At 36.1% G+C, this 237,768-nt stretch overlaps 3 protein-coding genes and 1 long non-coding RNA gene across 7 annotated transcripts; 3 read left to right on the top strand and 1 right to left on the bottom strand.

The window, feature by feature from the left end:
- Nucleotides 1-23,842: 23,842 nt before the first annotated feature.
- LOC149785057 (uncharacterized) lies at nucleotides 23,843-30,116 on the bottom strand. Its single transcript, XM_089931181.1, has 2 exons — nucleotides 29,231-30,116; nucleotides 23,843-26,844 (listed from the first exon to the last, which is right to left on the bottom strand). Exons 1-2 carry the CDS (start codon nucleotides 29,905-29,907, stop codon nucleotides 24,642-24,644), a joined length of 2,880 nt encoding a protein of 959 aa, XP_089787307.1. The 5' UTR covers nucleotides 29,908-30,116; the 3' UTR covers nucleotides 23,843-24,641.
- Nucleotides 30,117-59,368: 29,252 nt separating this feature from the next.
- Nucleotides 59,369-65,928, top strand: LOC149785056 (uncharacterized). Of its 2 annotated transcripts, XR_016425354.1 has the most exons (3): nucleotides 59,369-59,436; nucleotides 61,695-61,906; nucleotides 64,718-65,928. It is a non-coding gene; the product is annotated as an uncharacterized LOC149785056 (long non-coding RNA). The 2 variants fall into 2 exon arrangements; XR_016425353.1 differs by lacking the exon at nucleotides 64,718-65,928 and having other exon boundaries at nucleotides 61,695-62,037.
- Nucleotides 65,929-83,482: 17,554 nt separating this feature from the next.
- LOC149785055 (uncharacterized) lies at nucleotides 83,483-102,838 on the top strand. Its single transcript, XM_089978773.1, has 2 exons — nucleotides 83,483-84,288; nucleotides 101,685-102,838. Exons 1-2 carry the CDS (start codon nucleotides 83,841-83,843, stop codon nucleotides 102,743-102,745), a joined length of 1,509 nt encoding a protein of 502 aa, XP_089834899.1. The 5' UTR covers nucleotides 83,483-83,840; the 3' UTR covers nucleotides 102,746-102,838.
- Nucleotides 102,839-116,688: 13,850 nt separating this feature from the next.
- On the top strand, nucleotides 116,689-213,716 carry LOC149785054 (osmotic avoidance abnormal protein 3-like). 3 transcript variants are annotated; one of them, XM_089978770.1, is made up of 19 exons: nucleotides 116,689-116,773; nucleotides 117,669-117,914; nucleotides 129,371-129,486; nucleotides 134,352-134,399; nucleotides 143,723-143,892; nucleotides 145,239-145,472; nucleotides 153,685-154,062; nucleotides 155,619-155,737; nucleotides 158,620-158,779; nucleotides 162,572-162,607; nucleotides 171,261-171,566; nucleotides 178,333-178,367; nucleotides 181,125-181,252; nucleotides 182,565-182,680; nucleotides 184,828-184,934; nucleotides 189,805-190,066; nucleotides 199,907-200,010; nucleotides 207,933-208,026; nucleotides 209,157-213,716. In XM_089978770.1, exons 2-19 carry the CDS (start codon nucleotides 117,678-117,680, stop codon nucleotides 209,390-209,392), a joined length of 2,886 nt encoding a protein of 961 aa, XP_089834896.1. In that variant the 5' UTR covers nucleotides 116,689-116,773; nucleotides 117,669-117,677; the 3' UTR covers nucleotides 209,393-213,716. The 3 variants fall into 3 exon arrangements, with proteins under 3 accessions (XP_089834896.1, XP_089834898.1, XP_089834897.1); XM_089978772.1 differs by lacking the exon at nucleotides 134,352-134,399; XM_089978771.1 differs by lacking the exon at nucleotides 162,572-162,607.
- The last annotated feature ends 24,052 nt before the right edge of the window (nucleotides 213,717-237,768 follow it).

Genomic DNA, 237,768 nt, shown 5'->3' with positions numbered 1-237,768 from the left:
AAAGCATAATACTGATTTAGATCAGCTATAAATAAATTTAATTGTTTGAATTACCTCTTGTTGGTTTGTCATTTTACTTAGTTTATATTTCCCACTCGTTTCAACATACGCGTCGGTAAGTGAATGGCTGCGAGTTCGTTGTTCAAGTAGCTTACAATGTTGGGTTTGTAGTGCTGTGCTTTCTTCACTTAAACCATCTTTCATGCTAAAATCATACTTGCATCTTATAAGAAGCTTAAGAAAAGAAACAATTTATGAGTTGTAAGAGGATTGTAAATAGCCGCAAAAGGTAAAGAACTATATATTGTAGCGGATACACTGGACAGGGGTGTGAACAGTTAATTCACTCTGTCAATACACAGTTGCCTGTAGTAAATATTATCTCCATTGGAAATGCAAGTATGATTATTTGTAGTTATATGATATAAAGGAAATATATGTGTAGTATGTACGTTGTATCCTTGATATACCACTTTGTAAAAATTTTTAATTACAAGGAAACTCGGCAAGCTTCGTTTCCATTCAGTGAAAAATTAATACATCTCGTGGTATATCAGTGATACAGAGTTACGCTATACATATATTCTAGAATGTATAAATTTTTTATTAAAAGGAAACGAGGATTGACTAAGTTGTATTTGGGTCAAACACACTGGGAATTTCCAGTTAACTTTGTCGAAGAAAGTCTCAGTGTGACTCCACAATCGTTTCGCATTGTGCTGTGGGTTTTTTTCGCAAGCCATATTGGGTTCAGGTCAACGGAAATTTCGTGATAGGACATTATTATTTGAAAACGTAACAGGTTTAATTGCTACGTTACAAATTTATGAATTTTCCACAGGAGCGTCAAGGTCTCTCATTCGGCCACATGTGCTCTCCAACAACAAAGTCAGTGCATGGACGATCACAGATTATGATATGCATGTGTGACTTGACTGTCTGTGAAGTTAAGCAAAATTTCTTTAGAGGGTGTTTCTGATGACCGTTTAACCGCAGAGAAACTAATGGACTTATGGACGTTCTGCTTTCGTAACTGCCACTAATGGTGTCACGTGTTATATTCATCCGCATCGTGTTTGGTTGATTCTAGCAGTATCTGGCGCAATGGGGTATCCACACACTTTATGTAATGTACGCAAAAATTCGTTTGTCCTCGAGAATTTCATTAATATTTTCAGGTCAACCGAGAACTGTTCTCAACTACGACCGTGCAATGTCAACAGCATACTGTAGATGTTCGATCGAGATGGTAGAACTGAATATGTGTTCGCGTATGAAAACTGTAGATTATTTGTTGGTCTCTAATGCAATCCTTCATCGAATCTCATCATTGATCGTGTTAATGTTGCACGCGCCTGTCAGAAGTCCAAAAACATTCAAGATACATTCTCGTCCGTCCTTCGCCGAAAACACAAACGAGTTATTCGCGAAAAGGCCCCCAAACGGGTTACGATCGGATATTATGCCACCTGTAAAAAATGCGCAACGATGCCAATGGAATCTCGAGTGCACACCCTTCCCCAGCGGTGACTGCTGTAGAAGAAAATCACATATGACTCTAGTTTCGTTGATGAGATCGTAATTATTGATGTAATGCTTGGAGTTGTGTTTGTAACGGCACGCTGCATAGCAGGGTTGATTTGGCGAAGAATCGCCTTATAATTTACCATCTGTATCGTAATATATGTAATCGTTATTTTCAGTAAGTTCGTGCTACAACGCGCGAAACTTTTCCGGGTATGAAAAGCTATTAGTGATCAACCTCTAACAAATCGATGAGACCTCATTAATAACTTCTGGGGCGTTGCTGCCTGCGCGAAATGACCCCACGAGTGTTTCTGACCAATCCACAAGCTCGTTAAGGTCACAGAGTTCACCAATGCCTTCTCCTTTCTTTGTTTATTTTATATATTGTTTCGCATGTACCTCAAATCTTCCTTTTTTTTTCAAACTGTTCTTTTGTTGTTCCCGTGTACGTGTACGATATGGTAATTCGGGTGCAGGTTTTTGTTCTGGTGTAGGTGGAGAAGGTGCCACAAAGATTTGTTTGTATGTAATGGTTGAGGTTGGTACGATGGTCAGGGTTCGGGTTCGGGTAGAGATCGACGTGCGCAATTTTTTATATATAGCATTTTCCTATCTGCTTCTTGCATAATTTCTACTAGCTTTTTCAGCTTTTTTAACGCCTCTATTGTTAAGTGTTTCAAGCATTCTGTTATAGTAATCAAACATCCGCCCAGTTGCTTGTTTAAACCCAGTAATTTCTATGTATACCTTCTTGGTTTATACATCTTTTGCATTAGATGGTTTTCTGATCACGTTCCATCCGATGTTTATCTCAGATGCGGCCTATATAAGATTTTCATAGATCCACGGCGTCCTTCTTCGTTAAAATTTTGCGGATCTGTTTCCAACGGTGATCGTGGATGATTCTCAAGTGCTGTTCTGACGTATGAATCAAGTTTCTATGTTTATCGTTTTGGATCTCTCGTTCTGCGCTGGTAACTGTCTCGGTTGTCCTAATAATAGGGTTCAGTTCATCTTCCGTTCCGACATCGCCGTGTTGGTTTTCGCAACTTTCTTTATTTCTTTTGCGATTTCTCGCATGGACTTGAACAGTGGTGCAAACGTTTGTGTAAAGCCATCTGTAAGATCTTCGCGTGCAGTTTTATCTCGACTATAACATATCTTAACAAGTTTGCGGCTGACTATAACATTACGAATCACTTTCGGGCGAATCTCGTGCAGTTTTGCGGCTTAGCTCTTCATACTTTGCTTAGATATCAGTTCCAGGTGTTGACATTATGTTTATCATAGTTGTTTAAATTACTGTTTTCAAACCGACCCGACATTTAACTGAAATTCAGGTAAAGTCAGTAATGAGAAAACTAAACGTGTCCTTGGTGACCATCACAAGCATATTTCGAATCTCATTCCTTGTGTAATCAGCAAATGCAATGAATTTTCCCCCAAGGATATGAGCATCATCAATGCGAACTATCAGCATGTTGTAGTTGAAGTGCTTTGGTCAAATCTTTGAGTACATCATAACACAGTTGATCGTCAGCCGACGGCGCAATCGCATGCAGACGATTCCATATTAACCATCTAATAACCAGAATCAACTGCACTTTCTCGGATCTATCTGAGCCAATGATTAACGTGCAAAGTGAGTTTCGAAACCTTTTGCCGTGCTTGGATGGCCTGGGCTTGGTCTGTGCAGATAAGTCAAAAACGGCAAATTACTTTTTTAGTGATTCCATGTTAAATATTAATTGTTGTACAACACAGTTTTTCTTCACATTATATCCGATGTCTCATGAAAACTCATACCTCAATTCAAGTGCCGATTAGATACGTATTGGTAAAGCAGCAATTACTGAAACATTTGCTTGATGTGGAACAATGAAGTTTATATTTGTAGGACCTTCCAGGTCCACCAGCAACCGCAAACGCAGGTCTAAAAACTAGGCGGTGATGGTGTCACTGCTGAATTAACAAAGCTACCAGGGACACTGTGGGGCAACTTCCCTGATGAAAAACATCTTCCCAGATAAAATTAAACTGGTTCTGGAATTTGACTGGATATACGACTTGATTTTAACAACCAACCAAAACCTGGAGAATCACCTACACATCGTGTTGATACAGCATGTTAACGACATTCTCACGTTCCAAGAAATAAATGATATCCGTGCGCGTCAACACGCTGATATAGATCTCATCCATGACTGGAATATGATCAGTCTTTCACCCGGAAAAAGACCTGCAAGATGGATCATCAAAGGATGAATGATGGCTAAGATTCTTTCTGGAGTTGTAGTTTCAATATAATGAAACTAGCTACTACAGTCCGCGCTTTTATTGGAAAGGAAAAGCTTCCGTTGAAAATTTAGAGAGTACAGAAAAGGTCTCCGACGGGGTTCCTCCAGCATCGTTTGTCAAAAAAGCGATGGGGCAAATATACATATCAGCACCAAGGCAAATTTTCCGTGGATGGTTTGTTATGAGGTACACCCAACGAAGCTCATTAGGTTGATCTTTGTTTCTGCTACAGGATCATGTACAAAGACGCACGCATAAGTACGCACTAACCATTGCAGATGTTGCCATTAGATACAAATAAGTGGAGCAGTTGACGTCTACAGATCCAGCAAGTTTCGCAGATGCGCTTAACCGTATTTACACACGTTGACCACTAACATATTAGCAGTTATTGCAAATAGATAAGTCAAGGGATTGATCAAAGCCGTTGCGATAGTTTTCACTCGTCTGCATATACTTATTTGGTAGTTATATGATGTAACAACGAGTCCGTAACCGTGTGTAGCATTTTTAATCCGTCGTATTATCTTGTTTCCAAAAATAAAACTCAAAGGCTTAGAAAGATCTATCACCGATGCTCCCACGTACATCGGCTTTGTCACTATTGGTTTAGTTTTTTTCTGCAAAAGCGTATGAGGCCGCCCTCAAATAATTGCGTAACTAAAATGGTGTGTGCGCGATGAGCATTCGAAGCCTGTCTTGTTTACGATCACAAACAATGTCTACTTTGATCCACTTCCGTAAATTTTTCATCGTTTTGCCTAATTCGATATTGTTCATGAACTTGAAGAAAGTCTTTCTCAAGCTCATTGGTTGTTGCAGTACGGTGATTTGTTTTTATTTGTATGTAGGGCGCCATTCATGCGCTCTGGCGAAACCGGATCACCCGATGATTCGTTGTATAGACATGCCCAATTGCAGATACAGCAGAAGATTAACCACGTGTATTCCATACATGTTTTTAGTCGAAAGACTCGTAACAAATTTGTCGCATTCAGCAGACTTACGTGCAGAATCATTCACGATTTCACATTGATACGGAGAAAGTTTCTAGCAGGGCGCAGACAGCTCTAATGGTGTCAGAGGATACTCGTTATGAGCTTTCTAAAGCTCATCCGGATAACTCCAGGTTAACTTCATTAGAGTATCCGATATCGCTTTTACTGTTGTACTCATGCGTCCACTTGTTAGTCGATACCAGCGTGTGCAGGATAAAACCATTCAATCCCACAAACAGTCATGAGCTGCATCATCGCCCAACCATACAAGTTGCTTGTATACTGATATATGATATAACTATTTGAGACATCCATCCAGGTTTGAGTGTATCGGTGACTTATCATAAAAATCCCACCGCGTAAACTACGGTCCACCAATAGATATTGATAAATGACTATGAGAACTTACAACTCAACCTTAATGTTATGCACCCCGATCCATTCCTGTTGAGGAAATGTAGAGCGCGGTGTCGAGCTTGTATACGCGCATGGCTGTATAACGAAACGTTCCATGAGAGATATCACTAAGAAGTAGATTTCTTAAACGGTGAAGGTAAATACTTAACTGCGTCAAAACTAGGGTTGAAAAAGATGGACCACCCTGTGGTATTGTATGCGGTTTTATTTTCGTAAGGTGCTATAAATCACTTAGATCTTCGAGAAAACATATGGTTTTAGAGACGATTAAAACTTTGTTACTAACGTACACCTTAACAAAGGGACTTAAAAAATTATCGACACAAAATGAATGTCGTAAAGCTCCGTGAGGAGCATTCATTATTTTTGGTAGAGGAAAATCTTTAGAAATTTAGAGCGCCGTCTGTTGTCATAATGCCATGCTAATATCTAGTATGCCATTATGACAACAGATGGCGACACGAGTTGAACAACAAAGACGATAGTGATAAAACTTGGTATTTACATTGTTGCAAAGACCAAATCTGTATGAAAACAGCAGTTGGAATGATGTAACTGTAAAGTTTATAAACAGAATATACAAAGCTTGTAATAACCGACATAGCGTTTTTCATACGACAAACTACAGAATCAGTTCGGTAGTTGGCAAATCGCAAGATACAATGACGCAGAAGGAAAGTAGATCGAAAAACTTGCAAGCAACCATTTACAGCTTGGATCAATGACTAGAATTATGATTGTAGCACTTGCAAGCAGTCATTTACAATAATGCAGAAGGAAAGTAGCAATTGCAAACTGCCAAGTCCAATTTGCATCAATGAAAATACAATATACATTTAGAAAATTATGAAAGTAGCACTTACAAGCAGCCATTTACAATAATGCATCAAGCAAGATTAGGAAATACACGCATATAATTATGGCGGTAATCACCCTCCATACAAACTATGCCATAATTTGTATTCCTGGGCAAGTTTGCTCTAATCAAATTTAGTTTCACAGCCGTTGATGTCGTGCTTGAAGAACGCAGATGTGGAACAGTTGCTACCCGCAAAAACAGATGTCTCGACAAGAACGGTTAAATACAAATTTTGCACTTCGCCGAGCACATTTTCATATGTGGGACTTTCAACGAATTTGCCGGAGTTCTCGCGTTTTACTGTTCTCCAAGCGCGCGAATTCATACAAATTTTGCACGATTCGCGCAATGGCACATCTCACATCATCTCCGCCTAAGTACTTGACATATCTAATGACTTCCTCGCGACTTCCTGTTGCTCTGCCAATACTTCCTGTTTGTCACGCAGAGAATAAGCTACATTCATTTCTGATTGGTAGCTATTCTTTAAACCTGGAGCGGAAAAACAATAACCACAAATGAGAATTCATTGGAACATATTTCAACTTGCAACACACCGTCAGCGTAGCTTTCAAATCGACCAAAGGAGTCAAAATATAATTCAAAGTAGAAACTCAAAGTGGTTATTAAATGATGAGTAAAGTACTTCATTAAACACGTGGAACACGTCTGGAATGTATAGTATATGATGAACATACTTTTGGGTCAAGATAATTAGCATGAAATGGGAGGGGGCAGATTACGAACCATGTCACTTTGTGTTAACTTGTAGAAGACGAGTGGGTATTCTCAAATAATCTTTTTCATTTTTACTAATAAACACGAGTGCCTGTGACTGCGAATGCTGTTTCAGATGGATTATAATTTTACAGAATAAAAAGGCAACTAATAATAATTATTCATGACTGCTGAAGACTAATATAGCATGCTTACGGTAAGTATCGTTTTGTATCGATTCTCCGTCTCTTGTATCGATATGTGTATCGTTTCGGCAAAAGTATCGATGCATCGCTATATCAATATTTATAGTTGAAAGCTGTGTTATTGATGACTGAAAAAAATGAAGTATCCCTCGTACAGGATTGCAAGACACATACGTGGTTTTGTTTTCTTGCTTTGAGTTGGTTGATTGTTTATTGTTAACTGCAGTGATGACATCATTAACTTCAGTATCTTTTACAAATGGATCGTGGTGTGCACGTTTGCCTATATCAGAGTGCTGAAGACTGTGAAGAAACAACTTTCTTTTTTGAGCAGCTAAACAAGATGCTGAAAACACACACACACTTACGTACGTACGTACACACACACACATACACACAGATTATATATATATATATATATATATATATATATATATATATATATATATATATATATATATATATATATATATATATATATATATATATCCACCTGTCAAATAATATAGTTTGCAGAGTTTGTTTTCTTTCACTTAGTGTACCGGACGTTTTTCGTCCGTATCCGATCGATCAACTTTCGGGAAGCATCATCGCAGCACTCAACGACAAAGCCGCACTTTATCACTTTGTGATATTAAAGACCTTTCTCGTTCCATCTTCAAATGTTCAGATTTTGACTTTTTAAAATTAATGTGAACGTTCTCCAAGTTGTCTGACAAGTTCAACTTTAGGTGGATCTTTTAGGTTTTTGTGAAGTTACCTTTTTAGGTTCTTTACTAACCTTATGTTTGTCCTGTTCAACTTCCATTTAATTTACAAGGATGTTTTAAGAAATATTTCAACCGGTTTCAAAAGAGTATTTGCAAATCTTATTTAATTCTACGTTAAGTATGGAAAAATACTTTGAAATCTAAGTACAAAAAAATAACAACGGATAAAGATATGTCCAAACTGTTAAGAAGAAAAAGAAATAACTGACTTTTTAAGAAACAACAGTCACTTTGAAACTTTCCAAATGCACATGTAAAAGTACGGAAAAAGAAATGGAGTATAGAAACAGAGCTCTACAATGATAATGTGAAACAGAAATACTACAAAGATGAAAATTTTGGAACATTACAAGCAAGAAATATTAAAATTTTACAAGTATTATGGTAAACTTAACCTCAGGTTCAATTTAAGTGATGCGCTTTTTGACTATCGTAGATGGCTAAACTTCAATAAATCTTCATATTCATCATTTGACTTGTCTTATTCCAAACACCAAGAGAGAGAGAGAGAGAGAGAGAGAGAGATGGCAGCACTGATCTGATGTTACTGTACCTCGAGATTTTATATCTTACCATCAGATTTGTCATCATATAGCGATTTGTTATGTAATTAAAAGGTATGTCTTTTTTGTTGTATTGCAATTAAGTGACGTCAATGCCTTTCAATTAGAACATCTGCACTTAGTTTGGGTTGTTTGAGATCATTTGCAAGATTGAAAATATCATCAGTTGCTATTTGTTGTGTATCTACAACGTCATCTTCTTCACATAAGAGATTTTAAATTCTTCTATGTCACAGCCTTCAAAACCACTTACATCAGTTATTTGTTTAGCAAATCCCTACCTATATATATATATATATATATATATATATATATATATATATATATATATATATATATATATATAACTTGACCTATAACGTAATATAATGTGAAGAATTACAACTGAAAAAGCTAGTCTAACTGTAAATAATACTGACCTTGAACTCTTACTAAGTAAATAAGTCAGTTACAAAATGTTTTGACCTAAAATGTTAGGTGAACATGTTATTTGAAACTTACAATGATGGACAAAATTTAGTCATGTATACAAATGACCATTATCTCAAAGTTCAATCTACAATAATGGACAAAAGATAAACACACAATATTTCCAAATATTTGTTTGATTTAGCAACAAAAACCTCTATCAGTATAGCTTGGGGTGTTGTCTAGCAAGGTCATAAGCTGGTTTTTCAAAATAACTATACAGAATGTATCTTTCCTAATTGAACATACTAGTTTACCTATTTTTGTATTCATTAGTTTGTTATTTACATTTTTAAATTAGAGATGCAATTAAACCATCCAGGAGAATTAGCCACGCTCATCACCGTAGCTGAAATTTAGGTTTATAAATTGTTTTAAAATTTTTACTTTAACAGCTTATGCAACCATTAATATCAATCTAAATTATCCTTTGTCTATTTCATGATAAATGTCGTGTTTTGGGGGACTTTCTGTTGTTGGGTTTTACACTTTTAATTGCCATGTGTCCTTGTGCTTGTGGCAACGTACAACAACAGAGGCACAGTACGAAAATTGCATAGTGCTCATCACGTGTATCGAAGACGCAATTACATCAACAGAAGTTTTATGTACATGATCCACCTTCATGACTGTAGGAGTATCCTCATCTTATAAGTTTTTTTAAGTGCGGTTCTTTTCTATGATGGCAGGGTTTAACACAATACTTAAAAGTCTTTTCTTGTCGTTCTTATCTACTTAATCCATTGTTTCCTTGAAACAGGATTAGTAGGAAATGAGTTCAAACTCACTCCTTCTCGTGTTGTGTTGCTACAACCTCCAACCATACACTTTTTACGATTTTTTTCACACACGGCACCACTTGTTGAACGTAACTACAATGAAAATTGGAAAGCTGTTTTCCCTACACTGAGTCACTTTCGCTTTGCCTTATGGAAATTACCGAGCGCGAAATCAACTATGAGCGTTTTGTCTCCAACGATTAAAAAAATCGATGTTCTATAGTCATTATTTTCACTAATGATGAGTTATATTACATAATACCTATACAAATCGCTTCGTGAAGGTTAAATTTATAATATAAAAGAAAGTCGTGTGAGTGCACAAGTAGACCTTTAAAAGAATCACTGAATTTCTGTAGTTTTGTTGTATCCGACAATATTTTCCATTTTCATAACCACGTAACAATGTAACAAAAAAGCACCGTAATCGAAAAGACCGTTGTCCAAATTCACTTTAGTATCTGCTATGCATTGTTCAAATTTTGTTATAATATATCCATCTGATTTGTAACCTTGATCCCCTAAAAGTTAATAACTTCATTACCTCTTTAAGGTTGATTGAAAATGTCGAAACAATCTATATAAAAAATGTCTTGTTTTGAACTTGTGCACCTAAGATGCAGGTTACATAAGACCTTACACGTCACTTTAGCCTTTCAATGTCTTCATCTGTAAGTAAGACCGTTTCTTTCTTTTCGAAAGAATTGTAATGATCATGCAGGTTTATCTTTGCCTGTCATAGAAAACGTTTCGTCAGCTGACGTTGTTCTCCAGTACTTAGCAGCATCTGCTCCATAGTTATAATTACGTTTGTACGCAGATAACACACTAGCAGACGAAGATTCTCCTGAACCCTTAGCGTACAAATCTTCTGTGTTCATTTGGCCCATTATTGATTTGTTTGTCCTTTGTGTTATCTCCAGACATGATGTGCTGAAACTGTTGCAGATAAAATTAAATTGTTTCACGCACGCACGCACGCACACACACATCCATATATATATTCAAAGTCTTCAAGTAAAATTAAAGATGAAATTACTAATATTAAGTTGACTAATTATGGTATAATTGTGTATTTTAAGTGCCGGTAGGAAATCCTACAACCATAGTGCCATCCACACTGTCCAGCTTAGTTTATCCTGACGAAAACTCATTACACAGTGTGTTCGGTATCGATATCAAATTTTAAAGAGTAGATATTATAAATGTTTAATGGCTTGTAAGCTAAATGTAATTGCGTTTCTTAATGCTTTTTTTATCGTTAAATGTAATAGCTATTTCAAATTGGCTTGGGTGAGTTATATGAATATGTAATAATATACTGAATCTCATGACAGTGAGTTATGCTTGTGGCCAGGACGTGTTCAGATGGCAAAATCACATGAAAAATATAGCCCTAAGGAATGGTGTCCTGAAAGCAATGCCTCAAGACCTTTTTTTCTAGGGTATAAGAAAGCAGTGTAATGTTCGCACCTATGAATTTACCTAGTTAAATCCATTATTTAGAATTTTAAAAAAGTATGAAATCGGCTTTTCTTGTGCAAATGTATTGGGCCTCTATTTACTGTTTTTTTCCCTCCACATTCACAACTAATTAACTGCTGCTTTCTCTCTCCAGTCTTTTAACTTCTACACCGTGATACGGTGATACCCGTTTAATCCCGTATCTTGCACACAGTATTGGCACTTCTAGTATTTTATACTTTGTTATTTGTATCTCTGTTATTGGCATTTGCAATATTTTACAACTCTTTGTATCACCAACTATGTTTGTTTGTATAGTTAAATGTTCACTTACTCTTAAGGTCAAACGATATATATATATATCATCCAATGTGTACTGTACTGTAAAAGGTGTTATTACGACTAAATGGTCATAAACTAAGTAACACAAGTCCACAAACAATTTAATTGTCAATGTTATAAAATGAAAATTTAAGAGGAACTTACACTACTATGAACTAAATCCAAAATAATCCTGAAAAAGTTATATTAACGTCCAAGAGAATGAAAAGTTCAGTACACATTTCATATCCACGATTATACTAGTCCGCCAACAGTCAAAATGGCGTTGTCTAGAACTCCGTTGAATAATTCACAATAATATTACTATGATAGAACTGAGTGTGAGTTTATTGGCAAGTAAATAAATTTTAGAGTCTCAGCAGGTCACCATTGTGAGTCCTAGATGAATCTCTTCATTTATCGATTCCATGTCGTACGAACCGGCAGGAAATTCATTATTATTCTAGGTGGCACCAGTATCTGCTAAAAGCATGAATGAGTTATTTGCAGGCGGACCACCAAACGGTTGTGATCGGATATTAGTCCAACTTCAATACAATCGCAGCGACGCAAGTGCGATCTCAGTGTGCAAAAGAAGTCACACTGAATTCTGGTTTCATTGTTGAGATTGTAGTCATTAATGTAACGCTCAGGGTTGTATTTACTCGCAGCAACCTGTTGCACTGCAGCATATATTTCGCGTAGGAAACGCACTGTCTTAATTGTTTCACAACTCACCATCGGTGTCGCAGTAATATAAAAAATTTGTTATATCGTCAACAAGTTCATGCAAAAGTGCGTGATATGTTGACTGCAGGTGTGCTGTTGTCCGCACGAATAGACCCCACTAGTATTTACAATCAATCCGCGAGATCATTATGGTCACTCAGTCCACAAGCCCTTTTCCTTGCTTTTCTTTTTATTTTTCATGGTTTTTGGATTGTTCGTACCTTGTGAATTCCTCGTCTGCCCATTTCATTATGCCTTTTATTGGGAGTAAAGGCGAAGCTACTTGTTTAGGCTTATCAACGTACATTTGTCTCAGAACATATTGTATAGTCTTTTCTGCACCTTTTCTTTGATACGATGTTAACAAGTTTTTGAAGCTCAGGCCATATGAGATCTTTACTGCTTCGTCTGTTTTGTACTGTCCACTATTTGTATAGCTATTCAGGCCAGTGTTGTTCAGTGTAACCATGAGTTTTATTCGCTAGTACTTTGTTCTCCAACAGCAGTGAAGTGGGCCGGCCCACTTCACTGCTTCCCATATATACTTATTTAGTTGCTTATCATTAGGTACGATAGAGGCAAATCGTATAGGATCGTCATAGATTTCCTGCCATGCTGGTTCTTAAAATATTTTATCTTTTGGTTTTTTTAACATCGATTTATATTCGGGTGTAATTTCTTGTGGAAGATGCCAAAGCACCTCTTCAACATCTTCTTTGGCTTCAACCATCTCCGCTGGCAAGCGCGTAATTGTTTTTTTTAGCTGCAATTCTTGTTCTTTGATTATCTTTGGTGTCTTCAGCTATTTTACTAATTGGACACGTTCTTCTTCTATTCCAGTTTGCAGTACTACCTCTACCACGGTTGCTCTTTTATCTTTCGTGATATTTTAGTGCACTTAGCTAATTTACGAACTAGACCGCATTCTTCTTCTGTTACAGCTAGCCCTGCTGCTTGTTCTGCTGTACTTGCGTTGCCTATTTTTTGTCCCCGGCACGTTCGGCAATTTCTTTTGTGGGTTTAATTAGCGGCGTAAATATTTGTTCAAAGCCCGCCATGATATCTTCTCGTGCACTTTGTTGCGAGTGTAACATATCATTGACGCATTTACGACCTACAATAACATTACGAAACAACAAAGACTGGTTTTGTCAGCTTGAGTTTTGATTTTTACTGTGAACGGCAACAAGTCCACCATCAAAAGACAACGATGAGTCTTCCAAGTTGACCTCGTCCACAGGGTTCATACTGAACTATGAATGATAAATTCAAAGACTTTTCCCAAACTTTCAAAGACCACAAACAGAGATTTCCAAGACCTATTTTTGCTAACATTGTGTATACAGGTTATATGAGAAAACAACGAATGCCAAATACTACAATATTGTTTACTGATTAAAGTCAAACGATAATTAATTTCCTAAAATAGCATTATAATGATCTGGAAGATAGGTTAACATTTGTTATTTTTCAGAAATATGTAACATACATGTCAGATTTAATACAAAATAAATTGTTCTCTTAACAGACATCAGCACTGCTTTAAATGCATTATTATATTTGGGTTTTTTTTCTGGTGCGACTTGTTCTGCAGATTTTTTATTTTGTTGGTGCTTATATCCTAGAAACGAAACAAAATTAATTATCATTGCAAGAATTTTAATGAATCTAAATGAAAACAAATAACTTCATGATGTATGAAAGTAATTTTTAATTCGGTTTTACATACTAGTAAGAAACGCTATTTAGACACAAATTACCATTTAAAAAATGGCTTCTGAAAAAGTGAAATAAAATATAGGGGTACAAACAAACGGGGATGTATAGTCAGACTATAGATACATAAATCAATTTCGGCAATGTGATTTTTAAAAAAAATTTTTTTTTATACCACTGGGGAAAAATGTCGAGGGTTGGCAATGAGAAACGGGGACATTCCGTCAACAGGAAACACATTTTTTCATTCTTTTTTTTTTTAATTGCCTAATCAAATGACTTGACTTCCTACAGTTAAAGCTTCACAGCACACGTTAACGCCATTTTTTTTTCCACTCGCAATTCAAGAACAACAACTCTTGCTTAACTCTACTATAGTGTACGCATGCGCACTTTGAAACTTTATCCGTGAATTGAATTTATTACAATGGATGTTTCTATATTAAACCAAGGAACATTATTATGTAGAACAAAATTTTCGAAAATGATTTTTGTCCCTCAAACGTGTTAAATAAACCGACGGTATAAGTAAATTTAAACGGGCCCTCTTTTGCCATATCTCCCAAATCATCAAACTAAACAATATCTTATTTTATACCCGAAAAGTAATGAGTTACCATTATTTTGCCCAAAACTACCAATAGCTTATACTTCTGCATCTTTGTTCCACTAAATGAACAGTATGTAGTTGCTAATTTGCAACTTACCTTTGGCATGACTTGTAAGGGCTCCTTCCCCCATTGAAGCCAAGTTGATCGTCTTTTTACACAATGTACAAAACGCCTTTCGTTTACATAATTTATCCTTTTGCATCCATTCCTTGTATTTCTCTTGTTCAAGCCAGATATCGTTGAAAGAGCAAAGACCTGGCATTTTTAAACACTGAAGATGTAAATCGACTGAACAAATTTTGAATCCTCGAGCGTAATACTTTCGCGCACTTTCTACGTAGAGTGAATTAGTGTAATGAACATTTTGATTGGCCAAAGCTGATGGACTCGTCCAATCAAATTGAACGATTCGTCAAAAGAAAGAAGCCAGGAAAACCAGCTACATCCGAAGCTAACGACCTTAGGCAATTTTATTTGTGACTTCCTTTGATGAAGTGTGTAGCCGTCTTGCTTTAATGAAGAGTGCATGTGTTATTGAAGTCGCCGCCGAGGCCAACTTTGGATAGCCAAACAAAGCCTCTTTTGTTATTGCGGCGGCAATGAAATTGAACGGGTCATCAAAAGAACGAAACCACGATAACTAGATTACATCCGAATCTAACAACTTCGGATAATTTTATTTGTGATTCTGGAAAGAAATTGCAAATTTTGGGGTTTATTTCACTTTTCAAAGACTTTTAAAGACCTCAGGGTAATATGCTCGATTTTCCCAAACTTTCAAGGCTTTGAAAATGCTACCTTATTTTTCCCAAACTCTCAAAGACCTTCAAAGACCGTACGAACCCTGCGTCCACTATCACGGACAAGGTCAACTTGGATTCGTTTGCGCTGATTAGTCATGGTTTTTCCGAACACAGATTTATTCATGAGCTTGAAAAAGTCCTTTTCAAACGCATTTTTGGCCTTAGTTCTCAAATTCGTATTCATTTATATATACAGTACCATCCAATCATGCTGGCGAAATTCAAGTATTCGATGGATCTAGGTTACATTTGTATCTAATCTCAGATACAGCTGAAGGTTTCTCACATAGTCGAGCTTGGTCCTGAAATTTGGTACTAGTTTGGTGCATTCCGTGTATTTACGTCTGGACTCATCAACGATCGATCACTGATCTGGGGACAGCCACGTACCAGGCACCAACAACACTTCTGGGGCCAGCGGATAATCGTTATGTGACTGTAGATGTTCAGGGTATTCTAGATCAGGGGCTCTCTCTCTACAATCACAGGTGTCTATGCAGTCACAACTGTCTGGGCTTTACGCGCCTGATAATATTTACGTACAGATCCACATGGTCGACAGAGCTGATTACGCGATTCGACTCCGATACCACATCCTAGCATGTGTGTTTGACATTATTCATAGTTGCATAGTTGTCGCAGAATTCATATTTGCCAATACATGCACCTTTGCATTTGTTGCGCACCAATGCCTCTGAGCTTTACATTTATGTTGAAGCTTATCTAATTGGTTAAAAACATTGTTTTTCTGTTTTATTTTCTTATACGCCTCCAGTGGTATTTTGTACATAAACCCGTGGTGTCCGCCAGCAATAAAATGAAATTGAAAACGAGCCCTGAATAAAATAATTAAATGTGCCTGTTTCAGTTTTCTCATAACAAACTTCCTTTGCAGAACTAAATAAATTAACTTTCAGAAAGAAGTCCGCACAAACAGCCTCAAATAACCCATCACTGAGTACAATGCCAAGAACATTTGTTGACTGGTCCGAGCTATAACTACGTATAGCTTGGGCAAGTATTGATCGATTTATTATTGCCAGCTGCATAGAAGCCGTACACAACCTAAATATCGTGTATACATTTTGACTACTGTCGTGGATTAGTCCACAGGTCGCGCATTTCTTGTATGTCGATTGCTTGCCAAGTCATGGGGGGGGGGGGGCGGGTTTAGAGGCTCTGGCTTTCGGTTAAAACCCAAACGGGAGGCAAAAATGCCTAATCTCACATTACTTCGTCACCTAAAATATTGCTTTACAAACGGGGATGGATAGTGTTGGCGATGACATTAGTATTTGCTGTTCCTTGAAATTATGCCTGCATAAATCATCTATCACGAAAGAAAATTGAAGGTGGGAGTGACCTGCTGTATAATTTACGATGCATGCCGCGAATCTTCATCTTATATTTTGGCTTTACATGGAGCATGGTACTTGTATTTACAATTCCTTGAACGCTATGCCAACATTAACTATCGATCAAAAAGGGAAGGAGGGTGGCCTGGTTTATCATTTACGTTGGATACAATACATTTTCATCCAACATTTGCGCGCTTTACAAAAGGGTCGACAGAGTTGTTACTATTCCTGAAATGTAATGTGTTTATAAATCATTCATGGTGGTTACAAATTGATTTTAACTGTTTTTACAATGAATTATTTGTCCTTATTATGTGTTCCTGTTTTTGTTGGTCTGTGGAGTTTTACTATAATAAAATACCCTTTTGATTACCCCGTTTAAAAACATCATGTACCGTCCTTAATCCTTGTGAATACCTTGTTCAAAAACATCAAATACCGTCCTTAATCCTTGTGATTACCCTGTTCAAAAACATTGTCAAGTTGTGGGGAAAATTTGCTGATGCTTCATGCTTCATGTATACACATATTTTCTTATACTTAATTCGTAGTTAAGGGCACCTGTGATAACGTCAATACGTATTATGTAAGATTGCGACTTTAGACTGATTCTGGACACAAAGAAATGGATCTCTGTTGTATACCATTACGCAACGACCTGATCGTGATTAAATTGGAGGGAATTCTACAAGCAGGCCGTCCAGGTAGAGACTCATCTGTTTGTTTTGCGATCAGTCATGATGTCACAACCAGCGCGGAAGCAATCTTGGGCTTTTGGGGACCGGAAACCGATAGTAACAGGGAAGTGATAAATTACCCCATGGCAGTTTTCAAAGAGACCAGACCGTATCCAATCGAAACAGAGATTCAAATCGAGGGGGAGTCTCAATAGGCAACTAGTCCCGACTACATCCATTTGCCTGTCATTACATGGGCGAACGTCGCCAGATGTGGATTGTAGAGAAGTTGAGAATGTACTCCGAGTTGTGCGCTTGTTAAATGGTGGGAGGAAATTTTGGTTTTTATCGTCTGAAAATGGCAAGGACAAAGCAAGTAGTACAGTACAGCACAGCACAGTACAATGCCGCCTAAGCAAGCTAGTGGCGCAAATTCTGTATTAATAATGTGAACAAAGTAATAATACCAAAACCAGAATGGACTAAGGAATATGCTTCAGTATATAATACTTACAACTTTGCAGAATATTACTTAATATACTAAAATAGAGACCACGGGTATGAGTACTAAACACGCTTTTTTATCAGCAATGGATTCAATTGAAAAAATGGCGACCATCAGAGCGAACAAGCCAGTGAGAGAATTTGAAAAATACTTCCACACAAGGCGGATAGATATACAGGGAGAATCCTTTCTGGAATGCACATATAAGAAAGGCACACAGGAAATAGATATGACCGGAATACCTAGAGGAAGAATACCAGGGACAACGACAGTAATGGTTGCAATAAAAGTTCAAAATCCGGAAATTTTGCAACGAATATATTCAATCAACCGCAAAAGGGACGAAGGTTATATCGTACGCCCAAGAGGAACCCAGCCTATATTACCGTTTGGAGATTTCAGTATTGCGGAAGAAACAGTTACAATCAAAGAGCCTACACCTATCTTACGCAAAATCAAAAAAACAAACGGGAGAACTACACATTTCAGACATACCACTAGAGATACCCTTGGAAGCAACAGTTGAGAAGTTTGAGACAAAACTGAAAATCAAAGCGATATCTTCAAGACTAGAAACCATCCCTACAACGTCAATATACAATGGAACGAGAATATTGGAAATAGAAAGGAGTAAATTATCAGACGTGAAACGAGCTTTTTTCTACATGGTTTTTTGGGCCAAAACATGGTATAAGGGGTGTATTTACCATCGAAAATGCAACAAATACCAACAGAAAGGACATACACCTCATAATAGTCTGAATAACTCAGAAAACAACGCAGCAAGCAACACAGAAAACAGAAATAATAATCAGAAAAGACCGATATTAATGAGGACAAATAAACAACAACAACTGGGAGGAAAAGACCAAGGAGAAATACAAACATCAAATAAATCACAACATCAACCTGATAAACAACAACCAGAACAAGAACAAGAAATATTAACCACAACACAGCTGCGGAAAGAACAAACACAGCATCCACAACAACAACCGCAGGGAAACGAAAAGCAACAACATGTTGGACAGAAGAACAAACAAGAACAAGAACAGCAGAAAAATACAATACAAAAGAAACAAATAACTGACCGGGCCCCAATAACAATAACATCAACAACAGAGATTGGAGTGACAAATGTAACAACAAAAACAACAGCAGGACAAGCGACAGAGAATAAAGACATAGCTAATAATACAAAGCAGCAACAAAACCAGCAACGAGAAGAGCAGCAAGAAAAACTAATTTTAAATCCAAGACCAATAGTATAACAATAACAACAAAATCAACAAGAAACCTCAACAACAAATAGAACGGATCCAAAACATCAATGTCAACAGCACCAGCAACAACAACAAGGAAAAACCTTACAAGCCAAATCATTACCAATAATGTCGGCATCACAAGGAAATCAGATACCCAAACCCTCAAAGTCAACACCAGCTGCAGAAACCCAAGAACAAAATACGAAGACAAAAAAGGGAACAAGAAGAAGCAGAAGAATATTTTTTAGCACTAGACGAATGTATAGAATAGAAAGAAAAAAAAAATAAAAATATACAAAAAATTCAAATGTTGAAAACAAAAGAAAATAATTTAAATGTTGAAAAAAAAACCCACTTCATTTCAGAAAACAAAACAATAGCAAACACTTAGAATTTTAACGAACTAATTAATTCTAGTAAACAAAACAATACAGCAACACTTACCGTTATAAAGAACCAATCCATTATAGGAAACAAAAACAATATAGCAAACACTTACAATTAGGGCAGGAGGGCCTCTCCACATGGTCTGTAAAGATCAACCGGAGAGAACACCCTCCATACAAAAAAAAGAAATTTTTAGAGAAATTCTAGTTTCGATTAGCGGACAAAGACTTTTGAAGGTAATATATATTCGCCCCTAATTTGTCTTGCTTTCTTAACTTGGTCTTGTAAGATTGGTACATTATTAATCACATTTGCTTTATTAGAGACGGAATCTTCCATGTATAACTGAAATTATAAGGATATCGTAACGTAGCGTATAACGAATTAGGTCGAAATTAAGACAATTTATCCTAGCTTGAAAGACAATTCGGCCCAATTTTGCGATAGTTGTATCAAGTTCTTTTCTTCAAAAATCTATGTAAGATATATATAATTTAAGTGGGACAAAATGTTTTTGAAAAATAGAATAGGTTGTAAAATAGAATAGGTTTTAGGGAAACAAATTGAACAAATTGTAACAAACTAAACTATCTAGATATTCTTTTAAAGAAAATGGTCATATATATATAAGAGAAAACACGAACTAACGCCATTTTTCAACACACGATAGGCTATACATGGCGGCCAGTATTAATGGTGGAGGAAGAACCCGGGGAAACCCCGGAAAGAACCACCGACCCACGAGAAGCTACTGGCAAACTTTCTCACATACCCACATTAGCCAAATCTGAGACTCGAACCCATGCAGACAGAGGTGAAATGGCAGTGATTCGTAACGGAGAGCACTTTAGACCACTCGGCCACTCGGTTACTTGTTTTGTTAGATGATCTGTTATTTTATTCATCGGAGAACAGAGTAGAAAGTCAATGACCCTTGATGCCCATGACATATGTTTCACCCAGGCTTCATGGATGTACTTCAAAAAAGAGTACAGTAATTGTTATTGCATCTTTTAATTGATTCTCCTTCGAATTCGTTGTTTGAGTAATGTGTGTTTAGCGTAGCCCTATATATACATATAGAACCAGTCGAATGCACATTTATTAGTTATAGACTGTGTGTCTGTACCTTGTATATTCTAACAATGCACTACCCATGTATTCAGTGTAATAAGGAGGTGACGACTTGTCAACAAGCTGTCGAATGTGACTGTTGCCATCGTATACATAAAACTCACCAGCTTGAGTGCACATACATACATACATACATGCATGCACGCACGCACGCACGCACGCACACACACACACATACACATACATACATACATACATACATACATACATACATACATACATACATGCATACATATTGTGCTTGACTAAAAATTCTTCATGCAGGAAGCTTTGGTCAAATTATATATATATATATATATATATATATATATATATATATATATATATATATATATATATATATATATATATATATATATATATATATATATAATTTTCATACGTCACATTTTAGAATATGTTTCCCAAATCTGGAACAATTGCTCTACTGAAGATATGGACAGATTGGACAAAAAAGTTACATCAGAAACTGCACCGATTAATTGCTATTGAGAGTCTTTTTATAAAACTCTTACACAAGGAAGGAAGGAAGAAGAGATAGTGCATATTGTATTTAGTTATAAATCGACCTTCTTACACAGGAGATATGATGCATCTCATTATCGTCTACGAAACTCCCAAAGTATCACATTCATCTCTACAATACTTTTTTTTTTTCAGACGTCCTTTCTCCCATGTACGATTTTTCTTTGGGACTCTTTCCCAAAAGATATCCGAAAGCTCCTAACCTTTATAACATCGAAAAACATTTAACTAATTGAACAAAAGTTTCAAATTTTATTCTCAACCTATTCCATTTTTACAAACTAATTAAATTGAGAATGAAACGGTGTTCTGAAGCCAGTGCACAAGTTCACAGTAGGAACTAATTATTGTACATCATTGATATTTATTCTGATTTTGAAAAACAAAATAAGTACTGTAAAGGAAAAGGTGACCTCCCTTTATTTCACATAATACACTCATTATATCCCAAAAGAAGAAAAAAATTAAATTACCTAAAGCAAGGATTTTGAACTATACGGTAAAAAACATATTATATAAGAATTGTCAAAAAAATATTTTGTCTTAGTTAACTTACGCATATTTAAGTTATAAATTACTGAGTATTTCTTACTGAATATTTCCTTTTAAAAATAAATACTTGTTAAAACTTTGTCAGTTGTATTATACAGTTGGGCCGAATTGTCTTTTAAATTGGGCCGAATTGTCTTATTTTCGGTCAAAGTTGGGCCGAATTGTCCAATAGCCAACGAATTATTGTCATACAAGATTAACGTGTGTAGATTGTTGGATTGTGTAATTTACTATGTTGCATCGTAATGCATGACTGAATTTATTAGTGAATTGTGTTAGAACTTGTACTTGCTTTATTAGTATATGACTATAGATTATGAATTATGCAGAGTTAATAGGTGTTGCACTTGTGCACATATAATTAGATATTTGCATATTTGTATGTGTCAGTATAATTCGTAGGGCAGGAATATATATGATTGTTGTTGATGATATAGTTTCTATATCCAGAAGTTAACAATTAGGCACCTGTATGCATGTATTAGAAGTCGTTGATATGATTGTTATTGGTATGGTACAATTATTATAGAACAAAGCGTGTATGGAATATTTAGATGTGAGTGTGTGGGTTGATATGATAATTTATTCGCCATTATTCTGATGAAAGGTCTGCGAGAGTGTGGTTAATTGTCCTGAGATGAGAGCAAGGAGACAAGATTATACGTACCTTCTAATTCAACAGGAAGCTTTCCGGGTGGAGTTTGTGTGGAGGCACAGTGCCGGAAGGAAACGTGGGAAACAGTACCGGGTGTGTTAGGGGACGGTTCCGGAAGTGCCAGGAGAGCACGTGGTCAAGGGTACCGGAAGTACCAAAAAAGAGAGAAGAGGCGGACAGATGAGTAGCAGACACAATACGGAAGGGAAACACTCTCATTTAAGACCTGAAATTCATATGATGTGATAGAAATTGGCAACTGTGAATAGGTCATTGTTTGTATTTGTTCGAAAGAAATTGCGATTGAGAAATTTGTCGATTAAATTGTTGAACGCATTTGATATATTTTATTAAATTGTTATACCTTTCACCTTGGGTTATATATACACCTTGACCGTTGGCAGTGCTGACTGGGGGCTTGGAGCTAATTAAAATTTAGTTGTTCAACTTCTCCGATGTTAGAAATAATACCGTAGGAGGCACATGACAACCACAAACCGTCCTTATTCCTTGTGATTACCCTGTTTGGAAACATCATGTACCGTCCTTAATCTTTGTGATTACACTGTTTAAAAACATCAAGTACCGTCCTTAGTTTTAATTTGCGCAGTTATGATGAAATACTCTAACAGATTCATTAAACTTTTAACAATCAGAATGAGTGATCTTTCCGGTCAAACTCAAACTAGTTTTACGGCTCTCAGACAGCATACTTGAACATTATTATCTTGAATGACAACTCAAACGACATGTATGTGTTAGGATATTAAAAAAAAAAACAATATTGGTTGACGAATGTGTAGAATTAATACTGTCTACTTTAGTGGGTCATATCACATATATGATCCTTTTGCTGGACTTTAAAAACTTCCCCGTCCATAATAATATATATGCTATACGAAGTTTACGTGTACTTTTTTTTATAATCATCTCTCTCTCTCTCTCTCTCTCTCTCTCTCTCTCTCTCGGCAAGACAAAAGAAGACTCTATTAAACTGTTCCAACTCTTGGTTTTAAATTGTGTAACAGAAACACACTGAAAACAACAATTTAAATAAAATGAAGACGTAATTTGTCTCTCTACAATACAAAGTGAAAATTCAAGAGACACTTAGAGTATTGTGAATTAAATCTCAAATAATCCTAAATGTCTTATCACAAATCCAAAAATATAGAATGTTCCTAATGAATTCCATCAGTCTTGGTTGTCCTTGTATAACACAATGTTGCAATCCAAAATGTCTTTGAATGAGTTCACAATAATTCAAATTAGTGTACAAGTCCAAAGCTGAATAAGCACTTTAGTAATTCCAATGAATATTTAAAAGAATAATTCCTCTCGAATTATTTTTGAACACATATGTAAATTCTGATCATTAATGGTTTCCCCATGACAGACCTAAAATTAGAATTAATTATTTGTTTATCAAAACCCTGTTTAATTACATTCTCACTTGACCTAAATGTGAATCATTCCAACGGACAATTCTGATCTGATTAAAAACAAAACTGGGCCTAGAATGTCCTGAACTCAAACATTATATTTACAACTTACAATCATGAACGAAAGTTAACTACGTAAACTTTATGTGTACATTATCTAAAGTACAACTTACAGCCATGGACAAATGTTAAACACATAATTAAATATAGATAACAACATCCAGTTTCCAAAGTGTAGAATATATAAGGTACATGTGAAATAAACACAAATATAGAATGTGATATCATAATAGCATGCTTAACCGGAATTACAAAATTCGGAACACACGATATAAGAATCTGAAAATATTTGTCTAAAGTCAAAGATAATCTTTATTCATGAACTGGATGAATTTAAAATCGTTAGTTCTGGAAATGTAATAATGAGGTATACAGTTTCGGCTTTCATCCTGAGAACACGATATGATGAATTTCATCTCTTATTCTCGAGACTGATAGATTATACAATACGTGTTATTTTTGGGATCATTAGCCCTCTACAGTTTTCAACAAAAAGCCAGTTAAATGCAGTTCTGAGTCTAATAAATATTTATGATATGTATTATTTACAATAAAAATATATCTTACCAAAATCGAAACTAATTTTAAAGAACCTATAATTAAAACCTTGGCGTATCGATGCTAGCCGAACAAACTTTCAGACGTAGTTCTACTTTGTTCGCCAGTTAACTGACACAAAACTTTTGGTTATCTACATACGTACCTAAATCCAGCATCATCTTACATAGATTTCACTTCTAATATTCGTTTACTTTCATACGAGTTGTCACAAAAATGCTCTGTAAAAAATACATATTTATATATTGAAGTTACATGGCTGTCGTTGAAACATATTTTAGTTACATTCAGTGAGCCTTATTTTCTTTTGATTGGGCTCTAACTCGTCAGGTCTGACAATTTCACCTTTGCTCATTGTTATTTTGTTCATGGTGTCAGAGATCGTATTTTGTTGAGTATTGAGTTTCATGTTCATAATTGATTTGCGTTTGCGTAAATCTACGACATTTTTGACAGTTGCATTATAAACTACTGTATCCTTATTTTCTTCTCTCAACTCTAGTTTTCCATCATCATCATCTAATCTATCAGGTTTGACGTTTCTGACGATGGATATGAGTCCTTCATTACTCCCTGGAGTAGTAAGAGTCTGGGGGTCAAAACTATTGTCGGAAGAACTTTCCACGACTCCAAAAGATCCTTTCTGCACATCCGATAAACTGTCGCATTTGTGAACCATGTCTGTGAGATACGGTGATTTTACGACATTTACGAATGGTTCTTTGTGAACCATTATATCTTCATTTGTATCTGTTAAATCCAGATGGTCATCATCATCATCATAATCTAATATATGGGGGTCAATATTACTGACAGATACAGGTCTTTCACTCATCCCAGAAGCAGTAAGGGTCTCAGGGTCCAAATGGCTGTCGACTGAACTTTCCATAACTCCAAATATCCTGTTCTTCGGATCTGAGAAACTGTCGCCTTTGCGAATCCTGCCTTTCAAACACTGCACTTTTACGTCATTTCTGAGTATTGCATTATCGAACACTGTATCGTGCGTTTCTTCTGCCATATCCAGCGTATTATCACCATCATCAGCACCATCATCCAATATATCATTGTTGACGTTACTGACGGGTATGAGACCTTCATTCATCCCTGGAGTAGTAGGGGTCTGATGGTCCAATTCATTGTCGGCTGAACTTTCCACAACTCCGAAAGACACGTTCTTCTCATATGAGAAACTGTCGCCCTTGTAAACCCTGTCTGTGAGACACTGTGCTGTTCCGACATTTACGAATAGTTCTTTGTGAACCACAGCATCCTCACTTTCATCCATTAAGTTCAGTTCGTCATCATCATCATCATCATCATCATCATCATCTAATCTATCGGGGTCGACGTTAATAACGGATACAATTCGTTTACTTTTCCCTGAAGTAGAAAGAGTCTGATAATCAAAACGGTTATCGGCTGAATTTTCCACAACTCCAAAAGACCCGTTCTTCAGAGCTGAGAAAATTTGGTCTTTGCGAAACCTATCTCTGATACACTGATGTTTTACAGCAGTTTTGAGTATTGCTTTATCAACCCATTTATGGTCCTTTTCGTCTGTAAAATACAGTTTTTCATCATCATTATCATCAACATCATAATCATCGTCATCTAATATATCAGGGTCGTTGTTACCGACAGATACGAATCTTTCACTTATCCCTGGATTAGTAAGGATCTGAGGTTCAAAATGACTGTCGACTGCACTTTCCAAAACTCCAAAAGATCCGTTGTTCACATTTGAGAAACTGGCGCCTTTATGAACCCTGCCTGCGATACAATGCGCTTTATCATTCACATGTAAAAGGCTGTCTTTTTTATTGTAATCGTCGTCGTTGGGAGCAAGAATGTCATCAACATATTTCTGTATACATTCAACATCATCGGAAACATATAAATGCTTCGCGTATGTAGTGTCAATCTCATCTAATAAATGGATGATATTTTCAGCTTCTTTTTTCCATTCATTCTTCTTTGCAAGTTTCTTTGCTCGCTTAGCATACATCTTGGCAAAGTCAAAGTTATCCTGTCTCCTGTACCATTCTGATCTTGCTATCATGAAAAACATTTTCCTTCTTGCCTCAATCCCATCCCAAACCTTTTTTTCCACGAAATCTAGACAGTTTCCTGCAGATGACACATCTTGATTATCGACAATTGCATGTGGTATTCGTTCTCCAAATAGACCAATGCCAAGATGACAAAAGGCTTTCTTAAGCAAGAGCATCCGTTGGTAGTCTTTACCGAATTCATCCTCATTGAAATGCGAAATGGCCAAGTCGGTCCTTTTCAAAATATTTTCCTTTAAATTAGATTCCGGGTTGTTTTCATATTGTTGGAAAAGGAGATTGATTTCTATGTAAAACACCATTCCAGTCTCCTTGCATGGTTGCACCTGCGTAGCATGCTGTTTCGCTATGTCCAATTGCTTCAGCCCCGTATCTATGCTTTCCCTCATGGTCAAAGACGAGCCATACCTTCATAAAATAAAAATCAAATGGTCTTTATTTCATCTTATTACTGAACTTTTGGGTGCCAATATTTTGTTGTTCTTTATCTATCTGAAATATCTGATAAGAAGGTTTATTATCTATTTTATTATCAGTGGGAGAAAAATTATATCGCCCAGAATGAGATCAACCAGATTCGCGATTCGTAAAGAATATTACATATCTTAGTCAAAATCAATAGATCTGATCCTCTAGATCAACCACTCTCCGTGAAACTAAATGTAAAGCATAATCACTTATAGCCTACAAATAAAAAAGATATAAAGAATTATCATAATTGAAGCTACAACTCAAGGCCGCAACTTTTGTCTTTTAATAGACAGGTGGAAAGTAAATTGAAACATATAAGGATCGTCTTAAGCAAGCTCAGTTTTAAAAAAAGACAATAACCACTTCAGAGTAATACCGATTTCTTACTAACTGATTGAACAGTCTAAGTAAACTGAAACAAAATAACAGCTTCTCCGTTTTGCTACTGGTTACACACAGAAGCAGCTCATTATACGACTACGAAAAAAGTACGGATAATTGATATCGATTCTTTTATTAGCTGCCTAACAGTTTTCCTCATAAACCGTATCACAATGCAAACTTCTTAGTGTCTACAAACCACCGACGTTGCATTCTCTCTACCAGCCACAAGTCTCCACAACAAGGCGACAAATAAACCAGTTGCTTCCACTTTAAACAGCGCCCGAAACACCTCTTCTACTTTAAACCTGCTCACGTTCATAATCTCACGCTACGGTAACAGTCATCTCTTCCCACGAGCATCTGCACGAGTTATGATGTTGTATGTCACTCCTTAAGGTGTTTCCAAACGACATCATTGAACGCTCATGGTGTTCCAAGCATAACCATCAATATATTGGGTTAATCCGCTGCTGAACCAAACGGCCTTACACCAGAGAGTACAACCTGAACACTATCATGTAGATGACTATAAATAAGAAAGGATATGAAGTACACCTCTTCCAGGGTACAAAAGGACTAGTTTTTAACATGATATTGCCATGGTTCATCTATTGATAATGCTAATTAATTTTCATGTTGTAATAACAGTCTTTCAGCAATTTCCCAATGAACACTGATCATCACTAACTGATTGTTTAATTTACGCACGATGAATACCATGGCAGACTATCCCCTACAATATGCTGGTGCCCAGTAGATTTCATAGTTAACTGTAGCAACAGTTTCTTGACAAGCATGTCTCTAACAGGTCAAAATCGCAAGCTCTCCATTCTTAACCACGACGAAAACTGATAGAGAGATAACGCTTCTTACAGGACACCGTACCCCCTCCAGTTCTGAAAGTTACTCAGAATCATAGCTTCTCCATACTGAACAGCATTAAATTCATCGTCATTGGTGGCATGTATATTATATTTCTGGAGCAAATCATATGTTTGGTGACTTGTAAATCAACCTGGAATAGCACAACCATCTGTCCTGTGGCCATTTTGAATTTCAAGCTTGATATGACTGTTACCAATTACCGGTATGTGTCTAAAGTGTACGCATGTTTGTTCCGGAAAGATTTGCATGCAGCAAAATTGCACATTTTAATGAACAGGTGGCATCAGACCCACATATCGTCCATCAGCATCAACGCAGATTTGGGAAGTTGATTTATCGGACTAGCCTACTGTGAGAGGATGGTGATATAGAATCGGAAAAAGACAGCATCGTTTTTCGACTTGTAGGATATGACGGAAAAAATCTGGATCTGTCTTCAGTAAAACAATATTGAAAGGTGTATAATAAAAAGTTTCATCAAAATCATATCAGAAATACGGTCTAAAGAGTGGTATCAAACTCAGCCAACCAGACGCAAGATCACCATATTGGTATGCGTTGATCTCGTTCATTATAAAGAGATTCAGAGATCCAAATGATATAAGCGTATATTGCAACTGTGATCAAAATTGGTTTACAAATACGGCCTTCAGGGTGGTGACAAGGTTAACTAATCAAATGTAAGATGATCTGATTAATATGCATAGTCTCGCTCATTATCGAGAATTTGATTATATTAACCAATATTCAGAGTATGATTGAAATCGGGATCAGAAATATTGACACAAGCGAGGAAACAAGCAATTGTTGACGGGCGGATACACGATTCACCATGCATGACGGACACGGGACCATACCATAAGCTCCAATGACCTTACGGCAAGGTGAGCTAAAACGTTATCGGTCAGCGGCTTTTACAGGGGCCAGGATTTCCTGTTCCGCTGGAAACATTAGGTTCGTTAATAATTTACCCAAACACATATAGGTCTTACTAACATGAAATATTTGCAAATAAACAAAGATACTTGAAAGAAAAAGGCGTTGAAAGAATTACCTGGCAAGAAATGTCATACTGCTAACCGTGGGATTTGTTGTGTACGGAATTAAACCCTTCATGGATTGGAAAACGTCACTTTGGTAAAGGGTGACATCATACTTTAGTCGCCTCGCCTCAATTTCGGCATCCAAAACAATAAATCGTATGTCCGCTTGCTTCATTTCATCTGTTGCCTTAATAGTGTCTCTGAAATAACGCGTGCGACATCTTTTGTGAATATTTTCAGTTACACGTCTGAAGGCATCAATGTTGCCGTCATGTGATAATTTTTTTAGTCCGTGAGCCAATGCTGCCAGTTGCTTTCTATATCCATTGTCCACTCTTATTTTATCAACCGACACGAACAATGTCTCCTTTTCTTGCCTTTGTGTCACATATTCCTCCTTTAAACTCTTGAGTTTTTTCTCCAAGCTATCAGCCAGATGTGGGTAGGTTTTTTCATATCTCAATGCATTTAAAAATATTTGAAATGGACACTTATCTACAATGTCAAGCAAGAATTTTTGACAAGCTTTTCTGGGAATTCTATCTCCATGCAGCAAGTCAAGGAGCTGCTCTTTCGATAAGTAATTTTTCTCATACAGGTAGGGTCCAATATATTTCGGATCCAAATCACTTATTAGAGTTGTATTCAGTTCCCGTACGGCTTGCTTCTCAAGACTGTCCATGTTCATTCCTCCATAAAGACATCACGTTTTCTTGCTAATAAATGTAATAGCAACCCATGTATAAAATCCTTTCAAGTTTTGAAGCACTCTAATAAATCCCTGTCTTAAGTTCAAGAGAGCTGAAAACATGAACCTTGTACATTCTTGTACTATAAAACCGTATCTCATGTATGCTGTTAATTAAAATTATTGCTAAATGTTGTCATATTATTGCGAAATCATATCATCTCGTTCTGTGGAACTTATAAAAATCTATTTTTAATGACACAAAATGAAATAGCTGCCAATCTTTTTATAAAATACTCGTGACTCAGGATGGTATTAAAGCACATAATGACTTATAAGAACTAATTTAACCAAGCGGAAATTCCTATTGTCAGTGGTTTCGATTCAACTGACAGTTTTGGAAACGAGCCAAATGCAATGCAGTCACTCGATAATATACACTACTCACTGACAACATGTACTTTCCATTATAATTTGATAGGTTGAACACAACCTGGATTTTGCATAGGCTCTCTACCGTAGACGGATAGTATTATTAAACAGAACCTTCTAAAAAAATATTTAATGCATTCTTTCTTAACTCTGACATATTCTTTTAATTTTCATTAATACAAGATATTATTAATTAAAGTATTTTAACTGAATTACGTGATATTTTTTTTAATTTTAATTACTTGTCTGCATACAGGAATGTAAGTACGTTGAACTGAATGGGCTAACCCAGTAATGTAGTTTTGTTGGTGATGATACTTTTGGTGAGGCTTTTGGTCAATGTTTTTTTCTTCATGATGGTACTTTTTGGTGCGTTTTGGTCAATATTTGCTGGTGTTGGTCCTTTTTAACAAATTTATTCCATGTTTGTTCGCGACGGTACTTTTGATGAGTGTTGGATAACGTATGCTTATGATGGTACTTTTGATGAGTTTGGGTCGATGCTTTTTTAAATGAATTTTATAGAAAATTACAGCACATTATTGTGCTAAAATGGAACCAAAGTACCTCCCGCAAGAACAGAGCGAGGCAGTCGACCCAAACCTACTTTCACACTATAATAATAATAATAATAATAATAATAATAATAATAATAATAATAATAAACTATCTTTAACGAGGATAACACATTTGGTCATGGCTGACCCATCTGCCATGTGGTCCTCAGTTTTTGTAATCGGCTATGTTAACAAAAAATAAAAAAATATTTAATACAAAATAATAAGAAGAATTTGTAAAAATAAAAATACACAAAATAAAAATAGAAGACCATGCACACAATCAGGTATCGTCGCACACTCATTCCTACATATTTAACATGAATGACTATGTGTGACTATACTGGGAAACATACACATATGAACAATATTCAATACACAGGTACATACATTTCAGCATAAGTCTTAATATATATATATATATATATATATATATATATATATATATATATATATATATATATATATATATATATATATATATATAATCATCATCATTGGCGACTCGGTCTCGAAAGACCATGCGAATAGCGCCCTTGGGGTGTTGTCTGTCTCTGTTGTCATCGTCTGCTGTGGCTGTGCAGGCCTATTCGTGAGTGACAGTCCTTACTGCAGTTGGTGCAGACATACTGGGAAGTCTGCGTTACTGTGGTTGCTGTTGTGTTCTTCTTTCTCTTACGTTTCTCTGCCGCCAACTGGCCTCTCCTCGCATCAGCGACTGATATGCCATTGTTTACCATCAGTCTCCAGGTGCCTCGGTCCTCAGCCAGCTCTTCCCAGCCATCGGGTGAAATGTTGCATGCCTTCATGTCCCTCTTGCACACATCTTTGAAACGGAGTGAGGGGCGTCCGACTCTTCTCATGCCAGTGGCCAGCTGTCCATATAAGATGTCCTTTGGCAGCCTTCCATCCTCCATGCGTCGGACGTGACCCAGCCATCGAAGGCGGCGTTTAATTAGCAGGGAGTACATGCTGGGGGTACTTGCACGCTGCAGGATCTCGCTGTGTGGAACACGGTCTTGCAAGCTGATTTTCAGGATGCGTTTTAGGCACGGTATATGGAAGGAGTTGAGTCGGCGTTCTTGCCTCATGTAGGTACTCCAGGTCTCACTTCCATATAGAAGGGTGCTGAGAACGCAGGCCTGGTAGACTCGAACCTTGGTGTGCTCTGTCAGCGCATTGTTTTCCCAAACCCTCTTGGTTAATCGAGCCATGATGGTGTTTGCCTTTCCAAGCCTTCTGTCCAGCTCCATATCAATCGAGAGAGTCTTGCTGATGGTTGACCCTAGGTAGGTAAAGTTGTTGACTGCTTCCAGGGTGACACCGTTGATTTTGATTGAAGGAGCAATGGTGGTATCTTGCATGCTGACATTTGTTTTTTCCAAGCTGATGGTGAGACCAAACTGCGTGCAGGCAACAGCAAAACGGTCTCCCAGTCTCTGGAGGGCTTCCTCGGTGTGGGCCACAAGAGCTGCGTCATCTGCAAAAAGCATCTCCCTGATGAGCACAGCTCTCACTTTGGTCTTTGAGCGCAGTCGTGCCAGGTTGAACAGCCTCCCGTCGGACCTGGTGTGTAGATATATACCATCCGTGGACGTGTCGAAGGCGTAGGACAAGAGCAGGGAGAAGAAGATCCCAAAAAGTGTTGGTGCCAGCACGCAGCCCTGCTTCACACCACTGTTAATTGGGAAGGAAGTTGAGGAGGATCCATCGTACAGGACTGTTCCCTTCATATCTGCATGGAAAGAGATTATCATGCTGAGGAGTTTTGGGGGGCAACCGATCTTACTCAGAAGTTCAAAAAGGCCCTTCCTGCTGACCAAGTCAAAGGCCTTGGTGAGGTCGATGAACATCATGTAGAGTGGTTTACCTTGCTCTCTGCTCTTCTCTTGGAGTTGTCGTAGGGAGAAGATCATGTCTGTCGTCGACCTGCCTGCTCTGAAGCCGCACTGTGATTCCGGGTACACACGGTCTGCCAGCAACTGCAGCCTGTTGAGTATGATGCGGGCATACACTTTACCAACAATACTCAAGAGCGAGATCCCTCTGTAATTATTACAGTCACTGCGGTCGCCCTTGTTTTTGAAAAGGGTCACAATTGTGGCATCACGCATGTCTTGGGGGACTACTCCTTCCTCCCAGCAGCGGAAAAGTAGCTTGTGCAGTGGTTTAATCAATGCTGGTTTTCCACGTTTGATAGCTTCGGGCGGGATGCTGTCACTACCTGGTGCTTTGTCGTTTGGAAGGCAGTCGATTGCTTTGCTGAGCTCCTCTCAGGTTGGCACTTTGTCAAGCTCTTCCATGGTGGGCAGATTCTTTATGCTGCTGAAGGCTGCATCAGTGACTGACGTTTCTCGGGAATATAGTTCTGAGTAGTGCTCCACCCATCTGGCCATCTGTTGCCCACGGTCTGTGATCTTCTCTCCCGTCAGGGATGTCAGGGGAGCGACCCCTTTCACTGTAGGGCCTAGAGCCTTCTTGATGCCACTGTACATACCTTGGATGTGTCCGGACTCGGCACTGCGCTTGATCCCTTCACACAGTTGTTGACAGTACTCGTTCACACACTGTCTAGCAATGCGTTGGGTGTTACTTCGGGCACTTCTGAGAGCAGCAAGCGTCCGTTCATTAGGGCATTTTTTTATAAGCTATGAAGGCTTTTCGTTTCTCCTCGATTTGTGGTTCCATCCTTGATAGGTGTGCATTGAACCAGTCCTGGCTGGGTCGTTCCTTCTTGCCAAACGTTGACATAGCTGTACTGTAGATGGCACCCTTCATGGCGTTCCACTTGGCTGTAGCGTCATACTCAGGCAGGTCCTGGAGAGCCTTGTTCAGGGCAGACACATACTCCTCCACCTTGGCAGGGACTGACATCTGCGCAGTGTTTATGCGAGGACGTCCTTTTGGTTTTGAGCGGTGTAGCGTGTGTGGCTGTAGTCGCACTCTGCTGATCACAAGGGCATGGTAGGAGTCACAGTCTGCACTGTGGTAGGTTCTGGTGGAGAGGACGCTGTTAAGGGCAGAGCGCCTGGTGATGACCAAGTCGAGTTGGTGCCAGTGATGAGATCTGTGGTGTTTCCATGACACTTTGTGTTGTGGCTTACACTTGAAGAAGGTGTATGTGATGCACAGGCCATGGTAGGTGCATAGCTCCAGCAGTCTCTGGCCGTTTACGTTGGTCTTTCCAGTGCCATGATATCCGAGGCAGGTAGGCCATGACTCGTGGTCCGCACCTACTCTGGCATTAAAGTCGCCGAGGAGGAATAGTGGTTCATTTTTGGGGCATCCTTTGATCTATTCGTCCAGCTGCCCATAGAACTGATCCTTCACGTCTTCTGATGACGTGAGGGTTGGGGCGTAGACACTGATGATGTTGACAGGACCCGAAGCAGTGGTGAGGCGGATGGACAAGAGACGCTCAGTGCCCCCTGTGGGAGGTTCAACCGAGGCCAGGAGATTGTTTTTGATGGCAAAGCCCACTCCGTGCTGACGGGGCTCCTCAGGTTCTCGACCCTTCCAGAAGAAGGTGTAGTTTTCCTCTCTGAGGGAGCCACTAGAGGCGAGCCTGGTTTCCTGGAGGGCAGCTATGCTGATATTTAGTCTGGTGAGTTCTCTATCGATGATGGCCGTCTTTCTGGTGTCGTCCACTTCTCTGAGGTCGTCGGAGATGCCTGTACACATGGTGCGCACATTCCAGCTTGCAAATCGAAGAGCTGCAGTCTTCTTTATTGGTTTCTTGTTTCTTTTGTCTGGTGTGGAATTACCGTCTGCTTGTCATGCTGAACAACACACTGAGCTCCAGACACCCACTGGAGCAGGCAGACGATGGCGGGTCAACACCTTATTGACCGGGGGCTGCCCGGCTTGAGGCGGGCGATAGTTGGCCAGTGGGACACGATGATCCCTCCCACCGTCAAAGCTGACCCGTGGCGCCCCTTCCCTACGCCAATCGGGTGGGACTTATAACCCGTAAACTGTCAGCTTCCGTGTTGTTTCCTCACTCAGTAGCGATATATATCGAATAAGATCTGCATATATCAATTATGGATATGATTATAAAGTTTTCTCTTCAGAGCTTTTAATATGTCATTCCAGCTAGTCTAGAAAGAATTTCTTTAATGATATTTTAAAAGAAGCAAGGGAAGTTGAATTACGTATCCTCATTGGTAAGAAATTCCATACAGTAGGTGCTGATACAGTAAATGAGCTTTTGTAATGGTTGGTTTTCAACCTAGGAATCTGGAGATCGTTGTATGTCGTCGATCGGATATTACGCTCAGTATTCGATGATCTTAGTTCAATTATATTAGAGATATAATCTAGAGAAAGACCGTTTAAAGACTTGTATGTCAGGATTCCTTTAAAATAAAGAATACGTTTTTGTATGGGTAGCCATTGCAGACGTGAAAACAAAACATTTGAGGGAGTCATAACAGGAAGTTTCAGTATTATTCAGGCTACCCTTTTCTGGAGTCTATCAATTCTGGACAGATTATAATTTGATGTGTTTCCCCATATGGCACAGCCGTAATCTATCAGTGGCAGTATATGACCCGAAAAATAAATTTCAAGTGATTGTGGAGATAGAAATTTCGAAAGCAATTTTAACAGAGTTATTCTTTTGACTACCATTGCACATAGGTGATCGATATGCGCATTCCAGCTGAGGTTTTGGTCAATGTAGATACCAAGAAGTTTTTGATTTTTGACAATAGATACGTCTAAGCCATTTTGAGTTAGAAGTAAATCCATGTTAGTAGATAGACGCTGCCTTGCTCCAATTGTCATACATTTCGTTTTAGAGATGTTAATATGCATTTTGTTTTGATGACACCAAACTGATATATTGTTGAGGTTGATTTCAAGTTTATTTTTAATGGAGTCTAGAGATTTACCAGATAAATGCAATGTAGAATCGTCAGCGAAAAGATCTGTGTTAGCGTGCACTGGATACAAGGCTAAGTTATTGATAAATAGTAGAAAAAGAAGAGGCCTAATATAGATTCTTGAGGAACACCACCTAAGATATGACTTGGTTCGGATATATATTTACCCGTGCAAACAACCTGGTGTCTGTTTGTGAGATACGACGTGAACCAGGCAACTGAGTTTGGAGAAAACTTGTAGGTTGAAAGTTTTTTAATGAGCACCGAATGGTCAACCAAATCGAATGCTTTTTTTAAATCAATGAAGATTGCGCCAGTAAGTTCGTCTGATTCTACTGCTAGTAGCCATTGGTCTATAAGTTTTGTCATTGCAGTTTGACATGAATGATTCTTTCGAAAACCTGATTGTGATCTATGGAGGAGTTGGTACTTGTCAAGATATCTGAAAATATGCTTGCTGACATGTTTTTCAAAATTTTTTGAAAGTACGGATAGAACAGATATGGGTCGATAGTTGGATGGGTCATTCTTTTCATTTCCCTTATAAACTGCGAATACGTTTGCTAACTTCAACGATTCCGGGAATTTACAGGAAGTGATACTACAGTTAATTATTTCTTTCAACGACTCTGAGATTGATAAAGCCGACATTTTCAGAGTTTTGGGGTGAATTCCATCTAGACCAGCTGATTTGTTTGTGTCAAGTTTATTTAGAACATCAAAAGTGTCATTTATTGTTATTAAGGGAATGTTGAAACTAACATGATCGGGTACCCTTTCATTCACGAATTTAGTAAGTTTGTCTAAATTAGGCTCTGTATTATTAAACCTGTCAAGCGTTTGGGAGATATTAGTAATAAAAAAAATGGTTCAGTTGGTTTGCAATATCGAGCTCATCAGTATAATTAGTGCCATCAACTATAATTTCACATGGAGCTAGAGGCGCAGGTTTCGTTGAAGTTAGATTTCGTAAGTGATTACAGATGGATCTGTTATCGGAGTTTGATGTGATGGCTTCTTTGAAAAAGGAGCGTTTGTGTTTTACAATGATTGATTTGACTTTGTTCCGCCACAAACGATAGTTTGTAAAGTCTTTATATTTATGGTAGTAGTTTTGTTTGCGTTGTGCCTCTGCGATTTCATTAGTATACCATTCTGGTTGTTTTGATCGTTTAATTCTTTTGATGCGTACGGGGGCGTGTTTATTTAGGATAGTAAGAAAACAGTGATTCCAGATAGACAAGTCATAATCTGGGTCTATGTTAGAGAAATATATTGTGTTAATGTTTTGTGATAGTTCGGTGATAAATTTATTTTCAGCAAAGTATTTGAAACATCTGCATTGCATGTAGGAGTGTAGTTGTTTTTCTTTGCGCTCTGTTGCTTACGAGTTGCACATATAGGATAGTGATCACTAATAGGGAAACATGGTACGTTTATCTCGTAGAGATTGGTTGGATCGGTAGTATAGATGTGGTCGATCAGAGTAGAAGTACAGGCTGTTACTCTTGTTGGAGCATATATTACCTGTGCAAGGTGGTGTAGTTGTATCATATGTAGCCATTTAGTGTTAGTATCAGAGAGGAGGTCAATATTAAAGTCTCCCATGATAATTACTTCATTGTTGGAAGATAAAGCAGCCTCTAACTCATGTTCAAATTGGTCAGTCCATGAGGAGAGGGAGTTTGGGGGTCGGTATGCTGAGCAGATGTAGATTGATTTACTATTGAGGAAACGTAACTCGATCCATATTGATTCGATAGTAGAATTTTCAAAATCTGTTCTTCTCTTGTACGTTAAGTTATTTGAAACATACGTGACTATCCCTCCTCCCTATGCCTTGTGGTCGATCTCGTTTTTCCAAAGAAAAGTTGCTAATAGCGATAGCACTGTCAGGTCCATTACAATCTAGAAACGTTTCGCATAGTCCAATTACTGCAAGGTTGGGTTCATTTTGTATCGTTAGTCTTAGTTCATCGATCTTTGGTAAGATGTGTTTTACATTGATATTGATAAGTTGCAAACCTTTCTTTTTCAAACCAAAGGATGTACAGTTTAAATTTTTCTCAGTCGTTAAAGGAATGAAGACAGATTTATTAGTTATTCCCGAATACTAGAGAGAGACCTCATAACCTTGGCATGTGCAATTAGAATTTGTACAGAGAGATAGTCGGAACAAATATCTCCAAAAACATGATACTTATTATTGATTGAGGTATATGTATAATAATCATTGTACCTAGATGGACATACCTAATGGTTATAATTATAGTTAGGTACGCCACGTCTGTCATGTGCGTACTGTTGTATGATCGAAGTGTCACTTTTCCAAGGCCTTGTATAACCTTCGAGTCTGCCTCGATAACCACGCCATGTACTCTGTGTATCATGTTGATGTTTCTGTTTCCACCCATTACGGTCTTGCGTTGCAAGTCTGTGGCTTTTCTGTTGCCTATGTTGGTATTGCGCAATTGGGTAGAGCTTACTCACGTTGGTAGGTGTTGTTTTGAGTACAGGAGAAACACTATGTATATTTTTCAATAGGTTTGATGTGCCCGCATCTTTCAGGTGGATCAGGTCAGAGTGAAAGAAAGTAGATGGTAGCTGACCCGACGCTTGCAAAATGCTGTCATGGTTTGATACGTACGGCAGGTTGAAGGATCTGCTAATATTTATGAGCATGTCATCATATTGCGTCATATCCACGTCACGTCTTGGAATAAGGCCAAATATAACGACATTGTCTACCTGGGTTAGCAACCGGTTGATGAGGGACATGTATTTGACTTCAAACTGGTTTATTTCCAGATCTCTATCGGCGTCATTTTCACCTACTTGTACAATAAACGTATGGTAATTATTTAGGTCAAGTTTGTTCAGTTCTCTTTTGAGACTGTCAATGGGGCACCAGGGTATGACTTCACATGTACCTCACGTGAAAGTCCTCTGGTGTTGATACCTTTCAGGAGAGATGATCCTGTAATCAGTGTCTTTGTTGGTTTTGGAAGAGAACGACTAAGTCGATTTTGATCTGTTTGAGGGTGTTCATATCTTTCATTAGCTCGTGTTGGTTTATCAGATCTTGGTTGACTCCTGTCCGTCTGACTGTTGGCCGTTTCATTACCTGACTTTGGGTATTTTGTATTAGTTTTGATCAATTCGATTACATGTTGTGTTTTGTTCAACAATAAAGCTGTCTTCTTATTTGTTTCAAGTTTGGCACCTAGTGTTTGCTGTTTGATTTCTTCAAGTTGTAGTGAGGTTGATTTGTCGTACACAGCCATGCGTTTGGTGATGCTGGATATTTGGTCGTTTATGTTTGCAAATTTTGATTCCATTCTGTTTGATAGAATTTATATTTGGTTTAAAATGACCGTTGTACAAGCATGCATTTCATTTATCGAAGCCTGAATCGTTCTAAGGTCTTTAGGCATTTTTCTACACAGTGTAGAGTATAGCCTTACTAGTATCAATTTATTCTGCTCTCTGTCATATAGTTTAGCTGTTAAGAATAAAAATGTGAAAATGAATAACAACTGTATAAACAGGCCATTTCTTCAGATTATACAATGTATGGACAATGATTGGCAGTATCACTTTTAGAAGGATCTGGCTGCATCATTTTACACACGTAAGATAAACTGAAATTATTCCAATCACCCTAATAGTAGAACTGTAGTGGACGTTAAAGTACGAATAATACACTATAGCGTGCATTTAACATATAAAATACATGTACTAACTTTCACCAGAAGCACTTCAGTGGGAACATAACGTTATTTGGTGACCATGTTATTGCCACAAATTACAATATATTGTTTATTCATTACACTGAATTCCCAGGCACAGGTTCCTAATCTGTCATCCGATCCTGAAATATTGATGAAATATGATTCTTGCTGAGGATGCTTTATCACTAGATGTCGACCTTTAAGGTTTTATTTTTGTGCGCTGGATTTTAGTGTTACGTTCCGTGACATCGGAATAATGATTCCGAGTCGCTCAGAACGGGAAGCTTCCGATACGAAAGAATTGTTACAAAAACGACCCCCGAAAAAGAATGTTCAGAGGTGTGGTAATATACGGTATTAAAATTCTGTTGCCACGAATGGTCTGACAGATACAGGTCACCTAAGGTCAGCTCCAGGCTCTCATTCAGTTGTAACCCTATATGTCTTATGATTACATTAGCGTGACAAACTAGTGTGCGTAGGTATTCTAAACAGACGAGTTGAGCTTAGCTGAATTTTGCTTTCGCATATCCCGCGCCGTTTTAATGTTTTCACAAAGTCAACATTCTCCGTCCAAACTCATTATATCACCGGATGTACTAAGAAATGTTTGGAGAATTTAACTGGGGAGATTATAACTTATATATTGTCTGTTTCAAACTATTGCATTAAAAGCGACACTATTGTGTGACTACAACTAGCCATACAGATTCTTTCCTGGTTTTCTTTAGTGTGTGTGTGTGTGTGTGTGTGTGTTGCGTTTGTATGGAAAAATATGAACTCGTTTTCTCGGATGATTACTTTACTCCCAAATGTCGTGCAGTATTAGTCCGAAAAAAACAAACTCGTTCATATTTTTCCATACAAATGCAGTAACATAAACATTTGTACTGTACTGTAAAGGGTGTACTGAACTCAAGCCATCCATGTGATGTAAACTGTCCTCCCGTAAAAACTGATTGTATTGTTAGTAATTCTATTTGATTTAAGGTTTGAAATATGTGTTAAAATTGTACATAAATTGTTGCCTCAAAATGTTTAGCTGATAGTGTTGTTTATTCCTCCGTTTTTTCTTCAGTTTCCTTTTTTGTGGAGGACACTTAGAAGCCCAATATCCTTGCTCGTGACAAAAACATTGGATCAGTTTTGCAAGATAGTAAAAAACAAAAAATAGCAGAAGTGTACTGATAGAGTACAATCCATACTCTCATCGTCTTAAAATTGAATTTTCCCACAAAGCAAAACGATGTCCGTCTAATTTTCTCCTTGTTCGCTATTCTTGGTGGAAACACAGACCTCTCTGAAACAAAAGACATCAACAACAATAACAAATTTCTTAAGTAATTTGATACCCCACGAAATTGAAACAAGGCCTCAGTGTCATATTTACCCCGACCCAGAGTAGTCCAGTTTGAAACATGTATAATCAAGGCAATTCTGACGGGTCATTGTTTGATGTCGAACATTGCCGAAGGCTAGCACTAATCCGTTACGTAAGATTGTTGTGGCTAGAATCGAAGGACCGGACATTGGAGTTGCACACAGCCAATTATCACCTAGGTGTCGAAATGTTTCCAAGATCAAAAGAAATTGCCTGAAGAAGTGGGAGTGTCCTAACTTCTTTCCCTGCAAACAGACAGACAGGTTGAACTGGCCGCTAAGACGATTGGACAGGGGCACAGCGCCACCCAATCAGAATCGAGATAGGGGGAGACCTTGATTTGGGTAGAATGATATCCCTGCGTTTTCCGGCAAAAGTTAGTTCGCTGAGAGAAATTACCCAGAGAAGAGGTTAGCGTAACTCCGAATAACCATTCGTTATTGGCGGGAAAATCTTAGTTGAGAAGTACAGTCAGTTATAGCAATGGCGCGTACAAAGCAAACCGCACGAAAATATACAATAGTTTAGAAGCACTGGATTCCCCAACAGGACTATCTGAACTGTCCACTACGGACTCCGAAGCTCATAAAGAGTAAGAAGAATCAAATTACACAAAATAATTAATCCAACGAAAAATATTCAACAAATGGAAATCGACATGGGAAAACGAGACATTGGAAACAGAATGCGTGCAACACGAGGCAATATGGCTACCAGGAAAGAAGTTAATTACCTGGAGAAATTTTTCAAGCTGGAAAGAGTAGTGATGCATGACAAAAGCTATCTACAATGTAAATACAGGGAAGGAGCACAAGAATTAGACATGAGGCACATTCAAAGGGAAAACATACCTTGTCTAACCACAGTTATGATAGCCATGAAAATAGCCCACCCAGAGTGTATGGATAGAGTATACTCCATAAATCCTAATGGATACAAAGGCTACATAATAAGACCAAAAGGGAAGAAACCAATCTTACCATATGGAGAAATAAGTATTGGGAAAGAAAGAGTGACAGTAAGGGAACCAGAACCGTTGTTAAGGGAGATAAAAAAACGAACAGGAGAATTACATGTTACAGACATCCCGCTGGAAATCCCAATAGAAGAAATAGTTAAGCGCTTTGAGGAAAAATTCAATATCCCGGTTGTCTCAGCAAGAAACAGAACGATAGAAACAACATCAATTTTAGACGGAACACGGATTTTAGAACTAGAAAGCAGTAACATGAAGAAAGTAAAGAGAGCCTTTTACATATTCGGATTCCTAGCAAAGACGTGGTACAAAGGATGCATTTTTGACAGAACATGCAATAGATGCGGGAATACAGGTCACACACCATTTAAATGTCCCCAGAACTCGGAAAATATAGGACCAACAATGACATCTACAAAAACAAGCAGCAGACAAATAGGGAATATACAGCCACAACAACAACAACAGCAAAGAACACAAGATGAGCAGCAGCAACAACAACAGCAGCAGTTACAAGAACAAGGACAACAAATACAAGAACAGAAAATACCGAAACAAGCAGCAACAAAGATAGAGCAAATACAACAACAAAGAGAGGAGCAACAACAACAACAACAGCAGTTACAAGAACAGGAACAGAAAAGAAACAAAGGAGAAACTACACTACAGAAAGAATTTGAAAACAAAAAACAAGGGCAAAAAGTTCAACTGCAGCAACCCAAACAGACACGAGGAAATGAACAACAATGGCAACAACAACAAATAAAGATACCAACAGGGCAGCAACAACAGGAAAATAGACAAGAAGAACAACAAAAGAAAATAAAACCACAACAGCAATCAGAAAACATAGAACAGCAAGGGAATGAAAGTCAACAACAACAACACCAACACCAACAGACTCGAGATCAGCCTCCAGAAAACGAATCACAGGGATGTAAACAACAACACAAATTACAAATGCAAATACAAGAAAATCAACAAGAAAAGATCCAGCTAATCCAACAAGGTATTGAACCTGGGCAACAACTAGAAAGCAAACTACACCAAAATAAAAAAAACGAAGTTTACAAGAAAAAGAAGTGATACCAATACAGCCACCAATGCAAGAAAATGACTCAGTAGTGACAGCTTTCACATTACAACAGATCCAGAAAACACAAACACCTAGACTAATAGATACGCCTGGAATAAACAATCAAAATCCAAATAAAGATCTAGAAATTCAACAAACAATGGATACAACCCTGGATATAAGGAAAGCACTTAGAAGAAAGACAAAAGAGAAAAGACAAGAAAGGAGAAAAATCCAAAAAGAGACAGAAGAAAAACCTATGTTCAGCTATGATGAATACATTGAAAGAAAATATGGAATTTAAAAAAAAAAAAAAAAAAAAAAAAAAAATTCAACTTCAAACAAAGCAATAACACAATAGCTAAACATACAGAATACCAATTATAACATGTAGGGCAGGAGGGCCTCCCTAACTGGTCTGTGAAGATCAACAGGAGAGAGTACCCTCCAAAAAAAAAACAAAAAAGAAAATCTTAGAGCGCGAAGGTCTAAGTACAGAAAGCTTCAAAAGGTCAGTAGATATTTGTTCGGTCTTTGTGGAATGCGACTGCATTTTAATTGTAGGTCGTATGTATACTTTATTAGTACTAGAATCGTAGTACGAAGAATTACTTTGTTTTGTTAATATGAAAAAATTTCAATTGATGAGTTGATATTTGTAAAGAATTATATAGCTTGCCAGCCGTCGTAAGAGTTAATATTGTAATTTACTATGTGGGTATTTTATAGTAGACTAACACATATGTTCATATGATTATAGATTTTGCCATTGTTGAATATTTGTAATGTACAGACATGCGTCTGATTTTGTCAGATTGTAGTACGATGAGATTAAATATATATGTGTATATACTGACGTGACGCAATGTATTGATGTCTGTATAACAATTCGCTGATACTGTGTTATTACGCCATTGTTTACCCAACAAGAAGTGTGTGGGAATTTCGATGTGTATACATGCGTGGCCGAAATAGTGACAGCTATATGATGGTTAATTGTCGTTATAGTGTGAGGTGAGGTTCGATAAAACATTTGTTAACGCCTTGTGGTTTTTCACAGGAAGCTTTGAGGGACAGACCAGTTAAAGTTTGGTCCCGTTGTCTCGGATAGAGAGACGGAGGAAAGGAGGGAAGAAGAAGAGGGAGAAGTTGAAGTCTGGGCGCGGAATTGGAGGAGGAGATAATAAAAGGAGGAGAAAGGAGAAGCTGAAGTCTGGAGCGAAGCTGGAGGAGATAGTAGAGAGGAAACAGAGACAAAGAAGGAGTTAGAGGAACGGAAAGAAGGAAGCAATCAGCGGGAAGAAATAGATGAGTAGATGCAAGGACAGGGGGAAAATCGAACTCACACTGTAAATCACGGGATGAATTAGGCTGTCACTTGGTCGAGGGAAAGACGAGTGATTGGAAGTTATCGTTTTTTTTAAATTATCACATTTATTAAATTGTTATTTGATTGAATTTCATCTTCGTGTTCTCTATAATTTAACCGTCGGCATTGCTGACTGGGGGCTCAGAGCTGTAAATCTACATCATCACTAATTTAACTTTCTAACCTAACGAGCCAGGGTGGAACTTTCAATTTAATTTAATTAAATTATATTGGGAGAACCCCACCCCAATACGACAGAACGTCACACTCAGTTTCATGTTTGTGTACTCCAATGAAATCGATAACGATATGGAGGGAAACACAGCTGCTTCGCTGCTGAGGTTCGTTCTCTTTAAAGTGAATTCTGCAATTAGTGTTCACGATCAAGGAGGAAACACGTGTCACATTCAACGAGAATTTGTACATCCTCATTATCTTCCTGTCAGTAAATTTGTAGTTTGACAGTGTCAATCCTAGCATAAAATGAGAAATCGGACAAAATATTATATACTCCAAAAGGAAACGTCACGGTGAAGCTACATTTTTGAAAACTATTCTCGAGTTAATTGACACTAATTTGTACAGTGTACCGAAGAGTAGTTCGTGAACGACGACATGGGTTTGGGTAGTATGTTCAGACCAGTCTTCCATACTGTAACACCCGTCCATAAAACTATCGTCTCCCAAAGACTGCATGCATTGAAAAATGCTGTCCTATACAAGATTTTCATCCAAAATTTGCTCATCGATAAGCTTTGTCCTAAACAAGCGCTATCGAATGTAAGAAATTTGTATGGTTACCATACATGAAAAGAGCTATTTGAACTTTCTACAAGGCGATATAAAACTGAATATGCATGCATACATGTATATCTGTCAAGTTACAGAATAATGGAATGTCTAAAACATCAAAGAAACTATTACCCTTACCTAAGAAAGAAGAACAGAAGTCTCGAAACAAAGTCAATACGAATATTTCGTGTTTCGCGAGCAAGAAGACTTGGCTTCAGAGTGCTCTCCACTCAAAAGGAAATTGAAGGAAGTCAGAAGTGAGGAGGAAAATATATTTTATAAGCAAAAGAAGACGCAGCAAAATAAACCATTCTCTATAAACAATAATTTCAAAGCAAGACAGTTACAAGAATAAAGACTTTTGTGATATATTTGAAATTTCATTGTTTCACTTATTCACGAAAATATACCAAACGTAAGTGAAAATGAAATTATTCATGAATTTTAATGTTATTATTATTATTAGTAGTAGTAGTATTTGTTGTTGTTGTTGTAGTTAGGACTCAGATACCAACAGACGTATATAATTTGAGGGAATTTGTTATTTTTTTATTTGGTAATGATCGATTACCATCTCCATTCTGAGATATATGAGTATCCGTGGAAAGGGCCGTTGTTTAAAAAAAATACCTACCCAAAGAATAAAAAACACCATAGACTCCTCCGAGTTAACCGCCGCTGCTGTCGTCCTTGTTGTAATTTATGCGGCTAAGGGACTGTCCATCAGTACGTACGCATGGAGGAGGCAGGGGCGGGTAACCCAAATGCACACGCTAGCGTATGGGGGGTGGTCTACTGATGTACGTACGCATAGGGTGAAACCTCGATAATAATTTGTCTTATACGTAACCTGTTCGACTGGGTTCAGTCGGCGTTTTAATTTTAGCGGACACTAAACTAACTGTTTAAAGTTACCCAGTTTTTTTCTTTGATGTAGCCAGACATTCAACGTCGGTGGACTATCTGTTTTATTAAACACGTTAATAATATTTATAGGTTACTGCATTTGTATGGGAAAATATGAACGAGTGTTTGGATGGAATACTGCACGACCTTGGGAGTGCAGTATATCCTTCCGACAAAACGAGTTCATATTTTCCCATACAAATGCAGTAATCTTTTAATTATATTCTTATTTTTTAAAAATTCTACCTAAGGTTTGATTATATAAACAAAATATACTACAAGAAACAACGCAAATGAATGTATGCCGCATTCCAAACTAAATACACAAGCGCATATTCATCATTACACAAATCAACATTATTACTACGCACATAACTCCGCCCAGATAAATTTGAACTTATTCGCGTGCTCGACATAAATTTCGAAAGAAAATGGCGTCCCTAGTTAAAATTGAAATTTGGAGTCATATTGTGAATGAATGTGCATTGCAACAACTTTTCCATTTAATCTGGAATGAATAGATTTTGGTATTTTTCTCAATTCTATGAAATTTCGTGATTATGGACTGGATTTTTATGTGACAATTCCACATGAAATACATGAGATTGAATAAGTTAGGGAGAAGCGTGTTGACATCCGCAAATATGTTTCTGTTTCTGTCAATGAATGTTTTGAAATCATAATGTGGAAAAAATATTAAGTCTTTCGATTGCAATTATCAAAAAGACGCTATGGAATTTAACGCTTATTTCATTTTGAATGCAGTAAGGAGGATGCAATTGCACTTATCATCGAAATTACAGAACAATTTCGAAATGTGTAATCCAGATTGAAAACCTATGACATGGCTCATGTAATTCGGATTTGCAGAATTAAGAAAATACATTTTGAGGAAATTCAGGATGTAAAACTGTTAGTATATTTTATTTTGCCATTTATATCACCAGCTAAAGAAAAGAGTATATGACTTGTCATTTGTATGTTATTTGTAAGGACCTTATCTTGCGTCTGTTATATACTGTAGCTAGCCTAAATCCGTAACATTGTATCAACGCGAATGTGCCAAGGCAGCTGGTATGTGGCAGTCCACGAAACATCTGTTTTAGTTCATTCAGAAACAAATTTAAACAACCACAACGTAAAGAGCCTCTTACGCGAGTGTACATGATTTGTGTACAAATCAAAAGTGCTGGCGTCTGCGTCCTTTGTTTGTATACAATTTAAAGTAGTTCCTTTATGCACGTGAATCAACCGTTTTCGAGGCCATCGAGGTTTCGAAAAACATAAATGCTAATCTGTTTTACTAAACCAAATTAATTATTTTAATGTTTATTTCTTTTTTAATATATTTTCGAACAATTTGTAAAAATTTGTAAGAGTTCTTTTCTTAAATGCTAACATTTAAAAAAAAAATTTAAAATGTTTTTAAACATTTTCTGGAATGTTTTCATTCTTCGCTAAACTCTGTATACTTTGTTTCAGATTTTAATATTTTACTTCTACAATTTCTTTCATAAAATAAATTTTGTGCATTTGTTATATTTAATTTTTATTTCTTTATTATTTGTTTGTATTGTCCTAACTTTATTATTAATTTTAGATTTTATAAATCTCAGTCAAAATTCTGCATTTGTTTCTGGCTTTTAACATTATCCTTAGTCTTCAAAGTCTTTACCATATTATGGCTTTTTATTTTAGTTTAGTCTGCGCTAAATCCCATATTAAATTCGGAATTATAGAATTGCTATTAGTGAAAAGGTTTCTTTGGATTTGCTCTTATCTACGCTTTCATTTTTGACTACAATGAGAGTACTGTCTGAGCCCTGTCAGTGCTGTTGCGATCGGAACCCAAAATTTCAAGCTCTTTAGCTTCATTAAATATGTAAAGCAATATCAAAGAATGTATGATGACGTGTGCATAGAGAGGCTATGCCATTATAGCTGTAAATTTTATATGCATTTGTGCAGTATTCCTTTTGAATTATGTTTTGATTATATATTTGCAATACTGAAGTCACTAAACGTGGACTGCACCAACAATCATGGAGTAGGTTACTTCTGCTTCCCTTATTCAGAACTCTACGGACCTTCAACTTGCAGTTTCTTTTTTAAAATTAAATTATCTTTCTCCTCATTCTTGCTGTCCCTCGTGCTATAAACAAATATCTAACTATAAATTCCGTGTAGTTTATAATTTTAGTATTACTTTTAGGCTAAACCGTATATTCTCAAATTCTTCTGGGGACTTTCCTTTAGTCTACTGAATTCCATATTAGCTTTGGAATGTTATTACAACTTTTACGCTATAGTTTTCACATTTATTCTGGATTTTATCAGATTTTGCTTAATCCGTACTAGTTTCGGAATTCTAGTATTACTTTTAGTCTCGGTCACATATTTAACAGAATTATCTGCATTCCGTTTAGTATCTGCTTACGTACATATTAGTTTCGGAATTTTAATTTTACTTTCAGTCTCTGTCATTTAGTACTACTTTAAATCTCTTTCATTTTAATCTAAAGGGTTTTTTAGCCTTCGCTTCACAATCTTAGTCAAGGTCATTTAGTCATTTAGTTCTCTTGTGAGTTGGCTCCCTTCATTATAATTATTCTATACATCAGTACAACATATGCAAATTTGCTGACACCAACAACATTCTCTGAGGTATAAGTAGTGTTTTTATATATAAATCTTTGGCATATGCATGCAGCCAATAGGCAGCAATCTGTCCGATAGACTTCCCTTCCTCTGGTTTGTATGAGCTTGAGTGTATCTCAGATTGGAAGTTAATCTTTATTAATTTAACCCCTTACTTGACATCCTGTCCCTGCATTTATGTTAGCGTGTTTGTGTTGGTCAATATGATGTGGGTGTTGAGCAGTAGACTTGGCTGCTGTTTAGCATATGCCCGTCGATAGGAGTGAATGCTGGCCATAAATGTAATGGTAGCAGGCGTGGTGTTGGTTAGTACATGTGGAGCAGTAAGACTGCGTGTTTGCCAATAGTTGTGGGTGATGGTCAGTCACACAATGTATTGGTCAGTATGCGTAGGTTTTGGTTAGTAATTCATGGAAAGGGTAATTATTATTCCTTGAAAGCTATGCCAACATAAACCATCAATGATAAAGGGAAGGAAGGTGACCTGGTTATAACTAGGTTGGATACAGCGAATCTTCATCTAACATTACAAAAGGGTGGAACACGGTAGTTCATATTCTTGAGAAGTAATGGGTATAGAGATGGTCAATGATAGTTAATCATTAAATTAGATTTTTTGTGCGATGAATTGTTTGTCCTTTGTCCTTATAGCTGTATTATGTTTTCCCGTTTAGCGAGATCTGTGGAATTTTGCTGTAACGAAAGACTCAAGTGATTGCTCTTTTTTTGCAAATTCATGTGTCTCTTTTAGTCCTTGTGCTTGTCATGTTTAACAGCATAATGTATCATCCTTAATCATCCTTAATCATGATTTGCACAGTTAGGATCAAATAATCTGATATATTCGTTAAGCTTGAAACAAGGCTAGAAAGTGATCTTTATGTCAAACTCAGTCCAGTTTTTCGGTTCTGAACACAATCGTCTTAAATGACAACTCAACTGACCAAGTACGTAATAGGATTAGAAATAAAGATTAACAAATGATTAGAATTAATATTGTCGACTGTAGTGAGTTATATCACATATATGATCTCTGTCTGGAACTTTAAAAAATTTGTCCCTTACATAATGAAATAAATGTTATACGAAATCTACTTGTAAAATTCTTATAAGCATAACTCTCTCTCTCTCTCTCTCTCTCTCTCTCTCTCTCTCGGCAAGACAAAAGAAGACTTTATTACACTGTTTTGAGGCTGTATCTTAAATTATGTAACAGAAAAAGTGAAACCAGTAATTAAAGTAAAATCAACAAGAAATATATTTTTCTATAATATAATGAGAAAATCCAAGAGACACATTATTGTGAATTAAATCCCAAATAATCCTAAATGACATGTCACTAGTCCAAAAATATAGAATGTTCCGAATGAATTACAATGGTCTTGAATGTCTTTGTGTAACACAATGATCCGAACCAGAATATCTTTGAGTTCACAATAATCCAAAACAGTGTGCTGGGTCAAAAGCGAATGAGCTGTATTACTCGAAAAGTGAATGAGCACTTTAGTCATTCCAGTGAATTTAAATTTTAAATAAATAATTTCTCTTGACATATTTCTAAAGACAACTTTTAAATTCTGATCATAAATGGATTCCCTCTGACTGACCTAAAACTGGAATGAGCTATTTGTGTATAAAATCCCTGTTAATATACGTTTGACCTAGATGTGAGTCATTCCAGCGGAAAATTCCAATCTAATTGTGAACCAGACTGGGCCTAGAATGTTCTTAAGTCAATTTCTATATAAACATTTCATTTGCAATTTACAATCATACATGAATATAGTATACTATATCATACCATCATGCTAAACCGGAATTATACAAAATCGGAATACTCGATATATCAATCTGAAAATATTTGTCTAGAATCGTATATAACCTGTATTCATGTACTGGATGTATTTAAAAACCTTAGTACTGGAAATGTAATAGTGATGTATACAGTTTTGTCTTTCATCATGAAAGTAAGACCACGATATAATGAATTTCATCTCGTATTTTTTGAGACTGGCAGAGTGTACAATATTTGTCTTTATATAGAACATTAGCCCATCTACCGTTTTCAACAAAACAAATACCAGTGATGTTCAGGTAAAAGCCTAATTAAGCTTTCGTATGCATTTTATACCCCAAAAATATATCTTACCAAAAGCAAAAGTAGTTGTAAATAAGATATAATTAAGACCATTAGATGGCGTATTGATGTTAGCCGAACAAACTTTTGGCCATAGTTCTACATTCTTAACCATTTATCTGACACGAAACTTTGGTATCTCCATGCACAGGACCGTAGACTGCGATCACGGGCCCTTGGGTAAGAAACACCTGGGCCGCTCCTAGTTCTTGTTCAAGTAAAATTTTTCTTTAATAAAATTAAAAAAGTGTTGTTCTGTCCGGGACCCCTCACTTGCCCGGGCCCGGGGAAATATACCCGTTTGCCCCCCCCCCCTTGTCGACTCTGTCCATACTTGTCAAAACCCAGCATCATCTTATACAGATTCTTACTTCTAAAATCCAATTATCATAGTATGACTTGCCACAAAAATGTTTTTTTCTTTTTCATAGTAATAATCGTCGTTTGGAGCAAGAATGTATTCTACATATTTCTCGATACATTAGACAACATCGGAAGCGTCTATAGAGTCAATATCATCTAGCAAGTTGATGATACTGGAAGCTTCTCTTCTCCATTCATTATTTCTTGCAAGTTCTTTTGCTTGCATAGCATACATCTTGGCAAACTCACAACTGTCTAGCCTCATGTAGACTTCTAATCTCGCTACCATGAATAACATTTTCGTCCGTGCCTCAATCCCACTCCACACTTCAAGTCTTTCCACGAAATCGAGACAGTTTCCTGCAGATGTCACATCTTGATCATCGATAATTGCATGTGGTATTTGTTGTCCAAACAGACCAGTTCCAAGATGACAAAAGGCTTTCTTAATCAAGAGCATCCGTTTGTAGTCTTCACCGAATTCATCCTCATTGAAATTCGAAATGGCCAAATCGGTCCTCTTCAAAATATGTTTCTTCAAGTAAGATTCCGGGTTTTCTTCATATTTCTGAAAAAAAAGGAGATCGATTTCTATGTCAAACACTATTCCAGTCTCCATGCATGGTTGCGCTTGTGTAGCAAGCTGTTTGGCGATATCGAATTGCTTAAGCCCCGTATTTATGCTTTCCATTATGGCCAAAAACGAGCCATACCTTCATAAAATAAAAATAAGATAGTCTTTATTGAATCAAATTATTAACTTGTTGGCGCCAATATTTAATTGTTCTTTGCATATCTGAAACATCTGACAAGATGATTTATTTTATATTTCATAATGAGACATTGAAAATATATCAGTGGGAGAAAAATTATATCGGCAAAGTGGCGAAATCACTTTTGAAACTACTATCTTTAACCCTGGTTAGATAAATCACAGCCATTATGAATGCTAAAGTGGAGTGGGAAACAATTTGCATCGCAACTCGTGGCCACGCCTGTCACGCGTGACAAGATAATGTTTACACGTCACTCGTGAAATATTTCCTTGCATCTACTCAAAAAATGCAAATGTCCTCTATTTATCAGTGGGCAAGAGGAAATCTAAGGACGTCGAAAATAACCATGGAGCTAAAGAGCAAAATATAAAATTTCCATGGTGAATTGTTTTCTCTCTGACCAGGGGTAGAAAACGTTTCAGAAAGCACGGTTGCCCATTTGACAACCAGACTGAAAAGAACGGGTTGCCCAGTTAAAAATATGTGTCTATTTGTCCAATTTCAAAACTAAAAGTAAGTCCAATTTAGAAAATCGATGACACAATTATGCAAACTTAAGCATTTAATTTTTGGAACAATTATGTGCAATTGACTGATAATATGTCTGTTTTTATCATTCAATTTATGTCACAGTCTATATGTTATTGGTTTTGCAACAGAGGAAATATACTTATTGTAAACGAGTGTTGTTTTACTTTGAATTGGGCTGATGGGCAATGGAATTTTCAACCTATCTCTGACTGTTTTATATGTGATTTGATTTTAGCGATTCAGAATGACGTGGTTTCAAAATAATTCTCAAAATTTCTCCTAAAATTGAGATCTAGCGGTATCTTATTTATGATACGTCAAACAATATATTTTTCGGGGGTACAAACAGTGAAATGGATGCAAAATTAAATTTAAGTTTTAAAATATAACACATGGAAACCACTTTTCTTGATAACAGTCGGAGAATTCTTCAAATTTGTTTAAAGATTCAAAACACAAAGACAACAATGGCTGTCATAAAGAAACATATGAATGTAAATGGTATGCTAAATTTGTATGCAATCATGTTTAAGTTACATGCATGTAAAACAATACTTAACATTCCTTAACGGTAAAGACATTGACGTTTGTATGTAAGTTGTTCATCTCTTATATGAACAGTTTCGTTAATTCAACCCGACTCTCGCATGACTCCTTGAAATATCTGTTCAGAATTTCAAGAGAATTTGGTTGAGAGAGAACACATTTTTAAATATATAGTGAATTAATTTAATTTATGGACAGCAACATCTTTGACGCTGAATGTAAACAATTGTATTGTTACACGCACACGGGTATTTACTTGACCGAGCGGTTGTCAAACCCTGGCGCGATTCTCGCTAGAAGTCATAAGTTTACCCCGACTTTCCAATGACTTCCATTCGACTTCAGTTGTAAATTAGAAAGCCCGACGTGTCCATTCTATACCTAAATTTTCCTCTAATTAATGCAAGACCACGGATAAAACAAACTGTAAAATATATATCAACTGTACATCTGCATGTTTTATCTTCATTATGTTTCCGTACCGCCAACCGTTCACGCCTTAGAAAATATTCGAGTATCCTCTGACAATGGGAACTATTTTAACTCCGCCACCTTAGGCCAGTCAAAGTATGCTTTCCAGGCACATTTCGCCAATATAACTGCACCATATTCGCCCACATGGCGACATAAACGGTATCTGCCAAGTCCCTTCTTATTTATTCCCTTGTGTCATTTACCGGTTTCCTACCGTAAATACTGCCCTTGCAGTCACACCACCAATATACACCACTAGATTTTAATATGGACTATCTTACGACAGGGACTTTCATTCTTTTTTGGCCGGAATTCACTACTAGTGAACCATGGCGTAATGGAAACACACTAACACTTCACTCCGAGACGTTTGCTCCTAATAATTGGCTCATTATTTCTGGCTAGGACTATTTCCATGGCGCCGAATTCCAATAATCACACAAGTAATCACACAAATCTAAGAATTCCTTAAAACGGGGCGCTATAACCAAATGAGCATACTCCATATTTATTACATTATGTAGCGGCCAAGAAGAAGCACAAAACAGTTAAAGAGCTTCTCGGTGACTTAATTTTGAATATAGTCTTTCAAACTATATGTATTCTTGCAAGTATCTGATATGCTAGAGGTTTATATAATGTTACCATAGGGACCTACCATTTCATGTTTCACGCGGGAGGTGAAGGGTGGGGTTGAGTACGGGATTTTCTTTTCCGACAAGATTAGGAACAATAAGCCCTGATATCGCTAACCTTTGTTACAACCCTTAACAGCTGACCTTTTCACTAAGCAGGTTTATGCAAGAATTTACATATTTTACTATATCCTGAAGAAACATTTGTTCTAAAGATAATGACATAGTTAATATGCACAAAGTAAACCAATACATTGATTATATCAACCCAGTTACCAAGTTATACTAAAAATGGATGATAAATATATCCTCGCGATCTAGAGAGGTAACAAACTCAGCCATCAGGTTCAAATATCTCATTAATATAGTATATATATATATATATATATATATATATATATATATATATATATATATATATATATGACGTCTGATTGAAATCAAAACAAAAATATGGCTTTAAAAGTGTCGACATGTTCAGCCAATCAAATGCAAGATCACATCATTAATATGCGTGGATCTTGTTTACTTTTGATACCGTTCAGGATCTTCATGATATTCAAGTCCTTATCCCTATTTTGATGCTCAAAACAATTTCGAAAGTTTGACTTTCAAAGTGGTAATAAGTTCACCCAATCCGATACAAAATAACTTCATTAATATGCACGGCTCTTGCTCATTATCAAAATTGTCTTAGAGCTTGATGGTCATAGCATATATTCCAAACTTGCTCAAAGTCAGATCAGAAATACAACTTACAGGGTGGTCACAAACTCAGCATTTCAGAAGCAAGGTTACATGATTAATATGCTTGAATTTTGCTCATTATCGAAACAATCAAGATCTTGACTACATCAACCTTCATTTAAAGTTTAATTGAAATAAGATCCGAAATGTGGCTTTCAAAGGGTTAGCTATCTCATCTAATCAGATAGAATATTAACTAGTTATTATGCGACGATCTCGCTCACTGTCGAACACGTATGAGATCTTAATGATAGTATGTATTTCAAATTTGATCGAAATAATACAGTAATAAGGCCAAATGAGAAAACAAGCGACTTCTATCCAATGCTTCTATGAATTAATACATCACATGTTTAGTCAGAATCTAAAAGAATAATTACAAATAATCCTACAACCATTGTGTACGATGCTATCTGCTTTATTCGTGTGATTTTGTAGATTTAATCCGTTTGACAGCATTAGGCCGTCCTAAACCCAGCTAGTTACAAATACAATTATTTTTTGTTTGCCTACTAATGATAACTGTTCAAGAACATGACCCCATCTGTGGGGTGGGGTTGGGGAGAAGGACCACATAGAAATAAAGTCTCTTTTTGTCAATCAAACACAATAACTCAATGAATGATGAATTTCAGAATCCTCTCTGGGAAATAACTCATTTTGGTACCTTTAAATCGCCTATGAAAAATTTATTTTCTAGATGAAAATGCTCTTCAACTGGCCACGTGTCTGGTAAAGAGAAAAAAGCTACTCTCAGTGACCCACGTTTAGGCAATTCCCAGCGCCATCTTGTCATAAATATATTCCGTTCTACATGAAATTTATATCACAATCAACAATACAACAGCATTTACTAATAGAAGTATGTATCTGCACACTTTTGAATGGAGACTAATAAATTATATTCTTGTAAACAATAAAAAGGGCACATACCCACTAATATTTTAACATTATAGAAATCCAGTTTCGAGTACAAATTTCGCTTCATTTGCTATGTTAGATAGCCAGGCTTTTGGTCTACAAAAAAAAAAAAAAAAATCGAAAAGTGAAATATCACAAACTATCCAATGTTTTACTGCTGCAAGGGAGTCTAACGACACCTCACTATTGCGCAAAAAAAGCAACACCTGTGTGAGGCTGACCTGATGCTGAGGTTTCCCTTATTTACATGGATCTCAACAGTCGTTGTCAACTGAAGGCTTTTTAAACGCGCTAATGCCACAAACAATTTTTCGTTAATCAATTAATGGTCAGAAATTAACTAGGTTCTAATATTATGCTTGATGAATTTTCATTCCTTCACGTTTTTATGGTTTATCAGTTAGCTTTCCCAGTAGCAGATCGGTATTTTATGCCACGTACCACAAAACATGACACAAACAAATAACACAGCGTATCTCAAATTACCAAACAAATGTACGTAAGAACAATTGAAGAATTCATTTGTTCCGAAATTAGGGAGTGCCCATTTTACAAAACTATCCATACTACCATGCAATATCGTTAATACTGTACATTATGATGCATATTCCTAATAAATGGTTAATTACTCGGTTTGTGAAATATCTTCCCACATCGATTCCCAATAAGCAAATATAATCACTATAGTCTAAGAAAGCTATGAACGGAAATGTAGATATATAAATAGCATATACCCTTGGTATGTTCCAATACCTATAATTGTTTTACTCAAGAAAGAGACAGAAATTTACCGCCGTGTCCTTGAAGTAGGTACAGTGGCGTCACTCGGGTTGGTGTCACCCAGTGCGGTAGCTCATGGTGTCACCCCCATGGTCCTCCTTCCGTAACAGACCATACAGAATCCTTAGTAATGTCATTTTGGTGTCACCTCCTCTGATGGTGTCACCCGGTGCAGTCCTCACCCCCCGCATCCCCCTAGCGACGCCACTGCTGTGCCTGCTAGTCATGTATTTAACTATGATCGGTTATCCGCTTATGAAATCCGACTAGACCGAGCAGTGTGTGCTCTGTAAAATTTGCAATTTTTCATTTTGGTGTCACCCCTCTGAGATGGTGTCACCCGGTGCGGTCCGCACCCCCCTAGCGACGCCACTGAGTAGGTAAACGATACTGGCGTTTTCTAATTGCGTTTCACCATACTCTCAAATGAGTCTGGAACTAATGTTTTCTCGAGGTTTCCCGACTACAAATGCAGCGCACCTAGCGATGGAATTTCAAAGACGTTATTTAAAAAAAAAAACAATTTTGTCGCTATATTTTAAGGTTCCAGCTGTATATCTCATACATACATACATACATACATACTATTTGTTATTATTATTGTTATTAATATCATTACAGCTTTTATTTTTTTATAAATATTTATCGTTCTCAAGATCTCTCTCTCTCTCTCTCTCTCTTCTTGCCTTGGTGTGATGCTACTTTCAACGCATGCGTCAGCAATTTATAAATAAGGTCATTAATAGATGTATACATAGATGTTCTGTTCTGACAGGGTTTATTACTAAACAGTGAGTGCTCTGAAGGATTTAACGCCATGGGTCAAAAGCAGAGGGTTTTTAGTTACCATCCGCATACCCAGGTCAGTCGAAATAAATTTATGAATTACTAGCGAGCGTCCAATAAATCAGAAATATTGGGAAGGTTAACACATCGTAAAATTTCAGTATGGAATACAGACCGAAAACAACACCGTAACAATTTTCAGATAATTTAATAAAATTACTGTCCTTAACTGAAAAACAAAGGATATTGCTATGAATTTCAGCCTTTTTTTCATCCTTAATCATTAACATAACTAGATATTGTTCAGCTGATATGCGCATGAATTTCGCAGTTTTTGAACGTCACAACGCGCCCGAACCAACAGTCACTCATTTTCACAACGATCACTGTTAGTAACATGCATTTTTAGATGCAGCCACAAATTATTGAATTTACATCACGTGATTTTACAAGAGCTGAATGACCGAAAGTTTATATCTTAAGTCAGGCTAAAGGCTGTGTGAGAGGCTCCAATGGGGGCTTGCCATGGGAATCAAATCATTATTTTGACAGTTTTGTTTTTTTTTACAACGGGTTTGGACAAATTGATGGAATTTGATGATAAAGTTTTGTTACAGAGGATGTCACTCATTTCCTTTTGAGTGTCTGGTAAGGCTACGGCACAGTAGTTCACCGCGAAACGTCGAGGAAAACGTAGTTCTAGCCTAGTGTGAGCGGATGGTGATACAGAATCGGAAAAAAGAGAGTATCGTTTTTCGACTTGTAGGTGATGATCATAAATTCTGGATCTTTGTTGTTGTGTGGGTTAACGCCATTTTTCAGCACACGATAGGCTATACATAGCAGCCAGTATTAATGGTGGAGAAAGAACCTAGGAAAACCACGGAAAGAAACACCGACCCACGAGAAGCTTCTGGCAAAGCTTTCTCACATACTAGTCCTACAGGTAAGACCCGACGCTGATATTTATGTTTTGGGCGTCAGGGTCTTACTGCCTAACTAACAGCGCTGTGTAGTGTTTTGATGTCGACTAACATCGTAAAGAAAGTCAAATTTTCAGGAATATCTCACACAACTGGCAGCTAAAATAACGGCGCTTTTCTACAAAGTAAGGTAATAATGTTTTAGTCAGACTTTACTTACTCTGACGTCTTTTCTCTAATAAATTCAAATTCTCACAAAAGAAATGGACCAGTTTTCAAGTTTCGTTGGCCTACATTTCAGTTGACTGGCAAGGGATGAAAGCCGGGAATGCCGAAATCAGTTTAAGTGGAAATATTATTCTTTAACGAAAAGAATAAAAATATAAAATGCTTACTATAACTGTAAAGCAACGTTTCGTTTCGTTCAAGAAACATATCCGCCACATGAACCTACTTAAACATACTTCGGCATACCTCGACTACCGTCGCATTGCAACAAATTAAAATGTATGTCAACGGAACATGAAAAGGCGTCCATTTGCTAATGTTATATTTTCATTCCGCCAGGATAAAGAGAGCACAGTAAGTATATTAATTACACATAAATTAGTGGAAACGTGTCGATATATGCTGCCAGACGTGTGAGATATTCCTGAAACTTTGACAACTCATTCCGATGTCAACGACATCGGAACACACTTTACAAGGCCGTCATTTGGAGGGTAAGACATAGCACCTAAACAAAATCAACATGTGCTATGACTTACATGTAGGACTATCTCACATACCAACATTGGCCGAATCCAAGACTCAAGCCCAGAGGTGAGATGGCAGTGATCCGTAACGGAGAGCGCTTTAGACCACTCGGCCACTCGGGGCCCCTTTTGGATCTTTCTTTAGTAAAACAATATTGATAGGTGTATAATAACAAGTTTGATCAAAATAAAATCAGAAATACGGCCTAAAGAGTGCTATCAAGCCCAGGCAATCTACTTAATATCACCACATTAGTATGTGTTGATCTCAGGTCAAATGACCTTGCGACAAGTTGAGCTAAAATTTATAAGTCATTGTCTTTTCCAGGGGCCAGGATGCAAAAAAAAAAACAAAGACACTTAAAAGAAAAAGGAGTTGAAAGAATTACCTGGTAAGAAATGTCGTATTCCTAACCGTGGGATTTGTTGTATATGGAATTCAATTCTTCATGGATTGGAAAACGTCACTTTGGTAGAGCGTGACGTGATACTTTATTCGCCTCGCCTCAATTTCGGCATCCAAAACAATAAATCGTACGTTTGCTTGCTTCATTTCATCTGTTGCTTTGATAGTGCATTTGAAATTATGCATGCAACGTCTTTTGCGATTCTTTTCAGTTTACACGTCTGAAGGCATCAATGTTACCGTCGTGTGATAGTGAGCAAGTGCTGCCTTTCGCTTTCTGTATATATTGTCCATTATTATTTTCACAACCGATATGAACAATGTCTCCTTTTCTTGCCTTTGTGTCACATATTCCTCCTTTAAACTTGTGTGTTTTCCCTTCAAGCTGTCAACCAGAAATGGGTAGGCTTTTTTATATATCTCAATGCATTTTAAATGTTGGAAATGAATATTTATCTACAACGTAGTGCAAGCAAATTTGACAAGCCTCTACTGTGCGAATTCAATCTCGACACAACTCTTTGAGCTGCTCGTTAGAGAAGTAATTTTTCTCATACAGGTAGGGTTCAATATATTTCGGATCCAAATCACTTATTAGAGTTGTATTCAGTTCCCGTACGGCTTGCTTCTCAAGACTATCCATGTTCATTCCTCCATAAAGACATCACGTTTTCTTGCTAATAAATGTAATAGCAACCCATGTATAAAATCCTTTCAAATTTTGAAGCAATATAGCAAATTACCGACTTAAAGAGAGCTGAAAAAACATTAAACTTATACATTCTTGCACTAGAAAACCCTATAGTATGTATGATGTACATGTAAAACTATTGCTGAACGTTTTCATGTTAGTACGAAATCAGATCACCTCGTTCTCTTGAATTTATACAAATATATGTTGCGAAAATCTATTTTCATTAACACATAATGTTGTCATTGACAATCTTTTATGTACAACTTGTGACGCATAACGATACTAAACATAGTTATAAAAGTTTAACCAAGCGAAAATTCCCCTTGTCAAAGGTTTCGATTCAACCGCAGTTTTGGAAACAAACCAAGCTGTACAAATGCGTACCAAATCGATAGTATATGTTATTTACTGGCAACACTCTGTACGTTCTATTATAATTTATGAATGTATGGCTTGAACACAACCTGGGTTTTGTCTAGGCTCTGTACATCATGTAGATAGTATTAGTTAATATAACATTTATAATTTTTTTTTATTTTTGATTTAATACATTAATACTTAACTGTGACGCAGTCTTTTAATTTTCCTTAATTCAGGACATTAATATACGACCTCAGTGTGAATTTTAATTGAATTATATGCGTGTAGATTTTTACCAGGCGTATAATTTTAATGACTTCGCTTCGTACACGAATGTAAGTAACACGAGTGTGAGTACCGTTGAATTAAATAATTAATAAGCTAACCAAGTAATGTAGGGGGTTGGGGTTGGAGGGTGCTTTTGGTGAGCTGTTTTGGTCATTTTTTTCACGATGTTACTTTTGGTGAGTTTTGGTCAATGTTTTTTTTAAATTAGATTTAAAGACACTTATAGCACATTATTGTGCTAAATCATGCCGTGAAAATGGGACTTAAGTACCTTCCTCAAGGACACAGAGGCAGTAGACCAAAACTGTTCTGAGTGGGTATCAAACTTGTCTCCATTGCATTGAGAGTCCAAACGTTCTACCAACTGAGATACCACGGGTCTCTCCTGGTCAAACGAACTCTGCCGATACGTACATTCACACGATAGACTTACAACTTACTCAGCCCGTTTGTTACAATACAATATATTACGGCTGAAACAAATGTTCATAGACATAGCGTATAAATCTGAAACGAAATGACTTATATCAATCAAACTTCGCCATTTGTAATGTTCATCTTTCAGAACAAATTTTATTTTAAAAAATCTTTTTCCAGATTGCAATTAATTTCGGCTGCTAACGTATCAATGAAATGACTCTTGAGAGCATATCTACAATTTTGGAGTTACTTCCCTTATGTTTTGGACTAGGGTGCAACTCTTGGTATTTTTGTACAACGAAGACGAATGCTTGGCTTAAACGGCACGTTTAGCACCTTTTTGGCTATAAGATTACGCGCAAAATGGGAGCTAAGTGCCGCTCCCAATGCAGTTGTAAGGTATAAGTGGGCAGGTATCTCAACTAGCTGATGAGTAATCGTGTATAGCATGGCCACTCTAGACGTTTCCTTTATTATTTCAGGCTTCCTCATCACAGGTCATTGACCAATGATGTTACACTGCTAATACGCAGATAGTCATGTTTAGCAAAATCGATTGGCCGTCTCTAGAGTCTGGATGTTTGTGATGTCGCCTTCAGTATGTTGGGCCGAAGTAAAGGAGGCATATTCAAGCATGGGTATAACAAGGGTGTAATTGGCTTGTTCCTTAGTCTGTGGAGGGCTGAATTTTATGGTACGCCTTAAGAACATATTACGATTCTATGGTCCTAAGCTCCGTAAAAGAAAAGAGCGAAAACCAACACGTTTTGTAAATTCAATAAATAATGTATTTCCCATGGATACAAAGATAAAATTTAAAAAGAACTTACAGTAATGCGAATTAAATCCCAAAATAGTCCAAATAGTTATATCACCAGTTCATATGAATAAAGTCCTAATTAAATTTTAGTGGTGTTCGAGATAAGATTCAACGCTGAAGGTGTTGATATGCCTGTAGTGGCCTATGACGTGGTGATGTGACAACAGTCTTTTGATGAATCACAATAATATAATCCAAGATGTCCTTGTTTGAATTCACCATAATTCCCAGTTATTGTTCGTGTACAATAATCTTATATAAGAACACATTGTATTACTGGCGATCGCGAGGGTGTGTCTATAGATGGTGTAGTTGACAATAATTGACTGGTGCTTCTTATCCATCCTTGAAACATCATATTTATCTGGATTGAAAGGCAACTACCATTTGGACTTCCACTCCCGGAGATTGTCAAAGACCTTCTGAATGGTAATACAATTCTCAATGGAACGGAATATTCTGTTCAAGAGGCAATCATCAGGAAATTGTCTGCCTATAGATAATGTACACTCTCTCATATTACTGATATATGTCTGTAATGGGAGAAGACCTAAAATGTGCCTTGGGGAATACCTGATTCGGCAGGTGAAGATTTGGACTAGATATCATCAGAACGACGTATAATGTACGGTTGGAGAGAAAGCCCTCAATCCAGCTAAGCATGTTGTTTCTTAAACCATTGTAATTAAGCTTCTTTAAGAGCCGTTGATGTGGTACTCTGTCAAAGGCCCTGGAGAAATTCAATAAGACAGCATATATCCAAGCCTTTGCTTGGTTATGTACGGAGTGTGCCACATGGTTTTTATTCTGAACACCGTTTTGCCAGTAGTTAAGTATGTTGTAATGTTCAAAGTGTGACATGATAGGGGTATGTATGATGTGTTCCACTGTCTTACATATGGAAGTCTGGTATATCAGCCAGTAGTTTGCTGATTTGAAAGAGTTTTCATTCTTGAGAATTAGTGTCACGAGGGTGGTTGTCTAACCGTTTGGAATCTTAGCACTATCTTGGGAGATTTTGAAGAGCCTCGTACGGTCATGTTATAATTTTGTGACAGCTTATATCAGTATAATTTGCCAGGAATTTAGTTCTTTGCTAGTTGCTTTTGTTTTTGCTAGCTGCTTTTGTTTTTGATGTTACGAAGCAGCTTTATAACTCCTTTTTTCACTGACAACAAAATGAGGCATGGTTGTTGCATTGCTAGTTTCAGGGTCTGGTTAAATGGTTATGTCCTTGGTGAACTCTGGGCCAAGTTGATGATTTAATATGTATGGTTTGTTGGTGCAGTGCAAAAGGTGAGACCCTCTTTGTCAAGGAATACCAGTGCAGTTCTTCCTTTTCACCTTAATGAAATTCCAACCTTTTTGCTTTGATTGGTTACTCCTCATCATGTTACTGATGTACGTATTATGGGCCTTACGGCACATTTTCATGTTTGTCTTTTTATTCCCTAATACCTTAACTACCAATCAGCTTACTTAGATGATTTGGCTTGCATAAGCCATCGACGTTTCAACTGAGTAATTCTGCTGTTACCTCAGCTTATCTGGCTATAGCGCGCGTTGGGAGTTCATCCGAAAGAGAACGTTTTCTTTAATAATAAGAGAGATACTGTGTGTGTGTGTGTGTGTGTGTGTGTGTGTGTGTGATGGATTTATAACGTAGCTTTAACATTTTTCAGTCATATCGCGACGGTGTCTGCAGCGTGGCAGTTTGTAGTGATGTCTAGCACTGAGGCATCATGCCGCAGACTTGTGGCATCATGTCCCACCCAGTCATATTATCCTGACACTAGGCCGACTAGTCCTAACACTAACCTCTTAATGTTGAGTGCCAAGCGAGGCAGCTTCTAGTTTCCATTTTTTAAGTCTTTGGTATGACTCAGCCAGGGTCGAACTTGCGAACTACCGCCTACGAGGCGGACGCTCTACCGAAGCGGTTTGAAGTAATAGGATGACATGAGTCGATGAAAAATGTCGATGTATTGTTGATGTTGCTAGACGATGTAAATGTCGATGTAAATGTATCAAGAATTGGCTGTGATAGTTTGGCGCATTAATGTTTGATAATGTAGATTTTATTTAGCATACAGAGCTTTATTTTAGATGGCTTCCTTCTTAGCGCGCGGACATTAGAATCTTTGAAGTTGGATTAGTGGTCACTAATGACTGGACAGTATTTATTCCCAAGCTATGAACAACTTATGAGGAAGAAGTCCAAGGTACTGTTATCTCTGGATGGGGTTTGGTTCAGAACTAACTCGCTTTTCATATGGAGGAAGAGTTCATTGACAGGCTTTCTACACCGATGACCGGTACTAGCGTTGCTCAACCAATTTATAACTGGGAGATTACGTAACCAGCTATCAAGGTGACAGCGTCCTGGAACTTGATGCATACTTACCGTATTAATGAAGTCCGAAGTGTCTTCAATGTTATTATTAGTAAGACGGTACAATGAGCCAACAAACATGGTTTGAGAACTCCTCTCTATGAGAAGCATCAACTTAATACCTATGGGACCTTGGTACCTCTCCAGTAGTTGCAGATGAGTGGCTTTGTTGAACTAAGGAAGTTGTCCGACTGACTTGCACACTTTTACAGATAAACGAGATTAAAGGAAATGTGAATATATTATGTCAGTACTTTATGATGTATGCCAATCTCTCATTGTTCTCATTTCAGAAGACAAGACGCACGTGCCAACGACAGTTATTCTCTAGGTCTTGAAATTGATATCATCGAGATGTAAATTTATATTCCCGATGAAATACTGTAAAGTCGCTAATCGCACTTATACGATACCAAAGTCAAAAAAAAGCTTTCTCAAGAATTACAGTCCTTTGCGGGCATCTCTTACTTTCTGTGCATGGATCATCCCTGCATTGTATTCATTCAAATGTTGTTGTGTTTCTTTTTACGGCAGCTGGGAAAAAGCCATAACACCGCACCAGAGTTCAAAAGATGCATCATCGTTATTAGAAGCTTTCAGTGTTGTTTGGTATATATAGAATGGGTTAATAGTGAGCAGATACGGATGTTTACAGATTTGGCTGGGATCAAATATCTTGGGGCGAGAGCAATGCGTCTTTCTAATAATATAACCATTTAGAAATTGGTCCCTGTAATCTTAGAAGTAAGTCATTGTTTGGGGTACACGCCCTTGTCACAGTAAAAGTGGTTATTAATTTCGATAGCAAAGTCCTGATTAATGTCATAAACGAAAGGAACTCCAAGTCTGAAAGAGACAAGTCTCTTGTATGTCCTTTTGGTACTGTAACTTTCATATAAACAACAGTCGGACAATTGCTACGCACATTCAGGCAAAATATTTAAAAAAATGCTGAATCTGTTTCACAGTTGTAGTGGGATACATACTGAATTCTATCCTATCAATAGATCAGCATCTTTAATTAATTTCACTGAAGTTTATACGGGTTTACAACAGAAATCAGATTCGTGACGATATTAAGTGAACAGAAATATTATTTGAATTTTGTTTTATGAATTTGAGACAAATTTACGATTCCACAGCCTTTGCCACCACCATTACTTCATATTATTAATTACTTGATTAGTTGCTTTCGAAGAAAGGTCGGGTCAAATAGAATTGAACTGAATTTCTTGAAGATGTCAGATCCAGTAAATAAAGTTACATTACAATAGCCTGTAATGGAATAATAAAGATTTAAATCTACACAAACAGACAATTAAATTAAATCAAATATAAATTAAATCAAATATGCATATTTATAACAATAAAGCTTTCTTTTACCATAGATTAATTATATATGACGTTGTTTTGGTTTTTATATATAAAAGAACATAAGAAGAACTCTTATGAATTATACAAAGTATACATAAAATAAAACATTTCTATACACGGGAAAGTGCATCTGCTATTAAATTTTCTTTTAACTTGATGTACCTGATGTCAATATTATAGTTATTTCTGTAACAACAAACTTTACCCTAGTAGTCTTTGATTTTTATTTTTCATCTTGCCGATGAAAGTAAGTGGGTTGTGATCACTAAACACAATAATCGAAGAAGAGAATGATGTAATGTAAACTTCAAAATGTTGTAATATCAATATCAAAGCCAAACATTCCTTCTCGATCGTTGCGTAATTTCTTTGGTGCTTATTTAACTTCTTAGAAAAATAGCACACTGGATGATCAAAACAGTTTTCGTCTTCTTAAATTTATCAGTGCTCCATCCCCAGCATCACTTGCATAACAGACAGTTTAAATGATTGGCTGAAATTCAGAGCTGTAAGAACTGGCGCGCTTTTAAGTATGAATTTTAACTTGTCAAAAGCCTCCTGACATTTTTCAATCCAAACAAACTTGTGTTTCTTGCTCAATAAATTTGTCAGCGTTCAGCAGTTATGGAAAAATAGGAACAAAATTTCCGATAGTATCCAGCCATACCTACAGGCACAGGGAATTCAGAGATAGCCGTGACCTTAGCATATATAGGTTTAACTTGTCCATGTCCCACTATATGTCCTAGAAATGTTACACAAACACGGCAGAACTCACTTTTGGATAAATTAATTGTCAAACTTGCATCACTGAGTCTGTCAAAGAATTTCCGAATTTTCTCTTAAGGTTCTTTCCAGATGTCGTTGTAAATGATGACATCATCGATGTAAGCATCACAATTATCTAGAGCAGAGGTAATCATATTCATTAGTCGTTGAAAAGTACTTGACGAACCCTTCATCCCAAGCGGCATCACTTTATATTGATATAGTCCATCTGGAGTCACGAATGCCGAAATTGCCTTTGCTCATTGCGTCAGTGGAATTTGCCAAAATCCCCTCACAAGGTCAAATTTGGTGACATATTTGGCATTTTCGATTTTATCAATGCAACCGATTCTTGGTAATGGAAATGAATCTGTTTTTGTCGATCTGTTCACCTTCCTGTAATCAGTGCACATACGGAAACTTTTATCTGGTTTCGGAACAGGAATACATGGTGAACTCGAGTCATTTTACTGGATTCAATGAAATCATTCTCCAGCAAATACTGCATTTCTTTTTCCAAGTATTCCTGTTTGAGAGGGTTCATCCTGTATGTGTGTTGTTTCAAGGTTTGGAATTTACAATTTCAACGTCATGACAAATGTATTTTTTTTTGTTCTTGTAGAAACATCTGGAAATGAGTGCTCATATTCAAATAATAACTGTTCAAGCTCATCCCTTTCTTGGTATTGCAAATGTGAAAGTCTCTTGTCCAGATCATTCATAATTTCTGAACTCCAAAGGTTTGACGCTCCAAAATCACTAGAGTCGGATGATATTCCTACACTTAAATCTTCACTAAGTGGGACAGGTACAAATAAATTTATTGCATGTTTAACCTGGCTATCTTTCTTAATATACTAGTGCTCTTTTAATTTATTTTGATCCCGGGATTACTATCATCATAAAATAACTCATCGTTTTCCTCTTAACTTTGTAAGGGCCGTAATATCTAAACTGAAGAAATATGAAGAATGAGCAAGAGAGACAGAACTCTGTTACCAGACTCAAAAGCTCTCTCCACTGAAGTTCTGTCAAACCATAATTTCACTTTTGACTTGAATTGCTAAATGCCAAATTCAAGCGTAATTAGCTGGAAAATTCCAGACCTAAAATGTGATCCTTGATCAGATTGGACAGATTTGGGAAGACCAAATTTAGTTTGTTTTTTTTTTTTTAAAAAATCTTTATCAAAGCTTTACTATTGTTTTAGATTTAATATTCTTCAAATGAATTGCCTCTGGAAGCCTTGTTGACGCACACATTATGGGCAACAACTATTGGTTACCTGACTTGTTCTTAGGTAAGGGACCAATACAATCTACCATAATTCTGCTAAATGGTTCGTCAAAGGCAGGAATATGTTGTAGATGAGACTTAGGTATCTTCTGATTGGGTTTTCCTAACATTTGACAAATATGACAAGATCAACAGTATTTACAAACATGACTTTTATTTTTTGGCCAATAGAAGTGAGTCATGATCTTGTGATACGTCTTATTAATCCCTTAATGACCAGCCAAATGAGTTTCATGGGTCAGACTAAGTATTTTATGTCTGTACAATTTTGGAACTACAATTTGATAGTTCACTGACCACTCGTCACCAGAGGGTACATTGGGAGGCCTCCATTTTCTCATAAGCATTCCAGTTTTAATTAAATAATAGACATGTACTTCAGTGGCTTCAGTTTCACTAATGGCCCTTTGAAACAAACAGGAGATCTTATGATCTTTTTTCCTGTTCGACGACAAGTGATTGTCATTTATCACCCTGTTTAGAATAAAGAGAATGAGTAGTTAAAAGAGGATCACTGTGATCAATATCTTGTGATTGATCCAAACAAGGAGTGAAATTGACTTCATCAAAAGCCTGACCAATACATGTGTCAGCTAAAGGAATATTTTCCTGATCAACATCATTCTCAAGAGCTTTCTTTGCCATAGATCTAGTAACTGCACAAGATGGGCATAAATCAGGGAATTCCTTTTCAATTGAATCGACATTCTGGTCCAAACAAGGCTTGTCAGTTACAAGTGGATTAACCACAACCTTATCTCCAGCTAGGTCGTTGTCTAGTAATAAATGAATGCCCTCAACGGGTAAAACAGACACTGTTCCAACTGTCACGGGTCCTGACACTAAGTCTGATGACAAATTTACACAATGGAGAGGAACATTAACAAAGTGGCACTCTACTCCCTGAATAAGAACACTCTCATTCATTCGAAAAAGACTTCTCAGAAAAAAGGCAAAGTACCTGACAATAAAAGACTCTGAAAAACTCCTGTGTCCCTTAAATATTGATATAGAACCCTCCGACATGAACGGTTCATAATTATCCATAATAAAATCAGACTGGGGTTCATTAGACCCAACAAACGTATTGCTTTCAATACATGACCGTGACCTTGACCTTGACCTCTTAGAAATAAGATCATTTGGAATAAGTCTGCCTTGATTATGATGCTTATTTTTCATTTTGTAGCAATCAGAAACAACTCGTCCTTTCTTCTTGCAATAGGTACACGTAGGAAGAGACAAGGATTTTTGATTAAGCTTATCAGAAGCTTGATCTTTAAAAGTTATGCCAGATTGAAATTTAGAAGAGTTTTATTAGGCTGAAATTCTTTTCTACCAGAAGACTGCTGAGTGGAAGTGTTTCCTATAAAAGGAACTTAATGAGCTAAAGAATACTCGTCAGCAGTACGAGCAGCATTTTCCAAGGTTTCTACCTTATGCTTAATATGATAAGTCTTAATGTCACTATGGACACAGTTCTTAAACTCTTTAAGTAATACAAGTTGTTTGAGACTTTCATAATCTTGATCAACTTTCTTGGCTAAGCACCACCTATCAAAAAACTTCTCTTTTTCTCTTGCAAATTCGCCATGAGTTTGTCCAGCTTCTCTTTTATATATCTGAATTTTTGCCGATAAGACTCAGGGACTAACTCATAGCCTTTTAAGAAACATTCCTTAACCACATCATAGGCAGCACTTTGCTGTAGTGACAGTGAATGGTAAATATCACTTGCTTTAACAGTAAGTACACATTGTAATAGTAGAGTACAATACTCCCTTAGCCATTTCAAATATTCCGCATTTTTTTCAAAACGAGGAAAATATTTGTTTGCTTCTTTCTCTTTAAAAGTAGGCATTAACCTAATATTCTTTGTAACATCAAAACCTGAATTTTTATATGCAGTGGGAAAGTGCATTTCACTTGCCAGTTCTATTTCTTGTATTCTAAATTGATATTCCCTCCCTTCATTTTCTCTTTGCATTTGCATAAGCCTATCTTGTTTTCCTTTCTAAAATTGTATTTGTCTTACATCTTTATCTTTCTGAAACTGCATTTGTCTTTCATCTTTCTCTTTCTGAAACTGCATTTATCTTTCTTCCTTTTTCTTTCCATTTGTATCATTTCTATCTGAAACTGAACATATCTTATCTCTGTATCCAACTTTGTAGCTGGACTTCTATTTTCAAAATGTCCAACCACTCCTAGGTACAATTCTAAAAATTCTCTACTTTTGATGTTATTGTATATATAAAAAAATCTTGCTGATTTCACTAAAAGTTTCTAAAAAATAAAATAATACTCGGGATTTAAAAACTTTCAAAAACTAGAGGAATTTAAATTTCAAAAGACAAAGTTTTCTTAAATATTTTAGCCAAAAGTCATATATCGCATGGACGAGCAACCCAGTTTTCTTTACAAAACGTAACAAGAAAAAAGTGAAGACAACAAGCTTTGTAAAATTTTGCAAATAATTTATTTTCACTGAAAAACAAGTCAAAATTGAGAAAAAGAAACTTACGGTTTTACGAATCAAATCCAAAAATAATCCAGGAATTAAAATATAGAAGTCCTAGTAATAAAATGTCCTAATGAAACTGAGTTCGAATCCTGGTGAAATTCAAAATGGAAGGCGATGACGTATGCTATGATCAGCGTCGTACTGATGTGTCAACAGTTCTTTGTTGAATCACCGAAAATAATATTCCAGTGTTTAAATTCGGTGTAAATTTCGATAACTGTCCTAGTCCAAGAATTAATTAAGAGTACAAGTTTTTTTTTCAGGGAAAAATAATCTCTTGGAATCCAAATAATTTGAAGAAAACAAAATAATTAACAAAAAAAACTGGTCACAACATAAAACACCTGGACGTCTCAAATAATAAGGCAAGTAATGACTATTCTTTCTCAAAACATGAATAATAAATCTAGCTACGGCGCAAAACAGATGCCCGGATGTGTGTCAATCCTCTGCAAAAACCTAACTGGTACATGTTTATTTTTATCACGTACTCCAAGTATGGCTTCGATTTCACTTTATCAATCTTACCCGAGAAAGAATTTTTTAAAAATTAAGGAAATGTTGTTTACTTAAACTCTTACTGATTCTGAATCAAGGTCAGGAACTAGGTGAACATTAGATAAAAAGTTTCTATTATTAGTTGTTTATGAAAAACTGTCAGGTCAAATCGAACTAAACTGAATTTCTGGAAAATGTCAATTCCAGTAAATAAAGTTACATTACAATAGTATGTAATGAAATAGAAAATGTTAAAACTAACAATCAAATAAATTAAATAAAATATAAATTAAATCAAATATACATAACTCTCTCTCTCTCTCTTTATATATATATATATATATATATATATATATATATATATATATATATATATATATATATATATATATATATATATATATATATACTGTGTGTATTATATGTTACACAGATGGTTTCTTTTTCCGTGATAATATATTATATATATATACTGCAGTAAGGTTCTAAAATAATATATTATCACGGAAAAGGAAACAATCTGTGTAACATATAATACATCCAGTGTCGTCGCGAACAGTAGAACACATTCTCACACAAAAGAAGTCTTTGAAGAATAAGGCATAGCCGCGATGAATAACGATGTTGTTGTAGTGGTGATTTCGATATAATGTTGTTGTAGTGGTGATTTCGGTCTAATATAATAAATTCTCATAAAGGAAAATCTCCTTAGAATATAGTCGCGATCAAGAACAGTGGTACGGTAGACGTATTTGTGGTGTATTGGGGCCCATTAAAGGAATTTTACGGGTTTATGCGGGTTACACTCGAGTGCATAGATCATAAACTTCCGGATTTGGAACCGTAATTGAGATGCCGGAGTAGTGTGACAGTAGCGGTTTGTTTGGCTACTGATCTAGGTCACAGTCTTCTATATCCCATGACTTTCCTCTCACACCATGCTATAGTAATTGTGTATTGGGGGGGGGGGGGGCGAGGTTGCAAACGTATGCGCGGCCATTTTTACAGACATTCAATTCAATATATATTTCACAAAGTGATTAGAGAGCTCTTCAAATAAATTATACAGCTCTACAATTTAATTCGCGAACTCTGTATGTCAATTAAAGATCTCTGTATAAAAATTTGAAGCCTCTCTAATTCAGTTATTGACCTCAGTAATGTTCCACATTTGTGGTACCACAGTAATAGAATTAAAGACCTCTGTAATGGATATAGAGACCACATAAGTAGAATTAGTGACCTCTGTAAGAGAAATATAGACCTCTCTAATTCATGTATTGCCCGCGATATTTTTTTCTTCTGATTTGCAGTCCACTGTAACAAATTTAGAGACCTGTATCACAGAGAACTATCTAATTCAAACCCTCTCTCTCTCTCTCTCTCTCTCTTAATTCGATAGTCCTCGAAGTTGTCGGTGTATAACAATTCCTCCCTCCACATTATCGGGAAGATATGTATATTTCTCGTGAATGTGTCAGTTGCTAAAAAATGTCCAAGTTTGTTAGTCATTGTTGGCTGGCGAATGAACCTGTGGAATGTGAACATCTAGCCTCATTTAGTGAAGTATGTTGGTACAGTTAGAAGATCTACAACCCAGAAAACAAATCCTTTGAAGTACCAAGTGGAGCAGTGAAAGACAAGGCGGCCCCAGCAAAGATACAATTCATCATATAACCGGCTGGTTACGTGAAGCCACTTTGGCTTCTTACCAAACAGACAAACCAATGTTTTGCTTTCTAGACAGCGATCTGTTAGGATATGTTACGAGGTTTATTGAGGAAATATTGGTTTCTCATTTTCTAAAGCATGGTTTGCTTTCAGCTTTTACAACATCTGTAAAAGCTTGTGAGGTATGATGTTGGAAATATTCTTCAGTGGACCCCTTTGAATTACAAAATAATTTCCTCTTCGGCGGTGGGCCCCTTGACCGTTGTGGGCCCCCGGAATGGTGTCCTAGTTGTTCCACACTGTCTGCGGCCCTGTTCGAACCAGGCGGTGATATATCAGTGATCGGTAAAGGCAAACGCTTTAGACCACTCAGCCACCCATAACCCAGACGACGGCTATAATCAACCATTACTGAAGGAATGAGCTAAGTTTACTAAGGCTGTTGAAACATAATCACCCGCTAGTGAAGAAATGAGGCAGGTTTATTATGCTCTGGAACATGATCAAACAATACTGACGGAATGAAGCAGGTTACAAATGCTCTGGAATATAATCAACCGTCACTGAAAGAATGAGCCAAGTTTATTATGCTCGGTGTAAAGGTGCAACATTTTTAGATGTTTTCGCAGTACATTCTGTCGTGGTCAGCGTGATACTTAACCATTAATATTGACGCATGGGCTATGCTCGTAATCAATCGGTAACTTGCGGTAGTAAACCTATCTTGTTTATGGGCATGAGTAACTTGTAATTAGAGTCCGTACCGGACAACACTGAGAAATGTAGAAGAGAGTGATGTTAACTTAGGGTCAAACAGCAGAAAATGATAATGTTGAGACAAGCCAGAGAGAACTTTTGGAAATCTTGGAACATTTGAAATAGATGACATGAAATGAAATTGTCCAGGAATAGTTTTTAATAAAGGCGGACTAGAGAAAATTATTCTGACTTCGATTGGAGTGTTAAAATTTTGGCGGCATGAGAATGTTAATCCTGATTAGCTAAGCTAAAGGAGAGAATGTGTTTCCCAGACGAAATTCAATGTTTTAAGTAATTTCATTTGCACAATTCGGCAGTCCAAGTTTCCTGCCGAAAGGGAAGTCTAAGGGACTCCTAGGAAATGAACAAGTACTTTTTCTCGGAACCAGAGAGAGATTCCGATGCATAGAAAGAGCAAGTCTCGAAAAGGTACATAGGTATTGTCTCAACTGTATACAATATGTTCATTGATGTAAGTTTGTAATTATCTGTTGAATTTATTCGTTTTAAATTCATACCTTGAGTTCAGAATAACAGAACGGCAAATTGCATTTCGCATAAATTTTGTAACAGGTGGGGGATCATACATCATATCGCTCACTCACACTCTGGAACATCATCAATCATTACTGAAAGAATGAGGCAAATTTACTTGTACTGTGTAACGGGGTAAACTTTTGTAGATTAGTTTCGCAGTACATTCGGTCTTGATCAGCGTGACACGTAACCATTAAGACTGACGTAAATCTAAGCTCGGTATAGATTGGTAGTTTTTTTGGTTAATCTCTCTTGTTTGGGGACGTTAGTGAATTTCAGTTAGAGTCTTTTCGGATAACGGCTAGACGTATAGAAGAGAGAGGTGGTAATGTAAGGTCAAATAGTCAAAATTACAAGGTTGAGACAACCCAGTGACAAATTTTAGGAAATCTTGGAGCATTGGAAATAGGTGGCATAAAATTAAATTCTCCAAGAATAGTTATTAATAAAAGCGGACTAGACAGAATTATTCTGAGCTAGATGGGAGTTTTAAAATATTGTCGGTTAGAGAAATTTAATCCTGATTGTCTAAGCTCAACGAGAGTTGTATTCCCAGACGAAATTCAATGTTTTAAGTAATTTCCCTTGCAAAATTCGGCAGTCCAAGTTTCTGCCGAAAGGGAAATCCGGGGAAACGAGTAATTTTCTTGTTAAATAAATCATTCGAATGACTAGGGTCTGGAAGAATCTGAGAGACCAAGAACCAGAGAGAGAGAGAGAGAGAGAGAGAGAGAGAGAGATATTCGGCTACATTGAAAGAGCTAGTCTCGAAAAGGCACAAAGGTACCGTCTCAGTTGCATTCATATATGTTCACTGATGTAAGATTGTTGTTATTTGTTGAATTTATTCGTTTGAAAGTCATACCTTCATTCATAGTCTTTAATATTATACGATTCATGTACCTGTAACGATGTCAGGCAAAATTTCGTTGATATGAATGTGTTCGGATTAAGTGGTTTGTATGTAAAGGAACCGGTATTGTAGAAATTTAATGCATTACTCTGACACGAATCGTGAGAGTTTATATATGTCTTAAATGATATGTATCATGTTTGCTAAGAATTGATTTTATTATGTCTATGTCAATTAACCGTTAGTTAGCAGGTAATGTAGTTAAGACAATATATGAAGTCCATTAATTCATGTGTGTATATATGTTGTGAATTCTCTTAACCGAGGAAAATCTGTACGTGTCGACCAACATCGATCAACTAGTAATTTAGAGCCCACAGTGGGATGTAATAGTTATATGAGAAGTCTAGTTATATCATGATTCCAGTTAGAAATGCGGCTAGCAGATGGAGAGACATTGATTTAATGATAATAGGATGTGTGTATCAAGTTGGGATCTGACCACTTTAGCTTAGTTCTGATGAATTACGCTAAGACGATATCTGACGAAGAATTAGTGGAAATATTGTTCTATTACAACAGAAAATAGAAACACAAATATTTATGATGCGTATTATATTGATTTGAAAGGGAAACATATCTCTGTGCATGTACTACACAGTGGGAAGGAGTGCAGACTGCAACCAAGTTACTGTTGATGACCCGAAGAGGTTGAAGAGAGAGACAGAGACAGAGACAGACAGACAGACAGACAGAGAAAGAGGCATAGAAGGAAGGAAGGAAGGAAGGAAGGAAGGAAAAGAAATACGACAACGTTGACCTGTCACCAATAGTGATTTTGAAAGGACCGGAAGCAACCAGGTTATAATGGTATACCTACAATTTGAGTTTGATCATTCACTCGATTATTAATGAAATGTGTTGCATCGGTATAATAGAACGGCTAATTGCATTTCGTATAATTATTTTAATTCTGTTTCTAAGAGAAAGTGCATCATTCAAATATCATGTTCAATTTCATTTTATTTATGTAATTGATTATATTGTTATATTTCATATACGGAGTTCTATTCTATATTCTTGCTCAGATCTCTGTTAATCCATCTATTATTTCCTATTTTATTTTATTGTTTGCTCGATCCCGGCAATAACACCGTAGTCGATCATATCTCAGATAACGTTAACCAACGCACCGTAACAGGTGGAGGATCATATATCTTATCACTCATTCATGCTCTGGAACATAATCAACAATACTGATGGAATGAGCCAGATTTTTCTAATCCTGTGGAACATAATCAACCATTACTGACTGAATAATAATAATAATAATAATAATAATAATGAGCCACGTTTACTATGCTCTGGAACATAATCGGCCAATACTGACTGAATGAGCCAAGTTTACTATGCTCTGGAACATAATCAGCCATTACTGACGGAATGAGCCAAGTTTACTATGCTCTGGAACATAATCAGCCAATACTGACTGAATGAGCCAAGTTTACTATGCTCTGGAACATAATCAGCCAATACGGACTGAATGAGCCAAGTTTACTATGCTCTGGAACATAATCATAATCAGCCATTACTGACTGAATGAGCCAAGTTTACTATGCTCTGGAACATATCAGCCAATACCGACTGAATGAGCCAAGTTTACTATGCTCTGGAACATAATCATAACACTGGTCAACAGTGAAATCATTACTGACTTGAAAAGGCCCTAATCTGTAGTATTTTGGTGTGCCGAACACGAATATAACCGTGAAAAATTTGTATTGGCTCTCGTTTTGAAGATATTCATATACCTCATTTTCTATGTTTCACTGTGTAAATTTCTCCAGTAGGACTGCAGCAACATCCGGAATAATGATGTAACATTGCATAATACCATCATGCTCACATCATCCACAGTTGATTGCATCATTTTCTGATGCAATGCAATACTAATGCCATGCGGCTGCTGAAGTAAGTTGACGTCAGCAGTGTACTATACATGTGTAGGCCTATTATACTAATGCCAGGCGGCTGCTGAAGCTGACGTAAGCAGTGTACTATATAAAGCCCAATCAGATAGGTTCAGCATTTAAAATATTTTAGACGTTGTGCGAGACAGTTCAAGCTACTGTTACATAAAACTTATTATTTTATCCATTTACGTACAATAAAGAACAGTAATGCCTCGAAAGTGTGTTAATACCGCGGACAATTTTTGCTATATTTGTGGGGAAGTGACATTTGCCAACCAGAAGAAAAGTATCAATTCTCAAGTGAAGAAGGCATATCATCTTTACTTCGGATGCAAGGTTGGTGACCAAGACAAGCCTTGGGCTCCGCATATATGCTGTGCTACATGTACAACACAGCTTTCACAGTGGTTGAATTGCAAAAGGTCATCAATGCCGTTTGCAGTCCCAATGGTGTGGAGAGAGCCAAGCAACCACCTAAATGACTGTTACTTCTGCTTGGTTCCTCCTCTTTCCGGCGGAATAACGAAGCGAAAGAAGTCGAGAATAGTCTACCCAAACATTCCGTCTGCATTGAGACCAGTTCCACATGGTGAGGGACTTCCTATTCCAGAACCTCCAGCAGAATATTCTCTTGATTCATCTGACGAAGACAAAGGTGAGTCGACCTGTTCTTCTCCTGGTCCATCAGCATGCAGTGATCCAGATTTTCACTGTGGTGCATCATCAACCCCACACAGAATAACACAGGAAGAACTAAATGACCTGATTCGTGATTTGGACTTATCAAAGAACAAGGCAGAATTGCTAGGATCAAGACTCCAACAATGGAATCTTCTAGTAGAAGATGTCACAATTACTGCATATCGAAAGCGCCACCAGCAATTGGAGCCTTTCTTCAGAAAGGAAAGTAATCTGATATTCTGTTCCGATATTGAGGGCCTCATGAATGCTTTAAAAATCACTCATGACCCACAAGAATGGAGACTATTTGTGGACTCTTCGAAACTGAGTCTCAAGGCTGTGCTTTTGCACAATGGAAACATTCTTCCATCTATTCCAGTAGCGTATGCTGTCCACATGAAAGAGACATACGATAACTTAAGGCAGCTACTGAATTCCATTGAGTATAACAAGTACAGCTGGCACCTCTGTGGTGATTTGAAGGTAGTTGCCCCTTTAATGGGACTGCAGCAAGGATATACAAAATACATGTGTTTCTTATGCGAGTGGGATAGCCGAGCAAGGGAAATGCACTACATGAGGAAGGAATGGACTCACAGGCAGAATGTAGCCATTGGAGAGAAGAATATCCAACACCCAGCTCTGGTTGAGGCTCAGAAAATCTTGCTACCACCCCTTCACATCAAACTAGGTTTGATGAAGAACTTCGTGAAAGCCATTGACCGGACTTTGCCAGCATTCCGATACCTGCATGAAAAATTCCCTCGACTCAGCGAAGCAAAGATTAAAGAGGGAGTTTTTGTGGGTCCTCAGATTCGAGAGCTTTTCAAAGATGACCGGTTCAACAACTTGCTGGAAGGTGACGCGAAACAAGCATGGAATGCTTTTCGCCTAGTTTCTACAAACTTCCTCGGAAATGTTAGGGCAGAAAACTATAAGGAACTAGTAGAAGACATGTTGATGAAGTATAAGAAACTTGGCTGCAATATGTCTCTAAAGATTCACTTCCTTCATTCCCATTTGGATTTCTTTCCTAGCAACTGTGGTATTGTTAGTGATGAACACGGCGAACGTTTTCATCAAGATATCGCAACAATGGAACAAAGATACCAGGGAAAATGGTCCACTACAATGCTGGCTGACTACTGCTGGACACTCCTCAGAGATGCTCCGGAACAGCTGTACAAGAGACAGGCGAAGAAATCTAAGATGTAGTCAATGACTTGATTTTTTATAGGTAGGCTATTACAGTTGACCTTTTACTATTGGAATGCATTTCGTTATGTAAACATTAATTTCTTGCAGATTACAAAAAATCTAGAGCCAATTTTGCAATTTGACTGTCATATTCGTGTTCAGCACATAAAAATTGATAAGAATTGACTAATTTTATTTCAGTAACATGACTTTTGTAAAAATTTGTTGTCCAGTGAATCAGCCATTACTGACTGAATGAGCCAAGTTTACTATGCTCTGGAACATAATCAGCCAATACTGACTGAATGAGCCAAGTTTACTATGCTCTGGAACATAATCAGCCAATACGGACTGAATGAGCCAAGTTTACTATGCACTGGAACATAATCATAATCAGCCATTACTGACTGAATGAGCCAAGTTTACTATGCTCTGGAACATAATCAGCCAATATCGACTGAATGAGCCAAGTTTACTATGCTCTGGAACATAATCATAATCAGCCATTACTGACTGAATGAGCCAAGTTTACTATGCTCTGGAACATAATCAGCCATTACTGACTGAATGAGCCAAGTTTACTCTGCTCTGGAACATAATCAGCCAATACTGACAGAATGAGCTAAGTTTACTATGCTCTTGGACATAATCAGCCATTACTGACGAAATGAGCCAAGTTTACCATGCTCTGGAACATAATCAGCCTAAGTTCTCTTACGGATCGTCTCCCATCGTCCACTGTTGTCGTCGTTATCTCGGTCAAGAGAATACTACCTCCTCAGAAGATTCAGTTTCTAGGAGCGATTCGTAGACCATGATAATATAATAACCCTACAATACAAAATAAAAACGCCTTTTAGAAAGAAACAGATTAGGCAATTTAAATACATTGATCGCCAGTTGACAGTCAACCAAAAGTTAGGGGGATTGACTCCACATAATCTTCGGTTGATTCACGTGAGAATGGTTGTATACATCCTAAATACGAATATTTACTCCTGCATAGTTTTTAAAATTTGCATCATACTGTGTGGAAAGAGTCTTAATATTAAATTAATTTATCTTATTTAAATTTAATAAAAGTTACTTTTATGAGCTGGCTGCTGAATGGATGATAATAATTGTTTATCTTTTCAAGAAAGTAAATATTAGGGAAGTTATATTTTGGCGCGGTTGAAAGAAAGCGGATGTGTTATCAGTTGCATCAATATTTGATACACGTTGCATATGGTACTTACAGTTGATTAGTTTTTATATGCCCAGTCTGATTAAAATCAAACCTACACTGTTATACATGACCGCTCCGGTGGCCTAGTGGTTAGAGCGTCCGCCTCGGATGCGGGAGGTCGTGGGTTCGATCCCCGGCCGAGTCATACCAAAGACTTACAAAATGGTACTAACAGCTGCCTCGCTTGGCGCTCAGCATTAAGAGGTTAGTGTTAGGACTGGTCGGCCCGGTGTCAGGATAATGTGACTGGGTGGGACATCATGCTACATGTCTGCAGCATGATGTCCCAGTGCTAGACATCACTATAAACTGCCACATTGCAGACATCGTAGCGATATGACTGAAAAATTGTTAAAGCTACGTTAAAAATCCAAATCACATCACATCACATCACTGTTATACATGAAGATCTGACAGCGACTGCTCTGGGGTCATGTTCTGGTATCTTAAGTTATTACCATAATCGCTAATTTTACCACCCAATCATATGACGTCTTATATCTTCGCGTTTAGAACTTTGCAGTGTCCATGAAGAGCCTGAATGTGTACCGAGCGATTTGATTCACTTTCAGATTTTTAAAAGCTACATTTCCATTGGCTAATTCAACGGTCTCCAGAACATGACCCTTAAGCGGTCGTCGTCAGATCTTCACCCGACAGCGGAGATCTGGTTTAAATCAAATTGTTTTATGGTAACACGCTAACATATAACTTTGTTTGAATCCAGTTGTTTCAAATAAGCCGATAAAATTCTTATGCAGTGTTCACATTATTGATTCGTTGCGACCTTTCGAATATTCCTAACCCCGCCTTCCTGCACCACATTATTCCATACAATTACTATTAACAATATGGTGATCGGTGGACTAATCGACACGGGAAAAGCAGATGACTATCACATGCACGTACTGTAGTTGTGATCGGTGGACTAATCGACACGGGGAAAAGCAGATGACTATCACATGCACGTACTGTAGTTGTTATGTATGCCGAAATATGCCCCACTAACCACTGCATAAATGTTCTCTGAATGCCAAACTAAAACTAGTACATTTGTAGGAGAACGAAGAAAATCCATCACGCTGTCGAACTTGAATATAATGAGCCAGTGCAGAATAACACACTTTAATGCAGACAGTACCCTTTACTTTTCTGCTGCCGCACTGTATCGATTAATTTTGAATAACGTTTTTCGAATATGGGGTGTAAATATATGACGTAACCCACAGACGAAGAGGGAGGGGTCCGACTTGTGTGACGATGGGGGAGGGACAACGTTGAAAACGGTGTCGTCACACAAAAAAACACCACCAACGCCATCTATCAGAAGATATTTAAACTACGTAGTATCGCAAAATCAGCATATGAGGAAGTGAACATTGACAAGTAAAGTCATGAGATGAGATGTCTACAATTTTATTCCTTGAATTTTAAGTCTCTTCCAATCCATATTTTCTTTCTCTTTAGTGTAGGTTCAGTGCCGGATTACCAAATAGTCAGAATAGGCACCTGCCTAAGGGCTCCACGCCTTTTAGAGGCCCCGCAAACAACGGATCAAAATAATATTGATAAAACGTATTAGGAAATAATTTGCGGGGGGGGGGGGGGCAAGAATTCGACTGCCTAAGGGCCTCCACGGGGTTTAATCCGGCACTGTATAGGTTTCAAGAGAACTAAACCTGGGTTGCTCAAGATATTTTTAAAGTCTTAAATAATTCAGAAGGCGGTGTTATATTGTGTGTTTTTCCTTTACAAAGGGATTTCAGACCATTACAATTTTTGGACAAGAGTGGCAGGGTGGTCAGAGGTTTTTTACGTAATATATAAAGGGGGCTGAGTTTTTGTGATGGAATAAGACGAGGGAGAGGGATTATAAATCAGTGAGATCATAGATGGGTGGCCCTTATAGTACAGAGGTTATTCAGCATTTAGAATTTAAAAATTCTATGCAGACTATAAAGTCGATTGATGACATAGTATACTGGAAGTTAACGTGTTCAGCGTGTACTTGAACTAAACCGATGGCAATTTCTTTTACTAATTTCTTTGTAATATCAGAAACAAACCTTGCAACAAAACAGAAAACTTTCTTTAATCGTAGTTTTTGAGGAATGATAAGTTATCAAAAATTAAAATGTTTGAATGATAGGTTCCGTTCAGACTACATTAAGTTGTAAAGTAAATAAACATGAACAGCTAGAGTGGCCATTGACGGTTGTTGTTGTTGTTGTTGTAGGGTTTAACGCCATTTTTCAGCACGCGACAGGCTATACATGGCGGCCAGTATTAATGGTGGAGGAAGGAACCGGGAAATCCCCGGAAAGAACCACCGACCCTCGAGAAGCTACTGGCAAGCTTTCTCACATATCCACATTGGCCGAATCCGAGACTCGAACCCACGCAGACAGAGGTGAGATGGCAGTGATCCGTAACGGAGAGCGCTTTAGACCACTCGGCCACTCGGGGCCCCGGCCATTGACGGAACTCAAGAACAACGGTAACTACTTTGCACACACGCAGATATATTCATGTTAAGAAGGGGGTGGCAGCCAAAAACTGGACTGTCTGATATAAAACCGGACGAACGGCCAGCCGATGAACAGCAGAATCTTGTCTTATACTATAACAATATTTAATATTGATATTACTACATCCATGATTAAACAACAAACAGACTTGTTATGTGTATGTATCAGATTTATTTTTATTAAATAATTGAATGCCATATTTAGCATGCAGATGATTCGATTAAGGAAAGGTAATGAAATTTAGGAGGTCGCGGAAATACTATTGATGCCGTATATAACCACAATTTTTCTCTTCGCTCCGTAGACATCGATAATGCTACGAGGGAGGATCTCTCATTTTGTCACTTGCTTATTTTAATTACAAGAATGAGAATAGTATCCTATTAAAAATCCCACAATATGCTTTTTAGCTTTTCATTTGTGGGGAGGGGGTATGTGTTTGTATCTTTGTTGGTTGATCCCTCCCCCCCCCCCAATAAAAACCCAATCAGCTTGAAAATAGAACTATGTTACTACTGATTTTTGCACTGAGAATGTGCACAAAATGCAGAAGAACATAAACGGTAAACAGCCGACATTAGCGCACGGAATACCGTAAGAAGTCTTCTTCAATCTGTTATTCATATTGATAGCCAGTACGTTTGAGCATAAAATTGAAAATAAACGAAATTTGGCTTGTTCCGAGTTAGCATATTTGAGTTTTTCAGAAAATCAATAAAATATATCTTTGTTATTCACTCGATGTAAGCAAATATCATCTGTATTATTTCACTGGAGATAAATGGATAGATAGGAGGGCAGACAGACAAAGTGTCTTTTTATGGTAAGAGGAAATAAACTTTGCATTTGCAATTTTTGTCGTCATTGTTTTGTTTTGTTTTTGTTTGTTTGTTTTTGTTCGTATTTTGGTGTTGCTTTTTGTTGTTGTTGTTGTTGTTGTTTGCCTGGATAAGCAATCTTATTAATATTCCTTTTGAAAGAGATTATCTGTGATGTAAAGAACTACGAAAACTGTAATAGTTACGGACTTAAAGTAAACATATACAACGTGTAGAGAGAGATAAACAGCATTCACTTTCGTAAGCTTCCTCATAAACGCAAACTGTTATATGGTGCCACTGGGCATTAATTGGAGAACAGCAGCATTAATTATTCCTCTGTTCCACAAGCTGTCAAACACTCCTTAGCCCGCGGCTTTGAGCAGTAACTATGGCAAGACGCGGGCTAATCACTGATTACCTAGCCAGCAAAGCACGTACCGATCGATAAAAACTTAAGTTATCTGCTGTTGGCAGTGAGTTAGCGTTAGCTAGGTTAGTCGGCCTGCGCTATCTCTGGCATGTACATAACGCTGAGTTTGACATAAAGATGTCGGATGATATTGTGATATTGTTCTTCATTGCTAGGACTTGTGCCACTTGGGGACATTTAAAACCTTAACACAGAGACAAGGAGTGACCGCAGGAAAGTTTTAATAACTCGGTTGTTGAACATTTGACAGAGCAGGGAATACGTTTCGATTATTTTAAATGGAAGACGAATGTATGGACATAAACTCGTGGGCATGGCAGCGTAGAAAGCGGAAGCAGAATTTTACAGCAACTGAGACGGACGCCATCCTGGATATGGTTGAGAAATACATGGACATTGTTCAGTCTAAACACACTGATTATGTGACCAACCAAAAGAAACAAGCGATTTGGTTAGAAATAACAGCAGCAGTGAACAAGATTGGGGTTACTTCGAGGACATGCCAAGAGGTTAAGGAAAAATGGAGGAATGTTTTTCAGCAAGCCAAGAGAGACTATGCGGAGTATATAAAAAATGCAGGGACCAGTGAGCAAAAGGATGCAGAAGGCCAGAAAGGCGCGGAAAACACAAATGTTCAGATTCACCCAGTATCTATGAGAATGATCAACATGCTGAAGAATTATCCAGGCTTCACACATAGACAAGACTGGAGGGATAAACGAATTGGTAAACTCTCTCTCTCTCTCTCTCTCTGAAGTTCTCATATACTTATGGGACGCCTATTCACAGTTAATCACATGAGAAAAGATACGACATAATAAAATCTAATCTACGTTGTGATAGGCAGTTAACCAAGTTGCGTAACTATGAATGAGAGGTGATACTCAGTTGAGTGTTTTTGTTTTTTTAAATTAACTTTAACGGTCTGTGGACTCGCACAGACATATAACATGTTAATTGATACTTTTAAGGAGAGGTCATAGGAAGGAGATAGTAGTCTCCTAAGATAAGATAGATAAGATTTTTTTTCTATAGACGGCATGATTTTAAACAACAGTTCAAAATAAGTAGCAATTGTCAATTTTTTTAACGCATATTAATTGTCACGGTTTGTATGCTTGTACAACAAAATATAACATGTCAATTGATTAATTAAGTACAGAGTTAATTAGGCATGTTTTGTTTTTCTTCCGCTATTACCGCGAGGGAGATTCCGCGAGATGTGGTTATAGTTTATGGCAATATGTTCACAATACCGGACCATAAATTCGATTTTATCATATCATTTGAAAATTTAGGATATAATTAGGATATAATTCAGTAATATGTTTAATATAAAAAGACTCAAATTTATTCAGTCCAATATTATATTTCGATATCATAACATTTTTATTTGATTACAGAAAACAACGAATAAAGTAAAAAATCGGCACCTTAAAAAGAAAAAGATTTTCTGAGGCCATTGCGACATTGATTTTTTAGTCGCTTGAGAGTAGAAAAGGCATTTATTAAACTGAATATTGCTGTGGTTTTAGTGCTGCGTGTCAGTGGGAAAATATGTGAAAATTACTAGAAAATATTGTTTGTTTTGGAGATTAAAATTACGGACATTTCTAAGTTTCTTGTTTATTATTAGTACATGTTGAGAACAGCTAACTTAGAAGTAGGTTGTTGTTGTTGTGGGGTTTAACGCCATTTTTCAGCACGATACTATACATGGCGGCCAGTATTAATGGTGGAGGAAGAACCCGGAAAACCCCGGAAAGAACCACCGACCCACGAGAAGCTACTGGCAAGCTTTCTCACATGCCCACATTGGCTGAATCTTAGACTCGAACCGCCGCAGACAGAGGTGAGATGGCAGTGATCCGTAACGAAGAGCGCTTTAGACCACTCGGCCACTCGGGGCCCCGTTAGAAGTAGGTACCAACTGAATAAAATGCAACAAGTCAAAACCGCCAATTAAACAATTTTTTTTAGAAAATTCAATCCAGAAAGATATTAAATATACAAGTTTCCTGGTAATCTGCTCCCTCTTACAAACAACTGAGTTCTGCACTTCCGAAATCAGTACTTTTGTTTCGCGTTATGGAACTATTTTGGCAAACCAACATAGTCATAACTGGAATGTCAAAGATTACGGTCACAGCGACGGAATAAAAATTGTACGTACGCAATAACCTGAGTTCTCCAACACACATGGGGTACATAAGAACCCCATATTTTGTTGTGGGGTCAGAAGTTCAAAGGCACTTTGACTGAAAATAAAAAATAGTTTCTGCACAGTAGCATTAGTTCGGCGTCAGATTCACGGATTGATTTAGTTTTGTGGGATTTAAACGCCGTTTTCTTTTAGCACATGAAAGGTTATATTGGGCGGCCAGTATATTTGGTGGAGGAAGGACCGGGAAAAACCCACCAACCCACGGGAGGCTACTGCAAGCTTTCTCATGTACCCAGGTTGGCTTGCACAAGTGAAAGCTGTCAATTTTGGGATCAGAGGGCAATGTCACTGTGACTGCAGTAAGAAAAATAGATTTTGCGTTGTACCTTCTGACTCTTTAGTTGTTGAAGGCTTGCCCTTAAGGTACGAAAGCGATCTGATCATTTTGAGGGTCAAAGTCCAAGGTCATTGTGGATTAAAACATGTATTTTGCTGAATAAATTTTGTTCTAGAACAAGTTCCTTGATAAAACTTTCTAGATGGCTTGCAGTTACAGTAAAAAAAGAAATCTAGCGATTTTAGGATGAAAAGAACATAGGTCAAGGTCATGGTAAGTATAATCAGACACTAATGGTTTCTGTACAGTAAATTTAGTGTTAAGTGCCTACATAGGGGACTATTAAATACATGGCAGGCTCATAATATGCCGTTTACGGTACTCTTGTTTCTTAATATCTTTCTTTATAACAAAAATAATTTCCTCGATGGCATGAACGGTCGGTGATAATGGAGACTTGGGTTTTCATGGTTTTCTGAAATGAGGTTCCAAGAGAGGACATCAGTGCACTTGCGGAAAACAAAGTTGTTACTCTCTTTAATATAAAATCATTACAAATTAATGATTTTTCTCTTTTGCGCTAAATATCGATCTAAGTTTGAAATGCTGGGGGTGAAGGTGGGGGAGGATTCTCTTGAATGTAGTGTCATGTCAGCTTTGCCAGTACATAAAACATATAAGTATTTTAGCAAGGAAAATAGGTCATTACCACTACGGGTGCTAACATTTGCGACAAAGGTGAATTACAGCGCACATCATATTACATGACCATGCGCGCATGTAAAATAAAATGAAGGAAAGAAAATATTCATCGAGGGCATAACAAGTACTTGCATATCACTTCTACCAACATAAACCTTTTGCCTGTGGTGATTTCAAATGTGAAGACCTGCCCATCAAATTTGTTTACTATACAAAAGTGTTGGCCCCCGTGTATGAAATAAGACAATTGAATCAGTTATTATAAACAAAACAAAATCGTATAAAACACTTGAAGGATACACTTCTATTGGAAAATAATTACAAGAAAGTTAATATAGAATGCAGTTGGCTGATCCGTTTCTATAGATATCACCAATTTCTTCATGAAATCGAGTGAGAGTATTCGAACTCAGTTGTCTAGTATGACTGCTTAACCTGCTGACTCTTTGCGGGTCACTCCAGATTCAATACTAGTAGTAGGTTGGGGTTGATTTATCACTCTAACTTCTAATGTAATACGGCCTGCAATGACATCTCTATTCCATCCAGCTTCTTATGGGTCGTAACTGCAATATGATCCCTTCTTCGTCCCTGTTTCTTTGCGTTGTTGTGTCGTTGTGTGGAACTATTTCCCCATTAAAATATATAAATAGGCAGCCTAAATAGTTCGTAAGGTCCTACTACTCGGATAGAAAGTCATCTCTCTAGTTACGTCAGATTTTGTCATATCGAATTCAAATAGACACTAACTGCTAATGTGGTTTCCAGGTCACATTTTTGCATATCATGAAGTAATCTGTGTACATACCACCTCATCAAACGGTATAGAAACTTAACGTATGACCTTAATCATTAATGTATCCAATTAATATATAAATTCTAGCTCCGTTTCTGTCTATAAAAAGAGAGTAGCACTTGAAGATTAATGTATATCTTTGATAGACTATTTAGTATCACTAATGGAGCATAGCATAGTCTTTTGATAACTCATCACGTCCTACCGTGAGGGCTATCAGTCGTTATCTGGACAAAATGGCGGCCAACAGGCTCTCAAATGCTAATACGCGATTAAAAGATTCAGTTCATGTCATAATTACAATATTAATAGTTCATTGGCGTAACATCCTATCAACTGGAGGAGGCTATCAATTCCTAGCATACACGATTCGTATGACATACACGAATAAATTCGAAGAGTCTTATCAAGAATCTAGTGTATGAATTCTTAGAATAAATTAGTCATATAACAGTTAAGACATGAATTCAAACGATTATCTTCGGATCAAAAATAAAATTCTATGAAATTCTTAGATAAAGTAAATTCAGACAACTATCTCTGACTGATGTCAGAGAAATTGTGTGAAACTAAGATACGGTACCTTGCTCCCCCCCCCCCCCCTTAATCGTCTCTTTACCCTTTTACAGAATCGTCTCTCAATATTTTCATTACATATACGTCCCTTAGACTTTTCATTTCACAAGAAAAAATAATTGTCTTCGGAGTCATGATCTCAGCTAGACTAATATTTCGATGTAGAAGATTTGAAAAAACACGAAATTTTGGCTGGAAAGACCACCCTTTATCTATCTTAGCCAGTCAGGATTAGATTTATCTAACCTCCGTTATTTGCTCACTGAGGTTTGAGTAATTCTTCATATTTTCGCGCTTTCTTAATAAAACCTGTTTCTGCAGTTTCATCTTATGCCACGTATTTCAAGAAAGACTAAAGGTGTCATTAGCATCAATTAAACTCATTGCATTTGCCGATAATTTTAATAAAATTCACCTCGCCTTGGCCATTCTGCCTGACCGTTCTCAAGCGGACCCTCATTAAAAATCAATCATGCCCAAACCAGGAACATCAATGCACGGCATTGTAGCCCAGGCTCTGGCCGTAGCACGTTTCCTAAACACATTAATCAGCTTAATTGGCTTTGTGTCTCGCTGACTTATTAACGCTAACTCACTTATCTCTAAGATGACATAACATCTTACAAATTCTTACTGTTACACTGTCTTTGATTGCGATGCATCGATCTGGGGACCACAGTGGTCCATCTATAAAAGTTCTGTTATAAGTACCCCTCCTAAATGTATGGTCATGGCAACATTAGGTGTCACTAAAATAATGTTCATGATGTCTAGATGGTCATGAATAAAAATGGTACTGATCTAAAGTCTAATTTGGTAACCAAGGCAACCATGTTGAAAAATGTCTTATTGCAACTTCTCCTGAACTGAACGTGAGGTTTTCACCAAAAGATGTATTACGTCCAGTTGGTCTTAAATGGGCATGGTTCCAATCTGATATCCTCAATGGCTGTCACATTTGCCATCTTGACAATCCTGAAATGAAAGTAGTCCCAATCTAACGTCATTACGGCCTGCAAAGCAAACATCTTATTTCTACCCGTCCTAAATGGAAAGTCATACTGATACGGGGTTTTCACCAAAATACATGTTATGATTTATACTTGGTTTTAAATGAAAAATGCGTTGATCTGGGGTCACATGGCTGCCACAGTGGCCATCTTGAAAATCATGTATTAATACTTCGTCTGAGATAATGCTTATATTATCACGGGGTTTTCACTAAAAGACATCTTATACTGTTTTGTGGATCTTGAATTAAAATTGTGATGTTCTGACGTCAAATATATGACCATCTAGAAAATTTCGTTTTAGCTACTCCTTTTGAAAGGAAAGCAATGTTGACATGGGGTTTTCATCAGAAGAGTTTTTATGTTTGTCTACTTGGACCCAAATGAAAGTTGCCTGGACCATAATGAAAACGACTAAACCTCATTATGGCCAACATCGTAGCTATCTTAAATATATTGTTATCTTTACTCTTCTCCAAATATAGTAGTTCAACATGGAGTTTTACCAATGGACTACTTATGATAACTATTTGGTCCTGGATGAAAATGGCACCATTCGGATAACCAATATGGCTGCTATGACGGCTGTTGTGAAATCTTGCTGTCACTAACCCCCTGACTGGATGAACATTACGAAGTGAGGCTTTAATACAAAGAAAACGCCAAAAACAACTTTTAATGCTGTCTAGTTTGTCCTAAATGAAAATGGCATCAATCTCACAACCAGTATGTGTACCACAAAAACGAATTCAAAATCCTTGTTATCGCTGAAGCATGTCAGAGATGGTTTCAACACTCCGCAGTTAAAGAAGAAAGTCTTTTCCTGAATTCCTGGAAAATCTTTTCTCCCAGAAGAGTGACAGTCTCTTCAACGGACTCTTATTTAATGTTATGTTTTGTTTAATTTTTTTAACATTTAAGTTTCTCATGTTTTAAAAATACTTTTACAATTTGTTTAAAAATTAGTTATTTTCTTAAAACTTACAATTAAAACTTTTGAAACATTATCTGGATTTTTTCTTTAGTATCAGAAATTTGGTGCAATATGTTTAATGTTTTCAGTTACACTTGTAGAATTGTGTAAAAACAAAATTCGTAATATTAGTTTTTCTTGGTGACGGTTCTTTTTGTATTGTTAATTGTTATAAACAGCACGATTTCCAATAACTAGCAAAAATTTTCTCTTCGATTTCTTTTTAGTCTCTGCTAAATTCCGTAGTAATTTAGGAAATTTTGCATTACTTTTAGCTTCGGCCGTAGTTTTAATTGTACTGGTCATAGACGAGAAGAGTTTATGGGATGGTCTGTTGTCCGACGCCTGTCAGTCCGTTAGCACGCGTACGTTATCGCTACTACTCATAAGCTACTTGGATGATTGCCTTGAATCTTTACACCAATTTTTTTGCCGTACTTTAATTGGTCCAAAATGGAAACTGGTGCTACTCAGAGATTCAATATGGCCTGAACATGGGAATTTTGAAAATATTGTTATTGCTATTCCTTCATTTGAAAGCTTATCCAGGTTGTAACTGAAAAAAGCCGACATTGTCTTTAATTGATATAATTTCATTTCCTCTGCAGACTATTGTTTGAAATCAATTACAGATTACTGAAATCAGCACCTGACCCTTTGCTGCGGTATTGAAAGCACATGTTTCAAACACGTTTAGATCCAGAAAATGCCTCGGGACTATGGCTTTCTCTGCAGAGAAGCTGTCCTCAAGGATATGTATGTGCTGACAAATATCAGGTTGATCATAAACATTCTGAAATTTTAAGTTATTGAAGTTATAATATCATGGTATTAGCATAGGTTTAATATGGGGACTGAATTAGTACCGTGAGTGCTGAAAAATGGCGTTAAACCCACAACAACAACCTCTACAATGGCTGAGGCGAAAGAAATAAGGTACTTGCGAACGAAACGATACTTGTGTACCTTCATCCCGTTCTTTTTAAATGATACTTTTCGTAAGCCATAAACATCGTCACACACGTCTTATTTAGGCGTAGGTAGTAATACTGATTTAATACATGAGCAACAAGAATTAATTCATTGAAAGTTTAGGCATATATATTAATTACTCTTTCACTTGCTGAATATTTAATATTTGTCGCGTTGTAAGAGAATGACTCATTGATAGGCACCATTGGTTTCAGCATTATCTGAATCATTTTCAGTTTTATGAGAATGTTTAGAAAAGATTTTGGAAGCGAAAGTTACTATAATCGTCTTCTAAATCAGATTCAGGTCTTGATGAATCAGAATTAAAAAAAAAACATTCTAAGAAGAAAAATCATAATCGATCCATAATTTAAAAACTTTCGTATGTTTTAACAAGTTTTTAATGAAAATGGCTGTATCACAATCAGATTTAACATTTCCATTCTGCCATTTTCTCTGTAGTTTAGGTCCGTTGGCCTAATGGTTAGAGCGTCCGCCTCGGATGCGGAAGGTCGTGGGTTCGAACCCTGGCTGAATCATACCAAAGACTTATTAAAATATGGTACTAATAGCCAGGGGCGGATTAAGGCTCACTGGTGCCCTAAGCACTGACAAATCTTGGTGCCCCCCTCCTTTCCACGTACACCTGGGAAGATAACCCTAGGGTGCACCATGATCAAGAAACAGAACATTATGATCAATTTGCACTAGCTTTATCAAATTTTTTTTGGAAATCTTCATTCGTTTTTTTTTTCTTTTCACCCTTTTCTCAACTTCGTGGTGCCCCCTTTGGCCCTGGTGCCCTATGCACGTGCTTAGTCTGCTTAATGGTTAATACGCCCCTGCTAATAGCTACCTCGCTATGCGCTCAGCATTAAGAGGTTAGTGTTAGGACTGGTCGGCCAGGATAATGTGACTGAGTGGGACATGATGATACATGTCTGTCGCATAATGCCCCAGAGTTAGACATCACTATTAACTGCCACACTGCAGACATCGTAGTGATATGACTGGAAAAATTGTTAAAGCTACGATAAAAAAATCAAAATTACACACACACACACACACACACACACACACACACTGAAGTGTTGATTGATGTCTGAAATAATTCTGAACATAACCAAGGATTGGGATAACTTTATCAACTTGTTGCTGTAAATTTTCTTCTCAGATATAATGCATCTCTCTTCATACTTAAGTTGTCTATTGTGCAGTTCATTTAGAACCATTGATAAGTTCATTTTAATACCATACAATATTTTCAGTAAGGTATATTCATATCATCTTTTGGGCATACGTATAGTAGAAAGAGTTACTATAAATATTCAGACAGAAAGACTTAGTAGAGATATTCAAAGCTTTTAGAATTAATGCCTAGTCTGCAAATTTCAACATTTTTGTTGTAGAGACTAAATTTCCACAGTAATTTACATGAAATCCTTCTGTATCTACCTCACTTTAGTTCAGGACAAGAAGCATTAACAGTTTTGCGTCGATCTCTCCATTTTCCCGCATTGATTCATTACATATAGACCATAGATTATTTGTTTCTAAATTATTTTAGATTTAGAAAGAATACAAGGCATTATTAGTGTAGGAAATCGTATACGTCATCAGCGTCAGAATACTACGCTTATCTATTTTATCAGTATACACAATTAACATTAGATAAGAGAGTTAGTTACTTTATCGTATTTATTGTATATCATTATCTATGCCACTTTGTGATAGAAAAAGTATATTTGCAGATAACTTGTATTTAATTTTATTCTTAATTGAGCGCCGATCTGACATACAAAATGGCCGCCATAGTGGCCTTTGATATGTCTTCTTAAAAGTATATTTCTTCTCAAGCATAGGTACTAACCAAGTCAAATTCAAATGTTCTTTCAAGATGACCTTCGTTTATCATGAACTACTTTGATTCATACTGTAGGAAGATTATAGATATACATCTATACTCTAATAAGTACGAACTAAAAGGTACAACGATTAGACTTTGAGATACCTATAAAGTTTAATAAAAAGAGAGTTTACAAGTTTTCAGTATATATTCTGGTAAGAAAATTAACTTATATATAATATATATGGTGTGTCATTAATCTACTCAGAAATATTTACGTTGTTAGATGTACTTGAAAAAAATGTTTGAGAGTGAGATGGATGAAACAAGCTTGTATAAACATAAATAATCCCCCCCCCCGTTTAGAATGCATAATGTATATCACTATTATTTGCTTAAATACTTACATATTTTGAGGTACATGTACATGGAAAGTTCGATAAATAGAGAGGTAACACGCCAAGCATTAGAGGGTACTTATGTCTCCAAATTACCGCTGTAACGTTAGCAAGGTAGATACTTGTTGATTAGAAGCTTAAGTGTAACACCCATTAACACAAATAGAAGCCAGGGTTTAAGATTTAAGCTTGTTTGATAAAAGATTAGCATGCCATACATAGAGAATTAGTTGTATTACCTAATTATTACGTAAGTAAGAAGTATACAACATGCCGATTAATAGGTAATTAATATATATATATATATATATATATATTACACATTTTTTGATAATCTTAAACACTTTGGAAGTTAGAACATTGTAGATAAGACGACTTAATTACATATTTAGCACCAGTATACTAGTACTCTTCAACATTAGAAAATGCAAGATTGAGTAAATTTCTGGCTAGTAAATTGAAATTTAAGTGTTGAGGAGAAATAAATCTTTATGTGCAATTTCCTCACTGAACGTCTAATTGATGTTCCCAAATTGATTTTCAAATTTTATATATATATATATATATATATATATATATATATATATATATATATATATATATATATATGATACTTTGTGTTTAGTTTTTCCATCTTTGTCTTCTTCATTTCACCACAGCTATTACATTTGACTTCCATTTTAAATTTATCTGATTTGAGGCTCTAGCGGTTATAGACCACAAGAACTTATGGGATGGTCTATTGACCATCTTCCATCCGTTCGTTACTGCTCACGTCTGTTATCGCTACTCCTCCGAAACTACTTGGAAGATTGCCTTGAATCTTTACACACACATTTATTCCTTGGTCTTCTTGGTCCTTAATGAAAATGTTGCTGATCCGACATCAAATATGGCCGCCACAACAGCTATCTTGAAAATCTTGTCATCGCAACTCGTCCTCATTGGATGGTTATGTCAACAAGAGGTTCTTACCAAAATTGTTCTTATGATGTCTAACTGGTTCGCAATGAAATTGGTGCCATTTGGACGTCCTATACGTCAGCCAGAACATCCATATTGAAAATATTGTTATCGTCGCTCTTCCTGTATGGGTGGTCATATTAACATGGGTTTTCACGGAGGTGCCGATCTGTTCTAATATGGTCGCCACTGCCACCTTTTTGAAAATCTTGTTATCGCTACTCCTCCTGAATTGATGGTCGTATTAAAATGGTGTTTACACTAAAATACTTCTTTTAATATATGGCAATATGTAACTAAAATGGTGCCAATCTGATATCCAAATATGGCAGCCATCTTAGAAACATTTTAATCCCAATTCAGTTTGAACAGAAAGTCATATTGATGTGAGGTTTTCACCCGAAGACATATGAAGTCAAGTTGTTTTTTATATAAAAAATGATGTCTAATATGATATCTACAGTACGTGTCTCGAATATCTTGTTATGGCTACTCCTTCTGCAAGAAATGTCAGATCCTACACATATTATTATCTCTATACCTCTCGAAATGGAAGGCTATATCAAGATGGGGTTTTCACCAATGAATTTCGTATGATACCTTGTTGGTCCTAAATGAAACTGATGCCAGTCGTACATCCTATACAAATGCTAAGACAACTTTCTTAAAATTCTTGTCAAAACGTACCCTGAATGGATGTTTACATGATACGGTGTTTCCACCAAAAGGCTTCTAAGCTGACATCCAATATGTGTACAACAGCAGCAGATTTGAAAATATTTCAGTCGTGAACAGGATCAGATGATTTCAACACTAGTCAGTTAAAAAAAGAGATGATCTTATCTTGAATTCCCGGAAATCCACTTCTCCCAGTAGAGCGCCAGTTCCTTCGAGGGACTCTTGTTATATTTGTAGCACTCCATCCAAGGAACTTCCCTTCCTATGTTTGGTTTGCAATATCAATAGTAGACGTAAATACTTTAAAGGGCAGCGTGGGAAACAAGGATACCACATGACTATGATGAAAACGGTAAATGGTGGAATGTCTTCAGGTACAGGGCTGCACAGAGGACGGGTATCATGATCATATTTTGATATAATCGATCTGCCAACAGTCATAACAAATGAATTTGCATCCCTGTTCCTCATACTATTAAAAATAAAATCATATATATGTAAATCATATATATGGACCCTTAGAGTGATTGATCTGGTCAACACAAGAACACAATGACTAGCAAATATAGACCCAGGATGACTGATAGGGTAGATGGGGGTGGGTGAAAAATAATACCTTATATAGAATGTGTGCATAGAAAAGCTAATTATAGGTTATTAAACATTACCACCCCTAGCCAAACGACCGATTCGATATGTTTAGGTCGGCTAGTTCCCATATATATTAGATGCTATATGAACTTGGCTGTAAAGACAGAAATGTGAGAATTTTCCAAATGGTAAATGAACTTGGCAATAAAGAGAGAATTTGGGACTTTTCCAAATTATATCACTCGGCTGATGACGTCTGTGGAAAGCAGTTTCACCAACTGTATATCTACACTATTGTATCTGGATTACCAGTGACTTCCAGTAAAGGCTGGATGACAACTAAGGAAGATTGGTGACACCTGGAGAGACATGTGACGTCCAGGAAAGACTGGATGACAACTAAGGAAGATTAGTGACACCTGGGGAGACAGATGACTTCTAGGAAATACTAGTACCTGAGTCAAGATGTGATGGCTTCTCGTCTTGCAGTCTTTGGAAAAAGACATTTAAAGCATGCTGCAAGTAATAACAAAATAAAATACCCAAAGGCCTTGGGGAGGGAGGCGAGGATAGACCCAACTGGACGGATACAACGACGACGAAAATAGTATCCAAACGACATTGAATGGTGTTAAGGCGGAAACAAAATGCCATTGCGGGAAAGTATGGAGAAAAGTCTGGAAAGATGGATTTTGGAAAGTTACCTACTCCGATCACCACAGATAACAGCCTTTTGGTAACTGTAGAAGAATCGATCCCATAGAACCACCGAGCAAACTTATAGACCTGAAAGAACCGACTTGGAAAGAGGTTTATGATGTTGTGAAGAAAGCCCAATTCTGTTCACTACAGGGTTCAGCGATAATACCGTATAAGGTGTACAAGAAATACCCGAAGCTTTAGAGACGGTTGTGGCAACTTCTTCGCACAGTATGGAGGAAGCTTAAACTTCCAGGTTGTTGGCAACAGACTGAAGGTTGCTTCACACAAAAGGACTAGGACTCCAGATCGATCGAGCAATTCAGGACAATCTCACTAGCGTTGAACGGAAGATCTTCTCTATCCTGACAAAACGGATGACAGCATACATGACAGATAACAGATATGTAGACACATCTGCCCAAAAGGGTGGAATTCCAGGATTTTCTGATTGTGTTGGACATAACAGCGCCTTGACCCAATTGAAACTAGAATAAACCGGAAAACCCTGACAGTCGTGTTTGCTCGACCTAGCTAATGCGTATGGTTCAATACCCCATCAACTGATTGAGACAGCTCTACATCACTACCATGTCCCTAATCATGTTGGCAAGTTGATCATGAGCTACTTCAGCAATATACACTTGAGATTCGCAATAAGTTCGCAACTACATGTCTGAAAGTGGAAAAGGGCACTGTAACGGGGTGTGCTATCTCAGTAATTTTGTTTATTGATGGGAATGAACCGCATCATCAAAGCTGCTCAAAGAGTCCAGAGGTCCCAAAACAGATTCGGGCATTCGTCTCCCTTCTAATGGAGGGTTTATGGATGATATGACGATAACAACACAGACCTACGTGTCCAGGCTAAATGGGTTCTCTCTGCCTTAGATGAGACAACTGGTTGGGTAAGAATAAACTTTAAACCAAAGAGGTCCAGGTGTCTGGTGGTAAAGAAGAGGGTGTCACAAACAGTTCAGACTGATGATACAAGGTGAAAACATACCTACATTATCGGACAATCCGATCAGATGCCTTGGAAAATGGTTCCACGCAAGCCTGACAGACAACAATAATTCAGTTAAACTCAGGCAGCAGGCAGATGAAGTGTTGCGGAAGATTGACAAATCAGGACTTTTAGGGAAGTTTAAGGCCTGTGTCTACCAGAATGTTCTTCTTGCGGGGCTCATATGGCTACTGATGGTTACTGAGATCCCTACCAGTACAGTAGAGAAGTTAGAACAGATAATAAACAATCACATTTACGGCGATGGCGTGGTGTTCCTCCATCATTTACCAGCATCGGGTTATATGGCATAATCAATAAACTACAGCTGTCCCTTACATCATTGGTAGAGGAATATGAGGTACCAGAAATAAGACTTCTTCTTGTCCCTAGGGATTCGTGAGACGAGAAAATCAAAGGTGCTGGCATTCGAGTACGAACTGGAAGAAAATGGTCAGTGAGCCAAGCAGTGGACCAGGAAGAGAGCAGACTAAGGCAGAGGGACATTGTAAGTTCAACAAATGTTGGGAGGGAAGGACTAGGGTAAAGAACAAGGCAAACATGGAAGAATGTGAACAAAGTTGAAATGAGAAAGATGGTCCAAGAGGATATCGGTAGGGCAGGGGAGGAATCAAGATCAGCAGAGGCAGTCCAAATGGGGATCCAAACTAATTAGACAAAGTGATTACTGCCAGAAAGGAAACTTACATGGGAAGATATATGGCTGCGGTTTCTGCTTTGATCGGCGTATGTCCTCCTACCGTCACCAGCCAACCTAGTGAAGTGGAAGCTCTTAAAAGACACATTATGTCAACTGTGTCAAGGAAGAAGAACACTCGCTCACATATTGTCAGGATGACAGGTTGCACTGGCCCAATGTCACTACAGATAGAGACATGACAAAGTACTGAGGGAGATGACTGTTATATATGAAAGAGAAAGGAGTAAAGAGAGAATCTCAAAGAAAACAGGTCATCAGTTCATCGGGTTTGTTAAAGTGGGACAACGGCAAAAGACCGCAGCGGCGGTGAATACTGGACTGTTTCAGGAAGCAAAGTCATGGGAGATGTCGGTCGACATGGGCAGGAAACTGGTATGTCGTTCAGACATTCCACCGCTCTGACATTGCCATCTGGTCACCAGCTACAAAGAAAATTATCTTGGTGGAACTTACTATGCCATGGGAAGAGAGTACAGAAGACGCTCATGACAAAAAGAGAATGAAGTACAAAGAGTTAATAGAGTCTTACAGGGGCAGAGGATGGAAAGCATGAATATTCCTTGTGGAAGTTGATGGTAGATGGATTCCAGCCCAGTATGATGATGCTCAGTGCACTAGGAATAAAAGGAAGGGCACGCAAGACATCTGTGCAAACACTGGGCAGGTCCACAGAGAAGCGTCTAGTTGGCTCCGGCTCAGACGCGAAGACAAAATAGGGCAGCCATTACAGACGGGTAGTACCTGATCAATACTGCCGCCCCGCCATCTGGAGGGTGTTCAGAGATAAGGGACGAAACACCCGTGGAAAGATGGGCACACTGCTGATTACGTCTGTGGAAAACAGTTTCACCAACTTTATATCTACACTTGGATCAAAGATAGAAGATTGATACTTTTCCAAACATAATATACCATAGAAAATGTTCTGGTACCTGAATTACTTTATTTCCTTAAGACGTGAACGATTGTTTATTCAAGACATTTAAGGGTCAGAGTATTACACGTGGTAATTTAGACTTCTTTGTTTCTTACTTCGTCTTAAACACACACACACACACACACACACACACTTTCATTCAGAAACAATCTCCTTTCCAAGCTATTAAACACGAGTACAAGGAATTTAAATACAAGCATAATCACATGTACCAGTGCTGATTGAATTGCTGAAGATGTCAGACATTTGTTTGTTTAATTATCTTTTTCTTCATCATCATCATTGCAATTGTCACCATTATTATCTCAATACACACATTCCTTTGGTCGTGTTATTTTTTCTTCTTGTAATTATTTTTTATTACGACGGAAATAATGTCTTACTTGTACCGTTGCTAATTTTGTACATCGTATTCAGTTAAATATCGTGTAGTAAGGATTTAACCCTCGTCATATGCGCCAAACAGTGCTTATAGTAAAAAATACTTCTTTAATTAGAACACACTTAAACGCCCACCCTCTCTGCTAATTATGGATTAAGTGCAAGTGTCTTTTCACTCTTGCAAGGTCAGCGACACTAAATACAAACGTGAGGGATGAGAGAATCAAGTTTAGGGAAAGTAGTAATTCACCCAGAAGATAAACTTTAAGCACATTTAATTAATGAAAGGCAGAATTTATCTTTAATTGTTGCATCAGCCCTGTAATAAAGGATCAAAACGAGTACTCTGAACATTGAGAGAGGGAAAGAAGATCAGTTAAATACTCAAAGACAAGATATGAGAAAATACAACAGTATCTTTTCATTCAATAACTGTATTTTTTTTAACCTTTTGCGGCCATTTCAAAGTCACAATCAAAGAGTACAGAAGAAAGAAAAAAGAAAAAACGTTTTGTAATACATAGTTTAGCCTTCCAACAGGAATATGTGGGACTGTATTCACATTGAATCATCAGCTTTGAAAAGGTGTATAATTACATGGAGCTATAAAAGCAAATTAAATAAGAAAGAATCTGTACTTACATGCACCTCAAAGAAGAACATATCCATCAAAAATAAACGAATAAAATTCCATAAAATGAACTTCAAGTTATCACCAATATATTTATCGAAAACAAAAGCTATAGATCGAAAGCGAATCCATAAAATTAAGGGCATCAACTTCTGCTTTTTTCCAAGTGGACACGTTTCCTCCTTGCTTGTTCCGACGGTGTTACGCTCCGCAGTTCTGTGCTTTAGTAATCACCTATAATCAATATGACCAATATAAATTGTCCTAAAAATATCCTGGCGAAAAATCCTTTAAAGTTCCTAGTTTTTGTTTTCGTTGAAATAAGTAAATTTGTTATAACTATGTTATAATCTCAGACCGTTGGTGTGTTAACAATTTCATTTCCGTGCAATATTTTGAGTTGTGGACTACTTTCTGTTAACTTGTGGAAGGCTTGCACTTGGGTAGGGAAGAATGCTTTTGATTTCGTGGTCAAAAGCTCAGATGTTAAGGTCGTTGTGGCTTAAAGAAAGAATAAATATTTCAGGACAGGAACTCTAGTTCGCCACAATTTAGACTTAGCAAACTTAAATTGGGGTAAGGAAGGATACTATTGATTTTGGAGTGAAATGAAAATGACCTTGGTCTATGTGACTGAAAGATTAAAAAATGGTACTGCACAATGACATTAATTGTACATCACATACCAGAACGAAACGTTGCACTCGGAGTAAAGAAGAAGTCTATTGATTTCGCAGTCAAAAGGTGTTAAATTGACCTCAATGCAGGAACCACTTTTCATATTTAAGTCAGAGTGACTTTATCCTACCAAGGTGTTAATGTTATCCTACCAAGGTCTTAGTGTTATCCTACCAAGGTGTTAATGTTATCCTACTCGGTTAGTGTTATCCTACCAAGGTGTTAATGTTATCCTACTCGGTTAGTGTTATCCTACCAAGGTGTTAATGTTATCCTACCAAGGTCTTAGTGTTATCCTACCAAAGTATTAGTGTTCTCCTACCGAAGTATTAGTGTTAATCTACCAAAAGCAGTATGATGCTGAAAGCGAACCACGACAGTCGGGACATATCATACCTAAAGATAACAATACCTAACAAGAAATGCAATGCTTTATCAGGAATAATACTAGAATTAAGTGCACTGGGAATTGCAAAGGCCACGAGAATATTAACCTTTAGTGTGTCGTGGATCTGGATTTTAATCAGATTGTATATATGCCGGTTGGAAGACTTTTTTGCGCACGATTAATGTTGATAAAATAAAATAAAATAGTTCTTTAGAATGTTGCGCTAATGAATGCCTACTTCAACGATAAAAGTCATAATTTACGAAACTTCAAACCGCGTACAATTGCTATGCCACATAATATAAGGCCCTCCAAAATTTTAAGTAGCTCCTGGCAAGAAAATATGTCGCAATGGTAGCCGTCGCGTGTATGATTGATAACTTAAGCTAGAGAATTATGTTCAGTTATTCACCAAGTGAATTTATGAGTACTAGCGGCAAGAAATTGCCCAGTAAATTACACTTCACTTATATCAGTGAATTATTTTTAGCATGTAACCACTAATTTTACAGTAAAGACGCCTCAGGTATATACTAATAACAAATCATTATTAAAGCCGAATTATATGCAGTTATAGAAAATAGAAAGATAGTCAGAAAACGAGGTATCAGGTTCTTTTTTCGAAAGTTTTTAAACTCCACGGCATGATTTAATGATTCACAATCAATTTTCCAGAGGCTGTTAACTCCAGTTACGGAAATGATCGTTCAGGCATTTGCAACGTCTCACAGAGAAGTTTCTTCGAAGACACGAGAATGGACGAGGAAGACAGCAGCAGCAACAGCAGTCTGCACGGGATTGGTAATGGGTATTCAGTCCGCGCTAGTCAACCGGGAAACGGTTCAATTCCAGTGGGCCTCGCTGTGAGTCAACAAGAAGCCAGCTCTATTCATTCGCGGTTAATTATAGACCATAATACCAGTAATTACAATATTCGTCAGAGGAACTTCTCGAATCCTTTAAATGAACATCAAAGGAGACGTGAGAAAATATCTGTTGAAAACATTAAACATGAAGTGATTGAAATCTTTGACCTCGATACCAATGACTCTCAGCAGTCTGACGACGAGATGAGATCATCGCCATCACCAAACGTACAAAGTACGGAGGGAAGTTCACATGGTACTCCTCCGGCATCAACCGAGAACACTGGCACACTACTGCTAAGCTCATCACCTCCTGCTATCCTCGATGTGCAAAGTATGTCATCTGCATATAATTGTGATGTCAGTGTATCCATACCTTCTAGCCTATATCATAATCGAGCTCAGGTACAGGATGATAGCACAGCGCAAACTGAGAATCCATACACGCATTCGCCTCTAACAATTCAAAATCCACAATCTTTTCAAGGACAAAAAGAAAATTCAACAATATTTATTTTGCCCAACGCTGACCCTTTGGACCAAACATCTTTACAGTCGTCGCAAGCGCCAGAAGATGAGCATAACAAGAAAGCAGTAAATGGGTCAAGTGAAGTACAAGGACCAGAAATACTAGATAGAAGATTGCAGACATTCAAACATGAAAATGATTTCTCTCGGAAAAGAACGTTTGAAGACATGGATAAGGAGGCGACATTCCCAACCACCCGGGATGTACTTAAAATGCAATATGAGGTTTTGATGGAAGAAAAGAAGAAAATTCGCTTGGAGCAAAGAAATTTAAACCTCAGAAACAAAAAGTTGAGCCTTGATATCAAACGATTAGAAAAAGGGCTTGAATCTAGTTTCTAGAAAGGGTCAGCTGTTGTGCTCATGTATGCTACCTCTAATGTTTTCTTAAAGAAACAAAGAAAAGAAATTATTAAATAAAGTATTAAACTGTTTCGTCATTGCCTTTGTTCTTTCTTTCTAAGAATATTACTGTTACTTATAACGCCGCTTCTGATTGGCCAAACGCCAAAATTTGTTGCTGTAAAATCCACGACAGATTGCTAAAATGTTAATGTCATCGTGTCGTCACTAGTCGAAAAGCATCGACTAAAGCTCGGAAGTAACTGTTGCGAGAAGGTAAGATACTGGCGGACAAATATACGGTTGTAGAATAGATCATCATTATTAAAGAAAGACGCTGAAAATTAAATTTAAAGACGTTTAAACATCAATTAAAATATTTCCGCTTTGAATTTTTAATGTATTTCATGGAACTTTGGGATACAAAACAAAACATTATTCAGTTTCCATAGTGAAACTGCCCTCCAAACAACGCCACTTACAACACAAATTGTTTGACCCCCTAGTCAGCCTCGATATGACTGAAATTGGCCTATCACTTAACGATATTATAAATATCGCCCTTGTTGTGGCAGACATCGGCCTATGAGTTAACGATATTATTGCTATGTGGGTAATATATTAACAAAAATGGCGTCATTTTGTTTTCCTAACATCTTAACCCATGATGCCCAGTGAATTTACGCTCACGTCTTTACTACTGTTAAAGTCTTTAAATCCACAAATACATGGTTGTTATCCCGCTTGAGTCCAGGCTTTCTTTTCTTTTCCAAACCTGCCCTTTAAACTTAACATCAGTCTCTTTTTTCTTTATTTCCCCTCTCCTTAACTGCTTCCTCCTTTCATTCTTATCTTTGTTACCCTTCTGTTCTTCATTCTTACCTCCCTTTCAGTCATAACAAGAAAATAGCCTACGTGCCACAGGAACCATTTCCGATCCATTGCGATGTAACTGAAGTAATGACCACAACAGTTTTTATTGACACAGTGGTAGATTTGAGTTATCGACCTCGCATTCCACCGGCGCGCCCAAAATGTGCAAATGATGCCATACATCTTGCTGTTGTCGTCAAAATAAGAGAAATAATGTATCAGAGGTGATGGAGCGTATGCTAGCTCAGCTTAAACAGCTGGCCGGTGAGCTCTGTGACGAAACAGGTGTATTAAAGAAGTCATCTGGGCACGTCGCAAATGCTATTTAAGATCATTCTGTTAAGAATTCTTACACTAAATTAATGGTGCGCGTCAAAGATTTTAAAATGTGTCCAGGTGTAACATATTAGGAACAAGAAGGCCAGGGCCTGAATATCAAACCCATTATTCAAATATTGCTGTGAAACGTATGACCTTGACCACAAGGACAAAAAGGAATAACATAATGAATTAACTTGGTTTCTTATTGTTCATCCAATGTATGAACAAAATTCATCAGTGATCTAGGATTGGAAATGTAAACAAATGACCAAACGGTAACTAAAACCTTAACGCAAATTTTCTGTGACTATGTCCATCACCCGCAGATCATAATAATTCATCCCATGTATGAGCAAAGTCCATCACGGGTTTACGAAAAACTGTACACAAAGAAAATAATTTTTTTAAACAAAAACGTAACGCAAATTTGCTATAAGTGGCCTTTACCACAAGGTAAAGGCGACAGGCGAACATGTAGAATGAATTAGCTTCAAGCCAAGTATGTATGATGAGTCTGTTTAAAGGAGTCTATGAAAACTTGGACTAAAATATTAGCAATCTGTTCATCTTTTCGTCTCCGCAGCCTCCGTCGTCGGAATATCAAATGTGGGCTAGACAAACAGTGTCCAGAATCAGTATCGCCATTAATCCGGTACGATCAGGAACGCTGTGCCATTAGGACATTTATTGTCGGTAAGACGAGGTCAGGGGGTGTGATTTGGATTTTTAACTTAGCTTTAAAAAAATTTTCAGTCATATCGCTACGATGTCTGCAGTGTGACAGTTTATAGTGATGTCTAGCACTGGGGCATCATGTCGCAGACATGTAACACGATGTCCCACCCAGCCACATTATCCTGACACCAGGCCGACCAGTCCTAACACTAACCTCTTAATGCTGAGCGGGGGGGGGGGGGGGGGTACCGTATCAGTAAAAGTTAAAATCGACTTGTAGCAGTGTCCAGAATTAAACAAATATGAAAGAACTTGTATATTAAAAAACTCCACAAAGAACCAAAGCTGCGACCAGCACATGCGTGGCATTTTAACAGGTGGTGAAGAAACGAAAACAACAGGTGACACTCAGTTCCAGTCCAATTCGTAGAGACCGAGGTAGGAATGTATGTAATAGCCACTGTACAAGGGGGTGGTACCAAGTTTTTGGTTAATACTGGAGAAGCCGCGGCACGTGTCTGCGAACTTATATTGGTGAATTCACATTGAAACAGACCTCGAAAACTGAGCTAGGCAATGTATCGTCTCTTCAGCAGGTACCGTGTTGACTGTTATGTGACACTTTTGGTATGAGCGTTAAGACCTACCACATCAACAACAGCATGTTGGCAGACTTTGTCGTCTATGGGATCATAGGTTTAGGCCCAAGGAAAGAAAGGCACGTGTCCATTGCTGTTGCTAATTATGCATCTATGATTGGGGTGACAAGGTACTGTCAGTCACATTCCAAAGAGTCTGAAGCGGTTACAGGTCCAGCAGGCTAACTGCAAGAGCGGCAGCAATCGGCAGATCTGTGCAAATAGATACAACGACGGAATGCGGCTTCGAGTGCAGACGCACCCCTTCACTAGGGACTCGTTTTACTAGTACATCCAAGGAAGGGTCTATGTAGACCTGTGTATGGATTTGCTGAAAATCGTAAGATGGATTGATACCGACAGAGGCACTCAATGTGCCTAAAGATAGGTATGTATAGACCAGGCTATCCGTATGGGCGCCCGCACGTTGAGGCAATCCCACCCCACCCTCGGATTTCACCTCAATAGATGTTTTGGTATACATCTGTAAACTTTAATAGCTGACCACTATATGTTTGCCCATACAGCCGGGAAATAATTCTGCGGGGACCAACATGGCTACCTTTTTGGACAGTGTGATGCTTGACCACTGGAATCAGACAAAACGGGGTTGGTTTAGAAAGTTTGTTGTGGTATGTGTTAACACCCATACCAAAAGCGAAGATTTTCCGTTCTGTGGATGACATATAAGTATGAAATTTACTCTGTGATAGAAGTTCGGTGAGTGAAGAGCTCTTCCGTCAGAAAACCTTGAATATAAATGCATCGCCCTATCGTTGATTTGTTGGATGGCATTGTTTTAACTGACTGTGAAGCCAGAGATGTATCTGATTGATTTCCCGCTTGTTTTTGCTGAGGAAAACAAAATCCAAGTAGAAAAAAAAATCTTGTACAACAAAGTAGTACTCAGTAGTAGTATAGGGTGACTGTATGTGGACACTTTAAATTCTTTTCTGTGATTTTTATTACGATCTCATGTAAGGGTATAAGAAGACAACTAGCACATCTTGTACTATCTTCTACAATTTGTATTACTATCTTGTGTAGAGATACGATACTACAACGAACATTCTTTGTACATTTTTCTCAAATTTGTATTATCGTGAAGGAAATAAACCAGGTACCAAATTGAATATATACTGTTAAAGTATTTAAGATCATAAACGATTAATCCGTAAAAGGAAAGTTAGAATCCTTCATAGTTATATTCGCCTGAGAAAAATCAAATCCTTAATATTGGGCGCGTTAGGTTAGTGTTTAGCGTGCTGTGTTTTATGCCGGAGTAACATGTCAATTCGGGTCAGCTGCACTTTTGTATTTTTAGGCAAGCAACTTTACTCTTATTCCTCAACAAAACTAGTCAAAGCCTCTCGATAAAATTCATTAAAAAGCCAAAATCAAAACGGTGTTGTGTGTCTCAGCAGCAAGCGGCTCATTAGCTAAACCATGGGTATCGAACTCAAACCACTCTGAGGACCGCATGAGGGAATTTTTGATGGCCCAAGGGCCGCATCGCCTTTGTTATCTCTCATGACACCTTGTGACGCCAATCATTCTGCGGGCCACAGGATACGAATGGCGGACCTTATTCCCATGCCAACCAATCCCCAACTGGCGATTTAACTAACAGTGCAAGGAAAAGGGCATAACTTTATTTCAAAAGTATATTAATATGTGGATCGGGGATGATACATACGAATGGATTTTAATTGGCCGTATTGAAAAAAATGCAAGACGATCAACAAGTACTGTAGTACTCACCTGAAGCTACCGCGCAGAGGAGGAGGAGCTTACGAATGCGTTGCTTGTTGAAAAGGGGTTAAGGCAAAATATGTGCGGTGTATAAATCCTAGAGTTTCAACAAGTAATCGCAACCCCAGGCTGATCTTTCTTGGTGAGTGTTTAGTGTCATTTGAAGTTGGTGATTTTTTTATATTTAGAAGAATATCTCTGTTTAAGTATACACATTGATAATCATGTCGCACGCACGCGTGTCAAACTACGACAGGCTGATGAAAGTACGTGAAGAATATGAAGATCTCATGGAAGATTGGCCGCCATTCCCTCTGAGCAAGAAGACTTTGCTAGAGCTGGAGGAATATCTGGGACAGGCAAACAAAATATGACGAGGAGAGAGGAAAGATGGAAACTAAGGTAATCATAAAAGAGGTATGGGAGACATCAGTGTTTGCTCGTCTTCTTATAGCTTTTGACGTGCAAGAGTCAGAAAGCCTGTTCTATCTTGACAAGGAAGCGCCATATCTAAATCTTACATGGTTTAGACCAAAATTGTTTCGCAGATTCCGCGAAGCCAAAATAATGTGATTACGGGGTTTGACGCTGATCTTGTATTTAGTACATTCCGTATTGAACTAGACGATCTGTTGAAGGACTTATGACCTCATGGAAGGCTACGAAATACGTGGTGAGAGCTCAGTTTTAAACAGTCGGGTAGCTGAAGCCAGCGCAGCGAAAATCTCAGAGCTGCCGGTAGCAAGAAAATAATTCTTGGTTTCAATTACGTTTCTTAACCAAAAGGACAAAGGTGATTGGTTTTTGAAAAATAAATTTGACCCAGTAAAGCAAGAAAAGGAACGAATGGTTACAATAACGTGCATGACACAGTGATGGGGTCCTTACTAAAATAGCGCCCCCCCCCCCAACAAAATTTTTTAATATCGAGACCACTTATCCAGTATCCGCTGTGGTGTATGGCCTCTCTGTGGTGCGGGATCCTAACCGGTTGGTTAAAGTTTCTAAAACGAAAACAAACAAAACAAAAACAAACAAAAAATGGAGGGTCTAGCGGAGGCTTCTCTCAGCACTCGAGTGGTGGGAAACTTACATCCATGCAAGGGGGGAAAATGTCGAAAATGTAGCCTGGCTGGAAAGAATCTTCAAGCGTTCGATCATCATGAAGGACATTGCAGGTTGAGGCATTTATAAAAGTAAAGTATAATACTCTTTCGGATGGAAAGAAAAGAGATCAGTCCAAGGGCCAAACCTGGTCAGAACACCTCTATTTTACCGAGTCGAATACACAGTTTTGTTAGGGCAATTTTAGGAGGCGATCAGATAGCCACAAAACGGTCCAAAAGCTGTGTGTATTCTTGGAGGATATGTGATAAAGGAAACTTGATCCTGCGCTTGCAGAACAATCTGTGCTAGCTAAAAGAAAGTGTTTCAGAGTCAGAGAACACCAGGACCAGACTTTTAACATATTTTTAGTACATATACGCACGATGCCGCCCAGGAGCCAGCAACAGCATTCGGCAATAAATATTACATTCAATATTATATGGAAAATCCAATTATGGGTGGGAGGGGTTTCAACCTCTCGTAGGAAGATAAATAAATAGGGAAGAAAGAAATATCAGACTACGCATCCATTAGTACAGTTTTTGAAACTGAGAACAGGAGAGAGAGAGAAAAAACGGAAACATGGAATATTGAAACGTAATATCATTATCCTACATGAGGAGGACACAAAAATATAATAGTGAGAGTTCTACAAGAGTTTATGAAAACTGCGACATAATATCGAATTGGAGACCATAAAAGATTAAGAACAAGAGCAAAACAAAAACCAAACAAAACCTCCAAAAGAAAATATAATTATAACCAAAACGAAACAAACAGAATCCGTTGAAAAAGAATGTTTTTCAGATGCTCTAGCAATGATAAAAAATACGGCTAAAGAAATATATGATAAACTTTAGGAATATAAAGACAAATGAATGCAAATAATAACAGGAAAATTCAATGAACTATACACCAAATTTCATTAACTATATAACAAAGCAAAGGGTGTGTATTAAAAAGATGAATTTATGCTAGGGAAAGAATGACAGGTAGAAAGTCAAAAGAAAACAACATAATGATTAAAAAGGGCAAAGGATTAATGAAATAATTTTTATTTTTTTAGAAAAACGTATAAACAAAGCACGATATACCATATGAAGAAATAAACGACTATTATAAAGATATTAAATTTATACAAATAAGCAGAGAATCAAACATAAACTGGGACAATTTCATAACTTTGAGGAAATAACCCTAGCTATAAAAAACTCAGCAAAGGAACAAATCGGAATCATATAAAACTATTACTTTTATTATAACTTTTTAACAATACCTTTCTGCATGGGAAAGTGATCGAAAAGACGAAAGAAGGAGTAATTACAATAATTTTTCAAACCAGCTGACCCTCCCCAATATCTGCTCCTGACCGAGTGTCAGACCATGCACGTACTAAAGTAATCTTCGCGTTTGGACCTAACGCACATACACTAATCCTGCTGCCTTGAAAAGGGATTCTTAGAGCTGGTGGGGGGGGGGGGGACATTATAAATGATTTGGATGTTTTGTGGATTTTTTTTAAATGAAGCTTTAAAAACGTTAAGTCATGTAGCTACGAGGTCTGCAGGGTGCCTGTTTATAGTAATGTCTAGACCTGGGGCATCATGCTGCAGACATATATCATGTCCCACCCATTCACATTATCATGAAACTAACTCTTACTGATGAGCGCCAAACGAAGCAGTTGCCAATACCGTTTTTAGAAGTCTTTGGTATGGCTCGACAGAGGTTCAAATCCGCGACCTCCCGCATCCGAGGCGGATGCTCTAACCAATTAGGCCACTGGAGCGGTCATAATGATACATTACGGAATCCACTGTTAAGGTTATAAACAAATCTTGACTCCTTGAAAACTCTCTTGAAATATTAGAACTAACAAGCACATCCCCGTCGTGATTGCTTTCCACCGCAATGCCCCAAAATTACAACAGATTATTCTGAAGCATCAGTTGACACCAGAATTTTGAAGGGCATATTTCAAGAAGTTCTTTTGGTTGCATATCGTCGACTTAAAAACCTCAGGGACTATTTGTTAAATAACAATGCAACATCAGAAGAAAAAAATCACAGATTCAGACACATACGAATGAAAAGACAAGCGCACCCTAATCTGCTAAAAATGGCCGAAGACCAAATCGTTCCAAAGTTTGGAAACAGGAATTAACTTTACATTCAATTTGAGGTTTGGGTGTCGAACCAAAAATGTAATCGATCTTCTGACATGCCAAAGCTGTGCCAAGTATTATGCTGGCGAAACTGTTGATTTAAGAAAATGAATGAGTAACCATAAGAGCCACATTCGCAACAAAATCAAGAAGAAAAAAAACTCACCATCAAATACAGCTCAGCTTGACATTCAACATCATCCCTCAACATGCTGTCGACAGAGTCTAACCTGTGGTGGACCGACATAGAACGTACACGTATGGAACGATGGTGAATACTGCAACTGAAAACTCATGGAGAATTTGGCCTAAATTTAAAAAAAAATAGCTCATCTTCGCAATAAATCTGGTCAAACTTCCAGTCAGGCATCGCAATCCTCGTGACAATATTTATCCATGGAAATAATTCTCGACTCTTTACGTGAAATAATAATAATAATAATAATTAATAATAATAATAATAATAATAATAATAATAATTAATAATAATAATAATAATAATAATAATAATAATAATATTATTATTATTATTATTATTATTATTATTATTATTATTGATAGTAGTAGTAGTAGTATTAGTAGTATACCTTTTCCAGGATTCCGGTACAACATTATTACGACCTATTTTTTTTTACTACCTTCTCCACGCATAACACCGGGATATAATAGCTATAGCACATATTGAAGTGTCTGGTCTTAGATGGCGTTGATCTTCGCAATGCAGTGTTCCCATCCTTGTCCACAGACTGGAGTTTGGTTAAAATAATATGGTTCTCTGTACTCTCAACGCATAATTACAAAACCCATCCCATCTTTGACCTACAAACTAATTTGTTAATCTGACAACAAAATATATACATGTAGTTTTTCTCTTTTCATGATATAGTTCAGTTATTTCACCTTCCTTTTTCCCTTTATTTAACACTTGTTTCAAAATACCCCTCGCAATGTCATCTAAATAAAGATTCCACGTTTTCTCTTTACTTTTGTGGTTGGTATTTAGGTTTTGGATGTAACCCTTGTTTCTTCTTGTAGCTCAAATGTAGGTCGAGTGGTGCCATTGCGACTACTATTTACTAAACAAGTATAACAGGATTTACGAATGATTGAACTGTTGTTGTTTGTGGGGTTTTTTTTGGGGGGGGGAGGGGCATTCGTAGTTTCACTGTCAGTCTTAGTCTGGTTCCCTGCGTCGTATGCTTCTTGCGTTGCATTCTTCTATGGTGGCGCTCTGTGGTTTCGTGTTTTGGATAAGGTTAGATTTGCAAACAAAAAGAATCTCCACGGTTTCCTTCACAGGTTATACTGGTTATTTAAGAAGCCCTTAACACCGCTCCGGTGGCCTAGTGGTATGAGCGTCCACCTCGTAAACGGGAGGTCGTGGGTTCGAACCCCGACTGAGTCATATGAAAGACTTACAAAAATGGTACTTACAGCTGCCTCGCTTGGCGCTCAGCGTTAAGAGGTTAGTGTTAGGACTGGTAGACCAAGTGTCAGGATAATGTGACTGGGTGGGACATCGTGCTACGTGTCTGCGGCATGATGCCCCAGTGCTAGACATCACTAAAAACTGTCACACTGCAGACATCGTAGCGATATGACTGAAAAACTGTTAAAAGCTACGTTAAAAATCCCAATCACACACACATAAGAAAACCTTGTGTATCTTAGGTACTGTTTAAAGAACTTTTAAGTGAATGGTTCATGTGTGTAATATGGGTTATAGAGTATACATACTGGCCTTACTTCAGATCTGCCTATATCAAAGCTGCTAGTTCCGCATGATCATTTTCATTTACAGGTCACTGGCCACCTATATTGTACAAACGTATGATATTATTATAGTCATAAAAAAAACGCATTTGTTATGCATGCACACCATAAAAATGTTTCAATAGAATTAAAAATCCGCTTTTATTAAATGAAAAATTATTCGGCAATCTCCGTAAGCAATTGGTAGTTTCCGCGTCCCAAAAACGGATATTACGTACATTTATCCCTTCTATTCACCTAGTCATTCAAGTGTTTAATTTCTCCACGTAAATGTTTGTGATATATCTTACGATCGTGCTTTTGTACAGCAAATATGGTGCACAGTGTTGCATAGGGATGTAACCAAACGAGTGATGATGGGACAGAAGGTTTATTTCTTTTTCCGAAAGACCCATTTTACCAGAAGAAGAAAAAAAGTACATTGAAGCTTTGGGAGAGATGGGAACGTTGTACCATTTATGCCAGATTATAGTCAATTTGGCCCAAAGACAATTCGGTTTAACTCGAAAGACAATAGTTTGAACAAGTTCTTTTCTTCAAACAACATGTAGATAATGTGTGTGTGTGTGTGTGTGTGTGTGATTTGGATTTCAACGTACCTTTAAAAAATTTTCAGTCATGTCGCTACGATGTCTGAAGTGTGGCAGTTTATAGTGATGTCTATCACTGGGGCATCATGCCGAAGACATGTAGCATGATGTCCCACACAGTCACATTATCCTGACACCAGGCCGACAGCCGACCAGTCCTAACACTAACCTCTTAATGCTAAGCGCCAAGTGAGGCAGCTGTTAGTACCATTTTTGTAAGTCTTTGGTATGACTCGGCCGGGGATCGAACCCACGACCTCCCACATCTGAAGCGGAGGCTCTAACCACTAGGCCACCGGAGCGGTTTAGGTACTATGTAAGATATATATATACATACATATCTGTGGCAAAATGTTTATGACAATTTTTATAGGTTGTAAAACAGAATAGGATTTAGGGAAAAAATTTAACAAATTTAAACAAAATAAACTATCTTCATATTGTTTAGAAAGAAAATAGTCATTCTTCGTAACGTACATATACATGAGAGAAAATAGAAACTGACACATCTTGCTCATTCTAATTAAAATATTTATATACATTTATTTGTTATGCTAAAAAATATAAGCATCTGCACAAGGACATTCTCAATTTAAGTCTTCCTGGCAAATTATCAATAATGATTTATAAAACAATAACATTTAACACATAATATTCTACATAATATGTATACATTTTTCTAAGAGTAGCGTACATGAGATATTATAATAAATATATTTAATTTTAGGCATCCGGTTGTAACACTGCTGCATATAATACACACTCGATTGCACACGAGAGAGAGAGAGAGAGAGAGAGAGAGAGAGAGAGAGAGAGAGGGAGAGAGAGAGGGAGAGAGAGAGAATAATGCTAAGCATTTTGTCAGTGTTTAATTGCTGCAATATGAAGCTCTTACCAGTTAATTTTATTATCTGTTTTTATTTGTCACGTTGATGTCTTAGTATGTGCGCGCGTAGACTGAAAGCTTGTCAGTACTAGTCAATATCGTTATATTTCCTCTGTTATTCCATACAAACAAGAAAGGAAATAATTTTGTGTTGAATTTGTGCCCCCCCCCCCACGGTACAGTAGAATAGATAAACCAACACGTATTTAAAAATAAAGTGAAAGAAACTAACCTTTCATTGTTATCATTTATTCCTTCTTTTTTCATCATGCGAAATTTATTAAAGAAAAAAATATATCCACGAACTCCGTATATGTAGTGGATGCCGGCTGGCGTATGCATCCGTACTGTAGTGTTTATCGCTTATGTCAGATAACAAAATCGCAAAAGAGATGAGAATATCATCCGATTGATTGAAGGCACCTGCCATTCACGCATGATAAGTTACAAGGTGCAAAATTACCAAGATTTTATTGTATCCAGGTTAACTATACGACGCTATCTCGCAAATAAAAATCGTTATTTTAAACTATTTACTGTGAGTGCAAATGATAATCTTTTCGCTAGCATGGGTTACAAAAGTATTACTAAAGCAAGTTATTGCTGTTCTTTTTACACTGCAAACATCAATTATGATTACATAAAGCAAACAAACAGAAGCCCGGGTGATGAATAAATACAATTGGCAGCGAGCAATAAACTTCTTGCTTAAACTTAACGACAAGGCTATCAGATACAAAGGTTATTTTATTACAAAGCATGTCGACCCCAGTAATCCCCCTCCATAAGAAACTGCTTTTGGATTCTTTTAAGTGTGCGAATTTTTTTTCATCAAGTCGGCAGACAAAAGGAAGCCAACTTTGGTTCCTTTGGATTGTTTTAAGTGTGTCGATTTCTTTTGTTTTTACAAAGTCGGCCGACATTGGGAAACCAACATTAATTCCTTTTTACCTGTATTAACGGGTATTTCGAAAATCAGTTGAAACAATAGAACAGTTTTGATAGCGAAACAATCTAGTGCGTCGTGCATGCACATCAATATACGACTGAGCAGTTAATTAGTTTTCAATAATTTAATCTAAATATTCCCTATCCATAGTTTATAGTGCTTTATGTTTCGACAACAAGAAGCATGTACTTCGTTTTGTGGGGATAAATGTACGTTATTTCCGGTTGGCGTCCTCTATAGGTAGGAAATCGTAGGTAAGGGGAAGTTAGTCCGATAAATTAAATTTGTGTTGATACTGATGGACAATGTTGTGGGTATGATGTCACCTGTTCATTAAAATGTGCAATTTCGCTGCATGCAAATCAGTCCGAAACAGATCCACGTACACTTTAGACACATACCGGTAATTGGTAGCAGCCATATCAAGCGCGAAATTCAAAATGTCCACATGACAGATGGCTGTGTTATTCCAGGTGGATTTACAAGTCAACAAGCATATGATTTGCTCAGGAAATATAATCTACATATCACCAAAAGAACCCTTCAGCCGACGGTAGCTGCACAGCCACAATAAATACCGGTAAGTGTATAATATGAACACCGATGTGTGCAGACAAATTTGAATGCAAATAATTGCAGCTTTTAATGAATAGGTGATATCAGCCCCTCACCCGAAAATCAATGTCATCACGGGTGAAAGGCTGATATATCGGCCTAAGGGGAAGTAACAGCGTTAAATACTTCTATTTCGAGTAATTAAATTATTATTTCTTCTTTACACTTGACAATTTTTTTTCTTTTTGTGCGAGTGTAACTACTTTTAATCATGTAATGCAAATCTGATGTGAAAAGAAAAATATTAGAATATGACCGGTGACCTTTAATTTCAGAGGTAAATTGTAAAAAAAAAGAAGTTTCATATATGTTGTGATTGCACTTTCAGAAGTCGGTATTGTCTAGTCTGGCGAAATTAATTGTACTTATTTTAATAACTGCTAAAGACAGTGTACTTTAGACTAATTCAGGCTACTTTATTTTATCTCATGTGAGCAGTTAGCTGTGTGCTAGGGTCATGTACAATTTCCACAAGTACAATATCCAAAATAATTTCAGCCACAGTACATAAAAGTAACATAGAAGTATGCCAGCATTCTTCACATTGTGCATGTTGCAAATGCAAAGTACTTCACCATAAATCCGACACACTCTCAGAAATACATAATATCTGTACAGCACCCCCCATAAAGAACACACAGTTATTAATATTGTATGATTTAATTTTGATTCTATAGCTGAAACATTTATGTGGCATGCATCAAAAGAGTCCTTTTGAATATGTTTCATGTCCCCCCGAACAGAATAATTTTAATCTGCAGTAAAGTCCAGCACAAGCCCCCCCCCCCCCCGAAAAGTGAGCTATTTTAAAAATGTACATTGCATATCCTCAGCATAGCAATCAGTATTATGCTGAAAGACAGGAACATGAAACTTGCCACAATTGTTCATGAGATTTCACTAATAAATTTTACAGTTTGAAAATGGATGGAACAGGCCAGGTTCGTGGAGGTCAAAGCATAAATAATTTCCTTATTCTTCTAACACTGGTATATGGAAGAAGAGATTTTGCTCTCATAATTTATCTCTTAATTTCATTACAAATGAATGAAAAGGGTCATGTTCACTCTATATTTCTTTCACTTAATATAAGAGTTTTAAATTTAAATTGCTTACACTCCTGTGTTCAAAGACTTCTAATTTCCCCATAATTAAGGTCACACATACAATACTGCAACATGAGCAAAATAAGCATAATTATCTTATTTTTATGCATAACATCAGTATTAAAATCTACCGTTTTGTTGACAATATCATACATGATGATATGAAAATAAGAAAAGTATTTGCCAAAATGATCATATTTGTTTTAAGATGGCGCTTACTTACTTACTTACAGGGAACCATACTATGTAGAAGTGCGACTGGGGACCAGTCTGTGTAACCCATGTTTTAGTTTTGTTTATTTTTCATGTGTACAATAGGTTAGAACCAGACTAAGCAAACTGTCGCACATTGCAACTTAATAATTTGCCTTACATTTTAATTTTCCATGAAAGTAGAAAAAGAATATGAGAAATTGCAGCATGATTAATTGGTAAAAGATAATAAATATTGAAAATAAAATTTCACTAGTCGTAACTAATATAAATAACCCATAATGCAACGCGGCATACCTTGCAATACGGTCGTTGAGTCGCAATGAATTCGTCTAAATTTTGCTAACATTACTTGAAAGAAGCAGGTACAAGATCAAACATTAACATTTCGTTATGTAGGCTACATAATAATTATATGTTCTTATTTTCACTCTGTTTGCAGTTAAGTATCTGAAAAGAAAAAGGGTAAAACTAGGAAGTTATGCGATCGGTATATGATAGCATTTCCCGGCTTCAGTGAAATCGATAAACAGTCGAGTTTGAAATAATTTCAGTGCAGATCTGCACACTTATGTTGTGAAATCTTACACAACACTTAAAATGTAATGAAACCACTAAATTATTCAAACCACTGTTCATTTTGACTATAGAGATCAAGTGAAACCCTAACAGAAAATTACCGATTTCACAAACTTGTGTATTGCTAAACTATAGAACAAGGAAGGTATTTTGATGCCATCAGCATGACGAAATATTTATATTGCATGTGTGATCTAGACGAAGTCTTTTACTTCAGCAAAACGAATTATCGATTGCAGACTGTTGCCTTGATCATGTTGCCAAGATTTGACAAAATTTACTGAGTAAAAGAAATCTTGGTGTTAAAAACTGGAGGATCAGACTCAGTAGAAAACAAACTTTGGTATCAAATCTGTGCGTCTCTGAAATGCAAGTGAGGGTAAAGGGAAACACTGGCTTCTGAACCATTATGAATTGTACTCCACCTTCAATCTCCAAAGGTAATTACTGGCACAATTAGTTGCAGTCTAGCTGAGAATTATTATTTAAACAATTGATTCCTTACAAATTTCAGAACCTCACCTCTTTTCTGTAACATCTGCTCATCCAGACACATTAGATAGATACAAGAGAATGGAGAGCAGTGGAATTTTTAGTCAGTTTCTTTCTAAAGATAAATTTTTGTAATTTAATATTATTTAAAATTCAGGATGACCACTAAATGTCCAACTTTATTTACAGATTGACACAATGGCTTCTACTTCAGAGTGTGTGAAGGTAATTGTTCGCTGCCGTCCTATGAACACGCGAGAAAAGGACTTGGATTGTAAACCAGTTATCATCATTGAAGAATCTCGTGCTTATTGTGCCATAAAGAATCCAAATGATGAGAAGGCACCGCCAAAGCCTTTCACATTTGATGGGGCTTATGACATCAATTCCACAACTGAGAATATTTACAATGAAATTGCATATCCATTAATTGAGGTAAATTTATTTCTCTTATAGGCAAGTATTATTGCAAACTGCACCATTTTGTTTTATGGTTTCCATTATGGAAGGTTACCATTTTCTTGTATGATTGCACTGGGTATCTCTATTTTAATTCTGTGATTTTGTATGAAGTACTCAGACATTGGAATGGTATCTATTGATTGAGTACATGTTTTTTTGTGTGCATGAAATCCTTTTTCTAGAAAGATTTCTTCTATAGATAATTTTTTATGTATTTGAACATGCACAGTCTGTTGTCTATAAACGTTTTCTAGACTGTAATTGAATACAACAAAGAAATAATTTTTGTCATGAAACTCACAACAGTCACATTTTCCATTGGTGGCCTAGTCAGCATCAACAGTTGGTTAAAACTTTCCTTAAAGTTTTTCATTTGCTTACATTTTCTAAGCCCATTCATTGATTTATATTTGGCATGAATCAGTTTGAAGCTAAGACAATTTATTCTATTATTCTATATCATGTTTGCTAGTCTTTCTTACCTTGAGGTGTTTAAGTTTTGTTTTCTAGGTTGTTTTGTAAAAATGTTATTTTAGTTTTGCTTTTATTTCCTAAATCCCCTGGAAGGATTTTCAGTATACAAAGATAATTCATTATGCAATATATTTGCTCTCCTCTTTTACCTTAGCAACAAGGTCACTGTCATAAAGAATTGTGTCATTGTTTTGATAAAAAAATATCAAAGACTGTTATATTTTGTTCATTGTATCACCATGAAATAGGAAAGACATTTTTGTTGTATTTATCAGATTTCTTTATTACTTCACTATCTCATTTACATGCAGTGGATTGATCAATTTTGTGAGCTTACCTGGCCTTATGGCCAGGTGATGTTATGGTATGGCCCTTTGTCTTTCTTCATGTGTCAACAATTCCCAACCTATTTCCCAAAAGGTGCTGGACAGATTTCCACCAAACTTTGCAGAGAACATCCTGGCATGAAGGTCTTTTACTTTTGTACCACTTATGCCAATCAACCAGTCTGGGTTCAAATATTGCCACTATTATTAAAAAAAGGACCACTGTTGTTGAAAATAGATAACCTTTAAACAACTTCTCAAGATCCACTAAACAGAATATGACCAAATATGAGAGAAAGGATCCTGGCTTGGAGGCATTTCAGTTTTCTACAAAACAAGCTGATCTGCCATCAAATATGGCCACCATTACTAAATATAGAAATACATCTAAATGACATTTTCTCAGAAACCCATGGACACAGTTTGGTCAAATTTAGACTAATATCTCCAGGTGCTGAGCCCTTTCATGTTTTTTCAAATGATTTTCCATCAGATGTGGCTGCCATTACTAGAAATGGGGGAGAATGTGAAACAGCTTTCTTTAAAAATTACTAACTAGAATTTGACCAAATTTGACAGAAAGAAATATTGCTTAAAAGCCTTCCAAGACCCCATTAGTTGCCTCTTATGACATGTGGGAGGATGGCAATTGTTACTAGAAAAAAAAGAGGAGATGCACTTAAATTGTGTTATTGTCAGCAGTCACTGCAGGGGTAGAGAGATTTGGAAAATCCAGTTGTTTCTGGGCAACCAGCTTTGAAATATGTGTTGCCCAGCAGATTTATGTTTGCCTAAGTATATTAATGCAGTTGCCTCCAAGATTGCTTTAATCAAATTTATTCTTCAACTTTTGTAACACACACACAGAGTCCTAATTGCACAAAGTGCTTGCAACTAATCTAATTTGTAATCAAATTTATTCTTCAACTTTTGTAACAGACACACACACACACACACACACATACACACACACACACACACACACACACACACACACACACACACACACACACACACACACACACACACACACAGAGTCCTAACTGCATAAAGTGCTTGCAACTAACCATCAGTCCTGTTAATTGAAATTGTCACATATTTACACACTGGTTTATATAATCTGTTTGAGATAAGCAAACTAAGGTAATGTAAGTTTCCTTTTCTTTGGTGGTGTTTAGTAATCAGATAAATTAGCTCCCAAACCTGAATTGGCTGTGATTGGCAAAAGACTTGAGTCAAAAGGTCAAAGGAGAAGGTCACTATGACTAAAAGAAGAAATATGACTTATGCACATTAACATCATTTCTATATTACATACTTTGACTATAGTTTGTGCTTGGATTGCACTTGTGTTATGGAAGAACCCTATCCATTTAGGGCATCAAATAGTCAAATATCAATGTCATTGTGACTAGAGAAAGCAAATTGAGTTCTCTATCATCTAGAGTTACCAAACTTTGTGAATGGCTTGCACATTGGGTTAGGAAGAGCCCTATTAGTTTTTGTGTCAAAAGGTCAAAGGTCAAGGTCAACTGAGACTGAAAGTAGAAAAGTGGTTTCTGCACAGTAATTGTAGTCCTACATCACATACAAGGACAAAATTTGTGAATGGCATGCATGTGGAGTTAGGAAGAAGTCTATTCATTTTGGGGTCACCAGTCAAGGTCACTGCAACTGAAAGAATTTTTAAAAGTTAATGACTTTAGTTCTAAACCATTTAACTTGACTGACGTTTGTGGAGGCCTTGAACTTAAGGTATGGAAGAAGCCTTTAGATTTTGATGTGAAAGATCAAAGTCATTGGAACTCCAAAAAATGGATTTCAAAGAATAGTTTTTGTTCTGATAAAATTTTTTGGATGGCTTGCATTTAGGGTAATAAGGTATCAAAAAATGTGTTTGCTGTTGCACTGGTTTTAAGATTAGGATGGGTTTGGTAAGTTTTTTTCTAAAGTATCATGTGTATTATAATGACTAATATATATAATGTACTAAGTATTTCAGGTATTGGGGCCCTGAGTGGCCGAGTGGTCTAAAGCGCTCTTCGTCATGGATCACTGCCATCTCACCTCTGCCTGCATCGGTTCGAGTCTAAGATTCAGACAATGTGGGTATGTGAGAAAGCTTGCCAGTAGCTTCTCGTGGGTCGGTGGTTCTTTCTGGGGTTTTCCTGGGTTCTTCCTCCACCATTAATACTGGCCGCCATGTATAGCCTATCGTGTGCTGAAAAATGGCGTTAAACCCCACAACAAAACAACAACAATAACAAAAACTTCAGGTATTGGGCAAAAAACCAGCTTAATTAGATTAAATGCACAAATCAGTACCTGAAATTTTAAAAATATTTTACAATTTTTGTTTTACTCTTGGGGGAAAATGTGTTAGGGTCAGCACCAAACAACAGGGACAGCCAGCCAACCAGAAAAACACATCGGGCGGGGTGTGGGTGGGGCTAAAGAAACCTTGGATTCTGGGTTAAAATGGTAAGTCTAATAAGAAAATAATGGTTTCTTTTTATTAAATTAGATGTGTTAAATGTGTACATAGGGGACTGTTAAACACAGGGTGTGTGCACAATGTGCCATTGATGGTACTTTTGTTGTCAAATGTATTCATCAAGCTCCCTGGTCATGGAAGAAATAATGTAAAAGAGCATTATGATTCTTTCATTGTGTTTTTTGCTGTCAGCTGACCAATGGTCAATGAGCTTATTGTAGGAATGTGTGTCCATTATGCATTTTGTATCTTACGTCACCATTGTCTAAAACTGTGAGAAGTTGGAACTAAATTGGACCAATGACATGTGGCATCAAGGTTTTTCAAGTTTGTTGAAAGAAGCCACTTATCAGATGTGACCACCCATAAAGAATTTAATGGAAAACATCCAAATTAATTGGCCATGTTGACTGGCATAAAGCTGTTTGGTGTGTCAGCCTGGTGAACAATATCAGATCACTTGATCTTCTTGTTCAGTGTGTGCTTGTTTTAGAATTATTTCATTTGATCAGAAATTTGCATTTTGGTGGGAAAAAAATTTGGCAAGTGACATGTTTTCTTCTGCTGTTAGGATTAAAATAAAAGCAATCTTTTTATCAGTTTTTGTTGCTTTTAATATGTGGCTTATAAGGTTCATGTTTAATTTGATCTGTTTCTTTGGTACTAGAATTTATAGATTAAACTTTAATATTATGTACACCAGATAATCTATTAGTAACATGGACACATGTGAATGACTAATAACCAAATACATTTTTATGTTATAAATTCTTATGTCCATTTTTATACTATACAGGGCCGAAACTAGGGTCAGAAAATGAGTATACATAAAATTGGGTGAAGTGGCAATATTTGAAGAAGTTATTGAAATCAATTTAATTTAGTTTTAATTTTATAAATGCATGATACACAACAGAATAATCATTTATGACGTTTTTTTTTTAAATAAAAAGATTATTTATACTGATGAAAAAATTAAAGTAATCATATCTTTCTTGCAAAGAAATATCAATCAGTTCTTGAAGAAAGCAATTCGGAAATTTGTTCAAAATAGTTAAAAGTTTGTCCCTCAATTGTTTTACTTGCATGTTGTTTTTTGTATTCACTTCTTACTGTTCACCTGACATTTTTCACATGGATCCTGTTCACATTGTTGGTTCCAATAAATATAAGAATTTGGTATACCTTGGATATTACCCTCTGAGAAATGTGTTTTTGGTGTGTATTTTAGGGTGCACAATTCAACAACTGTGTTTTATTTGGGGATTGTCTCCAAATCAGAAAGAAAAATGAAAATTCCTCATATTCATGAAAAAGGTGACTTCTCGACTCTGAAAGCCAGTCTAGTCACTTTTAATCAGCTGGCTTGAGTTTGCAACATATAGAGATATTTCTGCATATTTATTTAGAAGTTGTAATTTTAAATAAAATACAAATCATGTAGAATATGTTTATAAGTTTGTACAGTAGGATCTACCATATATACTCGCTTATAAGTCAGACTGTAAAAAACTAAGATTGTGATCTGCCATAACATAATGCAATGGCAGACCTGGGTCTGTAATGATTTTGCAGTTGGACTTGACTTATAAGTGAGTATATATGGTACTGTATGTCACACTCTTCTTGAATGTTTAATTACATGATTGCTAATTTCATTTGTTATAATGTGTAGCAAATGCTCCAGTGGCCTAGTGGTTAGAGCGTCCGCCTTGGATGCAGGATGTCGTGGGATCAAACCCTGGCAGAGTTATACCAAAGTCTTATAAAAATGGTACTAACAGCTACCTTGCTAGGCAAGCATTAAGACTTTTGCGTTAGGTCTGGTTGGCCTGGTGCCAGGTTAATGTGACTGTTTGGGGCAGAATGTTACATGTCTGCAGCATGATGCCCCAATACTAGACATCACTATAAACTGCCACACTGCAGAGATTATAGCAACATGACTGAAAAATTGTTAAAGCTATGTTAAAAATCCAAATCACACACACACACACACACACACACACACACACAGAATCTGTAGCTGGTGATGAAACCATACTGAAAATGAGATGCAAGCCATTGCAAATATCCACACTGCTTTGATTTGTTTTACCTGAACCCTTCATGCTGAATTTAGGATTTGAAATATTTTAAGTTCTCCACTAATCTGTGTGAAATATCCTTCTAAATATATATAATCACCCTTCCTCAATTAGTGTAGATGTAGTTTAGGGTTGCTTAGAGCCCATGTCAGTAGTTTAGGGTTGCTTAGAACCCATGTCAGTGTGGTCTAAGGTTGACATTGCCTGGGGTGGGAGTGGGAGACAAGCATCCCGATTCTCCAAAAATGCCCCATACGGCTTGCATCTCTGATTGCCTCTGTCAACTAAAATCCAGCTCCTGGCCTTTGTGAGTGGCTTAGATTTGAAGTCCGGCAGACCACGTTTTCCACTAACAGGAGAAGGGGTGAAGGCAGGCCACTGGCGCCTTAAAACCAGTTGCTTCGGGTAGATGGGACTCGTAAACCTTGGATGGTAGCTCATCTAGGAGAAGGAAAACTCCAATTCCAAACCTCTGCTGCCTTGTGGCTATACCCACTCATGGGAAAGGCTAAAGGAGTAAACCCCAACAGAAAATCCGGAGACGGAGTCGCTAAAGCGGTCTGACATTGACTTCAATGTCATTCCGGCAACTCCTGCGACACCATTGGTGCCAGGCTGTATTGGCATTTGTCGTTCCCTTGGGCCCACCAGCTGCGTGGAGAGGGGGGATCTGCTGCATGGACAACAGCTAATTCTCCATACCACCCTGCCCAGGCTTCATAGCTCCACTGGAGAGGACACTCCAGCATCGTCGTACGGCGTCAGCACAACACGAGAAGTAGCAGTTTACCGGTTCCAAGTCAAAACTCGATTGGTGTAGAGCTTGGTGCCAGGAGTTACTTCGATGGTGGGAGAGGTCACCAGGTTTCACTGGACAGCTACCGTCCACCTCAAGCTGGGCAGCCCCCTAGTCAGTAAGGTGCTGCCCACCATGGCCTGCCTGCTTCACTGGGTGCGTGGAGCTTAGAGAACCATCTCGACAAGTGGGCCACAAAACTCCGCACCAGGAAAGACTAAAAGAAGAAATAAGAAGACTCCAACTCTTCGTTTTGCAACCTGGAACATCAGGACCATGTGTCCTGGATTGACCGCTGACCTACAGCAGATCGATGATGCACGGAAGACTGCCGTCATTGACAGAGAACTCTCCCGACTGAACATTGCCATTGCCTGCCTCCAGGAGACCTGACTGGCTGACAGCAGCACCATCAGGGAAGCTAATTACACGTACTTTTGGCAGGGGAAGCCCTCGAATGAACCTAGGCAGCATGGTGTAGGCTTTGCCGTAAAGAACACGCTAATCACCTTCATTGAACCTCCATCATCAGGTACTGAGAGAATCCTTGCCCTCCGGCTGTCAACATCCTTAGGCCCGGTCAACATTTTCAGCGTGTATGCCCCAACCTTCTGCTCCACCCATGAGGAGAAAGACAAGTTTTATGAGGCTCTGGATCAGGCAATATCCAGTATCCCCAACAATGAAAGCCTTTACTTACTAGGAGACTTAAGTGCTAGAGTGGGAGCTGACCATGAGGCCTGGTCCACCTGTCTCGGCTTTTACGGAAGGGGCAAGACCAACACTTTCTTCAAATGCAAGGAGATCCACCAGGTGTCATGGAGACAGCCACGTTCACGCCACTGGCACCAGCTAGACCTCGTCATCACCAGGCGTGCAGAACTGGCCAGTGTCCTCCTCACCCGCAGCTACCACAGTGCCGATTGCAACACAGACCATTCCCTCCTGGCCAGCAAGGTGCCAATATTACCCAAGAAGCTGCACCATGCCAAGAAGAAGGGTCAACCATGCATCAAAACTTGCTGTGCACGCAACCCAGAGAAAACACAACAGTTCATCAGCAAACTGAAGGAAGCCCTCACCAAAGTGACACCTGATGACACCATTGACTCCAAGTGGTCCCATATCCGTGACTCTGTGTACAATTCAGCCTGAGGCAAAGATGAAAGCCCTCCTTGCATACAAGGCTGTATATAGTCCCGGAACACTACAAGCCCTCAGGATTGCAAAGAACAATGCCCAGAAGACTGCCCGCTGCTGTGCCAACACCTACTGGCTGAACCTTTGCAACAGTATACAGACAGCTGTCGACACCGGGGATGCAAGAGGAATGTATGAGGGTATCAAAAAGGCGACAGGCTCCCTCCCCAGCTACAAGACCGCCCCCCTCAAGTCCAAGATGGGCGAAGTCATCGCAGACCAGGGGAAACAACTGCAGTGATGGGTTGAGCACTATCTCGAGCTATATGCAACCCAAAACAATGTCACTGGAACTGCCCTGGACGCCATTCCAGACCTGCCTGTCATGGAGGAGCTAGACACACAGCCCACCCTGGAAGAGCTTGGAAAAGCCATCGATTGCCTTGCCTGTGGGAAGGCTCCTGGAACCGATGGCATTCTGCCTGAAGTCCTCAAGACTGCTCCAGCCCCAACACATACTCCTCTCCCTTTGCTGGGAACAGGGATACATCCCACAGGACTTGAGTGACACCAACATCGTCACTTTGTACAAAAAACAAACAACTACCGGGGCATCTCCCTCCTCAGCATTGTCGGAAAGGCTTTTGTCCGTGTTGCCATGGCGCGATTGCAGAACCTAGCCTCCCGCATCTACCCAGATTCCCAGTGTGGATTTCGATCTGGCAGGTCAACTGTAGACATGATCTTCTCACTACGTCTGCTGCAGGAGAAGTGTCGCAAGCAGCAGATGCCCCTCTACATTGCCTTCATAGACCTGACGAAAGCGTTTGACCTGGTTAGTCAGAGTGGACTCTTCAGACTCCTGCAGAAGATTGGCTGCCCCCCATGTCTGCTTGCTGTCATCATGTTGTTCCACGAGAACATGCACAGCACAGTGTGCTTCAGTGGCACAACATCTGAAGCATTCCCAGTCATCAGCGGAGTCAAACAATGCTGTGTCCTTGCACCGACACTCTTTGCCATCTTCTTCTTCGTGGTTCTCCAGTACGCATTCAATGACAGCAGCGAGGGAGTGTACATCCATACCAGGGCTGACAGCAAGCTGTTCAACATCGCCCGTCTCCGTGCTAAGACTAAAGTCACAGAGGTACTCATCCGTGAATTGCTCTTCGCCGACGATGCAGCCTTGACATCACACACAGAAGATAGACTAAGGCAGCAGGTATGCCGCCTCTCCCATGCTTGTAAGGAATTTGGACTGACCATCAGTTTGAAGAAAACGAACGTCATGACACAGAATGCAGACTTTCCTCTCTCTGTCACCATCGATGGGTACAACTTGGAAGTTGTCGAGAACTTCACATACCTCGGGTCTAACATCTCCAGCTCACTCTCCACTGATTCTGAGGTGAACGGCAGGATTGCCAAGGCAGCATCAGTGATGGCCAGACTTAACCAGAGAGTCTGGAACAACCCCAACCTCACCAAGAAGACCAAACTGCATGTCTACCAAGCCTGCGTGCTCAGCTCACTTCTCTACTGCAGTGAAACATGGACCACCTAGCAAGACACGAGAGGAAACTCAACAGCTTCCACCTGCACTTCCAGTGGAAGGACAAAGTACCCAACACAGAGGTTCTAGAATGCGCCAACATGAACAGTATGTTCTCCATTCTCAGCGAGAGGTACCTTCGCTGGCTTGGCCATGTCAAGAGAATTGACCCAGGCCGCATTCCCAAGGACCTGTTATATGGGGAGTTAGCAGAAGGTGCACGACCAACTGGATGACCACATCTGCGCTACAAAGATGTTTGCAAGAAGGATATGAAGACGGCAAACATCAGTGTCAACGACTGGGAGAGCTGTGCAAACAACCGTTCGAGCTGGCGTCTAGCTGTCAGGCAGGGAGTTCAAAATGCAGAGGAAGAGAGAAAAATAAAACAAGCTAAAAAGAGAGCTAGAAAGAAGGATAAACAAAAGCTTACTTTGGAGCTACGCCATCGTCTCCCATAGACAGATGGATGCCAAGAGAGCCCATTCAGTATCCAAATGTGACACTTGACATCCCACCATCTTCCTCCAACATGGACTGCATCCCGGAACCAAAACATGTACTGTTTAAAATGTGTCCTCACAAAACATAACCAGTATGATTGCTATAAACTGCCACACTGCAGACATCATAGCAACATGAATGAATATGCAGTCACCAAACTCTGTCAGTCTAGTCATCAAAATCAAGAAGTCCAAGCAATGCATCTGAATCCCCCACTTGTCAAAATCAGCAACATAGTTAAAGACGGATCTCTTCTCATAGTATCATCAATAATCAAAGGAGTAAGAAAAAGAGGATTATATAAAACTGACATAAAAACCCATAGAGGTGCAACTGTTAATACTATTGCAGAAAAAATATTGGAAATGGATATGTCACCATATCATTCTGTAATTCTTCTCATTGGTGGCAATAACTACAGTAATGGCCAATCTTTAAAGGGCATTGAGGATGATTATGAAAGCTTGTTGTATGCCATCAGGTCCAAAAATACAGAGTGTAAAATATTCATCTCAGGTCTACCGCTGAGAAGGGATGTACTCATTACTCCACTAAATGACACCCTAAGTATGTTGTGTGAAAATTTCCAAATACTCTTTGTTCCGAAATACAGGACCTTCTTCAGAGACAATTAAGTGAACCAGCAATTATACCAGCGAGACCAAATCCACTTGTCTAACAGCTGTACTGCCATGCTCCTTATTAATATAGACCAGTACATAAGACGTATAAACGGGGTTAGGCATGAGTCGGAAAACTGCTTGTATTGTGGAGAGCATGGTCTCAACAAGTAAGCATACTTGGCAATATTAGCTCTCAAACTCGCACAATTCATTCAGGGGTCCCTCAAGGCTCAGTTTTGGCCCCTCTCCTCTTCCTTATCTATATCAATGATCCACCATTAAATAATGAATCCACAAATACAGATTTGTTTGCAGATGATGCAACCTTGTATACATCTAGTTCTGATACTGAAGTTATCCAAATGAGATTAAACTCTGACCTTATTAGAGTCCAAAAATGGACACAACAAAATAGGATAGTAATTAATGAAAGTAAAACAAAATGTATGATTTTGGGGACATCACAAAAGCTAAATAAGTTAGGGAACCCAGAACTATCTCTTGCAATAAATAATCATCCATTAGAAAATATCAAACATGAAAGGCTTGTAGGTGTGACTGTAGATAATAATTTATTATGGAATGACCATATTGATAAGCTTTGTAAAACACTGTCATCCAAAATTGCCCTACTCAGCAGAATTAAGAAATATTTACCTATGGAAACTTGAAATCTATACTACAAGTCATATATTCTTCCAACAATGGGTTATTGTCCAAATGTATGGGGAAACTGTGCTGAATCTGAGCTTGACAGGACTTATAAACTTCAGAAACAAGCAGCACGCATAATTTTAGATGCATTCTATTGATCATCCCTCAAAAGCATTATTTACAGAACTCAGATGGTTAACAATGACAGGATAGATTTTCACATGGCAGTTCTTTTATATAAATGTGTACATGGAACTGCACCAGAGTATCTTCAGGACTTATTCAGGTCTTTTTCAACAAAATACTAATTGAGATCAATATCACATGGAAACTTAGCACCAAAACCAAGAACAGAGTAATTTAAAAAGAGCTTCCAATACTCTGGTACATTTCTGTGGAACAAGCTTCCACTATATGTAAAATCTGCTCAAAATATTAGAGTATTTAAGAACAGATATCATGAGCATGTATGTGCTTCTAATAGATAATGGAATTTAGTATTTTAATACTAATCATGTTATATAAACAGTAATTATTGCTATCTTCATATAATGTGCATTGTTATACTCTCCTTAAGAGGGCCTCAAGGGAGAATAGTCCTTGACTAATGAGTCACCCTCTATAAATAAAGCATTATTATTATTATTATTATTCATGGTGTGAATGGAGTTTACTTTACAAGGAGACCTGACTGATGAATGGGCAGAAAACATGCCCATTCACATTGTATCAGTAAGCATCAATATATTTATTTTCTTGCTTTCTTTCTATGCTTTCAGGGTGTGACAGAGGGTTACAATGGGACAATCTTTGCCTATGGGCAGACAGGATGTGGAAAGTCCTTCACCATGCAGGGAATCAGTGATCCGTCTACACAGAGAGGCATCATTCCCAGGTGAGCTATAAGACAGACACCTGTACAGACAGGTGTGAAAATAAGTCCAATATACTAAAATGTTTATTAACTTCTCACCTGCACAGACTCACTGAGTGTTGCTCCAGATGAATATTTTTTTCTTCTGAAGATTAAATCTCTTTCACATCTCACATACATTGTTTGCATTTCTTATTATCATAGAAACAATACATCATGCACTCCAGATCATATTTCCGGTACATTTAACTGAATTGATAGTTGGCAAGTATTATCATCATGCTTTACTTAAAAAAAATTCACTTTTACATTTTAAATTCAGTGTTCAAGTTAGGCTTTCTTTTCTTTTGGTCGAAGTCCATAACTAAATAAAACTTAAATATGATGCATTCTAAATCTTTTCTCTCATAGTTTTTCCAAAATCTAGTAATGGCTTGCATCAATCCTGTTGTACACTTGGCAGATATTATTTTTTTCTTTTCCTTTTTAAGGTTACACCAATCAGTTTTAAGTCGTACTTTCTGCCACAACATTCAGACCTAAATATTCAAACACTTTGAGCATCAGATTGTGATCTGATACTTGGGAATTGAAATGTAACAATTAACATAAAAGAAATTGTTTTTAATAGATGCCTGGGCTGAAAACAACTTCCTGTTGAAAAAACTGCTTGAAAGTTATTATTTATTTAGCTAACCTGGTCAACAGGCTAAATCAGCTTATGATATGATCCTTCATTTTGCATCATTGATCTTGGATTACCCATCCATTCACATTTGTTATTTAAAACTGCTTCTCACAAGCCACGTGACCAGTTTGCACATAATTTTACAGTAATCATCTTTTAATCAAGGCTTTTAAAATTTGTTCATTGGATGCCAATCCATCAATATAGCCACAATAACTTAAACTAGGAAAACCTGTAAACAACTTCTTCTCTAAAAGCACTTGACAGAAGTTGACTGGCACATCCTGGCATGAAGATAATTATCAATTGTTCAAATGATGCTGATCTACTGTCAATATGGCAACCATTACTAAAAAAATTATTAAAAAAAACAACATTTAAATGAATTCTTGTAAACTGTTCTTCAGAATTTGAAAATATTTGTCAGAAAGCATTCTTGTACTAAGGCCTTTTAAATTTGTACAAAGAATGCTGAACTGCCATCCATTATAGTTGTCATTGTTAAACACAGAAAACACTTTCATATTTATACACTAACAAATAATCAAGGTTTTCTATCCTTTTAGGCTATGGTCTCTCACAACCTTATTTTGCCCGTTTTCTTTACTTAGAAAATTGCTTTGTTTGGACACCAGTGGTAATTTCTGCAACTGTTTTTTTGGGAGGTGGGATGCAGTATTTAAAGATTATTTCCAAGATGATACTGTTTGGAGCATTGTATTGGACAAGAGATCAGGTTTTCCACCTTATCTGGATCCCCATGAGTTGATGTGATGCATTATATACAATGCATACATAGCCAAAAGTAGAATTTTCAAAATGGCAAATCCATGGACATAATTTTCTTGAACTAAGTGCAAGTCTTTGCAGTGTATGGAAAACTGTAAACCACAGTTTGTAAACAGAGAGTCCAGGACCAGAAATTGAAGGTCCAGGAAGTAGGAAATCACATTACAGATACCTGTGCGTATATACCTAATTCTCCACAGATGCTTTAATTGGTTTCAACTGTGTTATGTGAAATTTGAAATGAAGTGAAGAAAATCCTGATATTTAATGGTATCTAATGTTATGTTTTGGTCATTTGATTCAGAATGACAATTTTGCATTCAGATAGTTTAAACAATATTGATAAAGGCACCACATTATTTAGAAACTCTGAAAGCCATTGAATCAGACACCATACTTAGAGGACATCTGTGCTATTTAAATTGGGTAGTAAATGAGAGGAATTACAAATCAGATAATCCTGAAAAGTCTGCAATTCACACTTCAATTTACAGTAAGTTATAGAATACCCACCCACCCACCCAACAAAATTCTTAGGTTGAAACGTTTAGTTTGACATGTTTTAGCACCAACTTTAAGACAAGTGTTAAACCCCAAACTCAGATGCTGTACACTGAGGGTGTATCTGTATCATTACAAGCAAACAGCGAACATCCTAAATGCTCTACAGTTCTAACTTTATTCAGAGAAAATTTACAGAATGTCTGGAAAATATTTTACCTTTGAGCTTAAATTCAGAGTCATGAATTAAAACAACCCGGAAGAATACAGGCTCTATAGTCACATAACTTTATGAGCTAAAAATTGAACTCATTGCATTAGAACTGAAATTTAAAAACCACTGTTAAAATATCCAAATATCACAGAGATTTTGCATTCATATATAAACTCATTTTGAAAAATACTCTAAAATTTCTTGTGATTCTGTCATCCACTGTTTAAAGTTAATTAAAGTACATACGTTTTTAATTTTGAGTCTTAGTTAAGATTTCTTATACTTATTTTCATGGCTATAGGGCCAGGTCTGCTAGAGCTGTATGTGTTACTTGTTTTATCGCCTATGGTCTCCCCTTTCTGCCTAAGCCAGCATCTTTTTTAGGACTGAAGATTTAAGGGGACTCTTGTGAGGAAACAAAAATAGGGCTTGCCAGAACTTTTGCATGTTTAGTTCATTTTTGGGGTGCAATTTTTTTTCTTGAAAATTTTTGCATCAACACAGTCTCTACACACTTGGCAAAATATGTGGAATCAACCTCCACAGACAAGCTTTGGAGCATCATACCCAACATGGGGGAGTTGCAGTCTTCATATACAGTAAATCACATACATGAGATGGCAATGTGCAGATTGCAAAAGAATGCACATACTTGATTCTTGCATACCTACTCAAAGGTTTAGCCTCAACCAAAGTGTGTACCCTGCCAGTATCCACAACACACTTAATGTTGGGTGTATATACATCAACCCTGTAAGTTGTTTTTTTGTGAACTAACTTTAAAAATGATTTTCTGGTTGTTTTTTTATACATTTTTCTTTTATTTTATATACCTTTCACAGAATTTAAAACCTTTACCTTTAATTTTGTAAGTTTTTAATATTTCATGGTTTACCTTTCTTGGAAGTTTTTTTCTAAAATCATTTTGCAATTAGCTATATTTACATTTTTATCTTATATATTGTAGTACTTCACATTTAAGTTTATTAAAAGGGTTTTTGTTCCCAAAGTTTTTTTGTGCAGTTCTTGAACTTTTACTTATTTAGAACTTTACCTTTAATTAGCACTATATAGCCATTATTGTGCTGATGTGCCATTATAACTAATACATTTTAGAAAATAGTATAAATGCTACAATTGCACATCCTAGACAAGACCCTGTCAAAGGAATTAGTTAAGTGTAGCTTGAAATGAAAGTATAAAAACAGTATGCAGAAAAATAACACATTCATAACATATATTGTATTGATCATTCTGTTTGGGCAGTTAAACCCAATTTTGATGACTTTTCAATTTTCAGCCAATCATTGAGGAAAACACAAGTACACATGAAAGAGGTTTTATCATAAACTGATGATGTGTCAGCTTTCACTTCTGACAGGATTTCCAAATATAACATGTTTGCATCAACCAGAAAAAAACCCCCAACACTCACACACACACACACACACAGATTTTATTTAATTCACATCAGACTTTCATAGTGTTTAAACACAAGCATACATCAGTGATATGTCTACAGTGGTTTCAAGCACTTTAGGAATACAACAGTCACTTTGTTCAAACTACTACATTTTCAGAGAAACAGTTTTACACAGAACCCCACAATTTTGTTTTTAGGAAGAGGCTATTGTGTTGAGATACTTTAGAATCATGGATTTTTTTAATTTTAAATAAAAAATAATAGATGCATCTTTGAGTTACCCATAACATCACAAAGTGGTATCTTTAAACTTATGTGGCATCAAATGAATTAATGTTAAATGTTGTAAAAAGTGCATTATAGTTGTTGACATACTTGACTCTTGTGTCCACTGCAGATATTTTACATTCAATATTAGGAAACATCTTGAGCACAGGATTTCAACCTAGAATGAAACTTTTGAATATTTAATTTTTGGCTTGGAAAGATTTCAGTCCAACCATGTATATGGCACAGTGTCCATTCTCTTATACCAAATATAGTTTGTGTTACTAATAATAGTTACAAAGTGTGTTGTCATAAAATTTTTAACAAAAGACATATACAATATCCTTTCAGTTCAATTTCGTATTGCATGGGAGGCAACTCAAATTCATGCACATGATTAGATCAGCTGTTACTACTGTACTAGAAACAGTAGTAGAACATACTTTTAAAAGGAAATCACCACAGTAATTCCTCAAATAATGCTACAGACATTAATATAATTTCTTGAGTGACATATAATAAAAAAAAAGATTTATTTATCCCTTTAGATGATCTTTGTTACAGTTACAGATTAGTGTAACTGTTTCCTATCAATCAGTTGGAACTCACCCTTCAAGTAGATGAGAGTATTAATTTGCGTCATGCAATTTATGAAATGCCTTTGAATTTAGTCACACTGTATTTATCGCATTATCGAAGGGGGATGACCATCAAAAGTCACAGAAGCTAGGAGGAGGTTTAGTATTGTTTAGTTTCCTAGGCTATTAGTAAATTTACTAACCATGGGCTGGAGAACTACTGCTAATTTCAAACACTATTGTGTTCAGTTTTTGTGCTCAGGATGTTTCATATCTATGGGGCAATGTATTTTACAGACTTCAGGTTTATGTTTTGTTCATTAACCATTAACGTTGAACCCTTTTGCCCACTTTTCTTGCTTAATGTAAATAGAATCACAATAAAAGTAGATATTGTATCTGAATTGACATGTCTTATGATAACAGGTCATCTGGCTTTGACAATTCCTCGGCACAGAAAGGAATTATTCCGAGGTAACCTGTACTCGTTCACTCAGCTACATATCCAGCTAGTCAGTTATTACTCGGCTTTGTAGTTCATTTCAATATTTACATTTACCTTGTAGTTAGTATATATAGGTCATTTTTATTTTTGTAAAGCCAGTTTACTCTGCACGTATAGCATGTTAGAAAATAGAAACTCTGTCCACTAATATAGTGCAAATGTGAAAATATTTCATTGTTTTCAATATCGTGGCTCATTTTGCATAATGTTTTTGAGATTAATAACTTGAAGTACAAGTCAAAATTAACTAATTGTTTTAGTTTGTTGTCTTGCAGGTTCATCAAGCAGCATTAAAACATTTTTTTGTCACAAATATTTTTCAGTTCAAATTTAAAAAAACATAAAAAGATAACTTTAATGCCAATATTATTATGTTTTAACTGCAATAATATTCTCTGCCAATAATTGTGACATTTATTCTGTGTCAGGTTTTGTGAAGTTTCTTGTTAAACATATTTCATCACACACAAAAAATCTTCTTTATCAGGGTCCATTCAAGAACTGAAAATTTAGGTGAAAATCCCCCCCTCCCCCCTTTTGGTAAAGGTGAATTTTTTAAATACAGGAAGTATTTAATGGAGAAATCTTAGAACGGCTTGCAGATAAGATGTATTCAGGTGATTTTTTCAAAAATTTCTAAATTAGCATAAATCAGTTAATTACACATCCTAGAATAGACCCTGCTTTATTATTTCTTTACACTAAGCAAAGTATCATGTGGTATAATGTAACAATAATATGAAGGAAGACAAAATTGAAGTTTCTATACTTGTAATTTAATTGAGCTGTATCATGTGGCATCTAGTTTCACTACTGTATTATTCATATAGACCAATGGCAAAGTTCCAACTCTGATGCTGCACAATGATTCTGCAGATCAGGGTGAACAATGTTCTCTCTGACTCTACAGTAGAAGGAACAGGTCTTTTTATATTAGGATTTCAGGACATTGAATCCCATAAAGTGTTCATTGCTAATAATATTGCTATGTTTATGTCAGTTTTTAAAAAAAAAGTGGGGAGTCCCAAGTACATTTATACAAGTCTAAGAGTCGTAGTCCATTCTTGTGGAGCCAGTGACTCGGAACTGTTAGTTGATTATGTGGCACTAAATTTAGAGCTATATTGTTTACAATCAGACATGTCATGTACATGCATAGATACATTATAGGGATAGCTTGTGAAAATGTCTTGTATAAAAAGTTATGCTTTGTAAGTCATGACAAAGGTAGAACTAGACTTTGCAATCTAATCACTTTCCAGAGCTTTTTCAATTTTCCTGCAATTTACCTAAATGGTATGATTCATCATTCTTTTATTTCTTCTTCAAATACGTTACCCAAACATAATACGTTATTAGTACAACTACTACACAAATCCAGCCCAGCCAAGATAAGTTTTAGCCATACAGAAATCTAAAAATTGTTTACTCACATATTTGGGAGTCAGACAAGAGTGGGGGCCCCGAGTGGCCGAGTGGTCTAAAGCGCTGTCCGTTACGGATCACTGCCATCTCACCTCTGTCTGCGCCGGTTCGAGTCTCGGATTCAGCCAATGTGGGTATGTGAGAAAGCTTGCCAGTAGCTTCTCGTGGGTCGGTGGTTCTTTTCGGGTCTTCCCGGGTTCTTCCTCCACCAATAATACTGGCCGCCATGTATAGCCTATCGTGTGCTGAAAAATGGCGTTAAACCCCACAACAACAACAACAGACAAGAGTGACCTCCCCTTATATGGTTTCACGCCAAGTACAGTTGAGTTACTAATTCTGTTCAAGCTAGGAAGCAAATTCTTTTAGAGACCTCAAAGAAAGACTGCTTTGACCTTCTGGTAATCCTTGATGTGTAACAACTGAAATCTTTTGCCCAGTGGCTAAAGGGGAATTTAAACTGCTATTGATTGCATCCTTGGTTTACCTCTCACATAAAACCTGCTTCTTAGTCACTCTAGATAAAAAAAATAGTTGGCAGAATCAGTGTGATACATAAATTGTTGGTTGATTTGAACTATCCTCCCATCCTCACTTTGGTTGCATCATATTGGTAGAACATGCATTCAGCTCCAGTAGTAACTGGAGTATGGGCAGGCGATGGTGTCAGTCCAAGGGGAAATCACTCTTGTATGACTCCCACCTATGTGGCAGATGACCTTTTATAGCTAAAATTTAACTTCTGAGAGATAAATTTGTGAGGTAGTTGTTGTACTGATAATGTATTATTGTTGGGTAAGTATTATTAAAGAAAACATTTTACTCCCAAACAAATTTCTGTTTCTGGGATCCAATATTTCAGGCAAGAAATGCTTCTGCATGATGTGACACAGTGTATTATACATTGATATGAATGTTTGTGATAAGTTTGATTTTTAAAATCTTAATGTGCCTCATACATGTATTTTCCAGTACAATGGAATATTTGTTTTGTTTTCTATGTTTGGTTATCAATCCACTACCTTTCTTTAAATATGGTACTTTTGCTTAATAGCCTTGACATACCATGGTGATCTTTTTCAACTCTTTCGGGTAGTTGATAGGGTTGAAAGACTTAAGACCTGGAGTTGCACTGGCTCTATGGTTAGCATGCTAGACTCCTGACCAAAAGGAGGGAGTTATGAATCCTACTATTGGATCAGTCTGGGTTGACCTGTGTCCTTGGGCAAGGTGCTTAAACCTGATAGGCTTAGCACTAAATAACCTTGTATTACCATACCGTAAATAACCAAAAAACTTCAGCTCCATTGTAATGAAATGTCAGATCTTTCCTCAGAGAATTGTTCTATAGTTTGGCCTATTGTGCATGAGAAACCTGGCTATACATAACAGAGTTGTCACATGATAGTAACTGCTGTTATTTATATCTTGATATAATAGCAGCCTTTAAGTTTAAAATTCATGTCTATATTCTTGTAATTACAACTAACACTACTGCTGCATATTCAATGTCTTCTAATACGTCTACTTTTTACATTGTTGTCATAGATTTGTAACTTGCGGTTTTTTATTATCAAGTGCATGCTTCAACATCTGAACAATTTCTGTATTCTTAAGTAAAAAGTATTTAGAGGAACAAATAGTTGCTTTTCATATTGACTTAGAACACAGAGAATGTATTGGTTGTTCATTTTATTTTATAGACAGTAAATTAAGAACTTTTTTGCATGTTATATTCAGTATTTTTAGTATAATGCTTTTGCATTCACAAAAGCCCCTCACCAAAACAAAGCTTTGTTATTACTTATAGCTTTATATTATATATTTATTTGGGACGTCCAAAAGATGCAATAACTTACATAATACATTTATTATAACAATTAACTGCTATTAATATAGTACAAATGTAGATTATCCACTTATCCAAACTGTTAACTCAATGGAATTGCCTATTGCTTCTTATTCATTGATCCCTCACTATGTTGTACTTCAAGGGAGTCATGAATGTGTATTGCTATATGTTAGGTTAATCTTATACTTTGGTACATCATACAGTGGTCTCTCACTATAATGTGCTTTAAGGGAACTATAAATGTGTACTGTGTTATATGTGAGGTTGTGCATATTATAGATTGGTCCTCACTATAAAGATGTTCAAGGGAACCATGAATGTGCAATGTTAGGTTAGGTTGCCATGTACTAAGGTACATTATACAGTGGCCCCCCACTATTACACTGTTAGAGGGAGCCATGACAGTGGATGATGTTATAATTGAGGTTGTGTTATACTGAGGTACTTCATATAGTGATCTCTAACTTTTAATGGCATTCAAGTGAGTTGTGTTTACTGCATGCTATGTGAGGTTGTATTATACTGAGGTACCTTGTATAATGATCCCTTAGTATAATGCCATTAAAGGTACTGTTATTGGTGAGGTATAGTGGGATACTTCATATGAAAAATATAATTTTGCCAATATAGTTCAACCCAAGACCATCCACATTTTACCAAATATACTGCAAACTGCACAGACCTAGATCTGCCAGTGCATAATACGCCAGAAGATCTGGGTCTGTGCAGTTTGTTAGGAGTAATCAGTAGAATAAATAACATAGACCCTGATCTGCAGGCATAGTATGCTATAGCATATCTGGATCTTTGTTGTTTGCAGTTTGACTAAACTTATAAGCGAGTACATATGGTATATAAGGATCTTGTATTGAGGTGTTTTATAGCGAGGGAGCATTGTTCCTTTGTATGGTTAAATCTGACTTGAAAAACTGCTAGTTTGGTAGAGTACATGTATTTGATGACCTTACCCCACAATCTCAAAACTTTCCATGCACAAAATTGAACTTCTGCTAAAGTTGATCTACTATAACTTCGTTCTGGATGATGTCACAAAATATTTGACATGATTTGTATTGTTCATATCTGTATATATAAATGTATGTGCCAGATTTGAATAATATTTAAAGACTGTATGTATGCATCTTTTTTCAGTTGGTGCAAAAAATGAGTCTACAACTCAAAACTCAGAAATTGAAATTGAGACTGTTTTTTTTAATAGTCATATTGATACTTGGATTGTATTTAAATTACAGAGAATTAGAAAATATCAAAATCATTGTGATTCTAACTTTTACATTATGAAGCAAAACTGTAGAAGGTCAATTTTTTTTATACTATTGAGCATATTTCAGCTTTTGTGTTAAGAGAATTTTGAGATTGTTTTACCAGGTCTTAAAAGAAAGGTGATATTCCAATCCATTGGTCATTCATGTCTGGTTTTAGTATTCAGTTTTGTGTCCATGGGGTTTTAAAACTCTAATTTTGAGTTTCACTCTCAACCAACGAAAATTGGCATTACAAAAGTAAAGATCCTTGTGATTGGCTGCCACAAAATCTTAAGCTCAAATTCGAGTTCAAAAGTTTAAACTTCATGAATGAATAAACTTTGTTATGTAATGCAGGGAGCTCAGGATAGGAGTTTAATGAATTGGGTCTATTACTGCCAGGTTTGGAACTAATTATGTTTTTTTTAAATATTCTATTGGATATTTCATGAATACTGCAAAACACCTACGTCTGATACAAGACAGAGTCATCTAGATGTAAGCCATGGCAAAATAGTTTAGTGACCAAGAATAGTTCAGGCTGCATTCAGTTATATTACACTATTTTAGTGAGTGTTCTCACATTAATTAAGTACCATGATTTCAGATGTGTATGAAACATGTGGAACTTAACCCAATAGCACAGTTTATATTGATCAAATATACCATAATTAAATGTGGACTGATTATAGCAGGGGCAGTATGCTGACATTCATTGAATGAAATGCTTAAGATTAATTTTTTGTGTGTAATTTGAATGCACTTCAAAATTTCTTTATGTGTGTTTCATCAATTAGTTTATTTAAAATATGCAAAATATAATGCCTAGCTAGAGCACTGTAAAGTAATGACCTACATAAATGATTTCTTATAAAGGTTTTGTATTATCAATTATCAGAACAAAATCTCTTTCTCCCAGGTAATCTGGATTACGTTTTAACTGTATTACAGATATTGAGATATCAGGAAACACTTGTTGTGGTCTCTCCAAACGACCAAAAATATGAATTATACACATTTTGTAACAGACTTATTATCATAACAAATATTACTTGTGGAATTTTGTGGTAAATAAATAGTTTTCAGTGTCAGTCAGGTTTGCTTTCCTCTGGCAAAAGATGTCTGTCTTTTGGAGTAGCTATACTTAGCATTGCTATTGTCGGAAGTTGTTGATTTCATATTCATTATTATTGACTGACTAAAGATGGCAAACAGTGATTTAAAGGGAGGTTATTCATGAGATTTTCGACATGTCAAAACCATTGCCAGGAAACCCTACTATAACAGATTAGGTGGCGCTATACAGTTTCGCATTTTGCATAGGGTTAGGATTTTAAAGAAAAAGAATTTCCCTGGCTTTCCTCACTGGTTATACTGGCTATTTAAAAAAGACCATGTATAACTTAGGTATAATGCAAAGAACCTTTAATTCCCTTTATTTTGGTGTATGATTGATGGGTGTAATATGGGTTATAGAGTATACAGCTTGGCCTTACTTCAGATGTGCACCTTACAAAAAAGTGCTAGCTCTACTTGGTCATTTTCACTTCCTGAACTTCAGAGGTAAATTGTATAAAAAAGAGCTGATAACTTTTTTTACATTTTACATATTTGGTAATTCATTCATTGCACTTTCATAAGCTGGTATTGTCTAGTTTGGTAAAATTCATTTTCCCTATTTTAATAGCTGCTAGGTATAGTGTACTTTAGACTAATTCAGGCTGATTTTTTAACACAAGGGAGCAGTCATTTTAGTTAGCAGTGTGCTTAAATCATGTAAAATTTCCAAAAGTACAATATCCAAAAGAAATATCATCCACATTACATTAATGTAGCATAGAGGTATGCCAACATTCTCTCCATTGTGCATGTTTTAAATGTGAACTACTTCACCTTACATACGTCACTCTCTCAAAAGTACATATTATCTGGTGAATGCCACCATAAAGAAGATATAGGTATTATTTTTGTATGATTTAATTATGTTTATATGGCTGAAACATTTAAGTCGCAAGCTTCAAAACAATCCTTTTGAATAATTCTCCTGCCTTTCCCCCCACAGAACAGTATTTATGAGTGTCAGAGTCTCTAACAAGTCCAGCCTCCCCCCCAACCAAAAAGGTCAAATTGTTTTAACATAGAAGAATTCATTTAAAACAGGAAACTTGAATCTGAAAAAGTATTTTTTCATTTATATTTGTAGGAATTTATGAATAAAATTTTGATAGGTCAATCAGCGTTTTTTAAAAGAAATTCAGCATATGACTGAACTTAACTGGCATCCTTTTAATGCCCTTGGGTGAGATCCATAAATTTGTACTGTACTTTTCACTCTGCCATGAAAAAGAAAACACTCTAAAATCTTATTGTACCATATGTGTCCAGGTTAAGAATCCTGGAGTGCAAGGCTGTACCTACAAAGAATTGAGAAAGACATTAATGGCAGTATTGCTGAACTGCAAAATTTTGCTATGTCAGCATAGTACAGTTGTCCCATAATGCTTTGGCACAAAAACCCCTTTTTCAAATTTGAAAACTTCACCAATTATACATGGTACATGTAATATTATTGTCCCTACTTTTTAAAAAATGTGAGTTTATCGAGAATGTCCTCCCATCAATTCATCCATCCCAGCCACTTTAGTTTCCATGCAGTAAGTTCCTAAATAATTCTTAGATTTCAAGCAAATTTGGATTGCAGATATATATATATATATATATATATATATATATATATATATATATATATATATATATATATATATAAATAAGACCTTGGATGGGTTTAATTGTTATTGTTCAACATTATCATTTAGCAGTTATAGCCCCTGATTGAGTCACCTACTTTTGCTTCCACATAATAATTCCCTTAATTATTATTAGACTTGAACCAAATTTTGGCATGTTGCTTGATATTGCCATATTTCTGCATTATCATTTAATGGAGTCACAGCCCCAGATTTTTCAATCAGCTTACTTTTGTGTCCACACAAAAACTCCCATAATGATTATAGGATTTCATCCAAATTTGGTATGTAGCTTGAAAATATATAGACCTTAGGTGAGTTTGATTGTCTGCCTTCTGTGTCATCATTTGGCCGCCTTCTGTGTCTGATTGTCAGCCTTCTGTCTCGTCATTTGGCTGGATTGTCAGACCCTGGGACCCATTTTTGTTTCAGCACAAGAACTTAATTATTGTTGGGATTACAGCTAAATTTGATATGCAGCTTGATAATGATGACACCATGGTAGAGTGCCATTGTTAGCATTCTGTGTAGTTTAGCTGAGTTAGGTGTATAAACCATAATTGTCAAACTCACCCACTTTAGTTTCTACACAGTAAATCCTTTTATTATTAGATTTGAACAAAATTTGTTATGCAGCTTGATTTTAAATAGATCTTGGTTGAGTTTGTAAATATTCTGCATTGTTTAACAGAGTTTTAGTCCTTGATTCTTTGACCCACCCACCTATTTTCATTTCTGCAGAATAATACCCAGAATATGTTTGGATTTAAACCAAATTTTATTGGCAGCTTAATGAAGATGAGGTTAACAATCTGGATTGGACATCAATACTATGAATTTGCTTATTATTATATTATTATTATTGTTATTATTATTAAAATTTTATTATTAAAGTTAACCTGTCAGTGGGCAAAGTAATTTCTGACTTTTCTTGCCCATTCAGATGTTTACTTTCTCTGCCTAAAAAATGTAAGAAAATGATAAATAACTTCTTCTAAAATTGAAACACAAGAGTGCAATCAATGGCCTGTCATTCAGCATCATTCCATCTGCACAAGTTTGTAATCACTACACCTAGTCTACTGTGAGGATTGCCATGAAACGTTACATGTACTCATTCATCCCAAGCTTGAACAGATTGTCATATCTACATGCAGTTTTCACTGAAAGACTCTTATGAGATATAGCTGAACCTCAATAAAATGATGCTGATCTATTTCCCAAAATGGCTACATTTGTTGCTCTCTTCAAATCTTGTCATTACTTCTTATGACTTGTTGGTTCTATGGACATGGGATTTTCACTCAAAGACTTAATATGATATCTAGTTTATCCTAAATGAAATTGTTTTTCAATTTACCCCATCATGGCTGCAGTGGTGGCCATCTTGAAAATCTTTTTTATAGTGACTACTTTAAAATCACAACAGTAATTATAATGATACATGCATTTAATCCAACTTGGCATTTTGGAAATATCTTGGCAGTATCTGAGATATGTTCTGTGATCTTGTATCCATGTATTCCTTTTCAGGCTATCTGTCCTGACTAGGATTTATGTATTGCAGTTATCAAGAACCATGGCAACTCTAACATAGAAGAAAATTTAGTTTTTATGCAGGCTTGTATGTTAGAGTATCTCCAAATATCTGAGATCATTGCAGTACTCAGCAGTTAAAAATAATTTAAAAGAAGGGCAGGAATGGGCATGTCATAGATTTCTGCAAATACCTTTTTGGACAGCAGAGTATCAGTTCCTTTGAGGGACTCTTTATGCAAAGAAAACCCTTTTCACTTGTAGTCATGGTATGTTTCATACTAGTCCTTATTTACATTGCCAGTGATGAGTAATTACATACAGGGTATTGTTAGATTGAGTCTTTCATGACAAGTAATCCACATCTGATATTTGCCTGTAGCAGTGAAAATGAGGTTTTTCACTCTGAATCAGCATATGGGAATCCAGAAAACCTGCAGTGACATTATTAATTCTTTATATTACAGGGCATTTGACCACATCTTTGAAACTGTTAGTGTTACAGAGGGCAAAAAGTTTTTGATCCATGCAGCCTATTGTGAGATTTACAATGAAGAGATTCGTGATTTACTCGGCAAGGATATCAAAGCAAAGATGGAGCTTAAAGAACACCCAGAAAAAGGCGTCTATGTCAATGGTTTGTTTTTCTAGAGTCAATATAAATTCAGCATTTCATCAAACTATTGTCTTAGTTTACTTTATTATTATATGTGAGAAGTAACATACTCCATTTCTACAATGTCTATAGTAGAAAACACTAATTTCTGTATTTAAAAAAAATCAACTTGTCCTCTTATTTAAATAAGTATTTGGTTGATAAGGATAAGCACAAAAGTTTTAAATGACCAGACTGGAAGGATTTGCTGATGTGACCTCATTGAAATTGACTTTATTACTTGTGTTTCACTGCTATATAATGAACAGATTGTGACAATATACAGTTATTGACTTTTGATGAGGTAGGTAGAAGGATTTATAAACCTCATTAAAGTGATACCATATGTTCTTGTTTTTAAGTTGATGCCTTCACACGCACGCACACACACACACACACACACACACACACACACACACACACTTTTAAGGCTACAAAAAGCAAATTTCTGGTCTATTTTTCGAGTCAGATCCATCTAAAGGGAGACATGTCTTCAGTGAGTCAGAGTTGCACTTTGAAAAAAAAAATAAACAGGCCAAACTGTATAGATATATTAAAAGGAAAAATAATGACAAAACCAGTGTATAATGCGTTTATATTATTGAGTGGAATATGTTGCAAATAAATTTATAACTTATAATTTGTTCTAATTGATCCATTCAAATCCATAATTATTGACATTTTAAATCAATTTATATGATAAATCAGTGAATTCAGTTATAGGTTACATATCAGTGTAAAATTAGTTCAGAATGATCGGATTCATGTATCCCATAATATGTTAATTCCACATGTCTTACAGATAAATGAAGAAAGTCAAGTTCACATTATTGTGATTCCTTTAAATATCGGTATCTAATGTCATCTGGTACAAAGTCCAAGAATTTATTGGAATCACACATAACAGTAAAATAAAAAATACCATATTCATTGTTATACATATACTCTGTGCTTGAAAGGTGTTATTTGCATGAATTTTAACCAAGTTTAGGTTCATCTTCATATGCGCAAACCTACTACATCATAAACAGTGTCTTCATCATGTGTATGTACATACAGAAATACTTAGTTCCTTTCATCATTGAGAGAGCTCTCCACCATGGAGGTACATTGTTTCGCCCAGTATGGTTGCATGAATAAAGTCTGTGTAAAATTCATTTTTGAGAATGACTTAAGGTCTATGGTAATGAAAATTCAAATATTGTAATATAATGCTTTAACAAAGATGTTCCACTGATTTACCCCACAAACAGACATGGCAAAGTGAGAAGTCATATAATAAATTATTTTTCTCCTTCTTAATATTATTATTATTATTATTATTGTAGGCTTGTCTATGCACCCAGTACACAATGTTCATGAATGTGAACGTATTATGACCAAGGGCTGGAATAACCGTTCAACAGGTGCCACTCTCATGAACACTGACTCTTCTCGAAGTCATTCAATCTTCACGATCAACCTGGAGATGGCAACAGTAGATGATGAGGGTGAGGAACATATACGAGCAGGAAAACTAAACCTTGTTGATCTAGCAGGCAGCGAGAGACAAGCAAAGACAGGTATAAATTAGAAGTAGCATGATAATTTATAATTGTGAACTTTTGTTGAGTTAAGTTCATTGTTTTATTGAGCTGTTAAATGTGATATTGGCCAGTGTGAAGCAGAAGCCAGTATCAATATATCTTCTTCAAATACATTACCTGATCATAACCACTTTGGAGAACTTCAACTGCCTTACAAATCCATCTGTCCCAGCTTAAAATTTCTTGGATAAATTGCTAAAAGTTAACTGCACAATTTGGCTACTGTTAGGGTGATCTCCCCTTAATACTAGAATTGGTGCCAAATCCCCTGGACCCCAGAATTCTTCAGTTACTGCTTCCACTCATGCAGTGTAGCATGCTACCTACAGACAGAGAGGCCCTGCAACATACATACAAGCAGTTTTTAGAAGTTTTCTACCTTAAATAAGAGGAAGGGAAATATTTTCCATCCATAAATGTCCAACTTTTCTGTTCTTTCTTATGTTGATGACAAAGTTTTTAACTCTTTGGTGTTGTCATTTTCCATCTTCATGCACTTAGATGCCCATGGTACATACCTGCATGGTTCATGATGACATCCCTTCACATTGCAATAACCATGTTAATATTAATAAGTGCAGTCATTCTTTGAATACATGTTGGACTTGCATATTATTAGTAGAAGTCAATCAGCAGCAATACTGTGGGTAATAAATGGGAAGTGCAGAAGCATACCTTGAATAATAAAGTATCATAAGCTGGCATGCAGAGGTCAAAGCCATGTCATTTACTGGGGAGCAAGATAGCAACAACAGCTTCATTTGCCAGCTTGCATAATAGAATTATGGACCAGCTATGTAGATCACAATCCCACACCCCATCCCATCCTTAAGAACTGGACAACATCATGCCAGCCAAGATGGCCCTGTTCAGTTAAGACTGGACTCAGCCATATACCACTTATCACAAAGGGCCCACAATCAGTTATACAATATCAGCCACCAAAAGAATGAATTTTGTCAAGTTCAACTACTTGCATAGTGCTGCTAGGCACTTCCAGCATAGGATGCCCAGCTTAGTGCCATGATGCACGGTTTATAAGGATGATCCAACCTGTATAGTACTGCTTGGAACCATCTGTGTACGATGTCAAGTTTATACATGCACTTTCATGGATCAGTCTAACCTGCATAGTGCTGCTAGACACTTCAGGCATACAATGCCCAGATTAGTGCTTCATTAACCAAGACCTAAGTTATACAGTAGTGTAACCCACATGTTGCTGTTAGATACATTCTGTGGACAGTGTCCAGTTTATGAGGCACACATTATTCTAACCCACATAGTGCCACTAAGCACTTCCTGTATGCAATGAACAGTTTATACAGGCACTCGTAAAGGCGAGTCCAGCCTGCACAGTGCTGCAAGGCACTTTCTGTGTATGATGTCCAGTTTATACAGGCACTCATAAAGGTGAGTCCAGTCTGCATTGTGTCACAAGGCTTTTCCTGTTTATGATGTCCAGTTTATACAGCCACTTTCATGGATGAACATTAACTGCATAGTGCTGCTAGACACTTCAGGCATATGGTGCCCAGCTTAGTGCTTCATTTCCCAAGAACTTAGTTATACAGCAGTCTAACCCACATATTGCTGTTAGGTACTTCCTTTCCAGTTTATAAGGCACTTATGGATCAGTCTAACTCACATATTGCCACTAAACACTTACTGCATATGATGCACAGTTTATAAGGCAATTGTACGAATCTTTCTAACCTGCATAGTGCCATAAGACACTACCTGGGGACAATGTCCAGTTTATACAGGCACTCTCATGGATCAATCTAACCCACACAGTGCCACAAAACACTTTCGGCATATGATATATGATGCCTGAGAGAAGTCTCTTTACTGAGCCTGAAGCCATTGCTACCCAAAAGAAAGTCACTACTTAGTGACACCTTAGAAATAATAGGATATTACTTGTGACATGTTGCAAGTGTAGTGAGCTACAATCCTTGACATTCTTCTCCAGCTACTTCACAAGTAGTGCAAGAGACGTTGGTTTCACTACCTTTATCTAAAAACATTGAAATCCCATGTCATTATTAGATATTACTGTGATGCATAAAGACTGAGCCTTAATCCCTTGTCATTATTAGATATTACTGTGATCCATAAAGACTGAGTCTTAATCCCTTGTCATTATTAGATATTACTGTGATCCAATAAAGACTGAGCTTTAATCCCTTGTCATTATTAGATATTACTGTGATGCATAAAGACTGAGCCTTAATCCCTTGTCATTATTAGATATTACTGTGATCCATAAAGACTGAGTCTTAATCCCTTGTCGTTATTAGATATTACTGTGATGCATAAAGACTGAGTCTTAATCCCATGTTGTTATTAGATATTACTGTGATGCATAAAGACTGAGCTTTAATTCCTTGTTGTTATTAGATATTACTGTGATGCATAAAAACTAAGCCTTAATCCCTTGTCGTTATTAGATATTTCTGTGATGCATAAAGACTGTCTTAATCCCTTGTCGTTGTTAGATATTACTGTGATGCATAAAGACTGAGCCTTAAAGGTCTGGGCTGAAGATATTTTCCATCCTACTCCCATCAGAGTTCTGTCCTAATTCCTCTACAATACATGCCTGGTATATAGTTTTGACATCATGTCATCATTGGCTAAGGTAAAACCTACTTTCAATTGCTTCCACAATCTGATGGGGTTACTGTCATTTTGGGCTGCTTAGATCATGAATGGATGTTTTTTCCATCAAGTTGTATTCAGCAGTTCTACAAGCCCCACACACTGGATTTCCATTTGATGCATAACATCATGACTATAGGCTCATTACTTGATTTAACACCTATGGCAGTCTTTCAGTAGGCAGAACACAGCTTACCTTCTACAATCTAGAATCTCACCACACATGCCTGGGAGTCTGTTTATAGCATGGCCCACTTCATAAACATAGAGGCCCAACATACTATAGCCATGGCCGTAACAGTAGCTGTGAACTTACAACTGGCGGAATGAGATGCAGTGCTCTATACCTCCACCTCTTTTAAAGACCATCAAAAGGCCAAGCTATTCTTGCAACCTTAATAATCCAATCACCTTTTTAATGATCTTGTTAATGGAATCTGGCCAGCAAGCCACCAAGGATATCTTCTCTTCTTCCCTCACAGTCTCAGGTAAAGTCGAGGATTTTGCAAGACAAAAAACAAAAAATTGCAGGAACGTCCCTGTTGAACTTGTGGGTTCTGTTCAGCCAGTCAGAATTCAGAATAATTTCGTAAAAGTAATAAATCATTTATCAGATAATCAGTCAATGAAAACTACACAGATGATTATTGATATTTTTTAGATTAATTTTCATTACTTTAAACTTTAGTTGTTTGAAATTTGAAATAAAAGATGTTTAGTAGCAAACCTTATCCCCCTCTTTTCCAAGGGTTCAGACTAAAATAAGATTTTTAGTAGCCACTTTTTATGCAGTAACATATAACAAGGAACTAATATCTACGAACAGGAGACTTCTTATAATGTCTACTTGGTCTTAAATCAAAATGTGTTCAATATGGCAACCATGGCAGCCATCTTGAAAATCTTTTTGCTAGTCTTCCCTAATGGATGGTAATATAAACATGGGGTTTTCACTAAAAGACTTCCTGTTATGTCTAGTTGGTCATAGTTGAAAATAGTACCAATCTGACACCCAACATAGCCACCACAGTAGCCTTGTTATTGCTACTCCTTCTGAATGGATGGTCATATCAACATTGGGTTTGACTGAAAGACTTCTTATGAAGTCTAGTTGGTCCTAACCAAAACTGGTGCTGATCTGACTTCCAGTATGGCCACATTGGCAGCCATGTTGAAAATCATGTTATCACTACTCCTGAATGAATGGTTGTATCATTATGGGGTTTTCACAAAAATATTTCTTAAGATCTCTAACTGGTCATAAATAAAAATGATGTTGATCTTATAGCCATTATGGCTACCATGGCATCCATCTTAAAAATGTTGTTATTACAACTGTACTTGAACAGAAAGCCATATTGAAATATGGTTTCCACCAGTGGACTTTTATCATGATAGTTGGTCTTCAATGAAAATGGTGTGTATCTGACATTTGTTATGGATACCACAGCAGCCATCTTGAAAATCTTGTTATTCCTACTCCTCCTGAACAGAAAGTCACATCTTAAAATATTGTTATCTCTTCTTTTCTCCTAATGGGTAGCTATATCAACATGCAGTTTTCACAAGTAGACTTCTTATGATGTCTAGTGTGTCCTAAATGAAAATCTTGCTAGTCAAAAATCCAGTTATTAGCTACAATGACTGTATTAAAAAGTTTGTTGTCGTTGTTGTAGTTGTTGTTGTGGGGTTTAATGCCGTTTTTCAGCATACGATAGGCTATGCATGGCGGCCAGTAATAATTGGTGGAGGAAGAACCCGAGAAAACCCTTGAAGAACCACCGACTCTCGATAAGCTACTGGCAAGCTTTCTGACATACCCACAGTGGCCGAATCCAAGACTGGAACCCACGCAGACAGAGGTGAGATGGCAGTGATCCGTAATGGAGTGCGCTTTAGACCACTCAGCCACTCGGGGCCCTGTGTTGTCATTACTCCCTCTGAATAGATGATCATTATGACAAGTTTTCATCAAATCCGGAATGAAAATGGTGCCAGTCACAGCTGTCTTAAAAATGTTCTTGTCACTTCACCCTAGAATGGATGATCATTGTGATAAGGGGTGTTCACAAAAAGACATCTAATGATGTCTGATCAGCCCTAAATGAAAATGGTGCAGACTGACATCCAATATATATGCTACAGCAGTTAATTTGAAAATATTTTTGTCCCTGAAGAATATCAGAGATGGTTTGAACACTCAACAGTTAAAGGGAAGAAATGGTCTTTTCTTGCATTCATGGAAATTCATTTTGCCCAGTAGAGCATCAGTCCAATTGTGAGACGTTTTTAATAATTAATGCTTGTTTGAGTTATTTTTGCAATAATGATTTTTTATTTGTCTAACACTGGTCAGTTAAAGAAAATTTTGATTGCATCATTGTCACTATTTTATTAAAAAAAATTGTCTTCGCAAAATTCATAACTTTTAATTAGTTGAGTAGAGAATTAAAGAACAAAAATCATCACTTTAGCATAAAAAAAGAAAAGAAAAACAGTACTGTAACTTCTTTTTCAGCCTGGGTTTCATTAACACTTCTATTTTTCTAGATCCTGTTTTTGATCACTGCCATAACTGCTAACTGTATATTAAACTTTCTTTTTTTTTCTCGAATACTTTATATATAAATGTTATATTTTACTAACATTCAACATCCTGACCTACAGGATTAAACAAAAAAGGATCTGTTGAATTCAGTTTGTTTTGCCTTTTGTAAGTAATTCTGCCTTGGAGGCAAGTCAGATAAAGTTTTGGTCAGTGATGTAGTTGGAATAGTTGGCCACCCTGTCTTGACAGTTGCTATGAGGCAGATATGTCAAAGGCTCACAGTTAGGACAGTGCTGATGGCAGTATTTTTTATGAAAAATTGATGAATCTGGAATAAGTCAAGGCAAGACTTAAAATAAAAGCATGCTTTTGCTAATACTGACTTAAATTTTTATGGAAATTAATTATAAATAAGAGGTTAGACAAATGGTACCTTTGACTTGTATCTGAAGATTGCCTAATTTTCAGTATTTGCACAGATGTGTATAAAAATTATGAAATAATGTTTATTTTTCTGCTTTTTTCAAATTCATAAATGTGTGGTACAAGTCTTCTAATTGTGGTGTTTGGCCTATAGTTACCACATGACCATCCACCATTATGGTACTGATTCACCTCTGTGGTTTGCCTGAAAGACGATTATTTCCTGCGTGTTAATTCTGAATACCAGCGATTATCTCAAGAAGTCATGTCAACAGAAAAGCTTATGCATGTACATAAGTGATGTTTATAGTATAATGGATAAAAGTAATTACAAATGATTAGCATGATCAGAAAGTTAATAAAATATAATCCCTGGACAATGCCAATTAAGCCTTCTTCACCGTTATTCCCATTTTAGTTGACCAGATCGAAGCCAGCCCTTAAAATCAGACATCATCAGTTGTTTTAAAAAATAATCAGATCACTGAATGATCATAAGAGCTTCATTTGGAAGAAGAAAAAATGATGAAATGTTATATCTGCGAATGTGAAATGCCAAATAGTTTTGACACATGCTCCAGATGTTACAATCATTATTCAGTTATGGTTTTTCAGATAAGGTGCGCATTACACCTTAAACCTGCAAGTGATGCAGTTTTAACTGAACTGACGAGAACACTTTAAAGTATTTTAAAATGCCCCCCCCCCCCATTTGAATTACTGCCCTACTAACATCTTGGTGCAGTGAGTGAGAGAGAGGAGATAGTGACTTAGACACCTGATTGTAGAACTGAAGGTCAAAGGACAAAATGTCTAATTTTTACAGTTATGAAACAGGTGTAGGATAAAAAGTTAGAGATTAAATTGTCAGTTATTTTTATTGGAGTTAGGAAAATGAAAAGGTCAACAAGTTACAATATGACTTATGTAATTTTTGAAGTCATCTTACTGCTCAAATTAGGACCATGGTTTATTGGTCCTGTTAAATCTAGTACTCATACAATAAAACCTTTTTACCTGCTAAATTCTTGTCCAAAACCACCCCTTCCTGCATGCAATATAATTTGATAACGATAGACAAGAAGATATTTGCTTATATCATGCATATTTTGTAACCTTGTTTACTAAGTAATTAAAGAAACAAACCATGCCACCAATTGAAAAATTCTTATCAACATCGCCCCTTCCTGTAAAACACACCTTCTCTAAGAAGCAAACCAAAACTATCGATTGCTAAATTATTGTCAAAACCACTGCATTGTGTCATACTTGATTATTTAAATGTTATTTCAGTGTGTAATGTTTGTATCAATTAGAATATTGAGTGCGTATCAGTACGTCTGTGTAATTATGATCGCTGAGGAAAAAGTGAATGGAAGAAAGAATGAAACAGATAAAAGTAGATTTTTTATAGTGCATATATTACATGTAGATAAATCCAGTAAACACATGTTTATAAAATAATGTTATATTTTATTGATTTATCCATCACAGTTTATGTTATTTGTTTTGAGATATCTTTTAACAGTATCACACCATAAATATTTAAATTAATTTATTCCTTTTAGATGCACACAGCAAAATGTGAAACCCTTTATAGCTCTAAGTTATAACAATTACAGAATCTCTGGGGAGGTGGTCTTTCAGTAGAGGACAGAGAGTAATACATTAAATTGATAAATTTGTTCATTACCAGTTTGCTTTTAAATGACACTTGGATTGTATTGGTTGTGTTAGTTACATGAAATGAATTTTTAAGTAATTTGAAATAAGTATAAGGTTAACAGATCTGTTATCTAGTCACAAGTTTGCATGCTTGGTAACCTGGCTTTGTCAGCACCTTAATGGCCGATGCTATTGCTGTCACCTATTGGCTAGGAGGAGTTAACTATGTAAGCACTGTCTACAGGAAAGGTCTGTACTCACTTATAAGTTGAGCCCCACTGCAAACAATATATATATCCTCATCTGCTATATCATAATGCCCCTGCAGATCAGGGTCTGTTTTATTTGTTCTACTGATTACTCCTTACAAACTGCACAGAACCAGATCTACTAATGCATCATGCAAAAGCAGATGTGGGTCTGTACATTTTGCAGTTGTACTTGTCTAATAAGTGAGTATTTATGGTATATGAAAGTATATAAGGTACTTTCACTCACAAGCTTTAATCTTGGCAATAACTAAATGATTATTTGTATGGTAAAATAGTACTTTGACTCACAAGGCTTAATCTTGAAAATAACATAGTGACTGTTAGTTTGGTAAAATAGTACTTTCACTAACATGGTTTAATCTTGAAGATAACTAAATCACTATTAGTTTGGTAAAATAGCACTCTGACTCAGAAGGCTTAATCATGAAGATAAATAAATGACTATTAGTATGGTAAAATAGTAATTTGACTCAAGGGTTAATCTTCAAGATAACTAAATGACTATTAGTATGGTAAAATAGCACTCTGACTCACAGGGCCTAATCTTGAAAATTACTAAATGACTATTAGTATGGCAAAATAGATTAACATCTAATCTGAATACTTTTCTTTTCAGGTGCAACTGGTGATAGATTAAAAGAAGCAACAAAAATCAACCTATCTTTGTCTGCCCTAGGAAATGTAATCTCAGCATTAGTTGATGGAAAATCTAAACATATACCTTACAGAGATTCTAAGTTGACTCGACTTCTCCAGGACTCTCTGGGAGGCAATACAAAAACGCTTATGGTTGCATGTTTGTCACCAGCAGATAACAATTATGAAGAATCACTTAGCACTCTCCGATATGCAAATCGTGCAAAGAACATACAGAACAAACCCAAGATTAATGAAGATCCAAAAGACGCCCTGTTGCGGCAGTATCAAGAGGAGATCCAGAAGCTGAAGGCAATGTTGATGGGGCAAATCCCAATCCCAGAGGGTGGTTTCTTAGGTAAAATCATGTTTGGAGGTTGGGGTAATGTATTTGGTTTAAATTCTGGAAATATATACAGTAAAGATTGTTTAATAATGTTCTTGGATAAAACTTTTTCTGTGTTAGAATGTTCAAGTTTAATTTCCCAGGCTTGATTCCTAATTACTATATATTTCAACGGCTTTGTTAAAATGTTCCATTGTTACAACATTAAATTGGTTATTGCATTTGATTTGTATGGTGTGTCAGAGAAAATTATCTCAATTGTTATGTGTTTCTTGTCTATGCACTGAAACCATGTAAATAGCGGTGGCTGTTTAAATAACCAAGGCATGATATCACGAGTCATTCATAATCAGTATTTAGAATCCTGAGTTGCTTAGACTGCAATTAAAGCATGACACTAAATGTTTTTATTTTGTACTTTTCTGACCAAATGATTTACAAATATCCTTATATCATCTTTCTGTATCTGTATGTTGGATAATTGAGTGCAGCTGTAAGTGACAAATCTGATATTCTTTATCAGCATTTTCAAGTCATTGAAAAACATCTTGACAAAAATTCACAGTTTAATTAAAGTGGATGACTATAAAGGACTAAAATACCTGTCATCAAGTTATTGAACATTGACAGTTTCACATACAGGTGATTTTTATGATTAACTGACTGTTACGCTTGCATGTATCTTGACTCTTTCAGTGGATGGTAAAACATACTGATTTATCTTTTTTTTCCTCATTGTGACATGTATTTACAAAATATATGTTGTTTGAAAATTTAATTACCATTATAATAGGAATTCCAATATATTTTTCTGACAATAATCATATCAGTGTAAATTGTATTCCACACTTTTGTCTAATATCACAGACATGGATATATACATAAACATTTTGGTGTATTTGGATTTAAAATTTCTGTTAGAATGTTATAAAATCCCAGTCACCCATGAAACATTATAAACAGCCTTTACTGTACGTGCATCATGTAAACTGATAACCCGGATTACCAATTAAGATTCATCTGCATTTATATGGGCAGAATGGGGAAATCTAATATGAGACATTCAATTTGGGTCAGGGATGCAGCTAGTCTACATGTATTTGCGAATGTGAACAAAATATCTAATTTTCTCTGCTACTTGCTTTAACCAGAAGTAACTCAACTCGGACTTTGAGTCTGATTGATATGATACTTTGACTGATTGATGGTACAGCTTGTAATACCTTGCCGTATGATAGCCTGTATTATGCATTACAGTAACTGTAAAATTTGACACATATAATGCAGCCCCTTCTATTCGACACAGTTAATGCAATAAGGAATTGCAGAGTGAAATTCTTGGCATGGTGGAATTATGAAATTTTCATATTTTTCTATATTATAAATTGATCCTCTAGATTTTGAAGGATTTATCTTAGCAGGAGTGTTTTTTTTTTCTAAAAAGTGCTAACTAATTCTAATGCTGAACTATAAAAAAATTCTGAAACTCAGGCTTGATGTTAATCCTCTCATCTTTATTGTGTAGAATGTGGCCAAATGTATTTTCTAAGTTTTCATTCTATAATAAGATGGAGACATGGGAGCTGTTGGTTTGCCTGGCTCAGCACCTGTTAGGGCAAGACAACAACAACATTCCCTTGAGAAAGAGAGAGATGAATTAGAGACCGAAAAAATGAGGTTAAAGCAGGTATGTTTATAATGATGGGATTTTGATTTAAAATATCAATTTCATGTGATTTGCAGTAAATCTATTTTATCCAGTACATGCATTTGCAAAGCAAAGATGCCAACCTATTAGCATGCTTATAAAGACTTTTTGAAGTAGTTCCCTGCAATCTGAGCAGGCAGTAAAAAATACTCAAACTTTGTAGAAAGGAAGTTGAAAAAAAATATTTTTCTCTCAAAAAGGATGTAACACCACAAATACAGTGATATAAATTATGCTGTATTCTTTTCAACACACGACCCTACCTATCCTGCCTCTTGAGAAGAAATTTCAATTTAGCAAGTGTTACAAATCAATGATCTCAAAATAAGTAACACAGCGTGAAAAGCAACAAGCTTTGTAAAATTCCTCGAATACAAAGTAAAATCTTTAAAAAAAGGACTTACAGTATTGAGAAATAAATCCAAATATTCCTAAAATTACCAACACAAATCCTAATAATAAAAGTTCTGAATAAGCTGTAGTGGAAATCCAAATTCAGTCCAACAATGAAGGTGTTGATGTGGCTGTGGTGGCCTGTATTGTGTTATTGTACCAGTTCTTTCATTGAAACACAGTAATACAATCCAAGAAGAAATCCTTATTTGAATTTTCAGTATAAATTCAAGTTTCTATTTCCATGAATGTTATTAGAGCACTTTTGTATTTCCAGAGATGAAATAATTTGAATAATTCCAGTTCAAATACTGTACATAACAGTTAGTTGTTCCTGCTCGGATGTTAAAGCATGACTGAGTAATCTTTTCAGTTACAAGATTATATAGTCCTCTACCTGACCTCAGGTCACAATTAGCATTTTCTGTAAATAAAAAAACTCTTACCTAATGGAAAATAATCTTCTAGAAACTTCCCACTGTTTACAAAATAAAATGTTAGTTATAATTAAAACGTATTAAAATTATAATATTTGACCTGGACTATGTCTGGTAAGCCAGGTAAATTGTAGGGCAATTCCAATAACCTAGACCCAGACCCAAATAAACATGTTTACTTCTATTAATAATGATGTAGATATTAAACCCATGCACACAGAGAATATTTTAGCTATGTATGAGTTGTTTACAGAATAAAAGAGATCAATAAATCAGGTCAAGCAGAAATAAAACTTGATTTTGGACAAGGTTAAATCCAACATACAATGTTACATTACAGTACCATATAAAAAAAGTAACTAACAAACAATGCAAATTAAATATACATAACAGCAGGAAACAAAAATATATTCCTAATAAAACTTCTACATTTCTTTTCTTTTTAAAATAATTTTTCAGACACCAAATTTTGCTTTCAGAAGGATTCTCCATAGCATGTATGTAAGTGTATTGACCATCTTTCACAATGTAAACATCACTTCCTTTAGATTTAATGCACTTTGTCCATCTTGTGATCCATGTCTTTAACACAGTCTGTCATGTGACAGCATTCATGATGGCATCCCGTAGTTCTTCTCTGCTTTCGTAGTAGTTTCCCTGTAATGAATCTTTCAAATTTGGAAAAGCCAAGTCACAAAGAGCTAAATCTAGGTTGTATGATGGGTGATATAAAGTTTTAGCAAATAATTTTGTAAGGTCTGCATGAGTGTGCTTTATCCTCATGAAAAATGAAACCACACTTCAATAGGGCTGGTATGCTTTTTTCAAATAGTTGCAAATAAATGGTTATGACTCAATAGCCTTAAACTAAGTAACAGAAAAGAAACAAAAAACAACAAGTTTTGTAAAATCAACAAATAAATTTATTTATCTAAGTTACAGTGTTAAAAGTTTAGAGGAACTTAACATAGTTGTCAATTAAATCCCCAACAGTCCTGAAAGTTTTATCACAAGTCCAAAAGTATAGAATGTTCTGAATGAATTACAGTATTGAATGTGCTGATGTACCAAGAGTCTTGATGTATTATCATACAGTGATACAATCGAGAATGTTTTTGAATGAATGAACAATAATTCTAAAGTAGTGTTTTAGTCCATAATAGTCAAGGAGTTTTTTTTTTGGTTCTAATGAATAATTTAAATAAATGATTCAATTCAGTTATATTTGAACACAACTAAAAATTTTGATCATAGATTCCCAAAGACATTAAAAATAGGAATCAGTGATTTTTATTTCCTCATTTTTATATAGTAACTGTTACCTGACCCATGATGCAGTAGTTTTTTCTGGAAAACTTCACTAACTTGTAAACAAGGCCAGGCTTCTAGAACATTCTAAATTATTAACTAAGGCTAGACCTGGAACTCGGATATCAGTAAACTACTTATTTTTAACTCACAAACATGACAAAATATCAGGTACACACAAAACTTTATCCTCAGTTATGAACAAAAGTCAAGGACACAATATAAATTAAATATACAGAACATAAATTATATCTTATTAACATGGCAGAGTATTGTCTACTCACAGTGGTATTCTCTGGTACCATATGGTTCAAAATTATTTTTTTATTTGTGTTGAAAAACATAATGCTGATAACCTCCTTTCCAGCATGCTTTTATAGGTGATGGCAAACTTGCATGAGTACTTTTAGTCCATAAACAAGCATCTATGTTCACTTCTATGTTTGTAATGGATTTTCCTAATTGTTGGTGACATTTTAAAATCAGTCTCTGCTCAAAAGTGGTGTCTGCTATTTTGCCACAACATCTATAGATGTGAAAAAGATCACACCACCAAGCCTGTGATAAAATCTTTTGTCTTATATTTTGTGCTAAAGTATTTTGAAAGCCATACAACATACAGCTCAGTATGGTTGCCAGAACATAGCATTTCTTAAAATCTATGCATTATGATGGTCACTCTTTAATGCAAAAACGTCATTTGTTTCAATGTATGTTTTGCAGGAGTATGATGAAAGGCTACATGAGATGCAGAAACAATACGAGGAGGAAAAGGTGGGTAAGGCTAAGCTAGAGCAGGACATGGCCAAATTGCGAGAGTTTTATGATGTGAAGTTACGCACAGTAGAAGGACAGATAGCTCATCTCCCAACAACGGCAGAAGGTGAATATCACAAAATATTGTTTATGTACATTTTTAGGAAAGAAAAATGAAGCTTAATTCCAAAAAGTCGAATTTGTTGCTCAAGAAATGATACTGTCATTAACATCATTTTTTCCAATTCCAGAATTTAATTATCTGGGGTGCTGGGATTTAAAATAGGCCCAGTGCTTGTAAAAAACATTAATTGGGGTAAACAATTTGCCCTGGATATGTTCAGTAGTGATGTTCCAACTGACATCTTGGACTTTTTTAAAGAGTGGTTTATATGCAGATTTTGAATTTGAACTTGAATGATTTTATCTTTATTATTTTCCATTATCGAACCCATGACCTCTTGCATGCAAAGCAGACGCTCTAATCACTAGGCCACCGGAGCAGTGCCTTGTTGGTCCTAAATGAAAAAGAAAATGGTGCAGCTCAGACATTCAGTATGGCTAAAACAGCAGCCATCTTGAAAATCTTGTCATGGTATTCCTTCTGAATGGATGGTCAAATCAATGTGGCATTTCACTTAAAGACTTCTTACGATGTCTAGTTGGTCCTGAATAAAAATCCTGATGATCTGATGGTTTGGCCACCACAGTAGCCATCTTGAAAACATTTTTGTCGCTAATTCTCTAAAACAAATACAAAGATGGGGTTTTCACCAGGATGCTTCTTATAATGTATGATTTTTCTAGAATGAAAACAGTGCCTGATATTATGCACAGTATGGGTGCCGCAGCAGCCATCTTGAAAATTTAATTATTGTTTCTCCTGAACAGAAAGTCATATGAAAATGCTGCTGCTTGGTAATCCAGTATGGCTGCCAGAATTGCCATCTTGAAAATCTCATTATTGCTACTGCTGCTGGTTCTAGATGGATGGTCATTTTAACATTGTGCTTTCACCGAAATACTTCATATGATAACTGGTTGGTCTGAAATAGAAATGGTGCCAGTCTGATACCACTGTTTTCCCTCCAAAAAGGAAAGTTGAATCATCTTGGGGTTTTCACTGGAAGACTTCTTATTTCTTATTGGTCCTAAATGGTGACACTCTGATGTGCAGTATGACTATCATGGTGGCCATCTTGAAAATATTGCTATTGTAACTCCTCTAAAATGGAAAGTCATTTTGAAATGAGGTTTCCATTGGAAGACTTCTTATGGTGTCTTGTTTGCCCTAGATGAAAATGATGCAGGCTGACCCTCAGATTGGCTTCAAAGGTATTCATCTTGAAAATATTGTTATTTCTACTCATTCCAAATGGATGGCCTTATAAACATGGGGTTTTCATCATTATACTTCCTATGATGCCTGGTAGGACCTGTATGAAAATTTGCCATTCATACATCCAATATGAGTACCACAAGGGGCATCCAGAAAATCATGTTTTCAGTCCTGCCTTCTGAATGGATGACCATATTGACATGGCATTTTCATCAAAAAACTTCTAATGATGTCTATTTGTTCCTAAATGATGTTATCTGACATCCAGTGTGGCCACCACAGCAACTAATTTGAAACTCTTGTCATTGCTGATGAATAATTGATACTTTCAGGAAGAAATGGTCTAATCTTGAATTCCTGGAAATTCTTTTGGGCCAGTAGAGCTTCAGTTCCTTTGAGAAGCTCTTATTTGTGGTACAGGTGTAAATGATTAAATGTTTAAAAGGGATGGATAACCTAATTACAGAAGATGGGCTGTGATAAAAAGAAACAAGATTGGAAAAGTTATATGATTTTCTTTTCAATTATAATTTAACTTTTTTCAGATACTTTACAGAACTATTTCACACATTTATTTATAAGATAGTGCTTTACTGCATCGTAATTTAGACAGAATTTCTTCCAACTTCCATTGTTTTAATTTTTCAGTATTTTTCTCCAATATGGCTATTGTAATTAAATCAGGAATTGTTTTGTGGCTGTTGTAGGACAAATTTAATTTTGTTGTACACAGTGGGAATCACATTTCTACGAAAATGCATCAGATTAATTATTTCCGGTTCAGCCTAAATATAACCCTAGTTTATATAATTTACAGTTTCTCCCATAACATAATTAATTTGACAAATATAAATTGCTTCGTGACAAATAGTGATGTTAGTTAATGAAATGCTCTTTACAATAACAGGGAAAAATTCCTTTCAAAGTTGAACATAATTATTTTATAATTTTACAATGTTACAAAGTCTTATGAGTTTTCAGTTTTTAAGATCAAATCAAGTTTTTGATAAATATTTACCAAGAATTTTTTTATGTCTTTTGATAAAAACTTTAGTTTTAAATTTTTTTTTACTTCAATTTATATTTTGAATTCCACATTTTCATTATATAATTAAACTTTTATTTTTCATATTGAAATCCATTATTCACTTGAACCAAACTAAGCTTTTAATTGGTTGTTTTGTTAATATAGTATGATCATAATTATCTTTCTATGGTCAATGATACCATATACTTTGTATTTTTCATTATTTATTCATTGACACATATATGTGTAACTGACTAGTATGCTATAACCAAATCATTTGAACCCCAGAGAACATTTGTGTACCAGTCTTTTAGTGTTATTGGACACATGAGAGCTAGACACAAATGATAAAATGTAGGTATGCATGAAGGGATTTTTAAAAAATTGCATGAAACATGAAAACTGTTATAATATTGGATTGGTTTGGTAGACTTTGTCTAAGTTTAAAATTGAATTAGTCATAAATACATGTACTTAGACATAACACTTTTGATTTAGAAGTCATCATAGCTCTTTTATATTAGCACTGTACTCATAATTCAAGTGATGTAGGTTCAAAACCCACACGGGCTAGTCTTGATTAGCTACCTCTGTATTGTCTGTAGGAAATGCACTTAGCTCCAATTTCCATGGCATGATAATGTTTTGAAAGCATCATTAAAAATCAGCAAATTAGTAAACCGTCAATTTATTTTATATACTCACTCATCTATGTATCTCCTATAACTCTTTATGTACATAGTGTTGATAGCAACATGTATATTCAATTGTTGTCTTTGTGTATGTATGGTTTATACATGTATAATTTATGTACAATATATATCTCTTTATGTACATGGTGTTGATAGCAACATGTATATTCAATTATTGTCTTTGTGTATGTGTATGATTTATTCATGTATAATTTATGTAAAATATACATCTCTTTATGTACATGGTGTTGATAGCAACATGTACATTCAATTGTTGTCTTTGTATATGTGTATGATTTATACATGTTTAATTTATGTAAAATATACATCTCTTTATGCTTGATCCAATCATAGGCATAAAAAAGGGGTGGGGGAATCAACAACTTTATTATACATCAAGGATGTTAGCTTTGCTTTGTGAATCTAATATGACAAAATGTAAATAAGTCTCATAGTATATTATGATACTTAATGTTTTAGCTCATTTGCTTGTTTCATATATGATTATATAGGAAAGAGGTTAAATTCAGCTTCAAAAAGACAAAAGTATGAAAGACTAGATTGTGCTTTAAAGTTTTATTTTCGAGAAGACAGTGTTTATTACATGTGTTTAAGAGTAGTCTAGAGTCATAAATAGGCTTTATTTTTAACAGCTTTAATGAAATCATTCAGCATTTTAGTAATGTAATTGGAATATGTATGGTGTATCTTAATGCCTGATTCTCCTGAAATAAAAACTTCATGTGAAACTTTAAAGGAAAAGCAACAGTTGTTCCTGTTGTCATGAATATTAGAGAAACTCAGCACCAGTGAGATACAAAATGTGATATTATATTGATAAGTTTAATGTTAATCCATCAGTTTTAGGGGAAATAGAGACGGGCGAGGAAACACAGAGTGAGTTCTTCTGATGATATTGGTTGATGGAGGCGTGTCCTGACCTGCATGTGCCATTTTTTGAACCAAGGAACTTTGAGAAAGTTGTCTTCCTTGCATCTTTTATTCTTTACTGGTCTTTTGAAGATCAGCTAATAGATATAAATGCTGCATAAATTAATCTAACTTGACAAAGGAAAAGTTTACAATAACTCTAATAATTTTGTGACTTAACAATTTAGTGTAATATAATCATTTGTACATGAAGATTGTTTTTGTTCCCTTCCATGACAATGGTGGAGACATATAGCATTGCCATAGTTAAGCCATTTGTTTCAAAACATGTGTTGGAGCTTCGTGTTCCATCAACACTTTCTAGTTCTGATTTAATTGCAAAGTGAATTGCAAAATTATTTTGTTTATAAATAAACTTTTAGAACAAACCTTTTATAATGCACCAGTAAGTGTGCATGAAGTTTTAAATTATATATAGTCTTAAAATTTAAAGTTGACTGGTTAGATTTCACATGTGAAGAAAAAGAAGTTATATACAAATACATTTATAAAAGAAAAGATAATAATACAATGAAACCCCTCAAAACCAAACCCTTGGTACACCAGAATCCCCCAAAATGGAAGGTGGGGGACAAAGTTTCCTTCTTCAACATTATCTTTTGTTACATTTAACCAAAACACATCTCCAAAAACCAAACCAAACTTTGATCCCAAATTTCAATTTTGCATGAAGAAAACTGAAACTCACTTCAAACTAGGAAACTATTTTAGCAGCTAACTTCCTGACATACACTGAACTAGATTATTTACAGGTAGAAAATGCTGTACTTGGTTAAACAGTGAGAAAATGTCCCAAGGGTACATGAGGTTAAAACAATTCTTGACATCCAAATCAAGACAGGTTGCTTCTGACAGTAGACCAATCTGAAGTCTTGACACCATAAAAAGAGCCTGCTACTGTAAATAAGAACCAGCTTTTAAGGTTAATTATTGATAAATAAATGCTTTCGGATCAGCCATTTTAGAAAGATTATGTTTATCTGCTTATTATTCACTTTTGATTGATTCTGTTTGTTGATATTAATTTTAAGTAGAATGTTCTTTTTTTTAAAATGAAATACCATGGCTTTATTAACCAGGCATGCAGCCTCACATTTGATGCTGTGCCAACATAGAACAAAAACACAGTATTCTAGGACAGAGTCACTCAATTGATTTTCAATGGAAAAAAATAATTAAATAGATGCCTTTAAGTAGTCTTGACTGTCATTTGCCTTTCCTCGCATGTCAAGAACAACCAGCATGCATTGTATACAGTAGTATTGACTGTCATTATGTTTGTCATTACTCATGTCATCATGTCAAAAAGAGCCAGGATGCATCGTATACAGTATTGACTGGCATTTGTCTTCACTCATTTGTAAAGAGTTCAAAAACAACCAGCACGCATCATATAATTGAACTATCCTTACAGTCTGGTCAAAGCATATGTATCTGTGCCTAAAGCTGCACTGAAGAAATATGAAGAATTGAAACATGGTTTATCATTCATAATTCTGAAAGACTTGTGGTAAAGTTATAGAAATATTTTGTTTAATAAATGATTCTTAAGATGAGGGCTGTTTATGGAACAACTGTATGTATTCAGTGACCAGGTGTGATTTTTTAGAAAGAACATACATTTTCAGCAGATTTTTCATTAAATAGTTTTTAAAAAAAACAGCTTTCCTAATTTGTACACTCTTACATAAACATACATAGATGTCCTCACATAATATTCTTTTTCTCTCTCTTGATACAGAAGTTATTTTTAAAAAAAATAATTTTATCTATCTGTGAAACTCTCTGTAAACTGAAAACCTCTTCAACCTGAAAATGAAATTTTGTCCCAAGGGGTTTGACTGGTTTCATTGTATTTTAGTCACAGTTGTTTTCAAATAAGGAATTAAAATACTGCATTTCGGAAATAATTTTTGAAGATATTACTTGTCAACGTCAGACATCCCAACTTGTTGTCATCAGCAACTATTCAGAGTAAATGTTAATGATCACTAGATGGCTACTACATTGACGTCACACTGGTTAGGTCTAGATTATTGCCACCTGCAAGGAAGCACAATTTTGGCAAAGTTTCTTATACCTGTGTAATGAATATGATGAAGTCACTTTTACATTTTTGTTGGTATTTACCATAACTTTTTGAAAGATCTGCTCTCAGAGAGAAATTACGTCCTTTGTTGTTGTTGTTTTCCATGCCATCATGTTTCATAAGATTAGAATATCAGAGGCATTTGATTATTTTAACCGTCTCTTTTACAAACAAAAAAATGGGGGGGGGGGTATTTTCCTGACTCACCTTAGGAACCTAAAAGTTTATTAAAATAAGGCAAACTATTTTGAGGTTCCTGGTTGAGTGGTATTAAAGAACAAGAGATTTACATGTATTACTCAGATAAATCATAGAATAACAGATGGAAAACTTTAGCCTTGTTTTTGTCAGTACAACACGATCGCATAGTTATTACAAAAAGAAAGAGAAGTTAGAAGCAAAATTCAAGGCTGATTTAGTTGTTTTTTTTTTTTTTTGAAAGTGTTTGGCCTGCATGAAAAACATTTTAGCCAACAAGAATGTAATTGTGTCTCCATATGACCCTCCCCCATTTATTACACAAGTTAAGCAATCTATTGTGTGTGATTTAAGTTTACATGGCTGGTTTCTGAGCTCCAGTATCATTACAATGCATACAAAGGAAACAATTAATTGGAAACATCACATATTAAAACAGGTACCATGAAATGCCTGCTTGATAAACTTTTTTTATTATTTCTTCCAAGCAAATTTACCAACACAAAGGGCTTGATTTAAACCACATTGGTTCAGATATGGTATTTTTATACAATAATTAAAAGTTATTTTGCATAGTTTTGTTTGCCATGGAAGGAACCACGCATCCCATTTCTATTCCATATTCTCCATCAAACATTTGTATCTCTCAACTAGAAGTCAAAGAATTTTTGTTTTAGATGAAATTTGTTTTTAATCTGTATTTATTATGGCTGAATTTCAGGCTATCAGGACAGGTTAAAACAAAAAATATATGCATACAAATTTGATCACCATAGGTTATGGACAGAAATACCTAAAATAAAAACATTTTATGCTCATAACCTTTTTTGTCCTGAGATTTTTTAAAAAAAATAAATTAATTTTGATATAAAATTTATACATATCCTGAGCTGCTTCTTTTACTTTGAAACAGCTTGTTCATGGCTTAAGATCTTTTTAAGTGTATATCGCTTTGTACCATCTACTGCTTTTCTATCCATTGTTTAACATGGTGCTAAGTGTCTAAATTGGGATGATCATTTCTGCTGACTCAGCAATTTTTCAGTTTATGCAACAACCTCTGTAACCTTTCACTGCTTCATTTTTGTATTGCACATGAAATGCATCATTAGCACGCAATGTACACATTGAATGTGACTGATTATGTATTGCACAGATTGTTTTCATATTATATCACTGCTGTGCTATATATTGTGACCACCTTGCTATCACAACTCTAATAAGAAGTTGACCATCTGAAGTCAGATGAGGCTCAACAGTGGTTTATTGACATCATTAAGACACAATATATGACTGTATGGGACTGGTTCTATTTCAGAAAAATTAATAAATTTCAATTAAATCTTGTCAAGTCAGCAGAGATATATACTTCAAGTTTATCGCTGATATTTTTTTAGCTCATCTGACCATAAAGGCAAGTGGCTTATTGTATTGTTCTTTGTCTGTTATGCATTGTCCATCATCTGTTGGTTATCCACTGTGCATTGTCCATTCACAGTTTTACAACTGATCTTATTTGACAAAAAGCATACAAACATAAAGATCTTGCAGGTTTTTTCACCTTATGTTAATCTGTCCTCAAATATGTTTACTGTTGCTAAAAATAGACAAACCTTTAAATGACTTCTAAAAAACCACTGGAAAGAATTTGACTATATTTGACATGGAGAATTCCGGCATAAATGGGTTTCAAATCTGTACAAATAATGCCAATGTGCCATCAAATTTTGCCATCATTACTAAAAGCCAGAACTGTTTGACTTCTCAGAAACACTCATCAGAATTTGACCAAGTTTGTCAAAAAAGACCTAACAGAATTAGAAACATCCAGGCATGAAGGCCTTTCATGATTGTACTAATGATGGTAATATACCATTAAACGTGGCCACTGTTATTAAAATCAATGTTTTGAAAATGGCTTCTCAAATTCCACTTACCAGAATAGAACCGAATGTGACAAACACTGTCTAGGCATGAATGGCTTTTAAGTTTATGATAAGATTTCAATATGCCATCAGATATAGCTGCTACTCCCAAAATTGAAAAACTTGAAATAACTTGTGATAAGAAGTTACAATACAGAATTTGACCAAATTTGACAGGAAGCTTCCATGTTTGATAGCCTTTGATTTTTAAAGAAGTGATGCTGGTCCACCATTAAATACAGTTTCTGTTACTAAAGGTAGAACAACATTAACAAAACTGTGTCTAAAAAGAAAACAGAATTTGACCAGCTTTGAGATAAATCATCCTGGCATGTCATTATTTGGCAAATGATATAAATGTGCTATGAAGAATGGATGAAGGTAAAACAAAAAAACTTTAAACATTTGTTTTCATAACATATGCAATCAATGGCACTTGAAGACATTTGTACAGAAAGCATCCAACTTATCCAGATTTTTTGGCCAACTGCTCTTGGATTTGGCTGTTAGGCAGATCTCTGCAGGTGAGTGCTTTCATAACCACTTGGGCCTCTTGTTATTTATTGTCAAACCTACTATCATGGCAGAAGCTCAGCATAGTGATCACATTGGCATTAATGTGCCTCTCTGTCTGTACATTCATCCATATATCCATCAACACCTTAGATTAACCACTGTAGTTTTTTATATATATCATTTAAATAAAAAGAAGGGCTCAAAAAATGCATTTCACTCTTTCCAGATAAAGATGATGAACATCTGTGAGATTTATTTAAATCACTTTGACATACTGTAATTTTTCTAAATCACTTTGACATACTGTAATGTTTCTAAATTACTTTGACATACTGCAATGTTTCTAAATTACTTTGACATACTGCAATTTTTCTAAATCACTTTGACATACTGTAATGTTTCTAAATCAAAATCACTTTGACATACTGTAATTTTTCTAAATCACTTTGACATACTGTAATTTTTTAAAATCATTTTGACATACTGTAATTTCTCTAAATCACTTTGACATACTGTAATTTTTCTAAATCAGTTTAACATACCTGTAATTTTTCTAAATCACTTTGACATACTATAATTTTTTAAAATCATTTTGACATACTGTAATTTCTCTAAATCACTTTGACATACTGTAATGTTTCTAAATTACTTTGACATACAGTAATGTTTCTAAATTACTTTTGACATACTGTAATGTTTCTAAATTACTTTGACATACTGTAATTTTTCTGAATCACTTTGACATACTGTAATGTTTCTAAATTACTTTGACATACTGTAATTTTTCTAAATCACTTTGACATACTGTAATGTTTCTAAATTACTTTGACATACTGTAATTTTCTAAATACTTTGACATACTGTAATTTTCTAAATTACTTTGACATACTGGAATTTTCTAAATCACTTTGACATACTGTAATCTTTCCAAATCACTTTGACATAATGTAATGTTTCTAAATTACTTTGACATACTGTAATTTTCTAAATCACTTTGACATACTGTAATCTTTCCAAATCACTTTGACATAATGTAATGTTTCTAAATTACTTTGACATACTGTAATTTTCTAAATCACTTTGACATACTGTAATTTTTCTAAATCACTTTGACATTGGTTCATATTATGTGCATTCCCAAAAAGGATCAATTTTTAAAAAGGGGTATGTACTTTAAAGGTGAATGTACTATAAAGGGGGATGTACTATAAAGGGGGATGTACTATAAAGGTGAATGTACTATAAAGGGGGATGTACTATAAAGGGGGATGTACTATAAAGGTGGATGTACTATAAAGGTGAATGTACTATAAAGGGGTATGTACTTTAAAGGTGAATGTACTATAAAGGGGTATGTACTTTAAAGGTGAATGTACTATAAAGGGGTATGTACTTTCAAGGTGAATGTACTATAAAGGGGTATGTACTTTAAAGGTGAATGTACTATAAAGGGGTATGTACTTTAAAGGTGAATGTACTATAAAGGGGTATGTACTTTAAAGGTGAATTTACTATAAAGGGGGATGTACTATAAAGCACATTTTAGACATATGTAATAGTTTGGGTTTTTTTTCAATGTGCATACAGATATATTTGGAACTTTTTTTGGGTTGCATATTTTTACAAGAAATATTCTTTTATTACTGGCTTAAAAATAGGCATTAAAGTTGGTCACAATTAGAAAAATAAATTTTTGGCCAAATTTGGAACATATAAAGCTTTCATTCATAGGTTGTTCAGTGGAGAACCACAATGTAATTCAATTTTAAATATCTTATGTCTATATCTTCAACATATTAAAAGAATTTTTTGGTTTTCCACTGAAGTTGGCTTGATAATTTTTCATGAGGAAAACAAAAATGTTATAAACCCACCAGCTCTTTTAATATGTTGAAGATTCAGATACCGTACATATCATATTGAAACATGGACTTAGTTCCTGATTGTAAACTGCCGCACTGTATTAATATGACTTTGAAAAATTTAAAACTATGTTAAAAATCCAAATCACACACACGTCTTCATTATCTCAGACATGTTAAAAATCCAAATCACACACACATCTTCATAATCTCAGACATGTTAAAAATCCAAATCACACACACGTCTTCATTATCTCAGACATGTTAAAAGCTCATTTTGGTTCTCATTTGAAGCACTGACCAAAACTGGAAAATAAAAAGATATTTTTGTACCCAACAATTTATATATTGTGGAGTTAGTAATTGACAAAAGTATTAACGTTATGGGGTTTAAAAATACATTATATCATCACATGACTGCTGTGTTTCTTTGTTGATAAAGAAATATAGTATTTTTCCAGTATTCACTCCTGTAATAATACTTCATAACTGTCACAGATGGTCTCATCCAGGAATAAAGTGTAATGTCTGAGTCCTCCAAATACACTTCAGTTTTGTTTTACCATGTTGCAATTTTATTAGTTTTCAGGGATTTGGATCCCTTACGCTTATGCCACAGTGTCCATTATGTATTACCAGATATAGACTGTGCTACTAAAAATAGTAACAAGGTCAAACTTTATGATCTTAACAAAAATTCTTAACAAAATATATATCCACTGGCATTATATGTCAGTTTTAGATGTCTTTGCTATTTCACCACATTATACTTCAGAAAATCATTGTGTTTTTCTCATGAGATATATAACATTTTACATATGTGCTCATTTCAAATGCTGTTGATTATTTTGGACAATTTATCTCGATTAATTTTAATTGGTAAATTTTGGGAACTCCGCTGGAGTACATTTTAATAAAGTTATGGATTTGTAGTCTACATATAGTTCTGCTAAAAGTATTGCAAATTAACATTTTGAAGATTTTCTCCATAAATGACATTTGATGGTAAAATATCAAAGTCAGCTCAAATACTTCCTTGACTATATACATTTTCTGTAAAAGGGCTTCGATCAAATTGTAAAGTTTGTTCTTATAACAACCTAGGCTACAGTTTTAATGTCATAAAATGAAAAGATTTTGAGTTTGGTTATTATTTTTACAACCCATTTTTGAAGATTTTCTGATTAATTTAGAAGCTGCTGTGAATTTTTAAGGCAGTATATGAAGGAGTAATTCATTGTTTTGACTTCTATATCTTGTCATTGTCAGGATTAGGCAAAAAGTTATGTTTATTAATACTCTTGTCTGACAAAAGGTTAATGATTTTTCTAAGAGGAGTGATGATTCATTTGATAGGATGGTTTAGGTGATGTACGCATTTGTTTTGTAAGGCATGGTTTGTTGCAGTTACCTACTCTTCCATGTGTCAAGAGTTTTAATGGATGGTATTCTGTGATTAAAGTATGTCAGAGTAGTAGTTCATGGTACGTCATATATGCAGGGGGAGAAAAAAAGTTCAAGATTAGTGTTAGAACAGCCAGATGTTAATGCTCGGCAACCAGATTTGTCAGTCTTGTTGTCCAGTCGGCAACAATGATGTTTGAAATTTTTCTCAATATGGTATTGAGTTAATTACAGTGCTTGATGGCTGAAAATTAATTAATGAACCAACTTTAAGTTCAAGTTGACAGGGAAACCACTGTGTTAAAAGTAGAGTTTGTATTAAAAACAAAAATCAAACATTATTTAGAGTTGTGCAAAAAATCAGTACAATCACTTATAAGTTAAGTCAAACTGCAAACATTTAAGATCCTAATCTGTCATAGCATAATGCACCTGCAGATCAGGGTCTGAGTTGTGTTTTTTTCTACTGATTACTACTAATAAACTGCACAGACCCAGATCTGCCCAACATAATGTGCCAGCAAATCTGGGTCTATGCAGTTTGCAGTTGGACTCAACTTAAAATTGAGAATATACAGTAACATAATTTCCTTTTGCATAATTAGGGGCAGAGGAGGAGGAGGGGGAAGATGAAGAAGATCAGGGTGAAGCAGGGGAGACAAAAGACAAAGAAAAAAGAAAAAAGAAACAAAAGGCTAAAGATACTGCAAAGTTGGTTGCAGCTGGAGCAGCTGGTGCCATTGCAGGTGGTGCTGTGTTGAAGACGGTGATAGACAGTACTGGAAAGACAGTAGTCAAAACAGAATATATCACTAAGACAGATTATGTAGAGGTGGACAGACATGGTCGACAAGTGCCAGATGATCGACCACAGTCAGTGCTAGGTGGAGATGAACTGCCAGCTGGTCCAGGTAAGGGTTTTATTGTGGTATCAATGGTAGAAGATTCCATATTGTGAGATAGTGTTGAAAGATAAGCCAATCCCAGACCTAACAGCATGACAAACAAGGCTGAAGGTTATATAATGTAATTCACTACCCCTCATACCAGACTGGACTGAAGGTCATGGAATGTAATTTATCACACGTCATGATAAACAGAGCTGAAGGTCATGAAATGCAATTCACTACCCCTGGTACCAGACTGGACTGAAGGTTATGGAATCTGATTTATCACACCTCATGACAAATAGAGATAAAGGTCATGAAATGCAATTCACAACCCCTCATACCAGACTGGACTGAAGGTCATGGAATGTAATTTATCACACCTCATGACAAACAGAGCTGAAGGTCATGGAATGAAATTAACTACCCCTCACTCTGGGCTGATTTTTCATTTCTTTGTTGTGCTACACATTTGTATTTAAATACAAATCATAAAGAATTTGAGATGCATTGATTGGTCTGTTTTCTTTCTTTATGAATGAAGATATAAATCTCAAGGAATTGAATTTCCATAATTTCAGTGGTGTTATCTAACTCACAGGTTTTTTCTTGTTTTAAATTCCCTTTTTTTCTCAAAAGTATTTTTATATCTGGACCTTGTTCTGAAGTATTATATCTAGATGTGCCTTAATTCTGAGAAACATTGACTCATCCCAAGTTTAACTGTATCAGAGTTAGTTACGGAATGCTAACTTTATTGCAGACAATAATTGAACTTGTTTAGTGCAGTGGTTGTACACTGTACTCGTCAAGAACAACAGTCTCTCAGGATCTAGTAACAGTGACTAATTAATGAACTCAGATGACTGCCTGCTAATTTGACATGTCAGTTTGTGGACATAAGGTGCCCATAATTATCCCATGCATTTGTTTGGTCATTATGTTTTCCTGTTTGTTTTTACACTCTATAGCCACGAAGTACATGACAAAGAGGCATATTGTAAGCTTCTCTCCTGGACTTGACCTAAACTCTGTCATTCATTGAATGCAGCAGGGTTTTGTAAAGCATACATCTCATCAGTCCTTCATAGCATGTACTTTTTAACTCAAGTTTGGTGATGTGTCAAAACATATCAGACCTTTAGAACCAAATGTATGTGGTGGGGTTCAATTTTGATTTTTAATGTAGCTTTAACAATTTTTCAGTCATATTGCTTCAGTGTCTGCAGTGTGGCAGTTTATAGTGATGTCTAGCACTGGGGTATCATGCCACAAATATGTAGCATGATGTCCCACCCAGTCACATTATCCTGACACCAGGCTGACCAGTCCTAATAGCTGCTTGTACCATTTTTAAAAGTCTTTGGTATGACTTGGCTGGAGTTCGAACCCACGACCTCCCGCATCCAAGGTGGAAGCTCTAACCACTTAGGCCATTGAAGTGGTGCCCAATATATGTAGCCTAGACCCTAATTAAAAAAGATTAAAGATACAACTCTCTCTCTCATTCTAACACAGTCCATGAGAGCCTTTAGAGTAAACTGACTTACAGTGAGGCCTACTCATAATGAAGTACATGATTCAGTATTCCCTGATTATAACGCTGTCCATGGGAACTAGAGTGTACTGCCTTATGGTGAGACCACCTTATAATGCAGTACATTATACAGTGCTCTCTTTCATTGCAAATCTGTCAGAGTGTGTCACCTTATAGTGAGACCACCTTATAATGCAGTACATTTTATAACTTGAATACCTCTTAATGAAATGGGATTCAAATAATACAATCTAGAGCATAAGGTAGTAATGGAAAGATAATGCAGTTTTGAAATGGGCGGAGAATATTTATTTGAAAGCTGGGAGCAGCACAAGTTAGTGAGAGAAAAAATGTAAAAACAATTGATCAGCTGTTGATAGAATTTCTTTTTAAGATAGTGAAATATCGATCCTGCTTGCATAATGTGAGCGGTCTGTCACATTTTCTTGATCTACATCTGCCATCTTAATTGAATTAACTATACAGAAGTGAGTTGCACCGAGATGCCCTCTGATGTTTTCAAGGGGAGATACTAACCATGAAAACCCCCTATACATGGTGGCCATTATAACGGGTAAAATTCAAGAGGATGTTTTTCTGAAAGAAAAAACTGATTTTCTTAAATCAGAGTTGAGAGGAAGCTAGTGAAGGATCAAATGACACTATTAAAGTGAAGGATTGAGGGACACTATTAAAGTGAAGGATGGAAGGCACTATTAAAGTGAAGGATTCAAGGACACTATTAAAGTGAATTCTTCAAGGACACTATTAAAGTGAATTCTTCAAGGACACTATTAAAGTGAAGAATTGAAGAACACTGTTAAAGTAAAGGATGGAAGGACGCTATTAAAGTAAAGGATGGAAGGACGCTATTAAAGAGAGGGATTGAAGCACACTATTAAAGTGAAGGATTCAAGGACACTATTAAAGTGAAGGATTCAAGGACACTATTAAAGTGAAGGATTCAAGGACATTATTAGCTTGAAGGATTGAAGGACACTATTAAAGTGAAGGATTGATGGACACTATTAAAGTGAAGGATTGAAGGACACTTATAATTAAAGTGAAAGATTGAAGGACACTATTAAAGTGAAGGATTCAAGGACACTATTAAAGTGAAGGATGGATAACACTTATAATTAAAGTGAAGGATTGAAGGACACTGTTTAAGTGAAGGATTCAAGGACATTATTAAAGTGGAGGATTCAAGGACACTTATAATTAAAGTGAAGGATTCAAGGACACTATTAAAGTGAAGGATTCAAGGACATTTATACTTAAAGTGAAAGATTGAAGGATACTATTAAAATGAAGGATTCAAGGACATTATTAAAGTGAAGGATTCAAGGACACTTATAATTAAAGTGAAGGATTGAAGGACACTATTAAAGTGAAGGATTGAAGGACACTGTTAAAGTGATGGATCAAAGGACACTATTAAAGTGAAGGATCAATTGACACTATTAAAGTGAAAGATCGAAGGACACTGTTAAAGTGAAGGATTGAAGGACACTATTAAAGTGAAGGATTGAAGGACACTTATAATTAAAGTGAAGGATTGAAGGACACTATTAAAGTGAAGGATTGAAGGACACTTATAATTAAAGTGAAGGATTTAAGGACACCATTAAAATGAAGGATTCAAGTACACTATTAAAGTGAAGGATTCAAGGACACTATTAAAGTGATGGATTCAAGGACACTATTGAAGTGAAGGATTCAAGGACACTATTGAAGTGATGGATTCAAGGACACTATTGAAGTGAAGGATTCAAGGACACTATTAAAGTGAAGGATTGAAGGACACTTATAACTGAAGTGAAGGATTGAAGGACACTATTAAAGTGAAGGATTGAAGGACACTTATAATTAAAGTGAAGGATTTAAGGACACTATTAAAGTGAAGGATTCAAGGACACTATTAAAGTGAAGGATTCAAGGACACTATTGAAGTGATGGATTCAAGGACACTATTGAAGTGAAGGATTGAAGGACACTATTAAAGTGAAGGATTCAAAGACACTATTGAAGTGATGGATCGAAGGACAATATTAAAGTGAAGGATTGAAGTACACTATTAAAGTGAAGGGTGGAAGGACACCATTGAAGTGAAGGATCAAAGGACACTATTGAAGTGAAGGATTGAAGGACACTATTAAAGTGAAGCAACAGCAAATCCAAAACCAAAAATAACACTGTCTGCTACAGTTAATAACCAATTATGTCAATGTTTTCTTTATATTAACTTTGAATACTTGTGTATGTCCTTTAAATGGTTTTATATTAAATTTCACAAAAATCTAACTTGAAAGGACACATTTTAAACATCTGCAGTGCATCATGCAAGGCATACAGAAGTTTTGTTATGGTGTGCCTTTGCCTTGTGTTCCAGTTATAAGGCATGTCCACTAAGACATCATGGTGCTTGATATTATCACTCAGTCTGTGCATCAAACTTCTTATGGATCAAGATCAACTCATGTTTTGACAGATCGCTTAGCAAGCAAATTGTAAAAGAATTTAAGGACATGAAACTGCAGTAATTTTCCCTGAATGCTAAAGTCAGTGAAGGTGATAACACTACTGGTCAGATATAGATGTCAGTACTAAGCATCTAGAGGCTGCAGGAAATGATTGAATCGAAATTAATGATGATGACATTATGGGGACACTACCTCATAATATTATACAAGTTTTGCAAGTGGTATTTTGGCCAAATGAAGCATACAAAAATAGAAAAGGAAAGGAAATTATCTTACTGTTGCTGATCTCAAATAGAAAGGTTGGTTAAAATTACCAAAATGAAAATTAAGATCTCACATTATTGGAAGAATACACCTTTGATAGACTCTAGTATGTGTAAGATGAATTAAGAAGTACAGGCCTATAATTTATGTAAAGTGAGCTAATAATGGTCTTAGATGCATTAAAGTAATGTAAGTCTAATACTAGTCTTTGATAGACTGTAGTAATGTAAGATGAGCTAATACTAGTCTTTGATAGACTGTAGTAATGTAAGATGAGCTAATACTAGTCTTTGATAGACTGTAGTAATGTAAGATGAGCTAATACTAGTCTTTGATAGACTGTAGTAATGTAAGATGAGCTAATACTAGTCTTTGATAGACTGTAGTAATGTAAGATGAGCTAATACTAGTCTTTAATAGACTGTAGTAATGTAAGATGAGCTAATACTAGCTTTTGAAAGACTATAAAATGGGTAAGGTATACTAATACTGGCTTTTGAAAGACTGTAAAATGTGTAAGGTATACTAATACTGGCTTTTGAAAGACTATAAAATGTGTAAGATGTACTACTACTGGCTTTTGAAAGACTATAAAATGTGTAAGGTGTACTACTACTGGCTTTTGAAAGACTATAAAATGTGTAAGGTATACTAATACTGGCTTTTGAAAGACTGTAAAATGTGTAAGGTATACTAATACTGGCTTTTGAAAGACTATAAAATGTGTAAGGCATACTAATACTGGCTTTTGAAAGACTAGAATGTGTAAGGTGTACTAATGCTGGCTTTTGAAAGACTATAAAATGTGTAAGGTGTACTAATACTGGCTTTTGAAAGACTATAAAATGTGTAAGGTATACTAATACTGGCTTTTGAAAGACTGTAAAATGTGTAAGGTGTACTAATACTGGCTTTTGAAAGACTATAAAATGTGTAAGGCATACTAATACTGGCTTTTGAAAGACTATAAAATGTGTAAGGTATACTAATACTGGCTTTTGAAAGACTATAAAATGTGTAAGGCATACTAATACTGGCTTTTGAAAGACTAGAATGTGTAAGGTGTACTAATGCTGGCTTTTGAAAGACTATAAAATGTGTAAGGTGTACTAATACTGACTTTTTGAAAGACTATAAAATGTGTAAGGTGTACTAATACTGACTTTTGAAAGACTGTAAGATGTGTAAGTGTACTAATACTGGCTTTTGAAAGACTATATAATATGTAAGGTGAGCTAATACTGGCTTTTGGTAGACTTTAGTATATGTAAGGTGAACTAATACTGGTCTTGATAGGCTATTGTATACATAAAATGAGATAATGCTGGTCTTGATAGGCTATTGTATACATAAAATGAGATAATGCTGGTCTTGATAGGCTATTGTATACATAAAATGAGATAATGCTGGTCTTAATAGGCTAATGTATACATAAAATGAGATAATGCTGGTCTTTTTTGATAGACTGTAGTACATGCAAGATGAGCTAGTACTGGCATTTTTTTCTTATTTTCATTGCAAATCATAATTCCAGTCTAGAAACAAATCATACAGATTTTAAATCAGAATATTGTCCAGTATAATGACTGCTTTGAGACAGCATATCCTTAATTTGAAAAGGCCATCTGTGAATTGTTTAACACCCATGAAAATTTACCATAATATTCTGGCACAAAATCACAGCCTGTTAAAGACTTGCAGAATTTGTCCCAGTAGGTGGCAAGACCAAGAACATGCCATAGTGCATGTGGTGCAATTGGTACAACCATTTCAGTCCAACATGTCATAGTGCATGTGGTGCAGTTGGTACACCCCTTTCAGTCCAACATGCCATAGTGCATGTGGTGCAGTTGGTACACCCCTTTCAGTCCAACATGCCATAGTGCATGTGGTGCAGTTGGTACGCCCCTTTCAGTCCAACATGCCATAGTGCATGTGGTGCAGTTGGTACACCCCTTTCAGTCCAACATGCCATAGTGCATGTGGTGCAGTTGGTATGCCCCTTTCAGTCCAACATGCCATAGTGCATGTGGTGTAATTGGTACACCCCTTTCAGTCCAACATGCCATAGTGCATGTGGTGCAGTTGGTATGCCCCTTTCAGTCCAACATGCCGTAGTGCATGTGGTGCAGTTGGTACACCCCTTTCAGTCCAACATGCCATAGTACATGTGGTGCAATTGGTACACCCCTTTCAGTCCAACATGCCATAGTGGATGTGGTGAAATTGGTACACCCCTTTCAGTCCAACATGCAATCCATTGTCATTGTTATTCTCACAGACTATAAAAGGAATGGCAGAGTCTTTCCGGGCCTAGCTTTTCCAAATCTTTGATTTGCAAACAGTTGAATAGCTGATGTTATGCAAGTATTGTATAGTTATTTCTCAAAGATAGCTTATATACATAACCATGGCAAAATGCTGGTAGTAGCTAATCTTGAATATCAGTTTTTCAGTGTGGGCACAATGTTATCTCAACTCTTATTTGTAGAAATTCTTTTTTCAGATTTGGTACCAGAAGTTCAGAAGTTGCAAAGTGTTGTAAGTATAATTATCTTCCATTAATATAGCTGACACCTGAAAAATCTGTTTTTTTTATATATCAGGCCTTTATTTTTGAAAAGTTATCATCCTTTTCAAGACAACATTTATAAATGAGACATATATGGCATAAATATAAGTCTGTGTATGTAATAAAATTGTCATTATTTGAAATGAAGGTGGCCATTGGGGCAGGCTTGACTGTATGTTTCATTGCTACATTACCAGAAGATGTGCTTCTGTATTTGCTGTTGGTTCCATCTTAATACTGCCTTTTTATTATATGCTTGTACATTTAGCTCACCTGGCCATAATCATAATGCCATATCAACTTATTGTACAGCACTCCATAATGCATCATCTGTTATGCATCATCTGTCCAACAACAATTATCAGTCGCCATTCTGGAGTCCATATTTCTGATTCGATTTCAATCAAACTTAGAATATGAGTTCATATCATAAAAATTTCAAATAGTTTAGTAATGCAAGATACATACATATTAATGAATTGATATTACATCTGATTGGCTAACCTTGCTACCACTCTTCAGACCATGTTTCGGACTTAACTTTGATCAGTCTAGGAATACATGCTTATATCACTAAGATTCTGGACAAGTTCAGTAATGAGTGAGCTCCACATACAATAATGAGGTAATCTTGCATCTGCTTGTTAGCACTAGATACATATTTTTCATCCAGTTTGTATCAAGGATGAATATATCATTAAGATGTTGCACTAGTCAGATATACTAGTAAGGTCCATGCATGCTAATGTGGTGATCCTGCATCTGATTTGCTGAGCTTGTTACCACTATAGAAGCCATATTTCTGATCCAGTTTTGATAAAAATTTAAATATGGGCTTATATCATCAAGACATTGGATGGGTTTCATAAAGAGTGAGATCCTTGCATATTAATGAGGTAGGTACTCTTGCATCAGATTGGCTGACCATGTCACTGAAGAGGTTATATTTCTGATTTGATATTGCTCAGATGTGGAATATATGCTTGTATCATCATATCTCAGATGAGTTGGATAATAAATGAGATCCACTCCTACTAAGGCAGTTATCTTGCATCTGATTGGCTGAGCTTATTAACACTCTGAAGGCTCTATTTCTGATCTAATTTTGATTAGACTTGGAATGTATGCCTATGTAAGGAAGATCTTAGACAGTTTTGATAATGAGTGATAAATGTTTTTATATCATTATGATCTTGGATAGCTTCATGTATGAGCAAGAGACAGCAAATTAATTATGCCTTTATCTTCAGAAAGAAGTTTTTATCAGGATATTGTAAAATAGGTAAAATCAATATGATACAAAGTGTAGGAAATAATTTATACAGATTGTGTTCTTACATTACTGCTTAAGCCTGCTTATTTAAATGGTCAATTGTTCTATAAGCATGTGAGTGGATATTATGCCCAACTTGGGCCTTTTGTTCTTGACTTTTTTTGAGGAAAAAATATATCTTTTAGTAAAATCTAATACTAGAATCCCACCCTCCAACATTTTGTTTCTCTCATGATTGGGTGGGAGGATGGAGAAATAAAAATATTTTGCCAAGAAACAGACAAAATATATGACACTTGACTATCACACATTGCATAATGACCATGACTTTAGTGCTTAAAAACATACATGAGGATGATAGTAAAGGCTGCTATGTTGATGTATTATTTGCATTGGTTTTAAATAGAGCTTCAGCCACATCTGTTGTTCAAAAGGTCTTTTATGAATTAATGTATTGTTATATTAAAAAAGATAATCACATGTGAGGGGCTAATGTAATTTTGCCTCAGCATGTAGCCCAGGGCAATTTCATTATAAGATTATGAAAAGTCCAGAAATTAGATGAAGGGCTTTCACACCTCCATTCTGTTATTATTTTTAACCCTTCAGCCTTGGAATAATCATTGAATAATGAGGAAATCATAATAGCCATGCATGGGATAATTATGGGCACTTCTGTCAACTGTACATGCTGAGTTAGCCACTGTCCATTCTGGGTCATCTTTCAGGCATATTCAGCAGTAATTAGAAAGCATTAATTTTTGGCCACTCTATTTATTCTAGGACTAGATGCAGGTTTCATTCAGGATGAGAGAGTATTTATGTTTTACTTTGATTGAGTCATAATAAATATGGGTGGGAAAAAATGTTTGCTGTTTTGTTTTGTGCCACAGGATACATTAGAATCAGCATCACATGTAGCTTCATATTAGTCAAGTATTTGAAGAAATATTAAAAACTGCCATTTGTGTGTTGCACTTGAGCAACAAAAAGAACATAAACTTTGATGAAAATCTTTGTGGTTATGGCATGAAGAAAAAACTGCTTGGCTTTAGCCTTGAAGGGGGCCCCGAGTGGCCGAGTGATCTAAAGCGCTGTCCGTCACGGATCACTGCCATCTCACCTCTATCTGCGTGGGTTAGAGGCTCGGGCTCGGCAAATGTGGATATGTGAGAAAGCTTGCCGGTAGCTTCTTGTGGGTCGGTGGTTCTTTCCGGGGTTTTCCCGGTTCTTCCTCCACCATTAATACTGGCCGCCATGTATAGCCTATCTCGTGCTGAAAAATGGCGTTAAACCCTATAACAACAACAACAACAACAAAAGCCTTGAAGACACAAAGATGGTCATAATTTTAGCTGATTGTCTATGTGATAAAAATGAAGATATTTTGCAGATGTTTATTTGTTATAGTTTTAAGTTATAGGTACTACTTAAATATGTTGTTTGGCTTCAGAGCAATTTTGGAGATGGCCATAGGCCAGAAATAATGGGAGAGGAGGGTCTTATGGCTCCCAGATCGTCTCCAACTCATGCCCCCATGCAAGAACAGATAAAATTCCAGCAGGAGGAAGCCCTTAGAAGGTAAAGTTATTAAGCACTTAGAGATAAAATTATAAGATATGTGTATACTTTTGTACTGTTCCAATTATAACTTGACAACATCTGTACCAGTCAGGTGGAAAAATGTGGTTTGTGCACATATGCCCCATTTTACCTTTGAGTACACTGTTCAAGCTTAAGCTCTGAAATTTAATATAAAAAAGTACATTCGAAAACTTTACAGGGATTAAGATAAGAATCAGAGAAGATTTAGGACTTTTTCATCTTTAGTCATCCTATTGGCATTTTATTTTTCAAAACCTGGATGTGCTTGAAGGATAATACATGAGAATGGGTTTTGAGCTTGGAATTTTGTCTTGAGAATATAGGCAGTTTGGATTGAATTTGATTTTCAGTTTAGTCTGAAACAGATATTGCATAATTTGTTGATGTAATTGATATGGTTGTATTTATTGGTTGAATAATTCAAGTTAAAGGTCCCCCTGCAGGTTCATATCTTAAAATCACATCAGCATGGGTAAGCTACCATAGCGTTTCCTTGGGTAAGGTACTTTGCTCAAGTTGCCTCAGAACTCAGCATCCTACTTGTGTTGCTGTGCTATAAGACAACAAACCAACCCGCACAAATCAAATTGAACAGTAAATATGCAGACTTAGAACTAAAGGTTTTTTTTAAGTTTGTTCTCTTTTAAGTACTAAGCTTTTTTTTGATTTAAAAATGTTACTTTTTATTTAATTCCATTAAGAGAAAATCAACTGATTTGGACTATGGCATTTCTGAACTCTCTTGGAAAATAAATCTGGTACATGTTGCTTTTGATGTCAGAGTGTGTTAAAAAAAGGACTTTTGTATCCTTTATTCAGTTCTTAGGATTTTTCTTTGTAGGAGATAAAACCACAGTCCCGGCTGCAAATTGATGCATTTATCTCCCTTGATCTTACATTGAGACATGTTCCTGTGACTTACGAAACATATGAAACAAGTTGTAATATATAATCTTAGGTGTGATGAATAGATGATCTTGTAGAAATGTTCATTAGATATAAAACTGTGCTGCTTTCAACAGTTTGCAGTATGTCATATTCATTGTGTTTCATAAATATTATATCTAATGAAAATTAGTTTGAGAAATCTATTTGTCACATAATGGCAAAGACTTTGGATTGCTAGTTAACGTTTATGTGCGATATGATGAAAAGTGTTATATCACAGTATGGCCTAAATATTTATGACATGATGTGCTGGTGCTAATTTATTTACATCAATACTATTGGATTTAAAAATGGTATAAATTGGGACAATACTAATTATGGAATGATGTATTCTGTACAGGCTACATGAGCTGGAGCAACAGATGGTGGGAGGTGAGAACATCAACAACATGGAGGTTAAGGAGAAGCGAACAAAGAGGAGGAGGTTTGTTGAGGAAAAGAAAAGAAGGCTGGCAGGTGAGCATTAAGTGCAGTGGATTGGAGGAGAGAAATATGAATTTGAAAATGTCATCCAATAGTCTGCTTTTTAAAAGTCTGTTTAATTATGAAATGTTCACAGAAACCTGGAAATTTTCTTTCACATGTTAAATTGAATACAATATTTACTTTAAATTTAATGCCCACTCGACTTCAAACAGCATAAACCCAGATCTGTCATCAATTAATGTAATCTCAGATCAAGGTCTATTTGAAATCACAGATCTATCATCACATAATGTAATCTCAGATCAAAGTTTGTTGGAAGTCACAGATCAATAAGCACATAATGCAGTCTCAGATCAAGGTCTTTTTGAAGTCACAGATCTGTCATCAAAAAATGCAATCTTAGATCAAGGTATGTTTGAAGTCACATATCTATCATATTCTTATGTCATTTGTTTAGGCTCGAATAAACAGTAACACAAGATAGAGTGAAAACAACAAGCTTTGAAAAAATACAATAATTTATTTCCCTGGAAAAAGTCTGTAAAAATGAAAAAATATGAACTTACTGTTTATAGAATCAAATCCAAAAATAATCCAAGAATTATCCAAGAATAACATTTTTGAAGTCCTAATAACAAAATATTCTACTGATTTCACATTCGAATCCCGATGAAGAATCCAAGATGGAAGACAATGACGTATGCTGCAATCTGTAGTGTTGAAGTCTACAGTTCCTTGTAGACACAAGAATTTTCACTCTGGTTTCTGATAGCTGAATAAATTTTTATAAAAAAACTGCCCTTGTTCCACAATATTACACGAGTACATGTATTTTCTTGAAAAATAACATAATTAATCCTTTTGAATCCAAGTAATTTGAAATAACTCCAAACAGCACAACATAAAACTAACAGTTTCACAGCCCAACTTCTACTAATTAATTCTCCAAACCATGGGTTATATGGGCTTTCTAAAACATAAACAAGGGTCACGTGATCATCTTCTAGAAGTTTATAGAAGCAAATACTTGTTACAGATAACGTTTACCCAGTGTGACCCTGATAAAAACCAATCATTTTACTCTAACAAATAAAAAATATAATAAAAATTTGTTTATATCGTAAAGACAAGTACCCATCATGACCATGGAAACAACCAATCTTTTTAAACTGAAATAGAACTTGTTTATGAATGTTGCTACAAATTCTGAAACAAGGTCAGGATTTAGATCAACACCTGGTGTTTATAAACTAACAGTCAAGGTCAATCTATTTTCGAAAAAAACATATCTCTAGTGAATAAATTTACATTACAATATCATGTAATGACAAATTTAAAAAAATTAAAACTGACAAACAATTAAATTGAAATAAATATATATTAAATCAGACATAGTTAAATCAAATATACATAACAATATAATGCAGTCTCAGATCAAGGTCTGTTTGAAGTCGCAGATCTATCATCACAAAATGCAATCTCAGATCAAGGTCTGTTTGAAGTCACAGATCTATTGTATGATGCAATCTCAGAGCAAGGTCTGTTTGAAGTTAAGATCTGTCATAAAATGATGCAATCTTAGATCAAGGTCTGTTAGAAGTCACAAGTACATGGAGCTGAGTTAATCCAGGTTCCATAGTCATGAAGCTATTTGAGTACAGAAGGTGAATTTGAACTCTGATTTAAAAAATGTGAGTTTATTTTTTACTGGAGTAAGAGGTGATACAATTTTGGCATGATCTCACTGCATAAATCCCTACCTACATACCAAATTTTAGTGACAGTAGGGTATCAGGATATGATACCTCAGTTTAGAACTTTGAATCTAAGTTTGCATTTTAGTTTAAGGCTTTTTCGTGACTCTTGACCTGATCTATTGGTACATTATGCAGTAGCAGATCTGGTATTATTTGATATTTTGAGGTTTCACTGCATGGTAACATGTGTGTTATTGCATACAGAGGCAATTGGAGTGACTTGCTGAGGGACACACTGTGGTAAACCAAACATGGCTGATCCATTTGTAGGATTTGAACCTACACCCATTCACAGCACAGTAAACACTCAGCCACTGAAGATCTGAGTCTACAGTGTTAACAGATAGGTCTGCTTCATAGATGAAGAAATATGAAATCTCTTGTTGTTCTTTATACTTATGAAAAATGTTCACTTTTCAGAGGCCAATGCCAAAATGGATGATGATGGAATCATGATCAACATTTATAATGACATCCAGGTTGAGTTGAAGGTCAAGAACAAATTATTGGAAAAGGAGAAGGAAAAGGTGATTCATTTTTACTTCTTTTGTAAAAAGAAAAAAACAAAACAAATATGGAAAAGTCAACATTTACTTGGGGTGGGGTTGTGGTTATTGCTAATCATGCATGTATTTCATCAAAATTTTAACCCAACTATTGTGACAATGGCAGAAACTCATAAGGAGTAGTTAACACTTACCTGGGGAGGAGTTGGTTATTGCAGATTACATGTATATTCATAGCTGAATCTACTGTAGAATTGACAATTTAGGAAAGAAATTACCTCCTTAATTTCAAAATTGGGTTGGATTTTCTAAATAAAGGGAGAAGGGTCAGTTCCTGGAGGGATTTGAAAGGGTTAAACTCTTTCAGTTGTGTACTTCCATTTATGGGGTTATTGATTATCACTGAAATTTACAGTGTCATCATCAACAGTTAGAGACTGACCATTTAATTTTTGTTTGGGGTGCATGGGAACTAATTCTATCTATTATACATTAGTTGAAAAAGAAATTATCTAGAGGTAAAAGAAAAAAATGCTTGCAAGAATGAAAATCCCAAGACCTCATGAAAATTAAATGGTCAGTCCCTTATGGGATCATTGGTGGTGATGGTTTGTGTTGGGGAGTTTTGGTTTGCTTAGGTTGGTTTGTGTTACATTACATAACAGAAATAGAATGTAGCATTTGCTGTAATGCCATTCAGCCCTAGATGGCATATTCATCTGAGGATAACCAAATACTTTACCCTGGTTCACTAACTGTATTTGATGCTCAGTTTGACGTTGCCACATATTTGGAAATTAGTTTTAGTTGATACGTCAGATTCTCATAATTCTAAGAAAACTGTGATGGATGAATTGATGCACCTCAGATTGTTTATTAAACAAAAATAATAAAAAACAGGGCTTGCCATTGTTATGTGTAATTTGTGCACCTTCAAGTGATTTTTAAAATGATTCACTATATTTTTAAATAAGCATGAATTCCACAAAATTATCATGCATCCTCAAGTAGACCCAGTATAGAAATTGTAATCCAACCACTTTAATATTGCATAGTTATCATAGTCTATCATGCATCCTACAGTAGACTCTGCATAGAAAGTTTAACCCAAGCACTGTAATACTGCATAGTTATCATAGTCTATCATGCATCCTAGAGTAGATTTTGCATAGAAATTTTAACCCAACCACTGTAATATTGCATAGCTATCATACTCTGTCATGCATCCTAGAGTAGACTTTGCATAGAAATTTTAACCCAACCACTGTAATATTGCATAGTTATCATAGTCTGTCATGCATTCTAGAGTAGACTTTGCATAGAAATTTTAACCCAACCACTGTAATATTGCATAGCTATCATACTCTGTCATGCATCCTAGAGTAGACTTTGCATAGAAATTTTAACCCAACTACTGTAATATTGCATAGCTATCATACTCTGTCATGCATCCTAGAGTAGACTTTGCATAGAAATTTTAACCCAACCTCTGTAATATTGCATAGTTATCATAGTCTGTCATGCATCCTAGAGTAGAATTTGCATAGAAATTTTAACCCAACCACTGTAATATTGCATAGCTATCATACTCTGTCATGCATCCTAGAGTAGACTTTGCATAGAAATTTTAACCCAACCACTGTAATATTGCATAGTTATCATACTCTGTCATGCATCCTAGAGTAGACTCTGCATAAACATTGTAACCCAACCACTGTAATATTACGTTATCATACTCTGTCAATGATCCTAGAGTAGACTCTGCATAGAAACTTTAACCCAACCACTGTAATATTAATATGTAGTTATCATTCTCTGTCATGCATCCTAGAGTAGACTCTGCATAGAAACTTTAACCCAACCACTGTAATATTGCAGAGTAATCATACTCTGTCATGCATCCTAGAGTAGACTTTGCATAGAAATTTTAACCCAACCACTGTAATATTGCATAGTTATCATACTCTGTCATGCATCCTGGAGTAGACTCTGCATAGACATTTTAACCCAACCATTGTAATATTGCAAAGTTACCATTCTATGTCATGTAACCCAGAGTAGATCCTGCATAGAAATTTTAACCCAGCTACTGTAATATTGCTTAATTATCATTCTCTGTCATGCATTCTAGAGTAGACTCTGCATAGACATTTTAACACAACCACTGTAATATTATTGTGTAGTTATCATTCTCAGTCATGCATCATAGAGTAGACTCAGCATAGAAATTTTAACCCAACCACAGTAATATTTTGTAGTTAAACATACTCAGTCATGCATCCTAGTGTAGACTCGGCATAATTATGGTATATTACAAGAATTATTTTAATATATAATTCAATACAAAATTGCTCAAAATCTTTCTTGCTTTTAATATTATTAACATACAGTGGACTTTTTCTTTTTCCTGAAGGTTATTGGGTCACAAAATTTGCATCATCAATCTTGTGTCTACCATAAGGACTTTGTAGTAACAGGGCCCCAAGTGACCAAGTGGTATAAAGCATTCACTGTTACAGATCATTGCCATCTCACCTCTGTCTGTATGGGTTCGAGTCTCAGGCTCGGCTATCGTGGGTACATGAAAAACCCTGCCAGTAGTTTCTCATGGGTTGGTGGTTCTTCCCAGGGTTTTCCAGGGTTCTTTCCCCACCAGTTATACTGGCCACCATGTATAGCCTATCTTGTTGGGAAAAATGGTGTTAAACCCTACAACAACAACACTTTGTAATAAAACATTGTTGTTGTTTATGCTGTAAGAAATTGTAAAAAATTTAAGATTGGATCTAAGTGCAATTTACAGATGCCAATAAAAAGAAATTATGCTTAGATTTGGAATTCCCTGTCCACTTATTTTTAGTAGCCTGTCGTATGCAACATATGAGATTTTACTTTCTGCATTATGAAAGCTGTAATTTGATTGGTGACTCAAAAGATCAACAGAATATGACCTTGTCAGATCTACATAATTTATTGATAAGTAGATCCTGATTTTAATGACAATGGATTTTAGATGATATGCAGAAGTGAATTTTTTTTTGATAATTTGACTAGTTTTGTCACTGCAAGCAACATTGTTAATTGAATTATTGATTGGATTTTGTGCATATTGCTTGGTTTTTGTGCATTATTTCATTGGATTTTTCCATAGATGAGTCCTATTTACAGCATTTTAAAAATGTATTTCTTAAATCAAGATTTTAAAATACTTTGAAGGGTTCTTTTGAATTATGTCAGCTTGAAAAATGAAATAAAAGTTTATAAATCACCTCAGTCCCACCCCCAAAGAAGAATTATAACTTTATTCATGCAGAAATTGAGTAAGTGTATACTAAAAGTAACTGAGGCACTGAAAAACAGGTTGAATGTTTTCTTAATTTTGCAAGGTGTGCGTGACCTATATTTCAAAGTTTACATGAGCTACGTAATCACTGAATACACCCCAGTTCTGTATTTCATTATTTTGTGTCAGCAATCTTAGTTTCAGATTGTAACTGTGTTCATTTTATTAATGTCATAAAGTCTGGCATTGTCTGGTTATCTCTTCATTAATATTATTCTGATTTCAAATAATTTGTTTGTTTAAATCAGTAAGTGAAACACAGTAGAACCTGGATTATCCAAACATATTTGACAATGAGAAGATGATTTCAGAAAATCTCAGTTTATGGGCAATCGGAATATTCTATCTCTTTCTGATGTAAGACGAATATAATATATGCCTTGTATTGCATGAATACACTTGGATGTAAAAGTAGTGATACTTAAAACTTTTTGGTGGATAAAACTTGTCATCAGATATCAACTTTACCATAGGGGCATTGAGTATGTAGGAATTAGTCATAGATGGTTTTCTGTCCCATAGGGGCATTGAGTATGTAGGATTTATTCATAGGTGGTTTTTTCTGTCCCATAGGGGCATTGAGTATGTAGGAATTAGTCATAGACGGTTTTATGTCCCATAGGGGTGTTGAGTGTGTAGGAATTAGTCATAGATGGTTTTCTGTCCCATAGGGGCATTGAGTATGTAGGAATTAGTCATAGATGGTTTTCTGTCCCATAGGGGCATTGAGTATGTAGGAATTAGTCATAGATGGTTTTCTGTCTCATAGGGGCATTGAGTATGTAGGAATTAGTCATAGATGGTTTTCTGTTTTCAAACTGAAGAAAGAAATTCCAGGAAAGAAATGAACCATTAAGATGGCTTTATAGTTTAAAATCTTGTGTTCCAGAAAACAATTGAACTTCACAGACCACGTATGACTCCATTAATCTTATACTTCCTGATTTGAAATGCAGGGGGTACATATGATTGAGTTTGTCTATCTGTGCAAATGCTCATGCATGGGTGCATGCTTAAGCCATCCATCCTATTTGACTGCGCCATGTATTTTACATTGCTTCACCTTTTGACATCAAATTTGCTCTGTTTCTGAATCTTTAGATAAACATATGTTGCAAATAAAAACAGGGCTGATATGTCCAACTCATTAAGAGTTATTGAAACTTGATAAAAACTGTGTCTGGGCTCTTAAATATAATACCTTATCACCTATTGTAACCAAACTTAAGCTGAGGTATCTTTTAAGAAGATTGCATTTTAGACATCAAACCTTGGTCACTGTGACCTGTTTTCCAGGATTAGGCACATTACTTTAAGATGATGTTTTTGCTTGAATTTCCAATAATTTGTGCATTTTAGGTGCATATTTAAATTAATTAGGCTGTGTCACCTCTCAAAACTGGGTCACCATTTTATTGCACCCTTAAGAATGATTGATTCATACCACAGAATCATGAATCAGTAACCAGGCTTGATACAGTTGAATTTTATTGGATTTAAATTAAAATAATTGATGATTATACATTTCTGTTCATTGTTTACTTACAGACAGAAAGCTTGGAGAGGGATATTATCGACATCCAGTCTGAGTTCCAGTTTGAAAGAATTGACTATTTAGATACAATACGAAAACAAGAAAAAGAGATCAAACTTCTCCAAGCATTTATTGACAAAATTCATCCCTGTCTCCGTAAGGACAGTAATTATAGCAGCCTTGATAAGATTCGGAGGGAATGCAAATGGGATGAGGATGAAGGGCAGTGGTATATGCCCAGACTAGTCATTGAGAAGACATCGCTACCAGTGTCAGGTATTATTAATTGTAAGACAGTAGCTTAATTTAATATTCAGGTCAGTTGTTACCTCATTATCAATATTTATTTCCTACCTAGATTTAAAAAAATAAAACAATATTTATTAAACCAAATTTGGAAATTAATTGCTTGATGGCAGTTAGAGAGTATATAGATTCTGGAGAAAATAAAATTCATAATGTTTGACAAACTCTCATATTGCCTGTTTTGAAATCACTGCCCACCACGCCTTGGTTATCTTACCTTCAGGAACATGTAGGAGAAATTGATTTCATGGAGATTATTGATTTGCCAGTGTCTTTTTTTCTCAATAAAATAAATTGATTGTATGTCAGACTGCAGCTTCACAGACAATACACAGTATTACTGTAACCCAGTCTTATAGTTTATGACAAAATAGTATTCCAGTCAAGAAGGCTGAACAATTTTTTTTTTTTTTAAATGATGGGCACCTTTCTGTTGAAAGTTAAACCTGGCTGTAACTTGCAATTATACAGTTGTTCAATATGTCTTTGAGTTGTTTTCATACATAACCATGAGGTAAATCTGGAGTAATCCTAATATTCACTTAAACTTTTAAATCTATAAAATGAAACATTTGAACAAACAAAATCTGTATATTGTAATCTTCGACAAAGTTGCCCCTTCCCCACCCAGGCAACTATAAATCTATCATTCCATAATTGTGAAACCTGTAACAGTTATACATTGTGACATGACAAATTTTAGTGATGAAAAAAGCTCAAAATAGGCTAAAAGCAACACACAAAAAATAATGCTACAAAAAAATGATACAAACTTCTGGTGCTAGGAAAATACAGAGGAGTCTGTACATAACAAACTCCAGTATTGTGAATTTCCAGGTATAGCAAAGTACCAATTTAAGTCTGAAGGTAAACACGTCTATAAACTATGTATTCAATTTTTTTATATAATACAAATTCTCTTTTAAGGGACAACTTACATTTGTCCATAGCATTATAAGTGGGTTACATTCTGTGACCCATGATACTGTAGGGTGATGGTCAATTTCTTGGAATCATTACAAAAAAAAGGTGAGGGTTATAATGCCCCTATCCATCTGTATATGCATTTGTATTGTCATACAACTCCATCTACAGATCTGAAACTAGTACTCCGCATTTCATTTGCACATTATTTGCATTTGAAATGCGTTCAGAATTGACTTCAGTTTCATTTACGTTTGCATATTTTTTTTATTCTGTTGTTTTTCATTTTCAGTCTCAGAAGTGTATTCTGATTTTGCATTTACTTCTGTTAATCATTTCCATTCATTTTTGTTTGTTTGAAGTGAAATGAAAATGCATTTACTTAAGTTAGGCTTTTCAAGATTGTTAAAGGGAGTGAACCATTGCTTTTGAATCTTGTCCTTTTAAAAGTGTATTTTAATCAAAAGATAAATGCATAAAATGCAAAAAACAGAATTCAGTTTATGATAAATAAAACAAAGCTTATCTCCAGTGAATGTAAAAATACAGATATCATGTATTTGTCTTCAAATTTTATTTCTTAAATTTCATGGCATTCAAATAAAATGTTTTGTCTGCTTCATCAAGAACATTGTCACAGTTTGTAACAAGTGAAAAATCATGCTGTGTACATTATGTTATCTTTTTTGTTTCTGAGTAACCAAAATTAATGAACCTGTCTTTGGGGTTGCTCTGGTTTTCCTTATTGCTCCTCACACCAGGTAGTGAATGTCTGTCTAATGCCGGATCATGTTAGGAGGGCTACTGTCATTAGATAACAATACCCAACCCAAGTTAAAGGTATTGAAAATTGTATTACCCAAATTGAAATAGTGAATGAAAATTACTTGCAGTTGAGTAGTGCTAATTCAGGGCTGACAGGTATTTCTTAATGAAAACGGATGAGCTGTTGAGAATAAATTGCCAACATTATTCACTGAAAATACCAAAGTTTGTTTTTGATTCGCTTGGACCAAACACTTCACTCTTATTCTTCACTACTGATAAATGCTTACCAGATAGAGAGCAGGCAGGTCTCAGTTTGTAAATACTTTCAACCTGTGTTAAAAGAGGCCCAGAAAACAACTGTTCATTTGATCAAATTTTGGTCATTAACATCATCAGTGGACAAATTGTATATCACATGCCACATTGAGAGTGCTATCTTGAATGTCATGGTCTTGGAACAATATTTTATGTTTCCCATCACACTTTTCCCTCTGATCTTTGATTGTAAATCTGTTAGAGATTAAGGAATGAAACTTGGTATAATGATTCATTATCACCATGAGTTATGTCACATACTGGTTGGTGGTCCAGTCTTCAAGGTTCCGTAATTTACATTTGCATCACACTTTCCTTTCCATTCAAAAACTTTAAAATTCCAGCTGACATTAAGGAATAAAAGTTGGCATTCTTGTGCATCATCCCTGTGTTATGTGCCAAATAAAGTGTGCTATCCTCATGGTCAAGGTGTGTTATGTACCAAATAAAGTGTTCTATCTTCATGGTCAGGGTGTGTTATGTACCAAATAAAGTGTGCTATCTTCATGGTCAAGTTGTGTTATGTACCAAATAAAGTGTGCTATCTTAATGGTCAAGGTGTGTTATGTACCAAATAAAGTGTGCCATCTTCATGGTCAAGGTGTGTTATGTACCAAATAAAGTGTGCTATCTTCATGGTCAAGGTGTGTTATGTACCAAATAAAGTGTGCTGTCTTCATGGTCAAGGTGTTTTATGTACCAAATAAAGTGTGCTATCTTCATGGTCAGGGTGTGTTATGTACCAAATAAAGTGTGCTATCTTCATGGTCAGGGTGTGTTATGTACCAGATAAAGTGTGCTATCTTCATGGTCAAGGTGTGTTATGTACCAAATAAAGTGTGCTATCTTCATGGTCAGGGTGTGTTATGTACCAAATAAAGTGTGCTATCTTCATGGTCAAAGTGTGTTATGTACCAAATAAAGTGTGCTAACTTCATGGTCTGGGTGTGTTATGTACCAAATAAAGTGTGCTATCCTCATGGTCAAGATCATGGCTCAGTATTTTATGTTTTCCATCACACTTTCCCATTTGCACTAAATCTTCTAAAGATGTTTGAGATTAAGTGATAAAACTTCATGACATCATTGTTATTATGTGTGTTGCATGCTAATTGGGGGCACCATTATCAAAGTCAAAGTCACACTTCATTATTTTAAGTCTCATATGACACTTTTCCAGTCACTTTTTAATTTTTAAGCCATTTGAGATTAAGGCATGAAACTTGGTATTTGTACATCGTTACTGAAAGGTGTGGTTGCGTACTGCATTAGATGTACAATCTTCAAGGGACCGCTTTGGTGGCCTAGAGGTCAGAGCGTCTACCTCAGATGCAGGAGGTTGCAAGTTTGAGCACCAGCTGTCATACCAAAGACTTATAAAAATGGTACTTGCAGCTGCCTCACTTGGCGCTCAGCATTAAGAGATTAGTGTTAGGACTGGTTGGCCTGGTGTCAGGATAATTTGACTGGATGGGACATAATGCTACATGTCTGTGGCATGATGCCCCAGTTCTAGACATCACTATAAACTGTAATATTGCAGACATCATAGTGATGTGACTGAAAATGTTTTAAAGCTACATTGAAATCCAACACAGACACACACTCTTCAATGTCAAGGTCATGGCTCAGTATTTTTATGTTTCCGTCACACTTCACTCTTTTGCTTTATAGCTTTAAAGCCATTTTAGATTCAGGGATGAAACTTGGTTCGCTTTTACATCATCATTAGTTGGTGTATCTGATCAAGGTCATGACTTTATTTTGTAGTTTCCTTTACACTTTCTCTTTTGCTCCATAACTTAAAAACTTAAAATCCAATTGAGATTAAATTATGAAACATGATATACTTACATATCATCACCTGAAGATAGGATGTCTGCTAGATTGGGGTTGCTATCTTCATGATCAAGGTTGTAGCTCTATATTTTATGTTCTTGAAATTTTATGGTTTCATTGAAAGTGTTTACACACAAGGTTGGCTCCAAAAAGTACTGGAAGAGTGATTCAAAATGCTTAAAGTGCTTGAAGTTTGAAACAAATAGATGTCATTGAAAAACACTAAATTGCTGACTTAAATATCAAAAAAGAAAATAGACTATCCCTTAGAAATACAATGATCCTGAAACTTTAATTCATTGTTGGGTCACTTGCATATTTATTAGAACTTGCAGTTGGGTTTCTTATGTTCTCATCAGAACTCAGCCTCACTTAGGATTGTAAGCACTAAAAGATGTTAATGAATTGATATTGGACTGTAAAGGCTGATAAAAAAGTCAGTCAGGCATTCTGCAGTGGGATGCTTATTTTCAAACAAAATTGCCATAAGCACTATGCACTCTATACACACACACACACACACACACACATATTTATATAGATATATATATGTATGGCCAAGCAGTAAACAGAAAGTTATGTGTTGTGTTTGTTGAAAGATCTTAGATCAATGATAGATCATATCACCTTATGGAATGCTGATTGTGGGGGAGATTGCTATTGACTTTCATACAGATGACAGTTATTGATAATCAAGGTCTAAAAATCAGTTGATTGAGAACAGTGGTAAATTGCTTGTAGGCTCAGTGAAGAAATATAATAGAACTGGAACCAATTGCTGGGATGTGGCAACTCTGCTGAAAACTTTGTAAATTTGACCTTAGCTCTTGGAACTTCTTGAGCTACAGTAACCATAGCTTGACAAACAAGTAAAAGAACTGTGGCAAGTGTAAAAAGCATACAAAAATATTGTCCACAGGAATGAATTTAGAATATATTTTGTTTAAACATCAAAAACTCGAAGAGTTATAAACACAGAACAAGTAAGAATGCTAACTCCCAAATTGACATCAGTGAGATGACATCACCTCTGCTGATATTCCCCAACACCTTTGAGCTTCAGTGTCTTCATCTTGCCTTGTTTAACAAAAAATAGTTATCAGTTCTTTTCTGAATTACATTATTCTTATATTTTGTGGACTCAGCATACTATAATCAAAATTCTTACATGGTATAAATATATATATATATATATATATATATATATATATATATATATATATATATATATACAGTCACTATAATATGTGTTACATTCCACATTTGAAGTGTGATCAAGGTCATGGTCATTATTTTTAGGTTTTTTAAAAGTCATGACACAAAGGTACAGTTAGGCTTCACAGTTTGATAGCATCTCATCTCATCTTGTTGCAGTAGTCCCTACCTGTAACCTGATACATTATAATTATGTAATTCAGGGGATTGACACAGGTGTATTATGTAATATTTCATTACCAAACAGAAGTGATACCTAGTAAAATGAGAGATTGGAAAGTTTAATGAAAATAAGACATGTACACATCATGTTTTCTGTCACTGTAAAGAGTTTTTTCCACGATTATAAAGAGGCTTTTCACTGGAAATTTATTGTCAGGCTGGAAATAATCAGTTTTCAAATCCATATGCATTTCACTATTTCATTTATTATTCATCATTCATCATTATGTTTGCATTTGACCTTTCCATTATCTAAAAGAGTATTCATCATTATGTTTGCATTTGACCTTTCCATTATCTAAAAGAGCATTCATCATTATGTTTGCATTTGACCTCTCCATTATCTAAAAGAACATTCATCATTATGTTTGCATTTGACCTCTCCATTATCTAAAAGAGCATTCATCATTATGTTTGCATTTGACCTCTCCATTATCTAAAAGAGCATTCATCATTATGTTTGCATTTGAACCTCTCCATCATCTCAAAGAGTATTCATCATTATGTTTGCATTTGACCTCTCCATTATCTAAAAGAACATTCATCATTATGTTTGCATTAGATATCTCCATTATCTAAAAGAGTATTCATCATTATGTTTGCATTTGACCTCTCCATTATCTAAAAGAGCATTCATCATTATGTTTGCATTTGAACCTCTCCATTATCTAAAAGAGTATTCATCATTATGTTTGCATTTGACCTTTCCATTATCTAAAAGAGTATTCATCATTATGTTTGCATTTGACCTCTCCATTATCTAAAAGAACATTCATCATTATGTTTGCATTTGACCCCTCCATTATCTAAAAGAGTATTCATCATTATGTTTGCATTCATTCTGCATTCCATTTACCGCATTTAAGATAGAGACTTAAACACTTGCCATATTATTTGGTGTGGTCTGTAGATATTCATAACAGTTTAAGAATCTTGATCTTTCACCTGGAGCAGAGATTGGAGATGAGGACACTTATGGAAGGTTGAGCTCTAAGAAAATTGCAGGGATGTGCAGTTTTACCACATAATTATAGTTTTTGAAGTACCAACTAATTGCATAATGAAGGTAAAATGCCGTCAAAAGCTCCTGAGACCTGGATATGTTTAATGTCAAGGACATTGTTGACTAGCAATATTTTGAAATGCTATACCTGTTGGACTATTAAGGCACATCACTTTTCAGAAGTTTTTCCTTTACCAATACTATTGACCACACATTATTAAATGCAGTACTCCCTCACTATAAGTGGCCACAATGGCTCGTTGGTTAACATGTCAGACTTGTGACCAGAAGGTTGCAGCTTTCAGATCCTGCCATCTAATCAGCCTGAGCCGGTTACTATGGCATGTCATTGGGCAAGACACTGTATCTCCATTGCCTTGGCAATAAATAACCTACTTGTGTTGCTGTGCTTTAAACTCCAAACCAACCCTCATTATAATGCTGTTTATGGGAGCCGGAAAAGTGGACAGCCTTATAGGTGGGGTTGCCATATCCCGATGTATTTTATACATAATACCTGCAATATAAAATGGACTGCCTTATATTTTGGTACTGAATAGTGGAGACTACTATACTATACCACATCCTCTTGTGTGTAACATGCACCCAACTTCAAAGAGTGACCCTGATCAACCATTGCATAATATACTAGAAGATCTAAGTCCATACTGTTAGTTCTATTTACAGTATGTTTTCATGTGAGCATCCTAGACCCTGATCTGTTAGAACTTCATGCACTGCCGGATATGGGTCTGTGGTGTTTGTTCTATTTACAGCATGATTTTATATGAGTTTTTTAGACCCTGATCCACTAGCCCTTCATGTTCCAGCAGATCTGGATTTGTACTGGCTTTCCTGGTATGAACTAATGTGAACATTCTATACCTGGTCTGTCATTGTATAATGAAGCAGCAGATTTTGATCTGTATTGTTTGTTCTGTTTATAGGCTGAGTTATTGTGAACAACCTAGACCCTGATCTGCTGGCTCTTTTTGTACTGGCAGATATGGGTCTGTGCTGTTTGTTCTATTTACATTATAATTTCATGTGACCTTCATAGACCCTGATGTGTTGGAACTTAATGCTTCAATAGATCTGAATCTGTATTGTTTGTTCCATTTACAGCATGGTTTCTTATGAACATCCTAGACCATGATCTGTGGGCTCATGATGTACACTATTAGATCTGGATCCATGCTGTTTGTTCTATTTACTTTGGCTTGAAGGAACTTGAAAGACATTATCATATGTTCCTATGAATCTTCAGCTGTTTCATGTTTTTTTAAATATTATTTCTTGAAATACTTAGTTTTGTTTTGTTTGCAAACGCATTTCTCATCAGGTGTAATGTGTGGAGACCTATGACATTCACTTTGTCAGTCCATTTGTCTGTCTTAGTTTGGATTTTGTAAGCTAAAATTACAGGGAAATGTTGGATTTTAACCAAAATTTGCTATGCAGCTGTATATTAATGAAACCTCAGAAGAGTTCAATGAGTTCATTTTCCAGCCATTTACAGCATTATTTAATGCAGTTTTGGTCCATAATTGCCTGTCCCTCTAATTTTTGTCTTTGCAGCATAACTTTACCTGGACTTTTGTCAAATTATTCATGTAGCTCTGTATTGATAAAACCTTGAATGAGTTTGATTTCCAGCATTCCAAGACATCATTTGCAGTAGTTATGAGACCTGATTTCCTTTCCTCCAGAGTTTGGTTTCTACATCATAATTTTGCCAAGTTTATCTGGAGTTCAATGGAATTTGGTTTCTCCATCATAATTTTGCCAAGTTTATCTGGAGTTCAATGGAATTTGGTTTCTACATCATAATTTTGCCAAGTTTATCTGGAGTTCAATGGAATTTGGTATACAGATTTATATTAGTAAGATCTTGTGTATTTTCAATTTCCATTGCTCCAGATTATCAGGTACATGAGTTATGCCCCCTGATTGCCCATTCATCTTATTTTGTTTTCCACAGAATAACCTTACTAAGGTTTCTTCTTGGATTTCTTGGATTGGTTTTTTATTGGGCTTAATGTTGATGAGACCCTGAATAATTTTGATTTCCAGCCTTCCACAAAATTGTATACAGATGTCATGCCCCAATTATTCTCCCATGATTCTGCTCAACAGCTTCATATTTTTAACAGGGTTGAATTTCTAAATAAAAGGAGACTCCTGACTTTTGACCTATAAGATCATGTATTATTTAAAATAGACTCTAAGAATGCTTATGTTGGCAGGAATTTGGTTTTATTTGAGCCTTCAGGATGTTCCAGGTATCTGGCTTACTATGATTGTCACAGGGTTCAGGATGTTCCAGGTATCTGGCTTACTATGATTGTCACAGGGTTCAAGATGTTCCAGGTATCTGCCTTACTATGATTGTCACAAGGTTCAGGATGTTCCAGGTATCTGGCTTACTATGATTGTCACAGGGTTCAAGATGTTCCAGGTATCTGGTTTACTATGATTGTCACAGGGTTCAGGATGTTCCTAATGCAGGTATCTGGCTTACTATGGTTGTCACAGGGTTCAGGATGTTCCAAATGCAGGTATCTGGCTTACTATGATTGTCACAGGGTTCAGGATGTTCCAAATGCAGGTATCTGGCTTACTATGATTGTCACAGGGTTCAGGATGTTCCAAATGCAGGTATCTGGCTTACTATGATTGTCACAGGGTTCAAATGTGAATGTATATATTCAGACTGAATTCCTTGATTTTAAAAGCAAAAATGTGCTTAGTTCATCTGATTTTTTTCACATTTTTTTGTCTAGAGAATGGCAAATTCAGGAACTTAAGTATCAATATAATTTTAGTTGTAGGAAAATTTGTCAGAACAACAAAAAAATAATGAATTTTGGCTTTTTTCTAGTTCATATGTTAGATTTAAATGGATCCAGAATGATTTTGACTTCAGAATGTAATAGAATGTTCAGTTAAATAGAGAATTTATTTTGGATCATCAGAGCTGAAAATGGTTTCAGTATTAGTAGCTTTTAATGCCAAGATCAAACCTCAAGCAGATGACACAAGTATAAAGAGGTGACATTTTGTGAAAATGGGAGCATAACCTGACTTTGGTTTCTGCAGCATATCTTTATGAAGCTTTTTTTTTTATTTCAGGCAAATTTATTATGGGGCTATATTTCAATGAGAAACTGAATAATATAAATTTTCATCATTCCACTACCTCATGCACAATATTTATGCCCTGTAATAGCCAATCTTTCTGACTTTGGTTTCTGCAGAATTACTTTTAAACCATAGATTGTTGGATATTTATCGTGTGGATGGGTATTCTATTTTACATTGAGTGAGTTGCATTTCAAACATTCCATTTGACCTGAACTGCAGGAAGAAACTATATAATAATGTACCAGGTACATTTCCACAGCAAACAGAAACATTTTCATAAGCTGTTTGCTTCATATTGCACACACTGTCATAATAGTGTTAAGAAAGATCAATTCAAGTAGGTGCATGACATGTCAGTGTATGTTAAATTTCTCTTCAAGGTACAAGTTTGCCAACAGGTATTGTGAAAGACAGAAGTCCACGACCGATGAATGGAGATGTTGGACCCAGTATATATGACAATGAAGATGATAGATACCGTGAGGTAAGAAGCAAACCTGTTGAGTGTCTTACTTAAATAAACACAGACACACAGATTTTCACACCTCTGTAATATGTATGTATTGGTGCTTAACAACACCTCAGCATAACAATGGCTATATGACCCCAATTTAACATAAAGTTTTTAGAATTTTTAAAAACTCTTGGTTTTAAAATGTGTAACAGAAATGTAGTGAAACTTATAATTTAAGGAAACTTCAGCAAGCAATTTATTTCCCTAAAATACAAAGTGAAAATACAAAAGACACGTCATTGTGAATTAAATCCCAAATAATCCTCAGTGTCATATCGCAAGTCCAAAAGTATAGAATGTTCCAAATGAATTCCATTAGTCTTGAATGTCCTAATGTACCACTGTGATATAATCCAGATTCTGTCTTTTAATGACTTCTCAATAATCCCAAACTAGTGTTTTAGTCCAGAGAGTCAGCGACAAAGAGTCAGTGAGCACTTTGTAATTCCTTTGAATAATTTACATAATTCTGCTCAAAAATTACATCTGAACACAACTAAAAATGATTACAAAAACTGACCTTAAAATATATTTCACTTGACCTGTGACACATTTTCTGGAAAACTAATGGAACTCTTTTCAGCAAGGTTAGGCCTTGAATTTAAATTTTGGTAAACATCTTGTTATCACTTATAATTATGACAAAAGTCAGTAGGCAGACCTGCACAAACCTCAATGACAAACATGACAAAAGTCAGTAGGCAGACCTGCACAAACCTCAATGACAAACATGACAAAAGTCAGTAGGCAGACCTCCACAAACCTCAATGACAAACATGACAAAAGTCAGTTGCACAGTACAAATTAAATAAACAACAGAATGTTACAATAAAGAATTGTCAAAAAAGACACACCAAGATAGACTCTTCCAAAGAGACATCAACATGAAGTAATTAATACACCCATATGTAGTGTTTTAATTCATAGCAGTAATTGAATCCATATCCTGCATGTATATAACTAGTCCAAGTTTCCTCACCTTTCCCCACTCAATTTTAAGAATCTGGACAGTTTTGTTTGAATGCGAGGATCTCTCAGCCTATCAGAAGAGTCCACATATCTAAGAAAGGGTTGGAAAGGTCAGAAAAACTGGAACAAATGTATAACTAGATAGCTACCAAACTATCTTTCTCTCTTCACTAACTTTACCTACATACAGTGAAACTTTATGTGGGGAAATAGAGCTGGGTCTTGCCAGCCATTTTGTACGATGATAATTGCCTTCAGTATGACATCATGATAGTATCTCAGATATAAAAAAGTGTAAAAGAAATGCCAGGGTATTCATGACAACTTTTTCCTTCTGGATCTTTTGCATGCAAAACTGCTCAAAATAGAAGTCACTTGTATCATTGCAGAAATCTGTTATAGCATATGTTGAATTACTGGAGAGAAAAAAAACAATTTTTTATATATGTGCTGTGACACTAAAATAATTTAAAAAATTTTATGCACTTTTAGGGGATTTAAATTAATGAAAAACCTTTGAGTAAGTATATAAACACAAACAATTCTCAGATGGAATAAACTATTTACCAAAATGAATCAAAACACACATACAATAAGATTTGAAAACATCTATCCAACCTCTAGATGATTAATTACTGCAATACTAAAATTATTTACAAAGCGGACTTTTGAAAAATAGAGTGTAACATTCACTTGGGTAGATGTAGAAGGTATGAGGAGATGGACAGTTTTCAGTCATGATTAAATGGTGTACTTCATTCAAAGGGATAGAAAGAAAAAGAAATGTTCAGTTTTGGGGCAGATTTTATTTGGTTTATGAATCTTGTATTCCTGTCATGTATCAATAGTCTGAGTCTGTACTGTGATACACTATTGCCAGAAAAAATATGATTTATTAGTGGATCAGTGATATAAGCAATAATGTTCAATCTGTTAGATCAAATACATTACCTGAAGAAATTAAAGTTTGGAAATAACTGCCCTACCTCTCCAATCCAGGCCTTGCCATTTGGTTTGTCACTGCTGTTTGCCAGCCATATAGTGGATATATAGCAGCAGGCAGTGAAAGAACTGCCCTTCCAGCTATCCTTACCCTCTCCTCCAGTTTATTGTCCTACATCAATCTCTCCATTTGCAGAGAAATGATGGTAGGCAGTGGGATCATTTGCCCAATCCTGCTTAACTTCAAATGATGCAACCACAGCCCAGTTTCAGATGTCAACAGATTCCTGTCACAGAGGCAGTTTAATAAAGGGGAAATGAAACTAAGTTTCTCCTTCCCTGTCAACAATTGACAGTGACTTATCATCTAACACCCTGAAGAAAATGTTTCTGTAGATGCCAGACTTTTTTTTTTTTGACAATCATGGATCTAACTTTTTCTGTTAAATGACTGGGTGATGCAGTCTGTTTCAAAGGGGCATGAGATTTTGTTTTTCCTTGCTCCACTCCCCTACCCACCTCCCCTCTCATGTTCCCCTCTCTATTATACAGATCACAGTCAATCCTGGATAGGTGAATTTTACTCAAGATCAGTGTTCAACTTTCCATGTAGGCAGTAAAGAGAGCTTGCAAACACCCTAGAGTTTTATTGAAGTTTTTTACTTCTGCCAAAAGCAATCAACAATCTGAGACAGATGATAGGTTTCAGTTGGCTCAACAAATACATTAACTATGACAGAATTAAATAATGGAAAAGTCATGGTTGTTATGGCTCACAATGAAATGGAACAAGCGTGCATACTTCTATATCCCTGTCCACCCAAAACAATAATTGACTAATTTCATCATCTGCTGTTTTGCCTTGATATCACCCCATGGGTATTTATTAAAACAATCACCATAATTGACTAATTTCATCATCTGCTGTTTTGCCTCGATATCACCCCATGGGCATTTATTAAAACAATCAACATGTTCAGGTTGTCCTGATTTAAGGACTTACACAGCCTTGTCTTTCATATCAGCCTCCTGGGCTTCTGGTGAATTTAGAGAAGTTAGATTGTATCCCTTCTCGAAACTTAATTCATCTGGGTATGGACATTTTTACCCATCACAACCTCATTCGCCTCCCTTATATACATACTGTATGGATTATTGAGCCATGAGAGTCAATCTCCAACACAAAGTGGATTTTCATGAGAGCATTTCAGTATCTCGTCTTGGCTACCTTTTCATGCATCCTCTGCAGATGGCACTAGTGGTTTAGTAATGCCCCTTTTCCTGTCATCTACATCATAATGTTAATATCTAAACAGAAGTAAAACAGTTCTTGCATCAGTGACAAGTTAATCAAGGGTATATGCCAGAAATATCTCTGTAGAAGACCCTGCCAAAAATTATGGTTTGTACAGAAACCAGTTTTGGATACCTTTTTCTGAAAAGATAAATTTTACAATAAAGTGATAACTGTAATATCTGACATTTTGCTGGTGGTCATATATCCCCTCAATGGGGGGAGGGCAAATCACTTGCCCAACCACTGCATCCTTGTCTAGCACATCCAATGCAGGTTTTCCCAGCATCAGACACATCGCAGGCTTACTGCTCTTATCGATTCATTCTCAAGAATGGTTTAGACTATTCATACTGAGTGGTCCGTTTATCCATAATCTTTCATCAGATTTTCACACTTTCAGATGTCCAATGATAGATTTCTTTGCAGCATTTTGGAACCACAAACTGCCCACTTTCATCATTCCAGTCACAGAACAAAAGGCTTGAGCCATGGATGCACTGACCTTCAATTGGGATGAGTTTGAGAACTATGCCTTCCCTCCAGCAGCTCTGATCCTGAGAGTAATTCATAATATCATGGGCCAATCCTGCAAAGGGGTTTTGATCGTTCCCACTTCCAGACAGAACAAGTCCTTGGTGAACGATCTACTTGACCTTGCAATATATAACCCCAGGAAAATCACAGCAAGGCCCAACCTGCTCAGATATTCCCAGTTGCAAGTGTTTCATCCTTACCCAAACAGGTTTCATCCTTACCCAGACAGGTTTCACAGGTTTCATCCTTACCCAGACAGGCATCTTGCTCTCATCTGACTCTTTTCAGGAGAGCCATCCATGGAAAGAAAATTGAACCATCAGTCAGGGAGAGAATCTTGTGAAGTATAAGACCCTCCAAGTTAAAGGTTTATGAGGGCAAGTGGCTTGTTTTTAGAGACTGACAGCATTATCTCTATGAATGCCTCCATTTCAGCTGGCCAATTTTTCATGTGGCTTTTTGAGGGGAAAGGTTGATTCCTATTACTATCAAGGACTACCAGGCCACAATTTCTAACACATTTATGCATAATGGTAAGGTAGTTATAGGCCATTACAAAGACCTGTCAGACTTGAAGGCCAGCTTGACCTGAACATGACCATATCTCGCTCATTATTTCCTGTGAGGAATATTTCATAGGTCTTGACATGGTTCAACTCATGTAAGTCACAGCCTTTAGTCAAAACTTCACTGCAGCTATTGGCATTCCCTTTTCTTTACCAGAATTATCACCAGTTCTGATTGGATGATTTCATGGACTTAATGATACAACCAGGTTTCGTAAGTAAGAACCAGTTACTGTCTGGGGGCAGCCAGAACATTTTTCATGCACTCTCACTCTCCATGATTGATATGTCAATAGAGGCTGTGATGGCAGATCCAGTCTCAACTCTTAAGCAGTACTTGAAAGGAATAGAGAAAAGCTCAGGGACCTGACAAGACCTCTTTCTTCCATTAAAGGCCATATAAGACCCTGAGCACCTTGGTTTAAGTGATTCATATGCTAGGCCTACTCGGAGGTCTCACAAGAACCACTAGATGACCAACAGACCAAGTTAACATCGGCACAATCTCCTCATAGTTGTGGTTTTAATGCTTTCACTCGATTTGCTTGGATTTTTGTTGGTAAAAATATTTTTAGGGAACTTGATCACCCAAAATTTGTTATCTTTTTAAAATTCTGATTTGATGCTAGGTACAAAAATGTGACAGAAAAGACATGACAGGTCAGCAGATTTCCAATGTTTGTTCAAGAGTTTTGGCCTCAAAAGAGGGAGGATTTTTATGGGCCTAACTTTTAGCATGCAAGTTGAAAAAAAACCCTGTTGAACAAACTTGCATTTTTCAAATATCAAAATATGCACATCATCCCATCATTTCAAACCTTTCACAGTTACTTGCTGCCATTCATACACTCTTTATATGTGCCACAAGCATTTGTAGCATTTCTTAGAAGATTATTGTCTGAATTATATTGATGGCAGTCCTCATAATCTTAACACTCTGGAGATGATGTAATGGATCCAGGCTTCCTCTGGAGTCAGCCTGAAATTTCCTCAGAATGGGAATTGTCCTTTCAGTGTCTGCATTGGAATGTGGCAATGTTAGTAGAACTCTGCCCTCTGTTGAGTCCACCAATAGGTTTAAATTGTTTTAGGCCTGTTGACTGCCAGCCAGAACTGCTCAAGATTGGAACTGTCTGGATCTAATGTTGTTTTAATGTAAGATTCTCCACATAAAGCACACACTTTTTACCATCACACACTTGTACGTTATATCATCACACACTTGTACGTTATACCATCACACACTTGTACATTGTACCATCACACACTTGTACGTTATACCATCACACACTTGTACGTTATACCATCACACACTTGTATGTTATACCATCACACACTTGTACATTATACCATCACACACTTGTATGTTATACCATCACACACTTGTATGTTTTACCGTCACACACTTGTACATTATACCATCACACACTTGTACGTTATACCATCACACACTTGTATGTTATACCATCACACACTTGTATATTATACCATCACACACTTGTATATTATACCATCATACACATGTACATTATACCATCGCACACTTGTACATTATACCATCACAACTTTGTAACTGTAAGCCTAGTTGGCAGACACCTTTGTTGTCGTCATTATCATCACTATCACCTCTTGTTAGGGGCCCCGAGTGGCCGAGTGGTCTAAAGCGCTCACCGTTCCGGATCACTGCCATCTCACCTCTGTCTGCGTATGTTCGAGTCCAAGGCTCGGCTAGCGTGGGTACGTGGGAAAGCCTGCCAGTAGCTTCTCGTGGGTCGGTGGTTCTTTCCTGGGTTTTCCAGGGTTCTTCCTCCACCAGTTATACTGGCCGCCATATATGGCCTATCTTGTGCTGAAAAATGGCGTTAAACCCTAAAACAACAACAACAACAACCTCTTGTTAACAACAATAATCAAATTCAGAAAACAGATGTGACTTGCTAGTATTATAGACAAAGAAAAACATCTCATTCATCTCAGGCATAGTGGATTACAATGGCAGTTAGTGACATGTACTAAAGTCTTGTTTACGTTCATGTTTACAAGGGATTCATTCAAGATCAGTGCCCTTTATATATAAGCTTTTATGATGCATTTGTTTATAATGCTGAATGCATATTTTGCCTAAAATTCATGGTCACTGGTCACATTCTGCAGGTGTTCACTTATGTCAGTGAGTTTATATATTTTATTATTATTATTATTATTATTATTATTATTATTATTTTTATTATTATTATTATTATAAAAATAAGATCATGATTTCTTATCAGCGGTAAAATACTCACTAGGTGAGTAGTTTGTGTCCATTTACATGAAGAGTTTTATGTGATTTCTGACCCCAGGAGCATTATTTTGACTATGTCACAAAGCTGATATGCTACCAGAAACAGGAGATTATGTTCAAGCTGTGAAATAGTTTCTCAGCACATGTAACTTAATCCATATTTGATGCAGGTTCAGCAAACATGGATTTCAGTTGTTGTAGGGTTTAACGCCATTTTTCAGCACACAATAGGCTATACATGGCGGGCAGTATTAATGGTGAAGGAAGAATCCAGGAAACCCCCCGGAAAGAACCACTGACCCACAAGAAGCTACTGGCAAGCTTTCTCACATACCCACATTGGCTGAATCCGAGACTCAAACCCACACAGACAGAGGTGAGATGGCAGTGATCCGTAACAGAGAGCACTTTAGACCACTCGGCCACTCGGGGCCTCTGGATTTCAGTAATGGTATGTTTGTTGTCACAGTTAATATGAGACGGGGTTTCTGACATCCCTGCCAATGTAACAGGTTTTAAAATCAGCTTTACAGGAACTTGATTGCAACCACTGCAGTTTCTGACATCCCTGCCAAGGTTTTAAAATCAGCTTTACAGGAACTTGATTGAAATTGGAAGACAATCCTGTCCAAATTAATTTTGATTATACTCAGTATTGACTAATCTATCGTGAGATTGATATTCAACAAACCAGAACAAAACTTAATGAGAAAATTAAAATAATTTTTATTGTTTTATTTTGATAGGGTTCTTTAATGACCCAACCATAATCAATTAACATGTATAATAATTTTGGAATTACTTCTGCTCACATGTAGTATAATTCACCTTGACAAATTTAAAACAGTGATGCCAGTTGACTCTGCCAACAGGATAAAAAGGTGAAATTAATAACTGCATTGTTGTGCCCTGCTTAAGTCAGTTCAGTCACATGATCACAAACTGTATTACTGTAAATATGCAACACTGGAACCAAAATGTGTACAAAACGAAAAAATGAAAACATTGACTTTTTCAGTAAAATTTTTGTATACAAGGGATATTTCATTAAGTGATGGGAGACCTCACTTATCTTGGGAGAAGAACCATCCCACGTGAGAAGTTCACACTTATGTAGCTATAGCCAGAAATGGGTAATAGGGCATTGATAATATGGATATATCAACATGAGTAAGTGAAATGGGCTTGGTCCCATTCTATAATGTCTTTGAAGAAGAATATTACACCCCCACCCCACCCTCTTGTCATATGTAAAGTCTTTACCTTCATGCTAATTGTAATTTTTATCTATGTTTTCTAGAAATTGATGAGAAAGGGAGATAAATCTTCAGTCTACTTTCAAGCAAAACGAGCTAGTCAGCTTGTCAGCTCTAATGAACCTATCAGTCCAATAAGTGAGTATTTGTGCTAATTGTTACAGTTTCATAAAGTCAGTATGTTCTTTTTACATGACTGCAATTCCTTTTTCATTTTGCAAGCACTTAATTTCATAGTTTTTAAAACTTCAGAAAAGTTTTTGTCAGTTTAAATACATATATCTTGTAAAAGTGAGAAAAAATAAATCTCATAACCTTGTGTACATAATGTCTATTACTATACGATGATAAGGCAAAGAATTTTGAACATAAAGATTGACATTTTGACACTTGCACATTCCTTTGATGTATGTCTGTGAACAATTCAATCTCAATCCAAAATATTCTTGAGTATAAAATAATGAATGATTTCTGTATGCTTTATATTTTTAAAAATCCTGTTTTAATTAAGTTTTATCATTAGATTTTCAGTTGTGGAGTTAACTTTATATTCTTGTGGAAAAAGATTTTGTAAACAAACAAAGATATTTTAAACATAGCCCAGATATATAAAGTCGCCCTTAGGAATGCAGGATAAGGTGATTTCAACTGCAAAATGTACAGCACATGTGTAAATCATAGTAGACTTAGGTTTTCTTTTTTGTCAAAATGTTTGAATCAGGGCATCTCCTTGATGATGGGGGGAGGGTGGGCATCACATATATGCAGACTATAACATATTTTTTTTCAATATCAAGGCTCACTGTATGTTATGTGATGCTGATATTTTAAACAGATATTGATTAGAAAGTAAGCAATACATATTTTGAGAAACATAAGGTTAGTAAATATTGCAGAGTGCATGGTCTGGAATGACGATTGGAATATTTAGTTGGGATGATGAAACTGAATTGAGTCATAGTTCTCTTTATTTCTGTGTCATTACTTTCCTTTGCAAAATTAAAATTTCATTTACATTTTTTTTATCACAATAAATTGAAAACTCATTTAAGGAAGCTAATGACTGACTGTTTTAAATTTGCCAGGTAATGTTACCTGATTGTATACAGCCTTATGTGACATGACTGCTAGTGCATTTAACATCATTCATTGACCTATGTACTTCGCTATTTAAAGTTTATGTTAGCCGAGACAACCACTGATAAAGATTAATCATTGTTTTAAATGTATGAATGTGCTAGAACTATATTTTCTTATCTCTATTTCAGCCATGTCAAATATCAAGAAGGATCTTGGCATCAACAGTAATAATCCATTACCCAACGGCTACAATAAGGGGGGTCTTAGAGAAGAACCTATCAGCCAAGGGCTGCGGGCAGCCCAAGTCCATGGACAGGTTATGAATGATGATGGGATGATGAGAAAACCTACGAAGCTGGATGCACTGCCAGCGGTGTCACCAGTAGGGAAAAAGTCACGCAAGAAAAAGAATGCATTTGATTGATACCTTTTAGCAGTGAAGATGTGTACATGTTCTGTTAAGTTTTATTTATTACTTGTTAATTGTGAAATTAAGAAGATAGTGTGATTTGGATATATTTAAGCTCTTTTCACTGTAAAGGTAAATAATGTAAACACTTGTAATATTTATACAATCAATGAAGCATAATAAACGACTATAAGTTGAAATTAAAATTCATTCATTCAGTGAATTTTTTAGTGATGTTTATTCAGTCAAGTATTATGAAAGAATATCGTGTAAATTATAAATTTACTCATCCCAAAACTATGTAGATATTAACTGCATATCACTAGTCATGATCTATCCTCATCACACCCAGGAAGCATTTTCGTGTAAGATTCTGAAATATATGATTTTATTTTTTTTATAATGAAAGTTGTGCACGTATTTTAGTGTGAAGTTGTTGCAGGTTGCATCAGTTTCAAAAGAAAATTAGATTCATCTTTTGCAACAATTACAAATATATACACGATGTGATACTGAAACTGTGTGTCAAGAGGAGAATTTACGAACATTAACAGGCCAATAGAAGCCATAAGAACATTTTGTTAAGCACCACTTTTAGGGAAAATTCTAATTTCTTTTTTAATGTTAACAAATAACAGTGTTATCATACTAGTTAAATGTGTTTGAGCCAAAAAGTGCTTGAATAGAGATGTTTATTTTAAATTGTGTTGTTTTGTCCGACTTATCCCTGCCCATCAACAATGGCAAGGGGTATAGAAATGTGTTCTGTCCTTTAATCACACTTTTGATCTTTAGCATCACTTCAAAACTATTAAAGATAAATTTATGAAATTTTGTATCATGTACTAGGTTGTAGTCTGCATCTTCACTTGGTGTTCACCATTCTTAATTTTAAAGACATTTAATGTTTTTGCCCATTTGTCCCTCTATCTGTCTGTCCATTATCCACAATTTCATTTTTGTCAAAAAAGCTAGAACCCCATTTAAAATCTCCATATCAAATTAGGTATGCATATTGAACTAGTGTTGAGATAGATATTCCACTTGCTACCGACATTTCTTCAGCATTTGTTAGTTTTTTCAGCCCATCCATCCATCAGTCATTCATGCTTTCATTTCTGGAGCAAACCTCAAAAACCATTGAATAAATTACTATGACATTTGAACCAAATTAAACAAGTGCAACCCATGATTCCATTCAGTTTTTGTGTATGCTTTGAAAATAAGAATTTTTTATGCATAAAATCTTCAACCAATCCAGTTTTGTCTTCTGGCAGACATTTTGGCTGGATGTTTGATATAGGTGATTTTCTCTTGTTTTTATTTTGTGATAACATCCAATTTTAAGGAGTGATTTCTTTCTTAAAATATATAGTTTGAGAATGAAAACCACCAATCCATCACTCTTCAGAGAAAATTAAATGAGACAATGCTGTTTTCTTAAGGTACCAGTCAGCAGTTATTGTCCACATTGTAAAGGAAACCAAACAATTCAGTTATATTTGTTGAAATTTTGGTATACTGAATATAGGTTGTTCCACATAAAGTTACATGTTGTGATTTCTTCATTATGCAAATTTAATGAAACCCAAAGACGGAATGCAAGATTGTACTTTAATTCTTTTGCAAGTTGATTGAGGTTTTGGTGAAGGATCTTTATTTGTACAATAATTGTTAAGCTCATTCTATATTATTATAATTTTTTATTGAGATAGATTAGTATTGATATTACCCTCATTATGTTTTTATCTACTGTGCCCAATAAAGGTGGTATTTATAATGTATTTCGTATTCATCAACAAACCTGTAATGAAGCACACAAAATGTTTTTCATAGTTATAATGAAAGCTACTTTTGAACAGATGACAAGGGGTTTTGACTTCTCAGTGCATTGCAATGGTTAACACGTTTTCTTAATTAGAAATAACAAACTGGATTTACCTTTTATTTCATATAGGGTTGTATGTGTATATTTTTAACTGCATCATTTTTTTAAAAATTAACTCCATAAAGTCAGGTTTATTTTTATGTATACAGGTCATGGATATTTGTCTGCCTCTGATTAACCTGGAAAGTTATATTGGTTGAGATAAAAAATTTTAACTTTTCTTCTGTCGAATTTACTTATTTATTGAGTTATTCTTTTGTTAATGTTGTTTTTAAAATATTATTTTATTAAAACAACTTTTGTGATTCTGCACAGTAATAGAATAAAATGTCATTGCACATTCCGTCCATGGGGTGGGTGGGTATATTAAGGTATTTTTATAATGGGTCCGTCCATATTAAAGCTATTTTTGCAACGAGGTATATCATTCCATGTTTGATATTCCGTCCACAAATGAATATACATTTGCGCCACTGATCTGTGTTGTTAGCTTACCAGTACAAAGTACACTTATGTTCGTGTCAGTCAGTCAGTATATGTTCATAATTTTATGTTGTAACTTGCTTATTTTTGTGCCTCTTCACCAAACAGTTCTGCACATTACTAATACATGTATCACAGTTCCTTATGGATAATTTTTTGAGTGTCAGAATTTTTACAAAATGATTTCGGTATATTCATGAAAAGATAAAATGGTACCACTGCATGGATTAGAATACTCAAATGATAGTGTTTAATTACATTCAGGAGCAAATAATAGATACAGGCTCCGTGACACAGGTTATTATTCATATGCCAAAATTGAATAGTTCCAGTGTGTGTATTACAAAATATATCAATTTGTGTATCACTCATTTTGAAACATTGCTATATGTACAGCATAAAATGATGCCAGCATTAGTGAAGAACAATTTGCAAAGGGGTAGGGAGTGCTATAGTATAGTCTTATTTTTATTTTCTTGTTCTCCCACATTTAAGGTTTGAAGACTCTTACAATTTTTTTGTCTTGGATTTGCTGTAGGAATATTTGCACAAACATGCTAAACAGATTGTTTATTGATAACAGAATTTAGCACAAGACTTACACTCAAAGTATTTGATATAGAAAGTTGTTGCAATAGTGCATAGATTTGCACACTGTTGTTCATTCAGAGTATTTGTAAATGTAAAGTCTTTCATGTTTCGTGTAGAGTATCTTTGTGACTAATGCTTCCCCCAGGCCATGTTACAATGGCACAATGGCATGTCATTTTCCACCTCACTTGGCCATTTTTTATTTACATAATGCCAGGTGCTTCTCTATTAACTTGTACCATTTTTGGTTGTAAAATGCCTCTTTCCATTTCATTTTAAGGTAAACAATGACTTGTTTGCCCAGTTTTTAATTTCAGCATATTTTTTAGAATCATTAGTGGCAAGATACTTGTGACCATGCCAGGTTTAAGGTATTCGTTGCATAACAGATAAGGAGGTTAACACCATGCAATGATGCATAAAGGAGGTCTTTGTTGATGGAAATGACTACTTGCTATCCAGTAGTGTATTACTCATTAGATAGCATTTTAAAATTTAAATTAACAGATAAAATTAAAGGGATTGTCTTTTTTTATGTAAATGGTATTTGCAGCCAGTGGGCAGGTATGGTCAATTTAGATTATTCTAAAGACATGCTGAGTATTTTCCAGTCATCAGAGAAGCTAAATTGTGAAATCTGAAAGGCATTGAATTTGAATTAATCAGAACATTTTTTTAGCAAAAAATTTCTGACAGGTTTTGACATTCATGTAGATTTGTGCTTCAAATCAAAGGTGAAAATCTAATGGACACCTCTGTTGCCATTTTAGCAGTACTGATCCATTCTCAAAAGATTAAAATCCAAAAATACACCAAATGATACAGACTGGTTATAATAATCTTTTTGAAAGGTGCAACTGATGAACTAGTAAACTGTCATTCAGGAAATTAAATCATAGTTCATCCAAAGAATTTAGATGTTGCATGAAAGAAGAAGAAATATAAGACTGAATTAGATTTGGACTTTTATAAATGTCATCTATATACACAGTAATGAATGATTATTACTGTAATATTATTATTAGTAAGATTTTTAATTTGTGCATGTAACTAACCATGCATTAGACCTTTCACAGCAATATGGACTTTTGGGTGGACTACAAGTAAAACAGGTTATAACTTTTTAAGTCTGCTTCTCCTCTTGAAGATTATCTAATTTTGCAATAATGATAAAATAATAATAACAATAATAATAATAATATTAATAACAGTTTGAGATTTAAAAGAATCATCCCTTGGATCATGATTTAGTATAGTGACACCTTTTACAATTCTGGGGGAAACATTGTACTGAAAAGATTGTTTTGAGAAAGTAACATTGTTATGTAATTGTTATGTCATGCAAGCAAAATAAAGTGTGATAAAACATCAGAACAATTTATTGGTTTGTTGGTATTAAAGGCAGTGATATGAAAGATTTTTCTCAGAAGGAAAACCTGATTTTCCTTGTATAACAAGTCAGATTTATCTCTGAACTAATATGCACAGGCATTAGCAAGATATCAGCCCAGTTCAACAAGAATACCACAAGTGGTATTCTAAATTTTCTTGTAATAAACAGTATTGTTATACTTCTTTTATGTAAAACACTCCTTTATTGGTTGGATAAAGTATTGAAGCATGTTTTGTTGATGAACACATTTTCTTCTTTTAATCACTCACTGATGCTTGACCCATGACCACAGAATCCATAGGTTTCTTCCCTACCTCATATGCAAGTCAGTCAAAAAGGTTGCCAAAAAATGCAAGATACTAATGAACTTTGGACTAGGTATACATCCCAGATACGACTTTATTGTAGTCACTGTGACTTTCACCATTAACCTTTTGAATTTGAAATCAACATGTTCTTTCCCTTGTCTTAAATGCAAGTCATCTATACAATTTGGTCATAGTTAATGACACAGAACTAGAACTGTTTTGCAGGAAACATTTATTCCTTTAGTGATGCTTGTTTTGATTGGGATATGTTGACCCCAAAATCGATAGGTTTATTTCTTGTCTGGAAAGTAAACCATCCAAAAAATGTAGTATTGGTTTGTGACATAGGACTTTAATTATTTTGCGGAAACCATTTTCCTTTTTGGAATCCCTCAGACCTTGACCATGACCTTTGACCTTTTAACCCCCAAATGTATTTGTGTCTTGTCTTAAATGCATCCATCTACAAACTTTAGTCAAAACATTGGTACAGAATTTAAGAAGTTTTGTAGAAATCATTTTTAATTCTTTCAGAACCCATGACCTTGTCCTTTAACTCACAATGATAAGTTTCTTGACCCAAATGGAAGTTATCTTCAAATTTCTGTGAAGTAGATATCACTCTGACTTTGACGTTTGACTCCAAAATTGATAGGCATCTTTCTTATCTCAAATGCAAGTGATGAACAAACGTTTGTCAAGACATCAGTTGTACAAGTTTGTTTATTATGTGGAAATAGTTTTCCTTCTTTTTGTTCATATAACCTTGACCTTTGACTTTCTGAGAACAAGATCAATATGGTTTCTTCATTTGCTCCAAAATGCAAGCTAACAATAAACTTGCTAACAATATATGGTGGGGGAAACTTGAATATTGTACAAAAGCAAAATATGGAACTTTGAGACATGTACAAGTGAACAAACAGACAACATCATAACAATATTCGCCACCTTGTGGCAAGCACATGAAAATTCCAGACCTTTTGTTTTGTCAATACTTAGTCATTGCTTTGGTCTGAACCCAGTTTACATTTATGTAAACAATTTGTATAATAACTTTCAATTTGGACTATTTTATAGTTGTTAGTACTATACATGAAATCTTCATCTTGATCATTAGAGTATTCTGTTTTTAGAATTCTGACTTGCAGTTGATTCATTTTTCAGTAACAAACAAAAGTGACATAGGTAAACAGCAGAGGTGACCAATATGTTACAGAACCAAATGGAACATATTAAAAATGAACAAATTAACAATTACTTTGTGTTCCCATAATAAGTTTTAAGAGTTATTGCCCTTAGTCTCATGGTTTAATGCAGTGTGTGACAAAATGTCATTAATACAACTAGTTCTACAGGTTTAGATAGCTTGCCATGAAACTTCTAAATAATATGGTCATAACATGACAGACTTGCCAACCCTTACCCATAAGTCTTATGGAAATTACCCTTAAAATATAGACTTGTGGAATTTAAAATTAAAGAAATATGATTGTTGGGGTAAAATCCAGATGCTGACTTGTCTGTGTCACTACTAAAATATAAGAACATTTAAATGGCATTATCTATATATAAAAAAAAAACAATAAATAAAATTGTACAAAATTAGAGACCTTTCAAGTTTCAAAAGCACCATGGATGTAGTGATGTTCAAATAATTAAGGCTTCCATTACTAAAACCAGGCGAACACTGAAAAAGAACTCATTCTCATAAACAACTCGAAGTCTCTTTGATGAAGCAGGACAGAGAACATCCTGGCACAAAGGGCTTTACTTTAGCCGAACTGTCATCAGGAACAGCAATCTTTACTATAAACATTTTTAATGAATTCCCTCAAAAGCACTGACCAAATTTGACAGCATCTTAGAATAAAGGCTTTTTCAGTTTTTATAAATGATGCTGATCCACTATCCAATGTAGCCACACTTCTTAAAAATAAAAAATAATTTTTTTTATTCTTTCTTTCAGTGACATGATCTTAGAAACCACTAAAAAGAATGTAATTTATTTTGAATGACATTGACTCAAGAAGGTCTTAAAGTATGTAACAGAAAGAAAGAAGGAAAAAAAATCAGTAAAATCATCAAATATATTATATTATTATTATTATCATATTTCTCTTATTTACAAAGTGAAAATGTAAAAGACACAGTATTGTGAATTAGACCTCAAATAATCCTAAATGTCTTATCACAAGTCCAAAAGGAGGCCCCGAATGGCCGAGTGGTCTAAAGCGCTCACCGTTAAGGATCATTGCCATCTCACCTATGTCTGCATGGGTTTGAGTCTCGGGTTCGGCCAATGTGGTTATGTGAGAAAGCTTGGGTCAGTGGTTCTTTCCGGGGTTTTCCCGAGTTCTTCCAACACCATTTATACTGGCCGCCATGTATGGCCTATCATGTGCTGAAAAATGGCGTAAACCCTGCAACAACAAGAAGTCCAAAAGTATAGAATATTATGAATGAATTTAAATAGTTTTGAATGTCCTGATGTACCAATAATTCACCAAATTCCAAAATAATGTGTTAATCCAGTCAATGAGCACTTAGTAATTGCAATAAATGATTTAAATAAATAATTCTTGTAGAATTATATTTGAACACAACATGCCCGTCTTGCCGACATCATTGATCTGGCACCCATCCAACCCAGCGAAAATAAATATTGGTGCAACGCATGAACATGTTCCAGCAATACAAAAATAAGACATAGCAGCCCGAAAATTCTATACTTTTTCTAGACCATTAGGTAAAAACCTTTTTTTTTTATACGTTTTCCCATTGTGAAAAAACTCTCTTTTTCCCCATACCTTTTCCATTTTCCAGAATATCGGGACTCTGTACAAACCCTGTCCTTAAAAGTGTAGACCAACCACAATGTTCAGCTATTGTCTTCCATACTTAATTACAAACAAACAAATGACTGCATCACATCATTATTTATCTATACGTTTTTGGCTAATATCTTTATCTTTGGCTAATTTCTCTGAACTCTGATGCAGCAAAACACACAATGCTTTACCTTATTTATATAGCTCAATACGTGTACTGTGATTGGTTAAACGCAACTACTGCTACCAATCTAGTAGTTGCAATGTCATTCCATGTATATTTTATTAAAAATGTTATTGATTAAAATCAGTGATCAGTTAGCAATGATTCAACCAACAATCCTGAAATTTCAACCCATTTTCTGGTCGATGTTAGCAAAATGTTATTGATTAAAGTCAGTGATCAGTTAGTAATGATTCAACGAACAATCCTGAAATTTCAACCCACTTTCTGGTTGATGTTAGCAAAATGTTATTGATTAAAATCAGTGATCAGTTAGTAATGATTCAACCAACAATCCTGACATTTCAACCCATTTTACTGGTCAATGTTAGCTGGCATTTTGACAATTACATCAAAAAATGTGATAAGCTTATAGTTGCCAAGGCACTATAAATAAAGGTCAAGGTCTCTATGGTCAATGTCTGAGATTAATTTTTTTAAATTCCTAATTCTGCAGTAACCATTTTTGCCTATGTGACCTTGACCTTTAATCTAGCGACCCCAAAATTTGATAGATGCCTTTCATGTCTCAAATGCAAGCCAAGCAAACAGTTTGGTCATCATTTGTTTGATAATTCTTTCCTTTTTTGGGGGGACAATTTTTGCCTTCTTAAGTTTCTCTAACCTTGACCTTTAACTTTTTAACCGCAAAATCAACAGGTGTCTTCCTTCTCTAAAATGCAAGCCATCTACAAAATTTAGTAAAGGCATGTCGTACAGAACTTAAGTAGTTTTGTGGAAACCGTTTTTCGTCATTTAAGTCCATGTGCCATTGACCGTTAGACAGCCAAATCAATACATCTTCCTCGTTTCAAATGCAAGTATAAATGATAGGTCAAAACAGCAATAAAGAACTCAAGATAATGCACATAAACCATTTTTCGTCTTAAAATATGTGACGTTGATCTTTGACCTCTTATTCCCAAAGTCAAAATGTGTCTTCTTATTTCTAATGCATCCAGGAAATAAGTTTGTTCATCTTATCTGGTAAAAAGTCAAGTTACTCTGTGAAGACAGTTTTCATTCTTTCAGTTCATGTGAACTTAACCTTTCTAGCACAAAATTGAAAGGTTTCTTGCTTGCCCTAAATGCAAGCTACCTTCTGTTTCGTAATAGTAGATGTCGAGAATTCAAGTTACTGTGCAGAAACAATATGAATAGATGGACAAATAATATCATAACTTAACATTCTCGACATTATGGTACGCATATCAAAATCAACTGTCTTTTGAAACATCATTTGGTGTTCTTAAATAAACATATCTACTGCAAGTAGTTCAGTGATTCTACAAGTTTTATTTGGGTATATTCAATACTGAAAAAGAATGCCGAATTTCTTTGTACATACGAAGGATAATTTAAAATGAACTTTTAAAGGTTAACTACAGCAATTTCGAATACTTGCTGTCGCAGCTTCCAGGTTTCGATGTGTTTCATGTATTGTCTAATTGGAACAAATCTCATTTTAGACTTTTATCCCCAACCCAATCATCTCCAAACCCTCAGGAGAGATCCCCAACCCAATCATCCCCAAACCCTCAGGAGAGATCCCCAACCCAGTCCAGTCATCTCCAAACCCTCGGGAGAACGACCCTGATCTAAACTTCATTATATGGTATAGAATTCAATGTCATAAAAATGTGTTGCATGTATATTTCAGATAACTGGATGCAGAAAAGAGCACGTCAGGTTTAGTCGTCACGATATAGAGTAGATTGAACTTTGTTCTAAACATGCGTAGTTTTCATTGTGACATCACAGAGCGCAACATTCAATCCTGTTAATATTGGATCACTCCTTTACGTTGACCTCCTCCAAAAATGACCAGTGGCGTCACTGGGGGGGGGGATGCGGACTGCCCCGGATGACACCATCGGTGGAGGGGGGAACACCAAAATGGCTGTCTATAAAAAAAATTGAATTTTTGTGCACGAAGGAGGTCTATGGGGGTGACACCATGAGTTACCGAACTGGGTGACACCAACCCTAGTGACGCCACTGAAAATGCTCACATTCTTTGGCATTTAGTTTTGCCAAGTGTGTTTATCGGGGATCATAAATAATGACCTTCCAAAGGAATGTAGGTGTAGGAGGATTCAAATAAAGTGAATAATCGCCATTTAAAGGTATGTGTAATAAAATTCTAAAATAATGACATCTGTTACTGAAATAGTCAGCATTAAATGCATACATGATCCGTACGAAATTTACTAAATTATATAAGTTAATGTGTGGCGAACTAGTTTCAAAACCACACAATCCACATTATTCAATTAAATTTCTCCAAGTACAAAAATTTTAATTGGCTTTATCATCTTGTATTTTTCTGATTACATGGTCAAGTAGTCTTTAAAACTCCTTTGCAATGTAATAAGAAAGTAATATATCGTTGCAATGTAATAAGAAAGTAATCTAGAGTTACAATGTAATAGGAAAGTAATCTATCGTTGCAATGTAATAAGAAAGCAATCTAGCGTTGCAATGTAATAAGAAAGTAATCTAGCGTTGCAATGTAATAAGAAAGCAATCTAGCGTGTTCTGGTGCTTGTGACCAAATATGACGGACAGCAATGCATAACTGTTCGATAAATTTTATGCCTATTTTGAATTTGACAAAACTAATTAATGTGACAGGTTTGATTACACCGTGTAGCAATTTTTTTTGTTTTTTGTTCCTGAGTAGTAAGTGTTATTTCCTAATTGCTTATGCCTCAAAAGTATAGAAAATAGCTATTATTCCCCACAAACTTTGTTTTTGTGACCAGGACAGTGATATTTTTAAATTTACATATTTTCAGAACATTCCAGATAGATTCAGTGCTGAGTAAACTTGGAGTAACTTCTAGAACTTTCCAGTAATATAAATAGCAGTATAAATACAGGGGCATTAAGCCCACCAGTTCAGTTTATTTCCAGCTGCCTAAATGGATACATATCTGCATTTTTCTGAGATGGCATCAAGAAGTTGCAAGCATCCGGAAGACACTATGTCTGCGGCCAACTTATCAGGACAAGAGCGAAAAAGTACTCCGTGGAAGCATCTGCTAAGATGTGTGTGGCCTACAAGGCATATTTCGGCATCCCAGTCGGGGATCAAGACAAATCCTGGGCACCTCATTTCACCTGCGAGCACTGCAAAAATAATTGTTGCTCGTAATTTTATGTTATAAAATTTGTTAAAATGTTTAAAATTGTAACAGTTTTTATTTTAAAATGTTTACAATTTTCAATGTTAATTGAAAAAATATATCATATATGAAAAATGTTGCGAGAATCTCTTACACATTAGTTAGTCATGGGTAAAATAAATGTATTTTTATAGGATGTAACAGAAGGAAAAAAAAGCCATGAAGTTCGCTATCCCAAGAATTTGTCGGGAACTCATTACTGACCACTCAAGTAACTGCTACTTCTGCATGGTGGACCCTTTCGAACGTCGGACTGGCAAGAATGCACCTGCTATCACGTATCCGGACCTTCCTTCGTCCATCGCCCCGGTGACACACTAACCTGAGCTCCCCGTATGCACTCCTCCGGAGAGAGAGCAGACGTATTTAGAAGAGAGCAGCAAGTCAGAGAGCGAGGAAGACGTTGTAGATCCAGATGACAATTTCAGAGGCGGAGCTGAGGAGAGAAACCCAACCTATCCCAACTAAAAAGACCTTAACGACTTGATCAGAGATCTTGGTCTCACCAAGTCCAATGCCGAGCTTTTGATATCTAGACTCGAGCAGAGGAACTTGTTGGAAGAAAGTGTGCAAGTCGCAGATCAGAGGAAACGTCACCAAGCTTTTTCCAGCTTCTTCACCCGTCAAGATGGGCTCTGCTTCTGCCACAATGTGACCAGTTTGTTCGAGGCAATCGGAATCGCCTGTAACCATAATGAGTGACGCCTCTTCACTGACAGGTCATCCCGAACCCACAAGGTTGTGCTTCTCCATAAAGGGAACAAGCACCCGTCTCTTTCCCTGGCTCACTCTGTGCACCTTAAAGAGGATTACAACAACATCAAGACCTTGCTTGACGCTTTGAAGTATAATAAGTACGGATGGGAGGTCATCGGGGACTTCAAAATGGTGGCATTCATGATGGGTCTCCAAGGCAGTATTTTGACCATATTTCCCTGCTATCTTTGCATTTGGGACATCAGGGACACCAAGGGTCACTACTACAGGCGGGACTGGCCACAGCGGACAGAGTTCTTTGTGGAGAGGAACAACGACAAGTGGGAGCCACTGGTGGACCCCCGGAAGGTGCTGATGCCACCACTGCACATCAAACTGGGCCTTATGAAACAATTTGTCAGAACTCCAGATATTTTTAAATTTTATTTTCTCTTATTTCACTTGGAACGAACACCGGTGCTTGACGCGAGCTTAATGTGGAAAGAAAAGCAATAATCTGAAAAGGGAAAAAATTGTATTTTCATATATGATAAATAGGATCCTATGTCATTGGGGGGTAATCTGAGGTAATTATGTCGCTCGATATATTTTAGTTTTCAAATTATTGGGGATTTTTTGTTTTTGTTTTTTAAAATTTAACTCGCATCGAGCGGCTGTTGGCACAGTACGAACACATGCTGACTTCCCATGCCATGCGGTCTTAAACCTTGGTAATATTGAAAAACTCCATGACTTTGCACAGCTCCCGAACCATCGCACATTATCTGCCGCGTAAAACGACCTGATGTTAATTTTCTTGCAAAATAATATTCAGTCAGTAATGTTAAAAATACAGAGTTGATAATTTCTTGATGTAATCCTTATTACTAATGTATTATTGCCATACTAGCTCATGTTTGTGGCTTCTGTGGAGTAAGCTCATCAGCTTTCAAACTAGTCCGATCACAATTTTATTCTGAGTTTTAATTATAATTATTTATTTGTTTTTGTTTTGTTTGTTAATTTTCTGTATAAAGTTTTGGACATATTTTTTTTCAAAGTTTATTGAAGCACAAATTTGTATTTATTTAAAGAATTTTCTATGCTTTTCTCTTTGAAATTATATGAATTCTATTCATTTCTAATTTATTGTATAAGCAAAGCACAGATTGTTATATCACTGGTTAAAAGAACTCATTTATATTGTCCAAGTTAGTGCTGTACTCACAGACAAATAATTTTATTTATTCATGTATTGATTTCTGCATTTAATTATTTTTATGAAGCTAAATGTATCTTTATCATATTCTTCGATGCTGATTTATTTTTGTGTTGATTCCATTCCTGAGAATTTTCGTTATGCTGCAGATAGACTATTCATTTTCTGAAATTGCATATCCAAAATGTTCATAGGAATATAGAATGTCCAAGTCATTGTGAACTTTATCCTCACCAGTTTTCACATTCTGAATTCAAGTTAATAATTGTCTAATCTAACACTTTATAAACATAATTCCAACATTTTTATAAGATCAAATGTCAAAGTCATTGTGAGCATTATCCTCACCAACTTTGCATTCTGAATTCAATTCAGTTCAATACCTAATTAATCGAGTACTCCAAGAAAGCATAAATTATTGAGGTTTTTGTTTTATAATCTACTAGTTGTCTAAGTCATTGTGAGTGTTGTCCCCGCCGACTTCGCACCCAGTTTAATACCATTTATATAAGTTAAATTCAAATAAGTATTTTGCTACAGTTAAAGTGCAAAGACAAGCGTTATCCTTGCAGATTTACTTTTAACAAATTACAATCAAGTCATATTTTTTCTTCTGTAGTAAACTTTGTTGCAAATGAAACAAAATATAGCAAATCTTGTGTAATTCTCATCAATCACAAGAGGTATTAATATAATGAATCATTAAAATGCTCTGACCTTGTTTGAGATTGTCCTATTAAGACCCTTATTGTCGTATAAAGACCCTTATTGTCGTATAAAGACCCTTATTGTCGTATAAAGACCCTTACTGTCGTATAAAGACCCTTATTGTCATATAAAGACCCTTATTGTCGCATAAAGACCCTTATTGTCATATAAAGACCCTTATTGTCATATAAAGACCGTTATTGTCGTATAAAGACCCTTATTGTCCTATAAAGACCCTTATTATCCTATAAAGACCTTACTGTCCTATAAAGACCTTTATTATCCTATAAAGACCTTACTGTCCTATAAAGACCTTTATTATCCTATAAAGACCTTACTGTCCTATAAAGACCCTTATTATCCTATAAAGACCTTACTGTCCTATAAAGACCCTTATTATCCTATAAAGACCTTACTGTCCTATAAAGACCTTTATTATCCTATAAAGACCTTACTGTCCTATAAAGACCCTTATTGTCCTATAAAGACCTTACTGTCCTATAAAGACCTTACTATCCTATAAAGACCCTTATTATCCTATAAAGACCTTACTCTCCTATAAAGACCCTTATTATCCTATAAAGACCTTACTTCAAGACAATGATACTATTCTTGTATTGTATACAAACAAGAATACTCTTTGGGTTATGATCAGAAACTTATTCATGTGTTTTCTTAATAAACGAATCATCCTGTGCTATTTTTAAAAAGAAATCAGAGTACGTTATTATTATCTCGACCGAGTTCGGCCGTTACAGTACGATCTACAATCATTTACAAAAGTTTAGCACACACTCTAGATAGGCCTAACAATAGCCTTTGCCACTTTGGCTATACGATAGTGGTGTGAATAGTCTTTATGAAATTAGCCACCGCACAATTTCAGTTCTATATATTCACACATTAGGTCGGCATTGACCATCTAAAATTTGATATTTTATATATTGTATTGTACTTGATCAAGAACGCTTTTAATTACAAAAAATAATTATTCATTTCGTGATAATGATAGTAATTTAATTTACAGTGTACATGATAAAGCGATCCTAACAATCTTTTGCCTTACCACAGCTCAGTTATGATAAACTTTACTATAAAATGAATTTAGCGTACGAGGAGTCCAGAGTTAACCACAGGGACTCGTTACAATGGAGATTAAGAGTATAAGTCAATATGTATTGTACTGTTACAGGTTGGACTCACCCCCACCCCCACCCCAGCTCCTACTGTCTCTGTTGACTGATACTCTTAATTTTCTTTGTAACGAGCTTCTTTGGAGTTAACTCTGATCTCTGGTCTCTTCGTGCGTTAAATTTATTTATGGAGTAAAGTTGGTTGCGAGCTGTGGAAAGGCCAAACAATTTTAAGATCGCTTAATCGTGCATCTGTAACTTCGATAAACCACGCAAACAATATCAAAAACATCAATAATATATGTTGAATGTTGCCGCCATTTTCCGGCACATGATGGTCACCACGAAATTGTAAATCTCTAATTTAAATCAATTATATATCAACTATGCATATGGCACTTACTATTTTTAGGTTTACTTGATATATTTTATATAGTACTTTTTAATAAATTTCTTTAGGGCTTATAAAATTAGTATATTTTCATTGCTTTTACCGAAAGTATTTTTCTCCAAGATCATTAAACCTCGAACGGTACATATTAATCTGAGGTATAATATTTTTAAAAAATTCAATACTAGTCTGGTTCCTGGTCCCTATGTAGCTTTATCACATTGTCGGTACACTTTGCCTACAGTGTGTGAAGTTCTATATTTTTGATATTATTGACTGCAGCTTTTTTATGATCAGAAATTATAACAGTCAGTTGTTTAACAGGATCATTTGAATAAAGTACTAAACTTAACTGCAAAAGAAATAAAAGCTAACGTATCAAGACGGGGAAATAGTGTTATTAGTGCTAATAGAAATTTTAAAACCCGGACATTGTTTGACAGAGATTGTAAGTTTGACAAAAATATTGCTTCGAGATTTTCGGTTTAAAAAAACAGTTGAATTATTTGAAGGATGCATGTTGCTTCGCAATGCTTATCAAGTGATTTGCGAAACAAAATACCCCTCCCCCACTCCACCCCCACTCAAACAAAAAATATAATACAAATGAGCTAAAATATACACTTAAACATGCCTTGTATGCCAATAAAGCACGTTTGGTTGTTACTCAAGCGTCCTGTGCAAACTGTACATACTCACCACCCACCTTTTTAGCCAGGTATTCATGTTTTTCTGTTCTTTTCAATCCAACATACGAAGTTAAATATATCCAAGATAATGAAAATCTGATTATCTAGCATGAACTCCTTCGAGAATGTAATATCAGAGGAAAAGGTGAGAATCGCACTATCAAGCCTGGAGAAACGAAAAAGTATGTGAAATAGATACTTTATCGAGTGGTTTGTTTTTAAACTTTTAAACTAGCCATATTTTTTACTCCATTACTTACAAAACTATTTCGTAAATTATTTTATATTGGTTATTTGCCATAAAACTAATCAACATCAATAATAACTCAAAGTTTCAAAGTAGGTGCACAAGTAACTCATCCAAGCTGACTGCATTAACCAATAGGCTAATTTTTTTTTATAGTCATATGCCCTCTTTTTGTCCCTCCATCCCATATTGAAGTATCAGCTGAGTGACCCTCCTTGCTACTAACCTTAGGCCCCTCATAGCGTTAATCCGGCTGTGAATCCTAATATAGAGGAATTTTTGTTTTGAACGTCCTAAGTAAAGTATTTTCAGCTCGTACGAGTAACGAATTACATAACTAGGTTGCACAAAATGAACGTCTGGGAGAGAAGAACAGCCTGGCTTCAGGTCTGGATACTCAGTAGTTGGCAAAATGGTCATAATATACACATTCCTAAACAAATATCTTAGGAAAGCACGACGGATATTTTATGGCCCTTTTCTCTAATTTGTTTTACCAAATCTCTTTTTAATATTGATTTTGGAAACGCTTTGGATCGAGTAGAAGTATTACTCTTTTGCACCTTAAATATTTAATTTATAATATAAGTAAAAAAATTTGTACAAGTGATTAAAGCAATCTATAACACACAAATGCTGAAATATCGTAACTGACCAATGTTTTTGATTATCCAAATGGAGTACGGCAAGGATGTTTTATCTCCTTTTCATTTTGCTTTACCATCTTGAGAGTACTATGACAGATACTTCTGGGGTAATATCAATGGAAACAATAGAAATGTTTATATTGTTGTATGCCAAGAATTTAATCCCATTATGATGCGCAGCGTTTCAGCTCCAGCAGATAGTAAATATACATATTGAGATGTCAGTACTCTCGACAAAAAAGACGAAATTAATTTCGATTAATCTAACATTTCTCACCTTCGAAACAAAGTTTGTGAACATTACCGTCTGACCGTACTATATAGAGGCCCTTCATATTGCAAAACACTTAAAAAGTTGCAATATTAAAAATTCGTCCCAATCTACATATATTATCTGTGCGGCTGGTAAAAATGATCAAATGAAGTAGAATCGTATTGAATAACTACTAAAAATATAGCGCATTCAGCAAGCAGTTCGTAGATGATTGGACATAAAGATAGAAACTATTACAGAGAAAAGACTTAATTTTTTATTGATATTTTTCGATTAATGGGTCAATACCTTGGGTAGTTGGCTATGAATCTAAACGAGTAAAGGTTGATTGACACAATGAAACATTTTGGTGAAGGAAAACCTAAATACTTGAAGAAAAACATGAATCCATACGAACACGTGCACAGCTCTGAAATGATTAATAAAGCAAATGTAAAATCTAGGAAATATTCAATTAAAATCTCAACGGTTTAAACATATCTAAGGACAATTACCTGTAGGTACACGATGTGATGTTACAATGCAACCTTCAACAATCAGTTTATGTATTCGATAATTATGTGAAAAAGCTCTTTTAATAAATTGTGACATCTTGGAGAAATTAATAATGTTTTGTATAAAACACTAAAACGTTACCCATAACACTTTTACAGCGTACGCAGATTAGCTCTTGATGCAGTTTAAAGATAAACAATTTAGAGATTGTTAGTAGTAATCAGTAGAACAAACAACATAGACCCTGATCAGCAGCCACATTATATTACAGCATATCGGGATCTTTGTTGTTAGCAGTTTGACTCGACTTATAAGCGAGCATATACGGTAGTCAAATAATGAACAAACTTGCTGGTCAGAAGAAAATCTGTATCAAGCACCAGATAAGGGTGATACTGAGTGCGTTTTGGAAGTTGATTTGGCGATATTAATACATCTGTATGACTTTGTGAAAGACTGCTCGTATGCACTTGTAAACTGCATTGGATGAAATTGATTTATCTACAGTGCAAAAGAAAGTGATAAATGAATACAAGGGTAGAGGACCAAAATCATTAGATATATTGACCAATAAAAGTAAGGATGTCGTTTACTACGGGAACCATACAGCGTTAAGCTTTTTTTTGCAGTTTGGGTGAAAGTGCAACTAGACTACGAGTTCCAGACAATAAAGTACAAATAATTTGACAATGACCTTCCTTAAATTAATTAACAACTCCGTATTCAGAATTCAAAATGGAAAATCAGAGACGGAACGGCATTACAAATTTGAGCAGAGGAACATAACTGCTACAAATGCTAAAAAGATTTGTGTGTCATTAATTTGAAGAACACTTAATGAGGAATATTTGGTGTTAGTCAGTCTGACAAACAAGATAATGAAATTAATTGTACTTATCTATGGTTGTTCTACATCGTTAGAGTTATCCAAATGCAAGAATTTTATTACTTGCAGTTGCAAAACAAATAAGGCGCAAAGATAACTTTTTTATTCTGATACAGATTAATTGTGCATTAATGCTGAGATAGAACATGTTTAGAGAGACATCGAGAATGACATCAACTTTTATCTCAACGACAACATTTATGCCATCCCTCAAACAAGTAAAAATGTTGTTGGCTAAGTCAGTGAAGGTCAGGATTGTATATAAATCAGAGTTTGTTGAATTAAGGGCAGAACATCATTTCTTGAGGAATAAAAAGAAGAAGACAATGTTTACAACAAAAACAGTCAAGTATGAGTGACAAAAACTCATAAAATTTTCAATTTTTAAAAACATTCTGTTCCAAAGTATGTACAATCTCTCTTGCTATATCGCCTGTGATGAGATCATTTTAGATGAAGATAGTTGCTACGGCAGTTTTATCTTTGTTGTAGAAAATAATAAGAAACGTGAACCTGCTATTGATAGCAAAATTAGTTTTCTTGAACAATCACCAAAACAGATATGTAAAAGCATCTACCTCTAAAAGCTTGCTTATTTAGGCTACTTCCTTCCTTTTATGTCACTGGTGTTGCCACAACCATCAATTTTAAACAAACAATTTCAATAAATAACTCTAATCACTCATCTAATTTATCTTCTGGATCCTTCATGATAACCTTTTCATCTTTGAATAATTACTGTCTATCGAAATTCTTCTTTCAAAGAAAAGTTGGTCAGATAAAACAAATGTCGCCGAAAAAGTCGTTGTTATCAATCGCCGTCAGATTTAGTGCAAACACACAGTGATACAGCGAACAGTGCTCTGTCAGTATTTGGTTTGGAGTGGTATGCACATTGTATTTTCCATACGCTATAAACTGTTTACCTTTAGAGCCAGAATTTTGCGTGTTACCTTCTGCTGCTCAATTTGTCAGTCACGACACTTTCTTCAATCTTAATAGTTCGAACCAATACAGGGAACCATACAACTATGACGCTTCGTGAAATTGGTGTTGTCATTCAGCTTGAAGAGATAATCATTACAGTATCATATAATGATGTCTTACACCAGCATTGTTTACCTCTGCCTTATTAGCATCCCCTTTTACCTACATATGAAATAACGTCAAAAAATAATCGGGTCCAATCATGAATTTGGGCTGAGTTTGTTCGGGTTTAATGTCTCCAGTGATATAATTAAAGCAATGATGTGTAGAAGTGGGGCAGTTGACTCAATGCCGTATCTTTAGATTGTAAGGAATTTTGTATTTATCGAATGTATACATCTTGTTATTTATTGTGTGGAAATAACAACAAAAATGATCTGAACTCAACATACACATTAACACTCATCACAATGCAATTAATACGTTTCCGTTCATCAGAAGGTGGCAAAACTCATTCATTTTAGGTTATCCTTTTTTCAAGTTATGGCTTTAAATCACAATTATTATTTTGAACAGACGCGTAAATAGGAAATGCATCTTCAAGGTTGTTCAAGTACTGATCAAACCAACCCTTGCTTTCTCAATATTTCACCATCCAAAGTACTCAAGTGTCTTTGCTCTGATTTTTATTGAATTATGAAGTTTTACTCTGGTGCTCTTTGATTTTCATTGCGCCAAATTTCCCTTGGTTTGGGATCAACCAATTTTTAAGAAATAGTTGTTTCATGTAAATGCCGAACCGTTAGCTATTGCTCATTTTGTTGCGACTGCAATTTTTTATTTGACATCAAAACAGGACGGAACAGAGTTGAATTCTTAAGTGTCAACTAATGTTCAAGGTGCAGATTCAGCTTGAAAAATACCATACAACCTTTTCTTGAACGGTGATCAAATATCGGTAGTACATGTTACCGATCAAATATCGGTAGTACATGTTACTGGTAATATTTCAGCAGTCGCAACTACCTCTGCTAAAGCCACGCTTAACTCAATGCCATTAAAACATTTCTCAATGCAGAATCGTACAATAATTATTCCATTCAGGCAGAGCAAATATTTTATGCCAATTTCTGTGTATCATTACTTTTTGATGTTTGTCTGTATACATTTATTTTAGCGTTAACTTTAAATGCTACCACACATTCCCTTTGTTTCTTTTACTGAAATACATATGTTTCCATTGTAAATGCTGTTACAAATTAATTTCTTAGTTCCTTTCATCCTTTTTGTCTATTTCATCAGTGCTGTCCAGTACCAAACCAATGTTATTGACCGCTTCTCTGTGAACATACACATTGTTATACAAGTTGGATTGCTCAACCGCAACACATAATTTCGTGTAAAATTGGTTGAATATAACATTTATGTGGTCTCTATTATATCACTCAATTTGTGATCGATAAGTTGTAAGTTATCTTTATTAATTTAATTGAACTTTCGTTAATATTCAGCATGCTTTGACCTTTCCTGTCCTTTTGGTTAACTGGTAAATCCTTTCTCTGCAAGAATAACAATGTATTATTGTTATCTGTGATTTTCATGTTCAAGTCATTCATTTTGTGTTAAAATTATTAATCAGATTTTTATTCTCTCTCTTGCTCTTGCTCTGTTCGATTTCATTATTCAAATTGGGATTGTACAGTGCTATATTTTTAATAGTTTTCCAGTAATTTTTGATTCTCCAATTAACTACCCCAAAGCATCTATCCCCGTGTTTATCCTCCGTTTGATTGGCTGTATATATTGTCGAACGTGAAGTTAATTATCTGCTCTCTCTCTCTCTCTCTCTCTTGCTGGCTGTAACGCTTGAATAGAAGCAGATACAATACTGAATCTGTTTTCAACAAAATCATTTTTCTGGTCTTGTCAATCGGTTCAGATGCTTTGCGATTTTGCTAGCTCTTTTACTGCTATTTTGTTTAATATTATTCTTGTCAATGATACAGTATAAAATATTATTTATCAATTGATCGGAGGTATTGTAATATTCAACAATTCTATTATTTGCCTATTGCCCTTGCTAAAAGGATTGAACAAACTACTTTTTTTTCTCAATTAGTTTGTATGTTGTAATGTATCTTTGTCCCATTTATTCCCTGAGTAAAAATTTTGTCAGGTAAATATTCATTTGCTAGAAGCTAGTCAATTGTGGACTGACTAAAAGAAATTACCAATTTTAAAAATTTTCCAATATCCAATGTTGATGGTAAACCAATTGCAAACTCAGTTTTTTAAAAAAGCATGTTGTATGCAACCATAAGAGTAGAGCTCATTGTTGCCAAGTAAATTGTGTTGATGGTGTCTTTTGTTGCACGTGACATCTAAGTATTCATTACCAAAGCAAGTCAGCAGCGTGTATGTGATGTTATATTTTTGACTAATGTGTTAACAATTAAGTCAGGTAAATGTCGATAGTGTGTCAAGTAATCTATTGTTAATTAAGCAAAATGAAATAATTAGCTTCGCTCTTCAATGTAATTATTTGATGTCAAACATACTCACATTCTAAACATCTTGTAATAAGCATTTTGTTTGCAACTGCAAGAGGAGATTTAAGAGCTGAGGGCTACACAGAGTTGAAAATGCGTTTGCTTCGCACAACATTTTGTTTAATTTATTACCTGAAATATTAGTCAGTGGATTCGCTCAAGCATTTCTGGTATTGGATTGCACTTCGTACAGGACAAGCCGCTGAAAGACATTGACATTTATCTTAATGACGTGCTTTGGATGATAGTTCATTGTTTGGTCCAATTTTGTTTTCCCATATGCTTGGATATCACAAAAAATCTTGAATGTCCTCTTTGAACAAACGAACACGATGACTAACACATATCCACCATCACCTATCAAATAACAGACTGTACTGTTTGAATTTGTTTAATTTATTTTATGTAGTGTCATTTTAGTATCTTGTGACTTTGTAGACACTTGCCCTTTATTTTTATGTTCGGCATTTACTTTTCGAATTCATGTGAACGTTTACCACTTTTTCTTCAAAGTTAAAATCTACATGGAACTGTAATCCTTCGTGAAGTTACATTTTTAAGTTCCTTGCTGACTTTGTTTTCATCAGCTCCCATCGAGTTTGAAATCAAAGGACAGCCCAAAGATTACATCGATCTGAATAGCAGTTACTTGTACTTGAAAGTGGAAGTGATCGACACATCGATCCCGATATAAAGAACGAAGATAAAGTAGCCCCCGTCAACAATTTCATGCATTACTTGTTCAGTGGAGTAGATTTGTATTTGAATAACAAACTGGTCAGTATCAGCATGGACATTTACCCTTACCGAGCGTACCTGGAAAATCTCTTGACGTACGAAAAAGAAGTCAAGAACACCTATCTGGATGCTTGCGTGGTATGGAAATCTGACAAAGCAGGCACATTCAACGATACCGATTTGATTACAGATAAAGTACCCAACCACAATGTGGGATTCAACGGTCGACGAAACAAAATCAAAGGACCTCACAAAAATTTGGAACTGATGGATCGTTTGCATTTAGACATGTGGTTGCAAGAGAAGTATTTGATGAGACTGAATCTTACCAGTGTCGCTTTCCATTTGATAGCTGAGTCTGCCTATTACAAAACAGTCATTCAAGAAGCCAGACTCTACATACGACGTGTGGAAGTGTTACCTAAAGTGGGAAACGACATCAGTCACACTTTGAGCAGAACGACCGCCAAGAGTCCAATACGACGCGTGGAAGTGAAAACATTTACCATTCCCGCTGGATTATCAAAGATCATCTGTTCCAAGGACAGTTACCCAAACGTTTGATCATTGGTATCGTCAAAAATACAGCCTTCAATGTAACCTTCGAGGAAAATCCGTTTGAGTTTCAGCACTATAATACGTCCAAGATCGAAGTCAGTCGAGATGTCAAAAGCTTGTGTACCAGGTCTTTTGAACCTGACTTTAACAACGAGAAGAAAAATTACTTGAGATCTTACTTGTCCCTGTACGAAGCCACGGGGTAGTTAGGAACCAACACCAGTTACGGCATTAGGTATGAGGATTATGCAGAAGTTTACACTTTGTGGGCCTTTGATTTCACTCATGACCAAGGCAGCGACGAGGGACATTTCCACCCTATAAAATCCGACCAAATTCGTGTGGAATGCCGAATTCGACAATACCATATAAATCAACAGTTTAAGAGAAGTCATTCTATACAATTAGAAGCTATGGAGGACATTTATCCTTCTTTGAATAGTGGAGAATCTTTGGAAATGGAATGGGAGGATAACGTGGAAACAGAACCCAAAGACAAAGACGAAGAGATCATAGTCATGAAGGCCACAACAAGAACAACATTTAGTCTCCTGTTTTGCCAAACATCTGGCAGAAAAAATTACGGAATTGATTAAGAAAGATTGCCATGGATGTCAAAACGATCATCCCAGTCAAATTTCAACACGATAAATGACTGATGACGAGTCAAGAATTAAAGCTGGACGAGTATCTAGACGAAGCTTGGGGTCTCATTTCGGAAGAAACCGTGTTGCATCAGTGGTATAAAGACTTGCGTAATCATTCCTCCCCTCCATAGATTGCTCTAGAGATCCATCACATCGAAGATCTCTTGGTCCGGAGTGCTGAGACGAAGCGAAGAAACGGTTACTTGTGGGAGATTTTCAAGCAAAAAGTCAGGATTGAATTGATGACTTATCAATAAACAAGAAAAACACCCCACAAAAATGGATACATGGGAACTTTATTACCCTTTGAACGACAGTTCGTACGCTGTTTCTTGGAATCCTATCGGGTGTGCTAAAGATGAACTGCCTCATCGCAAACCTCAAGACCATCATGCTTATATCATCAGCACGGACGACAGTCATCTCCCAGGAACCCACTGGGTAGCCGTCTACTTTCCCCGTGATGGTTGTGTGGAGTATTTTGATTCGTACAGATTGCCACCTTTGGAAGACGATATCATCGACTTATGAGAGCAAATGCCAAGACGACACGATTCAATAATGTGAAATTGGCACATATTCCATGGTGTGTGGACAAGATTGCGTGTATTGTCTTCATCAACGAAGTTTTGGATTTTCTTTAGAACATTTAGTGTTTTGATCGTCACTCTTCTAGAAACCATGACAAAGTAGATCGATGGTTTTGTGACCATTATGGCTATCTTTTGTCTTTAGCAAGGAAACTTAGTGTACATCAATGGCCCAATGACTTCCATCAGTGAAAATCTCACTTGACTTCACAAAAATATCAACCTTGTCAAAAATAGTTTACTTGAAAAATTGTTTATTTGTTTAAAAGATGTTTTGTTGTTAATTGTTGGTTGTTTGCTGTTTGAATAAAAATGTTGTGTTTTGAAACAATTATGTCTGTCGTTTGTTGTCAATATTTATCATTATACATGCTCTTTGACTTCTCTCTATCCCTCTCCCTAAAATCAACAATCATAGCGTTCCGACCCAACCAAAAAATCGTAGGGATGTTTCGTATCGCGTCCGAACTTGAACCATATAAAAAGAAGCAGTCTCCAGTATGACCATCCATTGTTGACTCATACACCTATGAAGATGTGTTCAAGACTAGCCAAGCTGAACTCATCTTACGCGAATTTACACCGTGTCAGGCAAAGCCTGATACCGAAGCCTGAAGAGATAGAGAATGTCAGAATATTGAAAGTAACCAAAGACCTGATAGTAGAGCTCTTCAGAGAGGAAATCAACAAAAAGAAAGAAGAATGGACGGTGAAGTGCAGATTTCAGAAGCAGAGAGAGCAGACAGAACAGCAGCTTCAGCAACAGCAGGAACCAGACAGAGGATTCGTTGACTTTCGTGTAAACACGAAAGGGTTCTCCTTCTCTTTTCGAAGAAGCATACCCTATCCTGTAGAAAAAGCCTGCCGCCAAACGGGGACGCAATCTTAGAAGATAAAACATTGCCATAATCCCCGTCCACAAAAAGAGCCCTTTTCAGGGCTACTCCAATACTCTAGAAAAACACTAGTTCAATTGCCAATTGTATGTTAGTAAGTTAAAAAATAGAAGTGTGTCTATAAGTACGTCGTTTCCCTAGCTTGTCAAACAGTTTCTGTGTGTGAGTGTTTTTGTTTGTAGTTAGTGTTTGTAGGTAAAAAAGGTGAGTGAGTGTTTCTTTTAGGTCCGCGCGTTCCATAATGTTTCGGTGATGATATGGGCAATGTAAGTTTTAATGTTAGGCTATATTTTCCTTCACGTTCGTGCTTCACACATATAAAAGAAGCGTTCGTCAGTCTCTATCTATAACAAATACAAAACAGCACAGATTTGTCTTTCCAAATTCAGTACATTTTTCGAACTTTACGGAAAAAAAAGATCCAAATTTCAAAATTCGTACATGACGTAAAGTTTATGTCAGTACCCTAGAGTCAACGGACACCCTCCTGTGGATGGACTCTTGCCCACATGCCCACTTCTTCCCATGCCCAGGTCGGACAACGAAAAGCGTGCAATGCGCGCATAAATACCTCCCCCCAAAACAAGAATGAGTGAGTGATGGCTCTAATACCACTCATCCACCAAATTGGTACAGACGACTCAAACACGAGTGTGTGCTGCGTCTACTCCCACTCATGACAGCCTACCACTCATGTAACATGAAACATTATGTTTCGCTATCTGACGGTTCAATTAACAGCACTCCTTGAGTGCATAAACGCATGGGGGATGTGACTCTCCTTTTTTCAGGAACAATTAGCATCCTGCTGTGCAGGAATAAACCAGTGGCACATGCACTATGTGCGAACGCCAGTTAAATCCAAGAAATCAATCAATCAATCAATCAGTCTGGCTACCCAACGTTGACGTATCAACTTCGAGATAATGAATAGCAGAAAAGCCTAACTCTTGGAGCTTCAGATGGACCTGGAATATGCCGGGCGCCTTTTATATGAGCTGGCTATGGAGACCATAGGAGAAAGTGCTAGGATAGAAGATGAAGAAGAGGAGGAAAAGAAAGAAGAGGAGAAGGAAAAGAAAAGAGGGATCTTGCCTCACCTCATGGTGAGACCTCTGTGTGAGGTCAAACCTGAGGTGAGGACAAATTACCTTTATTACCAGCACGACAACCATCACCACAACCACAACAACGTCAGCTACAGCCACCAGTACCAGTGCTAGAGATAAGGATATCTCATAATCCCCGACTGCAAAATAGAAGACAGAGGGAAGTCTTCACTATCCCACAAAGTGAAAACTGGGATGACGAGGCCACTCAACCCGCCTTTGCGCTCCCAAGAACAACTGTGAATTGGGAGCAGGATTGGAGCTGCCTTTGCATCTGTGGTGCCAGGCGTGGGAGATGTAACCATTAGAAACGGTGCAGCTGAAGTTCAAAAAACAGTCCTTCTCAGTGCTACCCAGATCTCTAGAAAAGAGACTATTCAAGTTGTCAATTGGTATGAATGTGGAGTAGTGTGACTATAAACAGTCACTCCTTTGTGTGTGTTTGTATGTGTGTTTGTGTGTACGAGTGCGCGTACGTTTTGTGGATAGTAGATATTGTGGTTGTATGCGTTCGCGTACGTTTGTGTAGATAGTAGAATGTGTGTTTGTATGAATTCGCGTACGTTTGTGTTGATATTAGATATTGTGATTTTTTTCTTCTTCCCGTTTGTGTGGACAGTATATTTATGATTGTTTTTCTTCTTCCCGTGTGTGGATTATATGTTTTGGGGTTTGCATGTGTTCGTGTATGTTTGTGTGGATAGTAGTGTGTGTGTGTGTTGTTTCTTTTTCGCCTTTCCTTCTGTGTGGATAGTAGATATTATGGTTTTTTCTTCTTCTCGTGTGTGGATAGTAGAGTGTGTGTTATGTATGCATTCGCGTACGTTTGTGTGTATAGTAGATATTGTAGTTTTTTCTTCTTCCCGTGTGTGTGTGGATATTATATTTGTGTTTGTTTTTTCTTCTTTCCATGTGTGGATAGTATATTTTGAGGTTTCTATGCGTTCGAGTACGTTTGTGTGGATAGTAGATAATATGTGAAGTGAATGTAAGGGATGTTTTCCTTCACTTCCGTGCTTGACAAATATAAATTCAAGCGCTCGCCATTCAACTTTGAATACTCAAAGAAGATGGCAAGTAATCATTTGGACAAAATTAACAAGCTGTGATAAGTGGTTGATGATATTGGAATGGTGGAAGAAATGTTGGTGACATTGGAGGATGGTTATGGCTGTACTCACCACCGTCTCAAAATGGAGATAAATAATATAAGGAAGGCAAAGGAAAGGTTAAGAGAAATGATAAAGGAAGAAAAAAGAAAGAAAAGGAGGATGAAGAGAATAGAAGAAGAATGAGGGAATGGAATGAAAAAAATAGAAAGAGAAGAGGAAAATAAAGAGAGAAAGAAAGAGGAGGAGGAAAAGGAAAAACAGGAAGAGGAAAAGAATGAGAAGAAGAAGACAGAGTGTTGGATAGAAAATAAGAAGCTGGTGGAGCAATATAAGAAATTAGAAGAACAAGAAGAAACCCAAAGGCCCTTTTCAGGGCCACTCATATACCTCGAAAATATCTTTATTCTCTTTGCCATATATGTGTGTTTGTGTGTCTTTGTCTATATCTCTCCTGTATTTGTCTCTCCTTAGAGTAGCATATATTCATGACGTCACCTCACCTGTTCCATTCCTATTGTCCCTATACAACAGTGCTGTCCAACCCGCGACCAGCGGGCTGATTTTAAATGGCCCGCCAGAGCTCGAGTAGCTATATAGTCGTTGCTTTTCAGTTTTCTGCTGCGGCCCTCGGTTTCAAGAAAAACATTTTTCAGTGGCAAATGGTGTCAAAAAGGTTGGACAGCACTGCAATACATCAACCCCACTTTCCCTTGAGGCTATACAGTCCCAATATTCCCCATGCTCAATTTCCCTTGCGGCTAAACTATCCAAAGGGAAGGGGGGGGGGTGGTCCTGAAAAGTCTTGAGGCTAAACGTTCCCACGACCTTTTTGACTGGGATTTCCACTAAGGCTAATGTATCCCACTATACTACTTGTGATACTCCACAGAGTGAATATGTCTGCCACCATAATATACCAACAACTGTAACTGTCGTTTTAGTTCAAAGTCAACAATTATATCTCTCATTATTAAT

The sequence above is a fragment of the Sinohyriopsis cumingii genome, chromosome 13 (assembly GCF_028554795.1).
Source record: "Sinohyriopsis cumingii isolate HCF-2022 chromosome 13, ASM2855479v2, whole genome shotgun sequence".
In the NCBI taxonomy this organism is placed as follows: domain Eukaryota; kingdom Metazoa; phylum Mollusca; class Bivalvia; order Unionida; family Unionidae; genus Sinohyriopsis; species Sinohyriopsis cumingii.
Note: the sequence above shows the minus strand (reverse complement) of the source record. Positions and strands in the feature narration are given on the sequence as shown.

Coding starts and splice junctions, on each gene's coding strand:
- LOC149785057 (XM_089931181.1), bottom strand. CDS start 29,907: ATGAACATGGACAGTCTTGAGAAGCAAGCCGTACGGGAACTGAATACA. Junction 26,845..29,230: donor AGTATGACATTTCTTGCCAG/GTAATTCTTTCA, acceptor TATTTTATGAAG/GTATGGCTCGTCTTTGACCA.
- LOC149785055 (XM_089978773.1), top strand. CDS start 83,841: ATGGAAGACGAATGTATGGACATAAACTCGTGGGCATGGCAGCGTAGA. Junction 84,289..101,684: donor CTGGAGGGATAAACGAATTG/GTAAACTCTCTC, acceptor TCAATTTTCCAG/AGGCTGTTAACTCCAGTTAC.
- LOC149785054 (XM_089978770.1), top strand. CDS start 117,678: ATGGCTTCTACTTCAGAGTGTGTGAAGGTAATTGTTCGCTGCCGTCCT. Junction 145,473..153,684: donor CGAGAGACAAGCAAAGACAG/GTATAAATTAGA, acceptor TTTTCTTTTCAG/GTGCAACTGGTGATAGATTA. Junction 158,780..162,571: donor TCTCCCAACAACGGCAGAAG/GTGAATATCACA, acceptor TTAATCCATCAG/TTTTAGGGGAAATAGAGACG.